This window comes from Erithacus rubecula (genome assembly GCF_903797595.1).
Source record: "Erithacus rubecula genome assembly, chromosome: 1".
NCBI classification, from domain to species: Eukaryota; Metazoa; Chordata; class Aves; order Passeriformes; family Muscicapidae; genus Erithacus; species Erithacus rubecula.
The window spans coordinates 77,133,955-77,386,082 of NC_136658.1; the positions used below are offsets into that span (position 1 = coordinate 77,133,955).

The 252,128-nt window shown below is 39.6% G+C and overlaps 3 protein-coding genes across 10 annotated transcripts; all 3 read left to right on the forward strand.

The window, feature by feature from the left end:
* Positions 1 to 91,177: 91,177 nt before the first annotated feature.
* Positions 91,178 to 163,275, forward strand: SPATA13 (spermatogenesis associated 13). 8 transcript variants are annotated; one of them, XM_079309346.1, is made up of 13 exons: positions 91,250 to 91,360; positions 118,691 to 120,487; positions 133,274 to 133,633; positions 136,806 to 136,950; positions 145,542 to 145,678; positions 146,238 to 146,417; positions 147,474 to 147,659; positions 149,746 to 149,925; positions 150,577 to 150,809; positions 153,186 to 153,315; positions 153,878 to 154,250; positions 158,002 to 158,076; positions 159,283 to 163,275. In XM_079309346.1, exons 2-13 carry the CDS (start codon positions 118,850 to 118,852, stop codon positions 159,462 to 159,464), a joined length of 3,819 nt encoding a protein of 1,272 aa, XP_079165472.1. In that variant the 5' UTR covers positions 91,250 to 91,360; positions 118,691 to 118,849; the 3' UTR covers positions 159,465 to 163,275. The 8 variants fall into 8 exon arrangements, with proteins under 8 accessions (XP_079165475.1, XP_079165472.1, XP_079165470.1 ...); XM_079309344.1 differs by lacking the exon at positions 91,250 to 91,360 and adding an exon at positions 104,985 to 105,135; XM_079309345.1 differs by lacking the exon at positions 91,250 to 91,360 and adding an exon at positions 105,630 to 105,758.
* Positions 163,276 to 166,592: 3,317 nt separating this feature from the next.
* Positions 166,593 to 172,022, forward strand: LOC306809558 (uncharacterized protein). Its single transcript, XM_079321196.1, has 4 exons — positions 166,593 to 166,952; positions 168,475 to 168,666; positions 170,151 to 170,213; positions 171,161 to 172,022. Exons 2-4 carry the CDS (start codon positions 168,501 to 168,503, stop codon positions 171,964 to 171,966), a joined length of 1,035 nt encoding a protein of 344 aa, XP_079177322.1. The 5' UTR covers positions 166,593 to 166,952; positions 168,475 to 168,500; the 3' UTR covers positions 171,967 to 172,022.
* Positions 172,023 to 173,386: 1,364 nt separating this feature from the next.
* MIPEP (mitochondrial intermediate peptidase) lies at positions 173,387 to 237,877 on the forward strand. Its single transcript, XM_079321074.1, has 19 exons — positions 173,387 to 173,626; positions 176,652 to 176,825; positions 178,629 to 178,717; positions 179,734 to 179,820; positions 180,772 to 180,835; positions 182,525 to 182,707; positions 185,223 to 185,379; positions 185,768 to 185,816; positions 186,477 to 186,537; positions 187,169 to 187,221; positions 201,076 to 201,229; positions 202,179 to 202,256; positions 203,250 to 203,454; positions 206,203 to 206,312; positions 210,926 to 211,000; positions 216,255 to 216,374; positions 229,992 to 230,113; positions 230,868 to 230,941; positions 237,650 to 237,877. The coding sequence occupies exons 1-19, from the start codon at positions 173,450 to 173,452 to the stop codon at positions 237,742 to 237,744; spliced, it is 2,127 nt and encodes a 708-aa protein (XP_079177200.1). The 5' UTR covers positions 173,387 to 173,449; the 3' UTR covers positions 237,745 to 237,877.
* The last annotated feature ends 14,251 nt before the right edge of the window (positions 237,878 to 252,128 follow it).

Genomic DNA, 252,128 nt, shown 5'->3' on the forward strand with positions numbered 1-252,128 from the left:
GGGTGCTTGAATCAATGGATGTTCTGCTACTGATTTCTGCAAATCTAGAGAATGATCATGAGTATTTACTGCCTTCTACCTCTTTTCATTTGGCTGGAAATTCTTATTTTGCAGTAGTTCTTTGTTAAGGCAATGAAAACTTTTGTTTCCATTTCCCTTCAAGAACCATGGGAAGTTCTTCTGTGTAACTATTACATGTCTTGGCATTTGTGGGTCTGATGTTGAATCTTTCCTGAATTTCAAAGCAGGTGGAGAAAATCAAGGGTGACTTTTTTGTTCTGATTTCAAGTAGGGTGAAAGTCAGGTGACATTTGCACTTACTGTCTTGGAGTCTAACATTGCACGTTTTTCTTTCTTCCTCTTTTGTGCACGATACAAAAGTGATTTAGAAATTGCCAAGTGGACAAAAACAACTGCACTGGAGATTTTTCTTGAAATAAAATTGAAATAATGTTCTTTGATTTCTCCTGGTTTATAATTGGCAGTGATTGCACAGTACACTAACTAGAGACAAATGCAAGATTTTTTTTCCCCATAAATACTTGAAAAACAAATTATTATTTTCATTTGCCTGGTGGCAACTGCTCTCAACTGTTTATATAGATATGAAGATTTAAACCTTTGAAGCAGATCATAAGCAATTTTCAGATTGTGTGTTCAGCTGTGGTTTTACCATTTGAATTTGTATGAAATGTTAGGGAAAAAAGTTGTACTGTTTTAGTGCTGAGGTTTCAATAGCAAGTAACTGAAAGATATTTTATCAGTTTATTACAGAGATAGAAGCAGATTTCTAAGCATAGAAGCAGATTTCTAAGTAATCTTATTTAAAAGTACCTTTAGGAAAAATTTGTAAATATTTTTAAAGGGGGGGAAGGGGAAGAGGGAAATTCAGAGAAATAATGTTCATTTTTACCTGACTGAAATCTGATAGTCTTTTCCTCAAGACTTTTGAACACTTAACAGAGAGTAATGTGTGCAGATAGAAGCTGTTACTCTCTGGTGGAAGAAAACAAAGGCACATGCACTAATCATCTCCAAATCATCACGTTTATACCTGAGCAGTTAAACACATTTTGTTTGCTCCCAAGCTGCCCCAGAAGAATTTTCAGTGCCATGAGCCTCACTGAGTGGTGCTAGTTCATGCACACACTTCTGGATTGCATTAATGGATTTTTCTTCCACTTAGTTTTTATAATCCACAGGTGTTGTCCTGAATGAGGGTTTTGTATCACCTACAACTGCTATATTGCATACCACAGAGGTGTGCTCCAGCACTAGAGGTTTCTCATCCAGTCTCTAGCACCCTGGCTAATTTGAAATACAAATTTGGCCTGCAATACTGGACTTATAATTGCTTGAACAAAATTAGTTTAGATTAAGACATACCTTATTCAAAGCTATTGTTTTTTAAAAAATTAATACAAACTATTTGGGCACATTTTCTGCTCAGTGTCATGCTTCTCACAGCCACAGGGATGAGCAGAGTGGTGTAGAACTCCTCTCCAGAGCCAGCACAGCACTGGCACACAGGCTCAGGGTGATAGGGGTGGGAGCAGGGGCCCAGCTGCCTGCTGACCCCGCTCCTTCCAAGCCAGAAGCTGCATCCTCCTTACCCTGACCTCAGGAAGGGACCTGACAGATCTCCATGCTGGATGGCTTGGGGAAAAGGCAGCACATTCCTCCTTCTTCTCCAGGGAGGAAGGGGCATGCCATGTCATAGACATTCAGGAAAACTGCTTGTCTTTTAGAAGCTGAGTCTAGCTATATTTTAGCTTGGAAAATATGCCTAGTGCTGCAAAGCACTTGGTGATTTATTTAACGTGTTATTGATGGTGGACTGCCTGCTCAGCTCGTTACATAAATGTTCTCTTGCATGCAAAGCCCATCAAGGCCAGTCAAGGTCATGTGAGCAGTTTGATGTGAGTAGATGTGATCAGAGTTCCTATGACATTTGTTGCTGCCCTCTCTCTGCCCACTCCGAAACATGGCAAAACAGATCATGCTTGCAAAAGAAAGATCCATTGCAGGAATGGGAGCATGCAACATTACCTAGACACAGCACACCTGCTGTCAGTGAAGAAACCTGTAGGGCATGGTGTGGAGTGTCACAATCACTTGTCTCTAGGAATTTTGATTTTATTAAAAAGAACGTACTAAGAGGGGTGGTGATGCTCTTTCCACAGTCCATGCAGCTTGTACACCACAGAAAAATACAAGGAGGTAAAATTGAAATGGCATCCTTTAAACTTGTTAGCAATTTTCTATCTCTCTTCTAGTGACTAAAGCACTTTTCTTATCAGAAAACTCACAAGAGAGGTGAATTCAACTTCTTTAAAGGTTAATAAAGCAAGTGCATGCTTGCTTGGTTCTAGTGCTTGTTAGATCATCTTCAACATTATGTTGAAATAGATTAGCACTGCTACAGTAACTCTAATTCTTTCAGCTCATTGGTAGATTATTAAATATGCTCTGTATAAAAAAAATTACCTCCTCACTGCAATAAGAGATGTGAGCCAGGGATCATTAGATAATACTGTGTACAGACTGACATCCCATCTTACTGTAAGACAACAATCCCTTGGAAAAGGACTTGCAACAGAGCTTCCCACCAGCTCTCCTCCCACCCTTGGAATATGGATCTTCTGTGCCAGGATATGATGAAATACCTTATTCAGAGAGCCAAATTAAGATTGTAGAAATTAAATGAAACAAGAAATAAGCAGCAGAATTGACATAGCTAGTTGATAAAAAAGCCCCAGAATTATCCAGTGAAATGTATGGATATATATATGTATATATTTAAGAAATCCAGTTTGATCTCTCAAACTTAAGTGAGATGTGAAAAATGTCTTGAGAAGTTAGCAGGGAAAATTCACAACTTTAGTGTATAGTAAAACTCATGGACTCAGTAGAAAAACTAATTGTTTTTGTTTCCTTTATTCAATATTCTCTATTAAGAGCTCACTGTTCTGAAAGCAGTAATTACTGATTTCTGTTCCCACAGAGCATAAAATATTATCACTATGTTTCTTCTAACATACTCTTCAGCTCCCTTGCTACCGACTGTCCTTTTCCTTGAAAAGTACTCAATCAATGACACTAAAGTCAGTGCAATAATTCATGCTCTTGGTTTTGCTTGGAGATTTAGAACTGACAAAGGGCTTATGTGCTTGTGAGTTTCTAAGTTTTTTTTCAGCTTTGTGAACTATAGACAGTCTTGTTTATATCCTTGGACCATTGCAAACTACAAGAAGATTGCATTACAAATACAAAGAATCATTGGTTCAAAAAAATGGTATATCCCAACTGAAATTACAGAGACCACTCTTCTGCTCTGAGTCTTGTTTCAGTAGCTTTATTTTTGCTTAAACACCATAAAGCAGCTTGTATATAGACCTGATATGGCTGCTGGGAGATTGCGGTGCAGAGAGCATCAAGTCTGGCTTGTGGTGAATTAACCTTAATTATTCAAACTCATGAGTGGCTTAACAAAAACCGATCATTGCTTTCTCCCTTTCTCCCTCTGCCCTCCCTTGTCTTTGCTGGTTCCATTGTTTATTGGTGTCTGTTACAGTCCAGTCTGCCTGTGACTGGTACAGATAAGCTGGGCTGCTGCACCACAGACAGGGAGCCACAGATAGGGGGTGAAGAACAGCTCTGCTATTGTCCCTTTACTAGAAATTAATTATAGTGATACAAAAGAATAAAAAGTGTTCATCAGTTTTGATGTTCAGTGATCTCTGTGACAGCTTTAACCTAAAGAAGATTCAACAATTATAGTGAAATCATAATTTCAGTTTGAGATCTGTATTTATGATTCTAAGGCTTATGCAACATTTGTCTAATCCTTAATGGTAAAGAAATGTGGTGTTAATGTCAAAAATATTAAAACTGCAAGAATAAAATGGCAGACTAACTAAGATCCTATACTGTATTCAATGAGACTTTTCCTGAGCTGCAGAAGCTGTATTTAGATGTATCAGAAGACTTTCATGTCTTCTTCATGAAAGCTCCAAGGTATATTTGATATTCTTAGGTTATTTTCTTAATTTTCACCATGTGGAATAAAAATCTACATTGATTTGCATAGTGCTGCGTTAAAGCCTGGAGATAAAAATCCTGCTGTGATTTTCTTCAGTTAGCACAAGTGTAAAGCTGAGAGGTGCTGTTCATAACTCAGGGTTTATTAGTCTGATGGCAACATCTGTACCAGTGAATGGAAAGGGACAAGGCTCCCTGTCTGCAGGGCACCTAGTGAGACTCAGACTCAGCTTGCATTCCTGCAACTAAGCTCTCCAGCCACCTTCCCAAGCCTGGACATCTTCATCCACAGTGCTTATTCCTCTGCTGTCTCCCGTTGGTGTGATAAGAGTAGGAGCTGGCTTAGACCAAAATCATGCCCCTTAACTTGCTGGTGCTATGCATGCCAGTGCAGTTTCAAAGGTGTTTTAATCAGAGAGCTAAAATGTAAGCTTCTTGCATCGAAGAGGAGAAAGAAGAAAACAATAAATGTAAATGTTTTAGATGATTTTGAGAATGGGGAAAATTCTATTCTGTTAGTGCATTCATCTAGTCTAACAATAAATGCCACATTTTAATTTCTTATCAGGTACAGCAAAGCAAATATTGATGTAGTGAACAGCTATACACTACCAAATGTTATTCGCTCAGACATAGTTTAATTCTTGATGGCTTTTTGAGTTTGAACTAAGGGAACAGATAATGGCATTGCTTTACAAAAATCCACCTAAATGGGCCTTTTTTCATTTTTCATCCATTTTCCAAAAAAACTCCCAAAACTCCCCAGTCATCCTGCATAAATGGATAGTTTACAATAGTTGAATGAACGACCTAAACTTGCTTTATTGTTGGAGATACCGTTATTATAAATGGCCTAGAAAATTTGTCTTTATTTGTCGAGAACCTAACCTAACAAATTGTATCTTAGATCCAGGCAAACTAGGGTGCAGTTGCTGAGACTTCAAGAGTGTGACATTTGTCCAATCCATGATGAAAATGTTAGTAACTGATCTCAGCAATATTGCTTTACCAATTGTGTGCTGCCTTCAGCATTCCAGTATGGGACCTATTCAGGCACTGATGCTTATAGATTGTATCTCATTGATTTTCTGGCTGTCTATTTTCAGGAAAACATTCTTAAAATGTGAAATAATCTCTCTGGATAAGTATTATATAATCTGATTTTTTGGGTCTTCTAAAGCAAACCTCAACAAAGAGAAAAATCAGTCACTAGTGGCAGATGGGTTGATATGTCTAATATATCCCTGCTTTCTCTTTTTTCTGTGATTAAGTTATTGGTAGACCTCTTGAATCTACAGTTTTCCATATAAAAAAGCTGCTATTAAGGCCATGAAGAGATTTTCAGGGATTAGCAAGTGCTGCCTCCAACTTTCTGCATTATTTAATAGACTGTCCTTATTTCAGTACATTGACTAGTTTCTTTTGTCTCTTTCCAGAGTTTATCCATGAAAACCTGCTCCCGACTTGTTAAGAAGAGTAATTTTTTCCCCATGTGATACTTATCCTATTGATTTTAACAGAGATTTTTACTGAGCTTGCAGATATGCAGAATGTGTCTCAAGAGCAGTGAATTTGCTCAGTCTTGGCATCTTCATTCTGAAGAGCCTTTTCAAAATGTAAATTAGAAACCAAGCCTAAAGAATCAGAAATTTTAGAGCACATGCTAATTGCAGAAATCTGAGATGGTTGCTCTGAATGGTAGGTTGTCAGTCAGGCTTGCATTAATGTGAGCTCTGAGGATTTGTATTGCTAGCTTAAAGTAACTCAAGAGGAAGCACAAATCTTTTCTTTCACGGAGATGGCAGACCCAACTCCCAACTCTATCCACTTGCCCCTGAAGCTCTTTTAATTATTGTGATCTTGTTAGCATAATTCAACAACTTTAAAAATTAATTCATTGTAGATCAGTTAGAAATTGAAATGGTTGCAGTTTCTCACACTGCAAAATTGCAGCATTACACAGCAATCTAAATTACTGAGAAGTTATGGGGCAATCCAAGTGTTTTGAGGCTTTTTCAGATTACAGGATTTTTGAATCATTAAATTCTCATAGAAAAAAATTGGCAACCTAACCAACACCTCAAAATCCTGCAGCTGATGTTTGCTTTTTAAGCTGTAGGGTAATAAATAAATATATCTCTATGGAGGTGGAGGGGATGTTTCCTGAACAAGTAATAACTCTTCAGTTAGAGAAAGTTCATCTTCTAGATACATTAAATATGTTCAGAGAATTGCATATGAAGCAGTATTTTTTTTAGTTCACTTGAAGGGAAAATGTGGTCTGATAGAAGAGTAAATGAACTGAGAGATGTGATGCTGTATTCAATGCTTCCAACAGGCACGGAAATCACTTGACAGAGATCATTGTATTTCTGTCCTACAATGTGATTCAAGAAACCCAGGATATCAAGCCTTTACATTGACAGGAGTGTCTGAAGGATTCTCTGTGTGTCCTGCAGGTGGAAGCAGGAGGAGCTGTGATGCTGCAGGGCTGGCTCTTGCTGAGGCAGCTCAGCATTCTCACAGACCAGTTCACATGCCAAGCTCACAGCCGTACTTGCAAGTTTTCAAGGCTTACTTGTTGGTCATGAATATCTTGCTTTATTATCATGACAAGGAGGTTTCAAGAGTTGTGTATTGACATAAAGACAAGCAGGGTATTCTTTCAGGCTGATGGCAGAGTGGAGAGTTGTAGTGCAGCTGGTTTGCCTTTGCAAAGAAATAGAGGAGTGAAAATTTCTGGGAAAGCTACAATAGTGGGCAACAGCAGGGGAAATTCCAGGCCTGATTCAGAGCAGGCTACAGACTGCCAAAATGCTCTCAGCATCTTTGCTATAATCTTTGAAGAATTACAAAACCAAGAACAAGATAAATCAGTCTGATTTAAATCATACAAAGAATAGCTGAAGCAGGCTTGGGAATTATGTTCTCTGCCTCTGTAGGATTATAATAACCTTTCTACCAAATTTGTTTTTTAAGTCTGCTTCTTGTAATGAAGACAAAGAACACAGTGGCTGGTAGCACAACAGACATACATCTGTAATGATGACTTAAACAAGCTCTGGGAAAGAACAGTATAAAACATCTACTGGTGGAGGGAAGAAGGGGTTGTCTCTCACATCCAGCAGATGTACTAAATAGTTTCACTGTCTTGTACCAGGAATGCCTTCATAGAGCTAGGTTCTGTGACAGGAATTCTTTCACCAGCTCAGTGACTTTCTTTGTATAACAATGCAGAGAAAGGTCTTCCAAAACTAATTTGGCCAAACTGTAAGCCATATGAGTTTTGTCTTTATTGTGTCTTTCCCTGCCTGAAACTTCAAAGTACCAGCCTGTGATTTTACCTCATCACAGCAGTGGCACATGGGAGATTTTGTGCCCTGGAGTGAGAGCTGGGAAAGGTACTGATGTATGTGGAATTACACAGTACAGGAGAGAGATCTAGAGATGACTACTATGCACAGTTGGTAAGAGCAAATGTAACAGCAGCAAAGAGTATCAGAGGATCTTTAATGTTGAGAGTGTATTTATGTTTTTGCCTAGTGAGACTGTCACTGCCAGCTAAGCTGCACAGTGGGGATAAAAATACCATGTGTATGCACGTTTGGTGCAGCTGTATTTAGAACATCATCTTTTAGTCAAACCCTGTCTTCTTGTATCTTGTAAGAGTAGTTATGCAACCACTGCAGGAATGGCAAGAGGCACAAGGCACGAAATGTTTCTGATGAGGATAGAAAGTGAATTGAGCTGGCAGAGAGGAGTTCTGGCTTATAAGAAAAGTGAAGATGAGATCCATCCAGCATCATGCTGATGCTGAAAAATATGTGCAGGAAAGAAAAATGAGAAGTTGGAAGAAACAGACAGAAAAACAGGGTGAAGGATGAGACACAAGAAAAATTAGCTGGGTATATAAATGAAGCCTGGAGAGATGGCCCAGTGTACGTTAGCAAAGAACAGCACAAGGTAAAGAAGGATAGAAGAAATTTGGATTGTACTGGGCTGAGAAATGGTTAGGATATTAGAAATGAGATTTATCATGGTTTGCATGTTGCTTATGTGAATATCTGGGCAGTGAACTCTTCTACAATAGCCACTGTCTTATTACACAGCAATCAATGCTATCCCACCTACACATTTCTAACAGAGACGACATTGTGCACAGCTTTGATCACAAGCCACAGCAGCTCTTACAGATAGCCACCTCAATTCTCCATTTCCAGGTATCAATTATCTGGGTGAGGATGGTAAAGTTAAAACTATAATGACTGGTTTTGCTTCCCAATCTTCATAGTTCTGAGGGTAGTTCAGGCTACTCCAGGCACTTCAACATTTCCAGCAAATGTGTTCTACACTAGGGAGGGGCAATAACTTGATACCAGAACAATTTATGCTTTCATCCCTGTCTCGAAATTTGTAGTAGTTTGGGGACTGATGCAATCCCTCAGGTTATTTTATTCAGCCCATAAGTAACAAAGACAACTTTCTTTAGCTGATCAAACTGTTCCCAGGGTCATCTTGCCAACCATGAGACAGATTTCTTCTCTGTAAATATTTAGGCAGATCTTCATTTACTTGATCACATATGTTTGTTGTACATTTGTAGTGGTACATTTTTATCCATGTACTAACTATGCACCCAAACTTTAATGTTTTCTGGCCTGTTACCCTTATCATACTTACACTTTAATGGATGAGATAAGCTACATTAAAGGTATCTTGTGTAAACTTCTGATAGGTCTTTGGTGGCCTGCAGACATCTTGATCACTAGTTCATTACCTATCTGCTTATCAGTTAACAATCCCCAAGCCATTCAGTTGCACAGTTTTGGTAATTCTAAATACAAGCTTCCTGTGCCTGGTGCCAGCTTTAACACCATTGTAATAAACAATTGTAAACCCCAGACTTAGACCTTGAGCTGAAACAAACCATAGTCATATGCCAGGGGCTATTGCCTGATAATATTTAATACATTTAAAATGTTATCAGGTTTTAGGAAACTACATTAAAAATGTTTGGTTTATTTCTTTATTAGAGGAATTTAGAATTCTTAATGTTTTTTTGACAGCAAAATGTTTCCAGAGACCCTTTTCTACCAGTAACTGTAGAAAAAAGTGATGTCAGAACAAGCAAGATAAAAATCTTTTCCCAAGTAATTGAAATATTTTGCTCAATAAGAGTTAACGTTTCTGTTGATTATAGTTCAGCTGATATGAAATAAATGTGCTTTGACATATTCATTCTCCATAAGGTCACAGTCATCTTTTTAACATATACACTGTCATTTACTTAATTCAGCTGCTAGTGGCGTTATTAAACTTCTAAGAACATTACACCAGACGTCTGGTTTCAGACTAGAGCTGTTTTGACACACAGGTTCCCTCTTGCACGTGCTGTGGAGGGAAGGAATAAAGCCTTGCAGCAAGGAACTGGGCTAAGTTGTGGACGGTGTCTGAGTTCCCCTCTTATAGCTGCTACAACCTTATAGCCACAGGCAAGTAACTCTGTCAAAAGGCAGAAGTTTACACCTCACCAAATCCTTTTTTCCCAGTGGGTCTCTCTCCCTTCAGCAATGTGACAGCTCATGGATCTTCTTTTGGATATGCATGAACAGGGGACTTTCTGCTCAGTCTGTTGAAGCTCACGGCCTTGAGTTAAACATCATAGCACCACAGCAAGAGACATTGTACAAGGAAGAATCCTGACCTTTAAAAAGGTTTCTGAAAGAAGTGGGAGGGAAACATAAAGTTGCAAAGTGGCTTGTTTTAGCTCCTCTATCAGGTCTGCTGTCAGGAGAGGAGCAAAACCCTAGTCTGTGATGCCTGTTGTTACCGAGTTCACTTTAGCAGTTTCTCAGTCAATGTATGGCTTGTTCCCTCTCATTTGAATTGTTGTGCATACTTGTTTTTAATCTAGATGACTGGTTTTGTATGATCTTCATAACAGAATATTATGTTTTGCGCTTGCACTCTGGTGTGCCTTTGGTGGACAGACAAGTAATCTCTGTATAGGAGAAAAGTGCTGTGGTGGATTTATAATGGGAAATCAGACTTCATAATTACAGCATGGTACTGGAGTCAATGACTGAATGAAAAAAAATTATTTGGTTAGTTAAACATACCTTTCCAAAAGTCACTTGATATTTTCCTGTCTTACCAGAAGTTCTTTAAGGACAAAAGTGGTTAAATAACTGGCTAAAGAATTGAAGAGTTATGAATAAATGGTCAGTTTTCATAATAGAGAGATAACTATAATCTGGGTTTATTACCTGATGGATCAGACAATGATTATGGCAGTGACATCTCTCAATGACAAAAGGAGTAGGGTGTCCCAGTGGGGACAACAAAACCCTGTGGTCTCAGGCTTGACCACTGCTCTTGGAATAGTTTGGGATAGTCAGGAGAGAGCAGAGAATCTCTCACCTTACCAGAGAAATGGCCTACTGAATGGCCCTTTGCCTCCAGACTTCTGAGTCATAAGATGTGCACTAGGACAGAGGAGTGTCTCTATGAGAAAAATGAGCTCAACTTCTTTTTCTCTTTAGGCTGGAAATGAATAAACAGAGTGAGGGTGTGACAGTAATGTATGGAATTATGAATGTGGAGGTGGAATAGACAAACATGATTTGGTATCCAATGAAATCACCAGGTATACAGACAAGAAAATAAGCAAGGCTGACTACTTTATTTTACAGTCCTATAATTCAATTATAGAACTAGTTATTACACAGACACTGTAGCACCCACAAGTGTCAAGGGCTTTACAAAGTAGGCAGTAAGAAGAAGGTCCATCCAATATCACTAAATACAAAGACACTTTGGCTTTGGAAGCCCCTGTGCAAAGATTGCTGATGTCCAGAGTAATGTGTGAAAACACTACGGTAAACTTGCCCACATCTTTTCCAAAGTGCCCAGCAAAGGCTATCCTAAAGATCTGAAGGCTGGCTATGAACACCTTTGTTTTGATCTCAGTGTCTGTTTCTGTGTTCTCAGCCCTTTGGTATTCTGGTTGGTTTTGGTTTTATGTGTTTATTCACTGAAGGCTGCTGGAGACAGAGATCCCTCTTGCTCTGTGGATGCAGCCTCTAATGGAGAGGGATGGGTCCCTAATTGTTCCCCAGGGCTTCACGTGCTACTTTCATACACATTGTAATTAAAAGTTAGGAAAGAGCCAATTGAAAATGTGCACGGTAAACAGAGAATCTAGTTTGACATGCTCAACCCTCAGCTAAAGCTCTGCAGTTATTTACATTAAATCCTGACACATTTTTACTTTCCTCTAATTCTTCCACTTTCACAAGGCTCTCACTTAGAGCCATACAGTTCTTCAGTGTCCGTAAAAGTAAGTACTAACTAGCACAAGATCTCTGCCTGCAAGGTTTTTGCTTCAAAACCTCCCTCGTGTCTTCAGAGATACAGTGTCCCAGAGATACCAACCTCACATGTGCCATCAAGGAAGGGAGAAGGTATATCCTGGAACAGAACTATTTCCTGACTTTCCCAGAGATGGATTCTCTGTTTATTTCTTTCTAGTGCCCCAGTTCAGGAGCATCCCTGCTGATTTTATAATGTAGAGCACCCTTTGTAGTGAATAACAGCTAATGATAAAACATTCAGAAAGAGTTTGGATCACTTGGTAGTAGAGCATCAGCAGACAGCTCCAAACCAATTTCACCCAGTGTTCTGAGTAGACTCTAGACCAAATATTAAGCTAAAAAACAGTAACCTTTTAGTGTGTGAGAATAGGTTTCCTTTGGTAACTCAGTGATAGTACCAATCAGGCCATTTTCTAAAATTCACAGTGACATCAATGAGGGCTGTTGACTAGAAAGATAGATAGATAGATTCGAAATAGCGATTTTATTGTTTAGATTCTGATTTTTGAGTTTTTGTGGGTTTTTGTGGGGATTTTGTTTGTTTGTTTTTTGGTTTTTTGGTTTTTTTTGGGGTTTTTTTTGTTTGTTTGTTTGTTTTGGGTTTTTTTTGCTATTAATACCATTTTTTACTATGGATATATATATATATTTGAGAAAAAAAATTTTTTTTCACTTCAGTTTATACTGTATTGACTTTGGATGAAATCTGGCTTATAAATATTTTACATGAAATTGTATTAGAAAGACATATGTTGTGGGTTTAAAGTTCATTTAAACACCTGTCTTACTATTTTTGTAAAATCTTGGATACTGCTAAGTATAAAATTTGGTGAAAGAGTGGTAACTCAGTTACATTTTTGAATAATGTTGATTGAGTCTGCTTAAGTGAAGCACCAAGCAGATCTTCCAGTTCAAAGGCAACAAGGGCAGAGTTATCCAGAGTACCCTGCTGGAGGTAGGATGTGAAAGATCTTCTCTGACAGCAACCATGAATTTCTCACCAGATAAGTCTCAAAAGGACCATCAGATAGGAAATACATTGTAGCACCCTGCCAGTGAATTTTGTTAATTAGAACAATGCACCATTTAGACCCAAGGCTGGGACTGTGGCTTTTAGCTCCCAAGACAATGTTTTGTTTGTACAGCTGGGGCATGATGCAATGTCACTGGCTAGGACAGAACAGCATTCCTTGTGAATGTTCTCTGACTGTTACTCTTTAAAGGTGAGCCTAGAAGAAGGTAGTATCTATTTAAACACTGGACATTCTGAAGGGGAAAAGAAAACAATGAAAAGCTCTTGAGCATCTCAAAGTCTGTTGATCAGAGACTTTGCAATGCATTTTTCCCCTCTTGAAGGTGGTGTCCTTGAGCCTAACCACATGCACATTCCTATTGATCAAGCAGGGTTTGGATCAAATCCCTCTCTTTAAAATTGATCATTGGTTCAAAATCAGAACCATTGGCTCTGAGACATGCCTTGCCAAATACTTCATTAGGGACTTCTCTTAAACTTCCTGAGCTAGTAGCCCAGAATTTGACTTCAGCCACTTTGCATTCAATCACCCTTCTTCATGTTTCCTCGGTTACCATATGGAAGAAAATTTGCAGCAATATTGCAGTGGAATGGGAGGAAAGGAGGATTTCCTATGAACTTTGTCTCCTTTATGACAGTAATGGAGAATATACTGGGCATGACATATTTCTTGAATCAAAACTTCAGTTTTCTTTTACTCACGGCATAATTTCTAGCTGTTGCTGATACATATTATTTACTCAACGAATGGTGCATTGATCCTGCATTACTGTGAGCTGACTGTAGGGGAGCATTTTCTTTCAGACCACCAGAAGGAGCTGTTGAATTCAAAAAGCCTTTCCTTCAAAGCAGGAACTCCTAATATAGCAGGGCAACCAGAAGAGTAATAGAGCAGACACACTGTCTTCCTTGGAAGTCAAGTCAAGGACCAGATTCTCATTTAGGATCTGCATCTTTTTCTGTTTCACTGTATTGTAGAGTCAAAACTGATTTTGCATGGTTTAAGATCCAAAGAGATGGGAAATCTATTGAGGCAGGTTTACTCATACATTTTTCTACAGGGAGTGTGGAACCTGCCATTTTCCATTAGATCACAGCTCTTAGACATTAGGCTAACAGACCTACAAAACACTTGAGAGTTAATGGCAATGTCCATAAGGATAAACAAAACCTGAAGTTTATCTTATCCATGCTGACTGGCAATCAAAATGCGTTGGCCATGTGTTAAGTGTTTTCTGAGGTGATATGAAGATGTGAAATTATTTAATGGGTCTCATTATCAGATTCATAAAATGAGGCATGACATTTATGGCCTACCTTCTATGAGTTTGCCCTTTATATTTGACCAAAACCCCTTACACTAATAGAAAAATTATTATTTTGCTTTGGCCTGTTTTCCATTTGCACTTTCTTTTGTCTGAAAGCAGCCTGAAAATTTGTGATGGTTGTTTGAAGGTGTTGCATTCTGTGTGAGTGTACGTGAGTAGCTTTGATGAGTATTTAAATTAATGTTTAATTAATTCCTAATTAATAAAATAGCGTTTGTCACTAAGCTTAAAATTGGAACATGCTATACAATTTGCTAAGTCAGTGTTTCCAGGATATTAAAAGAGTTCTTGTTTTAAACACTTGTATTGTGCATGTCTTTGGATTCACATCCAATGAAAACGTGTCTGAGGAATAACTTTTCCTAAATACCTTCAGGCAGTAGCTCAGGCTGATTGATCTCAGCATCGGCTTTTCTTTATGTTGACTTTCTTACTTTATAATGTGCTTGTTCTCATGACACTCTGCTGGTACTCAGGCATAAGTTTGGGTGTGTATGTACAATAAATCAAATGTTGCTCTGAGAAGCTTATAGTGTAAATGGTAACTAGACATGAAAAAATATATAATAAAGTAATGGGAGAGCAAGGAGCAGGGAGGAACGGAAGGATAATGGTGTGGAAAGGAAGAAAAGGTCTATTGACTGGGCATATATATTTTGGAGGTTTCATATATTTGGCTTGTTACATGTTTTTTGTACCAGGACAATGTCCAGTAGCCTTTTTCAGAAGTGATGATCTTGGGATAAATATTTTGCTGTGCAAAGTTGGAAATTGAAGGTGGTTCCTGTCTGAGCTTTAATCTATGTGATTGAGATCTAGGAAAACATGGTTGGAAAATGATTACAAAAATAGGTACTATAGGCAATGAGTTATGTGTCAAAAACTCTTTAGAAATTTAAAAATACTTTTGTTTTTTCTTTTTAACAATATCTCACAGAGATTTCTTCTTCCAAAAAAAACACTTAATGTGCCCTGTGTTCTTTTTCTTGGGAAGTAGGAACTAGTTAGATGAGGCTATGTGTCTGTAACAATCTTATATTCTGACTATTTATAATTTTCTGGAGTTATGGGGCTGTTGCTTTGATTAAAATCAGAAACAACCAACAATCTGTGCTCAGCAGCACAGTGGACACTCAGACTGTATCAGCCAAAAAAATATATGTCATCATGCTATGGATTTTCATCCCCAGAGCTTTCTGTCATTGTGGCACTAACTACCAGAGGACCTGTCTCCACCTGAGCCTGTCTTTCTTCAACTATTACATCTCATGGAAACAACAGCATCATTAGCACACAGAAAACAGCTTCCGGTCTTGGAAACTGTACCTTTTCCCACAAAAAAATCTTTCTCTATTAGATTATCTATAAAACTGCACTTAAAAGAAAAGAAAAATAGCTTTTTCTAAACTAGAGAAAGAAAATACTTCATGTTATTTTACCTCTTCTATATCAACTGGTGCTTGAATAGTCCTAAAAGTACCTAAATAGAGCAGTAAATGAAATCAGACAATAAGAAATCAGTTGTGGAAAGAAACACCTTTCACTGTATATGAGTCTCTTTAGAAATATACAAATATGTTACTATCAGTATATTATTTACAGTGAGATTAATCTCATTTTAGCTAAATGAAAAGAACAAAATACCCTTATGGCCTATCACAGGAAACACATGACTTCTGTCTGTCCAGTTAAACCCGAATGAAATGACACCATATATTATTCTGTCCTTTAAAAATGTGAGTCAAATCTGTATGCCAATGTATGTCCCTACAAAATTCTACTTTTCTATCTTATTCAGATTGAGGATAATTGGACTCTGGGTGCTTGGTTTGTTGAACTTCTTGGAAAGGATCCTGATACTGGGAGTTGAGCCATGAGGTTGCTTTGTTAGGATTTCAAATAATGGTTCTGTGATGTGGCTTTTGTGGCTTTTAACACTGTGGGCTTAATTTTTGCCACTAATGTACAGGAATCCAGCCATATGCTGTTATCTACAGGTTTGAAGTACTCCTTGGCACATACATAGTGCTTGGCTTCTTCTGGCCACAGAACTTAGATTATTGGAATAAATGGATTTTTACCCAGTCAGATTGTCAATATACTTATGACTCCCCTTGGTGAGTCTAATCTCTCCAGCATCAGTGCAACTTTTGTATGAGTAGGTATTTGTTGGCAAGCATAAAAGGTTTAAAATCCGGCCTCTTTCCAATATTGCAAAATTGTTGCCCATGATACAGTTACTGACTAGTGGAAGGGAACATATACAGGACATTTTGATGGCCTCCTCATTCAGTAGCGAACATCTGTCTAGAGTCACAGACCAGACTCACAGAGCAAGTAGGAGAAAGTCAATGCATCTTTGAACTCAGTCTCAACACTTAGTGGAAGTTTTCAGTATTAATCTCAAGTCACATCAGAATTCTAAAATTTTAGTACATACACTCCCTGTTTCAAGTAATGCTGAGAAAGAGGCAGTTTCAGAGGCAGTTTAAGGCAATAGATCACACCTATGTTTCTCTATTGGCAGAGGAGAAAATTAGGTGACTAATGAGCTGGAGACCTATTTTTAAAAAGATAAGTTTAGATAAGAGACAAGTTACCCAAACTGAGACTGTTTTTTACATGCTGATGCTATGATGTGATGGTGTCAGTGAGAGATGACTGCATCTGCTGGGCCCATGAGGGAAGTGTCTCGCTTGTGTAGCATCTCCCACATCCTGTAGCACAGCCTATGCATGCAGTCAAACACTGTTAATTGTGGGTATCATATTTCTCTTGGTAGTTTCCCTTTTCCCTTTCTTCTTTTTGAGTTTTCCTTTCCATGAGGGTGAATCTGTCACTGTAAAAGATGTGGAAAAAGTACTCTGAAGCAGGCTGAGGATCCTTAGGTCATACCTTTCTGTCCTGTCTTGTCCTGTCCTGTCCTGTCTTGTCCCTTCACCCTTTTGCCCTAGTCTTCAGATTAGACCATCTGTGAATCTTGTTATCTAGCACTGTGCAGAACAGAGTGATCTCCTGGCACAGCCAGTGTGTTGCCTTGGTGGGTTGTGTGGGATGAAAAAAGCACAATACATGCCTTTTCTGTCTGAGACTTGTTTATCTGCTAGACATCCAGGCCACTCTGGGAGAGCTTTCCTCTTGGTGATTGCTGGCAATCAAAAACGAATCAAATCAATGCAAAGTTAGAGAAATTCTCCTATACAAAGAGCTACTCTAAAACAAAGCTGCATTTTTGTGGTGCATTGTCCTGGCTCTGTGTGAGTCCTGTAAAGTGACAAAGGCGAGCAGGAAGGAAATCTCAGCTGCTTAGTAAATGCCCTAATTTGATTTATTTTCTGCTCCCTTCCCCCACTCAAACTGTTCTGCTAACCTGTTAGTCCCAACTCAGACAAGTAAGACCTGCTAATCTGATTAGTCCTGACACACAGGAACAAGGCTGCTGGGAAAAGCTGGACCCTTACAGCTGTTTCAGGCTTCAGCTTCAATCATAACGTTATGGGGTAGCTGAATGCATAGTGCTGTGTGACAGAACCCTGCAGCATGCACACAAGTGAGCAGTGTGACCGTCACTGAAGATTTCTGCCCTGGGTCTGAGGCCACTGGAATATAAACCATGTTTCGTGTCACCTTCAATGTAATGACAGAGAAAGTAACCTTCACCTTGGCAGCCTGCCCCTCCGCCACATGGAAGGTAAGCTCAGATTTGCATAAAGTAAAAAGGTTGATGGCACTGTAAAATGTTCTTCTAAACATTTTTTTCCAATCTAAGGCCATGTTTGAAATGTTTTAAGGGGAGCAATAATGTTTTAAGGGAATGCAGTATATGCACAGCTGGTTGGAATTAGACTAAATGGATCTGGTTCTAGAGAACAGCTTACCTGTTGCATTTTAAAGCTGTTCCCATTTGTCTTTTAAAATAGCCAAATTCATAATCATTCTCTTTATTCTGGTCTGGAAATGCCACTACTTATATTAACAGCAAATCTAGAGAGATATATAAGCATAAGCTATTCATTTCTAGAAGGAAGGGACACTGTTTGAGGAGCTTCCTAGATAAGTTTTGAGTTCCAAGGATTTGTGAAATGTGTACCATGATATGATAAATTAGAGCACAATGTGCCTCTATGATAAGGGACTAAAAGAAAAAAAAACCCACCTCTTAGATGCATGATAACACTTGGACTCGGGTTGTGATAAAACTTGGCAGAAGTCAGATGTGCTTTACACATCAGCTCCTTCTCCCACCCATCAATCCAGTTCACATCTTCACTTCCTTGAGACAAATGTTCCCACCTTGCCTTGAAGAGACTGGCATGATCGGGATGAGATGGGAACAGGTTTGTTGCCTTTCCTTTCTCTTCTGGGAGTGTGTGCTTTCACTGTAATGTAGCTAAGACAGACACTACCTCTGAAGTGCTGCTTGAAAAGCTTCCTTCTATAATTTGTTACTTACAGAGCAGTTACTGTAAGAACCTCACCTCTGTCTGTTATTATGCCTTTCAGATGTGGGACAATTACAAATATCCAGATACAGTGCCAGTGTAATTGCTCTTGCTTTAGCTGCCCATGATTCATTATATGGTATAAATAGTTGTCATATATCTTTGCTATATAATTTTCTCAGTCTTGGGCCTGTCTTTTTTTTCTCTTGACTTGTGATTTAGACACTGCCCACCAGCTGTTATTAGAAGGTCTTTAAAGGTGCTGGTACAATGTGGCCCCAGCCAGACCTGTGGTATATGTAGCACCATGCACTAAATAAAAACCTGTCAAACAGGGCAAAGAGTGTTTGGAGTAAAATTCACGTGAAATGAATTTAACCAGGGAGGGTTTCTAGTAAGATTACTTCCCTATTTATTAGGAAAACTTACTTTCCCAAATTTGTATTTATTAGCTGGCAATGAAAAGTTCATTTCAACACAACATAAAATGGCTTTACTTATGCTTGCTAATTGTGTGTTAAAGATTTTTCTTCCTTAATATCAGGACTTAGAACTCTTTGCCTTTAGATTGCAGGGCACTTGAAAGAGGGAATTAAAATGGAAAAGGATCCTGGATCTTACCTGGCTCATGGACTCTTGAAACAGCAAACAGGGATGCAAATGTAACCCAGCTGTGTGTTGCATTTCAGTGATCATTTATGTTAGACATGAGTAAATTGTAGTAAATGCCTCTGGAAGAAACTGGCAAGTATTGAAAAGTGCACCCTAGCATGGCTTTTCATTTCTCCAGCTCTTCTTTCACTTGAATAATTCAAATTATTTGATATGTGCAGTGTGCACACATAAGTAAATGTTTAAAAGTAAAAGCTAAAAAAACCCCTGTGGTACAGTATAACTTTTTAAAATGTAGTACATTTATTGATGAACTAAATAAAATATAGGTAAGAAAGTGGACACAATTATATGAAAAACACAAGACAGGATACCAAGTCAGCAGAAGAGTTGGCTTTGCAGTAGAGCTTACACAAGTAATGCAAAGTTAATTTAGGGAAAGCTTTGTGGACGGAGTAAGTATATTTATTGCCAGCTATTACAGCTGGAAAAATTCTGACATGTTTTCAGGTGCACAAACCTTCCATTTTGACAGTAGGAGGCTAATGAAAGACTGTTTCCCCACAACCTCACTTTGCTTATGTCCTTGTGTCAGCCAGAACAGCACTGGTATTGCAAGTTAATTTAAATCCTTTAAAGCTGAAAGAGGTCACATCACTGCTGGAGGAGGGAGGATGGAGATGTCTACTTTCAGGCTGCTAAGTCTTCTTCTTCAAGAGTAAATGACCCAGTCCACAGATAACGCTGACACCTGTTTTTCCACACAGCACAACATGACCAGCACATGAGTCTTGCATGATATGGTGGGATGAGCTGTGGGTGTCTTGGGGCTGGGAGGAGCAGAGTGAGTTCTGTCCCAAATTGTTACCTTTCTACCCTACGCTATGCAGTGCCAGTGTTTGTTTCCCTGAGAAATTAATTTCTGATTAGAAGTATTGGTGAAAAGTATTTCACCCTATTTAAATTTTCTATAAAATACTAATTTCTATTATATTTTAATAAGAAAAAGGCAGTACTCCTGCTCCAGACATTTCCCTCTGTAAGGCATAAGCCCTGCTGCTTTTGCAATACATTGTTTTGAAAAACTAGTTTAATTAGAAGTGGGGGAGGGTATGGGCATGGGACAGCTAGAGGGAAGTGACAGCTGAAAAGGGCTTGAGTTGACAAGTGCAAAAGGCTCAGAGTTGAACATGGCTGTTCACACAGGCACCAATGCCTGAAAGCCAAAGCAAGAAGAATCACTAATATAAACTGTGAGCATCTTTATTATAAAGCCGGAAGGAGGGGACTGGGCTATTCTTTCTCACCTCTCTGTGACACTGCCTCCTCTTATTTCCCTGCTCCTTAGAGAACAGGCTGATGATACTTCTCCATCTGTTAACAGGTGTGTAGCTGGCCAGCAGAGCAAAGGGCTGAGTAATCCGAGATGTGCGTGGGTTACAAAAATCAGACTGCAGCCGGTATCAGCTTGGCCAGAATCCCTCTTCAAAGGGCTTTTCAGGTTGTGCTCACTTGGATTACTGTTGCATTTTCATTCAGCTGCTGCTAACATATTAGCGAGTCTTATGTTGTTTATGCCACTTTGTGTCCTATATCTGGCTTTAAGAGCAGATAACAAAATTGTGCAGCTATTGATATACCTACAAACTCCTACCACTCATTTCCTAACCCATGAACAGACAACACGCTGCTAGATAAATACAATTCAAATTCACAGGGTACCAGCAGATTTAGTTACAGAATGCATTCGCTCATGGAGGCTTAGCTATGCTCAAATTCTATTGATTTTCTCTTACTGTTGGTGGTTTGGCTTTGTTGAATCCTGTCTGAACTGTATGGGAGAATGCAGCAAAAACTGCTGTTTTGTGGCTTTCTATTCAAGACCAGGAAATTCACTTGATGAGGATCAACCTAACTCAGGGCCCTCTTGCCAAATGATGGTGCACTTTATCTCCCTGACACGGACAGATAAATGAGCTGGGGGCAGCTTTGCAGTCAGTTGGAGCCCGACCCGAACGCGCATTGTTGCCAATTTTGGAAAGCTGCACAATGGCCCTGTCTCCCTGGCAGTTACAGCCGTTGGGGCAGGGACCTGTCGCCTGGAAGGCTGTTAAGAAATAATGATGTAAACCCCACCCTAAGGATGTGGGAACAATGTTCAAATCTTATGAAGTGAGCACTATCTGTGATAGAGAAACCAGAAAAAATGGGGGCATAGTGCTCATTTTCTCTCTGCAAGTTGAACACAGTGTGTCAGCGTGGAAAGGACTGGTGGGGAGATAGGGTGGGAAGCGTGGGAAGTGGGCAGCAGCACACAGTTTTCTGGCTCAGATTAAACTCCCCTGTTGCTGCTTTGGAAAACTCAGTTAGACTTACACAGAGCCACAGTTGTCTGCTCTGTTCAGCAAGAGTAAGTGCACATTACTGAACTGTCTGTTATTACTTTGTTGTCATGGTTCCTACATACACCCCCAGCATAGAAAACCACCACAGTAAATAAAGTACAAGCAGAAACAGGCTGATCTATGGATGTAGTGCATGAAAACAAAGGAGCAGACCATGATCAGAAAGACTGTAAATGGTATAAAATGTCATCCTCATGTGATGGCACCTGAAAGAGCAGTGCAACAGGAGGACAATATGAATGTGGCACAGACTGTAATGGATTATTTGGGGTTGAATTCACTGGTCCAGGAAGCTGGTTTGCTCCCCATTTCCTATTAAAGCTGTGGAGGTGGTGGAGATGAGGAGGCTCAGAATTTTTGGGCATGTTTCTTACTTGGGCCTTGTTTTTAGCTTATGGAACAGTACATTTCTCCTTGAACAGTAACCATTGTTTCTAACTGTTAAATATAGAGCTGTAAAACACTTCCGAGTCTAACTTCCCTGGGAAAAAAACCCCAAAACATTCAGAAACTTCTATTTCTCTCAGTTTTAATTTTAAAAGATTTTTGGTTTTACTTTGATTTTTAAAAATATTCAGGTATATACACCAGATACTTGTATATTGGCTTTGAATATATAAGAACTTTGTTCAAGGTTCACAAGCATGTGTGACATGTCTCTTTATTTTCCCTGCTTGTGATTGCAGACTCACATCTTGTATATTTGTCACTTTTTGATGCACCTCAAAGGAGTTTAACAAAGTCCCTTCCCTCTATACAATATTCAGAGTTCCACAACATTCTATGACCCCAAATACTTGCCTCAGTAATCCTGGACACCACTTCACAGTAACACAACCACACAACCACCTCTGGGATTATGATGCCTAATTTGGGAGCTACTGTCATAGAAGCAAGTACTTTTTGAAGTGACAATTTACTATTATTTCCAGCAACAGCCTCAGAGCTTGATTGCCTTGAGCCATGGTGATAGATCAAGATTTTTTTCCTGTCATTATGTTTCTGGGAATTCTGTAGCTCTACAGGTCTCTTCAAAGTTCTTGCTAGCATAGGTTTGCACATCTTTAGAGATCCCTTTCTCCCCCTCTCTCTATTTTTCATTATGTATAGCACATCCTCCTTTGCTAGGTTTTGCTCCTCAACAAAAATCTCAGTATTTTTTTAGTCCCCTATCAAACCCTTACATGAATATTACTCAAATGGATCAGCAGGCTCTTGTTAAGCGTTCAAGTAATGCCTAAAATCAAGCCTGTGATGCTCCTTTGGTGCCCTGCTCTAGTTCACCAGCAGATGGTAGCAAACATCACCTTCCTTGCGAGCTTCGCCTGGGCTCCAGTGAACGAGAAAGGGCCGGGGTGCTGCATAGGAGTCATATGTTTCCAGCCAGAAGAAATAGGCTGTAAACAAAGTAGTTGTGCAACTCAGAACAAGGAGGATAACCACGGAAACCATGGACATATTGCTGCATTCAGGACAGAAAAACTAAGTAGAGGTCGGAAGAAATTCACTGCAGTGACTTGCATTGAATGGCATGAGAAGCATTTTGGTGTCACTGTTGTTCTCGTGGTGACAAAAAGGGACCATTATTTGCAATGTAGAAAATGAACAACATTCAGGGAGTCATGATAAAATTGAAACTGCTCTGGGTCAGCTCTGCCTGTGTATGTTGACCCTTTGTACTGAAGACATGGGAAGTTCAGGAAGGCAATTGCCTTACAAAAGAAAATTTCTAGCCATTTATTTGGTTTTATTCTGAGCCGTACCACTCTAGTTCTTTTACATTTGATATGGGCTGCTGAGTACCACTTTCTCTTACTCTCTTCTGTATGCTTCTCACTTAAATGGCTTGTTATGGCAACAACTTCTCAGCTTCTTTTTCCCAACAACTAGAATGACAACAATGAGAGACATAGAAGGGAGAGAGGGACAGGATAAAGTACAAGGTGCTAAACTGTGGTATAATTCCCATAAAGAAATGTCTCTTCACTTATAAGACAGTATAGCATAGATCTGGGCAAACTGTGGCAAATCATCGAATATTTTTTGCCTATACTGTTTTCAATTATACCACCTCTACTTTCAATTACTTTACTCAAGATTTGAAATTCTTTGACTTCTTCATTTAAACAGTGTTTAATTCCGTAACCAGTTTCTGGGAAGCATTTCCTTTGTACTCATTTCTCTGTTAATAAGTGTTTGATTATGAAAATCCTAAGAGTTACCTGAGTGAGTACTGATATTGATTTCCATGTTTATTTACTGGAAATGAAAAAAAAAATTTAAATATAATTCAAAAGAACACAATGGAATTTTACAGATATAAAAATTATTTCTTCTCCAGTGCTTACCATATCCTGGCCCAGAAAACTTTTATTGGTTAAGCTTTTGGAATAGAAAGAGAAAGGAAGGAAATCAGTTACTGTGTTGTGCTGCTCCTTTCACAGGATTACTTGATCTGGAAAGATCACAGAACACAAATGAGACTGGCTATACCTCTGTCAATGCTTATGCCCCATACCTGAGGATTACAGTTGAAGCTGTCAAGATTCTTCTTTGGCCTTAAATCCTCCTATTATCTTTTGACTACGAGAAATACCTGAATACTTCTGTGCATTTGGCAGGTATAACTGGCCTGAGTCCTTTCAGCTCCATTGGCAGGAGTCAGTGGAGTTATACTGTGTTGAACTGCATGTGCAGGGTACAAAGTCCACCTGTGACAGAGCTGTGCTCTTGACAGAGGTGATGAGCAATCAATTCAGGGACAACCAAAAATTTTGCTTTGGAGATTTTGCCCATATCCCTTGGCAAGGAGATATGCTGGGAAAGGCCTGGACATTAGTTGACCTCGCAACTTAATTTGACAGAGGTAGAGAACTGGAAGAAGGCATGTGAAAGTATTTTGAATGTCATGGTTTGGCAGTATGGTAAATCTGCCTTCAGGGACCCTCACGTTTCATCAGAAATGCCATGGCCATCTGAAGCCAAGCTTTGATTTAACATAAACACACTGTTCTTTCAAATTTGTTCAAAAATACTGATGGATCTATTTTGTACTGTCAGGTTTTATGCCCAATCAGGTACAATCTGTCTGTACATTTTCATTCTTATGCTTAGATCAATGAACATTTGCCTCCCATAGCCATCATAAAGCTTTCATAGAAGGATGAAACCATTACAGAGCTTAAACTCTCTCCTGTGTACTGTGTTTAATCTGTCTGAACTGCAGTCACCTTCTCAACTCTGACCAAATCTATTTTATGCTGTTGGTGGTGCTTAGATACACCATCATGGAAGCACAGCCTAAATGCAGCCATACAGGAAGCTGGTGCCAAAACTGTGAAGTCACATCTCTCCTTGACCACATCTGTGTTCCCAATACACATAAAGGTGGATGTGCACTATTTCAAATATTATGCTCAAAATTACTTAGTAGTTAACATCAGCTCATCCTTTCTTGGCCTGATGGCATGTTAGGAAAGGAAGTCTTGTAAGATGAATCTGCATAAGAAAAAGGAGCAAAAGAACAAATGTGAACTGGAGACAATTACTAGAAACCCTGTAAACTGCAAGAGGGAATTTCAAGGTTCTTGTTGAACACAAAGAAGGGCTGCTTAGAACTCTATGGAGACTGGAAAATATGATGGCACAGCCCCAAAACAAAGAGTCATGTGTATGGGGGAAGTTTGGGATTTCTCTTGTAGAAGTTTTGGATTCTGACCAAAAAGAATAAACTTTATGTGAAACACTGATTTGATGCGTATACCTTATGAAATTATAGTCACTATATGTTTTGCCCACGGGATTTGGTTTCTGTTCTACTGCAGATGTTTAGCTCTTGGTAGTCAAAGTGCTGGGGTATTATAACTCACTTAGCTACTTTGTGTCTTGTTTAACAATATGTGAAGGTCTTTTCACTATTACTGTTACAAAATGAACAGTTGCAAACTTAGGGCGCCATGTAGAAACCTTCTTCCACAGCAGTGGCAATTAATTCCTCTTTATATAGTATCCATTGTCTTAGGGCAGTTAAAAGCATTCTAAGTGCTTTACAGAATATAAAAAGTCATGGTCCTGACCTAAAGTGCTTTCTGCTTTAGTTCAGACATGACAGAAGACGTGAGAAATGAGTGAGATGGTGCAGGGATGAGTGAGACCCAGAGTTCCTCTAAAGAGAGCACTCTGGTGTGATGTTTATACAATCTAAGCATTAAATTGTGTCACTCCCCCCTCTTCTTTTTGAGGCTAGCATAACTTTTTTCAGACACAATTGTTCTATGACATTAACTGGCACTCAAAGTGTTTTAACTGATGACAACTTCATTTTTTACTTTTGATAAGAGCTCTTGTGAGTCACACCACAACTTGGGGCATTAAAGAAATATGTACCAATTTATCTTAATATGCCATACTGTAAATCAGAGTGATTTACCTGCTGCTTTAGAAGAACTTTAGCAACCCCTACAGCAGGGATAGGCACCTCAAAGTGCTTGGGGGTGGGAAGTTGAGAAAACACATATTGCATACATCCTTCAACTCCCAATATGGCCATAAAATGCAGTAAAGGTATTTCCTGAGCTGTACTCTGTTCAAGTTTCTTATAAGGCCAGCAAATTCTAACCAGAGTAGTAAAAAATGCAGTGGTCTTTGCAAACCTGTTCTCAGCAGCAAGGAATGTATAGTGGTGTCTTTTACTGTTGCATTGATGATAACAGGATTTTAATAAAAAATATTTCCTGGCATCACCTCCTCTCTGAGAACCAGGCATAAAATCATAATTTGAAAAGATTTGGTATTTTGAAAATTTTTACTACAAATGGGGAAAAGTAGTCTTTTGCCTTATTGAGCTTCTGGCAGTTACTGAGGTTCTGCAGTGCAATATTCATCTGCTTCCCAAGGAAACTGGCCAGATTATCCATGTGATTGTGGACCATACTGTGCTGGTTCCACAGCTGTTACTGATCCTGAGCATTAGGGAAGACAGGATACTGCATGGACTCCCTCAGGTCTCACAGTCATCACACCAAGATTGGAATGTGTCCTTCCTACTGGCCGTGGGGTCTCTCTGTGGTCAGAGAGGAGGGGTGGGACAGCTTCCTTAGACAGGCACTTTGGATTCAGAGACAGAGGTGGCACACAGGCACATCTAACACTCAGGAAGAACCACGCCATTTGCTTCCTTTCATGCCTTTAAGCATCCCTCTCTCTGTCCTCTTTGATCAGGTAGTCTTTCCTGTCTCTGATTTAGATGTGATCAAATCAATATCCTAACACCTAGCACTTTCCAAGGGAGGATTTCAGAGGGTAGTATTGATGGTGGAAGGGGGCATTTGCATAATGCTCATGAAGAGATATTTACATCATACAGTGATCAGCAAGCAGCTCTGTAAGGATGTTAGATTGGATCATCCTGGTGGTCACTACACCTCCTTTGGCTCTGATTTCCAGCACCCAAGCTGAATGATGAGACTAACCAATGCAGGGGTCCAACACATTTGTCAAAACATTCCCAAAATTCCATTGTTTAACTCCATATGGAATTTAAGTAATTTGTGGCTCTGAACATTGTCCAGTAGCAGACTGGCCTTCACTGGCCAGGCTTAGGCTTGGTTTGTGCCAGTTTTGCAGGCTCTATCTCTCACAATCAGGTGTAGGAAGGGGATTGCAGGCAGTGCTGAACCTATGCACAAATGAGGTGGAATTTTTAGCAAATATTCTCCACTACAAACTCATTCTGCTTGTTTTCCTTATTTCCCATTTCTCTGTCATTATCTGTTGTCTCATTTCCTAGTTGTACTAAACTAAGGGGAGCTGTAGACCTTCCACTAGTGCTGTATGGGCCCTGTAGCAGGGAGGAGTTCTGCTGGCCCTGCTCACATGACACATCTGTCAATAAAATGGTTCTGGAAAGAAAAAAAAGCTGTACTTGAAAGAGGGGACTGGTGTGAGCAGAAAGTTTTCTATTTAAAGTTGGCAAATTGCTTGATAAAATGAATGAAACAATGAGCTGTGCATAACTCAGAGTATAGAGTATGTGGTGTGACAGACTTCTTATGACCTCTTCTCTGTCTTGCCACCCTTTGGGAACAATATCACCAAGCTCTGGAAGAACACTGTAACTCCAGGTAAGCTCAAAGATAAGCTGAGAGGCTTTTGCCATTTAAACCTCTTTAAGGTCCTAGTGCATTAACAGGAGATTTATGCAGCATAAAAGTTACATAAACTGTTCTTTATGCAGAAAAGTTCTCCTTTGAGTGCCAAAATTTTACTTCTCTCTGAAAGCAAAGGCATTGTTTCATTGGCATTTGACATCATGGCTGCTACTTTCTTCTTCCAGCACTCTGAAGCTGATTTTAGAAGATCAATAACGTGTCTGTGTGTAGTCTGCAAGTTTGCTTTGTTAAAGAGTATTAAGGTATATAGAGTTTGATACTTTCTTTTGGTTCAATATTAAACCAAGCATTTCTTCACTATTTAAAGCTGCCATTTTGACCTTTATCACTGAATTAGAAAGCAACAGCCAGCTCAGCTGTTTGCAGGAGTTGTTTGCCTTCTACCAGCTTGGATTAGCTGTTCCAGTAACACACTATTATTGTACACTATTATAACCATTAACTAGTAACTCTTCAACACAATGAGTCTCTGTATTCTGAAGAAACTAGAGCACTCAACGAGTCCAGTGCCCATTACCCAAAGGATTTTGGACCAGGGTTTGTCCCTGAATTATAGAAAACATTAACTGTCTGGAAACTAATCATGCAACATTCTATTTAGTTACCGAGTCCTTGAAATATCCACTGATTTTTCATAAGACATAAAAGATCTTTGCAATTTTCTCTCAGTGTTTTTCAGGAAAATGGGTAAGTGGGCACTAATTACAGGCTTTAATGGCTGAAGAGTCTCATTAAAGAAGATCCATAAGGACAAACTGTCCAGGTTAGGAGACACAGTACTTTCACTTCTGGAGGAAGGCTAGGAAGGACTCTGTTTGTGCTTAGCCTTCTCTTACTAGACAGAGTCCTTGCTGTTTCTAAACTATTTGCCTGGAATGCTCTGCAAGTGGCCCAAAACCCCTGGTCCCTCCACCATCTTTGTAGGGAGGCAGTGCATCCCACCTAATCATATTTTACCAGTGAAAGCAGTGTGATGGTTCAAGGCCTGGAGGGGCAATGATACGTGAATGTTTGAGTCTTATCTCAACAAATATTCACTGGGCATACAGAGAATGGACCTTGGTGCAAGAGTGGGAAAGATTCCCAGTTCCAGGTTAGTTATTGTCAAGTATCAGATTTATAAAGCAGAAGAATGACATTTCTGCCTGTAAGCAATGCACCATTCATTTGTCCAGAAACTGGACTGGTTGTCTCAGATGATGGATAATCTGAGCTACTGTGTTTCTATACCTAAAAATGTTACTAATGAACATTAGTCATAAGGGTGACTAATGTTCTTGTTTGTGCCAATGTTTAGCCAGTCTGAAAAGATGTAGATTTAGTAAATGATCTCCAGACTTTGAGACTCTGCCCAGTTTTACATCCAAAGCTCACCAGCAAGAGGGAATCATTTATGCCACTCTGAAGTAAAGAAATAACCGAGTGAAAGCATTAAAGTAATAAGACAAAAACCTGGCTTTAGCCAGGGTACAGAAAAATATTCATCTGATTTTGAAAGCTGGTCTCTTCATCTCAGTTACACTGCACACACTGCAAGATAACTCTTTCCTTAAATGGAAGGGATCATTTATTACATACCCAATCCATAATTTAGAAGAATTTAGACATAAAGCACCACATATAGTTCAGTGATGTGATGTGAATCACTTGGAATTTCAACTGTAAAACTCAGAATCCAAGATTGTAGACTGAACTTTCCTGATGAATTAATTTTCTCCTCTTAGAGATCTTACAGATGTCCTTGTGTTGTGAGCAGTTCAGATTGTTCCATTCATTATGCTTTCTAGTTTTGTCAGCAGAACAATTTACTGCACTCTGTTTGTGTGTAGTGGATTTATCATGAATTATGGAAATTTGCTGTGAAAGCCTGACTTTTTCCAGTGTTTGTTTCAGGGTTTCGCAGTACTTCTGTTCTCACACGCTTTAATGGTCTAGGCAGAAAGAAGTTATTTCAGATATTGTTAAAGAAATTCACTTAAAAGCCTATCTAGACAGATGAAAGCTCATCATTACAAAGGTATTATTTCCTTCTGCTTAAAGTAATGCAAATATGACATTGAAAGAAAACTTTGGAGAACATAACAGGCTACTCATTAGGTTTTCACCAAAGCAATTGGAGTTATAGAAAACACAAAAAGTGTTTAAAGCTGTCTGTTGGTCTGACATACACTGCACAGCATGTGGTCACCATTAATATGGCTTTCAAAAAACTCAGAAATGTGGCTCCATTTTCTCATATATCCTGAAAGATAGTTTTTATCTCAACAGTGGTATTAGTAAGATGCATTGGCAAAGTGTTGTAAACTGAAAGTTTAATTCTCAAGCAGATAGTTAATCTGGGAAGTGAATCCTCTGACGTTAACTTATACAGTCTCTAATGGGCACAGGGGAATATATCAGCTGGTGAAAGGCTACTGTGCTTTGGATGTTTGTGATTTAATATAAAGCCTTATAAATTGAGGGAAAAGCTTTCCAGGCTTAGGATCACTCTTCTGAGGTCTAATTCAATATCAAGTTGAGCTGGATCCATTTCCTAAACAAAACCACTGGTATATGCAGATAACAAAGGAGCTTCTGTATTCTTTTAGGTAAGCAAAAAGGGAGAAGATTGATTTCAGAAGCCTTGAGATGTCTAATGTCCAAAGAATCAGAATGTATGCAGATACATTCTCTTAAAATTAGTATGACCACAATATGTTAAAATTACTATGATCACAGTATTCCTTGATTTACTGTCAGCATGGTCAGAGAAGAAGCACAGATCAAGCCTCTTAAGTTACATAGTAATTGCAATGCAATTTAAAACCCTTTGCTCTGAAGCTGATTTTAACATGTATGTTTACAAGGCTTCATAAGGGATTCGAAATTTATCTTTTGGCCATTCTCTTCCAGATAAAGGGATGGTCTTCAGCTTTAGGATGCCCAGGTAGGACCATTTGTAGTTCTAAATCTGGCTGACATTGGACATTTAGAAATCTGTGAAATCAGACTTTAATAAAGAAGCAGAAATTATAGAGCTAGTAGTGAGACAGGAGATGTAGAAACCTACAGTGCATCTGCACTGAAGATCTTTGTTTTTAATAATGTAGCTGTGTTGGTGCAACGCCTTGAGGTTAATGAACCAGTCTCTGGTCTGTTGTTACTCTAACCTACAAGAGCAATTTGCTGCATTGGAAATTCTATTTTACCCCTAGGTAAAATCCATGAGAGGTTTGGTAGCAGTAGGCAAGAATGATGCTATTTTGGTATAGGGGGCTGGGTCATCTGCTATCTTAAAACTTCCTTCTTTTAAAACATATTTTGTGTTTAAAACTTAAAAAAAATTGCCCATTGAATAGGGAAGAAGAAAGCAAAAGGGAACTCACCTTGTCTCCTTACAGTATGACTTGATCTGAAGGCTAAACAAGCTATTGCTTGGATGTTACAATATTGCAATGGAAAAAACCTATAAAATTGGGCAAGTGCTGTATGCTTGTGTAGGGAGAGGAACAGATTCACTACCGCGCTCACCTCTTGCTTCAGAGTTGCAGAATGAATTGTGAGGAGCCACAGCAGAAACAGTGTCAGGGGCAAAAACGTGGGAAAAAAAGTTGACCTTCATGGCATTTGGTGCATTCTGACAAATCTATGCATAGGGGAGTTTTAATATTTACTTACCATTGTAGTGTTTTATATTCACAAAACCTGTTCATAATGGAGCTGCATTCTATTAGATGTTATCTATGTAGATGTGAAGAGTTTCTGCCCTGAAGCGTTTTTAAACCAATAATTCAAGTTCAGTTTAAACAGAAGTTACTTAGTAAGCAAAGCCTTTGGAAATCTGTTTCCTGCTTAAAATCGATACTGACTTCTATATTTTCAGATATGCTTGGAAAGGAATTTCCTAAGCTTGAACAAACTACTGAACAACTTGTCTGATAGCTGCTCAATATATTTATTTCCCAGTGACCAAGGTTTGTTTCACCTGGGGCTGGAAGTTCAGGAGCTTGGGGGGCTGGTGCCTGTATTCCTGTTAGCAGAGCTCCACTAGATGACAAAGGGCACTCTTGTGGAAGCCAGACTGCATCATCATGTTTCATGCTTGCTATCAAACTCATTAAGTTTAGAGCCAAGAAAGATCTTTTCTATGGTGAGGAGTGGGAAATTGTTTTGTGAGTAATTTTAAATGGTCTTAGTGTCAGGGATTTTTTTCTCTTCTTTTAAATCCCTCAGTCTTGGTTTTTAGGAAATTCTTTTTGCTATTTGATATATTTTTTCCTTTACTGAGTTTTGTCATTGCCTATACCTAAAACTACCTGAGTGTGAGATCCTAAAGCACCTTTTTCTCCAGTTTGTTTTCAAACAAAATACTTGAAAAATTGACTTTTTAAACAGATTTTGGCTCCTGAAACTATTAAAATCAGTGCTAACTGCTCATGAGTTGGATAGGTACATAATTTAATCTTTATAAGAAATATACTGCTAGGGTTTGGTTTTTTGTTTTCTATGATCTTTAGAACTAGCTGACACTTAAATTATTCAATTGCACCATTGATTGTGTAGAAAAGTGTGGAGAGCATTAGCAATGATTAAGGGACAGCTTACTTGACTTCCAGTAAGGAGACATTTTGCTACCAGATGTGTTGATACTCTTTGCAAATGCACTTTGGGAGCTTACTTTGAATATTGCTTGCTTTGGAATGACCTAGCATTATGTTTTATGAACTCCCGAAACAGAGATTTCCTGTAGTAAGACTTAGGGCCCTTTACAGTAGAAGTACAGTTCTATGAACTTACAACATGCAAATTTTCCACCAAACTGGGATGGCTCAGCTCCTGTCACAGAAATACAGTTTGGCATACAAAGGTAAGCCAGCTCTGCTTTTGTCTGTCCTTAATGCAGTGGACTGTGTGATATGCAGGTTCAGTATTTGTGAACTGGAACTATCACAGTAGGGTGAGTGATTTGGACCCATTGGGTGGGAATTGCTGCAGCCCCCTGCTGCAGCAGAATCCTTAAACATATGACAGTGTTGTGTCTTTGGAGTATTTCCCCTCAGGAAATGTTTGGATGCTTTTTCTGAACAGGTGCTCTGCAGGAGTTTTGTTTCCAATGTTACAAAGAATTAATACACTTTTTTTTTTTTTTTTTAGGGTATTTTGATGCTTCTGCATTTGTTCTTTAGTAAAACTAGAAAATGTGGAGGAGACTGAAAGTTAGACTGAATATATAAACCTTTCTCTTCTGCCACACAGTAAAAATATCAGTTTCAAATGAAGTTGCAAATGGCCTTTTAAAACAGATTAATTCAAGCTTGCTATCTCCACCCTGTTAAACTGTCTTCTTCCCCAGAGCGGGGATGGGCACAAATCAACCGCACAGATCACAATGACCCTGGTCATTGCGGGGGAGTTGAAAACTCATCTGATGAAGGGTTTGCCAGCGACCTTTTTCTTGGTACCAGGCTGCATGGCACTCTCCGGTCAAATACGCATTTAATCCTTAGTCTAGTGCAGGTGAGCGCGGAATTCCCGGCAGGAGCGAGCTGCGCTCCGGGCACGCTCCTCGGGCTGCGGGAGCGCCGCTGGAGGGCGAGCGGGGCCAGCGCTCCGCACCGGCACCGCCAAAGTGCTCCCCGCTCTTCCTCCTGCCCCGGACCCTCAACCAGACCTGTGCGCCTTATGTGGGGAACCTCGGCTTGTTTCAGAACCTCTGAAGCAGGTTTCTTTTCTCTTTCTGACACTAACAGTATGAATTCCTGATGAAGTTCTTCTCTTGTTAACTTCTCTTCAAAGAAGAGTCAATGAGTCATATTGAGTCACTGAAGCATTCCTGGAATTATGCTTCTTAGACATTAGAAAATGTCAGAACAATAACAGCATTTCTACTCGTGCTTTTGGAAGAATACGAAATATGAATCCCATTAGTTTAAATAATTCTGGTATTGGATAATTGTGCTGGTCACGCGTTTTATTTTCTAATTGATGCCACATGTTCTAAAGTCAAGTTGAAACAATAAGAAGGCAGAAGGAAAAAAGTAGCGTGGTATCCTGTGAACACCGGCGGCATCATTATCTTCCCTTTGTTTTCAGAAATAACCTAATGAAAGGCCCTTTCAAAAGCTAAATGCCTCTGTTGAATCCTCTCTCTGAATCTATTCACCAGCACAAAAGACTTCAGCCTATGAATCAACACAAAACCCTGAAGAACAAGGACAAATGCAACAAATATTCTGCCGATCTTGTGTTAATGTATAACTTTTAATTTGTGCATAGCTAAGACGTGAGGTTTCTGTGTTTGCAAAGGTTAGGATTTTGGTACTCTCTGAAGTCCTGAAAATCTGTTTCTGATCCCTTCATTTAGCATATATTAAGAAGTGATAAATCTGTATAATTCGTTTTAGAACTAGCAGTACATGCTTTTAAAAGCATTCTGAAATTATTTAGCTTATCTGAAAATCAACTGAATGACATTGCTACTTCTCTTTGCATTTTTTTCCCTGCAATTAAAGGACTTCATTTATTTTATGTGACTCCTCTTCAGAGTTTGTACTTTTAGGCAACCTCTTAAGACACAGTAGTCTGAGCCTTGTATTTTCCATCAAACTTCTGACTACATTGGAAAAACTAACTTCTACTAATGCTGAAGGTAGGATCCATGTGCATTTTTCAGTTGGGTATATTAATGGTCCCTGTAAAGGTGATGTTTCAAATCCAAAGCCAGAGTAACTACACTGTCTGCATTATTTGTTCTTCTTTCACCCTAATCCAGAGCGATGGTGAACAGATGCAACATGTTTCTTTTGATCAGTGATTTCCTGTCCTCAAAGGACCTTGTGAAATTGCCTCTCCTTCCCATTTCCAGATGGTCATTCAGAGGTTCAGTTGAATTAGGTTTTGAAACCATTAAACATTATCTCATTCCATTCTCTATGATTATGTTTTTATTACTTTTATGAGAAGAGCTTGCTGAGCACTCTCTGATCTGAACACAGTTTTTCCCTAGGAGTAGGACAGTACTACATCCAAGCTGTCCATGAAATCTACCTGATAATTTTGCAGACAAATTCGTCATGAATGGACTAGAAATGTAGACTTTATGAGAGAATCTTTTTGCTCAGGGCATCTTTATTTTACTTGATCTCTCAATGTTTTCAATCCTTCCTGTCACAAACTAGTGAACACCTATGTGCTAAAGGTTTGGTATTGTCTTATTAGCAGTAGAGTTAAAACACATGTTTTGGTGGTCCGATGGTTTGTTTTGCATGCTAACTTGGAGAAAATGCTGGCAGCAACACTTATTAACTTTTTCATTGGTAAAGGCTTCACAAGCTATCAATTTCGTATTTCTTATCCACACAGTTTCCATAGAAAGTTCTAGATGTGGATCACAAGAATTGTCTTTGACACGCCTCCTATTAACATTTTTCAAATGTGGAGAACTACAGAGGTTCCTGTTACTAAAATATTTCCATGGATCATGTTCTGATTAAAAATGTATGTATCCTATTATGTGCATGAGCTGTCTCCCCTGAGATGTGAAACTTGTGACCTACTTTTAAAACAGCACTAGTGCACTTTCCCAAGTTCTGTTGGACTCTTTCTCAGTGTTTGCACCAACTTCCTGCACTATGCTGGAGTCTGCTTTGAGTGTGACCTTCTGCCCACAGTAACTCTTGCTGTCATCCATCTTTATTCTGGCAAGCTTCCATTTTATGCTAACATTCCTGCAAGAGTGACTGAAGAATGACACTGAATCATATCAAGTCGCCCTAATTCTTCTTCAGTTAAAGAGATTTATTTTGATAACCTGGAGGTCTGGACTCCATGAAGCATCTGCATGGCCAGGCCCTTGTTCCTCGGCCTTTGGTAGCTGGATGATTTCATGAATCTGATGTGGAGTTGAGCTCATTTATCTTATTCTTTCTTGTGCTCAGGGTTGAATTGCTCTATTCTGCTTTTCACTCCAATTAAAATCTCTCAGTTATTTTGTTATCAGCTGCCAGAATATCAGAGGAAACTAATATTTGATCAGAGTAAACTGATAAATCTGATATAAACTATCATCAGATTAGTTCTGGACACAGTGTGGTGCTGGCTTCTCCTGCCCTTGTTATATAACAATGTGCATACTAAAAGAAGTGCCTCTCTCTCTCCCTTTCATTAAAAGGGTGGAGTCTGCTTGCCTACTTGCCTGTCTCAATGCTGAAGTGACTGGATAGGTAATTCTGTAGGAGCAAATAGATCATATTAGCAGTACAGAAGAGCAGGAATGAGGCAGGAGGAAGCCTGGGGAGAGGTTCAATGGAATACAGGGGGAGTGGGGAGAAAGGAGATGTGATGAGCTAGAAAAGGTCCAAGAATGAGTAAGCAGAGAGCTAGAGGTGTTATGTGATAATATAACTGAAGAGAGAGAGGGATGAGGAGGCAATCTGAAATGGAGAGGGTATTTTTGGTGAAAAAGGGTGGGCAGAATTAGGTGCAAATTATTACAAGAAGTGAGAGAAAGGTCTCTAGAAGATGATGAGGTACAGAGAACAATGTAGTACAATGGGAAGAAGGATCTCCTCTGTTCTGCCCTCTCCCTGGACAGGAGATGTTACCTCAGGAAGCTAGAGAAGGAAGAGTGTCCTTGTGTGCATGTGTAGACTTTAATTTGGTTAACATATCTTATTGTGGGCAAGTGGGGGACCTTTCATTTTAAAAGTTTACTGTAAAAATCTGGTGTGATATGATGATTTTATCTTGATCAGAAATTGGCAGCCACAGTCTGGTTTATTTCACAGTGCTTGTGACTTCTTGATGTGCATCTACAGGAGAAAGATGTTTTCTGCCTCTGTACCCTTTATGAGTTTACTTCTAATTAAATTCATTGAGCTCTCCAAAGATCATTAAAGAGATTTTGCCATGCTAACAGGGCCCAAATACATTATCATATTAGTTACAATCAATCTTTTGATTAGACTTTGCCTTCTGTTCAACTACAAGCTCCTTTGAGAAAAATTCCTATAATTGAGTATATTTTGATACTGAGAATACATTCTGTCAGTTTTTTGATAGAAGTTCTTTGCTATCCCAAATTTAATAGAAAAATAACAAGACATTTAGTTGATCACAACCACTCCAGCACAAAATTATCATGTTCCTGTAGATAATTATTATTATTTCAAGTAAAATTCTGTCAATAAAATGTCATGGAGATAATAATTTGTCTCTTTTCATATTAGTGCAGGCCTCATAACACTTGTGTTATTCAATATTTTAGCCACAGTAAAGTATTGCTTGAATGTCCTACTAGAAAATAATTTATGTATTTATGGAATAAGATGAAGATGGAGTGCTTGGAAATGTCAATTTTTCTTACATTTTATTATAAATTATATATGTCTGGAAAAATTAAGGAAATCTATTATGTCCAGCATCCACATCATAAAATGTTTTTCTTCCCATGAAAAACCTGTATTGGAAAAAATGCTTTCAGTTTAACATATCTTTTTGAAAGTTTTCATTTTTATGTTCAGAAAATTGGTTATTTGAAATACAGCAGTTATTAAACCTAGGTTGAATGCAGCTCTTAACATACATAGACAAGATGTTTGTAAACTTCAGCCTTTAAATTCAGGGCTCACAATTTCTTTCAGGAAATAGAGTGTAATACTAGGCTTCTAAAAATTCCTACATCAAATAGTTTAAGTTGGGTTTTTTTAGTGTTTTTTTTTTTTTTTTCTCCTTTTAGTAGCTAAATCTCAGAGAATTTCAGAAGAACTTACCAGTAAGGATGCATTTGTTAATGTGGGAAAATAGTACTACTCTGCTTATTGGAGAAGAAACACCTGCACAGAGTAGTTTAGTTTTGAATTTGACATGCAAATTTGTATGAATCTGTAGTTCTTTCTAGATGCAGCAAATAAGGGTTAATGTTATCTCTAGGCCAGAAGCTGTTTATTATCACTGCTATGCCACTGAGTTGCAGCTCTATGTCTGATGACTGAAAAGGATATTAACCTAAGATATTGGAGCAGTAAAATCCATTTGTGAAGATCATCATTGTGACACACACTGTTATTCCAAAACAACAGAAGAAATTCTGTGTAGTGTTGCAGCATGAATGTGCTGTTCCTTCACTTGGGTAATCAATTATCTCCCACCACCATCTCCACTGTATGTTTGCAGTCACATTTTGCAGCTCTGATTCTGCTGGGTTGCCACAGCTCCTTATCACAACAGCCCTTCAAGTATGTCACAGAGCTTCAGATGCCTGCACGTGGGGACAAGTGAATGGGCCAGCAAAAGGAAATTTGAGGAATGCTTGGAACATTGAGTCCAGAAAGTAGACATTTCTGAGCTACAGACTTCAGATCGATATTCAGGTCTTGTCTGTGGTAAGCAGTGTCTGTCCATGTATTTGCTTGAGCTGGAGGATAAGAAAACATGTTCTATGCATTGCTTAAGTTCTTGTTTTATTGCTTTCACAAAGATTATGCATAGTCAGAACCTTAGAAGCTGACCAGAAATGTTTCTTTTGTAAAGGTACACAGTTTTATCAAATCTGATAGTCCTATAAATTGTTTGAGATATTATATAGATGTCCTAGGCTACAGAGGAACAGATTTTGGCATTTCCTAGAAATCAGATAGAGGCATTTTATGGCTGTTGGGAGTCACCAGTGACTATGTGCTTCACACAGGAAGATATTTCCTTGCAGGTAGTGAAGAAATAGAAGTTTTCTACCAGTATTGCATACAGCAAACCCTCTGGTTCATCCAACTGACCCCATCACTACCCTGCTACTTCCAGCATTGCTTCCTTCTGGGTTCCTGGTTTTGGAAGAGAGTGGGGGAAAGGGCTGTTTGCCCATTGTTGTTTGAACAAAACCTAATAAACCAGGCCCTGCCTCTCCAAGGTGAGACTTAGCAAAGAGTCTCTACCTGTGGCACAAAGTTTACTAATTAAAGACTTTGCCCAAGTAGCCAAGCTGACAGACAAGGTGTCAGTAAAGAAAAGTGTTGCCGTGTGGAACCATTCAGACTGAGCGACCAAATTTCCCCCAGGAGGTGCAGAACAGGTTTGTGAGGACACACTGTATCTGACCACCCAGCAGCAGTGCAAAAGCAGTATTCATTATTGGAAGGAAAAAGGATGATGCATTTTTCCAGCACAGCACATGGTTAGATGGGACCGTGGCCTTTCACCCTGACATTCTCAGCAAAAGTTGCACTTTGTGTGAGTGACTCACAGGACATGCCAGCTTCGGTAGTTAGGAAACGTGTCTGTGCCCTCTGGCTTCGTTAGAAACCAATAGGCAGAACAGTAAACAGACTAGAGTTTTTGGCATTTTGGGTAGGGTTGCTTTTAAAATGTTCTTCTGTATTTGAAAGGAGGACATGACTCACTTAGCAGAGTTACATTTTAAATGCTGGCTTGAAAGTGCCCCATAATAGCTCTTTTCATCGCCGGCTCTCTGCTCGCAGGGCTGGGAAGAGCGCACCCTGCCACTCAGACCTGCTGTCCTTTTTTCCCTTGTTAAAGCAAAGCTTTGATGCTGGCATGCAGACAGCTGCAAACTTAGTAGGGCTAAACACCAGTTTCCTCTGATCAGATTCTTTGCCAGGGTCTTTGCATATCAGCTCTCAAAACACCCACAGGAACCATCAGGAGTTGTTACTTACAGTCGCTTGTTATTAGTAACAGTGTTAGTGTCACTTTAGAGCACAGAAATTAATTTGTCAGGGATGGAGAGAAGATTTTTGTTCAGTAATTGCCTCCAATACAATTTAAACATATAAAAAATCTATAAGATCAAAGTGAAGCTGTTTAATCAGACTCCTTCGGTGTCCAGTTTCTGACCCAGCCGAGTTTTTAGTTCCTGTTTATGTTTCCATGACATTGCAAACTACAAATTCCTCTGGCTTTCTACATAGAGGAGTGAGACTCATCTCCACTTTGCCCTACCAATATATTTAAAGGCTTAGATTTAGAGAGGTGGGGACTTCAAATAGCCCCTAAATGACACTCAGTGGTCTTCACAATTGCAGTGAAGGCATTTTCCTGCTCTGAAAACCTGTCCTTTCAAATTATCTTTGAATGTCAGATGACTTCATTGAATTTATCTCTTTAGGCAAATAGTTCTGAAAATTATCTTCAGTGACATGACTAGAGATTGTGAAAGAAAGCAATGGGCTAAACAACCACAAAGAAGGATCAATATTGAAGGATCATGCATTTGAGGTGAAGATTGCTAAGATCTGGAACTGAAATGTGCTATTTACTGAAAATCCATAGTTATACTAGAGGTGCCACAAAGAACACAGCCCAGTCAGTTTTCCTTACCTAAGGTAAATCCAATACAATTAGCAAACTTAAATTTACATATTTCATTTAAATAGACAAGAAGCAACAAATTATTTCAGAAAAAGCACAAAAGTGCTTTTATGTGTAATGTAACTGCAGAACGTAATGAGATAAACAAAAAAGCACTAATCATAAATGATTAGCAATATGTCAACATTATGAAATAATTTTTAATAGCACAGGGAAAGTTTCCTGAGCAAAATTTCTTACATAAGATTTGTATTCCCAAAGCATGATAATTTGTAACCAGATGCTCAGTGTTATTGATGATGATATGAATAACTAGTAAGACCTTTGGGGGAATATGGGAATAATACATTTTAAAAAGAAAGGAATAATTTACAGTGTGCATGAATAAAAAAATTTTGATTAGTTCTCTTCAACTATGCTATTAAAAGGTTTTCTTCTCAACTCAGCAAGGGGTTTTGTCAAAGGTTCAGCTATCACCAAACTGGTGTAACCATTCCCACTGAGATTCAATGCTGAAAGGAAAGAATTAATGAAATTTCTGATCTTTTGTTGCCTGTGTTCAGAACAGTTTTAATGGTAAGCACAGATCACTGCTGCGTGGAAGTAAGAGAATTAAAAGAATATTTGGCATGCAAATATTTTTTAAAGTGCATCTAATCTTGTTCTACCTACCTTGGAGATAGATATTTATGGATATCTTTGGTTTAATCTGAACAATAATTCCAGCAAGGGCTTGAAAAATCTCAATACCAGAGACGACACTCGCGATTTTTTTCATGAACAACCATGTTATTTTAAAGAGGATATTATAGATGTATTGATGTCTTTCATTGTCTATTTGACTGCAGAATCAAATTCTCTCTCTGAGTCCTGATCAAAAATCAGAGATAGTTTGGGTGGAAAGACAAACAAACCTCCTGGATGGGCAGGGACACTGGTACCTAAATCAGGTCTGCAGGTCTTTAGGGCATATTGCAAGATAGCTTGAGCAACTGTAGAGTATGGAACCTGGGTAAGGGCTGTACAAATGCAGGATGCTTGAGAAATGCCTGAAGAGACCATTGTGAGAGGGTTTGAATTCACCTAGTACTTGAAGGGTTATCTTCTCTTTGGTTCCTTTACTCTTTGCTTGATCCAGTTTTAAATAGAAACAAAGTATCTTTAATTTTTAAATTAGTCTCTTATAACACGTAAGTAAGTCCTACAATGGGTTGTTCCAAGGCCTCTGTAGTATATTAACACGTAGAAAAAAGTGACAAACTGGGTTTAAGTAAATATACCATCTTTCCTGATTGCCTACATGAAACTGATTAAAAATCCCAGAATCCCCAAATGTTGTTTTGTATCTTGAATAAAACCCTGAAATGAGAACATAATAAGCAATTTCAAAGTTAGGCACAAAAAACTAATATGTCTAGGATATGTGCAGTTTCATTAGCTCTTTCATTTACTGAATGATCTATTTGTACTGTTGTATTTTGGTATAGTTGGTATGAATTTTCACAAAATATCTACAGCCAGATGTCCTTTTATATTAAAAAGTCCCCACATTTAATATTTCAATTAGTTTAATTGTCATTTCACTCTCATTAAGCTGAAACAACATACACTCCTCTCTCCTAAATATATACATTCAGGGATTGAATTGTACATTTTGAGAAACAAAACATATAAAATAACAAGGGGAGAAGCACTCTATAATGAAGAAGGTATTAGAAAGTGTATAATTAGTTCATACAATGTTGTTGAAAATACAGCTCTCCTGTGTTAGATTCCTGTTTGTCCTTGGTTTTCTAGTGATGTTTTGGTTGCAAGGATTGGAATACAGCCTGGTGGAAATCAAAACCTGAATTTATTTAAGATTCTAATGAAAATTCTATTGGTACAATTAAATGAGAACACGGCCTGAAATGTTGTTTGGAAAGAAATACTGGATAAAATGTCTCTTCCTTCTCTGAAGAAGGATTGCTCAATTAGGTTATATGTTGAGTAATACCAAGTGTATTGAGAATCTCAGAAAAGAGTCATTGACTCCAGCTGAGATTAATTCTGAGCTTCAGGCTTGCTTTGAATGGTAATCTCAAAGTGGAATTCAAAGGTCTCATACCATTGTGAAGCCAAAAGACGAAATCTGTTTACTCAGACCTAGAAGAACTAAAACTGCTGATTCTTGTACAGCTGTTTCACCCATCTTTCTGGTTTAGTGCCTTTGCTCATTGATAAACAAAAATGGAAACCAAATCTTCTTGGGCACAGTCTGTTTTCTCAACTGTTCCTATAATGTCTCTCTACCCATTTGCTTATTTTCCTTAGATTTTGATCAAACACCATGTGCAGAAATCAGTCAGGGAAAAGGACAATGTGTGTGGCAGGGTACTGGGTCAGCTGGGAACTGGCCTGTCGTTGAGTGACCAGGGACAGTGTGCTGCCCTCTGGCACCAGTCCCACCTGAAACTGGGGCTAAGAAGGCTGATAAAGGTCACTCCAGTTTGTCCTCAACCGAGTGAAAGATTTTGACATTTAGTGTGTCACTTGCCAGAAGAGTCTCTGTTTTGTCAACTGCTGGCAAAAGGGAAACACAGGCCCTCTAAACCCATTTCTTGGTAAGCAAGGGGAAAGCTGCTTACGACTGACTTTATTCTCAAGGGTAGCCAGACAGGCATTCACACACTACTGTTCTGGGCATTAAAAAGCTCCACAGTGTCCTGTTGTTTCATTCAGTCTTGCTATTAGCAAGTTTTATTGTGCTCTCTTGCTCAGTCTATGTTTACAGGAGGCATAAACTCTGCCTTGTGAACTTGTCCTTAAAGCCCTCCAGAAGGCAGTGTGGGAAAGGAGCACCAAAATCAAAGGTTTCTACATCACAGAGACTGACTGTAGCTAAGTATGTAACAGATCTGGTCTTGCTGCCTCTTTTTTGGGAAGCGGGAGCGCACCAGATGTCTGCCAGAAAAATGCTGCAGTTTTGGACAGCAATCAATAAAACAACAAACACTGTGCTGGAGGCACTGAGTGTGATCTAACAAACAAAGGTTTTTTGGGTAAATCTTGTGTTTCACATCTAGAAGGGTTATATATGAGGCAACAAACTCTCCATAGATTGAAAAATAATTTTATGATGAGGGAAATGCATGAAAATCAAGTGAATGGCAACTCATGTTCATTAACGCACTTGCAGTACTTGGAATAACAGTAATGATTATTAGTCTTGACCTGGCAAAATGCCAGCTTACATGCCTGCATTTTTGTTTTGTTTTGGGAAGTTATTAAATATATTGCTAAAAATTGTTCTCTACTGCTATTGCAAGTATGTCTTATTTCACTCAAGAAAATGTTGCATTTCAGAGTCAATAGTACTCAAATGCATGTCTTTTTTCAGTTTTCATCTAAATAATGCACATAGCCCATTATAAAGCTAAACTGTTATGAAAAATGTGAGGTTGCTCCATTCCCACAAGAGACACAGATGTTTTTGAGGTTAAACGCCAAAAGACCTTAGAAATTTGCAATGTTTTAAAATAGGAACACTGATCACATTAAGCTATTATAAAAAATGCCAAAACTCATCACTGAATGGTGACAATTTTCCAATTAGTATTCATATGATTAAAAGAAAACCCTTTTCTTTCCAATTGATTTCTCTAACGATGAAGAATGAAAGTAGCAGAAACACTTATCACCAGCAAAACTAGACTCCCTGAGGAAGCACTTAGGTGGTGGTGCTACCAATGGCATCATGTTTCTATAGGGAAAAGTCAGAACAGCAAGACATCTTTGAGATGACATATTGAATTAAGCTGTAAAAATGTTTTTTTGTTGCTTAGGCATGAACTCTGTTCCAAAAACAGAGATAAGTAGTCTCAGTTCTTGGCAGCAAGGAGGTATTAGAGTGCCAGAAGGAGTTGGTGGCAACCCTGTGCCCAGGAGATCTGTCAGTGCTGGCTGGGCAGGAAGCCTGGCTTAGGCCATCTTCTTAATGCAGAATAGCCCTGTGTGTGTCATGGCAAGGCATTGCTCTTCCACAGCCTTGTGTGTTCATGTCTTGGAGCATCCACCACACTTTCTTGGTCACCTACCAGATGTAGGAGAGATTTCCTGGCACACAGGTGAACTGTAGAAGAAGATAGTGAGAAATAACCCTGAACTCCCAACCACCCATTAAGCCTTAAACAAAACAAAACAAAATCCTTTGAAATTGTGAAGATTCTGTGGGCACTGGCATTATTTGCACAATTTGTTTTTGCTATTTGCCATATAAAAAGTAAACATGTGAATTTGTGGTGATTTTTAATTTTTTAAAATGTACTTTTTGGTGAATGAAAATGCTTCTGAAGCTTCTTAGTATCAGTCAAACTATCCATGCAGCCTTTTACTGTGACTGCAAGTTTGTACAGGCATTTTTGCCATGTGCAGACATTTTGCAAGTGGATATACATTGCTAAAGAGTGTTAATTAATTATTTATCAGCCAATCAGTCATCAGTGAAGTGGAGAAGTTAGTCTGTGTTGCACTTTGGAACTGTCTGCTTCTTGCTCAGTTGCCATCTGCCAGTGCTCTGCTTTCTTTCCTTAGGGTTTTGTGTTGGTTCCCTATTTTTTCTCTCATACACTTGGGTTGTCAACTCTTACCAGTTATTATTCAACATTCACATCTCTCTAGGATTGTTGGGTTTTGTTTTCAAGCTTTAGCTTCTGTACTTTTTAAAACCTTAACTGCAGTTTTACCAATAAAATTAAACTGAGGTCATACAGCCTGGCTCCATCAGCCATACCTGGGATAATAGATGGCTGAACCCTGGGTTCACAGGTTTCAGCTGCAGCAAGCTCTTTGCAGGTTTTGCAGAGCTGCCTGCACAACAATAGCTGATGATTAATTTTTACAGTCTTCTCTACAATTTCATGCTTTGCCTGAACAAGATGCCTATTGGAACCTCTCTAATTTTGAGTCTGGTATGCTCATCAGTAGTTACATACTTCCAGAAGATGTTCTATAGCTTTTAGCTTTACAATGACCCATAAAAAAACACCACAAAGAAAGAAGAGCATTGCTTGTTCTCTGAAGATAATCTTGCTGTTCTGCTGAAGATGATCTTCAGAAAGTGATCCTGAGTTAGAGCTGGCTTTAACCAGGACAGGACCCAACTTGAGGGAAGACATGGAAAAGACAGAGGCATTCTTCTCTTAGAGGTACAGATTGAAGGGACAAGATGCCATGGCAGAAAGCTGAAGCAAGTTAAATTTTACCTGCAGGAAAAAAGGTGTACACTGTTTAAAGAGTAAGAGAATTAGAGTATTATAATAGGTTACAAAGGTATACTTCAGAACTTTCCTCCTCAGAGCTTTTCAGAATGGGACTGTACAAGACCCCAAGGAAACCAGTTGAGTACCTGGGTTAGTTCAGCTTTGAGTAAGAAGTTGGAAGAGAGCTCTCCATAATTCCCTTTCAAGTTAAATTTTTCCTATGTTTCTGTGCTGATACAGTACATACCTTACCTCAGGGTCCTTTTCTTTTTTTTGTCCCTGATGAACTATTGAGCAGGAACTTAAAAGATAGTACATAATTCTTTACCAAATTGAGGAGAGCAAATAATCCAAAATAAAACTAGTCCTTCAGACTGTCAGATTTCAAAGTGGTGGACTGATTCTATCATTTGAATCCTGTGGTCTTATTCAAGCAACTCACATATTTGTGCATATTCAAGTTCCTACAAATTAATATTAGTAATGTAGAACTTGATTATCTAATTAAAGTTTCATTTCACTCTGATAAATTGCATTATTTATTTAAGCCATCTGTACTACAGAAACACAGATGCTAAATGACAAAAAAAATCCCCCTTTTTGTCCTAGCTTTGATTTAAGTCTTCAAAATGTCTTCCTCAATCAGCACTTGACCACCCCAACTCCACCACTTTCTTTGCAAGGCTGAGCATATCTCAGAAGATTCTCAGTAGACATTTTGAAAAAATGTTCTGTATGCGCACATTCGCTGATGTGTTTTGCTATACCCATGTAGGTTAAATTTCTTTTTTTTGGTCTACTAAACAGACATTTTGTGGTACAGATTTGACTTGACAAGCCCATTTGACTGACAGGAAGTGTCTCAGTCTGGAGGGAGGCAAACACACTGGGATTACAGGAAAGATAATAACTTGTATGGAGGGCCACTGGATGTACATAAGCACCATGTTCCTGCCTGGCTTTTCACTGCCTATAGAAGAGACTGATGTTCTTCTCTGATCCTTTTCTAATTGCTGCCTTAGCTGTTGTTAAATCTAAGAAATTATTATTCATGCGTTGGCATTCCAAAGAGAGCATAATTATGACAATGTTATTTTTTCCTATTGTGTGTGAGCAACCTGAATATAAGAACTATTACATTTTAATGCAATCTTGATATTGCCACTGATATCAAGCTTATAGTCTTCATCACTTGTCACATCATCTCATATTCTATTTCGAATACTTATCCCAATTTGCAGGTGTGATTTTAGTGAGTATTTTGAGAATGAACCACTCTGTCACCTGAATACAAGGGTACTACATTCCTGTAGACTATGTGTTTTGCACCAGTTACCAAGAATGTGTTGCTCTGAAATTGTTGTGCTGCTCTGATAATTGCATATTGATTCCATGGAAGTCCATGCTTCACATGTGACAATAAGATTTTAGCTGTTACAATGGTTCCTATTTGATGTTCTAAAGCCCAGGGAATATGAACATTAACTGAATTTTTTGTTATATTCTGTGGAAGGGATCTCACCTAAATATAGAAGTATGAAATGATTTAGACACTGAAATGAATTAGCATAAACTGATTTTCTGGGTTCTCCTTCTTGTCAATATGAGGAGAAATGCACCTCCAGAAGCAGATTCAGACACCTGAATCTATATCTGTGGGAAGAGTTTGTCACACTAGATGATCTTGAACAATGTCATCTCAGAAAGAGAGGGAGATGAGTTTGCACCACTATAAACTAATGATTAAAACTTTGTCCAAAATCTGATTTGTTCACATATGGTTCCCAACAGACTGCCTGCTCAGTCCTTTCTCTGCACTGAATGGCAGATCCAGCCCAGCATTAAGTATCAGCATACTTTACCTACTGATGAAAGGTAAAAGTTCTTTAAAAGTTCTTCTATAAGTTTAAATCCATATAAGCATATTTTCCACACTTTTAATGAATTTTCTAGGGGCACACATATTGCACTCTGGTATCTTTCTTCACTTCCAAAAGTCCCTCATGCATTTTTGTTCAGTCTAGGCTGGTGTGTGTCCCCAGGAAGCAGTTCTCTGTGTGCATTAGCCTCCTCTCTACTGTGTGCAGAGGGCTCTGGATGTGCACAGTGATCCCAGGTGTACAGCATCTCCCCAGTCCTGACCACGGGACTATCTGGACCCAACTCCTGGCACCACTGCTATGCCCCTGTGGTTGTGCATGCAGATATGAACAGGGCAGTCTTGGGCATCGAAGGCTCATTCACGAGCCCTGCAGTTTGCACCATTGTCTAGGAGTACACTGTGAGGAAAAGAGCAACCAAGGCCACACAGGGACACAAACAAACAGAATCCAGAGCCTAAGGCAGTGGGCTAAACTCAGAAACCAAGAAAGTAATCAGTGGAAAGCAAAACCCAGAGGAAGGAATTCATTATGAGCAGAGCAGTCCACGGGTTGCTGATATGTTGTCTTTTCCAGCCAACCTGACTCACCAGCATGCTGAGTCTGTCTAAAAGGCTGCTGATATGTCCAGCTTGCCTTGTGCCCACAGTCAGCCCCTCCAAAAGCGTTCTCAGACAGCGTGAGAAAAGCGTGACCTGACTCACGCAGAGCGCGGCTACTCCCAGGAAACTTGAGTGCTCCCAAAGCTTACCCTAGCTGGGAGCACTGCTATTGTCTCAGAGCTGAGGGGTGCCAGCAGGGCCTGCAGCAATCTAGTCAGGAGTTAATTAAAAGAAAACAAGTTACAGTTTCATCTCATTTGCTGAAGAACGTGGTTGACTCTTTGTTGCACTGGCCTGAAAGTGATTTACTGTGCTGGGATGAAAGCCCATCCTCTTCAATCATTCCCCAGCAGAGCAAAATTACCAGTGTCAGGACAACTCATTTGGTAGCATTAATCAGAATGGATTAAAAAGGAACAATTTCTGAACTGCCCTGCGAGAATAGCTGTGGGACATCAAAGAGGGCCTGTGATCCACAAAACCAGAAGACTGTGTCCTCTGCTTTGAAATATTGTAGTGAGCCAAACATTTATTGGAATGTCATGCTGACTGCATTGTGTATAAAAGCACTTCAGTGTTTGATAACTTGTGTCCTATCTCCTCAGTTGTAATATAATAATTAGATAAGTAATAATTTGACACGTTCAGGTGCTTCTGTTGGAGGAGTTTAATGATCCATTTAAAATCTTAGACTGCTTCTTTATTTTAAGTGTTCAGTAATGGTGGGTAATGGACTATCACAGAGGCTATCCAATCCATTAGGAATAAATGCATTGCTATAAATATTATAGATGCACGCAGTGATTTTAAACAAGAATGTTTCCCTGGCTACTTTGAAAAGTATTTTTCATCTTCTAAGGAAAGAAAAAGCAGATTGCATAGAATTGTGGTATTTTATAATCCAATAAATTTCTTGCCTTAAAAATCTGTTTCAGATAGCGTTTCAGAAAAAAAATCTGTTTCAGAATTTGCTACATAGAAACATATTTGAAAACAGTGAAAACATTTTCTTCCAAATCCAGAAATTTGGAATGTCTGTGGAACTTGGAGAAAGTACAAAATGTCTCACGCTAGTTTTTTGCTTGAAGAAGAAGAATGTATGTACAAGCAACATATACAGTAGATATATATTACATGTTTTTCAGAGGCAATGCGAGATAAATATGTATCTTTTCAGATTCTTTTCTACTTTATGTAATATCCCACATCTACTATAGTCATGTATATGTCATTGCTAAGTGGAAACCACTAATTTGTACTTGAGAGACCCACAGAAACCCTTGACCCCCAGCATCTCACCGTGGTCATTACTATATTGTCATTAAAACAGTCTCTTGTAGAAGTTCTTGGGACTGTAATATATAGTTGTGTGAAAAAGTCAGCTTGATGCTCAGTAGTAATCAAAAAACCAACCAACCAATCAACCAATCAAATAAAACCGCCCAGTAAAATGTTAATAGTTGCTAAGAAAGGAAAAAATAGCAAAATATTGTGATGCCATTGTATTAAAAAAAAACATGCTTATACTCTGCAGAAGTCTGCTCTTCCCAATTCAAAAACACACAGTGCCGTTGGAAATGATCCAGAGGCAAGTGATAAGAATGGTCAAAATTATGCCATGGCTTCCATGCAAAGAGCAAATAAGTTAGGACTCCTCAGTCCACAAAAACCCCCAAGCAAAAGAAGGGAAAAAACAACAGAAATCTATAAACAAATAAATGCTATGTTTAACTAGCATTTACTATGATCAATTAATCTAATATGATAGGTTTAGAATAAAGGGTGATTTGTCACCCAAGATCAGTTTAACCTGTGGTGGTAGTTGTGTCATAGGATGTTCCAGATATTTCAAGTTTCCAAAAAATAATTCAAAAAATTCAAGAGAAGTCCTTGAAGAGCTATTACTTATGAGGACACAACTTCTGTCTGATGAAGCTGCTGAAGGCTGGAAAGTGGTCTGATGAATGATCACCATGTGTTTGCTAGAATTTTTGCTAAGCATCCACTTTTGGCTAGAGCCAGCTGTTGAACTAAATAAAATTTTTTCTTGTTCCAGTACAGCTATTCTTCCACAACCTGAATTAACTTGAAGTCTAAAAACACTGAAGCCTCAGTGTGGAGAGCACATGGGGAAGGAGAGAATGGGACAGCACAGCCAGGTGGGCATGGAATGAGACTTGAAGTGCTGTCCCAGGCAACGATGTTGGGAAGGCTGGAGCATCATCAAGCCTTCTGGCAAAATCAAACTCATGTAAAAGGTAGATTTTCAGCAGGGAGAATCAGATACTTATGCCAGTATGGCTAGGACAGTGTAAGGTCTTCATTCATTTATATGAATGACAGAAACTGACATAGCTTTTGATTACTGAATTACTATTTTAATTTTTCTAATTAAACTTTAAACTTCATTGGAAAAGCTGCTTACTTATTTTGCCATGACTCCTTCAACTGCAGCTTTGCATACAAATACAGAATTTGACCCACATATTCTGATTTGGGAGGAAGTGTGAAATCTGTGTGGCACTCAAGAAACACAGGAGATGTTTTCAGTCTTCTACTCCACAGGTATGTACCTGCAGTGTCAGAACAGCAGCTCTGTGATGATGTCTCACAAGGTTCAGAGCAATACTGGAAAGATGTTTGTGAACTCAACAAGATTTCATGGTTTGTTTGCTTTTATCATGTCCATCCAAGTAGGAACTGCACATAGTGTGAAGGAGTATATTATGTGGGAGGCAAGGAAAAGGATTGTGAAGAGCACTACACAGCGTGATTAAAAAGTTGTTTTCTTTAGAAGCAGGCCTGAACTTCCAGCTGCACAAGCTTTGGAGACAAATTCAAGCACCGGCTTTCAAGAATGCCAAACTGCACATCTCTACTACTGGTTATTGCTTTTAGGGATAGTCTCTATGTAGCCCTGGCCAGAGTCCCCGGAAAACTTTCAGTCACACTGAAACATTTTAGTACATCAGAAGTTATCTTATGGCATGATTTTGTCACGTGAACTCACCTGATCTGCACCCTTCCCTGTGAGTAGGGAGTGTGAGCAAGGTGGTTGGCAGACATTGACCCTGAGATTTTTTATCAAACTGACCTAACTTCAGCACTAGAAGATTCACATCCTCATGTGAAGCAATGAACAATTTCCTACCAACTGGGATGTGCTGCATCACTAAACCTAAAAAATATTTCCATAGTATCAAACACGGTGGGTGAATCAGATCACATCTGGAATTGTTTCTCTGGAAAATTGTTCAGTACTTAGAGATTCCCTTGTCTGAGGCATTCCATGTGCATATGTTATCCCTTTCAAATTATTGTTCAAAATCAGTCTGTAATATCAAGATGAACAATTGTCCTCTGTAACTGACATTTTACAAACTGTGTCTTTCTTCTATATCTTTTCATCAGAATACAGAATCAGTGATTCAATGTCTGCTTGCAGGAATGGCAGGAATAAAACAGTAGAGGCATTCCAGGTTTCATCTGGACCAGATTTTGTATCTAATCAGGTCCGATTTAGTGCAAGCTATCACTTGATTACTGAAACCCCTTTTACTGTGATGCAGCAGCTCGTTTTATACAGAAAAAGAATTGCTTCAGCTTCCTGGGCATTCAGTCTGATCCTTCCATTGAACATTCATGAATAGTTTAAGAAAAAAAAAAAACCAGTCTTTTTTGTGGGACTGGAGTCTCCATTTTATCCCTCTCCCCCAAAAAAGCATTTTAATGGATATATTTTATTTTCCCTGCTCTGAGTCTGAATCATCCAAGGAAGAGATGAGTCAGTGAGACAAAATTATTCAAAAGAGAAGAGTACTTCTTGAAAGGGATGACTTGTAACCCTTCCCACAAAGGTGTATGGAAGGGAGAAATAACACACACTGACTTTGGGCAGTGCTAAGCCCAAAATACATGTTGACATTGCAGGGCTGCTGTGACTATAATTTGTGTGACTCTGAAAAAGAGTGACCTCCATTGCTGCTGCTTGAGTTACTGTTTCAGCAAAGTGCTCAGCAGGAAGCTGTCCCCTGCTTAGGGTGGGCTTTGTAGCCAGGCCTGAACTCTGAAACAGCACTGTGCTATGGGTGCCAGGATCCAAGGAACTCTGCTTTAGGTGTGTTCCTGCCAACCTCAGTGAAGCAGGGCGGAGTTCTGTACTGAGCCTGTCTGAAAGGCCTTTGCTCTAATGATGCTGGGCCAGGAGGCATAGAGTGCTGAGCAGACAAATACCCTTTGGAGTTAATGCTTTTCTGATGCTGCATCAGATAGGGAACTACATTCCTTCTCTATGTTACATTTTTGAAAGATAATCTGTTTTTTGATCCCAGAGGAACCTGGGAGTTGTCCATTAAATAGGAAATTCTCTCTCTTCAAGATAATTTTAAGTATAGCAGACATACATGAAATTTTAGAAGGGACCATTCACCAAAGCCTGAAGCATAATTCTGAGTGTGGAAGGATGTGCAAGAGTCTCTGGACATCTCTGGGTCAAGGAAGAAGTGGTTTATTTCTCTACTCTGATGCAATGTTTGTGCATGTGCTGTGGAAATAATTTGGGCTAGAATTTGTGAAAGCACTTGGCTGCCTAAGGACACAGATTAAGACTGCCATCCATGCAGGCTTGAAGGCTGGTAGAAGAAAATTGGCACAAGCAGCTGTGCTGAAGAGAATGGGGAAAAGAGACTGTAAGAGGACACAGGAGAGCTCTGCTAGCGTCTGTCTCACTCACACATGTGTGTGCTGTAGGTTCACCATGGATTTGTGAATATCCTCCTGCATTACCACCCTTCTTCCAGCACATAGGGGTCCCAGAGAGGAGAGGAGGAACAGAGAAAAGTAGCGTGGATACTTTCCAGAGCAGTCTCCTAGATGGCCAAAAGTTTCACAGTGGAGAGCCTGCCATAAAGTTCAGTGCTTGTTGAAATGTCAGGCATCCTGCTACTGCCTAAGGTTCGCAGGAGCCTTTAATGCTTATACATAAATAAATATTATAATATTCATATGTATATTTGCATTACATATATATGCATTATAAAAAAATATAAATCTTCATTATTTCAGAGGGCTGCCCACAATGTCTATGTTACAGATTTTTCAGCCTTTTTAGAAATACATATAATAGCCTTGCAACATCCTGCCAACTTGTGCCTGAGAAGCTGATTGAACAGGCATGTTCCAAGTAGCACTTATGAAAAGTGAGGACTAAACTGGGATGTTTTCTATGGACAGGTACAGCAAAAACACCCTAAGGTCTATTACCAGTGCTGAAAGGATGAAGTGCAACTCAACAAAGGAGCTTGGTGAATGCATGAACTGGTAAATAAATGATTGGTGCAGCTTTGGTGGTGCCTTTTAATAAATAAACCACTTGAGCAGAAGAAAAATGACACTGAAATACACTTCACCACAGCACTTTCAGGAACACTGCATGCGTCCTTCAGAAGTGATTTATCAGCTTCTTGATTTTGATATTTATCCTCACAAAAGAGCAGCAAACACTTTGGACTCTTCACATCTGAAAAGATATTTTTGTATTTGCCATGTGCTAGCCCAAGCTTTTGCTGCATGTCACTTGCTGCAGTTCCAACAAGCTGAGGTACTGAAGAGAACGTTTCTTGTTTACTTCCCTGGAGACAGAAATAGTGTTTAAAAAAGCCCTAGCACTTGACTATATGGCTCCAAACTTTAACCAAACCAACCACTCCATAACCACTTGGATGACAAACTGTGAGGAAATGCAGCATGTGACAGCCTGGTTCATCTGCCTTAAACAAGTATTTTGTCCAGTTTTCTAAAAATGATGGATCCAATGACAGGGAATGGGCATGAGAGCTTCCCACAGCTCTTGGGATACAGAGAAGCAGAGCTAAGGAGCTCTGAGAGTTCACTTGCCTGGTGAGTGGATTGTGATGTCTCCTCCAGCCTTGCTCACCACCAGGGATTTGGACCAGACTGATCTTCCACCAAGCAGCCTGGCTTCTTTGCACCAGAGCTCCTGTCTGGGATTTGGAAATCTTCCTGTCTGAGGCTTTAACTGAAGCAAATATGAACCTTTCTCAGGTTTTCTGCAAAATGCCTTTTCCATGAGAAAAATTTTAGTAATATTCCTCTGTTATTTCAGGAAGGATTTCAGGCTTCAACCTGAATGCAGCTGAAGGTAGGAGCAGCAGGGGCTCCCTTACACTGAACACACGGGTGCAGCGAGAGGAAGCATCTCCTGTTGCAGATCCTGTCGTTGGAAAATGAACAAAATTGAGAGAGAGTGTGTTTCTGCATGCACAATTACATATCCATCCCGATCTAGGCAGGAAAGCAGCCCATTTCTTAATTTAGAGGGTTCAAAGTCTGACTTTAAAAGGACAAGAAAATATAATTTAATGCAGACACCCTCACTTTCTCTGCAACCTGAATTTTTAAGGAGAGATTTCAAAGGGGCACACTAACATTTCTCATTTCTGTTGTTAAATGGAAGGTAGAAACAACTGAAGGATGTGTAAATTACTTACTTAAATTATTTCTCTGATGGAAAGAATCAGCCCTTATTGTTCAAAAAGTATAGTATAGGACCTTTGGCTTGCTTTAATAATAAAAAATTAAGATGTCTTCAAATACTTGCAAATTAGAGGAATTTGCAGAGCTGATCTTAGACAAAGTCTGTGTGATCTATCTTGCTGCCTAAAAATGATGTTATTTGCAGAAGTACCTGTATTGAACAAATCCAGACAAATTATTGATGAGAAATAAAAAAAGACAAATGTTTTCCCCTTGCTGTTGAATTGTCTGTGGATTTATTATATTTATTCTCAATTTAAAATGTATTTACTTAGTGATTTCGGAAGATAACCTTTCTTTTTATGCTTTGTTAGTCAGAAAAATTCATTGCATCAGTGGTTCTCAGACTGTTCTGAGTGAGCCTCCCACCCACAGTCTCATCTTCTTCCCTGCCCCCTCCATTCCCAGCAGCTCTGTAAGTCTGGGAGATGAAAGAAGGGGGAGGTTTGTACCATAAACCGTCTGGCAGCAGTACCTTTTGCTGCCTTGTGTCACTCTCTGCCCCTTTGCTATTACCTGAAGGGAGTCTGACAGCAGTGCTGAGGCCTCTGTGCTTCCACCATCAGGTGCAGGGGGATGCAGTGCATGGCTCAGGCTCCCTCCTTTGCCCCTCCTGGATCCAGCTTTCAGCCAGTGCTCCATGCTGAGGATCCAGTGTGCCTGTGGATGGAGGGGCTGAGGGAGTAAGGGGTACATGCTGATTTAGAGTGGTTTAAAGTACCTACATCTCCTGCTGCTCCTACAAAGCACAGTCTGAAATGTGTTCTCTGCACAAATCCAGAATATTTACTGCAATATAATTGTTCACACTAATTCCATGGCTGCACTTGTAGCTATTTTTGGGACCTAGACATTTGAATTTATTTTGTTTGTGATTGGTAGAGATGTTGTTTCTTCTTCCTGAAAGTCAGATACTCATTTTAAAATGAGCATAATGCTTCCTTGCTTATTGCCTTTGCCTGGCACATCTCCTTGGCTTATAAAGTTTTTATGGTTTGAGGATTGTCTCTTGCCTTCTGTCTGCTTACTAACACCACTGAACCAAATCTGAATAGGAATTTCTAAGGGCAACCACAGTACAAGTACTAGAACAGTGGCCACAACAATTGCTACAAGAGCTGTAGAAGCAGAACATAACAAGAAAACATAGCTCTAACCTGTTTATGTGTAAGTAAAAACTGCTGCATAGCATTTTGCAGGATTTGTGGAAGTAGAACTCAGGCGTTGCATTTCAAAATGGAGTGGGGATGGTACTTACACTGTGTTAATGAATTATGCTGTTTGGTGGTTATAGAGAAAAGGATTACCAACCTCATGAATTTTATCCGGAGTGATTGATTGCCTGACTGTTTAATGTGAAGTCCCTGATTAGTCAGCCTCCCAGATGGTTTTTCTCTCCTCTTACATTTCTATTTAGATAACCATTATCTATTTCTTTTTATATGATTTTTTCCCTTTACATTTTCTTCAGCAAAGAATTCTGTCCTCCTCCCAACCCCTTTTAATTCACTCAAAATTTAAATGACAAATAAAAGATGCTAGATTTAAAAACTCTAGAAAGCTGCAAGAGGATTGACAAAACCAAAGTGCACAATGTTTTCCCCACACTGGGTAGCATTGGAAGATAATTGCTAATAATCTACCATCTGTTTATAAGATGCTCATAGGTCATAATTCTAAAAATTTTATGGCATGATATGAGTTTATTTGCCTGGGTGATTTGAGTGAAGTGAATGGAAATATATACAGGAGTGAAGTAGTTCAGAGTAAACTTACACACAGGCTGTGTCAAGCAGGGAAAAGTCATGGTCTTACACACAGCTGTGCCAGCCCATTAGGGTGTTCCCCTGTGTGCGTCAGGGGCAGAGCAGCCAGCACTTGCTCTGCACCCAGCAGTGTGGATGGAGCCCCTTAAGGGAAGGTAGGAAACCACAATGGTGTGGATATGATCAAACCATGCCACTTCATGGCAAGAGACCAAACTCTGCCACTTGGCTGTACTCAAAATATACATTCTTAGAGGCCACTGCCATACAAAAGGAAGCTGCAAAACCCACAAGATCCATGAAGTTCTGTGTCCAAAGATAGGTTACATGTCTGTGTCAGTTTTCATAACACTGACTGTCTTGAGTAGTTGAAATTATATCTACTTAGGTACATTTTTCAAATGTGATTTTTTTTCCCCCTGAGCTTTCTGGAGCTTTTCAAAGCTGTTCTGCTCTTTGTCCTCATCCTTTCCTTCACATGGGCTTTACGATATCCAGAAGCTCCATCTAGTTCCCTGAGTGTGGCTTATCCTGTCGATTTTCCAGCTCAAATATAAAAAGAAATCAGGCAACTTGGACAGTGCAAAAATTTCAGATATATTTTGTGATGCACGGCAGTTGGGCTGTGAGCTTTAGGTTACCAGTAATGATTCTGACCCTCTTCTCAGGACAAGAATGGAAAAACTGTTCTCTTTGTTGAAACTACTTATGAACTAATGTCTGTCTACAGAGAATGGACTTTTTCTTGTTCTGGTCCACCTTTTCTGAAAGTGTCATATCAAGTCATTAATGGTTTTCAATAAATAAAAAAAATATAATTAAATGTTCTTATTACATGAATAAGTACACTTATGGAGCCACATTATCTTCCTGTAACATGTTAAATTCTTACTAGTATGGAAAATCCAACACTTACGTCAGATGCTGAAAAAATCCCAATAAGATTAGGGGTTTTATATAAAGTGCCTGCAAAATAAACCTATAAGAAAGACACTTGCAGAAGTAGAGCCTAGAACTGCTCATCTTAGTTAACAAAGAAGAAAATTAGATTTTTGAGAGCAGTGAAAGACCTGACTCAATATTTTAGCATCTCATTTGCTTAGTGTTTGAAACACATTTCTCTTCAATGCCAATTATGTTTGTTGCCAAACAGTCTCAAATGCCAAATTAATACATGCTTTGGATTGAGCCAGTAGCATCAGAGGAAGTAGGGTTATTTCCTAGTACTCTGGAAGATCTCTAATAGCTGCATAAAATTAAGAAGGGTCTAAAGCTTTTTTAATTACTCCTCTGAAGAAAAAGTGAGCCACCAGACTTGTTTTAATCCTCTTCTTTGGTGAGTGACTTTATTGCTGTGTTAAATGGCCAATGAAGGGAGAAATATTTTGAGGGGATCATATATTCACTCACAACTACTAATGTGATGAGCTGGAAAACAAGCTCTGACACTAAGGAAGATGCTGTTCTGATGAGTTGGAATCCCAGCCCAATCTTAGAGTCTAAGACAGTTTTTAATGATGTTGTTGGTTTTTATTATTTAGTACATTCATACTGTTCATCACTATTTTATTTTGTTTTTTCGTTTTCTCAGAGCAATATTAGATCATTTGGATAAAATTATGAATATTTGCTTGTAACACAGTGTATTGATAGTAGCTTGTCAGCTTTAGCATGGTTCATTTCCAGCCATACATGTAAAAATAGACACCAGAAGGCTACAATAAATAAAATGATAGAGAAAACTTCTGAAGGAGCTGGAAAAAAATTGTATTTCAGTGTTGTTCCCTTTTGATATCAACAGGCAGATATACAGGAATCTTTTTAGTAAAAATGTTATGGGACTATGGCTGCATGAATATTTAAGAAGGGAATTAAAATAAGGGAGAAATAGATACTACAACTGACAAGATGTTTCTAGGAACTGGTAATACAGAGGGAGAGATGGCAATTCTGCAGGATGCATCATAGGATAAAAGTAACAATGATTTTAAATGAATTATTTGGTACTGAGAATAATGTCTTTAATTTTGTTCTGTTTTATATAATTTTCAGTTCTTCCTACAGAAAATATAGAATTTGCATATCTCTTAGTCTTTGACATGACTGATATATTTCATACATGTTTTCTTTTCCTTTCATTCTTTCCTCAATAATCAGTCGGTGGTGGCACAAACACTGCAATTGCTCTTCTTTGAATGGAATTGTCACACAAAATACAGTAGAGGAGCTTTAACTTGTTTCAGGAAACTCCACATTGTTTGAAAACTCAGAACTTTGGGGGTTTTTTTTGGTTTTTTTATTTGCAGAAGACAAGGTCTTTAATAATCCAGACTGTTAACATACACCCAGTTCATAGAGCATGAATTTACCAATACATATCATACATACCCCATACAAGTTTCCTTTCATAGTTCAGGCAGTCCTAAAGAAAAAAAACACACAATTTTAACACTGAAGAATAGTGTAAAATCACTCTATGTTTAATCCAGAATGTAAAAGTTACAATATACCAAAAACAACATAGTGAAATGAGAGGAATGTTTTTAAGAACAACATAGATTAATGTCTATACCAGGAAAACACAATTCCAGATTACCAAATTTGAATTACATTCAATTTTCAAGATCTTAGTCCATCAAAGGTTATCATTCACTCTCCCAAAGGCAGCCTTGCCTGAGGAGGTTCACAAGTTTTCAGAAGAAACACTCATTACTGATGGGATTGGATTCCTCATCAAGGCACTTTCTCCCCTCACTTAATTGCTAATGGACACATATGAGTTCCATTTTAACCCACTGAATCTTTGAAATACTGTGGAAAATACTTTGGAGCGTCAATATTACTAGATGACCCAGTGTTACCAATTCCTGGCTGACACAGTGTAAGTCAGTGAACAAACCAGTTACTTTGTCTGTTATGCTCCCCCTAAAGCAAATGAAATTTATATCCTGGAGGTCCCACCCTCCTTACTTTCACTGAAGAGTTTTTGCTGTGGTCCTTGTGGGTCTTGCTGCAGTGACACAACAGGAGGGGCAAGCACAGGGCATGGGCAGAGTCCCTGGAGGAAAGCTGGCACAAGAGGAGCCCACTGTGAAACAGCTTCTCAGCCTGTCTCAAAGCTAAACCTAGGCAGTCAAGGATCATTCATAATAGAAATACAAAATTTCTTCCCTTTTTCAGGACAAGGTTTGACTTTTCACACAATTGGTATTTTAGAATTGCACTCTTTATAGGTTTGAGGAGCAGAAGAGAATGTGTTTAAGTTTGCCACAGGGATACCTGGATTGTAAAGGCATGCTGTGTAATGCTATGCAATAACATGTTCAATTTTGATTAAAGAATTGGAAAAATATGTCCTCCATCACTACCTCTGTCACTCAAAATCTGGTAAGATATCTTCTATCCACTGTCTCCTTATTAAATGTTGAAGATATTACAGGTGGTCCACTGGCAGTTTAATTAGTGGTGTATACGAAGGCAGATCAGGAAATACAGTGTTCACAAAGAAAATTGCTTAAAGGGTACATGGGACATTCAGCTTTTTACTATTGCTAGGGCTGGTGAGGATACACTGGGAAACTAGTATCTTAGCAGTGCATAAAAAAGTAGATAAACTCACAGGTTTTGTTTCCCAGGCTGTGAAAATGCATAAAATTTCTATTGCCCAAGTTAAAGTGATAAACTCTGTTCACCTTTAACTGCACAATTGCTTTTGGCAGGAACTCTGGAAAGTTTTAATGGAAAAGGGCTAGCATAGCTGCAAGATCAAGAGGTGAATGTCTATCTGCTCTTTCTGCAGATAACTGAAAACGTGCCCAAAATTAGAGACTTGTATTGAGTATTGTTGAAAAGTGGAAAAGTAAAATAAAATCCATTAACATACATTATAGGGAAACAACTTCTCATTTTGGGTTCCTGCTTCTTTTAAGGTAATATTTCACAAATGTGACAGTAACTTTCACCAGGAAGTGAACTCAGCTATAGGACATAGTTAATCTTGTTTTTTTAACCAAGTAAATTTCCATGGGAAAAAATAATGATATTGAAAATATTAAAAAATATGAGAAAAGAAGATTTTGGAAAGCAAAATACATGAAAGAAAATTAGTTTAAATGTAGTTAGCTAATTTAATCAGTTTTAATGGCTCATAAAAACAGAACGGTTTCTTCAATTTAGAAACAAGAATGAAAGGTTATTCAAGAACTTGCAGGTGATGATACTTTCATCACATGCTATTATACTTGTAAGCAACTTCCTCATAGTTACAGCCAGGGCACTAAAATGTGATTATGGTGAGATTATAATGTGATTATACAGGTGAGAGTGTCTTTCTCTATATTATAGCAATAGTGCAGGAAAATCCAAGTATCTCACTTCCACTCAGACTATTTGAACTCTGGGAGAATCGTTTTGAGCCTTGCTTTTCACTCATGTGTGATGAAGGCTTCATTCAGCAGCAAGTTATAGTTGAATCATTAATCACCTGCATTTTAATAATTCTAATTTTTAAAATTTGCATATATGGATAGTAATCAACAAGAGAAAAGCATCAGGAGTGTAAATGGTGCTTGAAAATGTGTTGCAGGAGAATATTCAGTGATTAAGCTGTGCTTTATGCAGCCATATTTGGAGGGATGAGACAAACCCTTTGAGCCTCACCTTTTGCTAACAGACACCCTCGTGGACTTATTTTGCTTTCAAAGCCCAGAACTTCTGCTTTTTTTCTAAGTGCTTTTATGCCATTAAAGTTCTTGCCCTTGACAGTTCTTGAGTGAACATAATCCAAGACACACCACACTTTCTGACAGCCTCTTTTAACAGGCATTCCAATGCATTTTTCATACTTCATCTTTCATGCAGCCTTAATCATCTTCCCTCGAAAGAGAGATGATACTGCTCACCTACAGCATTTCTAAGTTTACACTTCTTTGTTTAAGTTCTCTCTTTTTATATTGACAGTCAATTTCTAAGGAGATAATTTGAGCTCTAGTTATGTAAGCTTTGTGTTACCTTTTAGGAGGTTTGATTGAGGCTTATTGGGAGTTTTGCAGCTTTTTGATATATTTAGGAGCTTGGGTTTTACTTTTGTGGGAATTTTGCAGGTTCTCTTGCCAGTTCTGTTTTGATATTATAATAGTATAGCAGTGTTACAAAAAATACCCAAATGATGTGTTTGAAAACTACACGGTGTCTGTCAGTTCTGTTTGCAAAATGTGTCAACATAAGATTCCAGAAGGAATCAGCATCAAAAATGATGTCATAAAGATTTACCTAGTGTCAGCTGAGCTTTAGTTTATTGTTGTATTGGATAAGGCAGTACTCAGATGTGTAGCATTCATGTGCCACATTGTTTTCACAGCACCACTACCATAAAGGAATTTAAATGAACAGATTCTATACAGTGCTGACTCTTTGGACTTTGTGCAGTTGTCAAGAGAACTTTGAACTACTGATACCTGTTGCTGTCAGATGAATGAAATTGTCCCTTCCTGCCTTCCTGGCTGCTCACTTCTGTTCCAGGACTGTCTAACCACTGTCTAGCACAACTTTCCTTGGCCTTACATTGAAGTGGACAAATGAAACACTCCAGGTAAGATTATACTGTCCAAAACACTGTTTGGTAACAGCTTTGGTGAACTGGGTGAATTAAATTGAATAGTCTTATTTGTCTCAGTCTGCAAAGTGCAGTAGATAAAATCATTCCTAGAGGAACTCTTGCAACTCTGATAATTTAATCTTGACATTACAGAAGGGCTAATGTAAAAGCACAGACACAGACACTGCTGTGTGCTGGGTCTGTGCAGCTCTGTGCAGCAGGGTCATAAGGGGGGGAAGGGGACATGGGGAACCATCTCCTGACTACATGCCCCTGGAAACACTGATCATGGGCACAGGGACACTCAGTGCTGATAGCTGCAGGATGGTACAGTGTGCTTGATGAACACGTGCTTGCCACACTGGTTAAACAAGGGTAATCTTCCCTCACTTTTATTCAAGTGCTGTTAAGCTTCACAGGAGGAAGAGGGAGCAAGGCTTTGGCTTTCCTCCCTTACAGCATAATCACTGGGCGTCCTGCAGCAATCCTAGGAGGTGTGGCAAGCCTGCTGCCTTCCACCCTGCAGGGGCACAGACAGTGATGTGCCAGTGGGGCTGGTTCTGGCAGGGCAGGGACAGGGCTTGTTTCACTCATGTTCCCCAGACACATCTCTTACGGTGGCCTAATGTATTCCTCCAGGAGTTTTGCCAAGACTACTTTCTTCCTATAGACCTATGGTTCAGGGAATAGGCAGTAAGTATAATTAAAACTGCTTCTACTTATTTCCTGAGAACTGAGCTTTCTTGATTTCAGCTGTGTTCCCTTCTAGGAGATGTGCCAGCTGAAATTGCAAATGTCTTCCCTACAGCAGAAAAGGTAGAAATCATTGTGTCTCAGTATTGTCTTTTTGCTCCTTAGGAACCTGAGAATTTTCAGGGCTGCCAGACCACTAAGGCTAATTCTTATGGTATTCCAGCACATGCATCAGCATAAACAGAATTCCTCAGAGATTTGTTCGGGTGTGCATGTGTTTGTCCTGCAAACCTGCCTGCTCCTTCACTGTTTTGAGAAAAATTTCCACTGGCTTTGGGTGAAGTGTTCTTCTGGTTGGTCATGGGCTGGACCTATATCCCAGACAACTCTTGCAGGGCATCATCCTATGGCCAACCATGGCTCTGTGGTGTGGGACAGGAGGATAGCCCTTCCCATCACAGCCACATGAGGAGGCATGAGGACCCAGCTCTGAGCCCTCAATGTACCTTTCTTCCTTCATAGCTATGTGTCCTGGAAAAGCAAGGCTTAGACAGATCTAGCACATCCACTGAGTTCAGAGGTAATGACTAGTGTCTTGCTTCATGTTCAATATGATTTCTTCCCAGCATGTTTGGAACTTGCTGCTGCTGTGAATTTCAGAAACCTTACTTTACTCCCCTGGAAAAAATAATAAAAACAATCAGTCTCTATTAACATACAGCAATTCAGCATCCTGACTTTTATGAGCTCACTGTAGGAGTTTAATTAATTAAGGATGATTCTGCATTCTTCACAAGGAAGATTGGCTTTTTTGTTTACTTTGTCATAAATAGTCTCATATGCTGGAACATTTTGGAAAATGCCAAGGAAATATGCTTCCCTCCCACTTGGAGAATATTCTCCCTCAACATTTTTGTGTGTTGTTTTCATTATCTTTGCCTCCAGCAAAAACCCTAAGATAGGCATGATTTTCAAGAAGAAGACTTCTGTACAAACAGCCTTCAGTGCATGTTAGCAGATTTAACAAAAGATTAAAGACAAGAACAAGATTAATAGGAAATATGAAAATAAAAATCTAAATCAATCCCGCCAATATTCTCAGGTCCATTTTTTTTTCCTCACAATAAAAGTGTATTTGCCAAAGTGGTTCACTCTTCCATTTTAAAAATTATTTCAATGCAAAATAAAATATTCCATTGAGTTTAAGACACTGCTTGTTATAAGATTTAATTCTAAAAAGAGAAAGTGACAATGGGAATCGTTACAGCTGAGACCAACTCTGTATGAGTAAGAGCAGGACAATAATCTCTGGTGACAGGAGAGAAAGAACAGGATAATGCAGCAAGAATCCAGATTCCAAGATTGCAGATTTGGGCCCTCTGATCCTGTTAGTATCATAGCACTGTAGCAGAGCAGGAGCAAACACTGTGTTGAGATCCTTCCCAGAGCCCAAACAGCCTTTTCAGGTCCATCCTGACAAGCAAAGCCTCTACTCTACCTGCTCAGCATAGCAGAGAAACTCCAGCCAAACCCAGTGAAGCTGCAGAGCCCTGTTGGGCAGCATTTTTCATCTGCCTTGTTTGTAACCTGTGACTCTTGCATGCAGTGCCTGGTTAACCCAGCATTTGAGAGTAAGTGCTAGGCAGTGAAGTACACAGTGCAGTTGATTTTCAAGAAAAGTAGGGAAAAAAAGGAACTCTGAAAACTCAAAGCACAATTTCAATATAACAGTCACAACTTTGTCCATATTTGTGGGTGCACAGAAATCAGAGAAATAAGAAGCACCATGTACTAGTGTAACAAGCCCACCTCCTGCCCACTGTGTCACTGCCTATTCTCCCAACAGAGAATGCTACTTGGAAGAATGCAAGGCTGGCACAGAAGGGTCTTGGAGGAATGCAAGAAACATCTACTTTGTGCAAGGAGCATGCAGGAGCACAGCAGAGTGGTCTCAGCAAGGCAAACGAGCGTGCCCTGAGTGCCGTGCTGGCAGCAGGGCTTTACCAGCACCTGTGTGAGCACATCTTGAGCTGGCTTAGACATGTCTGAGCAGCTTTATAGGCAGTGCAACTGCACTGCTAGCAGTGCTAAGCTGAGACATGCAGTGCCTGAATTTTACAGGCCTGAAATTTCCTTCCGATAGGAAATCCTGATGCCAAAGCCTCAGCCTGTACCTGAGACCCGGGGCAGGAAGAAAGTGAGTGTGAAGGAGCATGTCTTGGCAGTCCAGTAGCTACAGTGCTCACCTCAGGAAGGGGGTTGGGGTTCCCTTCTCTATCCTCAAGATTATTTGTGGTTTTATACTTTGAGCATCCAAAGTAACTCACAGCCCAACTCAAGTGAGGGAATCAAGCTTCTGGCATCAGGCAATTAGACACCCTCAGGCCTGCTCCTCTCACATCCCACAGCTCCTGAGGTCCTGGAACAGCAGCCAGCTGCGTTAGGAGAATCCTCCTACCTCTCTCTTCTGCAGCCTTGTGGTAATGAGGATTGTACAGAAGATAAAATACATTAATGTGAATTCTACTTGGCAAAGGGATGCAATTAGCTGTCTTAAACAGTTAAGGTGAGAATGGTTTCAGGAGTCAGGTTACTTGATCTAATAGATGAATATCACTGAGAGGCAGAAGATCACTTACTTCCATTACTGACTTCATGCCAAACCCACCAGTTATTGGGCAGATTGTAGACCCATAAACTCACTAATCCATGAGATGAGATGAGATGAGATGAGATGAGATGAGATGAGATGAGATGAGATGAGATGAGATGAGATGAGATGATGAGATGACATGAAATGAGACACCCCGAATAACTTCTTACTGTATAAATTAATTAAATTGTCTGGCAGACATGTCTGAGAAATTAAAGGGGTGGAAAGGACCACTTTAATCTGGAACACAGGTGAGAGCTTTCCTTTCAGCAACAGTGGACTAATGGATTAGGTCCGCAGCTAAATTCCACATTTCCATTTCTGATGAATCCAGCAGCCACAGATGGGCCACCATTGACATCTGGAAAACTTTTAAGTTGAGCAGGAAGCTTAGTGTAGAAATGCTAAAGAAGATACAGAAATGTCTTGGGTTTTTTTCCCTTTTTCCTTACATACTTAAATTTTGCTTACATCCTATTTTAGACATCAAAATAGGCCTTATTTTGCATTTGTCTAGTCTCATCTTGGAGACATTTTTTCTTATGCTTCTGCTGCTAAAGTAAAGGCTCTAACTCCTTTCTGATAAACTAAATAATTTGATCCCTTTAAGTCACTCACTGCAAGGCATTTTCTCCAAAGGTTTTGAGTTTCTTTTTTGTGGCTTTTCTAATTCAATATAATTTTCATCCTAAGTCTTCTCAGGACGTTTGTAAATTATTTTGTTGTTCATTCAAAATGCAGCAAAACACCAGTGCATCCCTGGGGCAACTTGTTACTCTGTGACTGACAAGGCAGTAGTCTGAAACTAGAATGTTTTCCTACTAAACACACAGTCTTTTTGTCCCCATACTTCAGTACATATGTGCAACCCAGAAGCAAAATAACAGTCTGAAAAAAAATCTTTGTTTCACAGGGAGGATCTGGCACTAGAAGACACAACTGCATATGCAGTTCAAATGCATAATGATTTTTCAGGTGTTGGCTGGAAGCTGTTTTTAAATATGTTTTTGGGAGACACTTTTGAGTATGGCAAATTCATACAGTTAGTCAAAATTATACATCTGCCCGTAGGATTAAAACTGTGTGGAAATCAGCATTTTATATTTTGTTTTTTGTTCTTGGTAAAACCAAAGTATTTTTCAGTCTTTTTATTTAACAATAAAAAGATAGCTGTTAAATAAAATGAAAAATTACATCCATCATGATATCTATTCAACCCAGTGACTCGTGTATTTACATGCAAATGTCTGCATTTGGATAAAAACTGAAAGCATATCACAAAGCTTTACAATACAGACAGGATCCCATTTCTGGAAGATGATGACAGTGTCCTGGCATTCCAGAAGCAAAACCCATAAAACAAAATTGTTGGTTCTTAAGCATTTAGGAGATGCACAGGTTCACTACTTTGTTTCGTTTTCTTCCACTAAAACCATTACAACAAAATGTTTAAGTCTTTCAGTCTCTCAGTCTTTCTCACTATCTAGACAATGCTGATCTTTTTCTCATGCCCTCTTGTCTTCTGTGTTTCAAGATAAGCTGGGGCTTACAAAAGTCTTGAGATATATTGCTATGAGTAGAGCTGGAGGTGACTACTCAGCTGTAAAAGAAATTTCCCTGCCCCTGGGTGGTGGGAGAGGCTTTGGGAGAGTTTAGCTTCTGCAACAGTCATCTCCAGGACATCCGACTTGCAGGCTGGCTTACTGATTGTGGCTGCATATCGTCAATGAAAGGGAACTTCACTGGGTCTGCTTATGCTTCCCCACCTGCCAGCAACATTCTGTTCTGTTCTGCTGAGCTGTAACTTGCTGTAAGTGTGACTTAAATTGTCTACAGGTAATCTATATAACTTCCTTGCTGATAAATGCCAGAGATAAGAAAGTGCCCTCTCTGCAGCCTGCACATGACGTGCTGCAGCTCTGCCTGCTATGAGGCTTCCCTAATGCCACCACAACATGGGTTTGATCATGGACAGATTGTTTTCTGTGTATTATCTTGAACTCAGATGGAAGCCAAACGTCCATATCCATGTCAGGCCCTGCTTTGTTGTCTCCATGCTAAAACATACTATACTTTTGCCAGGTGAGGAGGACACATACTGAAATATCTAACTAGTTGAGATTGATAAGCTGTGAGATCTGATTTAGGTTAGTACCTCTTAGTGGCCCATTAAATCAAGGCACTTCAAACTGGCAGTGTTTATGTGCTGAAAGTTCAAACCAGACACTTTTAGATGAAGACTTACCGGCTGGCATAAATTATGCTAGGCTGATCTCTGCACCTGATTCTGTATTCATATAGGTCTTCCCTAGACTTAGTCATATCTCATTGGCTACACATCCAACTACACAGTGTGACCTTTATTTATGTTATTTACAGTTAGCTCCACAAATGATAAATTCTGGCTCTATCTCAGATATTCATCCAAGCAGTAAGCATCTAAAAACCAGCTCTGCAAGACAGCCAGCCATCTGAAACAAGAAAAATTAATTTCCAAGATGTAGTGGCAAAGCAACTTCCACACATCCTCTGTGGAGTGGCTCACAGCCAACAATAACTTTTCTATGTAATGTATTGTGAAATATTTATGGTTCTGTGGTGGTGTTTCTTTTTACTATTTTTCTCCTGGTTTGCTCCTTGGTTGATGAGAATTTAGCCCACCTTTGTAGAACATGAATTATATCAGTAAAAGGCTTATTTTGATTGCTTAACCAGTACTGTTTGTCTTTTTAAAAATAAGTCCACTAGTGATCTATGTTGACTGTTTTACTGTCTGACACAAATGTATAGAGTTGAGTGATTAAAATATTGAGTTAATTTACTGTCCAGAACTCTCTGAAGGAGTAGAACTACATCCAAGATTAATTTTGTTCAGTAATTCTCTTGGTACATTTGCTTTTCTTTTTTTTCTGTAGAGACTTGAAATATTAGCACCAAATTGTCTGAAGCATTTATCTCTTGCCAATAAGACTATTGGTTCAGACCTAGTAAAACATGTTCAAGCTTTTCCAACATAAGCACTGTGTACTTTATGAAGTCTAAATTAGGTTCTTTATGAAATCAGCATTGGTTATATAACCACTGCACAGTTTCATTAAATATGGATTATTATCAAGAACATTCTTTTTGGAGAATTTTGCAGGCTCTTTTCCAAGGAGAGCAGACAAAATCTTTCAATCTGACACACTGGAAGGAAGGAAATAACTGTTGATTTTTTATATTTAAATACAGCACATTCTGCTTGGGTTATGTTTCATTTGAACCTGCCTATCTTCTGAGGATGTTGAGGAGGCACTCTGAGATAAGTTCATCTGATTACCCTCTAGATGGATTTCTGGGCAGCTCTTTAGAAAACTGGAATTCTCCATTATTTTATAGCTCTTTCTGTGCTTAAGGTTCTGGGTAGCATTTGTATAGTCTGGTCTTGAGCATGTTCCTTGCACTCTCAAAACCTGCTGATATTCAAGGTCACACAAAATCTCTGTGCACAAAACCAGTAACAGTTTCTAGGAAACAATGGCACAACCTTTTTTTACTCCAAATTTCTCACCAAATTCTGTAGCTGGAGATTCTCACTTAGTGTGTTTGGATTTTAGGGGTTTTTTATTAATTTGGTTCTCTGTGGCTGGATCCCTTGTGCCATTTTCCTGAGAAAGCTGCTGCTGTTTTTAAGATGTGTAGGAACAGCAAAGTATCTCTCCCATTCTATCCTCTACTATCCTTCTTCCCTCTTCCCACTGTGGAGCCAGGAAGTGCTAGGGGACTGTATGAATTTTCCTACTAGAAGACTATGCAGACTAATCTAGAAGATTTAGATAATGGAAGTGATGTGAAGCTGGAATCCATGGAAAAAAAGGGTGCTATTTTCTCCTCCATTAACTCAAACTAATTCAGCATTTGGTGTTTTTTGTAGAAATTACATTTTAAAAAGTGATTTATTTTAAATGTACATGATAAAACATAATCAACAAATAATTTCTGGAAGTAAACAATATCATACTTTGGTATCAAACTTCCTGACACTGCATTTCAAGGTATGAATTCAGTAAAACAGTGGTCCTTGAATATTATGGTGTATAGGGACTAATGGTGTCTATGAAAAGTTGTCTATGGAGGGTGAAGTATACTGGATTCTTTGGTGTATAAGCTGTGCCTTAATGAGGTGGATTGCTTTTGCTATGAAAATTCCCAGGTGATGGGGAATGCCATTTTGGTTAGGAGTTTAATTTCTGCCAAAGTCCAGCATTACAGCCATAGCTCATCTTTCATACTGAGTTTCCTGCCTTTAAAAGCCATCTTCTGCACAGCAATGCAGTGACAGGATTATTGTCATGATTCCCAGCTGACTTGTTTTTGTAGGCCAAGACATGGCTATCATAAATCTAGGTATGTCCCAGCAAGGATGGGAGAGAACAAGGATAACAAGGGTTTACATCATTATGACATCATAATGTCACTGAAGTGCTCACCAACCTCAGCTTGAAATACATATGGGGAAAGGGGAGAAGGAAGACATCTAAGGGGAAAAAGGAGCTGCAACCTGAATTACAAGAGCTCACAGTCTAGTCAAAGCCAAAAAATAGCTATATTTACTGTCTCAGAAGTACTGGATTCAATAGTAGTTCCCTATATAAACCTTCCATTCATGAGTAAATGAGTTCTTATGGATATATAATGATCAAGTAGAAGCACTTAGTCTGAACACATTTCAGGTGCTCTTTCATAGCAAACAGGTAAAAGTTCCTATTTTGTTGTATCAAACCTATGAACACTCAAGGAATGGCTGCAGCAAGGTATCAGTTCCAGGAATATATAAAGTCTTATCCACACAAGTAATTTTGTGTTTTTAACACATACCAGCATGTCTGTGATGTTTTTTAGGATGTAAACCTTTTTTTTTTTTATAAGTAATTTTATACTCCTTATGATTGATAATGATATAGACCAGTCTTCTCCAGGAACTCAGTTTGTAAGACATATCATTTAAACTGGATGGAGGGACAGCAAGGAAACAGAAAAACTAAGAATTATTAATAGAAAAGGCTTTTTACTTTACTTAGTGATAGAAGGGTCTTTAAGCAGCTCCAATGTAAATGAAAGGCAGTCTGGAAGCTGGAATAAGCTCTAATTCTTTCTTGTGAATGACTGTTAAAGCCCCATGTGTATTCAAGTGCATAAACTCCAGGACTTCCATAAGATATGACACTACCACATTGTGTAACAAGAATATAGTTTGAAACTAAAAAATAAATGAAAACTTCAAAGATGAGGGGATACCCTTAATGGGAATATGTTAAAGAGCAAGAAGTGGAGAGGTCAGTCGGTGTCTGGAGAACAAAGTGAGAGATTTGTCATGTGTGGGAGGAAAAGAGAGGGACACTGGCCTTCTCATCTGTGCATTTTTACTGTAACCCTGACTTTCCCATGTTTGATCCTTTCTCCCTGTGCAAATTTGAATCTGTGGCAAGATTATTAACAAACACGTCTCTCATTCAGTCATACAGAACTTTTCTCTCATATAGCATTGCAGTGAACCAAATTCAGCATAAAAAGGGAGAATCAAAGCAAAGGATGGCCAATTCCATTACAAACTTCTTTGACTATATGAAGAACAGGATGCAGCTCAAACCCCCACATCTCATTCTAACCTGGAGGTCACTTGAGAGACAAACAAGATTTTTAGTTTCCTACCAAACCACTTTTGTTTTCCTATGGGCACAAAAGGAGGCCCAAGAGCTTTTCAGCTCTTATTGTATGAGAAACTACACCCTATCCAAAGGGATAATCTCCAAAAATTCTGTATGTAGGTGGGTGAACATTTCCATCCATCTCTTCAAAGCATGTGAACAAATGTCCGAGATTTAAGAGTTTGCATCTCAAACAGATGTTTAAAACTCCCATTGTTATTTGAAACTCCATTGATGTTTAAGACTCCCATTTCAAGTATTCATAATTTGTTCCTCGTTAGGACAAGTGGACTTTCACAAGTGCCGTTACGAAATAACAATTTAACATTTTATCCAGTGTGGATGCGGATTTCTAATACTTAAACTAAGGCCTTGCAAGGCCTTAGAACTGGTGTGTTTGTCTTTTGGTCTGTATTTCCTCTTTGACTGCTTACAATAAATTTTGAGAAGGGTGGAAAGGTTGTATTCAGGCCTTTGATATCACTGTGTGCTCCTTGCTGTGATATGTGCCGTTTGTTGACCTGAGATAAGGTTTATTTGCCAGAATGGTTGGTCGTGCAGTCTGATGAATCTCTGATGTGCTTTCAGTTTCTGCATTGCTACAAAACTTTGGAGGATATTGTTGCTCAGAACTGAGCATATGATCTTGTAAAGCAGTGATATACCTCCAAGGAGATGATGAGACAGAACGTATTTTTGCTGCAGCCAAAGGCACATTTTGCATTTTTGCAAAGTATTTTTGTATAATTTTGTAGAAAACTGTAAAATTACTATAGCAATAACATATTATTTACTCTAGTTCTCCCAATTTTCTGATTTTTTTATTATTACAAACCTCCTGAGACAGGAGAAGGCTTGGTAAAGTGCTTTATAGCTATTTTGTTTTGGGGAATATAAAAATTTTCCACAGTGCAGAGTGAAGTCTTCTTTAGGGAACATATATGCCATGGGTATAATTTCACCTTAATTACATCTAACCTGCAGTAAGTACAGACTTTTTCTTAATAATCTAACCAAATCCCACTTTCCTTTTTCTCTAGTTCTATTTCCTAGTGTTTGGGGGGGTTGGGGGGGTGGGGAGGTGTTGTTGGTGGTGGTGGGTTTTTTTTCTGTTTTTTTGTCTTGTTTGGTTTGATTTGGTTTTTTGTTGCTGTTGCCATTGCTGGTATTTTGGTTGGTAGGTTGGTTTATGTGAGGTTTTTTTGTTTGTTTGCTTTCTGTTTTTTGTTGTTATTGTTGTTGTTGTTGTTGTTGTTGTTTGTTTTGTTTTGAGTTTGTTTGGGGTTTTTTGGGTTTTTAAAATTATATGTAGAAGTTGTTTCCATTGGAAAGTTAGTTTTCTTTCCAGGGGGGAAAGGGAACTGAAGTGACCTGCCCAGCTCCCCAGTTGCTTGTCTGCTTCTGGCACCTGAAAGGCAGCAGAGATCACAGAGGGGACAGTCAGGAAGCTCATTGCAGTAATTGCTTTGGAATTGCATTGGTTTGGTGTAATGTGAGATGCTCCCACAGCTGTCCTTTCGAAATTCTTTAGAAGCAGATCCTTGATCCTCAGGGATCTGTAAACCACAGAGGAAAACCACTGCTTAACTAATCGGATTATCAGCTAGCTCACTTGCATGTAATACATATCTAAACACTGCTTAATTTGGGATATTAATTACAGCCTGCACTGAAAGAATTTGCATAATTACATGGAAAGATCTTCAAATTGTGCCTGGAACTCTCCTTTCAAGGGTTTAAGAAGGTGATAATTGCTTGTGATAACCATTTTACTCTGTAAATAGGTTTTGGCAATATATTGGCAAAGTACTGGCTGATCTGAGTAATGCTGCCAAATGCCACCCAGATGGAACCCAAAACAGCCTTCAATTTTGTAAATACAATATTTCCTCATAAAACTTCAACATTGTCCCATTTGTTGTCTTACATATGTGATTGACTGGGAGTGAGCTCAGGCTCATTCTTAATTGCGTTTATGAAAACTTCTTGTTGTGCAATGTAAAACATGAATCCCTTTATGCTCTGGGCTGAACCAACAAGGGGCTGTGCACACCAGTGTTCAGTGCCTAGAAAGTAAATACTGTATGTGCCATGACTGACTTCTTACCAAAAGAGCACTGATGTATTTACTGATCCTCTTTGTAACTCCATTATGTGTGAAAGGATGCCAATGCCATTCTGACACATGTAAGTGCATTATTTTCAGAACAAATACCAACACCTTTTAGGGAATCTATAAAAGTAAAAAGTGGTTCTTTTAATATTTCTTAAGCTAAATTGACATGAGCTTTCACATTTAGCAAGGATAAGGATAGGGATTGAGAGATACTTTTTATAATTCAGTTTTCTGTGGGGTTGATCCCACTTTAATAATCCATAGAGAAATCCTTAGAAATTCTTTGAAGAATACAATTTGGAGAGTAAGAAACAATAAAATTTTTCCTTGACGTTAAATAGTTTGATCAGGATTAAAACTTTCATCTCAACCTTTCTGAAGACATTTTTTGGCAGCTTGTCATATTTATTTGAAGGACAACATATTAAATACCCTTAAAAGTACTTGAAACAAAATTTGGACACAGATCCAATGGGGAGCACACAAATACATAGAGCAGAGACACAATCTCAAGCCTCACTGAAACTCTTAGCAGGATGTATATTCTAAAATGAATAGGGTGAAGCTCCTGGTGAAGGGAGAGGGCCTACATAATTGCATTTCTTACATAACTTTTCACAAAGGCTTTGCAGGAGGGACTTTTGTAGCAGGTTTCTTTACAAAAGAAGGTAATTCTGAACTATATCTGATGCACTGGAGATAGCTTCCCTGTGGAGATGATTCAATTCTCCAAGTTTGTTCATAAAATTAGTAGAGTGTCTATAATATATACAATGAAATTTATCTCTCAGTTGCTAGTTAAAAAATACCAAACTGTATTGCTTCCAGACCTGTGAAAGTTCTCATTTCAGTAGTATATTGGATGAATTCAGTACTAATTAATGAAACTGACAAAAAATTAATTATAAATCTGGTAATCAGTAATGGATTCAAATCTGCTGTCATAGTCTACAAGTGTAAGAAAAATTGCAATGTTCACAGGGTATCAACCTAGCTTTTTTATCTGCCTGCAGCTGTCCAACCTTCGTCAAATTAATACAATCATCAAATCAGTCCATCTAGAATATTTACAAATATTTCATTGTTTAACTGCTGTACTTCCCTGTTCTGCTCCAGGATGCAACACGCTTCTCTCAGTTGAGGAAAACGTCACAGTTAATATCACACAAATGACATGAAGACTTCTGTCTGATACCTAATACCTAGACAATGTCAAAAACATAGCAAAAAGAAATAAATAATATCCAATTTTATGTACATACATTATTTTCTGACATAAAAACCTATCTAAATATAAAAATATAATTGAGTAAATCTAATTAGTACAAATACATTTCTTGACATATTTGCCCAGCAACTATACACAGAAACTCTTCTCTCAGTTCTGCTCTGACCCAGCCCTACCCCTCTGTTTTGAATTCAGTAATAAACTAACAAATCTGCTGTGTCTATTTTTGCTATAGGTGGGATTTCCAAGGCTGTTTAGTTCTGCTTTCCATTGAAGGCAACAACACTATTTCTCTTCTAATCAATTTAAATAAACAAGGCCAGCAGGGATTGTCCTCTGACTGTGCTTGTTATTTAAAGAAATCACACTTAAACAATGAGAACTAGAAAGAACCCTAGGTAGCCTGATTTGTCATTGCTTCCCTTTCTAATTTTTACTTTGATACCTGGCAGTAAAGAAATGCAAGGACTGTTAGAGCTGTAAAACAGTCCTAACTGGCTGTTTTACACATGACAGTGATATACTCATAGGGAAATCTCTCTAATAGCATCTGCTAGTGAGCTCCTGTGATTCTCAGGTAGCCTTGCTTGAGGCCAGGGGTGGCAAGCTCAGCAGGAAAGGTGGAATGGAATGGGCTTCTAGCAATGATCATAGACAATTTTCAGCTAATTCAAAATCTACAAAGAACTCGTGTTGTGTCTGAGGCAAGAAACAACTAGTTTCAGTCTTGTCATAGATACAGCACCTTTCCAAAAATGAGGAGAGCTTAGATTGACTGGCCTACAAGTTCTACATTTACCTCTAAGCCTTTTATCAGTAATGCATGGCCATTTTAAAGTAGTTGACTTCATGCTGTAAACCATCTGTACTCGTGTAGTTTGTGCTTTCTGCCAGAAGGGAAAAAAAAGAAGCCAGCTGAACTGCAGTATTTAAAAAGAAGCAATGCAAATTAGCCTGTGTTCCAGTCCCACAATTAAATGGTTCCTGGTACCTGGTGTGGCTTCTGAGCACTTAATGTGAAAGCATCTGTCCTACACTATCTGCATAACACAAAACTCCCACAACCTCTGGAACTTCTCATTGAGAGTCTTGTGGGAAGCTTTCCTACTGTAGGGGCTATAGTAACAGGAGTATTTCTAAAGAATCAGGAGAGCTGGAAATGACCTCTGGGACATCCAGAGGTCCATAACCCAGCCTCCTGCTTGAAACACCTCCCTGAAAGCAGGTTATTCAGTGCCTTGTCCTGTCAGATTTTGGAAATCTTCAAACATGGAGGTTCTGCCACTTCTGTGCAACCAAAATCCTCATAAAAAAACCATTTTTGTCTACATTGAGTAAGAATTTCTTACACTACACATTGTATCTTTTTTTTTTTTTTTTGCTTCTACTGTGCATATTTGAGAATAATCTGTCTCTGCCTACTCTGCAGACCCCCACAGGTAGTTGAAGAGAGTGCTAATTATCCTTCATAGCTGTACCACACAAAATAGAAATTTGAAGAACTTCTGCCCAGTTCTGGCATTGTGTAGAAAAGACTGAAGACTTCAGAAACCCTAAGGAAAGGAAGAAAAAGTGGGAAATCTGGCTCTGGGATTCTTTTGCATTACAAAGTTTGCATGGCAAAATTATCAAGTAAAAATGTATCAGTGGTACTGGGAGCAGAGACTTGGAAGCTGTAGAGTCATTAAGATGTGCAGTCAGACTTCTTTTGCTCTCTCTCTGTGACTTCATTAATCTTTTCATCACTGCATCTCTGTGCAATGGCCCTGCTAGGGAGAGAGGTAGCTAACCACCTCTAGTGGGTTGAAGTGTTTGCAAGGGTGCTTTGCAAACAAGGAAGTCTAGCTGATGTTTCACACACTGCTGTGTAACAGAAATGTGTTATTAAGCATGTTTGTCATGAGACTGATGAAACAGTAAACTTGAAGGGTTCTTCTGCTTTAGGCATACAAACTGAGAATGGCAGACAGCTCTGCTCAGCCTCATGGGTTTAAGAATACCAAAAGCAGTTCGAAGTCTGCTGGATATCATAAAAAATATTTTCCTCCTAGAAATGTCTTTTTCTCCCTAGTGACAGGGAATATCAGATGCTACCTGAAATGGAGCTCACGTCTTGAGCAAGAGAGGCAGTACTAAAGGGTGCAGATCACAATGAATTAGAAGGAAAAAAACCCCATGTTGCCTTACTTAAGGGAAATGAAACAGCCAGAGAGCTAAGTGAAGCAGGAATAACATGGAGGGGTCCAGTACAGAGGAGAGAGCAGCTCTAGGAGATGTAATGAGAGGGAGGCTGTGATAGTGTGAAGAGAGAGGAGAGGCAGGAAGGGACTCACTGGTCAATGAAAGATGTACAAAATTCCCTGGCTGTTCAGACATTTCTGCTTTGAGATCTTTGGCAGCTGTCCCTCCAGTCTGAAGACAAATCTTCCCAGCAGTCTGTGAGCATGTCTGGAGGGCATAGCCCAGCTTCCAGTGTCCCCCAGTGGGCCCTTCTCCTGTGTACATCTTGGCCATGTGGTGGCACCTTTGGCTACATCAATTTCTTTCCCTCGCTGCCTCCACAAGCTGCTACATATGCACCTGTTTAGCACCTGTGACTCCATCAGATACCTGGTATCAGATTTTTTCCATACACTGTGTTTTGATAACAGCCTACCTTCTGTGTGAAAAGGACAAGGAGGCGTCTCTAGTTTTAGATGCTGCTCCCCACATCCAGGTGTTGTAGTGCTGGAAGCACAGGGAATTTCTCCCCTTACAACTATTGTATCTCCAGCCAGGTAGATTTCAGACAGGGATATCTGGTTCACCCAGAGATATTATTAAATGGCTCCTTGTTTAATGCACACATGACTTAAGGTGATAGGATGTTTTGCTTCAAGACAAGATAACAATTGCTTTGAGCTGCCTGGAGGCATACACCTTTCCCAAACTACCATTTAAATCTTACTCAAGGAGGGAATTTAAAAACACCTGTCAGTGCACTGCATTTTAAATTAATCCCTGTGAAACAAATACTTGGAATACAGAGCTCAGTACTTAACCCCTGACACAGACTCAAAATTACTCAATAAATCAGAAAACTGTTCTGAAGGCACAAGGAAAGAAGGTGATGGTCAATCCTAAATAAATGTAGGTAAGATTCAGGATACTAATAGTCCATGCCACAAGTGTAAAGGGGCAGCCCTGCTGAATTTTCTATCCCTGCAGATGATGAAGAACTATGAAGAACTGAGTTTCACCAGTAGCCCCTAGTTAGCCCCTGGAGAGCATAATGATTTCTTTAGAGCTGGTCCTCTGAGTTCTTCAAATATCGCAGAGGTAAATCTAATAGAGGTGTGTCATGAGTCCATATCATTTAGATTCCTAAAATCCCAAAGAAAGATCTCAGCTGCCTATTCTGCACTGTCTAATCTCTGGGGGAACTTTCCAGGGTCTCAAAAAAAAAAAAATTGTAAGTGCTTAAAGTCAGCCTAGATAAATCAAACTGCATGCACTAAATATATATATTGCCTTGAAAAAATCAACTTTTCCTACAAACAAATGTGCACTCAATATGTTGTTTGGTTTTAGAATAGCTGATTTAACAATGCTGAATTTCTTTTTTTGTTTTTTTGTTCTCCAAGACTTTGACAGTTCACTGTAAGCTTTGAAGTCTGCATCCCATAACCATGAGATGTCTCAATAAAAGTCGGGTTATTTCAGAATCCAAGATTCCCTAAAGGGTCCCAAGAGCCAGAGCTTAGCAGCAAAGACAGTGTCAAAAACCCTCGGATCAGGGCATTTAACTCTTTCTCCTTGACTTCTGTGCCATGGATTTGTGTTTTGCACAGAGGGCCAGACTGCACTTGCTCTTTGTACAGGGAGGTGTGTTTCCCTTCCACACCTATGCAATCCCACTTCTGGTCAAGTAGGCATCCTTTGGAGTTGTAGTCCCAGTCTCTTGGTATGTTTTGCTTCAAGCAGTTTACATAACACATTTTATCATCACATTTTTTCTATTGCGTCTCTTATTGTGGACTTACAGGACTACAAACCAGCTCAGAGGATTTGCTGAATATAATGTGCTAACTGTGAGGCTCGTGTAATTGTCTCTGCTTTCCCACTGCTGAATCCATGCATTTGTAGGTCCACTGCAGCCTCTCCTATCCTCAGGTCCTCTATGCCAGATGCAATGATCTGTGGTCCAGCAACCTGCTCCCTCTTGGGTAAGAGGCAGCGAGCAGCAGAGAAGCTGCTGAGCTCTGCCACACTTTGGGATCTGCCCTGAGCCAGGTGCCATGGTTAATGGGCTGCAGCTTGGAGACACAATCCACAGGCTCCAGGCTGCTCTGGGACCAGTCTTCCATGCTCCCACCTTCACAGCTTTAGCAGGGAGCTAATGCTGGTGTATTCTGACTTTCTTAGGCCATAAGTATTTTTTTTCAACTCGCTTGAGAAACTGCATTGGTGAGGCTCAGCAATAGTAAGACACAAGTTTTACATTATGTTTTCTCTTGTAATTATAGTAATTATGTAGTCTGTGTCACACTGCGGTCTCAGAGGCAGTTCAGAAGACCTGAACTGCAGAGATGTCTGCATTTGAAATATTCCTGCATGTGTTACAGACTATCTCCTGAAACAAAATTCCAGCCATATTGCTACCCATGCCTGCTACAAAAAGGCAAGCATTTTGCAGAATGCTAATCTCTCATCCTGCACAGCTTGTTCTGAGGAGGGCTAGGGCACAGGAGTGCAAAGCTCTCATTATTGTGTATTACCTAATGTTAAGTATGCAAGGGGGGAATCTGTTCCTTTGTAATCAAGGCCAGATGAAAAGCTGTCTGACCTGCAGATGTCAGAAATAACAATTTGTTCTCATTCCACAACATACCTTGCAGGCAGCTGTAATGATTTGCCCAGAAGTCTGCTGCTGCACTGTGTATAATCAGGTAACTTCACTCAACTTGGAATTAGACATTTAGAATATCATCCTTCCTAAGAAGAGGCAATAAGATCTTTGTTACTTTTGATATCTGAGCTACTACGTCTAACCAAAATATCTTTAATTGATTACTTAATCTAAGTCATTTTCTATTCAGAGTAAGAAAGCCAGTTCTCCATATGTTAACTTTCTACAATCCATGTAGGACTTTGATGTTGTGTTTCTCTGTGGCCACATTCCATCTGGAAAAGTGAGATGTAATAAAAACTATTTTAAGGCAAAGAGGAAGAAGGTATATTTATGTTTCCTCATATATCTTCACATCTAACAGATGCAGCAGTTCCAGACAGAAGCAGAGAGCCAACGAGGTTTTGTAGCATCACAAATAGCTGTGGTACATTACCATTAGGTGTCTATATTAAATTGGATCATGATTTGCCAGTAGATGTGAGGAGTGCAAGTATTTTTGGCTCTTGGCTACTAGGAAGAGTGGTTTGTATCTATCCTGGCCCTGGAAGGGCTGTTTCTCACATGAATGTTTTCTGCCTGGTTTACTCAGCTGGGGTTCTCAGTCCCCTCTGGCACCTCTCAAGTTCGCTTCTAGGACAGCTTGTTCTGCCTGAGATATTGCAGGTGTTCCCCAAAATTTGTGGCTCTGGGGGTTGTGAATCAGACAGACTGTATTACAGAGTGTGCTTTCACCCTTTCCTCAGAATTTCCTACATCAGTAGGAGCAATAAGACTGTAAAATCTAAAACAATCCACAAAGAAAACTGGACAATTGAAATAACTCAGTGCTATGGTACTGGCTGGCTCAAACCACAGCAGTCTGAGCAACAGCCCTTTTCATACCTTCCCCTGGCTCCAAGGCAAAGGAAAAGACAAGGGAATGCCTTTCAGTCCTTCCCTTTAATCTTTTCCAATTGTTGCTGGATTTTGCATGGTTTTTTGGAGTATTTGCTGGAGGTGACACAAGACGAGCATCACATCCCTGAGGTGTAGGCTTGCAGTGTGCAATGGACAGTTGCACTTCAGCAGATGAGGTGGAAATGTGAGCAGTGGGTCACTGCAGAAAGATGTCCACTCACAGTGACAGGCCAGTGACCATATCAGCATGTCTTCTCAGTGTCACTGGGCTTAGAAGGGGCCTTTCCAAGCCTGGCTGCCACTCTGAGCAGGGGGATATTTGAGCAGCCACTACTTGTATTATTTTTGCTTTCTAAAATAAAGAATTTGATTTTATGGCATAACTAAGTCTGATGTTTCTCACAAGTGCTAAATTCAACAATTATTTATTGCTGCTGCTTATAATTTGTGAAAAGCTGGCTTTGTGCCCAGCAGTTTGATGAATTTTGACTCCTGTCTTTATTGATTCTGTAAGAAATATGACAAAATAGAAAGCAGGTTTTTTGTTAGTGAGGATTAAAAGATGCTATGAAGCAAAGATGAAAGGACTGATGTCACTCACCATTTCCATTTATAACATGAACTGTTTGGATTTATAATGGGGTACTAAAGAATCATGCATTAGTAACTATTATGCAGGAAGATGCTGTAGTGGCACATTTGCTTCAGATCTATTAATTTCTTTTGGAACAGAAAATAACATGTAAATTCCCAGTGAAGCAGTAAGTAACTATCTACACTTATTTTACTAATGCTAAAGTCAGTTTCTGCCTAGCTCCAGACTCTGGAGAAGGCTGCAAGGCAACTGTGGGTTTTGGTTCTGATCTCCCAAGTGATTTCCAGCTCAAATCCCTCTCCTGAGTCAGTCATGGTCTTTCAACATGTCACCATCTAGATGCAGGTTTTTCACCTTTAATCTCTTACAGCATAATTAGGCAGGGCTGGATTTATCAGGAATGCCAAAGAGTTGTTAATCCTCACTCACTTGCCCCTGCCCTCCTCTGACTGCTGTCCCAGTCAGCACTGAGGGCACAAGTGACACCCAGGAATGGGCGAGATCTGGGAGCTCACAAGGAAGCCCAAAGCCTTCCGTCATGTCCAAAGCAGTTTTGAACAGCTCTTCTACCTCCAGGACCATTGTACAAAACCTCAAAGAGACTCAAAGACAAGTGGGGTGTTTCTACTGACACTATGCCCAGAGGGGCACAGTGTGCTGTGGTTTGGAATTCTGCTAAATTCCAAAGAAAACCGGGATTCAGCTAATGGAGTCCCTGTTATGTCTGGGTCTTGAACGTGCTTCATCCCTTTCATAGTATCTACACATTCAGGACTGCATCTGACACTTCCTATTGACCTGGCTGCTTTTCCTTTGTCTTCAGGAGGTTTTTAGGTTCTGCCTCATTACACATTAAAAAACCTATATCCTCCTTTCACTGCCCCAAGCTTGACCTCATTTGTCCAGGGGCCCTCTCCCAGCATTTGGGAAAGAAAATCTGCATTTGGGAATTGATGTCTCCCTGTGGCTGAGGATGGCACTGGTGTTTGTGCCTGTCTGAGACAAGCCTTGCCCTTCTACCCTATTACTTTCTCTCCAGTTTAGTTGACTGTGTGTTCCTGAAGACTTTGAGGATGCTTTTTGCATAGAGGTGACTGTATGTGTGCATAAGGAAGGGGAAGAGGACAAACACAGCTGTCCTTGGAGCCCCAAGCACTCCCTGGCTCACTGTGCAAACGGTGCCTGCAGCACTGATGGAGGCAGGGGGATGAAGAGTGACTTATGCTCCTTGCAAGTGTCCCTCCGTCCACCTGCAACACTGCAGAGGGAACACACTAAGGAAAGCATGAAGCAGCTTAGAACAGGTAGAAGGAACAAAGTTTCAGTGTGTTTTGCCTAATATTTCCTAGGGAGCTGCTGCTGAAATTCAGTTTTCAGAAATGTAGCTGTGATTGCAGAAGTGTATTCCAATGTACATCACTGTGTTTCTGTCATTTGTTGGTGTACATAATCAGAACTGAAATACGTGTCTACACAGTGATGTAAAATAGTGGGAAAGAGTCTTACATGAAATTACTTACAAAAGGAAATTACTTCATGACTGTCCTTTCTTTGAGCTGTTGTATGCTATAACCAAGTACACTGCCCTGTGATTAAGGGTAGGCAAGGAAAAAGCAGATTACTAGAATAGGTTACTCCATGCCTGAAAAATAGTTTGCTTATGTCTGAAAGGTAGGCATTGTCAGAAATCCTTCATCCCATGGAAAAGCCTAGAGGTCCAGTACAACTCAGAGGGCTGGAGTTTGTACAAACAGGAAGGATATTAGCTGAAAAACTCTGCACCCTTTTATTTTCTAGGTATAAGCAAATGCTGTATTTTCTGAAATAAGAAAATATCAGCAAGAAATTCAGGCTATTTGTTTCCAAAGCAATAATATTTTATTTTTAAATGGGCCATTTGGCCTAGTTCAAAAGAAGCAGGAGTACTTTTACTCTAAAAATGAAAACATGAACTTTATTGTAGTTGTTAAATTAGAACCTATGGAGTTTCAGAGGGTGATAATTTAAACTATCCTGTTTAAAGTATCAGAGGAATCTTAAACATATTTAATGTTTACTATCTATAACAGATCTGTGTGATTTTAACTGAGTTATCCTCCTCCTACTTGGATGGCTATTTGTTTACTTTAAACCAAAACACAAGTCTCTGGGGAAGCCATTGCCGTAATCACACTTTGCTGGTTTGATTAGTGCAGCCACTTCTCTGAGGCATCTGAACAGTTCCAGTTCTCATCCCCAGGGTAAACACCCCAGGGTGTGCCAAGAAAGCCAAAGTAAATGGAATTAAGTTTAGGGTGTTTGAAAGTTTCTTTCAAAAAACATGCTGTTTCTCCTTCTGACAGTAGCATGATTCCCTATAAAACCACTGTTTCCTGTGTAGCTTCCTATGACTTTATAAAAAGTACATGCTGAGCTCTTTGCCCTTCCACAAATAGAGGAAATCATGCTTGTAGGAGGCTGAAGTCTCGTGTCAAGTGACATTTGGCTGCTGGTTGTAACACCAGTGTGATTATGATCCAGCAGCCACTGTATTTGACTCACTAAATTTGAGGCCCAATGCAACCGACTGTAGGAGCCACCATTTCTACTTAGCAAAACAGGGTGCAAATGTCACTGGAGCCCCTGCAGCTCAGAGAACTATTCCAGAAAAAGGCTGGAGGGAGCTTTGTGAGGGCTAGGCTGAGCCATGAGGATAAGCAGGCAGTGTCAGCCACTCACAGAGGGGTAGAAGATAAAACCCTGATGGGATATGCTCCACAGATCACAGTGGCTTTGCTGACCTTAGGGAGCTACAGAGGGTGAATTTCCAGAGGACCAGAAGGACAGCAACAGCGTTTTCACATTGGTGATGTTACCAAACTTTGCAGGGGTCAACCCCTCTACTAAACTTTTACAATCTCTCAGTGGTTCTGCTCCCCTTCCTTAATAGACTAACATTTCCACTTGTCAACAAAGTAATCAAGCACCTCCACATAGGAGTAAATGTCCCCTAAAGGGCACAGTTGATTTAATTTGATTTTGGACTTGCTGAGTACACTCATACAGTGCGATGTCAGTACAGGCACAAGTGGTAAATACAACACCCACAGTGTGTCGCCCATGTCAGAGTAAACACATTTCTGTTCTGAGCAAGGAACTGCTTTGTTCCCCATACCTGCTCCTGCCCTCAAGTGCCAGCAGATGAACCGTGGCCCTATTCTGGGCCATTTGGTCACAGATGTTGCCATGCTTTGCCAGGCTCCAGGAAGAGACAACTTGGGAAGCCCCCTTCTCACCTCCAACTGACAGCTGGAGAAGAAAACATGCCTATAAGTCCATAGTATCTATCAGTGAAGAAGATATGTTCAGAATAATATTGTCCTGGCAATAATAAAAAAAAAAAAACAGACCAACCAACCAAATAAACAACAACAACAACAACAAAAAAAAAACAACAAAAAACCCCAACCCATAAACAACAACAACAACAGCAAAACAGCCCCCCCTTCCCCCCAAAACCAAGGAAACCAAAACCCCAAAAAACCAAAATTTCTCCTGATATTCTTGCCATCCTGGCAGTGTAGTGCTTGGATTGGATGCTGGCAGTACTCTGCTGTTGTACTAAAGTCTTCCTGCAGCCCTGAGGTTCAAAGATTTCTCAGGGTAGTTCTAAACAACTCTTCTCCTTTGGTCCTGATAGGCTTCCAACCATCTGGGCTGCAGACCAGCTGTCTAAAAAGGTCTGTGTTTCTTTCCCAGGTTTACTGATAAGAGTAAAGGTCGACAAATTCAGATTCAGATGAAGCAAGGAAGAGTGAATTCCAAGGACTCTCCACTCTGTGCCATAACTTCAGCTGCCAGGCATTTAAACCCATAGGCTGTGAGCAAGAGAGGGCATGTAAAATATGACAGGTGGCCAAGTTTATTTAATATGTTGGCTTTTCCACTGCTCTTGGCACTGTTATCAGAACACTTAATTTAGTTACATGGAGTAACATGGAAAAACACTGGCGAACATAAAAGAAAAAGTTGCTTCCAGGTAGCTTCCAAATTAACTATTAGTCTTTGCATTGCTGGAAATTTAATAAGGCACTGATTACATATAGGAGGGATGAGTTTTAAAATATGCTCAGCTTCAGCTTTTACATACATATTGCTCAAAAAGCCTTGGGGCAGGAAATATGAAGTCATCTTGTCAGGACCTCAGCACAGGTGCCACGAGGTTTCTTGAGCTGGCTCCTCAAAGGCTTTCTGTATATTCCCACATGGCAGCTGGGAAAGGGCCAACTCTCTCTACTTGGGAGTCACTTTCCTCAGTCATTCTTTTGGGATGGGACCACTGCTGCAAGAAGATGAGCTAATCAGCCTTCCAGTATGAGACAGTCCAGCTAACTGGAAATTCCAAGTAAGGCAGGTCATGTGGCAAGTCCTGGGAAGTGGGACAGTAGCCATCAGCTGAGGTCCACAGGAGCTGCAGGTTCTGTGAGGGTTTGCTTTCCTGACTGGTGTTCCCAGGGGCTCGAGAAGCCAGGCTTATCCATGTGTTTTGCCAAGGAGTGTGAGTCGCTTTGTGGAAAAGAGGAATTATTTAAGGGAACTTAAGTGGACAAATTAGATATGCTTCCCACAGCCACACACTGCCCTTTCCTCCTGTGGTTACTTGAACACTGAGTACAGCATGACTGGAAAGTGCTGAAGCTGATGCCAAAACTGCCCAGAACATGGAAGTGGATGATGGTCAGCTCTTTGCTCTCATGTTGGCTTGAACTGTTTATAACCAGGCTGGGAATACAGTGACTTTCTGGGAGAGCCTTAGACTGCAGCATCCTCTGCAGACATGGGCACAGCACGATTTGATTTCACTGTATCATGCCCTGCCTTGCCTTCTGACTCTTGATTAGATTGCATTTTGGGCAAGAGTGAAATCCAGCTTCTTCACTCATTCTTTCTCTCATTTCTCTTCACCATGTATCTTTGCTGTTTGCCTTGTCACCGCCTCTGGCACTGCACCAATAACAGAATAAGAATAAGCCAATTCAACCCACAAGAATGGCAGAGAATTAAGTCAGGACAAGTAAATAGGGAGAGGTAAGAATGTGGAAATGGGGATGGAAAGAAAGGGAAATTGATGAGGAGGATAGCAAAGGCCTTCTTTCTGTGGCAGCCAGATTTTAATTTCATTCAGTGATCAGAGGCTACTAGTGGAGTTGATATCACAGCTTGGGCTGCAGTCAGATATATTACCTATTTAAAAAACAATGTTCCAATATTGATTGGTTGATTGATAGTGTGTGACAAGAAGGTTGTGCTTGGGAAAGCATACAGCCTCCGAGTCCTGCCTCTCTGAGCACTTCTTATCCAGAGGATTCAGGGCTAGAAGAGGAAATCCAAAATTGTCAGTCAAGGCAGGATGCAGGTCTTTCAACTTATTGTGTCAGCTGAGCAAGAGATTTGAACACAAATGCTGGGAGACCTTTAAAAGGATTTTCCTTTTTAGAAGGCAAGTTACCTCTTCAAAATGGCATGCCTTCCTGTAAGCAGAACATTTATAAAGTAATTTGAAATCACTCCTGCAAGCGTTCAGCCCTGTTTGAAACACAACCAGCTACAGCAACCTGCACAGCACAGAAGCCAGCAGGGGAGGAGGCAGAGTGTCACCCTACTAGTATTTGCTACAAAATGTAATACAAAAAGAAGTGACATTCTCCAACTCCTTCTGAGGCAAAGCCAGGGGTGACTGCACCAGCCTGTTATGATATGTTGGCACTCAAGCTGGCATTTGACACTCCCTGAATTTCCTTCCTCCTCTGTGCAGTTGTATTTCATTAGCAGGCAAGTGCCAGCGGGAGGGGGAAGATGATGTCAGCATCTGTACCTGGACTGGAGTGGAGCTGGTGTAGGCTTGCAAGCAAAGCAGTCAAGAATCACCAAGGTAACTTGGTAAATCAGAAGGCAGGAACTCTAATGAGTTTAACAAGGTCCAATGGAAGGAGAGCACTTAATCTTCCACTGGTTTTCCTGATTTTTGTCCTACTGTCCTCTGGCAGTGTGTTCAGGTACAAGTATTGCATCATCTGAATGGGTGCCTTGGTGACTCAAAGCTTCCAGGGCCCTGAAGGGCAAAGGAGCTGCACAGCAGCTTTAAACAAATTAACACTTTCTTGGGACTTGTTCCTGTCTGTGTCAAGAAAGAGCTTTTCCTTGACAGAAGATGAAAGGTCTCCAACATTGTGCAAACCATTCGTCTATCCTCACCACAGCTTGTGAAGTATGTGCTGGGACATATCTCAGCTAGGAAATAGCAATAACAGCTATTGTTAAGGGGAGGCTGCAGCTGATCCATGTGAAGGTGTTATTGTACATTGAGCCCTTCTTCCCCTTCTTTCCCAACAAAATGCACCCCCACCACAAGCACAGTCCTGGTTCCTGACTACATGTTCTGGATGCTCTGCCACTCCTGTGTGAGCTGATTTATCTCACAGGATATAAAAAACAGGGAAAATAAAAGCATCTTCTGTCAGTTAAGTGAGCTGAACTGGTTCATCAAATTGTCTGAGGAACAGTGGAGGTGGTACAAGGTCGGTGCAAAGACAACTGCCCAGGAGGGAGAGAGGAGACTCTGCCCTGTTTCAGTGGTAATAAGGCATTGACTAAAGCATGCACCTGGTGAAACCTTACCCTCTGATGCAGTGATATAATTGCTCATTTCGTCACTCCCTGGCACAGTTCTATGAAAATGATCTGTACTAGCCTCAGGGATTTTCACAGGAGATTTTTGTTTTCCAGATCATGTTGAGACTGAGGGGATACAAAAGGTGCCACCCTGTTGGCAGGTTTGAGGAGGCACTTCATGAAAGTGCAAGAGGGATAAAGAAATAACCTCTTAACCCTGTTAATCTGTGGCCTGGACAACATCTCTAGCTGTGTCCTAAGGGTGCAGTCAGACAGTATATTTGAACTAGGCTGAAAGATAACTACTGGCAAAAAGTGCCAGGCAGCCCCTCTTCCCTTTCCACTTGGGTGCACTCCTGCTGTTTCCTTTGGAGCATCACTGATGTTCATCTTGAATCTGTGGTGAGCTGGTAAAGGAGTTGATACAGGCCAAAACCTTCCCACAGGAAGAAAATCAATATTTTGCTGCTCACTGAGTGAGATAGATCAGGGAATGGTGAAGTCAGACTAACTCCATCTCCAGCATAAAGAGGACAGCTGTTTCATCACCAGCTGCTCTGTGAGTGGCACAGCTTCATCATCAAGAACTATAGGCAGCAAACACATAGCACTTGCATCCCCATCTGAATATAGGATTCCTGCAACATCAGTCATGGTCTGTTTGCTACAGTTGATATATCCACAACTGTGGTATTTAGGGCTCACATTCAATAAAGATCAAAAATAAGATAATGTTGAGATACTTTCCAGAGCACCATACTGAACAGGGGCACGTGCACAGTTTAGAAAGCTTGAGCAAATGAAATAGCCACGAAATGAGCTCAGTTCATTGACCTGCTTTGGGTAAGGGGCAACCCTCCAAAAACCAGGAATTTCAGCTTTAGCTTTTTAAAGAGGGGACCACAAACCTTGTTCGTTTCCTGCGTGCTTTTATTCTGGGTTTAGTGTTTTCAGTTTGCCTCTGTATTTTGTGGCTTTTTGTGGGTTATGTCCTGCTGGACTGAGTAGGACCCCAAGGAAATTCTGTGAAACTCTGTTTATGGTCGGAGCACCTAGGAGGTCAATCCTAAAATGGGAAAGAGTTCTCAGCCCCAGCTCTGACAATCTGCTAATCCCTCCAGATACTGTTGAAAGGATATTTGAGACTTCCATTGCTGGACATAAATCAGTATCACATTCTATAGGACAGTTCAAGAGTGCCTGTAGAAAGTTTATGATTTGCATTAAGGGCTTTGTGGGTTCCTGGGTTTTCCTTGTATTGTTTTGTTCCCTATGGCTAAGGCAATACCCAAACTTCCCACCCCACCATGCATCCCGCAGCAAATAGGTTTTAGGCACACATTGCAATGTAAATAGATGCCGGATACGTGGCCAGAATAATTAAGCTTTAAAATTCTAGCCGAAAATCCATTGTCACACAAAACGGACCATACAGATAAGGAGGAGGTAATGAGAGCAGCCTTTTACTGTCTACACTTAACCATAAATGCTGGCCAGAATTCAGGAAGGATTAGGTATTTCTACAGGAACCAGAGCATTTGCAAACACAGCACTAAGCAGCTGCTAATGCTTTGTGTTCGTAGCTCTGGGCCAGAGCCCATTTCTCGAGTTCCATCACTCCTTACACCGTTTCTAAAGGCTGTAGGACTTTTCTGCCCTCTCATCACTGTAGAGGTTCATCTTCAATAGCAGGTCTAGTAAGATTGCCTGTGCAACTTTCTGTTATTGTATGAAATCCTGCGGATGATGTCAAATTGCCACAAGTCTTGGTTATCTATGTGTGGTAAGACAATCTAATTATTGCATAATTTTAAAGTAAACGGAGCAATCAGGTTATTTCACATTTTGGTATAAAAGTTTTCAGAAAAACAAAGCTAAACAGGCTTTTACAAACGATATTGAAAAATAATATGGAACATACACTACTTCGCACTCCACCTTTATCCCCAATTAACAGCTTATTTCATGGATCTGGGCTCAATTTACAAAAAGAAGAGTGACTTTAGTACTTATAATTTTGCTAGCATTGGAATATTTGTTTCATATGCACAATGTACACAAATGTCAGCTTAACTTCTTGTATATTTTATCGGTTTTTGCTAGATGATGATACAGTATTTGACGTTGAGTTTTTGAATTTGTGAAAACTCTGTATTTTCTATACCCAGTGGTTCACAATCTATAGGACAAAGAGTGTTATCCCATTTGACTGGGAGAGTACAGGCACAAACAAGCTTAGATGGGAATTTAATAATACAATAACCTAGAGCAAGTAGGGATTGCTGTTCTGCTGTCCCCCTGCACTGCCCACCCATCTGCCCAGGCTGCATCCAGCAGTTGCATAACTGTAGCCAGGTCAGTTTAACAAGCTGATGAAATGGAAAAGGATGGCTTTTGGGTGCACTGGTTTTCAACTGGATCAGCCTGCTGAAACGGCTGCCTCAGTTGCCCCAGCACAGTTGCAATGCAAGGCAAACACAAACTGGGGCAAAGGATGCAAGGAAAAGATGAGCCTTGCAGCTCGTGGTCACCAGCTGCTCAGGTGCAGTGTCAAACTGAGCCCAACAGCAAGTCCAAAGAAGATCTGGCCAGCAGTGTAGCTCCCTCACACCACCTTGGAGCCAGCAGAGCTACAAACATTCCCAGTGGTTCCATGGGTTTCACTGAATCACCCATGGAGCCAGAGTCCAACACTAGTGGTCCACCCTTTTAGACCTGCTTTGAAATATATTAAAAACATTATCAACCCTTGTCTACTGAAAATATTTTATCTTCACATGCACAGTTAACTACACAGCGGCATGGTATTAGTGTCAGAGATTTACAAACTTCATAATACCTACCAGTTCATTAAAACACATAAAACTTTTAAAATAGCACCTATATAGTTGGTATGGGGTCAGGACATGAGCTGGTGATAATTTGAGAAATACGTACTGATGCTGGGACTGTATTTCAAAATCTATTCTTAAGAAGAGTAATGAAACGTCATCAAAGGGTGTGACTTCCAAAGCTGTGAATGCACATTTAAGCTTCTCCTTTCTTTCTCTCTTCTCTTTTCTCATTTAAATGACAGCTCAGGAAATTATTCTCAACTGCAGCCCAGTAAAAAGATATGGATCAAGAACTTTTCTGATTTTTTTTTTTTGTTTCTTTTTATGTTTTGTTTGTTTTGTTTTGTTTTGTTTTTGGGGGGCAGGGGGGAAGAAAAGAATGAGCATGATGTGAAGAAAATGAAGTTGAGGGAAAGGTTATGGTCACTTGTAATGAATTCCAAGGCTGGAGGAAAATGCTCACTCTCTCACTCTTTATGTGCTCTGCTGCTTGAAAGCCTAAGCCACATTTAACCCTGATGAGAGAGAAAGTTGTCTGTAGTAAATAATGCACAATTAGATCCTGAAAGATATTTGTAAATCAGATAGTTTTTAAGGCAGCATTGAGTTAAAAAACTGAAACATTGCTTGTAAGGCTCTTTTCAACTCGAAATACCAAGGTTCGGGTTTTGTTATTTTACCCCCCACCCCCATCCTTTTGCAACTGGGGTCAAAAAAGCCCTGCAGGGTAGCATGGTTTGCACAAGCCTGCCAGGCTGCTCCCATAGCCTAAATTACCAGTAAAAGGGCTAGAAATCTGCATGCAGGTCTGTGTAGGGTGGCAGTAGTTTGGATGAGGGGATGCATTAAAACCCATTAAACCCCACGTGATCCCTGCAGTACAATTCTCTTTTATCTTTCTTCTCTTCACTGCCCGGAGACTAAAGAGTTCATCTCCATAGGGCTCATCTCCATAGAACTGGGAAAGCAAAGTCTTCCACAGGCTTTATTTGTTTCTGACCCTCTGCTCTTTCTCACAGTATCTGCTGTAGATTTACAAATTTAGTTGGGAACTTTTAAAATATTTTAAGCATCTTTGGAGAAATCGGATAAATATATGTGAATAAGTTAGAGGGGAAATACAAAAACTCCTGAAAAGCTCCTTAAACTTCACTTCACTTAGGTATTAGAAATGGGCTGTTTATCTGAAAAAAAAAAATTTTTTTTTGCCCTTATACTTGATATTACATTTCCTTCAAAGACTTGTGGAAATCCTAAATATCATCTGCTGTAATGAAGCAACCCCTTGGTCTGGGTGGGAAATCTAGTATATATTTCTTCTGGGACAGATAAAACCATACAAACCAGCCTGTTGCACGCCGGATAAATCTTTCACACAATTAATTGTTTTATGCAGAGGGCTTCTGAGGGGGGCAAAAACTTAAACGTGGTTACTATGTCAACAAGCGACGGGATTTAGGCATTCTTCTCCAGGACTTGCGTCTGCAGAAGACTGGGGGAGAATTTATGGGGCGCGTTGTGCACCCTCCCAGCTGTTCCTCCCCCCGGGCAGGCAGGGGAAGGGCTCGGGGGCGGAGGCGCCTCCCGGGATCCCGGGGCGCTTGGAGGGCTGGGAATCCTCCCGGAGGGAAGCCCGGCTGCTCGCGGGGCGGGCCGGGGAGGATGAGAGCGTCCCTGCTTTGCTTCGGGCTGAGCGGAGATCCTGGTGCGGTTTTGGGGAAAGCTCTGTGCGTGCAAGCGTCTGCTGCGCTTTCTGAGGAGTCGGCAGAGCGGTAAGGCAGGGATTTGCTCTCACCAGTTCCCTTTGGTGCTCCTTCCCCGCTCCCTCGCCACGTTACAGGCGCCCACCAGCATCCCGGAGCTTCGAGAGTGACCGTGTCCCGGGATGGCTCTGGGCACACCCAGACGGGAGCGGGGGCTCTGCCAGGCGCACCCCTGGGAGATGCCGTGTCCCGGGATGGCTCTGGGGACACTCCTGGCAGGAGAGCCTCAGGAGGGCTCTGCGGCTCCGGGGTGCCCGCGCTAAAGTCTGAAATGCAATCCACTCGTGATGCTATCCGCGGTTTGGGGTTATGTGGGGGACGTGAGCGCCTGTGATTTTTGTTATTGCACGAATCAGGTCTCGTATGCGCATGTGGTCATTCCTGTTCATGTCTGAGCTCTCAGTATTAGAAATTAGGATGGCTGAGGAATAGTGTAAGTTGCTGAGGGGGATTCAAGTATTGTCTGGGACATGAGGAGATGTGTAGCCGGAGTTTTTTGTGTAGATGCTGCACCGCCCTTCCCTTGTAGAGCTGCCCATACCTCCTTTTCCAGCACAGATCTCTAGCAATTCCCCTACCCTACCCTTATGTACCACAGCCAGTCTCTTTTGGGATAGTTAGCTCATGGGATTTTGAAATTCATCACACCAGCACATTTTTTACTTTTCACAGTACATAGTGAAAGCCTGTGTGTAGCATTTTCTGCTTCCTTTACACCCACAAACTCAGAGTCTTAAAAAGCTTCTGCCTCCTCAATTCCCTGAAACAGAAAACGGGGCCTCATGTATCAGACCAAAGAATAACCATCTCAGTGCTCCTGTAGGAAAAGAGCAGCTGTGTGGAAAGATCAATAAACACCACCAGTTGCTTCCAAAGTCGTAAAATGGAAAGACTCCACAAAATAAAACGTGTGGCAGGGGACCCTGGCTCCAGACACTGCAGGAGAACTCCTGGGAAATGCAGTAATTAGTGGGAAGACTCAGACTTGTTTTCTTTCAGTGGTTCCATGCATAAAAATATTTGGTTTAGGAGATGAAATCACAGTGGCAGGAAGAAATACCTATGAGAAAGGAAAGCTTGTTTGTGCTTAATGCATTGGAGAAATGGTTCATGAATGGTTTATGTCAGTGAAAATAAAACACTCACAATGCTGCCAAGGCTACAGACCTCAGGTGAGCTGTGTATGTGCTGGCTGATCCTGTGAGCAGAAAGTTTCTGGGGCTGCTTTGGATTTTTTTGCTCTTAAAAAAAAAAAAAAAAAAAAAAAAAAGAAAAAAAAAGAAAATGATAATGTGTTCCAGTGAAATTTTCTTTTTTCTACCTCCCTTTTTACATTACTGTAGCTCATTGTTACTGTAGCTTTTCACTCCTTTGCTTAATCTACATATTTCCCTAAGTTTTCCTTCACTTCCAAGAGAGAGGAATCATTTGGGAAGGCCCAGCTTCTCCTTGATGGCTTTCTCTTGCCTCTCCAGGTCACAGCTTGGAGGCCCCTCTGTCTTCACAGATCTGTCCTCCCCACCCCTTGCTCTCCTCAGCTGCTCAGGATGGGATGGTCCTTCCTCATCACTCTCACATCTCCAGCCCGCTTCACTCCTGCTCTCTACCCGGCTCCTGCTGCTGCTTTCATGCTCACATTGGCCAGCCTGTGCCACCTCCTTCCAGCTCTGTCACCACTTTGGGGACTGTTGTTTTCCCCAAGCCTTACCTGAGAGCACCCTATCACAACCAGTTTCCTAAGGAATGCCACAGGCTCCACAATGATGTCCTGCAAAGAGAAAGAGCTGCCTGGGGTTCTGGATTTGTTGCCAGGCACAGTGTGCAGAATTCACGCAGAGCTCTGATTTTATTTACTTCACACAAGTGGCTGTAGAAGTACCCTATGATTCCCCTGCCTGCACAGAGTTTGACATGAGAAGGGTTGCTTTTCTTCCCTTCCCCTTCACATTTCCTCTTGAAGATTTTTGACAACTGTGTACCCCTGAGCTTGGGCCTTGAGTTGTGATTGAGAGACAAATTAAGGTTTCTAAATGGTTTTAAAGCTAAATCCTAAAATTAGAATAATTTGTGTAGTGTAGAAGTTTGAATACATGTGTAAACATAACAGTAGAATATGGCAGTAACTTGAAGCTCTTCAACTCACCTTGTGGGGATTTGCAAGGGGATTGGAAGCATTGGGTGAGACTCTACATTCCCCCCAGATGCAGTGCTTGCTTCATGCTGTACCAGGGCAGTCAGTCCCTCCTGCCACTTCCTTCCCCAACTGTTCAGGCCCCTAAATGGAAGCCTGCAGTCCTGCAAAGATGTACACCTCGTCTGTTATATCACTATAACAGTATTAGTAGTAGAGTGAGTCTGGCTGACTTTACTGTCATGGTCAGTGGTCTGCTTTGAGTCTCACTCCTGTAACCTTTTGCTCTTATGGGATCTCATCCAAGGCTCTCTGAATTGCCATTCACCTTGGCAGGCTTCCACTCTGCCTCACTGCAGCTAATATCATAGATAAGAGCTCCGGGATCGAGTTCTTTGATTCTGCCTGAAATTGTATAAAGTTCTAAGATAAATCCTGAGTATCCCTTCATCCAGACAGCCAACACAGATATTAAACAGGGCTGGCCCCAACAACAAGCCCTTGGAAACAGTGCTGATGACCACCTGCCAGGTGGATGCACATTCACCACCACACTCTGGCCTCAGCCATGTACCTTGTACACAGTAACAGAGCACCTGTCCATGCCATGAACAGCCAGTTTCTCCAGGACAATGATGCGGTAGATACAAAATCATGACTGCACTCTGTGGTGTGGACACTTGCCACACTCTGAACTAAATTCCTTGTTGGTGATACAGGAGTCCTGGGATGCTCGAGGTGAGCCATGTGTTTCTGCCTAAGGACAGGAATTTTGTCTCATGGACATGAGGCTGTGCCCCACATGCCATGTGCAGGATGTGCACATGCATGGCAGCAGCATGCCTGAGAGTCTCATTGCCTCACTGCAGCCTCTGGTGGGCTCAGTCATGGATTACATAGAAATCCTTGGCAAATGGTCTAATTCCTCCTTTTCTAATCAGACCACATTTCTGGAGGAAAAATGTATTGTTTGAGCAGGTAAGACTCACAGGGGAATGTAAAACCAACTTAGTTTTTCCTTGCCCTCTTCTTTCATGCCCTCGGGTGAAACAAATTGATGGGCATAATTCCTGAAGACATGGAGCACCAATTCGATGCACTTCTCAGGGAAATGAGGATTTCCTTGTAGACATTATAAATCCTTTCCAAAGGCTTTTTCCTTTTTGTACAATCAGCTAGCAAATCTTGAATGAATAACAATCAAATATGCCAAAGTTGTGCGTGGCTTGTTGCCTTTCTTCCAATTTGCAGTGTCGTTCCTGATGGTGGCATCATATGTCATCTGTTCTCTGAAGGGCTATAAATCTTCCCAGAGAATCATATATTTAATCACAAGTTTTTGTTTTTCCTCTCATAGAATACCAACATGTCCCATGAGGTTTGAAAAGAACATTGTCTATTTACTGTATCTGTTTAAGTCCCTGTTTCTCCTGCAGTTTTTGTCTTCTAAATATAACTGTCCTTTAGATTCCAGCACACAAGAAACAGAGTGGTTTGCCAGTCCTTGATGCTGCTGTCTCTGCATATTCTGTTTTCAGAGTCCTAGAAGAACATAAGCAGAATTCATTTCCAAGAATTCATGAAGAAGCTCTGATAAACTAAGGCTGTTACCCAGAAAAAAGTTGGTACCTCTTAATGAGTTGCGTGTATGTTTTTCATATGCAATACTTAAAGGAAAGAGGATAAAGGCAAATTATTTATGGTAATTTGAACCTTTTAATGTGACTGTATCATAAATATTTCTGATTTGTGATACAGTATTTTTGTCTATTCCCTACTCAATTAATAATTTAAAATATTGGAACTTCTTTTTTCTTAAAAAAAATAATAGCCATGTCAAAGTTGATCAGCAGGTAGGTGATCCAAAAGTTTTACTTTTCATGACATAGTGTCATTGTATTCTATTCAACACAACAGTAAGTGTGCAAGACATAAGTATTTGTGGGAAAATCTTGGAGCTGGACACCATAATGCTTTTCCTGCCTGCTGTGATATACCAGACTGCCATACCTGTATGTGTCCCAGCTGAGGGGAAAAGGTCAAGGGCTGCAAGAAGGACTTGAATAAGGCCATGGAAGGTTTTAATTAGAGGATTTTAACAAGCTTCCCAACTAGATGAGAATTACAGCTGTGGCTGAGCTCCTTCAGCAGTGTAGAGCTGCAGCAACCCTCATATGCTTCGTGAAGCGTGGACAGCATTTGAACAGCAGTTGTGTAATGAATTGATTTAGTAGGGGACAGGCTCTTCTGCAACTGTCAAAAGCAACCCCATCTTCAAGGAAATCAGTTTGTATTTTGCACTGCAGGGGCAGCAGATAGATCATTTGGTCCTGGAGAGACCTCTGGTTTTATAAGACAATATATTAGAAGACTAGCCAGGACAATGTAAATCCCCACAGTGTAAAACTAGTAACTCAAATTGCACAGAGTCTAACCATTGAAATGCTATTTTAAGGCTTTCTGGTCTGGTTTAGACCTAAGCAAATTATCTGGCACAACTGACTAATTAGTAAAGTGAAGCAAAAGAAAAATCACACAAGTTTGAATCTGCTGATTAAGAGATTTTATTTCTAGTTGTGAAAGGTTTACCATTCTATGTAGAGATTTAGTGGCTGGCACCAATTATTAAAAGAGAATTTTTTTCCCTGCATGAAATTGTTCTTCCCTAGCACATTGTAGAATTGCAAAATGCTGAGACAAGCATGTAGTCAAGGAGTGAACCTGGCTCATGTCAGGGTCTTCTTACAGTGTATTAATTTAAGAATGCTTTGATGGATTACTTTATACACACAAGGACAAAACCACACATACAATATTCATGACAAAACACTGGTACCAGATGTGGCAGGTAGGTAATGAGAACATGAAGGGTATTATGTTATATTGGTTGTAAGTCTTCCCTTTGACCTTCCTGGAAGAGTTTAAATAGCTCCTACGTGTTAAACCCTACATGTGTGAGGTGAGGTGTGACTTTGGATCTCAGGGCTTTAGGAGTGCCCATTTGAGCAGCTCTGTGCTAGGTGAGGCAGAGACTGGAAGATCTTTGCAGCTGTATTTGTATCCTTTGCCTATGAATTTTGGGCAAAAAATCAGGCCAAATTGATTCTTTGGGCCATACATACCAATCTTCTGTAAAAGAATCCATGAGGTAAAAAGCCCAAATATTTTCTGCCCTTCCTCTGAAAACAAAAATAAAAATCAGGAGGAAATAATTAGGCTTTGAGGATCTCATTTCAGATGAAAATGCCAGACTGAGAACCTATAAGGCAGAGGAAAATTACAAGCCTTTCTCTAGAGAAAAGGTATCTGGTGGTGATAAATGACTAGAGATTACTGAGGGAAAAGGTCCATGGAGAGAAAAATCAGTGAAAGCTACTGAGTTCTCCCCAGCAGGGAACAGTCTGTATCAGGAAGAAGCAGGGAGGTAAACTGTCTGTGATGCAGAATTCGTTATCTCTACAAAGTTTATTTCTCTATAAAAACCTTTTACTCTACAGAAACTGTGGTTTTTGTCACTGATTCCTGGTCTGTAGTTCCATACAGAACATACATGTAAAACTTCAAGACAGGGAGAAGGGGTCATTGTTGATCAGGGAATGACAGTTCTATGACAGTTCTGCCTCCCTGTAGAGGCAAAGGGCTGCTTTAATTACAGGCTTAGTGAATGATCTCTTTGGGCCTCAGTGGTATTTGTCCTGACTGCCACATTCATAAGGACCATCATATCATTTTTTCCTCTTCCTGGTTCCCTGACTGATACCTGAAATTGCCTTTCTTCTTTTCACTGTGCACAATACCACTCTTCTCTACTGTCATCAACTTCTTTATGGTACATGATTCCTCTTCAGTTAGAACAGAGCTCCCCACATCTCAGGAAATCCTGCCTTCAGATTTGACTGTAAAATCTTATGAAGTTCAGATTTAGGCTGTATTTAACCATCCTTGTTAATGCCTTATTTTAGTTAGTGTTCTGTTCTAGGAGAGAGATAGTCCTTTGTCTTATTTGGTCTTTTGAGAATTTGATTGCGCTGTCATCCTCAAAGTATTAACATTGTACATAGGTATGTGGTTCTGGAGAAGCTGGATTATTTGAAACAGAAGGAAAATTTTTATGAGTCTCAACCCCCCAATTCATACTGTCAAATGCAATGGTGATTCAATAGGAACATAAAACATGGGTTACTTTTGCTACCCGAAGTGTCATTACTTGAAGCCATGACAACAGATAATACATTATATACACAATACACATTATTGTGATAAGAAGAGTTACTTGTCCCACAATTTTAATCTAGCTCCAAGTGCAGTGCAAATTCCAGCAGCCAGTGTGTCAAACAGACAGAGCTTCCTAAATCTCTGTGTACTTACACTGTTGGCACAGAGTGCCCAGTTAACAAAGCAAGCACCTATACCATTACGGAGAATTTTGTGGTATCACATCATTTAACATTCCTCTGTCTCTTTCCCTTCTTTGTCCTCCTGGAGGGGAAATGGAAGAGAAGAAGAATGTTATGCTTCTTGCTAATGAAAAGCAAAAATTTTTTCAAAATCCATCTTTGTTCTAAGATCTCTGTTCAGGACACTTAATCCTTGAAACAGCCACATGTTCCATAGCAACGTTTGATTTTCAATTTGACTAAATTTTGTGTGTGTTTTATGAGAGTATTTTGAGTGTTAAGTAGGTTGACCCTAAATGGAGACAACAGTAATGAAGAGCTTGGTTTGATTGATTCTTTGATCTAACAGTGCCGTAGAGCCTGAGGTTCAGCAGGAGAGCTGAGGGGTACTCAGCACACAAGAACTGCAGAGAAAGGCTGGTACATACTGTGTCAGCAGCTCCTTTATCCTGGGTCCAACCAGGGGCAAATTCAATCCCTCCTAATACACACAACTTCCTCCAAGCCATATGTTGGCTCTGGGCAGGGGGAGGTGAGAGAGATTAACACTTGAACAGTATCACTTAAGTCTGAGATGTTTGTCTCTGTGTCACATCTGTCCTCTGTATCCGACTCAGCTGGAAAGTGCCTGACCTGCAGTTACAGTGCAGTCTGTGGGACCAACACTGCTTGGCTTCAAGGCAAGGCTCACTGATCTCATCTGCCATTTCTGTTAGACTATCAGAACCATATTTGGCATTTCTGGTTTTTGGGGGAATTTATTTTATTTTATTTTATTTCATGTTATAGAAATGCTTTATAGTCTCTGGATTTGATTAATTACATTAAACAAATTTGAGAGCAGTTTAACTGTGCTGTAACCTGGCTTTCCAGCACAGGATTTACCTTACATATGCTACCAGCACTGCCATTGGGAGGCCAAATTCCACTGCACAGGTAGCATCAAGTAAGAGTTAATTTGGTGTGCAAGAACCAGCTGTCTTATTTAAAACCAACTCATGTCCTTCATTCACCCAAACCATCCTGTTGGACCCACCCACTGGACTCCAGATAAAAGTGACTTTGACTTATCTACTAGGCCCTATCAGCTTCATCCTGTTAGCTTTAATAAGTAATTGATCATTTATCTTGGCCAGGTTTATAATGTGTTTTCTGATGAAATTAAGGAGTAGAAATTTTCACAAATTAATCATCCCAGTGGTTTATATTCTATTTGTATTCTATAGCTCCAGATTAAACTTGCCAGCACTGCTTATGTATTCTGAAAGTGTTCTCTTTCATGTGGCTTCCGTTTCCTGGGATGAGAAAATAAAGGAGGCTTTCATGCACGTGCAGCAGCAGAAAATAAGAGTCTGTTGTAATGTTCAAAGTTCAGATGTTCAGCAACTCACCCAGGTACCCTCTTGAGGCAGCAGCACAGCAGCTGCTCAGCTTAGCCCATGTTTTGTCAGTTGCTTCCTTCTTTCTTAAGAAGGAAACAAAAGCTTCAGGATTCATTTTTACCATGCTTAACATTGCTATGATGAGGAATGCTCTTCTTCACTTCTTCATTCTCTTGTATTTTCAACTTAATTATGATATTTTCATATTTTACTTCCATATGGAAGAACTGCAGCTAAGAGCTTCAAAAGAAGCCAGAATCTGCCCCTGCATTAATACTATTGCAGAGACTGAATTACCCCCAGAATACTTTTTCTAAGAAACAGATAATGCTGCCTCTGGGCAGAATGCATGCATAAAATGCTTCAGTCAATTAACAAACTAAATAAACTGGGTTAAAATAATAATGATAATAATGATAATAATAATAAGGAGGAGGAAGAGAAAGAGGAAGAAGTTATGCTGAGTTGCACCAACTAGAAATAATCAATGCAAGATTTAAAAAGCAAAATCCTGTATAGAAACCTTGTTTAAAAATAAGTGCTTGAATGACACTGTCAGTTTGAAATTTGGGCTAGTAAAGATTTGGGCTGTTCATGGTACTACAAAATTAATGTTTGAAAGCTGGCTTTTATAGATTACTGGGTTCTGCAAAGTTCTGTCGTGGAACTTGGAATTCAGTCAGAGCCAAAACAGTTTTCCTTTTGTTTTCGTCACTTGTCCTTGGTTATGACAAGGGTCAGCATTTTTAAGTACAATGATTTGGAACTGTTTGAAGTAAGCTATTGCTTTGTTCCAGTGTGTTAATCAGGACCTTGTAATTAAAAGTAACTTCCCAACAATGAACCAAGGGCTCTGTGCCTCCTTGGCACATTGCATGGTTTGTTGCTGTGCTGTTAAAATGTTTTTATGCTGCTGATGGAACAGCTTAGCTATCTAGGAAGAAAATGGCCAAGTTTGCTAAATACCTCATTGTCACACACTTGTGGAACACACTGGAGAAAAGGTTAACATGGAATTTATACTTCCTGGTGCACTGGCTGTTGAGAGCAAATTTTGGGGAACTGTAGGGCTTTGACATTTCAACTTGTAAGAAAACTGAGTTAAATATTTTACTTTAAAACCTGAATGGCAGCATAAAATACAAGAAGCAAGTAGAAAAGCTAGAAAACAAAAGATTGACACCATCATGCTTTTAAGGAATTAATTGCTTATTTAACATTTGTATATTACAGTCACTGAGATTTTAAAAACCAGGAATCTCCTTCTAATGGTACAAGAAGCAAGTATGGCCACCATTTAAATTTTAAATTTCTCATTTAAATTTTCTCCTGGAAACCCATCCTTTCTGTTTGTTACTTCACCTCTTTCAGCATCCATATTTGGGAGGCTGGAAGCACCCAGCTTTCAGCACGCTCCAGTGCAACTAGGTTTCAAATAGACATGGCATCATCTGGGCAGGAGACTAAAATTAAACCAAAAGGGATACATTTCACTTGGGCTACCAACTAATTATGGAAAATAATTATGGGAAACACAGCGAGATATGAGGACACAGAATCCAAAGAATTAATGCAAACAGAGAGGAAGCAGAACAATTTGTGGAAAACTGCCCCAAGAGGACTAGAAAACAGTGTATTCTGAATGCAGCCTGTGATTTAGGAAGACTCTAAACTGGAGACTCGTAGACTCCCAGAAGATGAAAAAGTAAAATAAAGGGAAAATTTTCCTGTATTCATCTTGTTTCCTGCTCTTCCTTAAGCCACTTAGAGAAAAGAGAGTTAGTTAGATGGCCTTTGGTCCAATTTAATGCAGCAGGTCCTTCCTAAGAACTTTACCTTGAGAACAAGATTCAGAAATATGGCTAAAGATTTTGCCCAGGATATTTCATTATTTATTTCCAGTGTACCTTTTAATTTTAAATATTGGCATTATCTGTTATGTTTCACAATAGATATATTTATTGTATTTTATACCATCAGATGGATTTTATCCTCAGTATTAGAAACTGGCTTATTTTGGTATTATCCTGTTAATACCAAAGAGATAATGTATCTGTTGGAAGTTTTACAATCTTCCCTATGAAAAGGGGTCTCACCATTGAAGAACACACATAAGCAGGTTTTGCTTTTATGGATGTAATCTATTGTGTCTTTCCTGCATGAGGGCATGAAAAAGAGAATGAGGAAGAGAGAAAATTTTAGGAACTTTTTCATCCTGTTATAAAGAAATCAAACTTTCAGGGCGGAGGACAGTGGTGTTTCTTGTGAGCCAACATTAGCAGCATCAGAACAGTGTCACTCCCAAGTCCTACAATGAAAATTCCTGTGCTGAGAACTCAATTCGTACATCATTTTACCTTGGCAGCAGCAGGGGAACGCTGAGGCTTGGGCTGAGGAATTAATCTTCTCAGAGGTTTTAAAATATTGTTAAAAATAAACCAGGATCACTTAAAACATCTTGGTGGTTGTTAATCTGCTCCCCTCTGCATCTAGGGCCCAGGCCTAATTGCCTTGTATGACCTGGTGATGAATTGGTCTTATGAATAGTGCTGTGCCTGGATTACTTTGCAGTTGCTAACCTAAATATTTGCAGGGGGAATTGCCCTTTTTTCAGGGCCTGCTTTGTATTGTGCGGGGATGTTAAGACTGAGAAGCCTTAATGTAATTGATACAGTAACATGTAGACATGCCTACTTTTGTCTTCTTTTCTTTTTTTTTTAATTTTTTTTTTTTTTTTTTCTGTATTCTGACTATAGTAGAAGATTTGGCATGAACTGCTGGTAGGTTAACTGTGTATTCCATGTTTCCACATTTTTCAACTGGGCTTTGACATAGCAAAAAGTAATGGAAGAAAGGCCTGAAAGACAACTCTTGCACTTGTGGAGCATGAAAAAGATATGTTGTTTTGTTAACATGTCCAAATTCGGGTCACCAGTATGAAAATACTGTTGTATGTTTAGTGTCCAAGCCTTCTAAAGACTTCTTAGCTTTGGTTGAGACTGCTGGCAGTGGTTGTAAAATGCAATGGTAGTTTCCAGAGAGGAAATGGTCCTCTGAAAATGTAACAGATTTCCAACCAGGAGCAATCAAAGGCAGAAATTCTGCAGCATGAATATTACCAGATGCTAAACCACGGCATGATGGAAATCCTGGTTGTCAGGGGCAACTTACACCATTCCCAAATCTCTCAGAGACAACACTGCAGGGCACAAGCAACCCAGGAGGTTTCTGGGGTGCATTGAGAGCAACATCCTGACCCTGGTGACTGAGGGGCCAGTGAGAAATAGCACTCTGCTGGACCTCCCTGAGCTTACAAACAAGAAATACATGGCTGAGCATGTGAAGGCTGGGAGCAGCTTTAGCTGCAGTGACCCACAGTGATGAGTAAACAAATAGTAGAAGGAAGAAAAGGAGGAAACAAATAGCAGAATCACAACCATGGCATTCAAGACAGGAGGCTTTGCCCTCTTCAGGAATATCCTTGGAAGGTTTCTGTGGTATAAAATCTTAGAGTGAAAACAGGTAGCTGACTTGCAAGAATCACCACTTGAATGCTCCAGTCCTATGAGCAGAAAATCAAGCAAAGAGGACAAGAAGTGAACAAGGAATTCCTGATAACTTAAACATCAGACAGAAGAATACAAGAGGGTACTGGGTTTACATGGCAGAGTTTGGTCTGTGGGTGCTACAGGGTGGCCTCTGTGAGCAGGAATGAAAATCTGGGAAAGTGTAGGCTAAGCAGCTCAGTCCCCGGGAAGGAGGTAGATCAAATCTTCCTGGAAGCCATTTATGGAAGAAATTGAAAGAAAGTGGATTTGCAAAAGGGAAGTCATGCCTGGTCAAGCTGATACCCTCCCAACAAGAAAATTACCAGCTCCGAGGACAAGTGGAGAGCAGTGGGTTGTAGCAAAATTTTTGACACCGTTTTTGTCAAAATGCTTCCAGGCAAACTGATGAAGCCTGGACTAGGCAAGTGGATAGTCAGGGGATGTAAAACTGGCTGAACCACTGGGTTGTAAGACGTGTGACCAATGGCATGAAGTCCATTTGGAAGCCAGGCACTAGTGCTGTACCTCAGACATCAGTGCTGTGGCCAGATGGTTGACATCTCCATTCTTGGTTGGACAGTGCACTCTCAGCACATTTGCAGAGATACAAAAAAAGGAGTAGTTACACCAACTAGAGCATCAGACATCTGTTGAGAGACTGAGACAGCTGGGATCATTCATCCTGGAGAAGAGGATGCTGAGAGGATCTTACTAATGTGCATAAATACCTGATGGGAGTGAAGCAGTAAAGAGGATAATGAGAACAGAGCCAGACTCTTCTCACTGTCCAGTGAAAGGGCAAGAGGCAATCTGCACAAACTGAAATACAGGAAATTTCTGAAATTGCTGAAATACTGGAACAGGCTGCCCACAGATGTTCTGGAATTTCGATCCTTGTAGACTTCAAAACATTATTTAAAACTTGATAGGACACAACTCTACTTGCCTGCTCTAGCTGACCCTGTTTTGAGCAGGGGAATAGGACCAATGTGACCTCCACAGGTGGCTTCCAACCTCCACCCTTCTGTGAGGGGAGCTGGACTGGATGATGTCCAGAGGTGTCCTCCAAACTGAACCCAACCTGCTATTCTGTGAGTTGCAGATTGACTGGAGATCAATTTGTGCAATGCAGTATTATTTGCATTTCAGTTTCTCCTAAAATTTCAAACCACAAAGATACATTTAGCATTTTCTTCATTTTCTCCCCTCCCAGCACCATAATCCAAATAAATATTTACATGGCAACACTCAAAATGAGTACTCTGGTGAGAGACCAAGAAAATTTCTTGGACGTAGCCTTTTTTAGAGTCTTTACTTAAATATTTACAGAATCAGAGGAAAGTCCCCTTAATTTTTGTGGACCTTGTGTCTGACTCAGAAGGCTTAAAATTGTAAAAGCCCAGTCTTGCATGAGAAGAGCATGGCTCTGAGTTTGCTCCTCTAAAAGGAGGAGTTTGCTTCCTCCTTTTTAGTGAAGGCCTTGGGTATAAGTCAGACATTGTGGAGTTGTAGTTCTGCCTTTATCCTCTCATGCAGTTTACTTTCTTGGTACTGGAATCCCAGCAGAGCATTCAGCTAAAATAAATTTAACCAATAATAGCAAATTCCATAATGTATGAGTTTCAGACTATTGCATGAGACATAATATGAAGCCTCGTACTCCATTATAAATTATTAATTAGGTTTTGAAAATTATCTTGGATATGTAACCCTATTATTAAGGAAATCTGCTGGCATTTCCACTTTTAAGAAATTAATACATTGCCATTAAAGATTCTCATTTTGATTATTCATGGAATAACTATGAGAACTGTAAGACAGAAATTAATTTCTCTTTGAATTAGTTTTCTGCATTCACAATTGCAGTTATTCTTCACATCTTTCGAACTCAGAAAAATATGAAATTAAAAGTCGATTATATTTTCAGTGGAGGAAAAGACAAGATTGAATTCCAGCAGATCTCTGTATTATAGAACTGTGATATACAGGAGAGAGCTGCACAGGTCCTTCTGCCTGGAGAGCATAAAGCCACTCTGTATTCCTAATGCCAGGCTCTTGGGACAGCTGTGGATCTCTGGGGAAGTGCAGCTGCCCCGCACTGAAGGGCAGGCAGGAAAGGCAGGAGGCGCATGTCCGCGGCGCCCTTCTGGCAGGCGTCTATCTGGTGTTCAGCAGTGTTCCACACTGTTCTGCCACTGGGATAACACTGCTCCCCACCAGCAGTGTCTGCTGCACGCCTGGCTGCCTTCCTGTGCCACTCTGCAGCTCTCCAGGACACAATCCTACCTTTGAGTTCTGCCTCTTTCGTCTGCTTCAGTCCCACCAGGTATGATTTTGGCATTTGGTTCTGCTGCTGACACCTGCCAGCACGAGAGCTGGGTGATAAAGTTTTGAGGCTCCTTGTTATTTTCACTTTCCTGGCTGTGTATTCAGTATGTGCCATTCTGGGTCATCCATTTTGTCCTCGCTGTCAGGTGCAGCTTGCTCAGGGTAGATTCAAGCTGATAATAACCAGATCAGAGTTTGCACAATATTTAATTAGAAAGCTTTGGTTGCAACTTTAGATTATTTCTTCCTCAACTACTTAATTTTACTTTCATCAGCACACTCCCAAACCTTTCCTTTCGATTGGTAAATATAGAGGAATGTTGCATATGAGACTCTTCAAGACAAGGATTTTAATTAATTGGCCCTGTAAATATTCTTTTTTTGTGTTACAGTTATTCCAAGTGTATGTTTAACTTGCTGATTTCACACACTGCTGTGCAGCCGTTCGTTATACATTAACTTAAGGCTCAATCCCACAAGGTACTGACTGTGTCTGGATCATGCTGAGTCCCTTTTCCTCCCAGAGGCATTTAAGGGCTTACAGGGGGCTCAGCAGAACTGAGCCCAGAATCCAGGCAACAACAGGCTCTTTCAAAAACCAAGCACATTTTCTGGAACAAGGTTTGTACTGTAACTGGACAATATTTTGTACAATGGATTTTTGTACATTCAGATTAAATATTATACAGAAGAGCAGACCTTGTAGTTAGTGGCTGCTGCAAGACATAACCATTTAGGTATATATGGTGGTAATTAATTACAATTTCTAATTACGGTTTTATTAGTTTTTCCAGTTAAATGCAAAAAAAATGACTGAGACTAATATCAAAATATCTAAAGTTTTGTGTGTTGACTGCAGTGTGGCTTGTTCCTCTGTTAATGTGTATATGGTTTTTAGAGTTGCAGATAATCTGTGCAGTTCATCTAGCAAAGTCATTTGGGCATTATTCACTGCAGAGCTCACGCACCATGCAACTGGCTGCTTGTACTCTGTGCCTTCGAGGAGATCCCACTGGCAGTGGCACTGGGAGGCAAATTGCCAGGCATTACCCCAGCTTCCTGGACCCACCTCCCTTGGGCAGAAGCCCATCCAACCATAGAGCCACTGGTGGCTGTGTGTACTGGTGTGTCATCACCCATGGCACTGGGCTAGAGCACTGTCCTCCACAAACACTCAGAAATTTTGAAAGGCAGACTTTGCCAAAAGGTACTAAGCTGATCTGTTGCTTACATTTTGGGAAGCCAGGAGAGATATGGAGTGACCAAATGTATCTTAATGTGATCATACAATGGTGTAGCCTGTGCAAACTGCAGTATTAATTATTGCTCCGTCTATGAAACTTTTTTCAGGAGAAGACGGTACCACTGGTCTGTGTTATAATGTACTTGGCATTGAAAAAGTAACATACTGTTTCTAAAAAGCTGTTCTCACTGTTTTGTTTGCATAATCCTCCATTGTTTGCAGTGGAAAAAGACAGGACCTGAAAATTTAAAGTAATGTGGTTTAACACCGTCTACAGACAAGGAAAATTCCAAAATGGCAACTCCTGCCTTTCCTGCTAGGCAGGGAAGGAGATACTTGGATTTTGGTCCTGGTATCACCTGCAAACAGTGGCAATTCAGAACTACAAACTAAACCTAAATTTTGCTTCCAGACTTATACTTAGGCCAAAGCCTAAGGCAGTTCTGCTTCAAGGAACTGTTGGGGCAGTCTCACTTTAATTAAAATACACCTGTGTGTTAATAAACGTATCTTTTGAAAATAAGCAATCACACTGTTGGCCTTTGCCCTTAGTCCCCCAATTGCACACACATTTATTGTAGATTATCTCCTGAGATCAGTGTGATTTTAAGCATGCAACAGCAGAGATACCTACTTAAAATGTTTGTAAGATCACAGCTCTAGCAATGCACTCTACTGAACTTGTGGCATGAAATCAGCATGCAAGTAAATTGAGGATTAAGCAACTTGCTGACTGCCAGTTTTCCTGGAGTAATGGCTGGCAAGTTGGCTGCTGTGCTTTTCTGGGTAATAAGCAAAATACCCAAACAAAACTGAACTTTTAGGAGTCTTTGGTAAATTAGAGAGGTTTCTCTGTAACTTTAAGCATAATTAGTTAAGCTAACAACTTAAAAGTTGTTTACCATTAAGAGAAGTCAGAAAATAGGTTGAAGTTTATGGGAAAAAAAGTGGGCTGCTGATGCCAGTAAAGTATTTACCAAAACTCTCTGCATAGGATGAAAGCACCACATAATTCCATGTAAGAATACTGCAGCAGAAAGCAGTCACAAGTACCCAATATCCTCCCTGGGAAAACAGTTCCTGGTTTAAGTGAAATGAGCCTGGACTTGGTCGTATGCTAATTGCTTTTCATTACTATGTGTTAGCAAAGCTGTTTAATACTTTCTATAAAGCCTGGATTTCACTCTCTCTCATTTAATACCAGGTTAAATCTGAACTAATAAGCTCTCAAAAGCTTAGAGGTTCCAGTAAAATGAGATTTGGCTAAAAATTGCTTGTTGGTTTCTACTAGTAACAGTGTTGTAACTTTGGTGCTCTAGGGAATGAGAGAAGCAAGAGTCTGCAGAGAGAAAAAAGAATATGCTTCCTTTGGATATCAAATGATTTAGTAGAAGTCATGGTGTCTTTCTGTAAACTTTAGGAAGGGTTTCTTAGGCTTTGTAACAGTGAAAGATGTAATAGTCAATTTTGAATAATTGCCAAGTGTTTATTTGTATGATGCATTTTGATTAAGTGTTGGAAAATCAAGACATAGAATATCATGCAGGTAGCAGGATGTCTTATTTTAGTGTTTCTGAAGCAGCAGTATCTGTGACTCTGAGGGCTCAGCACTGCACAGGAGCCACTTATGAGCTGAACAATAGCAGGATTTCTCACAAATGAAGCATCTTCTCTTGACCTGATACAGTAAAGTATAAAGATAATACTGCAGCCTGCTGAAATTGCATCTCTGGCTCTTCAGTTAAAACACTTATTCTGGAATGCACTGTCTGTGGCTCTTCAGGACTTTCAGAGTTAAAACTTTCATGTAAGTCTTGTTGCTGCTAGGAAAATTACCAGATGCTGACAGGGGGTGTCAGCAGTGTCTCAGCTGAACATATGCTGCATATGGTTTGGCTGCAGGCACAGACAGGGAGGCCCTGTTCCCTGCTACTGCAGGGACTGGTGAAAACAGGCTTTAAACCAACTGATTCCAGCAATTCTAAATGCTAGCCTCTATGCAGTGTTCATCCTACCAATGAGATTGAATAAACCACTTGAGTATAGATCGGCCTGCCAAGATTTTTGCTGCATCAAAAAAGAGTTAGGCAGCCACTTTACTGAGTTATTCTACAAATGGTTGTTTTGAGATACACAGAAATCCTGATTGCTGTGCATTGTGATTATATTTTGTGGTGAGGCTGAAATTGAAACTGAACCAGAGACTGAATGCAAAGCAGATTAAAATCTCTATTTACCTTAATGATTGATTCTAATCTCTGAGTCTGACACAACAATGCATCATAAAAATTAAATTAACTGTTTTCTGGAGACAGTATTTCCCTGCTTTTCCAGAGAACACGGTGAAAAATATTTCCTGTTTGTGATATTGCCACAGAATTTGGTGATTATTTGTGTCTGTGTGATCTTGCTACAAGCACCAACCCAGCACTATCACTCACACTCCCACCTCCCACCAACACATTCTGGCACCCTGTGGCACAAACACAGCACATGGGGAATTGCTGATATTTCCCCAGCCCTTTCCAATTCACAGCACTCTTGAGCAGCTCCTGAGAAAAAATTCAAGTCTGGACCCATTTCAGGAGTCCTACTGCTTGTGGGAAGCATTTCCACTCTCATTCCTGCGCTTCCCCCCTGCTCTTGGATGCTTCCTTCCACCTCCTGCCCAGCAACAGCTTGGGTGCAACCAGGGGAGCTGCTTCAGCTCACAGCCTGGCAGGAAAAGCAGAAGGCACGTCCAGCATCTCTCCCTTTAGGTGGTAGCATGCTCTTATATTGGCAGGAGCCACCAATTCTACCTTCATCCTCAGAGGCCAAGCAGATCAAAGGAGATGGTGTGAACAGGACCAAGTGATCTATGGGGGGCAACAGCATCTCTGGGTCAGTATCAGGATGTGACAACAAGCCAAAAGGCAGCCATTCCTGTCCTGGCCTAGAAACAAAGTTTGCTGAATTATGTAATGAAAGGCAAGAGGTGGAAAGAGATGTGGCTCAGGTATTCAGTATTGATTAGATAAAGCACAGACCCTAGGACAGAATTTGTGCCAACTGCCTCCCTTTCATACTGGAACTAGAAACATGGCTCATATCTCCAGGTTAGTAGTTTAATTATGTGCCCCAACATGTTGAGGGACTGGCTAGTAAGGTTTTCCTCAATGTATTTTCTGAACTTGAAGTGTAAGGTCTTTTTAAAAAGGACAGTGTCACTGACAGAAACCAAAGCAAAGACAGCTCACCAACATAAATTAACTTTTCTAGTAAAGCTAACTGTAATCTTTCAGGTTCAGAGCTACCCTGTGCTCCTACAAGACATAAATTATTAGCCAAATCTGCAAACTCCAGTTTAGAAGATTAATGGACCATCATCAAAATAGTCAATTGAATCCCGAAACAGGCACTTGAATCTGAACTCCTTTCAAAAAATGGAATTTAGTGTTTGTCCTCTGCATGGGTGGATAATGGATTCTTTTCCCTATGTGTACACTTTTTATAGCTATCATCACAGTAAGCATCAAAGTGCCAGAGGAGCATTGATGGATTGGTCCTTGCAGACCCATAGGTTATAAGGCACTACTCCTATCATCACATATTTTACACATATGGCACTTAAGCTGAGAAAACTATGCTGAACTGCCAAGGTCAGAGAGAAACAAAACCCAGAATCTGTCTTCTCCAGCCCAAAGGAAAATGTCATAAAGATATCTCTTCTGCCTTTTTTCAGATAATTTACCATTACTTTTGGTGGTAGAAGAATACAGAGTTGTTTTACCACTACTTATAGGAATATGGGTCTGAGCCAATGGTCATAAAAGCCTCTTGGACCACTGGTTCCAGTCCCCTCACTTCAGGCACTTGTGCAATTTGGTACCATAGGTAGACATAACTAAATCCATCTCAGGCTACTAAAGCTAGAATTTCTTCCTTGCTGTTCTAATAGGACAACAGTTGCATGATTACAGTGTTCTGATCTTAAAAATAATCTTGATTTAATTGAAATGATTGAAATAATTTTGATTTCCCATCAAAATGTGACTTACTTGTGCAGCTGTCATATCTTATAGAGGCAGTCAATATGTGTTATTTGTAATGATTCCTAGAAACAACTGAAATATTGCAAAAAAACCTAAGACTGGAAGAGATTTCCTTGGGTATACTGCAGATAAAAGTTCTAGTTTAATATGCAGGTTTATAATATATAGGTTTCTTTAAAGCAGGATAAGTAAGCTAGTCCAAAATTTATAAATTTGTGTCTGGTTCCCTGTACAGGCAAATTTTCAAGTGAGTGGCATTGTGTGTTTTCTGCATCTTTAAAATTAGGTAACTTCTTTTCGGGATAAAATCATTCGACAGTTTGCTTAACGTGATCCTCCATGCTTTAAAAAATATATTTTTGAATTTAGTATTAATAATGAAGAAAATAATGAGTTACTACAACATCAGAAAAACAGAAAGATGACTATTAGATGGAGGTTTATAATTGCTTTGAAGTTTTCTGGCAGGCTAAATTCAGGCATCAAATGTTATTGAAAAGACCTAGCACATAAATACTGTAGCTCTTGTCACCTGCTTTGCTCGGATTATTCTTTCCCATCTTTTCTGATCCAAGGCATTCTTGATAGAGTAAATTCAAACAAAAAGTAGAAATTGACAAACTAAAGGTAGAATTAGCAAGATAATTTCTTTTTGTCTGAAAGAGAAACATGGTGGAGATGGTAATTCAATCATCTGGCATAAGAAATATGGCCATGAAAGTTAATTTACTTCAGACAAACAAAGATAGCAAGTTTGTCATTGTAGAGAGAGACTAAAGAAAGTAAAATATTGACATTGAGAAATAAACCCTGAGCAACGGTGTGGTTCTTGATCTATGAATCAATACCACCTAGGAGCCTCCTAACAGGATGCCCCAATCCTTCCCATGAAGTACAACCTGTTTCTCTTTTTCTTAATCTTAGTGAAATATTCACTGTTTTGCTCTCATGAGCGTATCAAAAGCTGTAATTGCTCAGGGCTTTTTGCTCTGGCCAGCAGGAAGGACCCAAGGTCCACAGCCACACTGTATCCAGGTAGGCATTTCTGTAGTGTCACGTTGGCCAATTACTCTGCTGACCTGTTATTTGTTATAACATCAGAAACAAGATGATCTTACGTAGCTTTGCATAATTTCTACTGGTGATGCATCATTCCTAACACAGTCCACTACATGCTTCACCTTTCTAGCATCTGATGGACATCGTGTTTCTGCAGAGTTGCTGTACCTGTCCTCCCTACAGCCCAGTTCAATGATTTAAGTGAGCACTGAGTGCTGCTTGTGATTCCTCCCTGAGCCCAGAGAGAAGCATCATCTCTCCAAAATCAAATAAACCCACGCATGGTCCCTTGCTATGGCTCCCTCTCACTCCAGCCCCAGTCTGAATCATTCAGTCACCCACTGCAGATGGTCCTCAGCCCTCGAACTCCTTAAGATCCTTTCTCCACGTATATTATTTTCCCATCTTTTTCCTTCTTTTTTATTTTATTTTTTTTCTCCCTCCTGGTTGCATAACAAGCTGCCTTCATATCCTCAGGTAATTCTGGGAGAACAGTTTTTAATAGAGAAGAGAGGATGGCAGGATAATTAAGTGGGTGGGGAAGAAGGTTGATAAAGAGCTGCTAATAGTCACTTTTACATGCTATTATTTCGAGCAAGGAAAATAAATACAGAATGGCTGTAGGGCCATCAGACTCTGCGGTGAGTGTGACATAGGAAAGGACAAAGGATGGCAGCTAGAGCAGAGCATGTAGAGAAAGAAAAAGGCTGCAGAGTGGGACAACTCCAACTCTGAAATCTTGCCCTTTCTTCCCAACTAGTCCATATCACTTTAATGTACATCCATCTAACAGAAAATCTAACACTGAGAAGAAAATTAAAAATAAATGGTGTGTGTGAAAAAAAAAAAAATAAAAAAATTATTGACTAATCTCTTTTCCTTCCTATTTCTATTTCACCTCCACAGTCCTTTCTCTTCTTACTTCTTATACTTTGTGAGACACAAAATAAAGGTGGAATTCAGCCTTCCTAATTGGTAACTGGAAGTCTTCTTTATGTTAAAACACAATGATCTGTTTATTGGAAACTGCTCTTCTGTAGTACCAGCCATCTCTCCATGTCATGGTGTCTGAATAATGCCTCTTGAGGATGGGGAAGAAGAATAGCATCACAGTCAGACCCCGTGGGTTTATAAATAGCATTCTAGTGGCCTGAAAGGCTGAAGCCATCATTAAGTTGCATGCAGCTGTAGTGGTGTAGGTGGATGAGTAAGAGCAGCTCGGAGATGGGATAATGGTAACCTGGTACACAAGGGTCATTTTTCATTGATGGCGTCACTCCACTGGGCTATTGTGCTCTCCCTAAATTAGGTCCCTGTGTTTAAGAGAGCTGAGCAAGCTGAGCCTGGGCAAAGCACATTTAAAAGAAGATTAGAGGGGAAAATAGTTTGTTGTGTATTGTGATTTATACCAAACTGTGATAAACTTTTCCCACTTGGGTCAGTAATTGCTTTTATCAGCAGCAAAGTAAATGGAAGTGGAAGGGACTTTGGGAAGCTGCACACCAGCCTCCTGCATGTGGGCAATGGTGAGTTTCTCTGGTCAAATCAGGAAGTTAATACAGCAATTTAACTCAGGCTGTCTTTTCAGTGTTTTTGTTAGCAATGTGATTCATTTTGTCATCTTGCACTTTTTCAGTGCTAAGTCAACAAAGGTCTTTGTTTTGGAAAATCCGATTCAATTTATTATTATTAATTTGCTTGCAGATAGACAAAAATGGGGAAATCCTACACTAATTTTACATAGCTTATATAAAAAAACCCAGATGAAAATAATCAACTGCCTATGTTAATTTGAGCTTGAATACAGAAACATGCTACTCTTCACTAATTCCTAAATAAAAAAATTGAGGTCTTGATCCTACTCCTAGAGAAGTGGGTGGGGGAGTTGCCTTAAACTTCAATAGATATATGACTTAATTCCCCCTGTGGGACCCGCCAGTATGTAAAGTTTCCTTGGAGGTTAATTGCTTGCAGAGGAGACTTTGCCTGGGATCTAAAAGGAAGGTGCAAATTGCACAACTGGAGCAGTAGCTATGTACTGCAGCCTGGAAAAGACACTGTGATTTAAAGCAATGGAGTCTCTTTTTTTTCAGTAATCCTGCATCATAATAATTAAATTTGGTCATTCATTACTTTAGAGTATGTCTTAGAGAGTCACTTCTTTTGCCATCTTGCCCAGTAGCTGTGAAAGTAGGACAAGTGCTTTTACATTTTACTGAAATAATTCCTTTTGGCTGTTTATGTTTGTACTTTCTTTCAAGAGTCCTTTTTTTTAAAAAAAAAATCACTACTTTGAAGTAGACTTTTAGAAAGTATTTATAAAAGAAACATTAAAAAAATTGTTGCAGAAGTGGAAGAGAGGATTTCTAAACTAAGTAGATAGAATCATTCCTATTCAGACTTTTCAGAGATTTATGTGTGTGACTTCACTATATAAATGTGCCCTTTGCTATTCCAAAAAATCTAAGAGATGTATCACTACCAGCTAAAAGCTGGGGGAAGATTGTTCCTTCATCTTCAAAACTCTATATTCATTCTCCCATGTCACATTTTTTGTAATCCTTTCCCACCTGTATTACACTTGGAATAATCCTTCTCACTCCTTGTCACATGTGCATTAAACCTCTTTTAAAGAACAGACTTAGAGCTTCTAAAACAAGCATTTCATTTTTGTTGTGCTAAGTGTGATGTCAAATCACTATTAGAAATCTCACGCATATACCAATCTGGAATTTCTTCTGGAAGTTCCTTCCTTCATAAATCGCTGTAATTGGTCAAGCATAACATGTACTGCTGGCACTGCTGCTCTGTTCACTGCAGCTTTGTTGTTCATCTGGATGCAAAACATTAGCCTGTAAATAACAGAGTATACAGCTCAGTCTTCCAGAAATACCCATGCAAGTGTTATGAATTTATTTGCATTAGCAAGGATTCTCAGTGGCAAATGGTAACAGTACTCTCATTTTGTGTTTTTAGGATTGTAGAAAAACCTTAATATAGGAAGGACTAAACTCCTGAACTTTGGTTTGTAACTTTGAGGAAACACTACGTCTTGTATGAAACTAAAAGGGGTTTAAGTTCACAGTTGGAAAAGGGGTTTTCCTTTTTTCTCATGGCAGCTCTGCTGATAAATTCTGTTTTGCATAATTTCACTATATCTTGGTGTGATGGCATCTGAATACTATATACATTTATCAGCTTTCAAAAAAAAAAAATCAGATTAAGAAAAGGATTTGTTAATTATTGGTCTCCAGTGCAGGAAGTTAATCCTGTTCTCAGACGCACTCTTTAGTGTACTGCATCCAAGCTTCTCTGAATAGTATGCACATGTGGAAGGGCTGACTGAAGCAGTGAACCTGCAAGATTTAGATTTTCTGCACTACCAGCAGAAAAGCTATGATGAGCAAGTCTGAAAGATTAAAACGATTCACTTTTAGAAACTTGACAAATATCTATTTGACTAGATACTGTCATATCTGCAAATTCAATTTTCTAGGTATGTCTTTCCTTAAATGTAGTGACATTTAAAAAAAACCCAACGTGCAGTGTAAATTCTTACCTTATTATCTAAAGTGAGTTTTAGTGTGGCTTTCTAAGGAAATTTAGTTTTTGTGAGCACTTTGTTAATCTGTCAATACCTTCATTGATATTTTCTAGCTCTTCAAGCCTGTTTAATCTGTTGATGAACTTCAAATACATTTAAAAGATGGTTTCAGATCCCAGTTATCAGGATTTCTTAAGTTTCAGAAATAGTGTTGGCTGGATAAAGAAAGACCCAAATTAGTGGCTCAATTCAGCTCAGCAGTTTTCTCTGCTTTGTCTTTTTGTCCAGCTGGTCAATAGAGGACATGTGAGGAACTGAAGGTTCCCTTTTCTGAACAGGATTAAAAAGTGTACTCAAAAGTGTGATGCATGTACCTGGGATATCTCTGGAAAGGAACTTGAAGGAACACAGAAACACAAATTCATTGAAACTCAGGGTTTAATAATGATGTTAGAGGTCTTTAAGTGACCAGCAAAACCCCTTATAGACTCCAGGGAGATTGGGAGACAATTCTATAAAACATGTTGAAAGTGGCTTTTAACTTAACTTCTGACACACTTCTTGTTTCATATAAATTAATTTTTCCTCATAATGTTGCCACTAAGATGCTTCTCTTGCCTGTTTAACCAAAGTCACTGAGTTCCCCTTCAGAAACATCCCTTTCCCAAAGTCTGAAGCAGATATTTATTGTCTGCATGGACACAAGAACTTCCCCAGGCTAACACAGATCACCAACCATGGTCCATATGGACCCTCTCCATACAATGTCAGCATTTTCTCAATCTGCATTTATTTCCCTTTGCTTCCCATGCCCAGCACTATAAAGCAACCACTTTGCCCCCTCATTTGAGTCATTATTTCAAACTCACTGCTTCCATGGGGTGCTCTTCCTGCAAGAGCAGGGCTGGTGGCAGGCTGTGCATGATGCTGCTGACTACTGGGGAGTTCTGTGGTCACTCCCAGTTATTTGCTACCTCATTTGACCTGCATCCCTTAAGCCCATTTGTTTGCCTCATCCCCTAACTACGCCTTGCCTTTGAGAGTGTGTCTGTACTGCTCTCCAGAGAAGTAATTACACTGCAAGTGCAGCCACACCAGTCTCAGAGGAGAGGCAGTGGGGCTGATGGCCCTCGCTAGTTCTTTAGGGCATCTGCTCTGACATGCCGTCTGTCTCGCCCCAATTTCTTTTTGCATCTCATCTGAGCTACAATAAAACTGGTGAAATTATATCTACAGTTCCAGTCCAAGTGTAGAAATATGTTTTGGACGATAAACTTTCTGAGCAAGGACTACCAGTTCGTACAGTCTTTGTCAGGAGTCATGATACAGGGCTTTAAGGCACTGTTTCACAAAATTTTCCTTGTAGTATATGCACTCTGCTCAGATTGTGCATCAAATGTTGTTCCTGCTGTTAAGTCTGAGGAATAGCAGTAAGTGAAAAAGTTGTCCAGGTTTTTGGACAGAAAGAGAGCCTGGGAACCAAGCATGAGTTTGGTCAATGAGCCGTGCAAACTGCACTCGTGAGCAGGGCACGCAGAGGCGGGGCGGGGCACCCTCGAGGAGACTTTTAAAGTCCTAAACGTGACCATCCCCGCGCGGCCGTTTGTTCCTCCGGCAGAGGGAGGGAAGGCAGGCAGGCAGGCAGGCAGGCAGGCAGGCAGGCGGGCAGGCAGGCAGGCGGGCGGGCAGGCAGGCAGGCAGGCAGGCGGGCGGGCAGGCAGGCAGGCAGGCAGGCAGGCAGGCAGGCGGGCAGGCAGGCGGGCGGGCAGGCAGGCAGGCGGGCGGGCGGGTTCGCTCGCTCCTTCCAGCGAGCGGCAGCGCGGGACCCCGGCGGGCGGGCGGAGCGGAGGCGGCGGTCGCGGGGCGGCCGGAGCAGCCGGGGGTGCGCGCCCGCCCCGCCCCGCCCCGCCCGCCGCTGCCATAGCGATGCGGGAGCGGGCACCGGCCGGGACGCGCGGCGGCGGGGAGCCTCGGCTCTCCCCAGGTAAGGGCGCTGCTCCGGGGCCGCCTCCTCCCGGGGAAGCTGCTGCAGGCTCCGCGCTGCAAGCCGTGTTTGTAATCTCACCTCGCTGTGTTTGTTCTCCCATCCCCCGCGCCTCTTCTGCTCGCTCAGGTGCAGTTTCTCCCAGAGCCGCTTTCTATGGGAACTTTTCCTGCCGAGAGCAGTGTCTTGTACTGGTTTATGGCTGGATGTTTTCTTTCCGCGTGGAAAGTTGCGGGCGGTCCCAGGCTGGGTGCCGGGCTTTGTCCGGCCCGGGTGCCGCGGCGGGGCTCGGCCCGGCTCTGCCCTGCCCCGCTGCCCGCGACCCCGTCAATAGCGGGGATTAAAAACTGCGCCGGGGGATGTTCCAGGCGTCTCTCTGGAGTGCGAGCAAATCCTTTTATCCGCGGCGGAGCAAAGGCTCTCTAAACTTTCGAAGTGCGCTGGGGAGGGAGCATCCTGGAAGCCAGCGGGCACGGACGGGCTGCGCTGCTGCCGCGTTTCACGTGGAGCGGGGACCGGCTGTGCGGGTCCCCGCGATGGAGCCCCCGGCCGGCTCCTGCAGCTCCGCCTTGCCCAAACCCCCCGTCCCCGCTGCCCTTGCGATGGCAGAGAGACAAAGAAGGGGCCGGGGCTGCCTCTTCCCCGAAGCACAGCTGTACGCGTTCTCTCCTGGTCTCGGGGCGAGGGGGAAATCCTCCCCGCCGCCCCCACGACCCTGCCGACAGTAGCAAGTTTTCGAAGATCCCACTGCTACTTGCTGAAAGAATCGTATCTTGAGCTTTGTTTTTAAGGTGGAGCTAGATTCAGACCGGGCATCCCAGTGTTTTTTGGGGCACTGTTTGCCACGATGGTGAAAATGCATGTCCGGCAAAGACCCCTGGCTGGGTCAGGAGACACATGGGCCGTGGTCCCCCCACAGCTCTCCCAGGCACTGGAGTGTGAGGATCTCCAGACGTTCTGCTGGATCTCTCAGACTCAGCTGAGGAGGAGATCCCTTACAGCATGTCTCAAACACTCTAGTCACTTTCAGATTTAAGTTTTTGTCTTGCTGTCACCGCAGCAAAGGGTGGTGTCTAGGTGTACTGCTTTCAATTCTTCTTTCCTTTCTTTGTAGGAAAAAGACTTTGCTGTGTACTTGATGTAATTTTTTAGGATTTTATGTGCCAGGGGACAGACAAGTCAGTCAAGTGTCACACAGCTTTCCAACAGGAGCAAATCTAGGAACAGTTATGCTTGTTTTCCTCTTCCTTGCCTCTTGTTTGAGAATTAGGTGTCACTTGGTGAACATGTTTTAGATGAAAACCTCCCATGTGTCTTGGGGCTCAGTGCTGAGCATCCGAGGAGGAAGACTGGATTGCTGTTACTGGGAATTTCTTTCTGTTGCATATGAGGATTGTATTTACTATTGTAAGGTAGCTATGCTAGTCATACTGAATTTATTAGCTAATTAGCTTTAGAGAAACAAGTGCATATTGAAATTATTCTGGTTTCTTAAATTGCTAACTAATGCAATTACTCTTTGAGGGAGTTACAAATGCCTTCTCTGCACTTCTGCAACACACCTTTGTTCACTATAGAACTCCTTCGTTTTGTGTGTGTGTTTATTTCCTACCATGTCGCTGAAACTTCTTTTAGTTGGGGACTTTGTAAGAAAATTTCTTACTGGTGGCTTTTGTTTTCCTGATGCAGGCAGCACCGCCTGAGGAGCTCAGCTCACCCAGTCGATGTGAAGGCGAGGCAAACCAAGGTGCAGCAGATGAAGGGGAGGCAGCAAGGTCAGCTGATGGAGAGAGCAGTGTTGCTTTGAGCTACCCCAGCCTCCACCTCCATGCCTACAGCATCGAGAGCATGACAACATTTCCCAACGGCTGTGGAAATGGCACCACCGTTACTTGTATAGTTATGGATAATAAAGAGCCCCAAAACCAGACTACCTGTGCCAGTCATAATGGGGGACACAGCACCAGCAACTGTCTTGAGGAGGAAGTTCAAGAGGATAAGCTCAGTCCTTCCAAAATCATGCGCTTTTTCACCACCCCTCGGAAACGGGCTAATTCCAGCTCTGACAGGCCTCGTTCTCTGGTTTTGATGGGCAACTCATCCACGTGGAATGCCTTTTCTTCTATCAGAAAGATGGGATCTTTCAAGAAGTTGAAATCTTCAGTTCAACAAGGAGTTCAAACAAGGGAATGCTCAGACATCTTAAATGAGAACAGCATAGGCAAACATGGTTCAAATGGAGCAGTGGTGCGAGTTCAGACTAACAGGTATTCCTATTCGGGGTCTCTCCATGATTTCCAGAATGCAGTGGATGGTTTGGCTTCTGACTGCTCTGATGTGGAGGAGAGTGATGAGTCTTTCCTGAGGAACACTCATCGCTCACGCAGCATCAGGCGGGCTTACGGTGCTGGCCGCATAAACTTACTAGACACAGACAAAGGTCAGAGTCGCCACAACTGTGTTAGGCCAACATCACCTGTCATCCCAGAGCCAAAGATCTGCGAGATTTTGGTGAAGGACTCTGAAAACAACAGGATCATTTATTGGAGAAGCAGGAGTTCAGATAATTTGAACTTTCTGAAGAAAAGCTCATTCAAACGGAAGTCCACCTCAAACCTTGCTGATCTGAAGGTTGCAAATGAAAAACAGGTGCCAGCGAGGACTGTGAGTGTTGCCTCTGCCGACTCTGACAAAAGTGGTGGAAACCCTGAGAGGAGATCCAAGCGATGGAAGAGCCCTATCAGAGCAAAGGATTTTGACCGAGTTTGGAAACTTGTCAGTAACGTTGCAGATGTTGCAAGGAAGAAGGATGGCCCCAAGAGCATGGCTCCTTCTGCCAGTGAGCTGTCCCAGAGAGCAAGCTCAAACAGCAGGCTGCACGATGACTACTCTCGCAGGGTTTCCAGCAGCACGGATCATGACAGGAAGAGATGCACCTCCTCTGTGTCCAGTCCAGACTCTTCCGTGCTGGGAACACCGTGCCTGCAAAGCCCTGTGATTGCTGAGGATAAAGAGGCTGAAATGAATGTAGCTGTCATTGAAGATAAAAGCCTCAGGACGTCATCAGGTATCCCAGACTCTGATAGCTTTTCACCCACTCTGAGCGACATTAGTCCATTTCCCAATGAAGTCTTCTACTCGGACTCGGATGAGCCAAAAGCTACCCAGCAGTGTACGGATGAAGCTGAAAACCTTCATGTTCCAGTCAGGCCAACTACTCCAAAACCTCAAAGTCCAACTGCAGGGAAGGTCAAGTGCAGTATGAATTTCCAGTGTCCAAACCATCACAGCACATTGTCGCTGAGCTCATCGGAGGGCGAGGAGAGGATTGAGGTACCAGGGCTGAAGCTGGGCAGAAATCCTGTTTGCTTCCAGGACTCAGTGCAAACTGTGTACTATGATGATGGAAATGAGGACAGTGGAATAAGCAGCCACTCTCAGCTGAGCCTCAATTTAGCCTCTGGTACTGAAGAAAAAAAGGAAGAGGTAAGAAAGAAAGCAAAATCCTTCAGAAGTGATGTATATTTCCTATTGGGTTTTGTTTTTATTCATGCAAAACCATGCAAACAATGCAAAGTAATGGCTGCTGCAGCTTGTTATTGCTAAAATATGCTGACAGCAATTATTTCCTTTAAATATTCTCTTGGGATGCTAATGTACAATTATTTTTTCTTTGCACATTAATATCAAAGGAAGTTTTGGCAGCTATGCTATTCATGTATGTTTTCAAGGGCAGCTCATTTCACCCTGAAGATACACCACTTTGTCACGTGGCCTTGTCAGATTTTACCAGCCTCAGCAGGGTCTGGCTGTGTTTCCTGCACAACTGAAAGGTCTTTTTTTAAAGAGTCAGTGTATTCTGAAGTAGTGTTGACTTACTGTAAAACCCTTTGCCTGTGGAAACTTTGCAGAACATGGTAATATTTGTAGAGCAGTGTGGCGTGAAAGACACAGTGCAGAAGTTTAAGCATTCAGTTGAATCCAATGTTTTTCCTGTGCAATAATGACCTTACTGAGGGGTGCTTATTCTTTTGCTTGCCAACTGCAGGCAGCAGTACTTTAGATGCTGGGCTGAGTTGTTTTGGTGTTTTACTGTTGTTTTGGTGAAGACACTATTGTTGTCAATGCACCTAATGAGTGATGTCATACTCTCAGTGAATGGGTAGATAGATATATTGCAGCAGCTCTGAGGTAAATTCATATATGGTGTGAGCTGGCACCAGAGAAGTTGCAATGGTTTGGCAGCCTTGGTGAAGAGCTGTCAGACATACCCTACACCTGTATGAAGCAGTGAGTCTTTAGCTCAGCCCCAGCTCACTGGGGCAAAAATCTATATGTATAAATATGCAGGTCATTCACAAAATAAAGATGACATATCTTTTAAGCCACCTCAGTTTGACTAAAGTATCTTAGACCTTAGGCATGAGATAGACAAGGTAATGCTTTAGCCTTTCATGCTGTGAAGTTTTAAAATGTCTTGAAGCTGTCCTATTTTTAAAAGCTTGGCACAGTTTTTGCAAACTAATTGTAAATGGTTACAGAGCTTATCAGTATTGTCCTTCTGCTGGAGAAAAGCAATTTTGTTTACTGTTCTGTTTGCAGCAATGGTAAGATTGAAAAAATGATCTCAGTGTGTTTAAATGTCTTGGCTCAGAGGTAATTTCTCTTCTGGATCCCTATAACTGCTCCAGCCATCCGTTTTTTCCAAAACTCTCACTTGCATGCAAGGAGAAGCTTTCATACTGCCAGAAGAGGCAAGAACTGTAGTGTGAATGGATGCCAGTTGTATTTCTCAAGAACAGAATGGGAGGTGGAATTAATGCTACTCATCTACCATCTAGTGGTGAGCTGCCATCATGACCCTGAAGAAATTAATCTGGCCCTTCCCCTTGGCTCCCAACAAACCAGTACAGTTTTTACATGAACGTGTGTACATTGGGTGGATGAAAGTTACTGCATTTTTTAGTTTTAACGCCACATTCTGTTATTATCTAACATGCAATTTAAGCTTTCTCTTTATATTATAACATATTTCTGGGTAATTGTGAGTGTCCTTTAGTGCTTTCTTCTGTTGTCTAAAATACAGAGTGTGCACTAGTGGCAGCTGTAAGTTTGTGTAGTGGGCAGGCAGACAATATGGGATGGATCCTGGCAAAAGATGGAGGAAGTGGTGGCTAGGGAACAGGCCCCTTGGCTGTAAGCCCTCACTCTGCTGTGCCACTGCCTGGAGCCCCTGTGCTTCGTAAAAACAGCTGTGGCCACTCACATGGCATAGCTGCATCCAGACAGACCTCTCTTCTGATGGAAAAAAAAAAAAATTGGAGATGGTGGCTGTGGGTTGGAAGCAGGAGCTGTGCAGGACAGGGTCTGCTTTTATCTTACTATGCAAGGGATATAAAGTCTGTTGTTTTTCTTTTCCATGCCTGCCTCTCATCTCATACACAACCCTAAAGCTTGTGGCACTCAGAGTCACTGCAAAACAGGGAGAGTGGTATGGTTTCTTCCTACCATTTCTTTGGAGGGTTTAATTTCCTGCTGTACAGCATGCTTCCCTCAGCATGGAGCTAGCTTGGCACCAAATATACTTATGCCAGGTTATTTTTTAATTGGAGTTAATTTAGCCTGTAGGCACTTTTATGAATGCCACATACTCGCACAATGAGGTAACTGGGGTTTGAACTTTTGACTACAATTCATTTTTTACCTTACACCTCCGTGTTATAGAACTGTACCTGCCCAGCAAGTTGTTCTGTGTTGGCTGAGTGCTTAGTTCACTCTCAACAATCATTTGAGATGTAGTGTGGAGCTGTGGACATTACGCATTTTCAAAATTTTGTCTGAACCTTAAATACACTGTGTTGATGGACAACTCTGCATTGTTTCCATGTTTCATGGGCCTGCCTTTCTGTACAGTTTTAGTGTATAAGCCAGTATGTATTCCAGTGCAGCCACTAAAGCTTGAAGACATATTTCAGTTCAAAGCTTAGAAGGTCCTAACCAGTCAGGCTCAAATAGCTTCTCTTTTCAGGATTGGCTGTATTAGCTGGAAGCAATTGTAGTTTATTCCTTTACTCACTCATCTAGTAGTCAGCAAATCTAATCTGTGGAATTTGGACCATCTCTATATTTTCCCCAATGTGCAAATTAAGTATTTCTACCTTGTGTTTCCCCACCACTGTAAAGCTGATTTTGCAATATTCATGCAAGGACATCTATTCGTTCGTCAGAATTGACGTTTTTTGGGTTGGTTTTTTTTCCTTGCATGATTGAGTCCTGAAATCCTGTCACTTTTGTTACTTTGTTGGTTTCACCAAAATGCAAGATTTGGACTGGAGCAGGGGAGATTGCTTGGTTTTTGGTCCTAACAGAGGTTGCTTCTCAGGGAGGAATTAATTAAGTGCAGCCTGGATCCGTGCCTCAGCACTTCTGAAGCTAGAGGTGTGAGTCACCAAAGCTCACCTGTGGCATACCATGCTTTGCCACTGTCTGTTTCATGCTACTGTCATTTATATTCAATATGTTGCTTTTAAATAGCATGAAGAGATGATTAAGTACAAGCTTGTACTTGTTTGGAGTGTTTCACGTAGTCTTTGCTTGCATAAAGAAAGAGCCCCATGTCACCGGAATAAAAAAACTTAGTCTGTTTTGGACTGGCATGTGTCATTCACTAAGGCTGCCTGAACAAAACACTCTTCTGAATTTGTTGCCAAAAAGTAAAAATCAAGTTACTTGGCATTTCACTTACTCTTTCACAAATTCTTAGGTCATCTGGTATTTAGGTTGCCTTGCTGGCATCTGGCTTCACAGTACACCAGACTTTTTATTACTTGAGTACCTTATCTGCATGACTATAAGTGAATGATAAATTACAGTGAAGAGGTAGCTCTGCTGTAATTATGGTTGAGTCACAGTTTATTTGCAGACAATATTTTAAATGTTCTAGGACCTGTCTGTCTACTCATTTATGTTCATGCCATACAGAAGTCGCTGGTCCCAGCTAGTCCACCTCATAAAATCCCCAGTGCTCAGCTGTTGGCAGAGTTGAGCTGGTTTGTCCTGGACAGGTCTCTGGGCTCTGAATATTGAGCATACAGGGTTTAACTTGGAGGACAGCTTATAAAGATGAAGAGGAAGAAGAGCTTTATGGTTGGGGATACAGAGGACTCAGATACGTCCTCACTGTTTGTCCTCACTATTTCTACCTTCTATAAGTGTCCTCACAAATAAAGGACCAAAGGGTGGTAGCTGGATGTGGTCATGTTCAGTGCCCACAAGGAGCAAGCTGCAGCCAGGATCATCTGATCATCTTTAGTACCTGCCTCAAGTTCCTGAGTGCTGTGGGGCTGGGCATGAGCACACGTGCTGGGAGCTAGCTGCTTTCAGCTCTCTGAACTCTTCCCTTTGGATTTGCTCACCCCTGCTCCATCCATGTGCAATTCAGAGTGTAGCTTAATCAACCTATCGTGTGTAACTGTAAATGTGATAAACTGTGAAGGATAATTAGGTGAAGTAGTGAGGGGAATTTCTTAAACTGGTTTTACTTCTAAGGGACTTGTGATTTGGAGTGAGGGCTCACCACTCCAGAGGCTCTCTGATCTTTCTGACTACAGAGCTGCAGAACCCCATCACAGGCTCTCAACAGCATCTTACAGAAAACTGAGGTGTCAGACCAAGCAACCTGGATTTGCACTAAACTCAGAGTTGCTCTGCACAAGTCAGGATGCAGTCACACAATGTCCCCACAGTCACTCAGTGAGTGAATTCCAGATGCATTTGCCCAGAGCTAGACTAGAAACCACTTGCACATTGCTAGAAACCTAAACTGCAGAATCCATTACTGCAGTAATGCAGCAGGGAGCCCTCAAAGGACAAGAATACCTTCCTATCCCAGCAAAAACTCTTTCACCTCTCAGCAGCAGAACTATCATCCATTTGATGCAGCCCAGAATAATTTGGTGCTGTATCTGTTACTAGGAAGAAGAAAAACAAGGCAGTCATGACAGTAATCTGAATTCTGGATCGGGTTGAGTTTTAGACCAAGTAATCTGCACTTCTTAATAAAATTGGCCATTCCTGAAAACTGTAGGATAATATAGGAGTTACTGTCATCCCTGCAGAAATGTTTTGGATGGTGATAGGGAGAGCTCAGATGGACTTCACTGCAGCTAGCCTGGATTAAGCTGCACCCTTTCTTTATTGCATTTGTGCACCTCTGCCTTTCCAGAGCATCTCATATTTGATTCTGCTGTAGTTGCCTGTGGCACCTCAGTAATACCCAGATGTTACTCACCCTGGGATCAGGAGTAATAAATAGTACCCCAGAAAATTGAACAGCACCTCTGGCCATGTGATTTGGTTTCTTACATCAAGTGCAGTGTTGAGCTGTTGGCACTGATAATCCATCTCAATACTGGGTGGTTGACATATCCAAAGTGAGCAGAGGCAGCTGCAGAGTTTCCCATGAGCCACCTGCATTTTCCCTTTCTGGCACCTGGAGGCTGCTGTGTTGCTTATGGTGCCAGGATGCTGTGGCAGGCTGGGAGAGCAGCCAAGTGCTGGGGGGAAGCAGCCTTGCCCCCAGCCCATGCCCTAGGAAGTGAGAGTTGGCAGAGGTAGAGTTGCCCAAGGCAGCTCCACCCTGTGCAGGCTGGGATTTGTGATTGCTGCTGGGACTTGCTGGGGGCAGGGCTTGAGCTTGGGCTTGGGCAATGAAGTTTTGCTCTGGAAGGGTGGAGAGACTGAGGAACCAGAGGACCTCATTTTGGAGAGACTCTGAAGGGAGGCAGAGGCTTATGGCTTTTTATGTTTTGCTTTGTTCGCATAAAGTTCCACTTCCAACCTGTGGTTATCATCTGGCTTTTGAGTTTTGCCAGTGGGTATTGCAATGACACCCTGAAAGAAGAAAAAAGTTTCTCATTTTGCCAAAAAAATGGATTTTTTTTTAAAGACTGTTACTTGTTTAGGGGTATTCTGTGTCAATTCAGAAAATAGGGATTTACTTAGGATATATTAATATCTATGCATCTAAAAGAAGCAGAGGATATGAATACCCCTTTACTATATACTACATGCTTGCTATTCCAGTTCAGATACTGAAGGAAAGAAGGGACAGTATAGGAGCATCATCCAGCCATCCCCAAGTATGAAGTCACCAGAAAACTAGAGGAAACAGGTTTCTGGTGTGTTTTTATATGAGTGATAAGATTATTTCTGCAAAGGAAATACATTTCCCTGAAAACTCCTCCCCTTTGCCATTCGGAAATATGTTAGCTGATTTGGTTTTGGAAATTAATTATAGAGGAGAAGACAAAGGAAATCCTCGAGGCTGAGGAACAGATTTGAGAATCACGAGATCTGCTTGTCATTTCCAGTCCTGCCCTGTGCTTCTGCATGACTTAACTGCTTTGTATCTGTTCCTTATCTGTGAAACATGGATATTACCAAGGTGAACTCTCTAATCTTGGTGAGGCATATTGCTGAGAGGGAAAGCTTTATGCTTTATCGTTGATTGCAATAAGCAGGCTTTCAAGGATCAGGTTAAATGAAGCAAACCTGCATTAAAAGGCCTTAGAAAATAGGTGGCTGAATTTTCTTTTTATCTATATGGCCTAATCTCTTCATGTGGTTTTATAGGTGTATTTGTTAGTTAGAATGCCACAATTGTTTTGGTGTCCACAGATCCCAAGAGGAGAATTATATAAACTTTTTTTTCCCAATTTCTAGAACTTCTTGAGTGAGTGTTTTACTACAGCAGTTTGTGTTGCTAATGGGAGTTGCTTTTGCTGTGTCACAGGGAACAGTAATATCATTTTTCTTTACTAAAATGCTTAGTATTTCTTGCATCTAGTTCAGTGAAATTCATTGTAGCATTGTAGTTCAGTGGTATTCCTTAAGGGAGTGCCTCTCAGAAGCAGTGCTGGGCAAATTTTTAAATTGTGGCACCACACAATTTTTTTTTAAGGGAGAGGGAAGGGGTAAAGAAAAGGCAGGTTATCCTCCATGCAGTTAAAACTTATGTTAAATATTGGTCATGGTTGTGTTACTTTGATTGATTCTGCTTTGCTTGTATATATTGGTGTAATTTAAGCAGGTTTTTTTTGCAGTTATATCATGGATTGTATTTTGCTGTCTTGCAGACCACTGGTTGAATTGCCCTTGGTGTTCTAGGGATAGATCATCAATGAATTTATGTGGGGTCTTCTCAAAGGCTAGTTAAAAAAAATTGTGTTAGTGGCAGAGGAGGCAGAGGGATGTAAAGAAAAAGAATATAGTGCAGTTTTCATTTAATTAGAAAGGAATAGATGGAAATTTTTCTTGAATTGGACTGCTTTAATAATTCTGGTCTGTTTGTGATTTAAGGTGCAGTTAATGAAAGTGTACTTTCTTCCACAGTAAAAGCAGTAATTTCCATGGGAGCTATTGCTGTGGTGTCACTGTTTGAAATTGTCACTGTTGGATAAATAGGGGATCACTGGGCTCTCTTAACACTTCAGAATCTTTTTATAAAATCTAGAAAGAAAGCAATAAATAAATTTTCTCTTGGATGCTTTATTTATCCAGTTTCATAATCTCTGTATCTGTCACAACAGTTTACAAAAAAAAAAAAAAAAAAAAGTGTTGATCATTTCCATGGAACATAAAACAAGCTTTTGACCTCATTTAGTATTTATGATAAATGAACTTCAACTAATGTTCTTCCAAAGGCTATTCATCAACAAGAAAAAGTACAGTGGTTACCTTTTATCATGTACCCGGGTGGAGACATGTCCAGACTTTTACTCTGTTAGGTCAAGGTGGTAAAATAATTTATAGCTCCTAGGTCACAAACCTTTGGCCCTTTTTATGTTTGGTGGCTTGTATAAACTGAAAAGCCAATTCTAATAATATTGCTGAGTTCCTAAGATTTGGCAGTTACTGTCTTATACAGAAGTAATAGCTGTTTAATAGTCACCAATTACAATATGTTATATAGCTGTCATTGCTAGTGTAAGAATTTCTTACATTTTTATATAGACCTCTAAATATATGCAGAAATCTATATTCTTGATCAGAATATAAAGATACCCACATGGCCTAGCACAAGTATTGTGATAGTTTTAAGCCTTGTCATTTACAGAAGAACACAACTGATTATCCATCAAAACTTTTCACTGAGAATATGTTGTACCTGTGTTCTGAAACTTCTCAGCCTCCTCAGGTTGTCCTTATAACTGATTCTTAATGAGAATAATCATCTGTTTGATTTATCACATCTTTTAATAAATTGCATTTGGAAATTAATATGCATTTTTGTAAAGACATTATTAGGTTTTGACTGTTTTCTCTGTGTTAGAAGGAGGCAGTAGTAGTTAGCAAAATTACATTTCAGCTATGGACCTCCAACCTACAGAGATAACAGAACAAGAAGTTTTGCAACTTATTGTAGCTAAGGAAAACAATCAACCCCTTCCCACAAAAAAAAAAAAAAAAAAAAAAAAAAAAAAAAAAAAAAAAAAGCAAAAAAGCAGAAGCAAAGTCAGGATACTCTTTTCACTGAAGAAGAAGAAGACTGGGGGTCTTCATCCAAGAGACACCTACTTGTAATTTCCTAGTAGATTACCAGGCAGTGAAAACCTTTCAGCAGAGAAATGTCCCCTTATACCTTTGTACTTCTCTGTATGTGCATGTTATGAAACATTATTGTGTTCGGAACATAAAGATAAAATTTTAAATATCCAAGTAGGTAACAGTGGGGTTGAAATGCAGATTAGTGGTTAGGGAGCCTCAGCAATGTACACAGTCATCAAGACCTTTATAAAGTGGGAGTTTTATTTAGGGAGTTTATTGCCTAAACACGTTGGCAAAAAAAAAAAAAAAAAAATCACTCAGGGCTTGTTTTTCCTTTACTATGATGGTCAGGCCTCAAAAGTGTCCCAACAGCAGGAAGCTGAACCAGCTGGTTCTCTCAGGTCAGACTTCTAGTTTGGGCTTTCTCTGCAGCAGAGAATGGGGTCAGTATAGAGATGAAAGGTTATTCATGGTCGGTGTAACTGCACAAGCAAAAGTCCTCTCATGCAATTTCTTTGCCGTATCACTGATAAAAGTTGCATCCACATAAGCAACAATTTATCAGCACTGTACAAATCAGATCTTGTGCTTCTTGGGCAGCACTTCCTCTGAAATCAGTTCCGAGTGCTGAATTTATCAAAGGAACACAGTGGTCTGAGTAATAGTTGGAGAATTGGGCTCTAAAGACTAAGTTAAGATTTCAGTGATTAAACACTTGATGCTGATGTTGCATACCTTGGTTATTAATGAGAACAGAGAATGCCAATAGCAGTCATGTGCCATTAAAAGGAACAGGGTTGGACCAGAGCCAAGCTGAGTGAGATCATGATCAAGTCCTTGAAGTTGCTGTACCTGAATTGGGTAATCAGTCTGGGCCCAGGCACCGGAGGGGTTTGGTCTGGCTGGGCACAGACTTTTTGGTGTGGTTGTTTACCTGGGAGCAGCCTGGGAGAGCTCCCACTGCTGCCTCTTGGTGGTGGTCAGGGGGTCCTGGGGAGCACAACATTAACAGCACACCTGAACGTGGCACCTGGAGCTGAGCCCAATTGAAAATAGTTGTGAAGTGGAGGGTAGCTGTCAAAGACAGCTGCACACAGCTGGAAAGCACCTCGTGGTGAAGCTGCATACTTCTGGAGCAGGAGGTGGGAACCAAGCAGGGTTGTCCACAGCACTGGGGAACATGGTTGTATCTCCATCTAAACCTACCTGCAATCCAGCTTGACACCTGGCTGCTGCCTGTAGTGCCACCAGGCTGGTCACTCAGCAGGCTTGGCTCATGCTCTTGTTTAGGGGCTCAACTCGATTCCTGGAGAATAAAAGACCCAGCATTGCTGAAAATGTCCTGACAGACTTCCCTTTGTCCCCAGGGGCTGCTTCTGGATGGCCCAGGCCTCCCATAGGTCCTGTGTCATACTTGCATAATAAATGGCACGTGGAGATATCTTAGATTCCTTTGGACGTTTGGAATAGCTCTGGGTGCTTATCTTCAGGCAATGAAATTTCATCCTAGATTTCTCCTGGCTATGATGACAGTTTTATTATCTAGTTAATGTACACATAGCTCCAGTGCAGAATTTAAATTTGAATTAGAATTTAAATCTGCAGCTGAGAGTGCCATATTGGAAGGGAACAATAGCAAATATAACCTGGATTAAAGTAAATGTTCATTTTAAATGGTTGTATTGCTGTCAGGAATAAGGAAAGTAGTTGAATTACAATGGTTTAACAAATTTTGCCATTGTAAGAATTTAGTTATCCAGATGAAATGAATTCATTTGTATCAGTACAAGCAAGCAGAACTGTTTGCATTTGCAGTCTCAGAAAAAACCTAACTGAGAATACAGCTTAAAAGGCAAGATTAATAATCTTGATTGCTAATATTGATGATCTTGTGCTGTTGCTACACTACCAGGTGTGAATATCACAAAATCCAGTGTGGATTAATCTTAGACCTTAACTTCTCAGAAATCTCAAAGTGCCTTGAACCTTTTGACCAGCACTTACAATGCATGAAGCAGTGCCTGAGATTTTGATTTTCATCCTATATGAAGTGCCATATATATCTCTACACATCTGTAGATGTTCCCAGTAATAATTGTGTAGCATCAACATGCTTTCTCTTACAAAGGTTCATTAGGAGAAGGTAATTTGAGGTCAGCAGTGGTGCACCAGTATAAAGCCAGTCACAGGTGGAATACAATGGTTTCCTTGATGTTAAGAAATCACACTTATGCTTAAGTGATTGCAGTACTGGAGCCTATGAGTTGTGTACTGGATATTTTTATTCCTGCTGTAAGTGGTCACTTGATCAGGTCCTGCTTGAGCAGACTACCTAGAGGAATGTGAGAGTATCAGTCAGGTTTTTGCAGTAACAGGATTATGTTTTCTCTTTTAGTATTATTCAGTGCAGTTTATAGATGTAAGACTGAAACCCAGTCTTAGTTGTACAGCAGAGATGAATCTGGCTGTCATTTGGATCGCTGCTGTAGGTGGAGTCCTGCAGAACGAAGGCAGTCCTCTGCAAATGTTATTGCTCAAGATAAGGGTGTAAGCAGCAGATTGTGAGATGACGTGTGACGTGTCCTTCCCTCAGTCTAAAAGTACAGGATCATGGTATGAACTTTGCCTGACTGGTTATGCAGAGAGTGCGCTCACATTTGTCGCTCTCATGGACGAGACTCTGCGAAACAAAAACACAAAATGACTCTCATGAGCTCCTTTCTCGGTCACTGCATATGTGGAGACACTTTACCTGTGTCTGATTCTGAGGTAAGAACCTTATTTAACTTGTGACTTTGCTGCTCAGTCTTGGAGAGGCTGTGCTTAAGACACGGCTTTGCTGAAGCTGTGTCAATGCACCAGCCGGGCAGTGACTGTCAGCTTAATTAAATGCACTGTTAAAGATCCTGAACACAAAACTGTAGAGAACCTGAAGTTCTTGCTTGAGTGACAGGTGTCATGCCATCAAAACCAATTCTTTTAAAGTACTCTATTTAGAATAAATTTCATGCTGTAAGTGAAATAAATGAATGTAGAGAAATGTATGATGTTGGGATTTTTATAATTGCAGTAATCATGTTAAAATATTGTCTGTTTAATAACTCTCCTTACTGAATGAAGTGCTTTCATGGAATTAATTTTAAGCTGTCTTAAACAAAAAGCAATGTCTGCCCACTGTATCATGTGATTTAAAAAAGACTCATTGGATTTGTAGTGGCTGAAAATGGCAGGTGGACAAAAGGTGACAGAAGATAAATCTTCTGTCACAGACATCAAGGTAAAAGGCTGCTTATGGGCTGCATGTTTGCTTTGGTTATGCAATATCTGGAATGCCTTCATCTAGCCTGGAACAGATGAACAAAATATAGTTAGAGAGAGACAAAATGATGCTTTTCTTTTTTGGAGTACTTACTAGCTTTCTGTCTTCTCTATTTTTAAAAAGGAGCTGGGAAAAGCCAAGAAACACCAAGAAATCAGAAATTTGAGGGGAAAGTGAACATAAATTCTTGTGTGCAGATTTTTTTTTTTCTGAAGAATTGCAAGGGTTTTGGTAGAAAAAATTGCAACAGTATTACTTCAAATGCATTGAAATGCTTAAAAATGTTCCCTCTACCAACTATTTCTGCTGAGGTTATTTTATTTCCAAACTTGTAATACCACTGCAGTTGTACTTGAAGGTATTAACCTCTGTGAGCCAGATATGCTTTTAAATGGGAACAATATGCTCATTTTCCAAGCTTCCTATATAAACCCATCACTTTTTCCTGTGTTAGTGCTATAATATATCTCCAATATAATCTGTATGATTTTAATCTCCCTGAGCATATGGGAAGTGAGCTACTCCCTTCCAAACTGGACAAGCTGGCTCACCTAATTCACTCCTAGTTGCAGAATCTCTAGATCTGACCAAGTGGGAATGAGTGGTAGGAGGGAGGGTGACTGCCCAGTCTGGTGTCAGCTTACAGTTACATGGATCTGCAGCAGTCAAACTGCAGCCCTGCTGTTCATTTTCATCACTGAAAGAGGTGAAACAGAGAAATATCATAGAATGGGTTGGTTTGGAAGGGACCTTAAAGATCATCCAGTTCCAACCTGCCAGCCATGGGCAGGGACACCTTTCACTAGACCAGGTTGCCCAGAGCCCCATCCAACCTGGCCTTGAACAATACCAGGATTGGGGCATCCACCTCTTCTCTGGGCAACCTGTTCTGGTGCCTCATCACCCCCACGGTCGAGGATGACTTCATAACATGTAATCTAAGCCCACCTTCTTTCATTTTAAAATTATTGCTCTTGTCCTGTTGCTAAAAGCCTTGATAAAAAATTCAAAGCCATAGTTGAGTTATTTTTACTGGTGTTACCTGTAATATCCAATTTGTCCATAGAAGCAAGTCTTGTGAGTACAGACCAATCTTTCCAAGATACTATTCCATGTATTTGGTGTTTGTGATAGGAACTGCTGAGGTAATAGGTGAGTTTTTAGTGTCATTAGTCGTGTTTGCCAAAGAGGTACTGATTGTTCACTGTCTACCTTACTCATCACAAGCATCTTGATGTCTCTGCTTTGCCAAGTTATCTCTTAATGAATTGTCAATTGCATTTGTTGTATTTATGGTAACTCTTTCTGTTTTAGACGTGTTAAGTTGATCTGCCATATGACAGATTCACAAATTATTAACTGTCAGAAAATTCTGTGGCTTATTTGACTTGTTCACATTTAAAAAGGTTGTTTCTGATGACCACTGGAAGAAGTCCACATCCCAAGATGAAGAAAAGGCAGACTCACAGAAGGTCACACCCAGGAAATGGGGCTCTGGAAGAAGATCCCGGCCCAGACCTCTCTCAGACTATGGGCAAATGTCAGTCCGAAGTTTCTCTATACCAGAAGATTCAGTTGCAGTGGAGTCTCAGAGGACAGACTACACAGATGGAGAAAATCAGCCAGGACTGGCATCCCTGGGCTCTGTGATCCAGAGCAATACTGTAGGCCATAGAGGGCGGAAAAGGAGACCCATCTCCGTAATAGGTGGGGTCAATTTCTATGGAGATGATCAAGTAGAAGAGAGAGAAAATCTGCTGACACAAGTAAGATAAACAGATGTGCTCTGCAAACTGCAAAAGACCTTTTCACTTCCTTATCTCTGTCTTCAGCCTAGAAAATAGAATGGATCCTTCCTTCTCTTCCTTCCCTTTTGTCAAGCTGACATCGTGTACTTAGAATACTGCTTTCCTGGTCACTAATTACTTTGTCTTCTTGCTAAAAATACAGCATGGAACAAGCTTGATACTGACTTTGGGATAATCTTTTCTGTGTTGTAAATTAATCTGATCTCTTTCCTGGCATGTTCATTATGTCACATGTTGGTCTAAAAGGGCTTATTTGTGTGTAAGACAGATGTGTGTTTAGTCTCCTTATAGGGTGTTGGTTCTGAGAAACAGAGTAGTACAATCAAACATAATGATAACACATTATTTATTGATCATTTTGAATTATCCAAAAGCAGGCCTATCCAAAAACCATGGCATTAAAAGTAGTGTTCAAAATCTTGGTTTTGGCATGGCAAAGATACTTAAAAGTAATGAAGACATTGCTTGAGAAAATTGGTAATAAATTGAGTAATTAATGAAATTAAGAATGTAAGAAAACTGACAATATGAATACAGCATTGGTCAATGTACTACTAAATTGATCAGATGAAACAAAAGCAGGAAACCTAAGCAAGCAGTGTGTACTTGAGCAGTACCTATATTTGCCATCTCTGTTGGCATAAGTAAAAGAGTGAGAAATTTAAAACTTCTGGAAGGTAAAAATTGCTCTTTTTTCCTGGAGGTGGTGCTGAGCATGTACAATGTGTAGAGGAATTTATTGCTGTGTTGGTGGTCATGGCCCCATCTTGCACTTGGTTGCAGAACTTTGGGCTCACAGGCTTTTGTAAGACTGCACTCATCAGGTATTTCCTCCTTTCCAGGAAAGCTGGTGGACTTCTGCCTAAAACAATTGTCAAGCTGATAAAACAACAGAAAAAAGAATTAGTACTTGCAACCTCAAAAAAATGGATTCTGGTGGTTATTAATAAAATTTGAGTCCTGTTAGTCTTTCCCCAGCCACTTCATCTCTCACTGGGAAGTTTAGTGAGAGAAAAGTGCTGAAACAGTGGCAGATTTTCAGTTTCCTGTGAAAACTTTTTGTAACATGAGCACTTCTATTGTGTATTGCATATTTTTTCTTTATAAGTCCCTGATGAAAAAATGCATCTTGATGCAAAACTTCAGCTGAAGCCATTGAACCTTTTACCCAGGCAAAGGCCTTTGATTCAAATCTTATGTAATACAGGTATTTTAAAATTAATTATATCTCTTAACTTGGAAGGAAGAAAAAGAGGTAAATTATTGTTACAAATTCTAGGCCATATTACTCAAGAATAACAGATGGATTTCAAGGGATAGTAAGTACTGGCAAATTGCTGTGCTCTGTAAGGGATTAAACACTCTCCAGGCCCTTCATTTAGTGTTGAAACCAAATTGATCTCTTTTCAAACCTTGTTTGCATCAGTTTAATAGTGAAGGAACATGCATCAAGGCAGCTATTTGAGTTTACTCTTTCCATGCTCCAGTGCTGCCATGAGAGCTTGACTGGGGTTAAATTTGCACATTGCTGGATTACTGTGGTCAAGACCAAAACTATGGAGGATTCCTAACAAGGGCACATTATTAAACCAAATTATGGCCTTCCCAGGACTGCCACTGAGTAAAAGCAGATCCATGTCTGTCCAGGAAAAGGATTTGGACTGAAGCCATATAAGAAAATTTTAGTTGCCCAGAAATAAATAGCCTTTTTTGCTTACTCAGCCAGTTATTTGCATATAATAGTTGCCATCACTTCTATTACCTGCTTGATGCAACGAATCTGACTTTTTTTTGATGAAGGATCCTGGTATACTGATAAGGCACTTAGGAAGTGAGGTTTGTGGATGAATTATATTCTGTACACATTGAGGGTTTTGGCAGTCATAATAAAAAGTAAACTTTTAGCTGGAATGTGAAAAAATACCAGATTAGAAGTATATGTGCTAGAAGTATTTTATGTGGGGCTATCAAAGACTGCTCTTCACACTGGTGATTTATTTTCTTTTAAGCTTTGAAACCCCATGGAAATATTTGAAAAGTACAAAGCTAATTCCTTTTTCGCTGTGTTTTGTTTTGGTCTGACAGCTTAGGTGTGAGAAAACATTTTCAAACAATACTGTCACGGGTTTCGTAACAGAGTGTCAAGAGATAGTTCATTAAAAAACCATCCCTGATGTTTCAGATTACTTGATAGAAGAACAGTAACAACTGAACAATCAGAGAAGATCTAAAGATGAGTTTCTCTGAAGTTCATGTGCTGAAGCCTGGCTGTTTAATGTTGAATGTTTATGCAAGATCATTCAGGCTGGCTAATGTGGAATTGTTCAGGGACAACATAAAATCAGACTCAATTTGCAAATAAAACAAGGGTAGGTTTTCCAATCATAATTTAACAAATGAATGATTTATCCAAAGAAAAGAGCTTTGAGATAAAGTTGCAATAAACTTAGTATTACCTGTTTCTTAGGAGACTCTGGGCAACTCAAAACAGAGCATCATTTAGACAGTTATTATTGCCTTGTTTATTTTACTGACAAGCAATACATTTAACTGATGAAAGCAGAAATCCACCACCTCTGCAGAAAACCTGTTCCAGTGTTTTACCATCCTCATCCTAGAAAGCCTTTTCATTAATCTAAATTGACCTTTCAGTTGAAAGCTATTCCCCTTTGTCCTATCACTACATGCTGTTGTAACAAGTCCCTCTCCAGCTCTTTTGTTGGCCCCCTTGGGTACTGAAAGGTCATAGTGAGATCTCCCTGGGGCCTTCTCTTCTCCAGGCTGAACAACCCCAGCTCTCTCAGCCCACTCCTCATAGGAGAGGTGCCCCCGCCTGCTGTTTGTCTTCAAAAAAGAGTATTACAAGATGAAAATTACAGAGCATGTCTGACCACAACAGAAGGCTAAGGAGTTTTTAATGTAACAAAGAACTGTAATGTAATAAAACTTGTTCTGTGATGCTGGCAGACATGGCATGCAGTGTTTAAGCAATGGCACTTCAGCATAGGGGATTTTACTGCCCGTGTAATTACCTGGAGTATGTGGAGAAACCTCACTGCATAGCTGAGCTTTGCTGGGTTGGACTTGCCGCTGGCTTTACTAATACCGGGTTTTCCTGTTTCCTCGGCAGCCTGTGGCACGGCCGCCCGTTCCAGCCCACAAGGTGCCCCCCTACAAGGCTGTTTCTGCCAGGTTCCGGCCGCTCACCTTCTCACAGAGCACCCCCATCGGCCTGGACCGCGTGGGACGGAGGCGGCAGATGAGAACATCGCATGGTAAGATGAGCATTTTAACTCTGTGCATCAGAAAGACACACCCCAGGCTAAGCAAGAATTAGGATAAGGTATGGAGGACAAGAGGGTGCAAACCAACTCAATGACAAAGTCATACCCAGCTAAGTTGCTTTGTTTTGTGAATTTCCTACCAGTAGCTGCTGTTCTCATGTAAAACTTTTTTTTTTCACATCTTCTCTTTGGCATCACTATGGTTTATTGTTCTGTACCACTTGCACGCCTATATTCTCCACTGTCTTATTCATAGACTTGCCTGAAATCAGTAGATTATGAAAGAAGTAAATTCTAATATGCTTGAGGTCATACATGAACCCTAGCCACACCACACATGTATTTTTAATTTTCTGTTTGCCATGCATTCAGCTTTACTTAGATAGGCAAGCATTAAATAATTAAGTGGCTTGCTGGTGAGTGTAGCCCAACCAGAACTCTGGTACATGAGGGACAGGTTCTTGGTAAATCTGCCTCTTTGGAAGCACTGTGCTTTAAGCTCGCTGACGTCTCCTGTGTCATTTTGCTGTAATTTTTTACTCTTAGCATGCAATGCTGTCTGGAGTTAATAGAAGTAGTCTATTAACTAGTCTAGTAGTAGTGAAACATTTCTTCACAGGTGGGACCAGAAGAACCTGTGTTAACATTTTTTGTGTTCCTTCAGACACTGGCAAGAGTTGGAAATAAAAGCAAAATTCTCACTTTGTATCTTTCACTGTTAATAGTGAACAAAGCAGTGTTGGGAACCTTCACCCTGAACCTTCTGGCTCAAGGCTTCCTGTGACTGAAGTAGAAAACATGACAAATAGCATTTTCAATGTTTATTAAATTTACATGTATGTTTACAAGTTGGTACTTGGCTTCTATGGTTCTTACCTAAGTTTTAGCTGCAATGATGTCCAAATTCTGCCAAAAATGCTTTAACTACAAATTAATTTCTGTAAGAACATGTTAAAACTGAATTCTCTTGTTTTGAATAGAACATGACAGTTTATTTCAGGAGGTGCTCTTCAAGAAGCAGACTTGAGATTTTCTAACTATGGCAATAAGAGGGATTTAATCACTGAGATGAGCTCAGTCGGTTGGAGCGTGGTGTTGATAATGCCTGAGCTGTGGATTTGATCCCCATATGGGCCATTCACTTAAGGGTTGGACTTGATCTTAGTGGGTCCCTTCCAACTCAGAAGGGAGTGATTCTGACACACATTGTTGTGCTGGTTTAGACAGCTGGTTTAGGGAACTAAACTCCAAATAAGCCACTCCCTTTCCCCCTGCCCCTTCCAGTAATGGAGGGACAATAAGGAGAAATTATAAGATAACAATTTACTAAAATTGCAATGACAACACCAGTGTTAATAGCAAAAAGTATGCAAAAAGAAGGTGTCCTACCCACAAAAAAGGGCATTTACCACTGTGGAAAAAAACCACAGTGCTTCCTGAAGACAGTGCCTGCTGTGGTCTCCACACAAAGGCAATACAATTACTGCTCTACATCTGGGCTGTGTGGTATTTGGGACACAAAGGCAATATGTTAAGGAGAGCTTCCACTACTTAATGTTCTCCCCCACCCTAGTTAGAAAACAGGGAAGAAGGAGTAGGGCAAGCAAACCCCTTGGAGCCTCAATCATCACATTGTGCCACACCACTGCCTCAGACCGCTCTGCTTTGCTGGTTCGATTCTGCACAGCTGCCTGTGGCACTGATGCTGCTTCACACAGCTGCTTCTAGCATCAGTGCTTCTCCAGCTGAGGTCTTCTGGAGCTTGGGCTCTGTGTAGCTTAGCTGGACTTGGCTCTATGCTGCTGCCTCTCTTGCTTTTTGTTCTCTTGGAGTGGCATCTCAGATTCGTCGTTGCTGTCCTTCAGCACTGTGTCTTAAAACTGCAACCTGAAGGAATGGGAAAGGGGCTGACATTGGTGGAGAGGGGTTTGGTCCATTTGGCTGATCCCAATATCTTCTCGCTGGAGAGGTCCAGCAAGATGGCAAACTTCAGTTTCCAGTGCCTGGCTGCTCCTGCCAAAACCACATCCCCAGCAATGATTTAGGTGCTATGGAATAAAAAGCGCTAAAAGCTCCACCCCCTCTTCTCTCTAAACTAAGGCAGTTATATATACCCCATTTGTATTTTGCTATTAATTCATATTGTAGTAAAATATTGGGAACTACCTTAAAACCTGTGTCTGGAGTGTTCTGCCATATGCTTCTTAGTACACTTAATGATCCAGATCAGGCACTGAGGTAAATTAGGCATCAAATGCTGTGACTTTTGCTGAGATTATGTGGTGTCTCAGTCCCTGACTCCAGAATGACCACTCACAGAATAACAGGTCTGCTATAATGCAGTTAGTGAGGAAAAAAACTCTTTTATTACCACAGAGTAGGAATTATTTTTTCTATTTTTAGTTATCCTTTCCAATTCACATTTGGAAACCACATGAAATAGTATTAGTTACCTAGACGACTGCCTGAGAGCAGTATCTCTCCACATATTTCAGTTTCGAATAACTGATCTCCTAAATGTAGGCATCAGGATGACAGGTACAAGACCAAGATTTCTGCCACTTTTCAGGACAATGAAGCCAAAGCAACCTTGATTATATTAGATGTGACTTTTATGAGACTTTACAATAAACATGGAAGTGGAGCAGGAAAAGTTTCTGAAATGAAAACCCTGAAGGCAAGTGGGGGATATCATGGACTTCACAGTTAGAAAGCAATTGCAAAGATCTGCTAAGTAGCTCCAGAAGAAAATATTAAAGTGACTAGTGTCACACATTCTGATCTCTTTCCTTTTTTCTCTTAAATCACAACGCACTTCCTTGTCTTTGAACATGTGAGAGTTTTTTGTTTGCTCATGCACAGTGAAATGTGATAGCACAAAAGCCCTTTATTATAGAAAGTAATTCTAAACCCAAGCACTGAAAACCAATGGTCTTTTATTTTAGTTACTTGCTAAAGCCTGATACATTACATGTTTCCTTCTTGCAACAATGGCAGATAAAAGTGAATATGTAAATTTTTAGAAAAACAGACGTTACAAAACAGCGAAAACGGTAGGAAACGGAGTAAGAATCAGACAACACAAGGGAAACTGCCCTTGAGACTTACATTGCTACTCTTGTGCTTGAAGGGTTACAAGTTCTCAATTATATTAAACAAGTTGCCTATTTGTCCCTGCAGAGAAATTTTTCTAAGCATCTTAAAAACTGTCTTTTTTTGCATGTTTTCTGTGGGACTAGAATTTGGCTTGTGTGGAGCACAGCTTGGCAATGACTCAGTAGAGTGGTTGGTTTTCTTAAAGAGAGAGCTCATGAGTGGAATCAGATGCTCAGTGTCTTGCACAAATGATGTGGGAAGGGAGGTATAAAGTGAAATGGTAATTCTTGCTGGTGTGCTGAATTATTCACGGTAGTAAAAGTGAGACATGAGGCACTGCACTGGCATCAGGTGTTGATAAAGCCAAGGTAATGCATGTGGAGGAGGAAAAGAGCCTGATGTGCTTACAGAAAAGGATGGACTTTGAACTGGATATTGCCATTCAGGAAGAGATATTGCAATCTTAACAGACATTTACAGAGTCAGTGCAGTGCATAGTAACAGTCAAAACAGTAAATAAAAGGGCAGGAGTTTGTAGGAATTGAATAGAGAACAGAACAGAAAGCCCAATTGTGCCACTGGTGTGTGTGGGGGCCATCTCCCTGTTCCTTTCCATCCCAAAAGGCATTTTTACAGAGAAAAGCAGAAGGACAAAAAATTGACTCAGTGTGTGTCTCTGGGAGGAGTGATTAATGTGGCTTGGGCTCTGCAACAGGGAGAAAAGGACAATAGGAGAATAAGTTTGCTTGGCATAGGAAAAATGAACAGATAATCATTATTGTTTTGAATAATTTAAGAACTAAAGGGCACTAAATGAAATCACCAGAGAGCAAGCTCAAAATAAAAGAGAGTTTTCATAGTCTGTAAAATTAAACTATAAAACTAATTGCTGCACATTATATTTCACATCCCAACAGTTTAAAAAAATCAGAAAGTGGTTTGAAAAATCCAGTTCATTAAATACAAAGATATAATTTCTGCCCCAGGAGGATATCTGACTGATTTGCAGATAACTGGAATTTAGAAAAGTACATCAGAAAAATGCCATCACACGCCTCATCTATTTTTATGTTCTTCCCTGGGCGTTTGCTAGTGGCTGCTGTCAGAGAAGTGGTTTGGGGTGACCTGTGGTCTGCCCCAGGATGGAAGGTTCTATGATACCAGAGTGTTTCTAGAACTGAATTTTCTTGAGGTGGATAAACTAGTTTTTAAAATTTTAGTAAGTGCTACCCACAGCCTTTTCAGAGTGCCCTGCACAGTGGCTAAGCCAGCTCAGCATGCATTTGGACAAGGTCACTGTGGACTGCCACTACAAAGGACAGACTGTGCCTCTTCTGTCCCTGGCTAATCTACAAGGAAATGAAGCCACCACCACCTCACCCCAAATGAGTACTTTTGTGGTGGTTCAGTTTGCCAGATGTGCATGTCTGGAGAGGGAGAGCAGACCCTCCTCCATCTGAGCAGCATCCCACAGTGGCATTAGGTTAGTCATTGGGCAAAAGCATATAGTCTGCTCCTTTCTGCAAAAATCAGACCAAAAGAGTTTCAGGTTTTTAAGAGGTTGTTTTTAAAGTGTCTTGTAAAAGGGCTGTATGGGATTTGATCTGGTTTTCCTTTGGCAGTTGAACTGTTTTTCCCCAATAGGCAGGGGTTTGATATGGCAAAGAGCTTGTGCTCTGGCTGATTAAAAGCATAAAATTTTCACTTGCAAGTCCCAGGATCATCAGCACCTCAGTGTCATCAATGTCACTTCTGTTTGCTAGCTTGCTTTTTTTTTAATGGCTTATGCAAAAAAAAAAAAAAAAAAGCTGTGTATGAAGATTTTATGTAGTAGCTTGTTTTTACTGTGCTATCCAACTAGAGTCCTTGCAGCAAGAAATAATAGGGAAGTTTGAGAGATTCAGAAGATAATTTCTGTCAATCTCCCACGCAGCGCAGCACAAATAGGATTTTTGCTGGAAGATAGCATTAATATTGCAGGGCAATGTTTGGCCTTTCCTTTTCTGTATGAGGCAGTGCTAGGGAAAGCCATGTGATTTTAGTGGGTGTTGAGAAGTTGCTGTGTACAGAAACGCCTCTGGGGTTTTGTGAACACATCCCTGGAGGAGGCAGTCCCCGGTTACAGGACAGGCTCAGCTGAGCAACAGTTTCCAGGTAAAGGAGAAGCCAATAAGTTTTTGGGGCTTTCTGAACTGTGGGCGTAGTGCTGCATACAGACATAGGTTGCAGCAGGCTTTGCACTCTCCTGATGGGAGCAACTTCTGCCTTTGCCTCCAGTGCCTGGACTGATCCAGCTTCACTGTGGGAGGACACAGATGCAATGGTGAATGCTGGCCCATGGTGAATGAATGAGGCTGTGCTCTGGCTGGGCCAGACCCAAAGAAAGACGGATGGTTTGAGTGCTTCCCTGCTTCATTCCCTATTTCGTAGAGCAGCTGAATTAAGTTTGTCATTTCTGTGAGAAAATGTCTCCCTCCTCCCATGTTTTCCTGGGAGCAGTTTGCTGCAGCCTTAACACTTGTGCTGCTTGTGCCCTAAAAAAATGATACAGCATTTGCCTGTGAAGCAAGAGAAACTGTGCAAAAAATACCTTAATTGTTTACTTCTACTGGAATTTTAACTGGTATAGTATGACAAAGACCGATACTCCGAGCAGTGTTGTAATACAAGGAACTCCCAGCTCCCATCCAAATCGTCTCTCCCTCTGGATTGCAGTCATTTGAATGTAGATTGAAATCGCATTTAGCTGCTCTAATGAGAAACAAATGCACTCTCTGGCTTGCTGCGTTTCGATGTTCAGGCTCTGCGGGAGCGGTCTGGGCGGCTGCAGGCACAGCCAGGGCCAGGCAGCCAGGTTTTTGTTTCTTTTCTGGAACTTCCTCCCTAAGGGCACCCCATGATGTCAGAGAGCCGGGAGCTCGGCTGAGCGCCTGAGCGCGCCGCTGGCACTTCCAGCCGGGCTCGGCCTCGGAGGCACGGCCGGAGCTGAGGGCAGCTGGCAGCCTGTTCCTCCGAGCCTGGGCACCCTGCAGCAGCCCTGGAGGACTCGGCATCCTCACCTGCTAGGGGTCTGACGGCAGCATGGTAGCCAGGGGGGCAATGGCACATTTTTGGAGCCTGGAGAGCCTTCAGATGGGTGCGTGTGAGTAGAACATGCTCGCTCTTGCATTTTTCGCGGTGTTTTTGGGTTGAACTGGTAAACGGTGGCAGCCAGGGGGCCTGACTCTGATGACACTCTGTGTCATCCGTGGGATCCTGCAGTACTGGTGAAAAGCTGCTAGGAGATCTGCATTAATCCTAGGCTGTCTTTTAAGTTTTTTGCATCCCATCAGTGCAACCGGGAAAGCACATCCCTCCCTCTGGTATTTCTGTCTGTACACAATAGAGAAAAATGCAGAATTCAAGATTTCACTTGATTCTACCCTACAATGTGAGCTTGTTGATTTGGTACAGACTAACAAACAGCTTTCTGTCCTAAACTTGTAGTTATTTTTTGTCTGGAGTCAAATGAATTAGGTTATTTTGATGTGCCATTATTACTGGAACAACCCTACAGGCAGTATGGATAGTACAGTGGAAATGTATAAAGGATCACTGGGATTAATCTTTTAGATGTTGCTTTATAAGATAAAAATTGATTTAATGAAATATTTGTTTTACGGATTTTTTTAAGTAAAGTGTTTTCAGTAAGTTTCTCAAGATGTAATTTAAAAGTTTATCAGTGCTCAGATTAATGAGTTTTTTTGGGGGAAAAAAATTGATTTTTTAAAATAGGGGTTCTGCATCCTTCCTGCTTAGGCAGATTATACTATTAATGGGAACATATATTTAAAATGCTAGGGAGTAGAATAGAATGGTTGAGTAGCCATATTCTGTTGTGTGAAGACTGTGTCATCCCTTTCCATTTTTAATGGAAAGAAAAATCTTCCAAGTTTTTTAGTGAATCTGTGTGATGATCTGCTTTGATCTCTCTGGCAAATAAATGCTCAGATGAGCAGAGATGCTGGTGATGGTATGTGTGCCCTGAGGAGGGGGTTGCAGTATTTCTCCCTATAAGGTAAATAGCAGATGGCAGCAGAGTGCCTGGTAATAGTTGGTGCATGGAGTAAAGCCAAGTTGTCTCTTTGTGACTCTCACCCATCCAGAGCCCAAAGCTCAGCAGACAGGCAGTACCAGGTCTGAAGGAAAATAGAGAAGAGGCAGTGTCAGGATCCTGCTGCTCAGCCTTGCTGCTCGTTGGAATTGGCAGGTTCAATAATTCTGCTTAAATGTCCCTTCCCAGGCACTCAGGAGTAAGAGCTGCTGTGTTGATTGTGTGGCAACTTACCTGGGACACACCAACCTTTAGCAAAGAAGTTCAGGGCTAGCAACCTGTTCTGAATTCGACATTTTAATGGGTTTTTGGACATTGTATGATCTTCGGACTCTCTAGTTAACAGCTTGGACTTGCATAAGAATAAATCTTTAGGAACAAATTAATTACCAGAGAGTGCTCTCAAGCACGGGGCCACTGGTCATGAATGCTTCTTGATCCGGGGTGGTTTGAACATTAAAGGCAGCTTTCAAAGGCAAACCCCACTTGGACAGGGTCCAGCACTGAGCAGTGGAGTGGCAGTCAGTCTGTCAGACTTGTTCTGAGGTCAGCCCCAGTCCTCTTCCTCTGCCAGAGCGGAGGTGATTGCCAAAAGGATCTGTCACCCAGTGGTGTACCCCAAATGGGTTTTACAATTTTGTACAGTAACAGTGTTTCTCCTGGCTTATGTGGCTGTGTAATAAGATGAAGCCCATTTTAGTCCTGACTTCTCTCTCTATACAAAACTGCCTCTTTGGTCAGAAAATGTACAATTGTCAAACCAAGAAATTGTTGTGATTTGGGACAATTACAACAGGTTTTTTGTAGGGCCATTCCACTGTGCCCAGTCAGGACTCCCTGTTCCCCTGAGCCTCACTGCTGCCAGAGCCTCCCCAGTGCATGGGAGAGGTGGCAGCAGCCAGCACAGAGCTGGGGCTGCATGTGGGCTGCCCACTGCTCTCAGGGAACCACTGGGCCCTTGTGTCCCTGCGGGGGATGTGGCAGTGTGAGGGCACCCAGCCTGGGGGTGACAGTGTCTCCACTGACTGCTGGGGGCTGCAGGGGCTCTCTCATCCACCACCTGGGAAATGGCATGGGGGCCTTCCTTCTGATACAGGTCATTTGCCATTTCCTCTGGCAAAAAATAAGTAAGGAATTGTTGTAGTTCTGGGGTTTTTTATGTACAAAGGTTTCTCAGTTTTATTAGCTGCTAAATGAGAAAATTCTAAAGAAGAATAAAGTGTATTTCATGACGGGAAGGTGGTTTTCCTGAGAGCTCTGCTGTCCTCCACCTCTGCTGTTATTGTTTTATTCATGACAACAAAGGCAATTTCTCGGCAATTCCTCTTGCATTGTTGTCTTTCTTTGAATCATAAAAATGATGAAGCAAACAGCTGTTGCACTTTTGTTTTAGTTGCTGCAGATGGTGGGACTGAATCTTCAGCCTTAGTGGATGACAATGGCAGTGAGGAAGATTACAGCTACGAGGAGCTCTGCCAAGCTGCTCCCAGGTACCTGCAGCCCGGAGGGGAACAGCTAGCAATTAATGAGGTAATGTCCTGGGCTTTGCCTTGCTGCAATGATGGGACAGGGATGGGGGATGCAGAGGGATGTTTTCCACAGTCTGAGATTTCATTGTTATAAAGAAAATCAATGGCACTTGCTAGTTTCTTTGGGAGGCATGTTTGTTTGCTCAGTGGTAAATACTTTTTGTGGATACAACTTTCTTTTGTACACTCTTTTACTAGCATTGTTGTGGTTATTGCAGTTTTTCAGTGAATTGGGATTCCTTCTATAACCTCTCCTAGTGTTTCCTCCACTAGAGGAAGGGCGTAGGGGAATGGGGACAGTTTGAGTGGGTTTAATTTTCCCTCTGGGTTTTAAATCATCACAGACTGTAACTGTTACTCTATGTCACTGCTCTGGACCAGGATTCTAATTGTTTTCACTTAAGAGTATATGCATAGATTTCTGAAAATCTGAAATTTTAGTTTTATCCTGTAACAGGAGTAATAGTAGGCAATCTAGTGATTGTTGATCTCTTTGTAGTTTATAAGCACTTCATAGTTTATCTTCTGTCCTTCACAATCTCATTTTCTTCCTGTCATAGCTGATAAGCGATGGCACCGTCGTCTATGCAGAGGCTCTCTGGGACCATGTCACTATGGATGATCAAGAGCTGGGCTTCAAAGCTGGAGATGTCATTAGAGTTCTAGAAGCTTCCAACAAAGACTGGTGGTGGGGAAGAAATGAGGACAAGGAAGCCTGGTTTCCAGCTAGCTTTGTCAGGGTGAGTAACTCTTCTTGCTTTTGCACCATTGCAGGATTCCTAGCAGAGTGCAACAGTTGTCATGGTATTACATTTCATACCTGATCCTCAGCATGTTTATAGCTGAACATCAGTGGTGCAACCCCTGAGGAGTTCACAAGGGAAAAAGAATCACACCCTGAGATCCCATAGCTCCTCTGACAACTCTTATTCTGTCTTCTTTGTTTGGTCCCTTTGTAACCTAAGGAATTTCTCAAACAGAGATTACAAGAGCAGAAAGCTCAATCAGAAAGTCATCAGTGTATACAGAGAGTACATAAGAGTTCTTGTGAGGGCTGGGGAGAGCAATGCTGCAGGGATTTCTTGGTAAAATAGGGCTTAATTTGTTATCAATGATATTGTGTAGAAATCCCATTCACAGTCTGAACTCCGCGGTCAGAACTCACCTGGATTAATGACAGTATAATTCTCAGATGGTAAAAACTTGAAGCATGTTTTAGAAAATAATTTAAATTACTTTTTGAGTACCTGTAATGAAACTGGGCCCACACTGCATGAAGTACTTCATGCACTAAGTGCAGCAGATAGTTCCTCCCTTTCCCCTTCCTAGATCTGTAGACAGTATGGGCAATCAGACAGAAGTCAAAAAAGGAGGTGCTGTTATCTATATCATACAGATGGGGCACAGGGAAACTATTTAAAAGTGGTTGAGTGTCTACTTTTGTAATTTTTAGCCCTATGCTAACTTGGCCAAACACACTAACTATTACTAAGAGTCAGAAATGAGCTGAACTCTGAAAAGTGCATGGACAGTACAACATGATCTCTCTCAAATACTGTAAGTATTTGAAGATTTGAAGAAGGTCGTGTATTTAACCAGACAGAAATCTCAACATTTATTTGAATATACAGTAAGTACAATGAGACAAATCCTGTTGTGAAGCCCCCTCTGTAAGATAAGAATGAAAATATGTCTGTATCCACTCTTCTCTTAGGTATAAGAAGTTTGTAAGAGTTTTACCACATTTTGTAAAACTTTCTGCTTCACTCTGATTGCTTTGTTTTTTCTGGCTGCAGCTGCGAGTTAATCAGGAAGAAGTGCCAGAAAATGGTAGTAATATCCAGGATGAAGAACAAGATTCAGATATTAGCAAGCATCGCCAGAAAATAGCTGAAAACAGGGATCAGATGAGAACCAACGTTATACAGGAAATTATGAAAACAGAACGGGTCTATATCAAGCATCTCAAGGACATCTGTGAGGTACATGCATTAACCTGAGGACACCCTGCTGACCTAATAGAAGCCAATCATTCCATAGAGTGGAATCATTCCAAGTTGAGAGCCATGGTGGTTTCTCATATCAAAATACTCCCAATTGCTCTTCTGATGCTGTCAGTCAGATTCTTTGTTTCCTCTTACGGCTTTCCTCTCTGATGACTGCCATGAGCCATTGCTTCCTTTCTTTTAAAAAAACTTCAATTTTTGACAGCAAAGAAGTGCCTCTCTGACTGCTATTTCCATAATAAATGAGAGAAGGAAGTCCAGTTTATTTAGAGCTTTTTGCCACTCTATAGAAAACTTTGAGTAACTGTAGTAAAATAGTTTACAGTTCAGTGACAAAACTTCTTAAAAGTAACTTGGAAGGAGTATTTGCTAAATGATTTTTCCCTGTTTTCTCAAGGGAGAAGATTTTTACTGGATGCTTAGGAGTTATGAAGGAATATAAGTGTGTTTTAGATCTACCTTGCTTATTTGAATAAAATGGGGATGGTTTTCTGCTTTTTTTCTCAATACTTTCTGAAGGCTCACTCTTGGGCAAGAAGCTTCTTAATACTTTTCACTGAAGTTTGTCTTTTCTGACATGAGTTGTGATGCATTTGACCTGTGTTTGACTTGTCTTTGTGGTTTGCATCTGGAATGGTGCTAAGCAACCTACAAAAATATTCTTTGTTAGCTTTAGTTTGCTAGGTCTGTCCTTGTATTTGTCATGCTGTCATCCTTTAGTCCACCACTTCCCATTACCTTATATCATTCATAGCAAAGTAGAAAAGGCAGCAGTAGGTTTTGATTTTATTTGTTTTTTATTTTTAGACCAGGCCCTTTTTATACATCTTGAAGAGAGAAAAGTGGGAAAGGACAAAAATTGATTACTAACTGGCTTATTTTAAAACATTAAATGTAAATTTTACCATTTATATTCATTATTTACTTAAACTAGTAAGATTGATTGTATGCATGAAAGATCAGGGAAGAATTTGTACACTCTGCTATGCTGGTGCCATGGTTAGCTGAGTTCTAGGACATGACTGTCATATTTTGCTGACCTGTTAAAAGTTAGGCATATATTAATCAATTATTTTTCTCTAATATGTATATCTTATACCTGCTTTTTAATATCTGGCAAGCCTCTGAGTTTAGTACAGGGGAACAAGCACACATTTTCCAAGCAGGGAAGTAATGAGCCATGCTCAACATGTGGGGTAAAGATAGTCTGCTGTCCTCAGAGTGAATCTGTAGGGTGGTGCAAGTAAGACAAGGCTGAAAATAGACTCAAGTAAGACTAAGCCAAAAAAGCTACACAGATAGTAACCCAAATTTGCAAGCTCAGCCCTAGAATGAATCACTCAGGCTGGTTGTAGCCAGGATCATGAAGCTAGAGTATAGCCATAAACATGTTTTAGATTCAAGAAGTGTCTGCAGCCCACATTACAGGAGCTGCACAGGAATTAGCTTTCCTTGTTGTGCAGTAGGAAATGCAGTAGCTGGCTTGCAGCATAGCCTCTGCACAGCTCTCAGAGCAGATGGCTGTGGAGGAGACAGGAATATTCCTAACAGTGCCAGCAACAGTCACTGTTGCTTCCTGGTAAACCTCACCAGAGCAGCTGCAAGGCTGTTTCATCTTTCTGCTCCCAAAGCTGTTTGCAGGAGCTCCCAAAGCTGCCTGGCAGCAGCCAAATCGAGGAGCCTGGCAGATAGCCCCTATCGCATCAGTTAACCTTTGCACTCCCTGAGCCCTGCTGCCACAGCTGCTGTGGCACTGTGAGCACAGCAGCTGTTCCTGGAGGTTCAGTCCCTGCAGTGTATGCCTAACAGGGAGATGCAAGTGGGCTTTGCACTCTGGAGGTTCCCTGGTTCATTTGGGGTACCAGGAGAGAGAGGCTGGACCCCAAAAATCCACATGTGAACATCTCAGATGCAGACCTGAACTTGAGCTTATGTGTGTGTGTGGCTGAGAAACCACTCCCTTGCCTGGAGACCTCAGGGGTCTTGCCAGCTCAAATGATTTTGTTCAGGGTAGGACTGCCTCACATCCTGAGCCTAAGGAGTGTTTTTTATTTCATTTCAGGGTTACATTCGGCAGTGCCGCAAACATACAGGAATGTTCACCACCGCTCAGTTAAGCACCATTTTTGGAAATATTGAAGATATTTACAAGTTCCAAAGGAAGTTTCTGAAGGATCTTGAGAAACAGTACAACAAAGAGGAACCTCATCTAAGTGAAATAGGGTCATGTTTTCTTCAACATGTAGGTTGATAAATTTGATTTTATTTATGAAATTAACAAAATATCATAATAAAAAGCCAAGTTACCGTATTAGGAGGGGATTTTACTAACAAGTGCTTCTTACATACAAAACTGGCAGCATTATAGAATGTAAAGTAACTTACAATTAATCAAATACTTGTTTTAGATTTCTCCTCATTTTTAGCAATTATGTCATTTTGTAAACAGTTTTAAGTTGCCTTGTCAAAACTGTAATGATCACAGATGAGCTGGATTACTTGCACTGATCTCATATTCTGCATGCAAAAACTTCATAAAGACATTATGGAAGGTAGGTAGTGGGGAAATAGGCTGTGAGTTCTTGATAGAGACTTGCTAAGCCTATAGCTGTCTTCCCCAAAGAAAAATACTTCTTAAAGTGGATTTGATTATCCTAACTCAAGAAGTGATCTTTATTTTTGTATTCTGACAAAGAAGGGTACATAGTTTTGATGACAGCTACAAAGTAGATTTCTGCATAGTTTCAAGGCTGATCAGCCTGGAAGCAATATAGAAAATGGATTACTTAATCTAATTACATATAATAGATGTCAGAAAAATAGCTTTTCTCCTTTATAGACAAATACTTTAGTAAAGTTTTAACTTTTTTTTTTTTTTTTTTTTTTTTAATAGCAAGAAGGCTTTGCTATTTATTCAGAGTATTGTAACAATCATCCCAGTGCCTGCATTGAGCTCTCCAAACTGATGAAGCAGGGCAAATACCGCCACTTCTTTGAGGCCTGTCGCTTGCTGCAGCAGATGATTGACATTGCTATTGATGGTTTTCTTCTCACACCTGTTCAGAAAATCTGCAAATATCCTCTGCAGCTTGCAGAATTGCTTAAATACACTACTCAGGAGCACAGGTGAGAGGACTGTAATAACAAATTCCTTAACAGTAGTAACACCTAATTACTCAAGTTTTCTGGGTGACACAACACTGAAGGTTTTGAGATCAGAAACAAAACTGCTGTGGACCATGATAAACAGGAACCATCACAGTCAGTCACAAAAACAGTATCTGAAAATGCAGCACAGGGTACTGAGGGCATGCAAGACACAGTGAGGAATAAGTCAAAGAGTGAGATGGAAAAGAAGATGGTATTTAAATAGGATGCAGGGAGGGATGTGTAATTCAGAGTGAAAAAACAGCCAATGTATCAAAGAAATCAAGGAGAAGGAAATCCAAAGAAGAAGAAGGGAAGACTTATAAAAGTTGTGGATATAAGAAAAAGTAGAGTGCCTTGGAAAAAAACCACAACCACAAGGTAATTTGTTTTAGAAACTTAGTAATTAACATTACCTTAGTTTGCAGTAAAGTCTAGATATTAGATTTCCACCTGGCATAAATAAAAATTGAACTTGCAGATTATTAACATTTCTGGTATACCCCTGCGCTGATTAAGTCTTTGACTAAATTAAGATTTTATCTGTAAGTGTCTCTCTTTTTGTCTTGTATAATTGCAAGAAAGTATTCCATTGTGACCCCTGTGCTCAAAGTCCAAATGAAGCCTGAGGCAATACTTCCTTGGCCAAAGTCAGTAATTTAACCTTGAGAAAACTCCCCTTGGAGTCCCCTGGATTTTTGCCAGGGGCAAAATACAAGGTGTGTGAAGTACTGACTTTTAGATGTGAAATGCCTCTATTCAGTTCTGTGACTACCTGGGAAGTACTGCAATAACAATTACTAGAAGAGTTTCTCCTTCATTGCTGCTAATTTTAGAAAGATTGTTCTGTGAGCTATTAAACTTGCAGATAAAGTGACAGCCAGGTCTTGCCACTTTCCACCCATAGTACTTGTTTTCCTCTTGTGTGGCACAGGATCCAGAAGTGCCTTCAAGCACAGAGAGGCACCTACTGTGTGGAGATACAGACAGGCAGACCTACACATGGAGCCTTGGGAGAGCTCCAGCCAGTTGGGGGTTTTGGTAGCATTTTGTTCTTGTAAAAAAATCAAAGTTCCAATATGCACAGCCTGCTGTGAAGGCCACAAGTTGTGTAGCAAGTGTGGATTAAATACCAACAGAGTAAAAAGGAATTGAGATAAGGAAGGGCAAGTGTAGCAGTATGGATATCATTTGGTCACCCTGTGGGACATCTCTCTGACCATAGTAGGATCCTGTTATTGTTAGTCTCACTTTCTGTATTCAGTGTGACAGAATAGAGTTTCCACAGATATAAATAGAGGAAAGAATGGACACATTAAGAAGGAAAGTGCATCCATCAGCAGCAGCCAATGAAAATTGGAACTGAGACAGAAGCAGATAAAAAGGACAGCAGTGCTAACCCCTTAGCAGGATTTATTTCTGGTGCATGCTGTTTTCTACCTCTGGCTCTCTTTTCTGCAAGAGGCCTTCTGATATGAGAGGAAAAACAGCTGCTCTGCTGGGACTCCTTAGGCAAGAAATATGTCTCTTCCCTTCTCTCTTCTGAGAGACTCCATTTGATGAAGGTGAAGGAGTGATGGATGCTATTCAGAGGAGAAAAAAAAGCCTGTCTGCAAGCTTGGGGAGATTCATAGGCATGTTGGGAGCTCAGGAAAGAAGGAGGGGAGCAGAGCATTGGAAGAAGGACAGGAGGGTTGGCCTGAATTAATTGCATTAGTCCCAAAGCAAGAAGAGGAAGGTGGCCATCATGGCTCTCACACATTTGTCCCATGGAAATGGGATGCTTTCTTCATATTGTCTCCTTTCATTTCTCTCTCTGGTGCTCCTGTTTTTGTGTTCCTCACTCACTCTGTGTGGGGTTGCTTTTGGGTTTTTTTTGCTGTCCACCTGGTATTCCCCAATTGTGTTCATTGACGCAGTCATTGGGAACAAGAAGCAGAAAATACAGTTGATTAAAAGAATGCCCTTCCCAGAAAAATCCCACTAAAATCTTGTTTGAAAACACAGTCCTTTGGTGAAATACAGCTATCACTGAGGTCAGTGGGCGTGCTACCATTATTTTCAGTAGAGACAGTGTTGCAGTTCATTAATCTATCTCTTCTGCATCCTTCCACTAGTCTAATAGTTTGCTCTAATAATTTGCTGGACAAGCCCAGCAGTACAGCAGCACTGAATTGTACAGGCTACTGTGTAGAGTTTGGAATAGCGGGAATCAGGTTTCTCTTATTTAAGTACCTTAGGTTAGAGGGATAAGTGGATAATGTGGGCTAAACTGTGGTTGCATCATTTCCATGGTTTGTGATTGCATTATGTCCATTGCATAAGTGATCCTTGAAATGTGCTTATATTTCCCAGTGATTATAGCAACATAAAAGCTGCATATGAGGCCATGAAGAACGTGGCATGCCTGATCAACGAGCGAAAACGCAGACTAGAAAGCATAGACAAGATTGCCCGCTGGCAAGTCTCTATCGTAGACTGGGAGGTGAGTGTCTGCCTGTGCCTTTCCTGGGCAAAGGTACTGTGTACAATACTTGATGTCCCCTGCAGGGTATGTCTCTCTGCGTAGGTGGTTGTTTATGGTGTCTACTTTTCAAGTGGTCATTGCTCAGTTAAAAGTCCGGTTGTTTCATTTGCAATGTTTCTGTTACTGATTAACCTTGTTTATAGTTCAGGAAGAGCAGCGTGTATTAACATGTGCACTTGCCTTTGAGATGAGGTGGAAAAATGGAGCTTTTAAAAATGCTAGGCCTGTTGACTCTCATTTGGAATTTTGGTAGTTCTGTCAGAACGGGAACCTGTTTCATTGACTTAAATGTTTCCCTCTGCTTATGCAGAAGTAAAGTAGGGCAGAACCCCATTGATTGAATTTACCTCTATGATATTATTTACATGTGTGACATTTCAAATCTAATAATAAAAATACAAGAAAAGTGAGTGAACTTATGACTTGATTACACAGTGAAACCGGTTAGACACACAGTGAGATCTTAATATATTGTTTACTTACTACATATCTCTACATCTCTATGTATCTGTCTTCCTAGGGACCAGATGTGCTAGCCAGAAGCTCAGAACTGATCCACTCAGGAGAACTGACCAAAATATCAAAACAAGGCAAAAGCCAGCAGAGGACTTTCTTCCTTTTTGACCATCAACTTGTCTTCTGTAAGAAGGACTTGCTGAGAAGGGACATCTTGTATTATAAGGATCGTATTGACATGGACGAGATGGAAATTGTGGACACCGAAGATGGCAGAGATAAAGATTTTAACATCAATGTCAAGAATGCTTTTAAGATAATAAACAGAACGACAGAAGAGATTCATTTGTTCTGTGCAAAAAAACAGGAGGATAAAAAGAAATGGATGGAGGCATGTGAAAGTGAAAGGAGAAGAGTTCGAGAAGACAAGGAAATGGGTGAGTGGAACAATTTCTGAACAGTGGTTAAAACAAACTTGCTTTTGCAGTAATTTGTTTTGTACAGATGTGCACTCTGTCTTCTTGAGCTGGTGTCCCTTTCTTACCTGGCATGATGTTTAGCTGTGTAAGTGAAGCCTGTTCAGGTGTGTTTGCCCTGTCGCTGTGGGCCAAAGGTCCAGGGCAGGTAGTGTCACCCAGATGATTCTGGTGCATTATGGAGCAGAATGAGAGATGAGATATGACAAGATGCAATTCATAAAGACCAATCAATAATAAAAATCCATCTAAAATCCAAGCACTTTTTTATGAACGATTGGTCAAAAATATCTGTTCATAAAGGACAGTTTTTTTGCAAAGCCAAGTAATTATAGATTTATATTGTCTGTGTCATATAGTGCAGTTGTATGGTGTCATTAACTACAGACCCAGCAACAGCACCACTGGGCAGTGAGTGCTCTGGCACTGGCACAGAGAAATGAAGTCAAACCTTGAGTGAGCAGGAAAAAAGGTAGTAAATCCTAGGACCAGTTTTAGACCTGCAGCCTGTGGGACACTCTAAGGTCAGTGTGTCTTCTGTGTATATGTAGAGTTAGGATTGCTTTTTTTGGTTTTGCATCATTTCATGCTTCCTTTAATCAATCACAAAAGCTCCAGGAAAATTCCATTCACAAAACATATTCAAAAAAAGCAGCAACACTAATTAAAAAAAGAAAACTCTTTCTAGTATTTCTAAAAAGTCATGTTAGTGCAATCTGTGTATGTTGGCTGCATGAGAACTTCTCCTTTTCAGCACTCTTGAGGCTAAGGCTTTGGATTGACATCTGGTTAACACTGGAAGTGCAGTGAAGTAGATGATGCAATTCAGAAATTATTACAACTTAAACAAGATGCCAAGTCTCATATTCCATGTTCATGTAAAACACTTGATCAGAATGATAGGAAGACAGGAATAACCCTTACATTACAAATGTAACCCTTTTGATCTTAGTGGCTTTCTCTCGTTTGATACCATTGTAAGTATGTCAAAAATAAGGTCTCTTCCATATGCATTTTAGATAGTGTGCAAACAGAAGAGAATACTTCAAAGTTTGCCAATTCATTCTCAATTTAAAATCAATTTTAAGCTTTGCACATTGCACCAACTGTTGCAATTAATCCAAATCATCTTGAGTTTAGAGTAAACACAGCTAAACTTCCCTCAGACTTTGCAAACGTGACTCTTCTCCAGTGCTGAATGTCACAGTGTGACATTACAGTCAGTGGTGGTGGGCACAGTGCTGATGGCTTTCATGCCTTGCTCTGTGTGGAACTTGCTCTGTCACTTTGTGGTCATGGGCATGGGAGGCAGCTGCCTTCCCTAATTCACCTAAAGTGAGCTCTAAAATAGTGGATATTGCAAAAGGGTGAAGGTGATCAGAGGGTAATAGGGCAGTGCTGCGGATTGGATCATAATTGCCCACACAGTCCCTCTTACAACAAAGTTACAGAATTACTCCACTCTAGTATACTATGAGAACCATAATACAGTGACATGGAAGATGGATTCTACTGAGTAAAACACAGCTCCTGCACTTTTGTGAGCAGGACTGAGATAAAGAAGATGATAAAAAGTGAGCAAGTGAATGCTTCCATTTCCATCCTTTCTAAGAAGAAGCACTCTTGAGCTCTGCACCACCTCCTGGGTGGTTATGGAGCACTGTGAGAGTATGTTGAGCAAGTTAAAAGCTTCTGAGGCTCTACCCTGAGCAGTCATGGGTCTGTCTTGGTGTTACCATTCCTCCAAAGTGACACTGCTGCAGAAATCCCCAAGCATAAGGAAGCTGCAAAGGTGTAGCAGCTACAGCCCTAAACTATTTCTTCTGCTGGGACCTCATGAAAATCAACATACGGTATTCAGAAGACAAACCATTCAGCACTGTCAGTGAGATTTGTCATAATAGGACTAACCCTTATTTTGGGGCTGGGTCACAAATTCTCATGGTTGCTGTGTGCAAGAATTTCACAAGGAGAGTCCATAGTGCTTGATGCTCTTCAGGCACAATGCAATATGGGTGGAAAAAAACCCAAACCAGTTAAAAGAGAAATTGTATGTTTGATAATGGCCCATAGGTGCATGCAGTCTTTTCTGCCCATGTAACATCCAACTAAAGTTGCTTTTCAAGTGTTGGAACTCACTATTCTGATGTTCCTGTTTTGGGACAGGTATGATGAACTAGAGGAAAGATAGTTGAGTTATAATAGCTAATGTCCATCTGGTCTTGTGAGTCACAGTGGCATGGATGTTTTCTCCATTAACCATAAGACTGTTTCTTTTCTAAAATTTCTTCTTTTTTTGGTATAATTGAACATTTCCTTTAGCCAAAACCAATGGAAGAACACCACTATTCTCAACCTCAGCTTTAAATTTATCTTGTTGATTTTGTAAGCTGTCTTGCTGGACTATACACAAAGCCTCTAATCTGACCACTCAGAGAACAAATAATACTCTTTCAATTCAGAACTGCAAATGGCATTTTACTTCTATTTTCAAAGACACTTCGGTGTGAGTCATTGTCTCCCAAACCATATCTAGCTTTTCTTAGCTTTTGAATATATGAGAGAAAAGGCCATAGCCAGAAAATCCTTCTCCAAACCACTAATAGTAACCCTATGAAAGTGGTCTGATCTCTCTTGATGAAATTGCTTTCATTTTATTTAAATGTGTTTCCTTGTTTCTATAAAGAAAGAAAAAAAACCACCAACAACAAAAAAATAAAACAGACCCTGCATAATAAAATACACTGCTACCCAAAAATTATGGATGTTTTAAGTTTATAGGCTGATTTGTAGTAACTTCTTCATAAGTTCAGGATGAAAAACAAAGGGAGTTTTAAAGTATAGAGAAATGAGGGAAGATGTAAAATGGAACTGAAGCAGACACTTCACTCTGGCTTTGAACCACAACTTCTGTGCTCTTTCTGTGCTTATGTGTGAAATGAGTACAGCCTTATGCACAGTGTGAAGTGAAACAGCATGTGCACCCTGTTGCCACCTTGTGCAAATGTGACATTTCCATGTATCTCAATTGTGTTGTGCACAGGGAGAGGAAACTGGAGTGCCTCTACCTGGGCTCCAGACAGCTCCAGTCTCTGGTGCCACCATCTAGCAGATGTCTATCATCTCTGTACTCACCACACTCAGCCATACACCTGTCACAGGATAGTAAATAGCATAGGAGTACCCATGTGCTTCATGTAAGTTACACAAGTATGTCAGCAGGTGCATGAGAAACCCAAGTGAGGGATCCACCCCCAGAATGATGCAGCCAAAACCCCGTCAGAGCCTTCTTCAGCACCTGCCAGATTTTGTGATATTCTCCTCTGAGTGAAGGGAAAGATACCCAAATTTGTACTACTGAAATAGCAGTGACTCAAATTTGTTACCCAGGTTACCTTAGAGTGAGTGAAAAATAAAAGGATTCTGCATTTGTGATCTATTACTTGGTGACTTGTAGATTTCAGAAATGTTAATTTAAACTTTTTTGTTTTTAATCTCTTGTTATCTGGACTTATCTCTCACTATCCCAGTGGAAAACCCTCTTTAAGGTCATATGACAATAGAAAACACTTCTAAAGGATTCAGCTGTATTGCTACTAAGATTTACTATAAATTGCTTAAGATACAGTTTACTTATTTGTTTTCATTTAATATGATGAAGTATTAGATACAGTAATTTTGTACTGGTGTCCTAATTTACACTTTGACATAGGTATGGAAATCTCAGAAAACCAGAAGAAACAAGCCATGCAGAATGCCCGTAAGTCAAGGCAAGGAAAAATTAAAGGTGGGTGTTCAGAATTACATTATCTTCTTACTGTATTCCATTGATCTTTTTGTTAGCAGAGAGCACAGTCTGGCTGTGGCTGAGTTCTTCAGTCTTTTAAAAACATTTTTTTTTTGTGGTTTACATGGAGCCAAATAATTGCCATTAACCTGTATTTTAATATTAAATTCCGATACTGTCTACGAAATCAGCTCCTTGAGCTTCTTCAAACAGACAAGTCAATATTCTGTATAGAAGAGAAAAAACTCAAAAGGTAAGGCAAGCTGCTTATTTTTAAGGTTGTGAGGAACTGGATGCACAGGTTAAATTAGAGATGAGTGTTACAATTCCTTCCTTTGCTTTTACTCAAAGAGCTTGTTCTTCTTTACCAATTCTTCTTTAAAATGTCCTAAAGTTCTTTTTGCTAGCCATATTATTATATTATTTACAATAATAGTCAAAATCTGGCATCCCTCCAGAAGGAAGGATGGACCAGAAGCTTCTTTATCTGGAAATGGCTTTTTATTAATTTCCTCTCTCGGAAAATAATCACAACAGAAACAAATCACAACAGATTTTGTCCATCTTAAAGTCAAACTCAGGTAAATATTTAGTGTGCTGAGAGAAAAGGGGAACAAGATTTAAGTCTGAGTTTAGGAGTGAAGGAGTTGGTGTTAGGTTGTCCTCTGTTCCCTGGGATTAATACTCTTAAAGCATTTTCTCTTTATAAATCAATAGATACTCCTACAACCTGTGTGGATTTTCAGGGAAGTGGCTTAAGTTGTGATTAGGACATTATGTTCTGAATGTGCAAAGCTCAAAGTCTTAAGAACATTAACCCAGAGAAATATATTTCAAATGGAAGAAGCAACATTTTTGTTGGTAGCAGTATTTTACCCAGTCTTACTCTGAGACTGGACTGAAGTACTAGTAGTATCTGCTGTTTGGAGTCATTCCTTTGAAATACTAATATTTACTTGTGCAAAAAAATATAGTCCAGCTGTGTGAAACTGCTGCTTGTTTTTGTTTATTCTGTAATATTATTTTTACTGATACTGCTGTCTTCTTAAGCCAAATCAATGCAGCAATTAAAAAGTCAAACATCAGAAAAAGTGACCCTTATTAGTTCTGCCATTCAAGATCATGACAAAATTTATCATGTCCCCTGGCTCTGTGCTTAAACATCCCGGCCTGACTCAGGTGCTTTCTCCAACTGCTCTTCTGCAGGTGTGAGCTATAATGGGTGTCCCATGCCTCCTCCACACCAAACCCTGCATCCCCTTCACCAGCGACACATCACCGTGCCTACCAGCGTCCCGCAGCAGCAGGTCTTTGCCCTGGCAGAGCCCAAGAGAAAGCCATCCCTCTTCTGGCATACCTTCAACAAACTCACTCCCTTCAAAAAGTGAGGGGCCAAGGACCTGGAAGGACATCAGCACAGAGGGAGACTCACTCCAGAGGAGGACCTTGGAGACACAGTCAAGCTTCCTTGAGCTCAGCGAATCTCCTGTTTTGGAGGACGAATCTTGGGTTCCCTTGAGCCAGGAATGCAGCCTTTGTCTTGGGTGAGAAACAAGTTTGTCAAGGCTGCTCTGAAGCCCATGTTGCCGAGTGTCAGCATTGCTGATGAAGAGCAGTCTCTCTTCTGACAAAGACAACTTGCTGTTAGTCAGGAACAGCAGTATTTGACCTCTGTTTCTTAGTTATGTTGAAGTAGTGATGGAATCAAGTAGGTCATTGTAACATTTCATTTTTCTTAACCTTATATTGATGGCCAAATTTTAGATAGGGAGGAATTTTTCCTTAGGGATGTATCAGCAAGGAGTCTTAGGAGAATTTTCTCCTTCCTTCTGGAGCACTGAGCACAGACCACCCATTAAAATCGGGTGCAGATATCCCATGTGATTAACCAGCTAGTGCAGAGTTTAGTGGACCCTAATCCTTCCTGTCTTTTTTCTATTACATTGCCAAATGGCAGGAGAACGTCCCGCAAGGCCTTACCATATTCCAGATTGGAACAGGGAAATTTTATTCTGTCCTATAGAAACATGAACAGAGTATGAAATGGACTGTAAAGATATGTGCATTTATTGCACACAAGTGGAAAGAAGAGGATCCCAGGGCATCTCAGATTGATGAATTTCAGTCAGAGCAATATATTGCATGCATGTATGCTCTTCAGTGTAGAGCTTTTGTATCGCTTTTTAACGCATTTCTTAGCCTGGGAGACTCTTCTTTGTATTTCCAGTACACTTATTACTCTGTGTAAAAAATACATTTTTATTTTCTCACGGAGATAATGTGAATGTACAAAATCAGAGTTGAGACGGTACATGGTGACTGCTGGCTGTGTTACATAGGTCTCATGTGTTTTATTCATATAGCTGGACTTAGAAAATGAATAAATAGTAATGTACATGTATTGAAGTGGTCTGGATCCATGCTTCTTGTACACAGTCAGTTGACAATGGATTTTGACCAATAACTTCTTCATAAAGAAAGAGAAATTCTTACTGGAAGGGACAAAGAAATTGTGTGGACCAGAGATGGATTTTTGTCTTGGTGTCTTCAGTCCTCATTGGAATGGAAAGGATCTGACTTGATTAAGGTCAGCTCTGGCCAGCATATGCAGTCCGTGATTTGCATTGCTTCAATTTGTCTATGGCATGAAGCTGATCTGGGAGAATAACTTTTAAAAAGCACCTGGAAGAAAGAGGATCCTGGTATTTGTAGCACTGATAATTTCTGCTTGCTTGCTCTCATCAAGGATGACAAGACTGCTGGGAATATGGAAGGAAATAAAGACTCAGAATGTTTCAGAACTGATTCACTATGAATGTCTTTACAATACTTTATCCTGTGCTGCTGATTAGGGGCATTACCTGATGATTAGGATAGATCCAAGGGTATTCTTTGACAATGGGCACAATCAGCTTTGTCATGGATCTGTAATATATGAAAAATAAACAAGGGGCTAAACGCCAGGCATTTTAACAACAATGTAAAAAAGCCTTATTTTAAGGATGTATTTGTTCCTACTACTATTGTTACCTCTGTATTTTTATTTATCATCAGTGTTGTGAAGCCCACTAGTAACTAGTTTTTGTGATTTCATAACTTTGTCACCACTTCTGCAAAGCCCAGGTTTGTGGCTTTGATTTTAAATTACATCATTTGACATTTCAAATGCCTTGTGTATATAGCTCAGCAGTAAGGCAAAGTCTGGTATGCTCAGCCAAATAGTGCCCTGTATAGTGAACTTCACTGCTTGTGCTTTCCCATAGCAGTGGGAGATGACCTAAACTAGTTAAGAGCTGGAAGTGCACACTGACATTTGTAATGATCCAGCTGAAAGAAAGTGCATGGGGAAATCAGCAAAAAAAGCTGCTTGTTTATTTCTCTTGATGTTTAAGCCAGCTGTTGCTGCTCAGATTTTTAAAAATAGATAATTCTAAATGCTCAATTTAAATACAAGGAGCAGACTTCCAAATGCAGGCATGGATGCACACCCTTCCCCTCAAACAAGTAAGCCTTTTGTGTTTCTTACAGACCCGTTTTTGTGGGTGCTTGCCATGTTCAGGCCCATAAACCAACGAGATGCATGTACAGTGAGAGTGAAGATGATGTTTTTCATAATCACATTTTTAAATACTTGTTCTAAGTGCAAAAAAAGGCTGAAGTTGGATTGCAGTGCTCACCCAGAAACTTTGCCAGCTGGACCTGAAGATATTATGAGATCCACACTTACATATGTTTCTTTGCTGAAACCTGCTTCCTTCTAGCACTTGGTTCTGTGGGGTGCTGGAAAAAAAAAAGGTTTGGGGGTCTTTCTTTTGGTATGTCAGTGCCCATGAAGGCTCTTCCCATGTATTAGTGCTGGTGCCTTAACCCTAAAATTGAACAGAAATCTTTGCATATGGTTTTGAATGCAGCAGGTTTTTCTCAAGAAGTGAATGTCAAAGAGCTAAAAAGAAAATATGTCATGGTGCAGATTACTCAGGACAGTTTTGCATATAGTACCCTACATATAGACATGGTTGTTTTATAATGTATTTCTTTGCAACATGACCTTGTAACAGATTTAAGATCGAATATAGTAAGACAGGCCAAATTTATATTATGCCATAGTCTTTTAAGCAAATTCTAGTGAAATTAAAACACACCATTATATTATTCAACAATTAAGACAAATAATTACTTGGAAGTTAGCCTCACATCAGAGTCTGTGGGAAGAGGTTGCAGCTAAAATGTGGAAGTTTGAATTCTAGCAACTCTTGCCCCGATTCTTCTTCTGGTGACAAAACTTACATATATATATAAAATCAGAAAGCTGTGATGGCAACAGCAACATCTGTTCTTTTCCACTTGCAGGCTTTAAGTTACTATAAAAAATTCTAGGGCAACTACTAAGAACATTTGTGCCTCATTTAGATAAAGCCCAGCCAGAGCCTTCCTGATGGCCTGCTGAGCAGATAACCTCAGACTTTCTGCATGAGATGCAGTAAAATATAATTGTCCTCAAATGTGTTCCCACTGAGTTAGGAAAATGCCAAACCATAATTACATCCAACTCAGAGCATTTGATGTATAAAATAATAAGATTGTTTTACAAGTGGCTCTTGCCATGCTAAATTTCACATTAAATTTCAGTGGTCAGTGTAAAAACTGAGTTCAAAGACAGACTTTTTAAATGATCCGTGTTTTAGTTGTCTTTTGGAAATAACTATTTCACATTTTGGAGCCAAAGGTCTTTAGCCATAACTAACATAGTACCTTTCTCTGACTGCCTTTCTGCTTTTTTTTCTGTATGTGTGGCATTCGTGTGTAGGAGATGCCTTCTGAACGATCTCTCATTTAAAAGTCTTTGTTGTAAATACTAGGGATAACTCGCATATGTATTTTATTTTGGTAAATGTTTTGTAACATTGTACCCTCCGTGCGTTGCTTTGTGCATCTCACCCGGTGTGTGTGCTGTTACACATGTTGTAAATGAAGTGTCCTGGCTGCAGAGCAGAGGAATTGGCTGTTGACGGCTGAAGTACAGTGTACAGGACTGCAGTAGCTTGATGTGCATTTGTAACTGCATTGCAAGGTTTATTTACTCTTTGAACATTGTCAAATGAATCTATTTTCTGGAAATAAGTACAAACTTACATTCCTATTATTTTTCTCTTATTGTACATGTTTGAATTAAATAATATACAAAGCTGAAGTTGCTCATCTGTGTCTTATAAAACTTTATTATCCAGTTTTAAAATGGTTGTGGTTTTTTAAAATTGTCTACAGAATTTCTGTTGGGATGCAAAAATGTATCAGCTGTCATATTTCTTGTAGTATTTTAAAGAAAAAAGTCACATCATCCTCTCTTGGTTTCCCAATAACAGCTTCAGTACTTCTCAGCTCAAGATCATTTTAACAATGCCTAAGCCTGGTTCTGATATTAAAGTCTTCATTTTTCAGGCAAAGCTCATACTTGTTGCTGTCTCAGCCTGTGATTGCTGTGCTTTACCTTGTCCTGGCAGAGGGTTCACACAGTACCCCTTGCATGCAGGTGCAGCTTCTGTGCTAAGGAAGCTCCTGCTAACACAGGATGGTGATTTATATACTGCAGTGCAGGTAAGGAGGATTAAATTCTGTTTTCTTTGGAAGGAAAGCAAAACCATTTAAGGGGGTTCACCTCTGCTTGATAGAGCAATGGGCAACACAGCTGGGGATTCGACTTCTCAGATTTGGGGAAGTGTTTTATATCTCATTATTCTGATAGGGCAGAGGGCCACATCTGAAAGTTGTGTCTGTGTCCTTCCTGTTCTAGGCCGTGTCAAAAATGGTGTTTTGCTGAGACACACCAGCTTTAACAAAATAACATACTTTGCTGAAATCTTTTCATCGGAAATGTCTGGGTGAGTTCACATGCTGGCACAGTAGTTGGTTTGCTCATTCTTTACCCCTCTTTCCTACATCCAGACTCTTACATTCCTTGGTTCATCTCAGAGTGTCTGCCTCCCAAGGTGGCTGTTGCTGCAGTAGGATGTGTGCTGAGTGCTCCAACATTAAAGTGAAGGGCACAGTTTGAGCACTTAGTGAGGTAGATTGGATGAACTAAAAACATTCCCTAAGCAGACACTGGAGTAGGATGTAGCAATCAACAGGCTTTCTAAGGACCCTCTGCTGCATCTGGCCAGGGTGAGCTCATTTGTGCATTTTATTTCATGCTTGGGCAGTCAGGCTAAATTCTGTAGGCTGTTCTGTACTACCAGCTTTTAAGTTCCTTGAGAACTGATCTATCAGATGGAGCTTTTAGTTTGCACAGAAATAGCACTGCTTGTCTTAGATTTTTGTTGTTGTTGTTTGTTTAGGTTTTTTCCAAAGGCTGCATAATGATCTCTGCTTGGTAACAGAGACAAGGACTTGGGCCTTTTCATATTCCAGAATCAAAGGAGAAATTAAAAACTCAACAGAGAAAAACAGCACACCATGTAGCTTGTAAGGGAAGCACACAAATACTCCTACACAAATAAATGTGTTTCTAAATGCTTTACAAAATCTAGTTACTCTATCTAGAGGACATGTAATTATGAGAATATGACAAAACAGTATAAACTATCAGCACAACATTTTTTTAGGTCATCTTAAGTCTCTGTTTAATTCACTGCAGTCAGAACTTGTCCGGTGCCTGGGGCTGAGAACTCACCTTCTGCCACTATTAGCTTTTTAAGCTCTGGTTTTAAAAAGCAGGCGTGTGTGTATATACATGTATTTACACATACTCTCCTTTATAAGACTCTATGTGGCACCCCCAAATGTCTCTGCAGGCACCTACAGCAGGTTGCACCACATCCATCACACCTTCCCTCTGTTTACATCATTACATCCTACATTTCTGTTGTGCACCTTGGGTGTGTGTGTGTGTGTGTGTGTGATGGACGCCTGGACAACATTTATCAGAGTCATTTTAATGTTGTAAGCATCCAGAGTGGGGGACCTGCAGTGGCAGCCAAGCCACTCTGTGGACAAGCAGAGGTTGGAAGGTGTCCATCCACATCACTGGAGTCATGTCAGTGAAGTTCAGAAGGGTAGATCTGAGAGGGGAGAGGTCAGCAGAGGAAGGGGTGCCACTGCTCTTCAAGGGCTGATTTTCTCTCCAAACACAAGGTGATATAGGATTCATCAACTCTTTCTCCCCGGGATTTTTTTTCAGGAAATCTGAAACTGCTTAAGAGGAAAGGAGGAGCCCCAGGTGCACCATGACTCCTTCCTATAAGCACACCCAGACTTTAGAGATACTGACTTAGTGAAAAAGTGACTAGAAACTTCTCTGCTAATAATGTGAGGTGTATCTAATTAACCATCATGGTAATTGCTGTCATACTCATCTCCTAACAAAGGTAATTAGCACAGCAATCAATCTGAAAACCCCTTCATCTCCTGCCTTTCAGATGCAATGTTTTTTAAGAGCAAATGATGAACTCTTGCTCCCATGTAATTATTTTCAAATCGTTATTCTGTGATGAGACAAGGCACTAAAAAGCAGCTGAAGGAAACATTTGTCTTTAAGGCTGTTTCTACAGCAGCTTTCTTGGTTGTCTGTTAAAAATGCATCAAACCAGACAAACTGCAGAGTCCATCAAGGTATAGGTAATTAATGAATGACGTTAATTCTAAGTGGCAGGATGGGCTGGTTTTTAATGGCTCAAACTTTTAATTGAGAAAGGAGGCTGAGAAGGCTTAGAAAATTTCAGATGGTGCTTAATGGGTAAAGAGAAAAGAATTGTTCATTGTGGCTCTCGTTTCTTCTCAGCATAGCAGTGAGGTTAATTTGGCTACAGAAGTTCATCAAGCATAGCAGAGAATTGCTGCACGTGGTCCTTCCTTTTCCGCAGAGCGCGGCGGACACGATGTCCCAGGTTCAAGCCAGGGCAACTCAACTCTTGCAGTACTTTGGTGTCGCCACAGGGTGGTGGTGAAGATCTTACCCAAAACTTTGATACGTGCAGAACTCACGTATCACATCTTTGCAGTGTGGTGACACCCTCAGACGTTGTTTGCAGTCACTTGAACCAACGAGGGTGAATTAAGGCCACTTCCTCTAACACATTAACTCGCGTTACTCTGGGTTTTATCCTTCGCTGCTGATGATCAGCATTCAGGAGTTGATGATAAGCTCAGTTGACTTCCACTAGTCCTTAGCAGCAGTTTCAGTTGTTTTAAGAAGACATAGTTAAGAACTGAATTATGGCTTTTTCAAATTATATACCAGTAATATAATTTAGTAGCCCAATAGCTTTGACTATTGCTCAAACAGCTAGATAAGGAGCCTGTTATTACACATGAAAAACCTTGTAGTTCTATTTACTTACTTTAATTCAACCTTGTTACCTCTTTTCCATAATCTCCTAGTAATTGTAATACCACATTCTCAGCATTTAGTTTTTAGTTTTAATTTCCATAGTCTTTGTCTCCAAATCCATTGTAAATTACCTGATTCAAAATGAACTTCATTACATATTTTAGCAGTACAATAATAGTATGACATGCCTTCTATCACACAAATCAAGCAAGCTGTTGGAGGCTAACATTTGTGTGATGTATTTGTACAAAGGAACAGGGGAATCAAAGCCTTATTGATCCATTTTAACATTTCTCTTTCATCTAACAGTGACAAAAGGCAAAGTACAGAACACTTCAACTTAATATTGGAATAAATATAAAGATTCCACTTTAAACCTCTGTTTTAATTATTGAACAGCTCTCAAAATTAATTCACTGACCTTTGAGAATTTAGTGACCAAACAAGTGCTTGTCCTGAAGGCACATAGCAGAGTGTGCATTCCTTTGCATGAAGCTTTTATACTCTGTTTAAAGATGCCCAAGAACACTACAAGTACTAAGTGAACAAGGTAAGAACAAAGGTCCTATATATGTGATGGTGATATTGATGTCAGGTTGAGGTTAGGAGTCTGTGTATGGGGACAACACTGTGTATTCTTTAGGCAAGAAAGGCTTCCCTAGACAACTGGGAATGGGGTTCTCTGTAAGGGGACAAGGACTGTCAGACTTCTCTGATGGGATGCATCATACCCTAACAGCATCATACAGAGCACTTCTTCCTTTTCCACTCTTCTGGAGTCCTTTGATTAGGGCAGCAAGTATTTATATACCTCAGGAGGAGCAAATGTTTTATCTGTCTTCCCCTTTCTTTAGTGCTAACCAGCAGCAGCGGACAAAATGGAATTTTTCTGGTTGGTGATCAAACATCTCTGAGTAAATCCACTGGCAAAGACACCATAAATCATTTCTAATAATGGTTCCAAAATGGGGAACTTTTCTGAACACAGAATAAAAATATTAAGGAACATGTCCCAAAGCTAAAGTCTCACTCTATAAATTAGATCAAGGGTATAATTATTCTTATTGAGGACACACTGCTGTCTCTCTACATGGTACTCATGTGCATTGTTTCATGAGGGTGAGAAATTGTGGTGAAGAGATTAAAGAGAAGACATCAATTTTTAGTTAATGCTAGTCAATATTGCCCAAAAAAAAAATACTCCTCATTAATAAAAGAACCAATTCCAAAGCCAATTGTAAAATTTACTCATACTAATAATCACTTTTACCTGTTTAAGTACTTAACCTATATAACTGAAGCTTCTGTGCATTAGACATTTATAGATATTAATTCCAAATAAAACATGTATTAATTTTGTTGCTATTTGCTTTTTATTCCTCAGTCTAATCTCTTCTCAACGATTGCACTCAATTAAACCAGCTGTGTCCAGGATTAAGTCTTAATGTATTTCAATGGGCCTATATTAAAAGACATTATGTAGGAAAGACTCTCTAGTGAAAAGATAAATATAAGCTGAACTTTTAGTAGCAAAGTTACATGAATTTGCAGTGCCCAGCTAGAGACTTGTTTTTGCCAAAAAACTTACTTGGTCCCTCACACCTTTGCCCTCATCTCACTCTGCTCCAGCTCTAACCCTCCTCTGAGGTCATTCAACTTATTAACCCAGCTGGACACTAATTCGACTGAATAACAATAAAAAACAAAATTAAATTAAAAAGTGATTGCTTTGTGCTGAATTAGGGGGATTTATGGCCTTAGCTCACCTCCCATGGCACCATCCCCTGGGAGATAAAAAGTCACAAGTAGGTGCAGGGAGAAGTGTGGAAAGGAGAATTGTGTAAAGCTAATATCTTAAATGTAGAATGATGCTGTAACTGATATCTCTATTAAATAATTATTTAAAATAGCACTTGGTAGTCTCCAGGACTGTATTTAATGCAATATAGAGATTTATAAATAAAAGAATAGACATGATGAAAACCCATTTCCTTATTTTTCTCCCTCCAGCACCCTGCATTCCTTTGTAAGGTAGACATAGGCAGATGTATTTTTTTCCTTAAACCTTTCAGCCAAAGCCATATAACCTACCTAAAGAATGAAAAGCTGGATTGTACTGCTGGCAATTGTAGTCAGCACAGCAGAAACACAAAACCAGGGCATCTGCACCCAAGGGTATCCTGGCATCCCTGGCAATCCTGGGCACAATGGCGTACCTGGTCGGGATGGACGTGACGGGTCAAAAGGAGACAAGGGAGATGCATGTACTACAATCAGACTGAATGATTTCATATATCAAATGCAAGGATATTCATTCCCAAATTTGTTTATAGTTACTCTGCATGAATGGGATTATTCTGCCTAGTCTTCAGAAAACATTTCAGACATTTGGCATTTACCTGTTTTAAGAAGGAAATATAAATAAAGGCTTAATAATGAAAGCAAGACAGCAAAGGCTATGGAGATGTCAGGTTCATGGGATAAAAACAAAAGAAAGGCTTTACCTTTTGTTATGGGAATATTTTCAAGTCTATTTGAAAATTTTAAAGCCTGCAAACCTACTCCTACTTCTCTAAGATTGAAATTACATTTCTGCAAAGTGCTTCAAGCCCACTAAACAAAAAAAGCAACAACTGATACCTTGTTTAGTGTAGCAGGAAGTATGTAGTGGTAAGAAAATTTCTCTTTCTTATCTAACTTATACGTTTGTAGGACTTGATTCTGTGTATGCCTACTTGCTGTAACTCAAGAGTCACTAGAATAAGTTCAGAAATTGAGACTACTGAACAGCAATGTAGGATTTATGTCTACTCCAGCAGGCTATAATAGAGATTTTTGTGAGATATCAAAGCCAGAGATAATCTCAGCATCCTCAGGCTAATCACCCCATAATACCTTAAGCCTTAGGTTAATGATGGCCCTTGTATCCATGCTGGAATATCAGGGCCAGGTTTGCACAAAGTGATAAATATGCAGGCATATGGACATATAACACTTCATCACCTTTTAAAATATAGTAAGAAACAAGGATTTCCATTAGCATCTTAATAGGCACGCACATTTAATTTCCCTCTTTTTCTGTATGCAGGGTTCCAGAAAGGTCTGAAAAATAGAAAACCTAAAGCTTTCTTATTTTCATTTGTTTTCTAAAGACCTTTCTCAACTCCAATGAGTTATCATAATACCACTGGATTCTGATAAACTCCCCAATTTTTTTCATAAACTCATCTGTTATGAAGACTATACTGATTATTCTTTGAACAAACTGGGGTGAATGTACTATTCTTTATGTAGATACATCTTTGTGGTTTAATACATGAGAATTAATTCTGTTCCTTACCAAGTCAATGAAATTTTAGCAGATGCTGGGATATGCCCAATGTGCAGGAAACTGCTAAAGAACTATTCTCTGGTCCATATGACTGAAGAGCTACTCCTGGATTATGAGTACAACCAAACTGTCTACTCTGTTTTTCTTCTTTTGCTACATTCAGGATGTATGCAGTTATTTGATAATGGAATTCTTGGTCTTCACCCAAAAAGCACCATCCTCAAGCAGAGTTTCTCTGCTCATTGTCAATCTCTCCATAAGATAAAAGCACCAGCAGTGGCAGACACCAAAAGTCAGGAATAAGGATATGCTTTACATTACTGTTTGGCCAGGCTTGAAGAGGAAGGATTAAAGACGGACTCTCAAATTTTCTGATAATTTGTTTAATGAAAATCTGTGCTTTTATTTCTGTGCTAGGTGAACCAGGAGTTCCTGGCAGTCGGGGAAAAGATGGAGTCAATGGAGAGAAAGGTGAACGAGGTCAGAGAAGTGTTTCAATTTAAAATTTGTCTATGAACTGCTGCCCTTGTGTTTGTGAATTCATCATACAGTCTTATCTATTTTAAATTCTCTCATTTCTCAATTGAGAACAACAAACTGTACAAAAAGCATTGTTCCTAGCATAAGAAGCCAAAGGCTGCTCAGCAGAATTGATCAGCTTCTTTTCCTGATGCATTGAGCCTATGTTCTCTATGGAGTCCTTTGTGTATCAACTGCTAAAGTGCCTTTCACATCATGAGATCTTCACCTTCAAAACCTTGTGCAGCAACCAGAGCAGCTTTGAAGGCTTTGATCTTCAGATCAATGGTGGATGAAAGATAAATAAAGCGTAGGGTGGCATGTAACCAGGACAAAACCCCTTTAGTTGCGCCACAGTAGCCATCTATGTAACCCAAGAAAAGTAGAAATTATACATAGAAATTATAGAAACATCATGTAGGAATTATAGAAACCTGTGGTAAGCAAGTTCAGGGTGTTGTAAATAAACTCCCTTCTTCTTCCTCTGATTAAATTGTGAACCCTCTCACCCATTTTGTACACCAAAGACTATACAAAAGTGTGGACAGATGCTGCTTTTGTATGAGATGATGTGAGCTGTCAATGTTATCATCAGCCCATAGACACCTTCCTTTCTTAGAGCTGATTCTTGCCACTGCCAGTCGGAGTACCTGTTTTCTAACAAAATAACAGGCTCTTCAGACATTATGCTCATCCTGCACTTAAATGTATGACAAACTCTGTGTACACTGAGCACAGTGGAGAGGCACACCTGCACATAGGTCTCCTCATGATGAAACTCAATTTGTACCTTGCAGTGGAGGATCACAAGAAATTTGTGGAGTTGTTTTGTTCCGTTTTTATTAATTTTTGTTTCTTTTTTTTTTTTCTTTTTTCTTTTTTTTTTTTTTTCTTTTTTTCTCCTCTAGGGACCAATGGCACTGTTGAAGAGAAGGGGAACAAAGGAGATAAAGGAGAAAGAGGACCACCTGGGAAACTGGGACCAAAAGGATTTACAGGATCAGTGGGTTACAAAGGTCAGAAGGGAGAGCTGGGACTGCAAGGACCAAAGGGGCTAAAAGGAGACATTGGACCCATAGGGCCAAAAGGGACAAAGGGTGAAATTGGCCATCCTGGAAGAGTCGGTTTCCCAGGGCCGATTGGCCCGATTGGCAATCCAGGTCCTAAAGGTAATACTGGAGGTATAGGGCCACAGGGTAATCCAGGAGTTCAGGGGGAAAGAGGCTTGAAAGGAGACAGAGGAGACAAGGGCAATGTAGGTGCCCCAGGTGTCCTGCCAAGGAGCGCTTTCAGCGTTGGCCTTACAGCCAACACCAAGTTTCCCCCTCCGAATCGCCCGATCAAGTTTGACAAGGTGCTGTATAACAGCCTGAATGACTTCAACTCAGCCACTGGCAAGTTCACCTGCAGACACCCCGGTGTTTACTACTTCACCTACCACATCACCGTCTACTCAAGGAACGTGCGGGTAGCTCTGGTGAAGAACGGCATCAAGATGCTGCACACGGTGGACAGGTACCAGAGCGGAGAGGACCAGGCCTCGGGAGCCGCCATCCTGGAGCTGCAGGGAGGAGACGAGGTGTGGCTGCAGGCCCACCAAGGAGAGGCTTTCAACGGGCTGTATGCAGATGGGGATGATGACACCACCTTCTCTGGGTTCCTCCTGTTTGGCACCGCTGACCCACTGGAGCCACCGCTGCTGCCCGTCCTGTAACTCCACGTTATCCCTGAGTGCTGCGTGCCTGTGCCCTTCCGCCCTCCCTATGAAAGCTGCTGGACAATTTCTACTGGATTCAGCAGGAAATGGTTGGTGTCAGGAACAGCTTCTGCACAGAGGACAACTCTTCAGAATCTACAGCGCTGGGCGTGTAGTATGCTTAACACATTAGTGGCTTGGTGACTTACTGTAGGCATTCACAGGGGTGTGTACCCCAGTTCTGAGGAACAAATTTTAAAACAAAGCAGGATGAAATAAAAGACAAAAGTTTCAGAATTATGTAGTGTGGGACATTTTGTATAAACAAGAAGCAACAGTTACTTCCAAGCCAGTTTATATCTCCCAGTGTGACATGTGTAGATGGACTTGAAACTTGGTTAGTTTGCATCCAAACACTTTAAAATAGTTTTTAAAGTTGAAATTAGTGCAGTTTGATACCTCTACAGAAGCTGCTTGTTGTGTGGCCCAAGCAAGTTTCATTGTTTCATTTGCAGCTTTTAAATATGGTTCTTTACTCTCTGTACAGTCACAGGTCTGAAATGAAACAGAATGGAATGATAGGAGGAAGTGCCATGTGAATTCTCTGATGTGGGCTGTGCAAAAACACAGCCTAAAGCTGCTGTACTTCAGAATCAGCAGGTGCAAAACACATTATCCCAGATTAAAGATAACACTTAATCAACACTGAACCAGCCATGCCAGAGAACTAACTTATCAAGAGATATTTCCTCTGCCATTAAACATTAAATCTGACATTTTTCCCCCAAATTTTCTTTTTCTTCCTTTTCTTCTAAAACTCAAAAATATATTAAAAAAAAAAAAAAAGAAAAAAAGAAAAGAAAAAAAAAAGAAAGGAAAATAGTGGAAATGCAGCGTTGGGAGCGTAAGGCCTGGCTTCCCACTACACCTCAGGGTACCAGGGGAATGTGGGCATGTTCCCGCAGTACGGAAAGGGCACGGTGCTTAATTCAGGAGGAACAGCTGCACTTCTCAAATGACACCGAGGGAGATAGAAGGGCACTCAGGCGGAGGAAAGGGCTCTGGCAATCTTTCAGCAAGACGAAGCTCTTTCCCGTAAGCCACATGCCGCAAGTTTGTATCACGGAAACATCCAGACCGAAAAACTGCTTTAAAAGGGCCTTAGGTTTAACTAGAGAATGTGTAGGACAGGTATCAGCAAGGCAGAGGCCCCGGTGCGGCCGGGTCGGGCGCTGTGGGCCAGGAAGCGGGACAGTGCTGAGAGCCGGGATAGAGCTGCCCGGCGGGAAGCGGGGCAGGCCGTGCAGTGCTGAGAGCCGGGGCAGTGCTGAGAGCCGGGGCAGGGCTGAGAGCCGGGCACTGAGGTGTTCCGGAGCCCGGAACTCCGCCTCGCTCCGCCTCTTGCTGCCGCTCCTCCCCTCGGCGCGGACGCGCGGAGGCCGCGGCTGTGCCGGGCCCGCTGCGCTGCGCTCCGCTCCCCCGCGCTGTGCCGTGCAGTGCCATGCTGGGCGGCTGCCGGCGGGCGCTGCCCGCGGCGCTGGGCCGGGCGCTGCGGGGCCGGGCGGCGGGGCAGGGCGGCCGGGCCGTCAGCACCAGCTGGTGCCCCGTGGGCACCGCCTTCGACGCGAGGCAGCAGCAGCAGCAGCCGCTGCGCGGCGGCGCGGCGGGCAGGGACACGGTGAGCGGCGGGGCGGGAGGGCCGGGCCTGCTGCGGCGGGAGGCCAGCCTCGTGCTTCGCTCTCTTTGCCTGAACCGTTTTAAGGGACCTTTTTTTGGGGGCAAGCCTTGTCTTGTGTGTAATTTTTTAAATAAGAGTTTATATTGGTTCTAGCAAACCCAAACGTTGTGGATTTTGGAAGCAGAAGCGTTTGACAGTGGTGGCTTTGTGCGTGGGAACGCTCTGAGCCGCAGAGGTGCCGTGTGTCCATAAAGCGATATTGCCCCTTCCATTGCCTGTCGCTGCCTCCCTGCCCTGGCTGTGCCGGCAGGCAGGTGTTGGTGCCGCTGCCCTCGGACAGTGCTTCGGGGCGGCCACGCTGCTCGCATCCTCTTCCTGGGCGTTATTCTTGACGTTCTGCCTGCAGCAGAAAAAAATAATAATAAAAAGTGTGTTTGGGGGGGATTTCTTGGCTGATATGGTGACAGTTGGGTTTTCTGGTGCGTTTCTTTTTAGGGTGAGTCAGGGACGTTTGTTAGTGTGCGTTCAGGGAATCAGCAGGCTCCCGGAGAGGGCAACATTGGCACAGCGCACACAGAATAGGTGCAGCTGCAAAATCCAGGTGTTTGCCTGCTGACTCAGCTGTTCCTGCCATGGTGTGCCCAGCCTGCTGGAGCTGTTGAACTTTGGGTTTTAGAGAGGACAAATCTGACCTCTGTTGATAATCTGGCACTTGCTTGGGAAACCTTTCTTCAGGTCCTCATGACTCTGCATGCACTGGTTTAAGTCTTGCTTCAGGAAATAATCCATGTAAATATTGTCCATTTGGCTGATCTAGGAAATGTGTTCCATATTATTCACTTGGCCCACAGTTCTTTTGGAATAGAGGTGTGTATTTCAGGCTCACAAAGAGGCTGTTCTAGGTGGGATGTATATGCTGAGACCAAGCCAGTGCAGAAGTGCTTCAGCCATGCAGCCAATGCCATTAAAGAACAGAGAAAACTGCACCAGGCCTCATCTTTTTTATCTTTTGTAATTTAAAAATTTTTATGTTAAACTTGATACCATGTGTAAGAGGAGTTCCATGGCTAATTTATTTGTAAGAGGAGATACATTCTGGTCACAGAGCACTAGATACGCAGGAAGAGCTCACTTGGGAGGGTGGGTGATGATGTAGGGCAGCAGAAAGACCTCGAATCTGTCAGGGATATTGCAGGACACTGCATCCTCTGGCTGAGGATCTGAGTGAAGGAGCAATCTTGCATGTCTTACACAGCAAACATTACTCATGAGTGCTGTGATACAAGTGTATTTATGTTTGTGTACATACATCTATAGAAATAAAAATGCCTTTTTCAGTATTCACTTCAGTCCAGGTCCTGTTCCCAAATAATAAATTTGGGAACATGGTGTTAGGAAAGGTATTCTTTCTTTAGCAGAAAAAGGTGATTTTTAGCAACAGTGACAAGAACAAAGTAGGAAAAAGCAATGCAAAGTGTTCCAGATGCATACATGAAGGTTTGCTTTTGCTTTGGAATATCTATTTGTACAGATGAGCTGTCAATTTGTACCTTCTTGTTTTATTTGGATAAATACTAGCAAGCTATATGCAAACCTGCAGCTGACTGCTGTAATACAAAGAGTTTGCAGAAAGTGGGTTATAAACTGACTGGACTGCAGATTTGAAAATCCAGATTGTGATTTTTAGATATTGAGATTGAATTTGGGAAGGGGTAGATGTGATGTGAAGTCACATACCTTTCACTGTTTGATGCTGTAGGCAGGAGGTGAGGAGATGCTCATATTGTAGTTGGGCAGTTGCAAAGGGAGTGTATTGCTTGAAGAGATGTTGCTTTAACTCAAGTGAAAATAAGGAATTATTAGGATAAGGTTTTTCACTCAGAGGGTGTTTGAGCAGTGGAACAGCTCCCCAGGTAAGTGATCACAGCACCAAGCCTGACAGAGCTCAAGAAGTGTTTGGTCAATGCACTCAGGCCCGTGGTGTGACTCTGGGGACAGTCCAGTGCAGGGCCAGGAACTGGACTTCACTGATCCTTTTGGGCCCCTTCTGTCACGTGCAATGAAGCACAAAACTTTTCCAAACAGTGTTAAAATTATAATATAAAAGCATATCTTTAATTGAAAGTATTCAAGGTGCACAACATGGTGATAGGTATATGTGATACAGTAGTCCTACAATTTTTACAAGGTTAGTTGGTTAGTGTACCTATCAATATATCCAGTTAGAAAAGCAGTTGGATTAGATGATTTCTCCCCTGAGTTCAGCCCCATTGGAGCCCCTCTACCCTCCCCAATCTTCTAGCTCTAAATTTTGTTATGTCTATGATATACGGTGCAAGATAAAGTGTCCTTGCTAAACTAACGGGCAAGACTAAACAGAATTTCAAGAATGCATCAATAGGAGTTTGTTAACTGTGAGAAAAGGAGCTGGAAAAGTACTAGAAGTTGTGACTATGTATTAACAGTCTACAAAGTCTACAAATACATGAAGAATACATAAAACCCAAAAATCTTTAGACATCACTTTCAACTTAGGGGATTCTTTGATTCTTTGAAGTCTTTTTCCTTTTGTAGATCTGCACTGTGGAACTTCTTTATCTGATCGCATTAGTAATTTTGTTTCATCAGTGGTAGAATGTCTCTAAATCTCTTCCACAAATGCAGAACACAAGTGCCATCTGCATTTACTCTGCACAAAGAAGTGTGTTTACCTTGCCCTGTGGGACAGGGCCTGGCTTGATAGGAACTTTAGGAATAAACCTGTTCATTCCACAAACATTTTCAGTTGTTGTTGATTGTTCCTTTAAGGTCTGCTTCCAGTATTGGGGGCTAATTTAGTGAGCCTGAGACAATTGTCCTGTTGCCTGCAATCTCTTGGTATGTGGTTCTGCTGGCCAGTGAAATGTTACAATATGCTAGCTAGGGTCATTTTGGTAAAATTCTGTAGTGATAATTCAGTCTTGAAACAAAGGTGCAGAAATCAGAGGGCAATAATGATGTGTTTTCACTGTGTTTTGCACTACAGGGTCTCTTTGGTGTTCCAGAACTGAACTGTCCTGAAGGATTTCAAGAAGCACAAAATAAAGCACTGCAAGAATCGGAAGAACTTGTCCAGAAGGCATGTTCAACACCACCTGGGCCAGAGACTGTAATGATCTTTGATCAGCTTTCAGATAGCCTGTGCAGAGTAGCAGACTTGGTATGTTGCTTTTTTAATTTTTGCATCAATACTTTTAAACTGACTGAGCTTACACCATGTTCCATTTTATGATTTTCTGCACTACAGTAAATAGCAGAGCAGCTCCATGAAGTTTTATGTTAAGGCAGAAAATTAAATTGATTGAAAGTGAATTACAAAGGCTTTTACCAAATGATAGCTAAGTACAAATCCTGTCAAACTGTCCAGTTATTTTTAAGACAGATGCAAAAATAGTATAGAAGCCACAACAAGAAAAACAAAATCAAAATCGTACTTGTGTTTCTGCTGCAATATTAATACATAAGCTCTTCAGCATCACTTACATTATGATTTCAGAGTTAAAGTTGTGGTGGCAATGCACTTGTTTTAAGTTACGATCATTTGTAGGTGAAAGTCCACAAAGAACTTTCAAACTAAAGGCAGCAGGTGAAACTCAACAGTATCACTTTTTAATTAACATGAGAAAAAGGCAGCAATTTCTTAGATTGTAGTTTTTGTGGTCCACAGATTCAGAGTACTTGGTCTGATATTCTGCATCAAAACATTTTATGTTTAATAGAGCATTTCATGTTGCTCCCTGGAAGTTTGCCCAAAGTATATCTTTCACCAAAGCATCATTCTTTGGTTGAAGGAAGCAGAACCAACCTTCATACTGAAATCAGTTCTTAGTGAACAGGTCACTGAGTTTTTTGAGGACTCTTGTGTTTTCACATTTAAATGTCTCTGTGTGTTTTCAGTTCTCCAGTCTTGTTTCTTATTCTTTTGTAGATTTAAGACATCTTTTGTGCCAGGCACTTTTTCCTTCTGAAGTTATTTACAAGCTCTGTCAAGTCACTAGTTCTTACGTTTCGTGTAGACTATGCCTAATTCTGCCTAATCAATCAATACTGAGTGAAACATTAGTATCAGAATTCAATGGTGATAGTTTTGTATCAGTTTGCTGAGTTAAAAGTATGTTCTTTGTACTAAATTCAGGCTTTTTGTATTCACAGAGTCACAGCTTACAGAGCTGTCTGGAAGTTATTTGATGATTTTTATCTGTTATTTGGAATTTTGATATCTGCCATTCATCACCTTTTCTATTAGTATTATAGAGAACTTTAAAAAGGAATTCTAAGAAGTAAAAATTTTAAGTGTTTAACATGTCTAAGGCTGCCTTTTCAATCAAACTGCAATATATGCTATCAGCTTTATACTGTTAGCTTGTTGCATGTACTTTCTGTAAAATTGTGCTTAATGTCTTCAATATATTCCTAGACTTTAAATATATTCCTAATCTTTTAAGTCTATAATTTCAATGGTAAAGCCACCAGGAATTCATGTCAACAGTCCTGGTAGCCCCTAGAGCCCAAGCCCCTTTTAGCATCCTTCTAGACTTATGAATCTCCTGAAGTATTTGGAGATTTATAAAAAAATCAGTGTTTCTTCCTATTAGGAATTATGCACATTTGATGGTGTGCTTTCCTTTTAACTAGAAAATTTAGTTTTAAAAATTTTTTGTGTGTTGGAGTAGCTCTGTGTTGTAAGGACTCTAAGATACATACTACTTAAAATGTTTTAAGAAATGTGTGAATTAATGGTGTTTATTGGAAAGACACAGAAAACCACTGTGTGATTTAATAATTGTTGGCAATTTTTTTCCAATCAGCTTTATGTTTTAGACAGAAAAAAACAACTTCTACAAAAGGATTGCATAGAACTATAGAAATAATATAAATGGAACTACTTAAATGCAATTTATTTATAAAGCAGGATTTTTTTTTTGTCTTTTTGCCTCACTGTTTTCTTCTTCTACTGTGTCAGGCTGATTTTGTAAAAGTTGCCCACCCTGATTTTGCATTCAGAGAGGCTGCCGAAGAAGCTTGCAGGAACATCGGTACTGTGGTAGAGAAGTATGTTTTCTTTTTTTTTTTTTTTTCTTTCCTATTTCCATATGCAGCTTTAAAAATTACTGGATGACCATCTATGAAAGCAGCAATGAAAAAAAGTCTTTGCATATGGGTACAAAGTATCAGTCTTCTGTTACAGATATTTAAGGGTTTCATATTGCTACAGTATTTCATGTAAGGTTTTTCTATTTTAGTTGCAGTTTGACTCCCTGTTCACTGAAGCCCATCAAAGGCTGAAGTGACATTTTTTCTAGGACTTGTGACAATGCTCTAGTGGTTGTAAAGTTTATGTACAAAATGATTGAAAGTGGATTTCTCAATATTTTGTTTAAGCACGCTTTGATTAAGCACACCATGTATAACAATGTGACTTTAATAGCTGAATACCACTTCAGATAATAAATTTGTGGAAAGAAGAAATTCTTCACATATTATCTTGAGGTAAACTGTTGTGTGCATGTGTTTCACTACTCACTGTATCCCACCTGGGAGTGTGGGATAACATGCCAACAAATCTGGTGGACACACTGTTATCTGCATGGGGACAGTGCTTGGTGTGTGGAAATGTTCTGGGAGTAGTAAGTTCTTAGTCTATCCCAGTGGCAGTCACAGCACATTTTTCTGATGGCAAATTTGAACATAGGTTTTCCTTTAATGGAGTCCTTTCAAAGTAAGGATTACAAAACCATTCTCCCACCTTTATGCTCTCACCAGGTTTATCTTAGTTTGTAAAAAAATAATCTGTCAGTGTTAGACTTGCTCATATTGCCAAACAATACCGTCCCAAAGTATTTTTCTGTCAGATGCACAAGACCTGTTTCCATACTGGTTTGTCCACACATGCTCCATAGAAATTTTCTGGTTTTTAACTGTGATTGTGAACCAGAAAGCATTTTGAAAATACAGTGCTTAGCTTTTAATGTTGTTTCACTAAAAACTGCCTTTGAATGAGTAATACCAAGCAACTGAAATGTTAGTCTGTTGCTAATGCATGGTTCTTTTACTCTGTATCTTTTCAGATTAAATACAGATGTTGAACTGTGTCAGAGTCTGAGACGTCTGCTAGCTGATGAAACTGTAATGAGTTCCTTAGATCCAGAAACCAGGTACTTGTTAATGCTTATAGATCTTTATAGATTATAAATAGAAACTTGTAGATTTAGATTCTTAGATGGTATATATTGTTCCTTATATTTTGTGTTTTCTTACATTAATAAATGCAACTTTTGGAAAAACAATCCACATCACCGTAATTAATCTATTAGTCACTACCAAATTACCTGCAGAGGAGTTAGAAAGTTTGTAATTGTATAATCTTGGAGAATGTCTGTGACTGTAGAGCACAAGATATATTTATGCTGAATAACTGAGATCTTGCAAGAACAAAAAAATGGAAACTTAAGATTTTATTCAATAATATTTTTAAATTCAAATTATATACTGTACTGTGGTATAGAACTAAATGTTTTTAGGAACAAAATTAGGGAACAGACTATATAACTTGATTTCACTTTATAGAAGTTTATTTATATTTTTCAAAATTGGGTTAGTAGTATATTTATTAAAAGCTTATTCTATGATTACTGTAATAGGTTTTATTATCTGTTTATGCAATTATAGTTTTGAATTATTTATTCACTGATATGGTTAGACAAGCTTAATGTATAAGTTATTTCCTTCTTCCACCATGATCAAGGATGTTAGATTTGGAAAGGTATTTTTCTGATGTTAGGATAAATGAAGTGTGAAAGGAAATTAGAATGGTAATTTGCACAAATTGGTTGAACATCTAGATTAAGGTACTGAAATTACTTTGAAGGATATTTTCAAAGCAGATGACTGAACTAAAAACAAAGGACAAATTGTTTCTCACGAGTAAATTGTTAAGGATTTAAAACATAGGAAATCTTTGTCCCTAATAAAAACATTCATATAACTGTGGCATTATTCTCTGTGAAAGGCATAAAACATAAATAACTACTAAAGGCAAAATCTGTTAAGAAATTATGCTTACTATCAAATGAGGCTGTTTTAACAGGGATTTACTGTATTTTTAGGCGAGTGGCAGAACTTTTTATGTTTGATTTTGAGATCAGTGGCATTCATTTGGATGAAGAAAAGGTAATTTCTGGCTACAATGTATGAACAGAAATTTGTCTACAAAAGACCAGATGATGAAACATATGGGACATGAAATCACGTGATTCTGGGTCCGTTTGTCCTGTGTAGAAATTTGTTGCCTTAGAAGTGATGAATTTTGTATATTTTAAATCACTTCTAAAGACAGTTTTTAGATGGTTGTTCTCCCTGGTTTGGTCCTCATCATTCCTTTCTGTTCTGAGGAGTTATAAGCAGGCCCTGAGATGCTATTTTCTTTCTTTGGTGTCTGCATCAGATATTTAAAATGGCTACCAGTTGTCAGAACAATATAAATACAGAGAGGGAAAAGCAGCACTCCATGCACCTTAATGACAGGGTAATCAAATGGGATGTGTTAGAAGGGATCATGTGTGTGTCCAGGCACTCCTGGGGTGCTCACATAACCAGAAGTCGTGAATCTTTTTCAAAATTGAATATCTGGGCATGATCTGATTACTTGTATTGGAGCTTTTACATACTTTTTGCATGTATGTACTTTGCACTTTAGTTAGTGATGGATTTTCCAAACCCAGCAGCTTACACCATGCTTTGTGGTATGAATAATCTATCTATTCATAGTTCATGTTATATATAAAGTTAATTCCATGTTTATTTGAATCATCCTCTCCCAAAAGATTTGTACAAAAGCTCTTCTACCAGATCGATTCCATAGAGTTATTCTGTTTGATGGTGTTTTGTGACCTAAAAAATGGTTCTAGAATATAATTTTTACAGTTACTTTGTCCAAAGAAAAACCCCAAAACTTCAGCTCTGGGGTTTATGTCAGATTTGACTATTGGTTCTATGATGCTTCATCTCCTTTCGATTATAATTACACTTTTTTTGCATGTTTTTATCTTCCTCCCCTGTCTATCCCACTTTTCTTGCTTGCTGCTTGGTATTTCTTTTCAATTCTCATTTAAGACTTTAGAAACCCTTCCCTTTTGTAAGTTGAAGTTTACTTCTCCTACAAAGAATTTCTGCTTTTTGAAATAAAACTGAAAGATATATTTTCAAGAGAAAGGGTGGGAATAGGAGGACAGAGATCACATTATGTGTTCTTTGGACTTTACAAATTATGTTGTATCTGTACCCTCAGCCTTTGTTTTTTTGAACTATGAATCCACAGACAATTGACACAATGCTGTACTAATGTGAGCAAGTTCACTGAAGTTCACATATTGCATGATTAAGTATATGAAATACTGTGATGATGATAAAACTCTAAATTACAAACTCCTAAGAGGAGGATTGAAATACTGTGAATAGTTTACAGTCTCCAGAAAACAGCACAATGCAAATAGGAAAAAGAGAACTTTAATTCTATATGTATTTTAGGATATCTCTCTCTCTAAGATGCTTCTTTTTTTTTATTCAGTGTTTTACATAGCAGTCAGTTACACCTGGCAAAGCTTATGTAAATCCTACTTGAACTCCAGTGTGCATTTTCTTACTGCAGAAACATGGGCATTTTCTCTGAAATTTCAATGCTTTATAAACATCTCATCTCATTGACTTGCCCTGCATTATGACTTTGTTGATTCCATAGGTATAACCTTAAGTGTTGTACTTTCTGCTTCATTTTTGAAAGAGTTCTCTAAGGTTTAAAAACTTTGAGTTCTGCTTGTACTGTGTCTGAAGGTAACATTTTGTGCTTTATTTTTCTTACAGCGTAAAAAGGCAGTCGACCTCAACGTCAGAATATTGGATTTATGTAATGAATTTCTGATAGGAACTCACATTCCCAACAAGATTGACAAACATGTTTTGCCAGAGCATATTCGGTATAATTTTACTGCTGAAGGCAATTACTTACGAGTTGCTGGTCTACATGCTGATTGTCCTGATGATCTGGTTTGTATTCCCTGACTTTACTTTGGCATCCTTTATACCAGAAGTGCATATCAGTTATTTGACTTGTTAGTGAGGCAAATGCATGTGATTTGTGATTATGCTGTTATTATTAACAAGGAAAAGCTTTTGTAGAATGTAATAATCAATGGCATTCTTGATAGTGGCTGAAATAATGGCTGTGCAGATCCTGAATGGCTGGAGGAAGAAGAGGGGCAGACTCTGGATTTTAGGCGAGCGCACTTAAGTTTATTCAGAGGTGGGATCCTGTGAAATGCTGTTCTGAAGGGTAAAGGAACTCAAGGAAGCAGGTAGTTCTCTAAAGGCAGAATTCTCCAAGCATGTGAGAATATTGAGATACTCAGTATTAGTGCATCCTGATCTTTAGAAAGCCAAGGAGATGCATCAGGAACTAGGCTTGACAAGCAGACAGTTCTTAACAAAGCTTCATCTCCAAAAGACAGCATACATGGAGTGGAAGCAGGTACAAGATCCAGGGGAGGAATGTAGTAACATTGCCTGTGTGTGTAGAGATGATGTTGGGAAGGTCAAAGCTCAACTGCAGTTGTGATTTGGAAGAGACATCAAAAGCAGCTAGAGAAAAGCCTGAATAAGGAAAACATCGCCTCAGTGCTGGGTAGAGTAGGTGACAGTGGTGGCAGACAGATAAAGCTGAGGTGCTCATCAATTTCTTTTACCTCAAGGTTCATCAGTGACTTTAGTCCAAGGTAGGATATTACAGTCTGGATTGGTGGACAATCAGATAGGTAATAAAAAACTAATTTCATGATCAGACTCAGAATACTGGTTGAAATGCACCCTACAGGAAGACTGATAATGGAACAATTCTTGCAAGGGTCTGTCCTGGGTCCCCTGTTTAACACCTTTATCAGTTACATAAGGGAAGTGACAGAGGGTTTGCCTACCAGATTTGCAGGAGAGAGCTAATGGGGAGGAACAGTCAATACACATGAAGGTCAAGGCTGACATTCAGAGTGCCCTAAAAGCTGGGATAATGGTTCAGTGGCAGTCTTACGTAATTCAGAAAGGATGAGAGCAAAGTCATACACCTGGAAATGGAGAATTCCTGGTTATAGGACAGGCTGGGGCTGCTTGGCTGGGTCTGGTCTGTGGCAAAGGCCCACAGTGTTGATGGGCAGCAAGCTGATCTTGAGCCTACAGTGACCCTGGCAACAAAGGGGCCAAGAGCACCTGGACTGGACTGGATTATCACCCCACTCTTCAGGAGTGTCTTCAACAGAGCCCAAGATGGGCAGTAACTGGAGTGCTTGCACTGTGAGGAGGGGCAGAGGGACTGGGGCTTGTTCACCCTGTAGCAGAGGTGGTCTGGGGGGGCCCTGACAGCACCCTGCCTGAACCTACAAGGGTGACATGGAGAAAACAGAGCCAGGCTCTTCACCGTGGTGCATGACAGGAGAGCAAGTGTCAAAAGACACAGGTTGAGATGAGAAATGGCAGTTGGAGTTTTTCCTGCACAGTGAAATAGTGAGGTCATACTGTCTCTCCCAGATGTGCAGGGTTTCAGGACCAGAAGTTTTGTGTGACTTGGTCTTAGCTTATAGCTGTCTTTGCTTTGTGCAGGAGGTTGGATTAGAGACCTCATGAAGTCCCATCCAATCTGACTTTTATCCTGGAAAAATATCTTAGTTATTGTTAATGTTGTTTTTCTAAAAAAGAATTAATTTAAAGTTATAAATTTAGTTGAGACTCATTGAAATGTGGCAGTGGCTCCCTAGACTAGGTACAATTCTAGGATCAGTAACATATTAAAATGGGGTTCATTCTTCACTTTTACTGTGTAGAGAGAAGCTTAGTTCAGATGAAGGCAAGTTGTTGCTGGATTTCTTGAGCTTATTCCATATGTAGAAAATAAAATTTGTGATTGGTTTGTAAAACATAAAAGCATTTTATAAAAGTTTTTGAGTCTCCAGATAATTTTTTTTTCAGAGTTATGAAAAAGACCCAAACTAACTAAAAAATATGAGAAAAGGAGAAAGTTTGTGAGCAGATGGGCAGACTAGTGATTTTTCTAGTACAAAACAAATAAGGCTCTTCCTCTCTTTTCTCTCCTCAGATCTTGTTTCTTTTTCTTGTCAGATCCTTCCTTAAGCAAATTTAGCTGGCATGCAGGAAACAATTTGGGTTTATTTTCAGAAGTTTTAATGAGTTAAGACAGCCCACAGAGTGGTCTGAAAAGCACTGATGCTGGCAGAAAGAGGGAGGTGATGAGGGACTGTTGACAGCAGTAGAGAGCAGGACCCTTTTTGGCAGTCTTGATCTGTTAGGTTGCCTCATTGCATTTCCTCATTCCACTTTTAATGGGTAAGAGAGCTGTAATTGTCAGGCAGTTGCAATTAGTACTGTTAAAAGGCTTTAGGCCTTTTCCCAACAATATCAGTGAAATAGGGCTGTTAAGCCAGATCTTCAGTTGCATCACTTGTTTCTGTTAAAAATTACTCTGTTGCAATGTGACTTTTTTTTTTTAATCTTGTGTTAGGTGCGAGAAGCTGCTTACAAGATTTTTCTCCACTCAAACTCTCAGCAGTTGGATCGATTGGAGGAATTGCTTGTGAGCCGAAACAGCCTGGCTCAGTTGGTTGGCTATGACACCTTTGCCCACAGGGCTCTTCAGGGAACAATGGCCAAAAATCCAGGTATAAAGCATGTATGGAAGGACATGCTAGGAAACCACATGTGTAATGGATGAGGTCAAAGGTTGTTCATTTCTTTAGCTAAGTTTACACATCCTTCTTCCAGTGAAGTGTTTTATTGCAGTTACATTTTGCTGTATGCCATGATCAGTAAATAACAGTACTCACTGAGGAGGATGTGTTTTGGTTCAGAATTGATGCTCACAGCTTAGATTATGAAGGTGGCATTATCTCAGCACATAACAAAGTAAATGTAGTACTAAATTCTCTGGAAATAATGTCAATGGAGTTGTTTGTTAAAAGATCTAAAGGAATTTTTGTTTGGAATATTCTTATGTAAATTAACATCCTTAAGGGAAAAGTAATTTTAATAATTCTCCCTTCCTTCTAGAAACAGTAAGACAATTTCTGGAGAAGCTTTCTGAGCAGTTGTCTAAAAGGTATGTCTTTTTCACTAAATTTTTTTTAACCATGTTCTTTATTTCAAAAATAGAGGGACTTGTTCACTAATAAGTTAGTCAGTGCTGCTTATTATGTGCTCTGATGAAACAAAAAGCAAGACTGCCCCAAAATTTTGAGAGGCAGCTTAGAATAAATTCTGTGTCTGTGATCAGAGAACACCCAGGACTGAATGCAAGAAATGCATTTAAGAGCAAACTAGAAAACCAAGTTGAAGTGTAGAACACCTCTCCTGGTCTTCTTGCCATATGCACAACTCCATATAATTTACGTGTATAAACAGATTTCTGTGTTTGTTCCTCTTGCCACCCTGAGCTCCACACAGCACAAAGCAGTTTCATCACTATATAAATGGGTATAATAATAATGGGTATAAATGGGGTGTATTGTAAGAATGAAAATGCTTTGGAGTTGTACAACCACAGGAAGAGGAACTGAATTTGAAAGTACCTGAATGGCAGAAGCAGAGTGAAAAGGTTTTTGTACTGTTGTACATGGCTCTGCTATTTTATATAGTTATTTTATATAGAACTATAAATCTCTGAGGATGGACATCTTATTAGGATGGAATATTATCATGTGCTGTATTTCACTGCTGAAGAATGTTTCATTAACATTTTTATCATAAAAACAATTTTCAGAACTCAAAAAGACTTTGAAATGATGACAAAGATGAAAACGAAACTCAACCCCCACAATTCAGTAAGTTACATTTCCATACGTGATTGTTTTCTTTCTTTTAAAAATATAGTAGAAGGTAATCATGTTCTACAATTACTTCTACTTTAGTGTACAAGATGATGTAGAATTAGAAACATTCTCTCTTCTGGCTTCAAATGCTTTCTGACTACTAAGCTTCTGTTTTAAAACCAAATATTGAATATGAGAGAGCTGTTGGTTTATACAGAGTGATACTGAGATAACCAAAACATAAAGCAGTGAAAGGGAGTATCACTTTGCTTTGAATTGACTCATTTGAAAAATAAAGGCTGTACTTCAGTTGAATTCAAGTCCAGTTTATGTAGTACATTGAATGTATCTTAATACTGTACATATCTAGGTTTATCTTTTTATTTGCACTGAGTGTATTTCTTGAAATCTGGTATGAAGTTCTGTCATAGTTGAATAAGAAGACTAATCTTCAAGAACTGTTAAAAAAGTTTTCAGGTTATGATATATGATGCTATTTTTGGTTTGAGCCCTAACTGTTTTCCATTATGTTTAAAATTCTGTGACTTGCTGAAACTGAAGAAATACTCAAATGAAACCAAACTTTTACTTTGGATTCACTTGTTTTCCATTATTGCAATTATAAGCTGGAATTCTTTTTCAGATGCTGATGCCGTGGGATCACCCCTACTACAGTGGAGTCCTTCGTGCTGAGAGGTAAGCTCCTTATGTTGCTGATTGTAATGTAAATGAGTGTCCTTGCAATAAAGACAAAGTCCTCAATATAAACAGGATTTTTTTCTTTGAAGATGTACCTCTATATGAAAAAATGAATATTATCTGGTGGGAGCATTGTTTGTAACATTTTTGTTACTGCTGGAATGCGTGTAGAAGTTTTTGACTCCTGTGTTGTTTTGCAGAGAAGTGGTCCTCTTTGAAGATGAAAGAGGATGAAGCAGTTTCAGGACAGATAAAAGATTTCTTGCTTTGCTTTTAGTTCTTAGCTGGGCTGTAATAATGTTTAAAAATAAATTTTGAACACTGAATACAATTCAACTCCTCTTCATATTTTAACTTCATTGTGCTTCTTACCAAATGTGCAACTTCATCCTCTTCTGCAGACTTGAAATAGAAACTTCTTCAATGAATCTTTACTGCTTATGGATAGAATTCCTTTTTATCTCTCTTGCAAAGGCTGTGAAATAAATCCTTTACTCAGACTTAATAGTGCACAGGGCCTTTGCACATAATGAGATGTCAGCTCTGAAAGATGTAAGCCCTGCATGTTGCCTTTATTAGAACAGCAGCAGTGAAACCTTTTAGGTTTCTGTTGGAAAAGATAATTAAAAGTTATACTGCTCTCACAAGGGGTTTAGAAAAAAAATCTTTCTTCACTGCAGGTTTGTTTTTTTTTTGTTTTTAAACAAATAGACTGAATGTATCTGATTCAAATAGTAGTTTACTCTGTATCAGAAAGCTCTGGTAGTATAGACATGCATGGAAAGATTGGCAGCAACTGGCCTGGTTGTTTTCAGAATTGGTGTGTGCCATGAGCACAAATTTAGAACATTAGGTGTAGAAGGCACTGTGGTTGTTACTTTTCCTGGAGAAGTGTCTTCTGATGCTGATTGTCCTTAGTCTTACTGTCCTTCTTAGATCTCCTCATGAACCTAACTATCTCATAATTGAGTTGCTGATGATCGCAAGTAGATTTTTCTGTCTTTTTGGCATTTGAAAGAAAAATATTTCCTCTCCTTGGGGGGCTTTGTAAGAGACTCAATTACTTTAAGAATTGTGTGGTGGCTTTGTGAAGGGAGAGCTGCAGGTAAGACAGACCTAGGCATTAGCAGTGTATCTTTGCTATTTTCTTTGTATTCAGGCACCAAGTCTGGAAGCTGTATCTGAGTCTCCTGAGTCTAAGTAGAGTCTCCCTGGTTACAGTGAAGGATTGGGGCCCAATGTTTTTCTCCCTCCAGCTTGTTGCTGGCAGGTATACAAGCATCTACAAGACTGGGGGGAAAAGAATAGTATTCTTTTCCATTGTGTGCAGAGCTGCTCCACTTTAACACAAGAGTATGGACCTTTCACAGTTCTGTTTTCTGTTGTCTGTCTTTGGAAAAAGTGTTTGATCTGACTGACTGAACATTGGTTCTGCTCATATTGTGGGTGTTTAACAGGGTACTGGACACTGGTAATCAGCTCTGAAAACTAGAACTCACTTCTCCCCTACACAGTGTTAAGGATTGTGCTTTATGAGTGAAACTAGGCAGGATAATTCATACAATAACCAGAGGATGGGAATATACCTTGTCATATCTGTGCCCTGTTATCTGCTATTCAAATGGGATTCTCCTATGCTTTAGCTTGTATTTGTACCTACCTTGTTTGACCACATCCCTTCTTGAAAGCCCTATGGGTGCTATGGTATGTTCAGGTCAGCAGTTTTGTAACTGGAAGATGAGAACTGTATCTACCACACAAACCTTCATGCTTGGCTGGAGTTTGACTTTTGGCTGTTTGTTGTTGTTCTCTTCCTAACTGAGACAATTATCTTGTACTATTAAATTATTCATCTAAGGAAAAGTGATGTTGTTTTCCTTGGTTGATTGGTTGGTTTTTTTTCCATGGGAAAATGATTGAAAATTGGTTTTTTTGAATTATTGTTTTTCTTTTTCTTTTTATTTATAAGCTCAATAAATTACTTTTTAAAATTCTATTTTATTTTGCATTTTTTCATCTTGGAATCACAAAATATGTTTTCAGAGAAGATGCACTTAACTGTCATGCATTTCTCCTGTTCTTTGTTTAGTCTATCATATTTTTTTGTTCTCCATGGATTTCTTTCTTTTGGGAGAAATTTACTTTTAGCTTTAGGTCTTTAACAGAAATGCTATGGTTGTATTTGTTGTAGTGCTGTGCACATAGTATGGCTTTTGTATTTGTCTCTCATGTTTTGGGACTCAGTAGTTTGCATGGTGGATTTTTGTATTAGGATTTTATTTTTTCTTCTGCTTAGTAAAACATTTTTGTTGAAAGGGAAGCAAACGTATGCTTTTGGGTATTCCTTTTAGACTACTGTTGTCACTGTTGCTCCAGCTGAAGTACTTACCCAGAGTTTCCCAGATATTGTCAGGTACATAAGATGCAGATTATCTTTACAAATATAGGTACAAAGAAAGAAACTACCGGGATTTAGTTCTTGATTTAAGTAACTCAGCACTAGGGGGTGCAAGAAGTACTAGATGGAACAGTGTGTTTACTGGAAAATGTTTACTATCTCTTAGTTTGGCCTATTCAGCCAATCCTCCAGATTTTGGCCAGCTATATCTCAAATGGCACTGAAACTCATGACATATTTTTAAGGCATCGATTTTGTCTTTGTAGCATGCTGTGTATTTTAAATGTATTTATATCTTTTATCTTCTATATACACATTTAGTCTCTACTATAACAGGATTAAGGAAACAAATCCTTCACTAGATTTCTAGTAACTAGTTTTAAGAGTTGGATATTTGCTTCTGAAGGATGCCCTGCTGCGTTAGGGCAGTGCAGTTCTGGTGCTGTGTGCTGTGGCATGGGGTTGGTTTTTGTCGCTGCTTTCCTGGGCGTTACCGACCGTTGCTGCTCTTCTGCCACCTGAACAGCAGGAGGCGCTCCAGACTCAAGCCACAGAGTTGCGGTTGTGCTGTCTAAACCCGGCCACAACAATTTTGTTTCTGTCAGCTTTCACCAAGTCCTTTCCCTGGAAACTTGATCCTACTTCAAAAGTGTAAGCCTCCCATTGATGGGAACAGGATATTTTACCTTTTTTTTTTTCTTTTTTTTTTTTTTTTTCCCAGACTATGTTAAGTAGCTTCTCTGGCTTTAAACCTACACTTAAGACTGTGTAATGTTTTTGTAGCTGTAGTTTGAGAGGCAGGGAAAATACATGTCGGGATAAATGTACTTTTAGGAGAAACAGGAGACAAAAGTCTGAAATTCATGGTAGTAGTATCTTAAAAGAAGATAGAGTAATTAGGAAAACCTCAAGAATTTTGGCAGGCTAAGGGTAATAAACCAGTGAATGCTAGAACATGCTTCAGCATCTAACAAGTAAGAAGATGCCTAATATGTATATTATAAAAATAATAATGTTGCATTTTAGTGCAGACAAGTACCCAAGTATTAATTAAATTGCATTACTTCTCAGTAAATGCGTCTGTAATTCTCAAGGCCCTGATCTAGCAAAGATGTGGTAGTCCTGCTGACTTCTTCTGGGTCAGAGAAAAAAGCACAAGAGAAAATCACCCCAAAAGGCTGTGAGAGGCTTTTTGAGGTCAGCCATTTACCTTGAAGGTAGGATTGGCAGTGCTTACTCACTTCTGACAGAGGTGCAGAACTGTTCTTGAGAACCATCAGCAGTGAGCTTTGTGTATTTGGTATTGAATCTTGTTACCTTAATCTGTGATTCTTGCCAGGCTGGGTTGACTTTACTGGCTATAATTCACTTGTTAGGACTTTTGCCAAAATGTCTCAGATTTTGTTCCACTTGAAGCTGTTATGTGCTTGCAGAGCACTGACTGTGCCAGCCCCTTTCTTTGGGGCTGCAGAAGGAAGTAAGATCAGCCTTGAGGATGACAGATCAATGCAAAAGTAAGTTAGTTTCCTGATGAATAGAAAAATGACAGCTGCAGGCATTTTGAATCTTGGGGTGCCAGCTTAGCAGAAATTACGAATAAATCACCTCCTTTCTTGTTTGGACTGTACATAGGTTGCTGGCTTCAGGGAAGGGTGGACACCATTTCTGAGTTTTTTCAGAGGGTAGGTTCAGTACCAAGATATTAAAATGTGACTGGATGTTTCACAAGTTCCCAAAAGCAAATTGAGGTTTGCAAGTTACTAGTAAAAAACTTGTTCATAGCTGCTTTTTGAAAAATTATTTTTAGTTTTATGAAATGCTGTTCTCTCTAGGGAATGCCATGTGGAAGAATAGCCCAGACCCTTTGCAGAACGTGAGAAAACTGTCACTCTGTTCAATTTGAAAGCTGAAGTGCAAAAGTAATGCAAATATAACTAGGAAATCATTCAACCGAAGTGTTCAGAGAGAAGGAGAACTTTCTGTAACAAATTATTTATAAGAAAGGGAAGGCATGCCTTCTGTTAAATCAACTAATGTAGGTATAGAAAGTCCACTTCAAGTCACTAAAGCTAGTGAATTAAGCTTTTTGGAGGGAAACCTGGAAGTTGTTGAAAAGCATTGCTGTGAAGCAGAATTCAGCTTTCAAAATTGTATCTTTATTCAAGACATTGTGGAAGAACAAATAAATTGTTGCTTTGAAAACAAAGTCAAATCTAAAAGTTGTGTGCAGTGTTGATACCAATATTCCAAATTACCTCTTGGCCTCCTTCAAAATATTCTAGGAAGTACAATTAGCAGAAAGAAAAAAGAAATGTGAAATACTGGTGCTACTTTATGGTTGATGAGAGTACAAAGGCTTTCTATTATTATTATTATTATTATTGCTATTATTTTTGAGAAATCCAGAGTCTTCTATAAATCATGGTTAAGAGTCTCTCTTTAGGTAAAGAATTAAGTTTCATAGTCTGGCATGTAATGAAAATTGGAAGGGGTTTTCCTTGTCTTGATCTCTTCAAGTTAACCTGAGGGGTTCATCTCACTTTCATCTTTACTAACATGATCTTTTCAAGTTTCTTTGGAAGTTTTGACAGGATCTGTTTTATTAGATATAGTTAATTTCATCTTCTGTATTTTTGTGGATGTCAACAGAGTAATAATTTTTCTCACAAAAACCCCCAAAGAAGTCAGGATATATCAGGGACTATATTTAATAGCCACCAATAAGAATTTTTGCCTGGCAGCTATTATTAAAAGTCTGAATGCTTATGTTCTGAAGAACAGTGATCCTGATTCAAATATCCCTAATGTTCAATTTTATAAAAAGCATTCTTAATAGAATAGATGAAAGTCATGTTGCACAAAACAGTCTTAGTCTTGTTCCATAGATACAGCTTAAATTAAAGTGATTTTGAATCTGCATTTTATTTAGACCCAGTGAAGTCATACAAGCTTAGAAATAATTATTTGTAATCACATGCTACATCTTTGTTTCTCATAAGGTCAAAGCCTTTTTGTTTGAAGCCTGCTGTTCTTGAAGAATAAGCAAACCTCATTGTGTCAGTTAACTTGTTTTATAATAGTTTTTTTAATTGGTTTGGCTACTTTGCTTCTCTTAAAAATACTACTGTGCTGCAAACTGTGAAAGTAAAGTGTCTGGATTTCTTAAATGTAGTTTATCCTTTAATAAAAAGCAGGAATTTACATTAAAGAAACTGCAGCTTTCTTTGATATTTCTACTTTTGTAAGGAGGGTACTGAGATTTCATAAAGTCAGCTCAAAATCTGACATAGAGTATATGAGAAAATTTTCATTCTTTCCAGGGCATGCAAATGCTTTGGCATTTGAAATCAGATGTTCAGAGTGAATTAAGTTACTGGAATATGCAAAATGAATACAGAGCAAACCTATTATGTTCAAGTTTATGTGTCTCAGTCTTTTACAGTTTTCAACGTGTAAGCATGAGAGTTATGCAATTCTATAGGAGAAACAAATAATTTAAGATTCATTATTATAATAAAAGGGACCTCTTTGAGTCTTGATTTGTATCTTTCTTAAGTCAAAGCAGCTTAACTGAAAGTTTGGCACAGAGGAAAATATTCTTTTCCACTGCAGAGGAGTTCATGTATGTATTTGCTGATCTGCTACTGATTTGTGCAGAGTGAGTGTGTGTTAGTGTTCCCTTTTTTTTTTTTTACATAAATATTATATTTCCTACATCAAAACTAAAAGCAACTTTAAAAAAATTAATATCTAGGCATGTACAAAACCCTTGATTTCAGGAAGTCTTCTTTTAGATTAATCATTGTGTTTTCTAATGGGTGTGTGTGTGTCTATAACGGATAGAAGTTTTGATATTTCCTTTTCCTGTTCTTCCAGAATTATACTCAGATCCTTTAAGTTTCACAGAATGGCTTAAGAAATTTTTTGTGCTCAAGTTCAAGGGTAGTTGGGTAAATCTTTTTGTAGCAGTGCAAAGTGCAAATGTTAAAAATCAACCAATACCTGTTTTGTTGGGTTTTTTTTGTTTGTTTTTTTTTTGTTACCTGAGATACACTAGAGGAAATGTTACATCATAAGAAATCTTTTTGTCTGGAGTATATAGTTCTCTGCAAAGGTAACACCATTTGAGATCCATCTCTTTTGCTTGCATTTTCAAAGGCATATTCCCATAGAAAATGCTGTGATCTTCATCCTTTTGGGATTCAACTATACAACATTCCAGTCAGGGAAGCTTAAATTCCAGAAAGAAGCAAGAGCTCATACCTGAGCTCTAGACTTGTGCTAGTTACCTGTAATTGATACCTTACTAAGCTTGAAAGTGTAATATTTGTGTCTGTTCTTCTCTGATGGCATAGGCATCCTAAGGCCCAGAACTCACATTTTAAGCAAAAGGGTATCCAGGCAGGGTGTTTGATTCTTGCCCTGGCTTGCTTAGCTGCCCTGAATCCTTTTTCTTCCTTAGGAAATGCCATAACTATGTTTCCATGTGTTTTCTGGCTTTGGAGACAGCAGTACAATGTTCTGCTGGTGATGTTACTCTGCCATGTGCATCATCCTCCCCACTGAAGAGTCTGTCTCCTCTTCTGGTGCTGCAAATTACAGCATACAAGAAAACCTGTCTTCCAGCTCTTCTTTGCAGTAGTTATTGTAACTAAATGTTGTCTGTCTCCAGAACATTAACTTTTCTTCCTAATAGCAGTAACCCTTAGCAGAAATTTTACTGGTAGCAGAGTGCCTGTTACTGTAGTTCAGTGTGGGTCATGATAATTTCCTTTCTGATTTCTTTTCCCAAAAGTACTTGAGTGCACTTCCTGTTATAGATAAAATCGTAACTTGTCTGAATAAATGTGGAGGCAGCTTGCCAAAGAGTGTGCTCATAATAAAGCAGCTGCTTCTTGCAGTTTTATTTCAATTTTTTTCTCTTTGTTTTAAATAGAAGGCACAAAGCTGTACAACTGTTCAAGCAGACAATTGATAACAGCTTGAAAATTCCGTACAAAGTGATTCTTAGAATGGTTGCAGCTTTAACACGTAATATAATAAAAATAATTATATGCACAGTAAGGTCATCAACATTTATTAACACTAGATTATGAAGATAGCTTTGCTCTGACTAGTGAGCATTTCAAGGGCAGGCTCTGCTGAAGCACTTTGGGAATTCTGCTTTTTCTGTAGAGTCAGTCAGTATCAGCTAATTCATTGACTGAAATAGTTGTCCTTTCATTCTGTTGATTGAATAGTAATGTGCAGTGGAATCCCAGAATCACAAAATTGTTATGATTGAAAGATACCTCTGGAGATAATCTTGTCCAACCCCTTGCCAAGGCAGGAATTCCTTGGTTTTCATAAGGTTTTGTTGGGAGGCTTTAGTCTGCATTGACAAATACACTGGGTTTCATGTTTGAAACAAGCATCAAAGAAGCACCATACACCTGGGACAGAAGATGGGGAACTTTGAGTTTTCTCTTTAGCTTCAGGAGAAATTAATTTTACAGTCTTGGATCAGCCCTCAAAATATGTCTGCATCCTACGCAGACAAGTTCTGTCTTTGTTACTGGGCAATTTAAAATGCTAAAGGAGTGAATTGAGAGAAGTCTTCTTCAAGTTTTATGTGGTCTTAGAAAATCTGGCCTGGGTCAGAGTGTGTTTTGAGGATACAACCTGAGACCCTTTAACAGCATGAGAAATTTGGTTGAAAGGACTGAGGGAAGAGAAGTTTGGATTGCTGTCACAATCACAGTCCCCATTGCTGCCAAAAAGTTGAGCTACCATGTTTTTAGATTGGTATGAATTTGAATGCCAAAATACTGTGCCTGGGAAATGTGTTCTTGCAGTTCCACTAATGTGATGAAGCTGTCAGTAACTGAGATTGGGTAATCATTTGCTAGCTAGCAGATGCCTTTTGCTTGTCATCTGGAAACAATGAAGTTGCTAATGACTGCTACCACTTGAGTGTCTGAAATCAACCAAAAATCTTCAACAAGGGAACATCTACTTTGTAAACTACTCCAAATACTTTTCTACCCACACCCATATGCCAGATTTAAGTTTTAGAGATCTAGTAGAGATTGTAGCATTTCTTGTTCTGTTCACTTAGTATTTTTATTTTTGAGGAAGATTCAAATCTTTTTATTTCTTCTCTTTTCCCCATTGTCCTCTCATCTTACCTAGTGTTAAGATTTTATTTTTCAGTGAGTAGCATGAAATCTTGAAGGTGGGGGTTCAGAAGAGAGTCAGTCATATGCTTGCTCTTGCCACTGAAAGGCAAGATCATCTATCAGTAATAATTCCAGGAATTGAGGTTTTGGTTATAGAACATCAGTTTCAGATAGCTGAGGTTTTGCCTAATTGCTGTTCCTAAGTAAGCCCAAAGAGAAATTTTTCCTGGAATCAGTGCAAGTTTGGGGTTAGGTTTTCTTCACTTACAGTTGGTTGTACTTCATTTGTAAAAACAGAGCTCATGTATGAGGTAGGACCAAATTCAAAACTTGGGAATTGAATCTGTGTTTTGGTGTCTGGAATGATTACTGCTTAGTGGGTATAGACTGGTATTTAGACAAAGATTTTTGAAGATGTATTACACACTTTTTGGAGGAGTAGCTTTTTTTTCTCAGTACCCAGTACTCATTTTGGAGGACTTTTGGTTATTATAATCTGATTGTGATAATTGCACTATACTATGGATTTTAACCCCTTTCTGCATAACTCCTAGGACATTGCACTGGCTAGCAAAAAATGGATGCCAGATAATTCAAGATATAATAATCTCTGCTGACTGCTGCCAGGTGTGTTCAAAAGTAAGTTAAGTATTGGGTCTGTGGCATAAGATACTAGGTGGTAGTTGAGGATTTTTCAGTATCTTCAGCTTTGATTTCTTTTTTGTACACTGGTGTAATAAGCAAGACAGAAATAGACAATTGAGATCAGAAGTAGAAACATTTTTTGTTTTGGCATTCTGAATAAATAATGTTGTTTTTCAAAACTTTTTTCAATTTTTCATTGGCAAGAAGAACATTAACACACATCTTTCATTAAATGTGGGAGAGGTTTGATCCTGGCAATGTTCTACCAGAAGGGACTGACCTTAACTTTGTGTAGTTTCTATTAAAGTGGTTGTTTAGTCAGGACCTCATTGTACTCAAAATGTCAAGATTGTGACATCTTCAAACATTAGCCAGAGTAGGGGGACTAGTTCCTCTGGGAAGTCTGCCTTAAGGCATTAGTCTGTTACTGCTATTTTTCTGGGGGGCTGGATTAGTATCATGCTTTTTCCAAAGGACAGAACTATTGCAGACTGACTTCCTGCCACCCCCCCACCCCCTCTCCCACTTTGGACAGTGACAGTATACTACAAAGTATTTACCAGAAAGCCTTCCCATCCTTTTCATCTTAGGGTAGGGTCATGGGGACATTGTGCATATTCAAGGAGTGCTGAGAATGAGAAATAGGCACTGGTCTCCTCCCTGCAATATATTAATTTTAGCTGTTCTATCCATGAAGAAATACCGTTGCTTTCTCCTGCTGGTGCCTATCTGTTTTTGACTGAAATGAAAGTAAAGTTGAGAGCTTGTTTTTTTCCACCCCTCCAGCAAACATATTAATCCAGTATTTCAACTGAATGTGATGATCCTTTGCAATTAGTATGAAACATTGTCTTCCTCTGATAAAGCTGGAATCTATCTCATGCAGTAGCTGTGTGCTCTTGGTCCTAGGCTTCATGTGACATCTTCACAAAATAGTTGAGGTTTTTCACTGGAGGCCATTTGATCCAGCTGCCTGGTAAAGCAAGGTCCCCTAGAGCTGTGTGTCCAGGATCATGTCCAGACAGCTTTTCAGTATCTCCAAGTTGCAAGACTTTGTAGCTTCTAAGGGTAACCTGTGCCACTGCTTGCTAATCCTCACTGGGAAAAAAATGTTTGCTAATGTTAAGATGCAACATCTCGTGTTCCATTCTGTGCCCCTTCCCTCCAGTCCTGTCACTGGGCAGCACTGAGAAGAGCCTGACTCTGTCTTCTTTGCACCCTTCCTTCAGGAGTTTATACTCCTTAGTAAGATCCTTATGAGCCTTCTCTTTCCCAGGCTGAACAGTGTGGCCATGTCTCTCTTTCTGATGAGCCAAGCACTGCACTTCAGCACTGGACACGGTGCTGAGCAGAGCAGAAGGATCACCTCCCTCAGCCTGCTGGCCATGCTTTTCCTAATGCACCCAGGATGCCATTCACCTTCTTTGTGGCAAGGATCCCTCTCTGGCTCACCAGGATCCCCAAGCCCCTGGCTGCAGAAATCCTTTCCTCTGGGCCTGGGTGTCTCCAGCACATACTGATGCCTGGGATTGTTCTCCCCACTTCCAGGGGAGAAACTTTTTGAAGTTTCTGTCCACTCATTTGTCCTGTAAAGGTGCCAGTGGATAGAAGCAAGACCTCTGACATATCAGCCACTCCTCCCAGTTTGGATAACAGTTTGGTGTTACCTGCCAACAGCTGGACAGGACTGAACCCAGTATTGACCCCTGGAGCACACTACTGGTTCTTGGCCTCCAAGCAGCCATTGTGGCACTGATCCCTCCCTCTGGGCTCTGCAAAGATCTTATAGGAGCCAGTGCCAAAGGGCTCACTGAAGCCCCAGGAGGTGACATGCACTGCTCTCCCCTTTTCTGCCAACCAGTTATTTCATCATATAAGGATATCACATTATTTAAGCATGACTTGCCTTTTGTTGCTTTGAATCTATTCTGACTCCTCCTGGTAACATTCTTGTCTTTCATATACTTGGAAACTGTTTCCAGGGTTAGCTGGTCCATGAAAAAAAATTCTGCTCTTTAGAAAAATTTGAGCAGTCTCTACACGTCTTTTGATTTTCCTTACTTCTTGTGTAAAAGTTATCTAATTTCATGAAATGTTTTCAAGGGTGCTGTTGATTTCTTGTTATTTTCATGTTCTCTTATCCTGCAGCTGAACTCACTGTTGGAAGCTACACATTTTAATTTCCTGCAGCTGTGAAAATTAGATGTTTTTTTATGATTGTGAGCTGTTGGTAGTGTTAAATTTTGATTTACTGAAGTGTGTGTTCGTAGTACTGTATTGTATGGGTACTTTCTTGAAATATCTTGTCTCTCTTCTCTGACTGGGCAGGGATGAAATGGTATGGGATGATAATGGATATCTGGGCAGAGGAGAGTGTGCAGGCTTTGCACATAAGTGTAGCTTTGGCAGGACTGATTGAAATGCACTCATCAAAAAAGCCCTGCAAAGAGCTTTTGTGCAATGAAACCACTTGAGCTTGTCTGCTTTGTGTATTGAGACAGTACTTTTGTATCCAGATATTAGTTAAAGAAACAATTCTTTGAATTGCAAATTAAAAACTCAGTTTACTATTCAGTGGCATGTAGGATGATAGTAGAAGATTTTAAAGTGAGATGACAAAAACCAGTTCTAAACTTTTATGGAGGTTGTTATGATTTGCTGCCAAAAGAAGGGTCATTTTAACAGCTCTTGTAGTCTCTATACAGGGAGAGCTTCAGAGCAGAATCAGGATGTCTGAAACACTTAGTGATGTGTTTCAGTTTTTGTGGTAACAGTCTGGGCAGAAGGCAATCACTGGGAGATTCTATTGAAGTGTGGAGACATCTGAGATTTACCTGCTAAAGCTTCCCAAAAAGCGCCACTGTTGAAAGCATTGCAATTCTTAGGAATTACTGACTTAAAAATTCTGAGGATATTCAACACATACCCTGTAATTCTGTACTTGGAGGTGGAAGGGGAGCTCTGTGTATCAATCAGTGTCCTTACTGCTCCAAGTTTCTGTGGCTTATGTGGAAATTAACTCATCTCTTCTGCTTTATTCTAGAGACTTGCTTTCAATCTTTTTATCTAAATTGATCTAAAGTGATATATATAATGCTTATTTCCTTGGGTGTAGTGACTTTTTGAATAAGAAGGAAAATGTGCATATGGAAGAGTGTGGTGTGTGAATTTAAGTGTGAAGTTCTTGAAAAAGTGTGTCAGTGTGGTAGAGGCAAAATCTGCTTTCTTTTCTGTGTTCTAGTATAGTTTAAAATAGAATGGAATACACTGGCTCTAACTTCTTATATTTGAAAATAAGCAAAATCTTGTACCACACAGTATTGTGGCTTAGAGGATTAACCTCACCCTGCTGTGCCTCACAGCTCAGTGATGCCCATCAGTGAATCAGAGCTGAAAACAGCACTCAGTTGTAAACAGCACTTTGGCAAATGAAGTATCCCCAGTGGACTTCTTTTTGAGGTCTTCTCTGTAGGAGTGGGAAGGAAGGAAGGATTGGTGTGTGGGTATTGACTAGTTGGTTAAAACAGTATGGTTCTCATCTTTGGTGTCCAGCTATTGTAGTCTAGCTGATGCAAGTTTAAATTTCAGTGGCTGTGATTGTCTAGAGTTAAACAGTCTTTATTCTGAGACCCTAGAAAATTATATAAAATAACACTTGGGCTTTGTATGTGAAATGAGACAAGAATATTTTTTGCTGTTTGGGGTGCACACACAACTACAGATTCCAGTTCTGACTTTCCTGTTGTCTGAAAAGTGTGGTGCAGATCAGTTTGTGAAAGGTGTAATTTTGCAAAGCATTTCTTTGCTTGATACACTTGTAGTGTGTTTACTTTTTAGGGTCAGAGTCTCAGGGAGTGTAAACCCTTTTACAGAGTGCATCTCTGAACTACTTTCTGAATCTTTTGTTCATTTTCAGTTTATATGACTGCATGCAGATGTATGATATCTTCCTTCTTATGAATGTCTTCTGTGCTACAGCATCTTGAACATAGTTGGTTGAGGTTAGGCTCAGGAAGCTATGTTGGCCATGTTTGAAATCCATGTCACATACTAGAATATTCAGGTGGCTCACAGCTGTAAAATTTTTTCTGTGTGGTTCAAGAGAGTCCCCAGAGCTTGAGGTGTGATTTTTGTGTGGGAGGTGGTTGTGTCTGCTTGGTGTTTCTGTTGCTGCAGTGAAAGGCAAGACTGCAGAGTCAGCAGTGCTTACCAGTTGGTTTCCTGCCCTAGCTGAGGATTTGGCTTACACCACAGCCAAAGCCAGCTTGTTTTTCTGATCAGTCACACGATGCAGCCTTGGCATGGGAAAGGCACTTGAGTGCCAGTGACCTCTTGAGTATCAAAAGCCACTGCTTGGCCACCCATCATGTTGCCATGGTCTGTTTGGGCTACATGCTCACCACATTTCTGAAAATCATAGTTAACATCTGTTGAATTTGGTATCCAGATTTGAATATAAGGAAAATTGAGGTACTGCAAAGCACTGTGCCTGTAACTTGGTTTCACTATTTGAAAAATAAAGCCAAACATGCTTGCTGAGATCCTTTTGGCTGAGCTGGTGTATTTGTGGCATCCTGTGGCTTGAAGGCGAGTATTGTAGTTTATGTAGCTTTGCTGACTGACTGGTTTGGCATTCTTGTATTTTCTTAGGTACAACATTGATCCTGGCTTGTACTGTCCATTTTTCTCTCTTGGGGCATGCATGGAAGGTTTGAACTCTTTATTCAGTCAGCTCCTAGGGATCTCTCTCTATGCTGAACAGACAAAGAGAGGAGAGATTTGGTCTGAAGATGTTCGGAAGTTGGTAAGTGTTCCCAGCATCTAAAACCAAAGGGAAGATAAACAAGATAGTGTATTCCTGTGAGCTATGAATCAAACTTTTTAAAAAAATTGCTTGGATACCTATCAAAAGCACAAACTAGTTATCTACTTTTAGTTGGAGTTAGACTTCAAAAGCATTATCATCTCTTTAAGTGTCTTTTGGATGTTTGGTGTTTTATGGCTTAACAATAGCTCTGTGTCAATGATGCCTGAATCAGAAACAGCTTCTGTGTTTGGAGATTATTGTTGCCCCTTTCTGAATGAGCCCTGTTAGTTTATTTAGTTTCAATTTGTAGATGACCATAGATGACTAGAATGCTGTAGGTATATGTCCTAGCAGTCATGTGTCTTTGCCTCATTTTTTATACTCTGTAAGTCATCTTTACTTTGAGATTGATTTTTAATTTTCTTTTATTTTTCTGCCCTCTTTTTAGGGGTGGGTGGAAATAAAAACTTGGGCAGTAACTTACTCATCAGGTTCCCAAGTTCCTCTGTTGTCTTCCTACATTTATTCACTGCCAGATCTCCACTGCTCTTCTATCCTCAACCTCCAGCAACAGAGTCTGTTCTTTATATACTGTGGGTCAATTTATAGTTACTCCTTACTCTTTCTATTTTTATTTCCGTGATAAATCAGCTCGTGTTTGTCACTTGGGGCCTACAGACAGTGCTTTTTTAATACAGAAAGTAATTCTAATGCTAATCTGTGACTAGCTAGTTTTGAGTGAAATGCAGAAACAATGTAGTTTGAGATACAAGATGAGAATTTTGTACATTTTTTTTCCAATTAAAATCATGAACAGATTTTATATTAATTATTCCCAGTTCATTTGTTATTTATTCATTGTAAGTCTTGGGATTTGAATATTATGTCTTCAATTTACATGTTACCAGTGCTTTCACTGTGGAAATTGTACTCTTTTTTTCTTCAGGCTGTTGTTCATGAAACTGAAGGTTTGCTAGGATACATCTATTGTGACTTCTTCCAGAGACCTGATAAACCACATCAGGTAACATTTGTGATCTGACTTCAGCTTGGGTTTTATTGGAGTGTAGCATTAGTGTCATTTGCATTCAATGTAAATTTAGTGAAACTTGCCTCATTTTAAAATAGATTTAAACAGGGAATGTCTGTAACTTCATATGTGGGTTTAGATAAAATATTTTTTAGGGCAAGCTTTCATTTAAAAAAAACATCACCCAGTAGGCTGAACTCAGACTGTGGTACAGAGTAACAGGCATTATGAAATGTCATAGAGCTCTGTTTAGAGAAATGATAGGTATTTAAACACTTATTTTCTGGCCTACTGTTTACAGGTAGAAACAATCTGACATTTGCACTTTCTAATCTTTACATTCAACTAATTTTTATTCTAAATGTTCCTTAAAACTGTAGATGGTTTTACTGTAGATGTTGTGGCTGTCACTACCTAGTATTAGTATATTTGCAAGAGGATGCAGTGCAGTTGATGCTTCACTCAGTAGAAGCACCTGCAAGTTTCCACCTTTAGTGAGGTGATGAGCAATAAAGTTGAAATCTACATTACTTTAGTATATAACTGCTTTTTAGTATTTTGTAATATACTAGTAGTGCTGTTTGGTATATTTTATAAAGAAGTTACTGCTGAAGGCTGAGGAGGGAACTTGTTCTGTACATTATGGATTTGGCTCATCAGTAAATTTCTTGGCACTCCTGATACCTGTTAGGAAATTTGAATGGTTTGATAATTCTAAAACATAAAGATATAATTTTATTTTCTAAAAGCTTTCTAAAACAGTCTTTCCTTTATGGAATAAAGTAATTTCCTTATGAATTTGAAGCATATAATAAGGATGGAGAAACAGTGCTGCTATTGAACAACACTCTTAATGATCATTGAATTCCACTTGTGTAACAAGTATATATTCAGATCTGATTTAACAGTTTAGTTTAATTTAATCATTGTTTTAATATCATTGATATAATGACATTGGCTGTCCATGTTTGCTTTTACCTTGAAAAGGACTGTCACTTTACAGTTCGAGGTGGCAGGCTAAAGGAAAATGGAGAGTACCAGCTACCTGTAGTTGTTCTTATGCTGAGCCTTCCCAATTCAGCAAGGGGTGCACCAACACTACTAAGTCCTGGCATGATGGAGAATCTCTTCCATGAAATGGGACATGCTATGCATTCTATGCTGGGAAGAACTCGGTACCAACATGTCACTGGTAAGGAAGTTATAATAGTGATTGTTTTGTTTTTGTCAAATGTTTAATTTGCAGAAGACAGGAGTAGATTAAAAAAAATTATAAATAGACTGAACAAAACAAAAGAATAAAAAGAGTATGAACCAAAAATGGTTTTTATGTTAATAGTTCTATACCCTTCATGATTTGAGAATACAGTATCAGATCCTTAGATATTATGTAAAACTCAACCAAACAACACTTGATTATTCTTTTTCTTATAAGAATGAGGTGTTGGTATCTCTTCTTTATGTACTGTTGATCTTTATTCTATTGCTGGCATTCACTCTTGCAAGTTAGTCTTATATGGAGTTTATAATTATTAGAATAGCTGGAGGTTGGGAAATAGGTTGTACCTAATGTAGAACCACAATGAATCCTGGTTTGGAAATTACTTAGGAAAATGAATGAAGGAAAATTAGTGAATTAAGTCTTGCAAAGAGTAGTGAGACTAATGGCTGGCAAGTCTCTAGCTTCTGTAACCTGCTGTGGCAAACAGGTCAAAGACTCATGCTGGCTAAGGCTGCTTGGCATGCTACTTTTTTTTGCCTGTGTACAGCTTGGTATATTCTTTTCTATAATAGTGTGCTGGAATCTCAAGTAAACATTTGCATATTAAAAAAAACCTCAAAACAAACAACCAAACAGATGAGATTGTAACTCCCTTACCCGATGAATTATTTTTTAGTATGTTTTTATGTTAGTGATACCAAGGGATGTCCATATTAATGTTTTAACAATGGATACCTTTGCACTCAGTGGCAGAATACTCTTTTTCTAAGTCCAGTTAAAATTAAAATTGATTGAACTGTTTTATAAGTAGGTTACTAGTGGACATTGTTAAAACAGATTAGCACTGCATAATTCCTTCCATATAAGCTCTGTATGGTCTTTGGGACAGCTAAGGACTTTTCCCCCAGTCCTTCCCCTCGTGTAGCCTTGCTCATCTTGAGCTACAGGAATACTTACATGCCCAAAGTAGCTGCTTTGATGCAAGTTCTCCTCTTGTGCTGAATCATGAGTGTCTGCATGTCAAACTCTTCAAGAGGCAGGAAATGGCTTATTTTGAGCCTCAGGCTTTCCAAGAGTCCCTGTGTATGGTTTCTGTGTTGCCTTAGCTCCAGGCAGTCCTGTATCCCAGAGGATTTCACTCCAGATCTAGCATTGCAAAAGCAGCATTGGGGGTTGGAGGTCAGTGGTGTTGTTTCTGCAGAGAATCCTTTTTTAATGGAGTTGGAATGTGTAACAATGAAAGGGCTTGTCACAGGGATGTCTGTTAGGGGCTGTCTGCTCTCATGGAACATGAGGATGGTGAAGTATGGAAACAAGATGACTACAGGCTGTTATGAGAACAAAAAATTTGCCATTCAGTTGAGATGAGCTGAGTAGTTTGACATCTTTCTTGCTCTCTCTTGCTTTACTTTTCTTTAATTCAGAACTACACAGTTTAGATCACGCATTTTCAGAATATAAGGAGAATTTTTGCTATCAAGTAGATTTTTCAACAGAGGTGGACAAACAGAATCAGTTTTATGTGTCAATGCAGAAGTGCATATAGCTGATGTGTCTGTGAAAAGGTCTAATGTGATTTGAAATTACATCAGAGCTGTATCTAAAAGCAGTATTAGAATGGTAAATGTACTGGTGAAACCTCATGCAATGTTTGGGCATGTTCCTTTTGTGTGTCTAGTCTGAAGGTGAATTCAAACTGCAGCAGGTACAGAGAATAACTAGAATGGATGGTTTCTTAGACTTTATCTTACCTTTGGATGATGATGGCTCAGACAGATTATAGTTTCAATTTAGTAGGTAAAAACCAGTGAGGTAAATGCTATTTATATTAAAGAGCAGTCTGAATCATTGAGTGTAAACAGATTATAAGTTAAGACTGAAAATTAGAGAAAGGATTGTAGAGGTCAAAGGAGTGATTCAGTAAATAGTAAAAGCATGCTGGGATTTAAGAGTAATTCTGAATGTTGACATTGTCTCTGACAGACAGGGATAGAGGTGATGACCTAGTCGGTCCACTGTGAAAGCAAGAACTTTTTACATTGCTAACTTCAACATAGAAATTAGAAATTCGGCTTTGATTTGGCAATGTTTTACACCTTTTAATAAATTCTATTAGGTAAGATGCTGATAAAGATTAGAATAAATAAGGCCTTTGGGAAAGTGCTTTTTGAAAATAGTAACAGCTAAAATATTAACACATTGCACTTACATAGAACACATCTTCAATCTGCAAGAGTGTTTCTTGAATGAATGATTGGTATTATAAAGTGAGGTTAATATAAAGCATAAGTGAGCTCAGCAAACAGATGGAAGCTAAGACTTGTAACTGTGAATGGGATTAAGGCAGAGTTCTGTTTACATTGTAGTTTAATTTAGGTTTAGGACACTTAAATAGATTTGCTGTTTCACGTAGGGCCAGTTTGGCTACAGTCTGGTTTAGTTTAAAAAGGGTGTGATCCAGAGCTTTATAAGGTGCCTCACCCAGCTGTTCAAATATTTTGTTTTACTTTGTGATTTATAGTAAAATGTGTAGGATCATAATGAAGTTTTTCTGGCAGTATGTACAATAATGGAAATAAAATATTGACTTAAAAAATGAAAGAACATTAAAGTTCACCAAAAGTCCAAACTGAAAGTTGCAAAACCTATTGGGAAGAGTTAACTATTTGTGTTAGTGGAAATAGCAAATGCTAATACATACGATTATTCTACCTCTAGGAACCAGATGTGCTACTGATTTTGCTGAAGTTCCCTCAATTCTGATGGAGTACTTTGCAAATGACTATCGAGTGGTTAACCAGTTTGCAAGGCATTATAAAACAGGACAGGTAGGGAAAAAATATGTAAAATATTAATAAATGTATGTGGGAAAAGAATAATATTTACATATGTTATTGATTAATAATGTTTAAAGTAGAAATAAACAATGGATAAAATGATTTTAGTATTACAATTTCAGTTATTCAGAAAAAAAGTTAATACTCTCATTACAAAAAAGATAAATGTAATCTGTGGAAGAATGCTAGGTTCTTGTATCTAAGGTTCCAATTAAATATTTAAAACTTTCAGCCTTTTTTTACTGCAAGGTGTAGTAGTTGAACAACTTCCATGTGAATCAAGTTATTTGGAATGGTTTAATATAATTACAGGTAAGTTATGACAAAAATAGAATTTGTCATTGAACTCTAAAGTTTGTTTTAAAATAAAGTGCAGGTAGCCAATCATGGACATAAATGGAAATTATCTGCAGTGTTTCAAAATTTCCATTTTTAGCACAATATAGGGCAGTGCTTGAAATATTTTTGTGATGAAAAACATACTGCTTTAGTTAGGATTATATTAGGATTAGTTAGATTCTTTCAGTCATGAATTTCTGCATTAAAATTCTGATGCTGTTCTTACATGAAGTAATTCTTTATTAGTCTCTTTCAAGAATCTGCTTTCTGTGGGGTATTTGGAATAGAGTTCTCTTTGGTACAAGGTGACTTTTGGTGGACACTTTAAGACATGGCAATAGAAAATGATTTCTATTTATACAGACATTTCCTAAATTCCTCCTAAGTTGTGTAGCTCCAATACTTCACTGGAGCTTTTTATCCAACACTAAGCATTAAGAGTATTTCAGTATTATGGAAGTAGGATTATGTTTACCTCCATTGAACAGTTAGGAAAATATATTGCTTAACTTTTATTTTAATAGATATTGTCTGAGAAATTTGCTCTTTATTTTTGGTTTTGGGGTTTTTTGGGGTTTTTGTTTGCTTTTTTTTTTTGGTTTTTTTGGGGTTTTGGTTTTGGTGTTTTTTTTTTTTTTTTTTTTTTTTTTTTTGGTTTGGTTTTTTTTTTTGCAACAGAGCAATTGTTTCTGCAGAATTGATTGTGCTGAGAAATGTCTCTGAAACCTGGGAGTTAAGCTCAGTTCAGGAGTGTTGATCATTTATCTATTTGAATCCAGATACAGAAATCAAGCTTTCTAATGTTCTCTATAAAATTCATGTAGTGTTTAAACAGCATGGAGTTAATCTGGTTGCATGAGTTCAGAGAATGAGCTTCACTAAAACATCTGATAGAAATTTGTAGAACATTATTTATGGCTTTGTATTTTCAAAATGACTTGACAAATCTAAACCATGTTTAGTTTCAGTGCAAAAGCTAAGAACCAGACACTATGTCCTATTTGGCATTTCCATAAACCGCTTCTCTTTATTGGTGGTGAAATCTTCCCCTTTCAGAGAGCAATTGAGAGAGGTTTGATGGAGAAATCCAGTCTTGAAGGGGCAAGAATGGATTATGCTGAAAGATGAGAAGAGCTTGAAACTGCTCTGTGGCTCTTGAGGGCTTTAGATGGCTTGCTTTTAATTGCTTTTTTAAAATTTTAGAATGCATTTTTGAGCTATTATCCAACATATATAAATCTGCTTTTGCTTGTGTTTGTTCATGTAAACTGATTTTAAGAATCTGATATAAAGTTTCTATGTTCATCATTTAAATACAAATAGATTGAAGTAATTTTTTCTGTTGTGTATATGTTAAGAAGTACTTTGTCTTGAAAATCCCATCTTTCTTACATTTTCTACTTCACAAAGATCTTTTTGGGGCTTACTTTCTGTGCTTGTTCTCTGATTCTTTTGTTATGCAAGTAGGAAATGAGATTTTTTTGTTCGTTTTTCCAGTTTTTGATTTATTTGAAAAAAGAAGAGTCCCCCTTTTCAAGGGGAAGTAGGGAAGGTGGATGAAAAAGTTAAAATGTGAAAACTATGAAACCATTTAATCATTATGTTGTTCTGTTCAAGAACTTCCATTAATTTTCTCCTTATGAGAGCTTTTCTGTGCTAGAAGGATCTTTTCTGCAACTACTACACCAACAGAGCTCTGCTGGATGTTGGCAGAAGGAGACTTGCTACTGACCCAGTTTGTCAGAGGCAATGCAGATAATTTGCCAAAGCATCCTTCTTTTGGTGTTGCTGCATCTACAATCTCTTTTTTGCATGCAGACTTCAGGTGGTGTGGTTTTTAATATTCCTGTTGAACATAATTGCATCAGAAACTTGTCAGTGTAACTTGTCACACTTGTCAGTGTAATCTCATATTAGCCATTGCTGTAAAAGTCAGTTATAGAAGGACTCTTCTTTGAGGATCTGCACTTACAATCAGTGCTTGTGCTTGTGAGAAGAGGAGGGGAAAGAGGTGTTTTAATTATTAAAATGTGCACTGTTGAAAATTGTATTTCAATAGCATTGCAGAAAGAGAAATTGATGGGCAGACCTTCAAAGATGAGAGTTTATTTAGATGTAGATAATGAGGTTCTGGTCCAAAATATCTTGAAGTTTATAGAAAGCTTCTCTCTGTCTTCATTCCCTTTTGAAAGTTTGTTCTGTTCAATGTTGAGGAGTGACAAAACTTGCAAGCTCTTCTGTCAAAAGGAGCAAGTCTTTTGAACTTAGTTGAAAAAACTGGCCATTACAAATCTTTACTGGCCATTTGTTTCAAGTAAATAGCAAGCCTAGTTTTCCTTTCATCTGAAAGATGACTCAAGCAAAAAAACAATCCTTGAGATAAAATGAGTAAATAGAGAGGATTGTAATAATTAATTACTAAAATTAGATTAGTCAGGTAAGCTCACGAAGCCAAGCCATATCAAAATGAGGGCATTACAGTGTTTAAGCAGACAATCTGGTGCATGGATGCCATTCTGTATCACTGTGATTTTTAAATTTCATTTTTAAAATGCAGAGATATGTGGTAGGTCTGAGCTAAATGATTTTAAGCTTGTGCATCTTTGGTGGCTCTCTTGAACAAAGGCCACTGTTTCAGCTGTTCAAATTTGAACTGAGTTCATTTTTCACAGAGATGGAATTACAAAGACAGTATTGTATTAGCATGATTATAAGAATAAGCCCACAGATAGTAAACAGTTGTAATGTGTTGCAGTTACTACATAATGGTAAGGAGTTAAGCATGCTTTGAGACACAGGGAATTCTGCACTTTTAGCCACCATGAAAAAGATGCTGAAAAATTCATTCCAACAGCTTAAAGTTACTTAATGGAGAAGGATAGAAAAGTAGACCTCAAAGTAAAACTTGTAGTATTCAAATTTTAAAAATTGAATGGTTATTCAATGATGTAGTTTTAGCCAAAGCTCTGTGAAGTCTTTCTTTTAGAAGGAAGATGACAATCTCAATCTGGTTTTATCAGAGAGTTCATCTTTCAGAAGTGAAGTAAGAATGCTGAAGCTTTTTTTAAATTCATTCAGCTGCTTATTAAGTGACTTTGTGAGATTGTAGAGGAGCAAGGAGCAATAGTTTCCATTCCCTGAAACACTGCATGCTCCAGTTCAAGACCTCAGCATATCTGCATGCATGACATTCACAGAAACATACCTTGGAGTGGAGTTGTGATCTTTGAAAAACCCTCTGGAGTCAAATTTTGCTTCCCTGAAATCTGAAGTATTAAGATCTCAAAATACTAAGATCTCAAAATAAGTGATTTCTTTATCAATTTATATTCTTTGAATTTAATCTAATTTCAGCAGTGTTTTTCTGGTGCCAAATTCTGCTTGACTTGTGAATTACCTAGCATCTCTATAACATTGTTCAGCTTGTAGTACCTTTCTTAATATTTTAGAAGGAATGCAGTTATTTTAAGCATATTTCATTTGTTTGGCTAAGGAAGCTGCTGGGAAAGAAAAAAGAAAATGTTTGTTAGTTAAAACATCTATTGAAAAGCTTCAGCAAGTTGTGGAAGAAGTGTAAGGTCAAATATTCACAGACAGACATTCTTAAAAGTCTGGCATTAAGAAGTCTTTGGATGTATTTGCAGACATCTGGATGGAAAGTCAAAAAGATTGTTTAATGACTTGAAAAGTGTTTCTGACTTTTCAGTCTGTGGTGGCATGGATAATTTTATTACCATAGATGTGGAATGAATTTAACTTTGTTAAAAATTTCAAAGGGTAGATATTTGCTGTTAGTACAACCAAATATTTTTATGTGGGTTAGGGCAGAAGGCCTGATGCTGTCTCAGTTGGAGTTATGAAAACCCAATATTATTAAGCTCAGTATTATGAGTTATATGATGTGGGAGGGCTTTAACTGCCCGGTCTGTTCTTTATGTCTAAAAATAGTAATAACATTTTTAACAGGCATATAAGGGAATGTGGGATCAGTTTATAGAAAAACAAACAGATTTTGCACAATAATTTCTCTATTGCTATGTGGATTTATGCTGATATCTTAATTGATCATTTAATGCTTTGCTCAGCAAATATTTCCTTCCTTAATGCAAAGCACTTCAAATATGTTTTATTACCACCAGGTTGTTTTTCTGGTTTTTTTGGTTTTTTTAAATTGTATCTTCAGCCTCTTCTATTAATTAGCTATTTAAACACAATTTACAAAAAACCCAATAAGTCTAAATGTCTGATTTTTTTTTTTTTCCAAGCCGCTACCAAAAAACATGGTGTCAAGACTATGTGAGTCCAAAAAGGTGTGTGCTGCAGCTGATATGCAACTGCAGGTATGTTTTGCATTCTAGTTTCTACTCTCTATTAACACTTAAAAAAAAAAAAATTTAGTTCTTATAATCTGACCAACTTTTTAAAATGTAGACATGTTATCTAAGTATATGCTAATTAATTTAATTTTATGTTAACTATGTTTGTTTTTCTGAACATATTCTGTGTTGTCTGCTTAAGCCTAAATGTTTATATCTATAGGAAAATGTAAGGAAAACTACAGTTTTTGAAAATGATTGGATTATCAGAATTCCCAAACGTAGGTTAAAGTTGAATTATTGAATTAATGGAATCTTTAAGGAGAATTTGAAGTAGAGCAAGTATTGTGTACCTTAGATCATTAAAGTATAGTATGACTGAGAGATACAGGCTACCATAGTAAAATCAAACCAGCATGTTTATTTTCTAGAATGTGATTTGAGCTCCTTGTCTTCTGCAGCTTCAGATGAAAGCAGCCACTATATCACATCAAAATTGCTGGCTGAGCTGTAAGGATGTAAGACCTCTCTCGCAGTGTTAGGAGAAGTAACTAAATTCATAAACCTTTATTTTCTGTGGGTGTGTGATTGATCAGTCATTTCTGCAAACAATTAGTGATGCTGTTCTTCAAAGGAAGTAAAGGAAATTAGACTTCTATCTAAAATGGTATTTTGCCTTTTTCAGTCCTGCAACAGCAGTTCTCAGATGTGTACAGTAGCATTAGCATCCAGCTAATGCTAAGTTTTTTTACAGTGAGCATTTGGCTGCATTTAGTGTGCTGCTAGGTTTTGCTGTGTGGTTTTTGTGATTTTGTTTTCTCCTTTGTTTTGCCTTAAGCCTGAAACGTACAGTTTTTCCTTCTACAATTTACCTGGTGTTTAGGTGAGATAACTCTGCTAGTACCTTAGTGAAGGTTAGTTACTGAGATGTGGAAGGAAACAAATATACAGATCTTTGGTACTTCTTCCTTTGACTAGTGGCCATATGATCGCAACCCTGCCTACAAACGTGAGTTAGGCTGGTTAACTGAAGTTGATCTGAAAGAGAAACTTAAATACTTGCAGTTTTTTCCATGCAGTTCCATAGAAGACTTTAATCAGAAATCTGGAGAGTGGATCTGAAAGTTGTACACATGTCGTTTGCACTAGTCAAAGCCAGACTGAACACTATTTTCAGTGTATATATGTGTTTTTCATGGGTTAAATGTAAAATTTATACTATGAAGGCCTAATCATGGACCTTTATTCATGAAGGCACAACACCTGTACAGATTAGTAACCACCAAAGTGTTGATCAAGTCCTTTCACATGCACCCATTCTTTTCTGGTGTCTCTATCCATAACAGCTATGTATCAATCTGACAGATTTCTTTCAACTTTTTATATGTATTTCTTGTGATCTTGTCAAGGTTTGAGACCAAGCTGGTATTGTGGAGGCTATATGGGCTTGAGCATCGAGCATTTTAAGTCACAAATGTATTCACAAGTGACATGGCCTCCCTGTTCTGTGGTGCAGTAGAGAATATTCCAAAAGGAGAAATCATAGCATCAGTTGCTTGTGCTGGAGCTGTGCAGTGCTATTGATTGACTGGTGATGCAGTGATTTAGCAGGCTGCTTGCCATCAGATTTTCCTTGTGTGAATTAAGTGCTAATAATTTCAACCTGTGCCAAATGACCACAATGCCATACTGAATAATATTATTCATTTCTACTTTCAACACTATGTTTTTGGAGATGCCAGGTGTAAAACCTGCAGAACTGTGCACTCATTTCAAAGGGACAGATTGGCAGAACTGTTCTGTTGAATAATTTGGAAAAAAAGTCCCAGAGAAGTTGACTAAATGGCAAATATAAAGCTAATACATTCCATTTTAAAAGGGCATATTGTTACATATACAGATTAAAAAGTATGTAATTAATTGAAGCAAAATATATTTTAATTTGTAGATGCCAAAGTATATACGTGCTGCTAACTATATGCCTGAAAAAACTGTGCATGATGATTCTAGAGTCTTTGCAAAGACTATATTCTGTATTGATGGCTAGATGCTATGCTAGCTATATTTGACCTTTAAAAGAAGAAAAAATGCTGACATATATTCCAGCTGTGTGGAAAACAGCTGTGTGGAGGTTCTTCTGTGGTCTGTTCAGAAAATAAGTCTATTGGCACGTGAAAGTAAGAAATATTGCTTCTTTTTCACAAGTATAATACCTCTGAATTTTCTTTTAGGTCATGTAATCAGTTACTCAGAAGGAAAGATAGGAGTGCCCATATATCTTCTCCTAAGGCTTTTGTCAGGCAGATTCAATCTCAGAATCTTTCACTCAGTAGTAACTTCACTGGAAAATGCCTAAATGTGTGCATATTAATGTTAGTGTTAGGCAGACAAGGAGCTAGAAAGAACTGGAATCAAGTGGAACTAATAAATACCAATGTAAGTGCAAAATAGAGAGACAGTATGAAGATATGTAACTATTTGATGTTGTTTTTATATTTTTAAGTCTTTTGGAAAATGTGTTTTACTGAAATTAGGAATCATCTTCTATCTACTACTTGGTATTAAGTATTAGCTTGCTCCTCAGCAGTATCACCTAAAATCCTGTGGTCCTGGGATATGTTTCCCTTTCCCATTTCAAAGGCCTGTGTAAACACCCAGAACTGTGGTTTGTAGATGGAAATGCATATGGGTATAAAGTTCATCCAAGTTTATTTTCAGGGCTGGTTTTTTTAACCGTGCTGTCCAGGTGGCCTGGCTCATAGCTTTCTTCCCACACTGTACATGTGCCAGGATCAAGGGAGAGCTTCTAGCTGACTTCAGTGACTCATTTCCCTGTCACCACATTGTTCCTTAGGCAGAACATAGAACTGGCCTTCAGCTGACATTTCCTCACTTCCTAGCTGTGAGTTGAGCTTTTGCTCCTTGACCACAAACTGCTTCACTCCAAATTTCACTTTAGAGAAGGTCCCCTGCAGTGCAGATGGAGTTCCCCATGTCGTGAGGAACACTGAAGAACAACTGCAGACTGGTCCAAATGAAGATGGGAGATAGAAAAAAGAGGTTGACATTGGAGTCTGTTGTCAGATGCTAAAGTTCCTCATGTTTGATTTGGGTTTTGTAGAGAGGAGAAGGGAAGTTATTGTGAAATGACTACTGCAGAGTTAAAAAGGTCTAAAGTGACAGGAGAAAGTGAGCTTTTTAGGACTAGTACATCAGGTAATTTTCAGGTTTATTTATGGTACTTACTGTGGGTCATACTCTCATCAGTTACCCTTGCTGCCATAAACCTGTAGCTTTTGTTAAACTGTGTAAAAAAAAAAAAAAAAAAAAAAAGAAGAATGGGATTCTAGTGACTAGGAATTCAAAGCCATTTTAAAGCCTCTTTCTCCTCTTAAATAAATAAGAGTAAAAAAGTATTGTAGTTTTTGCAGTGTAGCATAGACGTCTCTGTATTTTTTTAGCTGGAACAGATGCTTGCTGCCCATTCTGCATCTGTAGATGGACAATGTTGACTGCTTAAATGTCTTGTTCAGTGTTGCTACCTGGGACACGAAACTTGTAATGTCATTAATGGGTGATTGTGCAAGTGGAGTCTTACTGACCTCTCTTCTCATTAGCCATGTTGGAAGCAAGCAGGAAATCTAGGAGTAACGCCTGCAAATCATGGTTTATTCACCCCTCTGCTTATTATAACCCTCAGTTTTTCTTGGTAAAAAAAAATCAATGGGCACATTTGTTAGTTGTCAAGAGAGACTGTCAAAGGCTTTATCAGAATTCTATATGTTAGAAGACAGCTTATTCAAACAGAAGGCATATACTCCTTTAGAAACAGTCACAGTTTTGGTAAAACTACATGTATCTAGAACAAATAAAAAGATACTGAATGCTGATAAATTATTAAAGAGTTCAGAATGATTTGTACTAAAATTTCATAATAAAGAATCTTTTCAGAGTTTCAGGGGGTGTTATTTAGATAACATGAAACATCCAAGCAACTTTTACTTCATAAAATGTTGTGGTCATTGTTCATGGAATGGTGTGTTTATGTCATTGGGGATAGTATTGCACACTGGGAGTGTGACTGGGCCTGAAACTCTAGCCAAATTATTTGCTTCATTCTCTTTTCATTCTCAAAAAGAAAAAGAGCTTTTTAAGACTCCTTACTGTCAACTTTCCTATGAAATGTCCCTACCACAGGATGACTTGACTTCTTGCCTTAAACATCTGGATCTATCAAACTTCCCAAAAATATCTTGTGCTGCTCAGCCGTGGATGTCCTCTGTCTTCCTCGCACACAAAATAGAAAATCTTCATACTAAAAAAAAAAAAAAGGCTGCAATCATTTATTTTGTCCATGCCTGTTTCATGGTTTTTTTTTTTGTTACAGTGCCAGAGACTCTGCTTTGCTGTCTTTGCTTGGAAAGTCTTTTTAATGGTTCCATTTTCCCACTCTCGCAATACCTCAGTAATTTGCTCGTGCACCTGTGTTCTGCTGTACTTCACATGCATAAAAATGTTTATGGGGCACTCTTACTTCTGGCAAAATACCCTCCTGGAGCAGTGTGCTTTGAGCTACGCTTACACTTCAGCACTTTATTGCTCTGATGTGAGAGCTAAAGTAAAGGAAAAATCTGCCTTAGTCCTACACTGTTGTATGGCTCTAGTACAAACTCAGTAGCATCGGCAGCTCCCTGTCTCTGTCATGGTGCTTTTAGCTCAAAGGTTGGACTTGATAATCTTGGAAGTCTTTTCCAACCTCACTGATTCTGTAATATTGTTAACATAATTCTTATGTTCACTGCCTAAGCCATAAATTGCCCCTGCAGGGGTGAAGTGTTCTCATGGCTGCATGTGCACATCTCAAAATAGCTTATTTTGCAGTGTCTACTTAAATACTTAAATAACTTTAAAAGAAATAATTTTAAAATAGGAGTTTTAAATTAAATAATTTTCTTGAAAAGGGGAATTGATGGAGGGCCTTAGGGACAGATCTTAATTTATTTAAGAAATGCAGACAATTTAGTACTCCCAGTGTGCTAAGCGATATAAACATGAATTTATGAAATGCCATGATGGTGGTGGTTGGTGTACTCCAAAAACCTGTTTCCCTCCTTGTATAACATTAGTGTATTATTCTGATGATACAAGATTTCCAAGCCATGTATATTTAAAATGTTCACTCTCCCTACTCCATCTCTCATATTCTCTTCTTTGTGTCTTTTTTGGCATTCATATGTCAATAACATGTGCCGAAGACAAATGTATTTTCTTTCTTCAGGTATTTTATGCTGTCTTGGACCAAATCTACCATGGTAAACACCCTCTAAAAAAGTCAACCACAGAAATTTTAAAGGAAACCCAGGAGAAAGTTTATGGACTGCCATATGTACCCAATACAGTGAGTAGCAACAGAATAACTATAAACTGCACTTTTTCTTTGATAGCATAATAATACCCCCCCTTTCCCTGACCCTTGCCCTGCACACTCATGTGTTTGCTGCTCTATTGTTACATTGAAAGAGTTTTCTTTCTTTCATTCACTTTATCCAGAGAGTGGGGAAGTTTTTTGTCTAAGTGTAGTCTTTAAATTGTGAACTTCATTACCTTACCTTTATTTTCTTAGTAAAGAAGGCAGTAGAAACAATATATTGGAAAAAGGGTTTATTCAAGCTTTTCAAAGGCTGCTTATAAAAGGCAGCAAACACTGTGCTGCACATTGGTGTTTGTGTGCTGTCAGCATGAGAGAAAGTGAAGCAGGAAAGGGAAGTGTGTTTTCCTCACTGTATTCCTGTGACCTTTGTAATGTATTTTATCCTTTCATGTGTTTCTGAAAGTGCAAAATCCTTGAATTCTACTAAGCTATCTAATTTTGATCTTCATCACAGCATGTGTTGTTCTGTGCTTCATGTGACAGCCAAAGGTGTAGTTTGCATAGACAGAGTCACGGGATTTCCTGGTCTGTGTGAAGCTGAATTCCCACCTGGAGCCTGGCTCCCATAGTCACTATTTGACACTGTGGTCAGAATACCCAAATCCTTTTTCTGCTTCTCAGAAAATGTGCTTTTGTTCTTAGCAAAATGTGTCTTTCCTTCTCTTGAGAACAGTGTTGGGAGATACATTTCCTCATCAAAACTGTACTGCTGCTGCTCACACCTTCAGAAGAGTGTCACATCTTGTAGTAAAGCTATGAACATTTTGAAGTGGGACAGCAAGTTTTGGCCTGGAACTTAATCTCAGCCAAATATACTGTGAGCTTCTAAATAGTCAGGAAATCTATGTTTATATTTATTGAATGTGAAATTAATGTCAAAAACTGTAAGACCGTTTAAATTTCAGTGTGAAAAACTTCATTAGAGTAACAGTACTTGTAGCAGTCTGCAGTTTGTCTTGCTGTCCTTAGCTGTTACTCCTTCCAAATTTGAGACATGTTAATGTGTTTAATTTGTAGTCCAGATTAAAAAAATAATAAAAGCCTTGAAAGTAAAGGTTGGAGTTTTTAAGTGAAGAGAATATATTTCTTCCTTTCTTTTGGTTTCAGAGCTAGACATTAAAATACACTAGTAGGGACCAGTTTTTATTTTTGTCTGTTATTTGGCTAGATACTTATAGAGCTGGCAGAGAAAATAAAGCATTTTGATTATTTGAATTTATCTGTTCTCTATATATTTAGATTCCATTATGTAATGTTAAGTCAGGCTTCTATGTCTTAAGCTAGTGGTGTTGGATAAGAGTAGTTCTTCCTTAGTGAAGATTTTCACTGCATTAATGTGATTTTTCTGTAGCAGCATTATCTGTCATGGCTGCAAATATCCATTATTATCTCTTCCTGATGAGCCCTAGTTCTCTTTTGTGCTTTTGAGAGTAAATTTAGTCAATATCCTGTGAATGTACTTGGTTGGGCTTCAGTCTTACTGTGTAGGCTTATTCTGTGAAGTAGAGCCACAGCATATATCTTTAGCAGATGAATTTCTCTCTGAATTCTCAGGCACAACTCAGATAGTAGGACAGTCTGCATGTGTCTTTTTGTTATGGTGCTTTCAGAAGGAGGCATATAGACTATACCTAGTAAGTAAATGCTGCTGCACCTATGGGGTATACCTGTTTAAGGTGAGCCTAGGCATCATGTTACATACCAACAGTAGGAGGGATAGGGCAAAAAAAGCCCTGTTGAGGAACAGTGCAGTCTAAGTCCTGTTGAGGTCTATATTTGCCATTCAAGCAGATTTTGCAGGCACTGGAGCAGCAGGCATTACAACAGTGTTTGCATTGGCTGTGTTGATGCAGACAGGCACAGGAGCTGTTGCCACATGCAAGGCAGAAAGGAAGTCAGATGGAAGCATAGAGAAACAGCACCCCACTAAACTCTGTCTGAATAATGCAAATCTCGATTTCTGGCTGGCCACTGCTTATCTGTTCAAAAGTATACAGCATTTACTGCTGGCTGCTGGAGGATGAAATTCCACTGGGATTTCAGTGCTCTGTTACTGAGTCCAGAAGCTGATGATTGCCAGGCAGGGGGCAAGGAAATGTATCTGCCTGTTTTTGTAGTGTCTGGCAGTTTTTGTTGCCAGAGGAGATTAGTGTTACTGAATTTGGAAAATTAATAGCAATTTTGCCCAGGCTGGGTTCTTGAGTCCTTGTGATACCTTTAAAAAGGACCTTTTGATTCTTCTAGGAAAGCAAGATAAACAAAATAGTGATGAGCATACTTTCCCCAGCTGTTTGTTTCTGAGTGTGCATTGTGTCAAAATCTGTGTACTGTGGGGAATCCAGTACTCTGCTTTTACTCCAAACTTTTTTTCAAATCATAGCTTATTTCTTATCTTTTGTGAAGTCAATTTTCATTTATTATGGCCTGCCTTGCAGTTGATGATACTGTCTTATTTTAGAGTGCCTCCCCTGGTCTCTTCTACATTTGTCCCCAGGATGCCCAGAGAGGCTTTTGAAAATGTATCAGGTGACCCTTTGATCAATCTGAGACATGATCAAAGTTTCTCCCCATAATCTCTTGCTTAGTCCCCTCATGTCCCCCATGTTCAGACTTGAAAACTACTTTCCTTTGAGACAGTCATCAAACCTTAATGATATGCCATTGTTAGTCCTTTGCCAAGCATAATAATTCCTATCTCCTGCTGGGGGTTTGGGTCAGTACTGTAACAGAAAATGATACACAGAGCAAACAGGCTCTGCAATGATAGTGGAGTTTGCAGCCTCCTGCAGGTACAGGAAAGAGCTCTCAATAATGAAGTGGTTGTACAATTAACACCAGCTGCCCAGATTATTATACCTGTATTTTCTTTGTCAAGTAGTTTGAGTTATTGATTCTTATTTTCAGAAAACTATGGACTTACATATTAATTGTCTGTAACCTTTTCTAATCTGGAATTTTGGCAGGAAATGGTTTGACTGTGACTGTGAGGAAAAAATGGTTTTGAAGAATGAGGCCCAAGGAATCTGGATTCTTTCTTAGATCACTGCCAAATAGTCCCTTTTGCATTTTTCAAAATTACATGGTCTTCTGGTAGGCTTTTCTTCCAGAAACAGCTGAATTTCTTGTGTGGTACTTGAATACAAAGTGCAATGATGGAATTAACCCACACACATAATTTTAATTACATTTGATAGGTGGCAACATGTTAGTATGTAGGGTGCCTTTGATATTTTTTGGAACACTGAATAATTTGCTATATGCCTTTTTATTTTAACATATTAAAATATATATATTACTTCAGAAGGACCACCTTTACTGGTGCCCTAAAGTGTGCATCAGGTTACAGGTTTAATTATGATTATATGGTTTTGTCCAGAGTGCAAGTTTCTTTGGCAGCATGGCCTATGGTTGCTAGTGTTTGGAAAGACCAAAACACCTGTGAGACAAAAAAGGTTGGCCAGCCAAGTTTGCCAGCAGAAGACAAGGCAGGTATTGTGAGAGATACCCTAGAGCAAAGACGTGTATGAAAATGGTGTATCACCAATGTGGTTGTTAGTCTGTCTTCTTCCTGCAGCTGGGAGGACTCTGCCCAGACAGGGATCCTGACCTTGGAAGGCTCCACCTAGGTCCTTGTCTTAACATGTATGGCTGTGTCTGTCATTTTCCTGACAAAGGAAATCAATGGATGAGATGCAACCTAACGTTTGGAGTGCTTGCTCAGTGAGGCTGTCAGGCATGATGGGAAGATGTGGCTTGCCATGGGTGCTGAAAACACAAGCTTTTCATTAACAGGGAACATGCAGAGGCATAGGTCTTTGGTCAGCTGATGAGGAGTTGATGTCAATAGGTAGAGCTGGCTTCTCTACAGAGGGAAAATAGTTTTTGCATCACACATGGTTGCCATGAGCCAAAAACCTCCTGTTTTGTTGTTTGAAGAAAACCTGTGTGCAAGAGTGTAGTTTTAACAGGCTTATTCCTCAGCTTACTGAGGGCTGGCTGGCAGTTTGGGTGAAGTATCTTGTTATAGAATCTACCGTCTATGTCCTTGTGGCATCTGCTGTCTTAGGATTTCTTGATAGGTTTTTGAAATGGCTATTAATGTGAAGTTATATATAATTCTGTTTCTGTATACAATTTCATGTGAATATCAGTAATCCATATAAAAGGAATAAATAGACTGAGGAAGCAATGAGGAAGCTGGCTTAAAGTAAATAAGTGATAACCTTTAACCTCTAATGGTAAAAGTGGTTTTGAATTCTGAAAACTTAACTCGAGTGGTGAACATAAATCTTTAAATTATTGGTAAGAAAGGCTAAGTAATGGCTGCCTATTAAATTTTAAAGTGTAATTTCACTTCATATTTATTCTGTCTAAAACCTTCCAAAATTTATTTTAGGTTTATTAGGCTAAGCTATGATGTAACCTTAGAACCTAAGCAAAACTGGAAGCCAGATTAAAGGGAATGTAAAAAAACAGTTAAAAGGTAGAATGGGTGCTATTGGCAAAGAGCATTTAAAAAAAAAATTCTGGGTGCAGATGAAGGAATAAAATTTATGGTACTAATCAATAAGATACTGAAAAGAACTCAGTGGAAGAAAAAGTCTGTATATCTGACTATCTGAGAAAGGAAGGCTATTAGAAAAGTAAAAGCCATATAAAAGTGTGAAAAACAGAATGCAGGGTAAGTTCTAATGAGCCACAGGTAAAACTATGGACGTTTCAAGCAGCTTAGGAAACAAACCCAGCAATAACGACTAAAAGCAATGCATCAGAAAGAAGAAGGATGCCAGATATTTTCTGGTGCTGGAACATATCAGAGTATGATGATTCAAAAGACATTATGTAGTTATCCAAGAGACTGAACCAAGGATACAAACCATCCTGATGCAAGAAAGATTTGGCAGTAAAGGACCAAGCCCTTTAAAACTTTATTAAGATAATAAAAAGTAGAAATTATTATATGACTAGAGATAATTATTAAAAGAATGCAAGAATTGGGAACAAAAAATACTAGAAATGCTGAGTTGCAAATTGCAAGTAGAGAAGGTAATAGAATTCCATAATTACTCAAGAAGTAAGAAGAGAGTGGGAGAACAACAATAAATGTCAGAGAAAGCATTGATATTCTATTCTGCCTCAGCATTTTTTGAACAATAATTGAATTTTTATTAGGTAAGTAATACATCCAATTTTTGAGATGGCTTGAAACAGTACTGAGACTACAGAATAAAATAGAGAGAATAACTAGATTAGATGTTGTCAAATTGTCAGAATATTTAAGATTGTCGAAACAGTCAGTGACTTGGAGGAATTATCACTCACAAACTCAAGTGTTGCTATAACTGCTCTTATGAGAAGAACTTGGGAACTTGTAGACTAATTGTTCAGACTTTGTCATTCAACAAGTAGTAGAAGTAATTATTAAGCAAGAAGTAATTATAAGTACATTGAGAACAATCAAGTGAGCAAAATAACCCCAGTTTTGTTAAGAATTGCCTAAGATGGAAAAAATCCACTTCTTCCCAAGACATTTATTGATCTTGAAAACAGGATGTAAGTAATTGATAGCCTAACTCTATGCTTAGCAAGCTGTCTGACACTTGCAAGTCATAATTGTACAACCAAATTGTAGATTTGTGTCTGAGTCAACACATAGCTTCATTTCAGACAGGGACATTTTAAATGGACATCACCAGAAATCTGTCCAGATTGGAAATATGAACTACAATGAAAGTTGAGGAAATACAGATTTGGCTAGCAGAGAGAAATTTATATGTGCACACATAAATGATATTGAAAACCTTTATGAAAGAATTATTTGGAACTGTGATTATTTGTTTCTTATTAGTGAGCAAATAGGGAAAAAATGATGGAAAAATAGGGGAAACATGATACAGTTTGTCGCAAATGTGACTATGGGTGTTGTCTAATCTTTTAAACTATTTTTAATTTTTTTCCCTCACTTGTTGAAGAGGGAAGCAGATACCCAGTATGTCTTGAATCTCTCTTATAGACAGTTTTAAAGAAACTACTTTGTAGATCACAGAGGCATAAGTTTCATAGTGAAGCCAGAGAACCTTCATAGAGGATGGCTTTTCCACTTTTTCTCCCTCTGCAGTTACTTGAGAGGTACTGATGTTGCTCATATTGCACTTTTTTGAAGAGATGAAGTCATATGTTATTACTTAACCTCTTGAAGTTTGTGTAACCCCTTCAAGGTAATTTTTTACCTTGCCATGTTGGAAACTAAAGTTATTTATACAGAGTCTAAGTTGCTGGATTAGTTTTCATATGAGCCTTCTTAAAAGTATACTGTAAAATCAAGTTGAAGAGTCCGAGTCTGAGGGAAAGATTAATAAAGGAGTGCACGGTGAACTCTGGGGAAATGATAGTTCTATAAATAATTAATAGCTAAAAGTCATTTCAAAAAGATTGGTTCCCTGCTGAGGTCACTACTCCAGTAGGTGCTGGGACTTTCAAAAGCTCTTAAAGTCCCCTTTCAAGGTTTGTTTAGGTTTCTGTCTTTGTGGAGTTAAGTTCATTTTATGATAAAGAAAATGCTGATAGCAAATACTGTGAAGATTTGTTCTCCAGTGGTTATATGACACTATTCACTCAGCAACTATCTACAGCAGTAGAGTGTTTACAGATATCATAAGATATAAAGCACTTTTAAGGAAATTCTTTTTCTAAGTGTTAGTCCCATGAAACTCAAACATACTTTAGTGATAGTATTTACCATATTTACCATGTGGTAGACCATTTTAAGGAATAGGGCAAGTAGTTGCCTACATCTCCTGTTAACAGTTGAATATATTTAGATATATTGTACATATATATGAAAACACAGATAGCTTAATCTAATTTGATATAGTTCTGATTTCGTGGCTCACATGTCTTTTTCCCGAGACTGCAGTACTGAAGCTATATTTGACAGTAATAGAGAAAATTGAATACATTATTGCCATGAACATAGCCTAGGGAGTCTGAAAGGTGCAATGGGAGACTGTCCTTTCTATGAAAAGTGAAAATAGAAAAGAACAAGATGGAGAAGTATTAGCACCCTTGCTTCACAGAAGGTGACTGAGGTGGGGTGAATGTAATTTCTTTGAATTCACACTGCACTTGTGACAGATGAAGTATTAAAGTCATGATCCCTTAAATCTATTTCTAGAATGACTCTAGTAAAATATAGTAAATAAACAGTACTGTAAAAACATAGTGATTTAATTTTTCACTGTTTGTTCAGATACTTTACTTGATTAAGTTCTACTTGCAAATATATTTTTCAGTTACCATGTTGCTTAAGATATTTCTAGGTTTTGTAAGGACCTATCTTAAGCAGTGATCATTATGTTTATTTTAAAAATAATGGGTCAATATTTAAGACTAGGTTTAATTGGAAAAGTGGTATAAAAAATTTGGGCTTCAGTGCTCAAAGGCGACAGTGGCCTGATTCTACTTATCTCAGGCTTATGTATTTAAAGCTTAGGCTATATTAGAAATTACTAATTGTAATTGAGGTGGAGGTATTGCATGTGTGTGAATGTCTGTGTAGTATGGCATGATATGACTTGAAAATCATATCTTTGCAAATTTCTTATATTTTACTTTAAAGACTAGTTACAATGTTTACAAGTAAGTTTACAAGTAGCACTGTCTCTTAACTTGTCCAAATAAGATCACTTAAAGGACATAATAAAGAATCCATTTTCATATCTCTGTGTCTTTTAAAGACTGTGAAGCAATGCAAATTATACATACAGATTTTTGATGTCAGTATTCTTTATTATCACCCACGTCGCCTTCCCTCAGTCCCATTCTGGGGAGAAGAGGGTATAGAGTAAATAGTTTTAAATTATTTTGCTTTAAGCAGCTCAAATTCATGAATAGTTTATAAATAAAAATTAAAGATTTTTCTTTAAGCAATTCAAAGACCATATGGTACATATCTGGAATCACCTAAGTGGTTAATTGCATGTTAAATTCCTTTCCTCTTCCTTAGTGTAAACAACTGCAAAAATATTTATATTTCCTGCCTTGCTGGATTTATTTATCATTTTATAATAAAAAAAAGGAAGTGTTATAAATTGAAATCTTAATCTCTTGCTTGACTTGGTTTCTGAAATGTCAACGGTTTGGTTTACTTTGTGTTTTCTCTATTCCTAACACAGAAATGCACAGCACTGGAAAACTGAAGAGTATTGATATTAAGCAAGTTAAAGGTGCAGCATGTGATGAGGTTTCTTGAAATTAATTTTCTATTATTCTAAGCAAGATTAGAAACTGCAGGAAAGAAAGTGGTTCTTTATTGCATTTTATTATTATTGTGAAACTCCAGAAGAATGATGATGTAAAGGTCAAAAATCCAGAATGTAAGTTGACAGAGCAAGCTGCTGCATACCTAGGGAGAGAGTTGTTTCTACAGTCAGGGAGTGCTCCAGCTTATCCCCAAAGGTAACTAGTGGTGCAAGCAGTTTGCAAACTGCACTCTGTTACTCATCAAACCATTTCTTCAAGTGAGAATGAGGATGTCTTCAAAGCACTGGCAAGTGTGCTTGTCTGCATGGCAGAGCAGCGTTGTCCTGGATTTCCACTGGTGCTGATAAACCTTGGCCTCAGCAGAGGGAAATAGGCTGTGCTGATTCCCATGCTAATCACCCTTCTCTCCTGGCTCCAAGGAACCAGAGACTGCAGCTCCCCCTTGACTCTCAGGAGTTTTCCACCCCCGCTGATAGCTAAATTCAAGGGCATCAGGAGCAATAGTATCAAGTTAGTGCCAGACACAAGGGGTTCTCCACCCAGTAGCCCCTGAAGGAGATAAGCTGGCTGCTCCTTTGTTGGGTCTCCTGCCAGAATAAGATTTTAATTAAGAAGGGGGAGGGCACCAGATACCATCTCCATCAAATATTGTTCTTCATGGAAACAATTCAACAACTTTCTCATTGACATAATTACTAGCACACATTTTGTAATTAGAAGTCTTAAATGACAAAAATACTTCCCTTAATTTAGTATTGGGTCTTTTCAGGTTCTCACTTGTGTTTTTTGTTTTAAGATGCAAAGCAAAATGGACTTAAAATGTACTTTAAAGTACCTAAAATCACAGTGGAAACTGTTGGAAGAAGGTTTTGAAAAGTCCAAGCAATGGTCAAGAATTTCTGTAGGATTTCTTTTCAAAAGACATGGTAGGATTTTGTAGCAGTAATTCCTGGTGAAATTAATGGGGCTCTCCAGAACAATGTTTAGCCACACTCAAGCAAAAGCTAACTTACTATATATTAAGCTACCTGCAGATTTTCTTTTAATTTTGTCTTTTTACCAGCACATATAAATTTTTGTATCAGATTATTTTTGTGACAGTATTAATCATCTAAATTTAAAGTTCAAATAATAGAATACTAAATGAATGTATCCCAAAAAATGGTTTTGTTTAATTGATCCTTCCACGTTGTTAAAATGAATGAAGGGACTTAACTTTTGAATAGAAGATGGAAGGTGTAGTGAATTATTCAGACTTTTCCTAAAGCAGTAATTCTATTCTTTCAAAAGATAACAGGATAAATATTTCTGTCCTCTACTATAAAGGAGGTCTGTGTGACTAGTTTGGGCAAGACACATAGTTTAAGGTAGCTAAAGTAAAGTGAACTGAATCTAAGAATGTATTCTACAAGAACTTTAAAAATGTCCTGATAAGGTGTGAGAATGCAAAATATCAGTAAGGTATTTTTGTTTTCATATGATGGGGTGGAAAGCCATTGCACATGGAATTTTGGAAGTAATTCAGACATGGTTATAAGAAAAGATTGATAATGTTGGTGGAAAAAAAATCTATTTAATAGCAGCAGTGGATCAGTCACACACCTTTATTGCAGTCTGTTGTGCTGAATAAAAAGCAGGCATGAACATGACCTGTGGATGGCATATTATCATTACCCATGGGCTATGCTGTAAAATGCAATGTTTTATAAACTTCTGGAATGAGTTCATGGAACTTTTTGAAGTAAGCGATTGCTCAGAGTCTTCATTAACTTTCTAGCTGCTTACCAAAATATAGCATTTAATAAGGAGACTGCCCTAGTTCTATGTGTCTAGCCTTTACCCTGTCCAAAAAGGAATTTGATATGTCTTTTTTTTTATTTTTAATGAAGAAATGAGATCTTGTTGGAAGTAACACAAGAAATCAAATCATCTTATAACTGAATTTATTAGAATGGAGAAATGAAGTTTTATGCTACAAGGTCAATCATTTAGTTTTAAATACAGTTAGAGTGACGAGGAGTGTCTTTTTGTTCATCATAGAACTTTTAAATGGAGCAGTAGCCTATATATTCTTGTGGTTTTTAAGCTTTTTTATTGCTACGTCATAATCTCCTCTATATGAAGTAGGAGGAGAGGAAGAGGTTTGGTTTTTTTTTATGTGGGCAGGTAGCTCCTTGTGAATTAGGGTAGAGGATGGGTGTTTTAATGTTTAAATATATTTTTATAGGTAGCTAAGTCCAGTCTTGAAAAGTTGATTGTTAGGACAGAAAATGGACTTGAATAGTGTAATGGGTTCTGGGTAATATTGAAGATTGGGAGTTCCTGATCAGGAACTTTGTGTGAGGACTGGGACGAAAGTAGTGGAAAGTAGGAAATGATGACACGCTAGTGTTATTCATGTTCTAGGGTGGGGGAAATCTGTACTAATTAAAAAAAATATTGAATATAGGCTTCAAATTTCAGTAGGGAATAGCATTGTTTGTTTTTGGTTTTCCTTTACTGCTGTTTGCAATGGGAAAACAATCTTAGTAGCAGTTTGACTCATCCTCTATTTCTGTTTCTTGTTTTAGATATTGTCCTATTCCAGATAAATCTTTGAATTTTCCACTTCATCATATTTGCATGCTTCCCCAGATGCACGGAGGAAGATGAGTAGTGTCATTCCTTGGTCTTTCTGTACTCTTTCCTTTTCTCTTTTGAAAGAAAACAGTGCAAAACTTGTTAATAAAGCCTAGTAGCAAAGACAAGGTCAAACAAAATTGAGCAGAGGGTACTGAGGCCTGTTTTAGGTGCAGACTTTCAAATCAAGTTTTTAGTTCTGGACGGATTGCTGAGAAGCTGTTCTCTCCTTTCTTAATTGTGATACAGAGTTTCAACAAACTGCATAAATGGAATAGTTGATCGACCTGGAAGTGCAGATGAGCTGGTTTAGGTGCAGACCATTAAACACTGAGAGCATTTGAGTGAACAGTGTAATGTGAGGTTTCAGGGAAGACATACTGTCTTAGTTACAGCTTATATGATTATCAAAGTAATTCCTTTCTGATGGGAGAGGTAGAAATATCCTTCACTAGGCCAAACACCTGGAAATTATTTTTGTTTGTAGCCTAAAAACCATTTCTGAATATGTGAAACCAATTTATCAGTAAAGTTTTCCACATTCCAGAGAGAGAGAGTAGAAAGTTCTAATCATAACTTTAAAAACTTATAAAAGAAACTGACATGTTTTCCTGCTCAGTCTTCTAAAAATGTAGTCTCTCTGCTCTGTTTCAAAATGTGCTTTCAGTTTAGTGATTGTGGTTATAATTAAGGGACTAGTTAGAAAAACTATAGCTATAAAGTATAAACATGGCAACCAAAATACCTTTCAAAGCAAAACGGATGTTGTAACACACTTGCATTGCAATGAGGTACAGTGCTTTACCTTAAAAATAGAGAAAAAAAGTTAATAATGTTAGAGAATTAGTACCATACATCAAGACCCATAGGAAAATCGAAGACTGGAGATCTTTTTTCATTTCATTTAACATTGCTACTCCTACTTCAGTTGTGTAGGTCTCCAGTAGAAGCCCAATTCTTCACTCATGGCAAATTTCATTTTTGGGCATCAGCCTTAGGGTGGAGGTAGCTATCTTGTAAAAAATAGCTTTTGAATGGCTGAACTACAGCTTTGAGAACTTTTATTTGTAGGTGTTGCTTAGGAAGGGTAGAGTAGCTAGCAACTTATTTTTCATCAGCTGTTCAAAGTAATTTAGATTATGAAGGACTGTTTGCTCCCTTTTATTTTAAGGAAAAAAGACGAAGTAGAAGCCAAATACTTACCTTTTCCACCCTTTCAGTTGGTCATTGTTTTTTAGAATACATGTACATCTTTTTGGGTGTATAATGAATAAGATAATAATCAGGACTCTCTTGAATAAAGAAACATAGTTTAATTCAGCTATAAAAAACAAGGAGTTTGTTAATTGCAGTCTTCTAAAGAATTGCAAAGACAAATAGTTTTGAAAAGTTACATATTTCCTTTCACTTTTTTGTTAGGCTTTATCAGAATTTCAGGCATTGAAAGAACACGCATCTCACAGTCTATGGATTTAAATTTAAAACATCAGTTGTGCTACATTATTGTTCATCTTTTAGTTCCTCTTTGAAACTCTGTTTTTATAGCACCTGCAAAAGCCATGACAACAGACATATCATGAGAATGTTAAGTGTTTTGACTTTGGATAGGAGGACAAATAAGACAGGGCACTTGTTTTCTCTTTGGAGTTTCTTTAGAGCCAGCAGGACAAAGGAAGTTTCATACTCCTTCCTTTATACATCCATTTTCACTTCAAAAACTATGCCTGAATCTGTTGGGGAACAACATTTCAGTTTGGACCTACTTGCCTTTACACATCACACTGGAGAGGTGATGAAATCTTCATCCCAGGAGAATTTAGACAGAGCCCTGAGAAATCTCTTCAAAGCTGGCTTTGCTTTGAGGTCAGGGTTGGACCAGATGACTTTTGGAAGTCTGTCACAATTTAAATTATTCTGTTGCAGTCAGGGAAATAAAAATGAAGAAGTATTTTGATTTCTGTGAAGATAAGGCTGCTAGTTCTGATTTTCTGTGCTAAGAAAACATAAGGAAACAGTCAACACTAAGCAGCATTAAAAAATAAGTCTATCATCACTTGAATGAGTCACTATGTGAAATAATACGTAAATGAATAGCAATATAATTGTCAATTATAATCTGCTCTATGTATATGTATTTAAAAATGTGCAGACAAATCTGTGAATTACAGCATTGCGTGTGGATGGAACTTGTGTACCTCTGAGATTGTTGCCACATGGATGACTGTATTTTTTTAATATCATTAAACACAAGCCACTATTACCATTTTGTTTCTGACAAAAGCTATAAATTGAACTTTTCCGAGTGTGATACTGCACTTATCCACATGGAAAATTATAAAATATTGTTTTACTTGTAACAAGGTAGTCATGAGTTTTGTTCAAGACCAGCGGAACTACACAGCTATTATCAAATATGAGTAATTTATTTTACTGCTGGACTTTTTCCCTTTCTGACTCTGTTTATATATAGTTTCAATCCTGATGACTGGTATATTGGATATGCAGCATTTAGATTGAAAAATGCTTCTTCTAATAAAGGATTGTTCATTCTGGGATTTATTTCTGGTGGCTATGTTTTTTCTTTTTTTTCTTTTTTGTTTATCATTAATAGTATCAGATTTCTTCCATCATCCATAAGAAAATGTTGAACAATGTAAAGAATTAAAAAGATAACATGGAGTTTGGGTTTTTTCCTTCTTTCAGGCTTGGCAGCTGCGTTTCAGTCACCTTGTTGGCTACGGTGCCAAATACTACTCCTACCTCATGTCCAGGGCTGTTGCCTCCATGGTGTGGAAACAGTGTTTTGCTCAGAACCCGTTTGATAGGTAAAAACACAGAAATGTTAAATAAAATGAAATGCTAGTTGCTTCTGGAAAGCATGAAACAAATTAGGTTGGTGGGTTTTTTCGATGCAAATTAGTTTTTAGCATTTTTCTTGATTTTATGAGGACTACAAAGCAAAATAACCACAGATACATATATATATACACTTTGGGACATGCTCATTGGTAAAAAAAGTTGTGTCAATGTTTTAAAATACAGGTGTGTCAGTTGGGAGGCACTGAAATCCCTATTTAGATGTAATTAGAGAGCTTGAAATTCATAGATGACTAATTGCTTGTAATTTTCTATTAAAATCAAAGCAACTGTGGGTATTAAACAAGCTTTATGTCACCAACTTCAAAGCTCAGTGTAGCTATCCTACTCGTTTTGCTTTGCGAAATTAAAAAGTAAATTATGGGGTCACAAATTGTAAGCATTCTTATACCTTTGCAGAATGTTCAGGACACTGTAACAGAGCAACTTTTCCCTTTGGCATAATGAAGCCTGAAATGTTGTTCACAAATTAACTTCTGTAAGCACCAAAACACATTCATGTGTATAAAATTTGTCTTGTTCAGTTCCTCATAGTGGGATTTTAAATGGAATTTGTATTAGAGGAGTCAACATGGCATTGTTTTGGGGTGGAAAATTTCATTTGGTCTCTGTCAGTCAGTTCTGTAGAGATCTAGAAGCAAACCTGAGTGAAGGCTGGACAGGTTGTGTTTGCAGATGGCTCTAACACCTGTGTTTCTCCAGGGCAATGGGGGAGCGCTATCGGAGAGAGATGCTGGCACACGGTGGTGGAAAGGAGCCCATGCTGATGGTGCAAGGTAGGAAATAAACTGTAACTGTTTTGTTCCCCTGTGAAAGGAAGGAACTTCAGCTTCTCTGCACTTCCCAACTTGGTCTTTTTAGTTTAAATATGATATTCACTGGATTTGTAAAAGAAAAATTCAAGTGGACTGGTCATCACCTTTGTATTGTGGTCAGTAGAACTCCTTGTGGTATGTGGAGTAGCCACAGATAACTGGGCTGAAGTGTTGGAAAGGTTTGTATTACAAGGCTGTCAAAGGAATTCAGAATAAAGGGAGGAAGATAGATTACATCATTTCTTGGTTACAATAAAGTAGTAACTTTTCCTTACCTGGAATTCATGTCTCTGGTTATTTTGTATAGGAGAAATTGAACTTGTTTTGGCCGCATCATTTCAGTGTCAGCGAAGTATCTTTGGCTGTATAAGTACTTTGAGTGTACATTTTCATGAAATGCAGCTCTGACAACTGTCATAAAAAAACACAGCTCATTATTCATTTCACTGCCATATTTGCCTTTTGAATCTGGAAAATAACTTCTAAAAATCATTCATACCCATAACAAAAATACTCTGTGTGTTCATACCTTAAAAAACAATGCCAGGAGAATGAAACAGGTTTGAGATACTGCTGACTTTCTCAAATCTTTGAAATCAGGGTAAAGACTTTCCTGTGTAATGTTGCAGAATTCAAACCAAACATTACTTTTACTGTTCCTAAGATGAGCATTTGCTAAGTCCTGGCACATCCTTCAAATTTCTCTGAAATTCTTAGTATTAAGAATGAATATGAATTCCCTGGCCTCTGTTCACTTCTTTTTAGCAGACTGTAACTTGTGGGACTTTTTTCTACAGATAAAGAAGACAGTGGTAGTGTGTCTGTGTTTCATCATGAGATTGACACAGTTTCATGTCTGGAACATTTCAGTTCTTTGGCCCATCTGTTTATATTTGAGGTCATGACCTCTGCTCTCCTTAGACTCATCATATATTAAGCAACTATATATTTTTTAGGTTGTCTATTTACGTTTCTGGTCTACAGGGTTACTTTTCATTCAGTATGAGTTCCCAGACTTACTTCTCTGTACTGTTCTTGAAGAGTTTGTGTTTCTAACCTTGAAAAACTGTAGCCCAGAACTGTGGATTAAGAAATTGCAAGACAGGAATGTGCATCTTTAAAACATATCAAATTTTTGCGTTGTAAGTCATATGGCAGAGAAAGAAAAAGTGCTTTTAAACACCAGGTATGCTTATGATCTCTTTCTGGGATATATTCTTTATTTTACTGAACATGGAATTTTCTGCAATGTCCTGGAGACTGTGTTGAAGTTGTTGGCAGTGTGCTTCCTTGAATAAAGTACTATTTGAATGAAGTTACAAAATTCATCTGTGGATGGTCTTACAGAAAATCTACAGAAGTGAAACTGGCTTTCCCCATTGCATGTGATAGGATCCTATGGGAGCCAGTGTCAAAGGCTTCAGTGAGGTCCAAGGAGGTGATGTGCACTGCTCTCCCCTTTTCTGCCAGCCAGTTATTTCACTGTATAAGGTTATCAAGTTATTTAAGCATGGCATGCCTTTGGTGAATCCATGGTGACTATTTCTGATTTTTATTTTTTTTTCTGTTCATGAGTCTGAAAATAGTTTCCAAGATTAGCTAGTCCAGCACCTTCTTAGGACTGAGGTGAGATTGGTCACCTCAGTTCCTTGGGTTCTGTTGCTTGCTCCTCTGAAGATAGATGTGACTTTTGCATTTTTCTAGTCTTTTCTATTTTAACAGATTACTGAGAGTTGCCTTGCAATGCCATCTGCCACCTCTGTGAGCACTCAGGAGTGCATCCCACCAGGGCCTGTGGGCTTGTTTGTGCCCAGTTTTCTTAAGTGTTCCATGATCTGATCCTCTTCCATTAGAGGTACATCTTCTTGCTTCGGATTATCTCCCTGGCCACTTTCATATTCTGAATTTCACTTTTACTGTCTTTATACAGAAATCCTAACTGATATTCAAGATCATAAAAATAACCAGCGTTCATCAGCAGATTCTTTGTCTGTGTATATCATGATGTTCATTTGTACACAGTAGAAATAGTTAAGTAAAAAACCTAACAAATGTGCTTGAATGACACCCTGAAGAATGAAATTAGGGTGACTCGGGTGTTTTGACAAGACAATAACTTGATTGCTCATTTGGGATTATTGGAAGCTCATAGATTATACCTGATGAAAAAAGTTACATTTGTATTTGATTGGTCTGTATGTATTACAAAAAAAAAAAAGAGAATTTATGGAGAAAAGTAGTTTGTTTAGATTCAGTGTGCTTCTCATTCTTCTTGCTGCTTTTTTTTTTCCTTATTGACATTCCAGACTACTTGATTTCCATCTCCTGTTGGTTTCCATCAGTTGCAAAACTGTGCTTCCATAGCAAATAACAAAACGTACCTGATTAAAGACAGATTCCATCAAACTTTAAAGCTTGTTGATTTTGCTCCTCTTCAGAGAAACATTTTCACTCACTAGTGCCCTATTTCAGAAAGTTCTTTACGTTGTTATTTCAGGTGGCTTTTTATATGGGCTTGCACGTTTGACTTTCGGATGCACATCTGCAGCCTCACCCTTGAAGTGCTGCCTTACCTCATTAGGAAGTTAGCCATGTTCATTGGCTGTTTGATAGCAGGTTACTTCATGGGCACATTTCATTTATGCAGTTTCTTTGTTATGATTTTCTTCTCAGAAGCTATCTATTGTTTTTCTTTTGTGTTTGGATATGACCCTAGCTTTTCATCTTTCTCCAACATGATTCCACAGATGTACTGATTAGGAAAGATAAAGGATCTGACCTGTGGAGTTACTGACAAGGTTCCTGTTTGAACTAGTCTTTAATTAGGAAACACAATATACTTTTTTTGTGTTGTTGTTGTTTGTATTTGATTCTCTTGGTATTTGTTTCCTTTAAAAAAAATAATAGAGGTTTTTTGAAATTTTTTGACACATTTTCTGAAGTGACTCTTTTTATCTTACTCCCTTGACAGCCAATGAAATACAGAAATAGTCACAAATATGGATATCAAGAGCAATTGAAAATGAGTGGACAATGTTTTGTCTGAGAGGCTTATTTTCTTTCAGTTTTTCCTTTGAGAAAAAATACATTTTGAGAAGAACTTGATTCCTCTGTCATTTTGTGTTGACTACATGGCTCTTGCAGATTTTCTCCTTCCTAGGACTACACGGCATTAGGGATTCCAAATTCCTTTAAAGTTATATAACCCAGGTGTCCCTTCCAGGTCCAGTTGTGTGTTGGTTGCAGGTCTGAACAAGATTCAGGTGTGCACCATTCCTCCCTCTCTCCCTTGGCATTTGCTGGCTGGAAAGAAACCCAGGTGCATAGGCAGAAAGTGAATTGCAGTGTGAAAACTACTGGGTTGGATGTTTTGGGAACTGAGAGCATAGAACATATCCTGGAGTTCACTTCTGCAGCTTTGGTGCAGTCACATTGCCCTTGGGGCTTCTGAAGAAATCCTTGTGCAAAATGTGTGAGGTTGTGTTCTTGCTTTGTTGATGCCGTATTGCATTGCACACAGTCATACTCAGCTCTGTGCCTGCATGGTAACCAAACCAACTGGCTGTGTAAATAAACACCATTTGCTCAAATGCTGTTTGAAAATTTGCTTTTCCATGCTTCAGACTGAACTTCATGGGGTAATTATAATTTGAAGAGGCTGCAAAGATCTTCAGATAATGATTGTACATCTCTTTGAAAGTGTAAGAAATATACATAAATCCTAGAAGGTGATGTGAACGGCATATGTTAGCTCAAACTACATCGACTCAAAATAATTAGTGTTCCAGGGGGGAAGAGGCCAAATTTTGCCACAGGCTTTATTCTTCTCTCAATTTTCAGTGATTGTAGGTTATAGCTAACCATCTCTCAAAAGGGTGTGGTTAACCACAGTGCTGTAATGTGAAAGAAACTTCAAAGCAGCGAAGATAAGCTATGCAGTTGCCTTAGGCTTGGGAGAGACTGAGCTGAAATAGGAGTAGGGCTGAACGTATTAAAATACACTCCTAAATTTGAAAACTGCAACCATCAGACCTTGTGGACATCTTACTAAATCATTTAGACTGAAGTGCTGAGTATTTACAATATATCAAAGCTGATCTTGCTTTGATATATTTTAATGGGGTTTGAAGAGAGACATGACCACTTTTTAGCACATCGGTGTAGAGTAAGAAGTTAAAACACAGAAATACCATCATTGCCTGCTTGTTTTGGACCTGTGTACTCTAAAATCTGTAGTTATTTATTTAATGAGGGCATCATCATTTCACTACAGTAGGAGTTCTTTAGCACTGACCTCAGTTACTCTTTGTCCCTTCTTTGCAAAAGAAAGAAGTCTGTTGATGTCTGCTTTTGATGTCAGTGTTGGGAAAATGAGAATGCAACAAACCACTAATTCAAGAAATCTGAAATCTGTTTTTGTTATCAAAAGCTGGAATTACTGGATAGGAGGTCATTTGACATCACCATTGCCAGAGTAACTTTGGAATCTCCTACATATTTAAAGCAAATCTGGTTTTAATAAATAAATACAATTTGTAACAAGTTTTGAGTGATATTTGATAAGACTGTATTCAGCTGCACTAAAATGCATCCAAGTATACTGTAGTTAATTATATTTCTCTTACTCATTTTGTAATATCTAGGGTTGGAATGTTTTTTTATGATTTGCCATTTTTATGTAAGAGGGGAAATTAAATCTCATTGAAGATAATCCCAACTTCAGTTTCTTCTCTTCTGCCTATTATCCCTATGGGAGCTTCTTTTTTGCAATGTATTGATAATTGGCAGAATAATTGTTAGTGTGTCATAGAATTTGCTGAGCATCATCCAGACTGGCTGTTCTTTATAAGTCAGTATCGGAAGGGCAGTTTAAAGCAATGGGGCTCAGGGGGTGGTGGTTATGTCTATTGTGGCTGTCTTTCTGTACCCTCTGTGCAGCATTTTAGTCATCTCTCCATACTGATATCTGGTGAAAAAGGAATGACTGCACATGTTCCAGTGGGCTGCCATCCCTGTCACCTTTTTAAGGCACTCTCCTCTCTTCTGTGAAAACTGCAGGAAAATATGAGTTTAACTGGAATTTTTCCAAGGCTGTTAGGGAGCAAATATGTGTGTTCCCCAGCCAGGAACCCGAGAGAAGGAGTCTGCAAGAGGCCATGGCTCTCTGGGGAGCTCAGATCAGTAGCTGGGTATCTGCACACATCTGTTTCTCAGCCCAGCACATAGCAAGCCATTTTTCACTGTGAACTACAAGTAATTCCACTGTGATTTTTGTAACGTTAGAGTCGATGACATGTTTACCATGTATTTGGAAATATTAATTCTGTTCTCTATCATTTTAAAAATAGCTTGATGCAAATTCATTTAACATAATTTCAATCAATCTATATATATCGTGAAAGATTTTTTTCTTTTAGTGCATGCTATTAATCTACTGGACCATGGCAGCTTGTGTAGACACTTGTAACATGTCTTTAAATCAGATTGAAATGGAATTCTGTAAGGTCTTAGCAAGAAAATTCTTTTTGGTTACTCACACCAATTTACTTTGAGCTGGTCTGTTTCCTGATGGGTTTTGAATCATTGTGTTATAGTAAAAGATTATAGTCTTTTGGCAGCATTAAATTATAATTTCCACCAAAAGCAAATATAGTTGAGGATGTGAAAGAATATAAATTTATGTTCAGTAGGTACACTGATCAGAAAGGGTAGAACAAGGTTATATTTACATTGGCAGATGTCAGAAAGAAGAGATCACTTCAAAGAAATAAAAAGATTAAATTTTACATTATTTGGCAGTTGTACTGTTGGTTTTTGGTTAGGTTTTTTTTCTGGTATAAGTTATGCAATAAATTTTCATGTGTAATCTTGAGAGTGTTAGTGATAGTGAAAAGACCAGCTGTATGTGATGTTAAGTGCAAAGAAAAATCTGAAAATAATTTAATAGTCTCATGCCATCTAAAAATTGGGATTCTGAAGAGGAAGGGGTGAAATTTTTATCTCCTCTGTTTACAGAATTGCCTGGCAAAGTTCTTGGGCATTATTCTAATACTAATTCATTATGTTAATTTTCAGCCAAGTGCTCCAGCTAACAGATGCAGTAATTTAAATTCTTAAACAGTAAGTTCTAGCATTGTATAAAAAGCAAAACTAAAACTGCAGTGTATTGAAAATACTTCTCTTTATGATCTGTGCTTTGTCAAAAATTCCAGATACAGCTGTACTTTAAATACTAAATTAAATGGTTCTAAGTTGTGTAATGCTTTGAGCAAATATATTTATTTTCTGACTTGGTTGGAACTCAGACTTAGTAGATAAGGATTTATACACCTGCTCAATCACTAATGTATTTCAGTCATTTAGGAATGACTGAGTCTGCAGTTACATTGCTTTAAAACAGGTATAATTCCCTGCTTAAATGAGATTGTAATGACAAAAATCAGTTGTCAGTCTTGAAACCTTGTCAAGTCTGTGAAAATGTGTGACAGCTATCTTGAAGAAATTAAATATTCCCTCTACACTATAGTTGCACTTTTTTCTTCACAAAGAAATCTGATAGCTGTTTCTGTAGTATACTGGCATTAAAAGTTAGCAGTAATTGTTATCACTGATGAAGCTGTCAAGGTGACAGCATCCTGATGAAGAGTCTCTTGTCTTGCTTTTTTGTAGGTATGCTTCAGAAATCCCCGTCAGTTGAAGATTTTGTGGATGCCCTTGTTTCAGACTTAGACCATGACTTTGAAACATTTATCATGGATTCATAACAACAGAATGAATTTCTTTTGTGGAAGATTGCGTATGTCTTCATAATTGTGGATAAAATATTGTTATGACTGGTTTTGCTATTAGAGTTTGACTGTTCATGTTGATGGAAAGGTAATAAATACTTTCATTGGATCATGTGGTTTTATTTATGAAAATGACTATTTTCCATTGCATAGGAGCTTAAACATGGAATTGGAAAGAACAAATCCTCTAGCATGTACTGTAAGAAAATTTGATTTTGTTGGAAGAGAGTAAATGGGAATTCACTTCCGGGTGACTGGAGGGGGTGAAAGGTCTTTTGGTTCATGGATTGATTCACTACTAGGGTTTACCTCTTGATGTTATGGACCAGAACTGTTCATACTGTTCTTTCTCAAGTGCTCATGGATTTTCTTTCTTTGACCATATTTCCTGTAGGAGTCCTTCACTGGGGAAGAGCAAATTGTATTTGAAGCAATGGGAAAATTGGAAATGAAGTGAAAAGCTAGGAGCTGTATTTGAGATAGGGAAGAGAAAGATGGGAGAAGTAAATATGTGGTCCTACTGGTCTGAAATGGAAAATTTTAAGTAAGGAGGAAAGACATATGTTGCAACATGTAAGAGAGACAAAGGAGTAAAATAGGTGCCCTACAGATGATCTGGTCCCTGCATGTTTGTTCACATTGAGTTTCATTTTAATGATGAGTGGACAAGTTTGGGGAACTGTTTAAAGTACAGGAGGGTGGGTTTTGGAGGGGAAACAAAAGAATTCAAAACAAATATATTTTTACAGGATAGACTGGTGCAGTTTGGTAAGGTTGCTCATTATATAGTGGATGATGAACAAAGGGAATGTTATCGGTGCGGTTTGTTTTTCCTCTAAATAAATTCTGAAATGGTATTTGAGAGTGTTTTGGGAAAAAGAAAAAAAAAAAAAAAGGAAGAAAACTGGTTATTTTTCCTATAGGAATGGCCTTGCTTGGAGGTTGTCTGTAGGTTGCTGTTAAAGATACTGTAAATATTAAGTGTTCTGCTAAGTAGAAATGCAGTGAAAGAAGCAAGAGAGGAAGAGAATCAAAGCTGAGAAATGAGACTAAATAGCTGAGAGAGAAGCAAGTAAAGGTAAAAGAACCCGGCCAGAAAAAGTGGATGTTTGGGAAGGGATAAACAAGAATCAGAGCTGATTGGATGGTTTGCCCTCTGTTTTAGCAGAATCTGTGCAAAAGTGTATTGTTTGATATTTTACCTTGTTTTTTTCACTGCCTGTTTTTGCAAGGTGAAAGTTTCCTTATGTGAGTTGTACTGTCATTCTGGTACAGCTGGGTTTAGACCTTTTTAGATGTTTTGATTAAACCATATTGGGTATATTTTCAGACATGTACCACAACCAGGCTTCTGGTTTGTACCACTGACCGACTCCACTGTGTATCTGCAGTTGGTTCCCTGAGAGAGAAGAGAGAATGGTTTTGCTTAACAAACTAGGTGGGCATTTTGCTGTAAGTAAAGTCATTAAAAAACCCACAGAGTAAGTGTCAGTTTAGGTGTGAGTAAGACCCCATTGTGAAGATGGGAAGGCCTGTAAAGTATACAATAGCTGATGAATGTAAATTTAACAGCCCATAGGGAGGTATTTAATGGAAGTACATTTCAAAGGGAATTCAAGGGTGTTGCTAAGGGAGCCTGCATTGTTTGTTGCCTGGGCTTTGTACTGGAACAAACTAACGATTATGTTTATCTGGAGCTGGCACACGTTGAAAGATTCATTGTGACAAAAAGAACTTAGCAAACGGAAATCCTCGTGCTGACAAGGCTCTGGAAGCACTGTGGTAAAGAAAATAAAGCATCATAATTGGCGGAATAAGCAGAGCATTTACAATTAAGAGATTGCCCCTGCATTTTAATTTGAAAGAAATTCAAGTGATACTGGATTTAGTGTACAGATACCTCTTCAAACTATATGTAGTACTCACATTGCTTTATGCTCATGGCTGCTATTACCTCCTTAATTCACCATCTCATTTGATCCTTCTGCAAACAACAGTCTTTTCAAGGTTTTATCAGAGTGGCATCAAACAATATCTTCTTAATATGAAATCAGATACCAACAAAGAAAGGAAGAAAATCTTGCCTTTTGCCAGAGCATGGTGGATTGCAGCTTATTGCTTGGATTTATGACTTGTGGGATGTCTGACAAAGATGGGAGCTAGTAGACAAATAAATACATCTCAGAATGATGGCTTCAGGTTCTTTTATGAAGAAACTCGGTTGGCTTCACTGATTCTTTTTAAATGAAATAAACTTTGAGGGTTGAACAGTAGACATGATTAAGCCTCTAGGGAACATATTATACCACCACCACGAGGCTTACTACAGAAGGGGAAATATTATTCTAAATTTTTTCTCCTTTTTTTGATAGTTGTTAAAAATGCTTCCAGCTGTTCGAATGTCTGATGCTTTATCCTTCTTCTTTTTTTTTTTTTCTTTCTTTTTTTTTTTTTTTTTTTTTTTTTTTTTTAAGAGTTTTTATTTTCCAGCAAATAATGTGTACTCTCAGTAACGTGAGACCTCTCTTGTGACCAGCAGTGTAACTCTTCATAAATGTGAAAACCACTGTAATCCTTTTCCAGCATTCCATGCTTTCCCACTGGGGTTGCTGAACCAGCTATCCAAAAGTTTGGTTTATAATACTGTAACTCAGCATCAGGCTTTTAATCTGAAATTTTACAATGTTTTGGATTTTAGCTGCTATGGAAAATAAGTAGTGAACATCTTCAGAAGAAATTATACCCTTATGCAATCCTGAAATAATAACACATAATTACAACACATCAGAAAAGCACAGATGGATTACGTTTGGAAGTCTGAGGTGTGAACTTTGCTGCTTTTTTTTTTAAAGGTTTGATGTGATTATTTTTCTGATTCACTTAATATAGACTGAAATATTATGTAATAATTACTTTCATGTGATGTGAATACAGCTGGTGCTGGATGAAGTTCTCTAAACCCCAAAGAAGATAGCAAGAGGAAAAGGCAGCAGTTAAGAAGGCAGAGAAGAGAAATCAAGCAGGGAAGAATTGAATATAGATTAGAAACCAGGCATAGTAAGGGGTTGATGAAGAAGCAAAATAACCTCTGAGTTAAAAGCTTGAGCAGAATAAAAGAGGTCTTTCTTTCACAGCACTAAGTCTAAAATGGAAATTACAGCATTGCCAGTAACACAATAGGCAGAGGTGTTAAAAAATGTTTCTGCTTTGTGTTCAGTGGAATGCCAGATGGAAGAATTCATATCATATGTTGATAAAAGCTTTTCGACAGATGTTAAATAGCTGCTTGTACAGCAAGTCAGAATCTAAATCAGTGTGCAAAAATAAAAAATTAATTTATATCAAAGTAAGAGCCTAGTACTATAGATGACATTAAGATGGAAGAGTTGATTGTAACAGCAATATTGATGGCTCAGAAAATATGCATCTTAATCTATCAGAAGATTAACATAATGATGATACCAAAACACAATTTGAAAGATTGAACATTGATCTGAATACATGTGTTAAACAAGAGCTGGTAGCTGAAATTAGACAAAGTAGCACCTGATTAATAGTTTGTTATACAGGGGACAACAGGGGCAACATATGAGAAGAGCTGGGGTTGACTGATCAGCACCAGAAATGTACACCAGAACTGGACTGTTTTCTGAAAAATTTACTCTAATTCAGATTAATTCAGAGAAGCCCTGTAGCCTCGGTTAAACCAGGGCAGAGCCACCTTCTATGGTCCAACAAGCTGTGAATGAGGAGAATGCCTTTGGAAGGAGGTTTTTCCATGAGGATAGCAAGCCTGTGCTTGCTGGATAACTGTCCTCCTGGCATCTTCCCCCTGTCTTCTGTGGAGAGCTGGAAAAGCAGTGTCAGCCAAAGCACCTCCTCTGCTTGCTGTGAAGTGGGAAGTACTGTGTGTCTGCTCTTTCAGATTGCTTCTGGGCAAAGTGATGGAAATTTTGTGTTCCCGAATCAGGGATTTATTTGTGCGCTGTTGGGAACAAGTTCAAATCAGCGCTTTACCCCAGCAGGTTTGCAGTGTACCAAAACGGGAGTATTATAGTAAAATTAGAAAGAATTCAAGAGTTAAAGAACTTGAGAATTGAAGATGCATGATAGCAGAAGGCAAGCACACAGATTTCCCTGGGAGAAGGACCGTGGGAGAACAGCTAATGTGCTCGGGGAGGAGAGGGAAGGAGATAAAAGATAAGGAAGTATAAATCAGCACCAGTAGGGCTGTCTGTCGGCCCTTCTGATCTTCCCCAGGCTGAGATTTGTTTATTTTCAAGTCCTCAACAGCTGGTATGCAGAGTTGCACGGGTGTAGGAAATCATTATGACTTCTTGTTTGGAGGAAGTATCCAAAAAATCTCTTGGAGACAAGCTCCTTAAGTCAGAAGCAAAATGGCAGTACAGATCTGACAGAATGACTGGTTGGTGCTGTGCTGCTGTGCAGATTTAAAAGCACAGAGGGAAGGGAGTGGGATGCCTTTTGCCAGCAATTGCCAAAGAGTTGGTAGCTTCTAAAGCAGCTTGTGAATGGCTAAAACTTGCCATTCTGCCTGCCCTCACTCTTGATGAGAAGAAACAGACATCTTCAAAATAGAATATATCCTAGCAGTCTAAGGATGGGGATGAACCAGCTCTTTTCTATGTGTTTTGTTGCTCCAGTAAACAGGGAGAGAGCACAGATGGCTGGAATAGAAGTGTCAGGAATCCTGGTTTCTGCTCAGAACACCTCAAAGCACTGAACTCTTTTTTTTAATGCTACAAATTTTTAATTGTCAAATGCCACTGTTGTTTACTTTTGCTGCCTGTCCTACATGACTGAATTAATGCATTATTGACAGCGTCATGTAGTACAGAACTAAAATGGCTGCAGAAGGTGCTCTTAATTAATCTTCAGCACATCTTGGGTTCTATGAAGTGCCTTTTGGCCATTGTCCCTCTGACTCCTTACAAGCCTTTCACTTCAGTCCTTAGACACGTCTAAATGCCCCCATCTCCACCTACTCTTACAGCTGCACTCAGACATGATCTAGGGGACAGGAGGAGGTGAGGGATGCTTTGGGCTGTGACTGACCTGGGCATTGTGATCATGTCAGAGGAAAAGCAAAATGGCAGCATGGCATGTTCTTCCCACCCTGTCCACAGCTGCTGCTGGTGGTACCCATTCAGCTGGAGTTTGTATCATTCTGAAACAACATTTCTCATCTGCCTTCCCCATGCTGTGGGAAAGCTGGGCCTTGGGGAAATGCCCTGAATGTGATCCACTAAGAAGGTGAAGAGTTTCCAAGCTGGGCCAAGTTGGGATGGATGAGCCCCTTTAGGTTACAGGCCACAGGACAACAGCTGCTCCTCAGGAATAATTTATCAGGTATGTGTTTGAAGGGGCTTGTCCCTTGAACATGGTCAGAAGCCAGAGTTTGGCTGATATTTGCAGCAGCCCTTAACCTCATCAAGCTCCTCTGGCATACTCCCAGCAAATTAGCAGGGCAGTTGTTAAAAATAATCTGTTTATTAATGGTGCTCTTCAGAAGTAGCCACAAGGCTCAACTATAGCCTACCTTCAGTATTTAAAATATACATGAAAGAAAAAACATGTATAAGATCAGAAGGGCTAGCTGGTTTCACTTAGTGCACTCTCTTTACCAGCCCCACTTTCCTTCCTCACAAAGATGGAATCCAGTTAACTCACCTTGCAGCTCCCTGCACATAGGCAAATCCTCATCCAACATACCTTCCTGTAGCTCAGATGAAGTTATTAAAGGCTTGTGTTATTTATACCTGTTGAGTGTTTTCCCCCAAGGTCATTTGACAGCATCCCAGCTCCTGGGTTGCTGAACTGCAGCATCTGCTGTGGGCAGCCAGGGGCTGTGTGGAGGCGGCTGAGCGACAGCCTGGGAGCAGAGGGTGTCTTCAGCTTTGGGCAGCTGATGGGGCTGGAGCCCACAAGTGCCTGCATTTCTTCACATGGATTTTGGAAATGAAAAAGGCATTAAAATTGCCTTGGATGCCTTGGCTTACAATGCTTCTGACATACAGATGTGCTCAGTTGTCTGCAATTCACTTCCAAGGAGAATACAGTTGTAACAAAATAATTTTATAAGAGAGCCCTGGGGGAATACAAGTGATAGAGCAGCTTTTATAACATACTAAAACTTCTATAAAACTAATTATATATGTTATCAAAATGATTCATGCTAGCCAGAGTAAATCCTACTCATTACAAATGAGAGTTGAAGTGACAGTTCATTGTCTCTTAACATTTGCACAAATATATTGCCTTTTCTCCCTGTGCTGTCACAGGGAGGCTGGGGAAAGAATTCCCCAGGAACTGGAGGTGCCATTGGAAGAAAGAGGCAGTGCCACTGGGTTCTGTAGCTTCAGCTGACAGTGACAAGGTAAGTTCTGGTCACACCTGATTCCTCACCATAGTGGCAAATTTTCCTCTATCTCCTGTAAGTTTAATTTGTTGTCTTGCCCTGAAGCCTGCCCAGCAAACGTGTCCCTCATGCATGGAGAAGTGCCATGTGTCTGTATTGCTCTTGCTTAAACTATTTAACATTGAAGGTCTTTTGCAAAACAGTGCCGAATTGCTGGCGGTGTTTTCCCTAAGTAGGGATTTAGATAACTTGTTCTACTTAATCAAATTAGCTATCTTTGATTTAATCTGGTGTTTAAGCCAAATTCCCAAGACAAAGTAGTTTTAATAGTTTGTTCATTTTGTAATCTATGTTTTCCAAGAAAATCAGCTTTTATTTCTTTTTTTGTTGTTTCTGACAGTCTCAAATGTACATGAAAAATTATGTAGGCTGGCTAAGTACAGGAAAATAGCTCATTTGACATTCAGTTTCTTCCTTTGTGAGCTATCCCATTTTCCATGCCTTTCCCTTGGTCTGTCAGAAGCATCTGTCAGCTGGCGTGGCATCTGTGCTCTCTGGCTATAGCCCATATTTCTTTCTTCTCTGTTTTTTTTTTTTTTCCTCATCCCATCTTGCATCTCCAGCTTTATCTGTTTTGTTTGGGGAGGAAAAAATTAAGTTTTGCAAATCAAAGTGGATCAGTAAAAGCTACAAATCCCCCTTTTTAGAACTCTCTCTGTCTGTGGGAGCCTTTGTGCCAGCTGAAAGCACTTCAGATCCCAGTCACCACACCCTATGGAAAAGGTCACTTTAGGGTAACCTCTTCAGAAGCGCAGGACTTGCTGAAGCAAACAGGACTCTTGAGCTTTGCTCTTCTATTATTCACCTGGGGTTTTGGGCTGGAGCAGAGGGGCTGTGCACCTCTTACCAGTGTCAGGACTGGGGAAGGTGACCCCCAGCTCACACTGTGCTCACCCAAAGGCCCCTCTGGAGCTCCAGCTGTAGATAGAACATCCATCACTGCTCTCAGTCAACGTAAGGACGTGTGTGAATGAATGCTGCATTAGCTCTGGTCCTCTGAAACAATGTTTAAGGGCCAAAGTCAGCCTGGGGCTTCTGTGATTGTTGAGAGGTTTTGTTAAAAGTGGATAGTTTAAAAGTTAGTTAAAAGATGGTTAAAAGTGGATAGCTCCTGGATAATTTATTTATCAAAACCTGGAACCACAATCACAGTATGAACATAGAAATAGGAGAAAAAAGGATGTTTGAGCTGGTGGTTTGGCTGACATCCTATAATTCTATTTTATTTCCCCCTGAATGTTGGGGAAAATGGTGGGGTAGATGAAAAGCTTTTATTGTCTGCATAATGGAGAAAATTCTTTATTATGCCAGATCATCAAAGTCAGTTTTGGGTATTTCCATTTGTACTACTGCTGCTTCTTACCATCCTCCACTGATCTGAAATCAAACCTGAGTAAATCCTCCAGATAAATTTACCCCATTTATACTGACTTACCCTACAGAAAAATCCCATCTGGACTCAGGGTGTTGCTCTCCAGCCTTACAAAACTGATGTTGGGAAAGACGAGTTCTGTCTCTGCAGCCAGCTCATTCTTCCACCTTTCATTTGCCTTTTCCCTCTTACTATACCATAAATACTACAGCCTCCTGAACACTGCTATTTGTGCCAAAAAAATAATACAAACTATACTAACAGAAAGGCAGGCAAGTGTCTCTGGCAGGGGCGATCTGTCTGTAACTTCTCTCTTCATTATTACTGCTCTAAGCAATTTAAATGTGAATAAGCCTGCTCGAAGTGGAAGGAAGCACTGGATTCAGCATGACCGCTGGTTGGAAAAGAGTAGGTGTTAATATGCCCAGAGGTCATCTGGGGCTTGTAACATCTCTTGGCAGGGCCCTTGGCAGCCAAACTGGTATTTTCATACTCTTCAGGAGTGTTGGGGTGTTTGCCAGCAGCCTCTCCACATCTCCCTCCACTTTCAGGATCATTATCAGTGAGGCTGCTGAATTGCCGTCTCTCCTGCAGAGACTGGAAGATATCCACAAAAATCTGGGTGCTGGTGACACAGGGGATGAAGTTGTTGTGGATTTCCTGAGAGGGATGTGCCAGTGGAGACTGGGTCTGCTCTCGCTGCTCAGTGGCACAGCCACAGTGTCAGTGTCCCAAGAGTGTTTATGCCTTCAGTGGCTTTTCCTGTTGGTCTGAGTCTAGCATGCCTCTTCTCTCTCTCCCAGAAAAGGGATGCTCAAGTGACAATAGTTGTTGGCTGGCTCAGCTGGAAGTTTACAGTATTTAAACTGTGAGGTGCGATCAGCTAGCAAAGGAGGAGGTAATTAAAGGGCCATTACAGCAAGCTGGTCCCAAGGGAGCCACAATGGTCCTAGTGGTCCTGGTGAAGCTGCTGGAGGCAGGCACTCAAGTCACATCCTCGGCTGCCTTGCTGAACTCAGGGATCGGGAAGTGTGTTCTTACAGGTTGGTTTGAACTGGAATGTGTACAGCACAGCTGTGCTCGTTCAAAAAGGAATTCACAAAGGTCTAAAGAGGGAATTAAACCTTACTGAAACCTGCCAAGAAAATGTTGAGATCTTTTATTTTGGCTGGAAACGTGTAAATCACCTGAATACCTTACTCAGACTTAAAACTGCTTTCAGAAGTGTTTATACAGAGAGAGCCCACTGTCACTGTCTTCATACAGACCCAGATTGCATGATACAAATTTTATTCTATTTTAGGATCCGTTTTGTACATCCTGATTTCCATCTTTTCTTCCCGTTTGGCACTGCTGATGAATATGTTTCACTTTCCCATGGCTTCTATTGCTCAGCTCTGCACTGAGTTGGCTGCCAGCTACACCAGCTCTCTGTGCCGTTTGGAATCCCCTTCATTGTCAGGGAGTCTCAGGTCAGCCTGAAACTTCATTTTTGCTTAAATAAAGCATAAGAGAAGAAAAAATCCCCACCCAGAAGAACACTGGAAGAGCTTGCACATGGTAGTGGCAACATTTTCAGACAGAATCTGGGCTTCCATACACCACCTGATGGATTAATTTCAGACAGAAGTACATTCTTCAGCTGCTGGGGGTCCATGAGTAGTGCTAAGGGCTTGCTCACTCATCGTTGCCAGTTTGCAGTTTCCCACTCCATCCTAATGAAGAGCCAGAGACAAGCAGACCAAGTGCAAATGCTCCTTTGTGGCCACCTCACAGCACAGCAGGACATTGCAATGGCACACACATTTCCTGTGTAACAGCCATTCACCACTGGAAGACTTGGAGCAAACACCAACAAAGCACTTTGCAAAAGCAAAGGGAGGGGCAGATGCCAGGATAACAGAGGATTGCTGCTGCTGCAGGAACAGACAGGAGATGCTGTGAGCCATGGCCAGGGCATCGCTTCTGCCTTCCCTGGGGCAGGTGAGGAGCTGCAGAGGGATTGGGTCAGCCAGAGCCCAGCCCTGATGAGCAGCTGAAGGGGCTCTTGAAAGCCCCCATTCTAGGGCCCTGTAGCTTTCTTTCCTGTAGAAGGGTAAGGATTGTAACAGCATAATGTAAACATATATAATTCTATAGTATACTCTGGACCTGTTCACCAGTAACAGATTGAAGATATGAGGATCTGAGGCCAGAGCAGGGTGCTGCCAGTGAGCCTGCAGGCAGTGGGTGCTTCCCTGCTCAGGCATCCCCTGCCAGTGCCCATGAGGACTCTTGCCTGTTTTGGTCAAAGTTAGATTGGATTCTTTCTTCCACTTCTTCCATTTCACTGTTCTTAAGTTTTCGACATGTTTAAGATATTAGTGTTAAAATAACTTCTGTTGAACTGAGTATAACCAAGTAACTTGGATGTGATTTGGGCTGATTTATAATTAGCAGTTCTAAGCAGGAGACTAATTTAACTGTGTCATCCTTTCTGCTGTAACTCCTTTGCTCTTTGGTGCTGTTTTCCGCCAGCCTAAGAGCATGGGAGGGAATGCCCTGCTGTGTCTCAGCTAACAGGTCAGCCCAACCTGCTTTGACTCACCCATTTAGGAAATTGAGTTGAATACCAGGTGTGCAAAGTAGATCTGATATGAATAATTATTTGTTTTGCTATAGCATTTTGTGGTAATATTATCTCAAGGAAGAGCAAGTGACTGTTCCAGGCCAAAAAAGAGGACAGCTTTGTGTTTCTGGACAGTTTGAGCCATCACACATCCCAACTGACCAGTCTAACCTTTTCTATTGATAATTTTTTTCCAGCACCTGAGGGTAAGTCCTGTTATCAGCAATTTTTACATATTGTCATGGATAGCTCTGTCTTGTTGCTGTGACCAGCTCTTGTCCTTAATTTTCGTGGAGGGTCCTTGCAAAAAAATTCTGATCAGGCCATGTGCTTAAAAGCCACCATTTTAACCACTTTACCATTATCTTCCATTTCAGAAGCAGCTGTCCATAGATAGGAAGCCAACCAAATTAATCCCTGGGTAGATTAGCTTTGAATGGCTCTGCCCTTTTAAAAGCAAGCTTTACCTTGTGCATGTGTGACATCTTCCAAATTATTGAAATTAAACCCCCAATTCTGTTTTCCAGTGGTAATGGGGGATCAGACCAGACAGTTGAGGAGAATGGGAAACACAGACAGTTGCAGCAGTGATCAATAAGGCAGACAGGTAGGAAAGAGCCATAAAACAGGAGGAGTGGGGACAAGAAAGAGACATTCCTTTCCCAATTGGAAAGAGTCTTCAGTGTGTTACTCTTTCTGATAAGGGGCAGGGGATGGGGAGGACAAATCCTCCTGTGCCAAGAAAAAGGAGTAAATGCAGCATATCTTCTTTACAAAATGTATTTTTTATGAAAACTAAGAAGATAAAATGCCTGGTATGCTTGAGGGGAAGGGTAACTCTAGAGAATAGAAGATATTTCTTTCCTACTTGTTTTTCAATGAAGCCCAGGGTTATTTAGCTAAGCCTTTAATACACAAGTGGGAATTTTGCTGAATGATTCTCCAGTACAATTTTTATGCTGGTTTTTTTCCTCCTCCCATCTCTTTTTCCCCCTTTTTTGTTTTCTTCTGTTTGAACTACCCATAGGCAGTGGATCAATAGCAGACTTTTAAAGAATGGTTTGTTGGTATGGGTTAGGTTTGATCTGGTCAAAGTTTAACATGGAGAGAGTAGTTGCACAAACGTTCCCAGAGAAAACTTCCTTATGTGAATTTTCACATTTTGTCTCTTTATAGTCTTAAAATATCAAAAAGTGTAGTGTATTTTGACAAAATTTGAGTGTTATTTGCTGGAATATTATGGGTCTGTTTTGGTATTACAGTCAGAAAGATATTCTCACTTTTGCACTGGTGCAGTGTCTCCTTCCTGTTCAGCAGCCTTAGGGATAAAGTTTAATAAAGCTGAAACTCTGGTAAAGGAATACAACAACTGTTATCTAACAACATAAACCAGCACTGGGTTGGTAAAAAACTTTATTTTTTTTTTCCTCTTGCAACACAGAGACAACAAATAGCCAAACAAGTGGCCAAGCTGATACTTGCTGCTGAATTGCTTCAAGTCAAACTCGGCTACCTGATGTTGCTGGAATTAGCACCAATATGTAAGAAAGCACATTTGCAAGGTATGTACAAAACTGGCATGGTAAATGCTGTTACTCTGCTGATTCCAGATGTTCCTCATTTTGCTTTGGGCTGGTGCAGAGTTTATGTGTGTTTAAGTGAACATGAAATTAGAGAAGTAAGGTGGCTGTAGACAAGTGCTTTACTTTGGCTTTTAAAATATGTTTTGTAATGCAATGGCCCCCTTTGAGTATTTTTTTGTGCACTAAAAGCTAGATATCCTATTTTCATTCTTACTTTGAAGACAAATAACCTCTGCTGCTGCCATTTTGTTCAATATTGGTGGAATACCCATTGTGTGGAACTTTTTTTCCCCCCTAAGGCTCCTATATTAGCCTGTGAAATGTCTAGGGCACTTGGATGTCTGGGCTGAAAGGCATTTCAAAAAATTGAAACAGAACCTTTAGTTGTTTTTTGGTTTTTTCTAATGTTCTCAGTTCATTTTGTAATCTCTGCCACATGCAGGATAAGTGCTTGGGTGGTGTACAGTCTCCCGTGAATTGATCCACAGTGTTCTGTAATTTCCTCAAGTTTAAGGACTTAGCAATAAAATTGCTAACTGACCTGGACAATGCCCTGCCTCAGGTCATGTGCAAGGTGACAAGTTTACTATTTTGTACACATTCTGTATTTATATATGTTTATTGTTATGTTTCAGTGAACTGTGTGATACAGATCTGGGGCAAATCAAAATGATCTCTGGAATTCCAAAGGTTTAATATTTTTTCTAAGCTGTAAATCAGTGCTCTCCCCTAAACTGTTGGTTACAACCAGATTTTGATATATTAGCTGCTATATTTAGGGGAATTTTTGCATACTAAATAGCATGTGAATTGTCCATCCATAAACTGACACTGAGACCTGGGCAAAAGAAATTGAAAACTCCACAAAAATTGAGGCTCAGGGGAAGTACTTTCTAAAAGCTGCCTTCTCTTTTTGTCTGCTTTTCTACCAATTCTTTAGAAAAATGTCATTTATAACCTTTTGAACAAGCCGAATCCCCTTTTGTGAGATCAATGAAAAAAAAAAAAAAATCCAACTGGGATAAGGATTTAGAAAATCAAATGATGGGAAAACCCCCTCAGTCCGACTCAGCTGGCCCTGCTGTTGAAGCTGTGGTGCTGTGTAGAAGCCTCAGTGTGCCCCCAATCTGCCACCTTCTCAGTCAGTAGGCTATTAGAAAACATTTCCTCTAATCCCATCATTCACTGCTGTTGTGGAAAGCAGCAGGCTCCCCAGCAAATCCACCCAAGATTATTTTTACCCCATTGAAAGCGCTGCCTTATTGGACATAATGGAAATGGCTCATGTGCTGCTGTGTGAAGAGCAAGTGGGCTTTACCATCACTCAGGCCAAAACTAAATATGGATTAAATTGCACCCTGCCAGCACAAAGTGTGCATTGTGTGGCTCTGCTCTGCAGTGCCCAGCCTCAGCTTGCTCCATGCCTGATAAAACACTGCACCCTCCTTCCATCCCCCTTTTTAAAAGAGCAAAACAAAGCAGCAGTGTCTGCGCTGGAATGTGCTGCAGGTAGTGAGCTAAACCTCCATCACCAAAGGGAGTGAAAGGATTAATTTAATGCATGGAGGTTGTTGCTTGGAGGGACTTCATAGGAATGCAAACCAAAGGCCCTCAAAGAGACCACAACAAAGGGAAAAGCCATGTGATCTCAAACTCCTGGTAGGATGAGGAGCACTGCATTAAGGGCTTGGTCTACCTTGTAGAAAAGGCAGGAAATACTGTTGCATTGAATATCAATGCAAGCAGGGAAAATATTTTGGGCTGGGTGGGTTTTTTTGTAGACCTTCTAGAAAGTTTGGAAGGAAAACTGCAGCCTTGTTAATGACATTTATATAGTAATTGATATGAGCAGCTGTCTATACAAATGTAGTGGTCATGTATGTCTTGTGTTCTGAATTGTACTTTGTTTCCAGATAGAGTAAATATCTGTTTTTCAATTTCTGTTTGTTTATTGATTATATTTTTTAAATTTTTGTCAGGGGAACACCATTGCAATCCTGGCAGTGCTGAGAGTCACAAAGATCTCTGTCTTGGCACAGAGTGGCCTCCCAAACATACCATGTGCTGCTGTGCAGATTTACAGACCTCCAAGTGAACTCCAAGGACACTCAGGTGGGCTGGGCATGTAAACTGCTGCCTTTTGTGACAGTCACAGCACAAAACAAATAGAACAGTGCTCTGGAGCACAGCACATGGACACAGGGATATCAGGAGTCCTTGCTATTCTGGGAAGGTGATCCCCAGTTAAGCTCTGAATTATGTACTTCAAAGAATGTAGAAATAGCAGCATTACACTAAGAAGAGCCAATGTGAAATTTGCTCAACTGAACCAGGGCCAGGGACAGAGCAGCTTTTGAG

Excerpts from the sequence above, each read along its gene's own strand:
- SPATA13 (XM_079309346.1), top strand. The coding sequence starts at position 118,850 with ATGACAACATTTCCCAACGGCTGTGGAAATGGCACCACCGTTACTTGT. Across the intron at positions 133,634-136,805 it reads GAGAAAATCTGCTGACACAA|CCTGTGGCACGGCCGCCCGT; the intron begins GTAAGATAAACA and ends TTTCCTCGGCAG. Across the intron at positions 158,077-159,282 it reads AAGGCAAGGAAAAATTAAAG|GTGTGAGCTATAATGGGTGT; the intron begins GTGGGTGTTCAG and ends GCTCTTCTGCAG.
- MIPEP (XM_079321074.1), top strand. The coding sequence starts at position 173,450 with ATGCTGGGCGGCTGCCGGCGGGCGCTGCCCGCGGCGCTGGGCCGGGCG. Across the intron at positions 176,826-178,628 it reads TGTGCAGAGTAGCAGACTTG|GCTGATTTTGTAAAAGTTGC; the intron begins GTATGTTGCTTT and ends CTACTGTGTCAG. Across the intron at positions 185,817-186,476 it reads TCTGAGCAGTTGTCTAAAAG|AACTCAAAAAGACTTTGAAA; the intron begins GTATGTCTTTTT and ends AACAATTTTCAG.
- LOC306809558 (XM_079321196.1), top strand. The coding sequence starts at position 168,501 with ATGAAAAGCTGGATTGTACTGCTGGCAATTGTAGTCAGCACAGCAGAA. Across the intron at positions 168,667-170,150 it reads AGGAGACAAGGGAGATGCAT|GTGAACCAGGAGTTCCTGGC; the intron begins GTACTACAATCA and ends TTTCTGTGCTAG. Across the intron at positions 170,214-171,160 it reads TGGAGAGAAAGGTGAACGAG|GGACCAATGGCACTGTTGAA; the intron begins GTCAGAGAAGTG and ends TTTCTCCTCTAG.